Genomic DNA, 272,039 nt, shown 5'->3' with positions numbered 1-272,039 from the left:
CGGTTCAGATTTTACACGATGGAGACAGCTGTGGCAGGCAAAGGGTCTGAAAGATGATACCATGGTTGCCAGCTTTCTTTTGGACAGGTAGGCCTATGCACATGCTTTGAGAAGATTTTTTAAGAGTTTGTTATTCGTTATGGATTTACGAAACACATTCATGACAGGGAATCGCTTAGTGCTTCAGTGCTAGCAGGCTAATGTCAACACCTTTCCAAATCAACCACTCCACATTTAATATACAATCAAATCAACATGAATATAAATTAAATATTAAATAAATTGTTTTATTATAACCAAACACAGACTGTAAATTTGGACAGGTGTGTACGTCCAATGAAACCCTCTGATTTATATTTGGTTAATATTTTCATTTACCTTTGTCAAATCACATTTATAAAAATGTCATTTTTGTTTAAAAATAGACTAAAAAAGTCTATAAAGAGTCTTAAAAAATCCCCATAGAAGTCTGTATTTGAAATAAACAAGTATTAACATTTTTTGTAAAAATATATATATGTACTTTAGTACAAAATAAAAAACAGTTGAGTTTGGTCTCTTAATATATTTATATATTTTTCAATGGTAAACTAAGGCAATTTAATACTGTCCTCCATAGCCACCAAAATCCACTTTTTAATTCATACATGCTGATGCTCACACATTACCTCAGATAATGTTTGTCACATTCATTGGGCATCAAAGCACACATGGATGTTAGATGCTCAGGAATCCTGACAAGTAGAATTCTGGAGTCTGTCAAACGAAGAGCAGGCGTCCAGATAAAGACCGATATCTGAAACTGAGATCAAGATATCAGACAGAAAACAGACCCAGGCCCAAACAAACAATCATGTAAAGTGGTATCTGGATGGTTGTTGTTGTTTTCCTTTGATGGGCACCACCTCTTCAGACAGAAACCAAGCTACACAACAGAAACAAAACACAGCGATCACAAAGGCTAGACATGAAGACTCAAGTGATCAGTAAATAGAGTGATGGGGAATCACTTCATATATGTGAGTCAGTAGCAGGGTGTTTCTACGCTAGTAAAACTAACCAAATAAAATAATTTGTGCTTTTTTTGCTTGAGATTGTTATAGATTGACTGTCTTCCACAAACTTAACAGTGGAGAGTGAAGAATCACGGCACCGAGGAGAGGACCAGAAATGTACTGAAACATGGTATGAAAATGGTTGGTTGTCAGAGATTTCATTTCATGTTTTGTCATAAAATAGCTTCTGTCACATCAAAGATTCAATGAAAGAGGCATTTGTGTAAAGGATACTGTTGGATACACGTCTCAGAGTTCACAATTCACACAAATTAATTTTATTAAGGGAGGCTCAACAATTTCTAAGGAAAAATCAATGGGAAGATTTATTGTTTCCTCTCATTCCATTAGTGAGATAGCAAGTCAAAAGATAGGAGGAAAAGATTTACAATAATTAGAACAAAGATTCATGACTCTGAAACAAGATAGGGGAAAAGATCATGGAAAATGTGAGGAAATACATATTTTTAGAGTCAATTTGCCTGTAAATGCATTTATATGTTACAGAAAGAATGTTAAAGAGAGGAACTAGCAACTGGAAAACAATGTAGTAAATGTTCTATGGGTCATACACAAAATCCTCAGGAAAATAGTATGAAAATATAAAAAATTTCATCAGCAGATACACATGTTGACAAGCTTCATTCTGCTGCATTCAATTAAGCGTATTCGTTGGATTTGTGATTCTTTGTAGGTGAAACCAAGGTCTTTTTGAGATCCTGTCATGCCATTGACTGAATTTAATACTGGCGTTTTTTCACACAAATACAGCTCTTTGCGCTTTTCAGACGTTGGTTGCATTCCAACTGGGGTCAATCATCCGCTCCACATTTCAACAACCCAACACATCTGCCCTAAAAAATCTAACCAAACGTCATCACAATTGTCACTTGTCATTCACTCAATACCTCTCTGTCTTTTGCTCTTTCTCTGTACATGCATTCACTTCCTTACAGTGTTCCGCTTAGAAACATGATCATTATAACAGTAGCTTTTATAGCTCTGTGAATAGACAGACGCTTTCCTTTTCAAGTTAAACTCTATTTCGTTTGTGCAAAGTTTTTCTGGGATCTGAACAACGACATAGTCTTTTATACAGAGGATATTCTTCTATAGAGCAGGATGGCTATTGTGCTCTAAAGTGGAAGGCTTTTGGATCTCCTTAGGCTATAAATCTTTAATCAGTGGTTGTCTTGGGCTTCTCTCACTTCTTATCCCTTTTAAAAGAAACTGTGAACCAGTTAGACTTGTTTTGAATGACTCATATTGACTTCAAGCAGAGCTGCTGCTCAATATTATGTCATAGTTTGAGCACTGTGACAAATTTAAAGTCATAAAATGAGGAGCACAAAAGGGTGTTCAGCCTTTGAAATTCCTGTTTGCAAATTTATAAATGATTATTTTATAGTTAATAATGAACAAGTCTATATTGAGACGGACATAACTGATACCATGCATGTCTGTATCTCCTCTTTGCTCCGTTTCTCTGAAACGCGCAGATTTCTTTACAAACTTTATCGCTAGGTAAGGTGAGGAGTGCTATGACTGGCCAGTTAACCAGTGCGTATTGGTAGAATACTGCAAGCATGTGACAGAAATGTAACGCCTCTTACCATCCAAAGCAAATGTACTGACAGGTACGCCCACCTTAATTGCCTAAACATTTGGGCGGGTTTGGTCAAATCATACCCCGAACTGACGTAGATTTGTGGGGGCGTTGTTACACAAGGCGTTTCAGGCAGGTCTGGGTGAGCATTCGCTTTTAGATAGAATGCATGTTTTTTTCCGACACTTACATTTTTGCAATTTTACGTGTCTAATACATGCACGGGCAACTTATAACACACCAAAGACACATAAAAACACGTATTCACTCCATATGACCCCTTTAAAACTCAGAATTGTCAAAAATATAATTGTCCTTTTTTCTATGTTAATAATTGTGGAGATGTCCCTAATATTGATTGTAACAGTCACGGATGTAAAGCAGATAGTATATGGATAGTCATGTGATCATGCATGTTCAAACAACACAGACTACTGATATGACTTCATGTCTTATATTTTTCGTATTTACAATTTGATTATTTTTGTGTTAAGGATTTAAACAAGGTTATTTTAGTTTACTAAAATTAAAACATTGAAAACGTTTCTGTTCATTGAAATCAAATAAAAGATTGACTTATAATGATTGGGAAAACTTAACTAAGCATTTTTTTTAATGTTGCCTCAAAAATAAGTTTTAGCACTAATAATAGACAAACTAAAATAAAAATTATTTATTCTTATATAGCATCATAAAAAATAAACAAATAAATTATTAAATGACAAACGCATATACCAAAATTGTTAAAACATATTAAAAAATCTTAAAATACAAATAAATAATTATAAAACTAAATAATTAATACTAAATAAAGCTAAAATCAAGACTATAATAACTCATATTTTTAATTAGAAAATAATTTCTATATGCACCTGCGATGGCAATGTGGTTATCTCCAACTCTGTAACAACAACCAAATACCACAATCATTGTGCCATATCTTTATGCGTGATGATCGTTTGCGTGCTGAGCCGGTATGTTTTAGTGGCAAGCATTTTCACAAGTCATTCGGGTCACCACGATACAAATTGACACTTGCCCTCCGTACCAACCACTCAATGATTCACATGCCAGACCTTTGCTCCATCTAAGTCCGTGACCATATTGCATCCTATGTATAATGCAATACGTTTTTTTACAACATAGCAAAGCCTGCAGGCATTATGCATTGTGTCTAGGCCCCATAATAAATTATGAAAGTTGACTAGCTCCTGAGCAGCTGGAGCAGATTGAGAGACGTGTGGCTGGAGCTGGTCTACACTCGGCAGGGGGTCTGCTGTGGGGTGCAGTCAACCATCTCAACCCCAACTGCTGGCACGGTCTGGCGCCTCGGACCAGGACTCTCTGTTACATCTAGGTCAGAGGGCATACATGAGTATTGCATTCCTCTGGTGCAATATTTCCTTGTAAGACCCCACTGTGATTCGGTACAAAAAGCCAAAAAAAACAACAACAAGGAAACAAATTTAGACTACTGACCGCATTCACATTTATTACAGAATGTGAATGCAATGTTTTCAAAAAGAAGTTGCAACAATCATAATGTTTCCTAATTTACAATTTACATGAAATGTGGCGCTTTTTTAAGTTTTAAAAGGTTTTTGTCGCTAATGATGTTTGAGCTTCGAAATGCAGCTCGAAATAAAAACATTTTTTTGCTCATGAAGTTTTAGTGAGGATGAATAAAAAACATCAATAAACATCATTCAATAACTAGTTAAATAAAATAATAATATTTTTTAATGTTAAGCTTTGGAATTGTATTTTTACTTCACAAACAGCCATAAGGTGAATAAAAATATGATACCATATAGAAAATAAAAACAAAACTGCACATAGGGTGATAACACAGATGACCGCATAATGTGTTGTTTTGGCACAACCCATGTTTCTGAACCATAATACAATTGTGACTAAAATGTTTTAGATGACGGAATATTACATTTAACTCTATTATTGTATCACAGTCTTCTGAGAAGGACAAAGGCAGACCCATCTGTCTGGATATGATAGAGTGCATCAATGTTTTATGATCCCTTTCTTGCCGGTAATTTCTTGCAAACTCCATCTTACAAAATGACATCACATGTCTGCTTTCGATACATCTGCTCTATTAATTAGCCTAACCCTGCCATCTAATTTAACATCACGTGAAATTGCATCATAGAGATTTCCATTACGAAACAATAAATCATCCCTCACATATTACTTTTAACCATTGCATCTTTAATTGCAATCCCTCTCATGAAGACACACCAGGAGTTTCTTATAAAAACAAGTAGTATAGCTTGGCTTTGTCCTGTAGACATTAACATTGAAAAAAACAGGTATAGTTCTGTCGTTTTAACTTTACCCTGAATAGCTAAAAAGGGATTTACCCAGAGGACTGGCATCTTCTTAAACCCTAATGCTTCTCCTCATATATTATTCTCATGTATTAACTTCCTCATCATCATATAATGAAATAATTTTTTTGGGTGAATTTATCATGACCTACTTAGCACCACATACATTTTTAATTTGACAGAGCAAGTCATCTCGTTCCTTAATAACACGTGAATATATTACTTTACAAAATGCTAACTTAAGTTAATTTAATGTTTATTGCATTTACAGTTTTTTCAGAAACGTGTGTTTCAAGCTTACACAGACATGTAACAGACTAACTTCTATAATGTTTATTATATAGTGTGACTGTAAAGAAATATAAATAGATGAATATGTAAACAGAGTTTTTGGTTAATTGAGTAATACAATAATAAAAACAAGAAGTATTAAAAAACACTTGGATGCCACAAAAAATGTGTTTTTTGTCCGTATTAAATGTTTAACAAAGATTTTTGTAAAATTTCAAACCAATGTGTTGTTCGTTTTCCTCATAAAGAGATGAGGCTCCCTCTAGTGGTGTCCAGTGTTAACATAACAAGACACCACAATCCTACAAGCCTAATTTACGACTTTGCATGAAACAGAAGGAGAAAATGACCAAATGAAAATTTCAGGAAAAAAATATATCCGGAAGCAAACAGGTTCCACAGGTTCAAATACCAGATTTTATTCTTGAATGTTACATTTGCTGAAGCATCCAAAAGCATGCCTACAATCCCCATTGCAAAATTGCACTTTCCCTCCATATTAATAGATACAAGTTTACTAACTAAAGCAGGGCTCTTCATGCAGCACTTACAATAACTTTACGAAGCAAAGAAAGGATTTCCTCTTATTCACTTTTTAAAACTGTCAATCCTAAAACCCTGAGATCACTACTTTCAGAAAACTTAAAACAGGTCACTCGCCACTTCAAAAAATGCCCTTGTTTAAATTTCCTCTTGAGATTTTACATCTCAAATTCTTACCAAAACCCTTCAGACTACATGTGTTTTATTAAAATGTAGCTCTGTTGACCCACTATATAAAATATGAAGTACATCAGTATATTTTTAAACGTAAATAAAAGCATTCATTCAGTATAACATTCTCTATCAACCCAATATACTTTCTTTAATCCATAACTACAGCATAGTACTCAACTGCTATTTTTTCCTTAAATAAAGCAGATTTAACCTTTCCATCCTGTTCTTTGAAAAACGTTTGATCCTGAAAGTCAGACATTGCAATAGCATGTGTTCCCACCTCCACCAGCACTGTTTTATACTACATAAAAGAGCTCTGGGACTCTTGGCAGTTAGCGTAGCATCTTGAGTTTGCGATAAAATGACACAGCCATGAGGGCCGCAACAGTGCCCACAATGACCAAAACAGCCAGAGCGACACCCAGTCCTACCGAGGCGCCATTTCCATTTTCCTTTTGAGTACTGGCCTGGGCTGTACATAGATAGACAACATGTTATTACTAGAGATTACCAAAATGACTTATTTAATAAATGTACTTATTATTGCGATAATGCAGACTTACCTCCATTCGTGGTAAGAGCTACAAGAAAAAACAAACAATTATGAGTTATTTTCCAGTTAAAGTTATGTGTATTGAAATAATTTGAGAGGCATAATGTAAAAATTGAGTCATAAACATACGTGTTTCTGCTAGAGTCCTAATAGGTCCTGATGTGATGAGGGTGGTATCTGAAACTCCATCTTTTATTGTCGTGGTTTGTGTGTCTCGTCTCCTCCTGCATTGCTGCTCATTGAAAAATGACACGAAGGTTCAGCCAAACCACACGAGACATTTCTTTCAGTTTAACAATTTGTGTATCTATGATAAACATAACCTTGTCTCACACTTTAAAGAGCAGTAATACCTTAAACTGGGTGCAGGTGGCGCGTTCACACAGTCTGGTGATGCAGTGGAGGTAATAGGTGGAGATGGTCTGGTTCTGCTGCTCAATAAAACGGAAGGCCGGGAAGCTGAAGCGTGCTCTCTGGCTGTCACCGTTCTCCAGCATGGTGGTCAGCTGATCCCTCGAGCACCTGTAAATCTGTATATGTTACTGACTGTGAGGTCAAGTTCGATGCAATAACTTGCACATAGATTCTAGTTCTGAGCTCAACACCCGGAGATGACATAACCAGCGGAGTAGTGTAGTTCACATCCTAGAAAGAGAGGGTCAAAATAAAAATAAATGAATAAAACTATGATGAAATAATGATGTATTTTTTTTGTAAAACAAACACATTATTGTACATACTCTGAAGAGCCGCATGCTCAAAGTGCTAATGAAGCTACCGTTGTTATCCTTTACTGCAATGGAGGACGACGACCTGTAGAGGGAAGTAAAAATGAGATTTTAGCGCAGCTTCGCGCATCTTGTCTCGGTCTCCTTGTGTCCCATAAAAGTAAAACTTATAATTACAAACGAGTTATTTTTTTAAGACTTATATGCATATTCAAAATATTTTATAACCTGTGGGATAATTCAAAATATATAAAGACTTAAGTTATAAAAACTTTCATCAAACACAATAACGCTCACATTTATAGATATAGCAGTCGCTTTATTGAAGAAGACAACAGTACATTGCAGAAACACATTTTTGGGGTGTGCTCACCGGGACTCGAACCCACTTTGCGTCGCTCAACGGCCCAGCAACGGCAAATACAGTAGCACTAATTTACTAAGATTAAGTCGATTAAATGTTTTAAAACTTACACATCAACTTGTGTATTGTTGATCAGGTATTCGAGTGGATATGCACACGAGTAAAAATATTTCAGCTCAGCATTGTAAGTCACGGTTCCCAATGTGGGGTCGAAAGATCGGACCACCCCGCTGACGTTAACCGTCTGGATATTAGAGAAGTCCGAGAATAGGCCGGTGCCTGGAGCGCTGGTGGTCTAAATGCAGAAAGAAAGACAATTAGCACGAGAAGTAGCCGAATTTTTTATCAAATCATAAAATTAAAACAGACTTATTTAACTACACGCGGTACGGATGCTAGAGTGTCAACACTGCCCCCTGTTGGTAAGATCGAATCATTAGCGTATGTGATACACTCACCAGGAAGACGCTGCCACAAGCGTCCGCTTGCCTGACGGGGAAACTGTAGCGCACCACTGGAGGACTGGCAGTCGCGTCCAGGGTTCCTCGACACAGCGGGTCGTTTCCCATTTGGTTCAAAATCAACAAGCTCTCATTATATCCTGTGTAAATGACCGGGCAAACCTGGATGGCCAAACTAATAGACTCGGTCCCGCAAGACACTGCGATGTCAGTGTACTCTGTCAAAGAAAGAACATCTTTATTAGACCACGAGACCATATAAACAGCACTCAGTCATTAAGTTGCTTCCTTTACAAAAATGAATAATGGTTTAACTAAACCAATAGTAAATGCAATGTTAGACCATTTGTGGTAAAATAAGCATCCACAAATTTTCTAAAGGCAAGTTTAACCATGATATTAGTTGAACCGTTGTAATACAAATCATTTTGCACATAAACCCTGATGTTCACTTTACTTTTGCTAAAGTAAAACCACAGTCATTTCAAAGCAAAAAAAGTAAAGGGTGCACAAGGTCAATACCTGGGCGCCTGTATTGAGATCCACAGTCGGCAAGAGATAGTGTCATGTGGCCTTTTATGAGCGTAGCCAAAATGATGAGGCCGAATAGAGCCATGCCAGTTATCTTTCCTTTATCAACGTCAAACTAAACCAAAAATAATGATCAAACAAGCAACCTGTGAAAGAATCCCTGCTGTTTCTAGTAAGATCCTTAACGTTTCTGGTGGATTAAATCTGACTGATATCTGTTCTTTATATAGTCTGGATGTGTAAGAAAAGTTGGTTAATACACTTCCGAAGGGTTGGACCAAAACAGGGTCATTTGCCATTTAGTGTGGTTGCTTGAGAGAGAACAATTCACTTTTGTGGCTAAGGTACCATGGTCTTTACCTTGAGGCAAATGATGAAACCTTACACATCACCTTCAAAGTCGTCTTTGACCACTGTCTTTGTTATTTTCTATGGCTCTTGAACATTCTGTAACATATTAACACGTAATTTAATAAACTATGTGAATATTGAGGACGCACGCAATATGTCCCTTCTTCTTTTTGGAGTGTATGTGTCTATAAAAATGACATCTGAACATTGATGTTTGTTATCTCAAAACCATAAAGGACTTTGCCTATAATTAAACATTTTTTAACGTTATTTCTTTAAAAAGTTTTGTAATTCCGAAACGACAGATTTCAGCAAATTGAACTGCGATAAATATGGTTTTTTTTTTTATATATAATTTTTTAATCATCATCATTTGTATAGTCATTGTTTCTGTAGCACAGTACCTGCTCATAAGATAAAATCTGGGAATGATGGTATTTTATTTTGTTGGTGTTAAAATATGGTATAGGCTAAATATTCATCATCTGTGGAATTGTAATGTGAACCTGTCAGCTGAGCTACCTGGGAAGGACAACATTTTTTCTAATTAGGGTCAAATCAGAGTATGGTGTATTGGGTGTATCCTTTCCTCTATTGTTAAAGGATACAAAACCATGGAAATTGTTATAGACCTAAAAATAAACAATGCTGGCCGTGACGTATTCAGCTGAGATCTTTACAATTATCTGTCCATAGAAGAAGGCTATGGTCACATCCGTTGGTCCATAACATTGTTTACATCATCTAAAAAATAACAAGCCCGCTGTACTATAATACCGCATTAGACATATTCTGAAAGATAATTGTTTTGATTTATTGCTAATTTTGCCATATTAAATGCAGTTTGTATAGGTCTACATCGATAGCTTTGAGATGAATATGTATATTGTAATTTTCACAATTTTATTTTGTGGCTTAAATAAAAAAGAATCAAAACATAAATTCAATATTTTAGACAAACTTATGTTATGTTGCAGATCACCTTTTGCAGATATGATATAACAAATCAAAGGAAACAAAACAATATGAGACATTCCAGCAATGTCCCTATAGCGTAACTATTGTTGCTGTCCTTCCGAAATCTCGGACGTCCAAATTTGCTTTTTTTTAGGAAATGATAGTTCTAAAAGGGATAGTTCACCCAAAAATTTAAATTCTGTCATCATTTACTCACCCTGATAAATAACTTTGTTCCGATTAACATAGAGAAAGATATTCTTCATAGTATGAAGAATTAAATGCTAGTCAAAGGTGGCCGAGAACTCTTTGTTTTCCTAAATTCTTAAATAGATCTCATCAAAATGTCCCAGAACTGAAAATTGATGACATTCTCCCAAATATCCTTCTCTGTGCTCATTGTAACAAAGAAATGTATACAGGTATGAAACAACCTGAGGGTGAGGAAATTAACTATCCCATTAAGCCATCTGTTTCTCATTTGTATCTCTCTGTTTGCCCTCACAATCCATCTAATGTTCATTTCAAGCACATGTATACAATCAGAAAATCAATAAGAACTCATGAAAACTCATCATCATGTATGAATATTATCACATCAAGACAAAGGATCACTGACCCTAAACAGGATAGTATCAAACTGAGGTATTTTAAATGGGAAAAAGTCAAACGGACGCGTCAATATTTACAAGGCAGGTCAATACCATATTTTTAAAAGGCAGACCATATGAGAGCACTATGGAAATCAGATTAAAATGCAATCATAGGAATATGACGAGAAAAAACATCTGTTGTGACAGATGTCGATTATAGTGGAAAGTACATAAGAACCATTTTTTGGTTCCGCAGAGTATCATTCAGTCCTTCTAACCTTTTTATAATCTGAAGAACCTTCTTTCGCCACAAAGAACCTTTAATGAAACAGACATTTTTTTCAGACCTTGAAGGTTCTTTATGGAACCAAAAGATTCTTCTATAGCATCGAAGAACCTTTTGAAGTACCTTTTTTTCAAGAGTATGTTGGAAATAGTAGTATGTTTTTATCCAGAAATATGTATTGACACCTTCAGTATATAATTTACATAATGCCACAAACGATCAAATATGTACTGCAAATGACACAATTATCTATTCGTCCTTGCTTATTCAAACTAGCGGACCTGCTTTTTGTGCAATGAAAAGCAAGCAAATAATCCATGTCATAGAGATAAAAAATACCCCTTTAAAAAAATATTTTACCAAATGATCCTTAAAACAATCTTTTGATCAAAAAATCTAATTCAACCATGGTCAAAGTCTGAAGATCATCTGAAGTTTGAGACCCCTGTCAGACTAGAAGGGTTTGGTTTCCTGAGCAGCCTGAGGGACAGGATGAAGAGACCCAGACTCATCACTCCCAACACAACCACACCCGACATCAAGCTGCTGTTCACAGCGTCCCACTTCTGAGCGGAGCTGTTCACTGAAGAAGCAGAAAAAATACAGACTGTGTTCCGTAACTATTTACTGTTGTCATGTTGCTTATTAAAAAATATACATATATCTAGAACATGACACTAGTTTTTACCATTCAACTGTGAAAACAGCTGATGTCTAACACAGAAAAGTTTCAGAAGGCAGTGGGGGGTTGTGACTTTAGCCACTTGTATTCTTAATAAGCAACATCTTACCGAGATGTGAATTGTTGGTTGGCGTTTCATCTACAAGACAGTACAAGATGAACAGAAAATATTTAAACACTTTGCGCACATGGATTAAGGTGATAAAGCTGATAAAAACGGGCTCTCACCGCTTCTGGTGATTATAGGACCTGCGGTTATGACTGCGTCCCCAGAGGCTGAACCTGACACTACATGATTCTCTAGTGTGTCCCTCCTCCTGCGCTTTCCACAGATCTGCAACACAATAATATTACAGGTAGAGACTGTTTAACTTTGTCAATAACATATAAAACATAAAATGCAACAAAAGAAGAAGATCGATGTGTAGGTTACCGGCATTAGCATCGGGCAGTCATCTGCTCGACAAAGCTTTGTAATACAGTGCAGGAACAAGGTGGACATCTTCTGGTTTTTATGTTTCACAAAACGGAAGACTTCGAACGCAAAGCGGCCCATTTGACTTTTTCCATTTTCAAAAACAGTCGTCTGTGGATCTTTGTAACACCTATATAAATACCCAGAAAACAGAGTATAAGCCCTCTTAAAACTTTTGTCATACACATGCAAACACGCGCACACACACACACACACACGAACGCACACACACACACACAAACACACACAGATTTCATCCAAAAGGTCTTTGTGCACTGTTTAACAGACAGTTTAGCAGCTACTAACTGGGTTAATGGGCACATAATTTCAGAAGATACAAAATTACCCAAAGAAAAGGTCGTAGCGTATTTCATCATTCGGGTTCCCCGAGGGAGTGGAGTAACAGTGATCCATCAGTACGTTCCACCTGTGAGGAAAAGTCATTACTGCCGTTAATGGGATTCTAATCTCAAATCTCTGTTGCAACCAAAAGGAAACAGACAATGGGGCCCTTTTGTTAGTGAAAATCAGATTGAGGCTTGGTTGCTCAAACACGGATTATTTTTAAGAAATCAGTCAGAAGTCTGAATTTCTCACAAGTTTACCTTATCAAGCAGGTTAGAACTTGTAGACACATTTTACATGCACATGTACATTTTTGTCCAAAGGGAATGGTTCATTTAAGGTAGGATATACATTTGATCATTCTTTGTGTTTACTGGGAATTGAACTCATTGACCTTGCTCAACATGCTCATGATATGTTGCATACCAAAAAAAGTACTGTAATTTCTGTTTTAAACTGCGAGATACCTCCTGTCCAGATTGGTAGCTTTAACCGCAGCAAACACTCGGGTCTTTAAAGGGAGGCCGGACATAGGTATAGAGATCAGCTGACTAAAGGTTGAGTCCTGTAAAAATATTACATTGAGAAAGTAAGCAACATAACTCCAAATATACAAAAAACTAAACTTTAATCTAGATGATAATTTTTTTTTTTTAGAATAAATAGCATACTCAGTGTACATACAGTACAGCTGCGGAAAAAAAATACTTTCAGTTTTTCTGAATTTACTATTTATATTGTTTAATTCTGTGAACTACAAACAACATTTCATATAAATTACAAAAACAAATATTGTTTCTGTTTGCATTTATTAGCAGAAAATGAAAACTGGAGAAACAGGTGAACATAACAGAAAAGATGCTCTGGATTTTCAGCACAGTTTTTCATGTGTCTAGTCATGCTGTCAGCCTTTCATGTAGCTGTTGGATGATTTTATATTTATTTCCGCAGCTGTATATACTTTAGTACACATCTATGATGTAGATAGTATATATTTGTCACTTACATTGTAAAGAGTTAAACTAAGTGTGCTCAGGAAGGTACCATTGTTGTCTTTTACTGATATTGCAGCAGATGAACTGGAAAGGAGGTTGATCACAGAAAAATATATCAGCATAGTCTCTACACAGCAGAAAGTATAAAAAGCATACTTTTTAAGTTTTTTAATTCTATTTTGGATTGTTCTCCCCGAAAAATGAAAATAAATGTTGTTTCAAACCCATTGCTTTTTTTCTTCAGTCACCATTTACTTTCACTTATAGAAAAAGATGCAATTAAAGTAAATGGCGAATGAGGCTGTGACATCTGCTTTTCGCTGTGCTCTTGCATCCTAAAACACGACTAGATCAAGAAAAAAAATGAAATGGGTTTATCACAGATTTTTCATTTTTGAGCGAACTCTCCCAACAGTAACAGTAGGCGTACAGTAATGTTAAGGTGGTATTAGAATTGTAGCAGGGCGAATCAGGGTGTTACTCCTCACAGATGGCAGGAAAGACTTACGATGCCAGCTGGCTGTTGTTGAGCAGGTACTCCAGAGGATAACTACAGCTGAATTTAAACAGCAGACCTGGCAAGTAGCTGATGACAGTTGGAGGGTCCGGGGTGTCAATGTAGCCCGATATGTTCCCCATCTGGACCATGGAGATGTTTCCATAAGCATTGTAGCCTTGAGATGTAGAAACCTACCCACACATATAGAAAGATATGAAGAAGCACTCATTTGAATATTTTCCTTTCTTTTTATAATTTCAAAATCACAAAAAGAAAAAAATAATGCAACAACATAATGCAAAGTACAGAAAATCTATTCTTGAAATCATAAGACAAAGGTTTGTGTCAAATCTCTTTGAATTATGGCTCTCGTGCAGGTTATATGTGACCATGGACAACATAACCAGTCTTGTGGGTCAATTTTTCAAAATTGAGATTTCTACATAATATGAAAGCTGAATAAATAAGTTGTTAGAATAGTACAATATCTGGCTGAGAAACAACCATTTAAATCTCAGGAATCTAAGATTGCAAAAAAATCTAAATATTGAGAAAATTGCTTTTGAAATTGTTAATCGGGGGCACTAATTAACAAAAATACAGTTTTTTTATATTTAAGGTAGGAAATTTACAAAATATCTTCATGGAACATGATCTTTACTTAAGATCCTAATGATTTTCCGCATAAAAGGGAAAACAATAATTTTGACCCATTCAATGTATTTTTGTCTTTTACTAAAAAATTTCTGTTGCTATTTAAGACTGGTTTTGTGATCCAGGGTCACATAAAACAAATAACTTTGACAATACTACAGTACAGTAATGGGGTAAGATTCATCCATGCCTAAAAACAATACCATGGTATTTATTAAGTGGAATATATCTCTCACCACCAGCGTGTTCCCACAGGACTCCAGAGTGCTCAGACTGATGCTGAAGAGCATGGCTGTGGGGAAGGTGTTATTGTTAATGAAACCTCTGCATTGGACGTCTCCATGGCGACCATTCAGCACCAGGTCAACATCAGTGTATCCAGAGTATAGCACAGGGCATAGGTTAATCTTTAGCGTGATTGTTTGAACGCCACAGTATACACTGATATCTCTGTCGCCTTAAAAAATAAGCAGAAAGAAAAGTAAATGAAAACGTCCAAATGAATATTGCATGTCCGTGTTTCAATTGTGTGACATCACTTTTGGTTCTTAAAGTCTTACTGGGAAATCTGCTGTGGTAGTTCGGATCACAGTTGAATCCATTGAACTGTGTTAAAGCTGAAGGCATTCCACCAAAAAGAAGAAGAGAAACACATATCCACTCCATTTCAACACCTGGAAAGGAAGGTGCACTCATTTTTGGTTTTTCAGATTTTTTTTGTCTTGCATGCTATGTATACTAGTATAATGGTGGTAATGTTAAAGTGTGGAGCACCATATCTTACCTCGGTCCCCTGATGCCCGCAAGTGAGGTGCGCTCCATGCGTGTCCACCTGCTGCCGGTAAGTGAATGGGCAGTCTGGCAACTCCATTGGGTCGCCTGCACCACAGGGCCCTACGGAGTCCAAAACAATGAGCCATTATCAGACGTCTTCAACAAAAAGAGCTGTCCAGGACAACATGGGAAAATCCATCAGAATCTCAAAGCGCTGAACAAATCTTTTTTATGGAGCCAGAAACATGAGCAGCTTTTACAATTTCCCACTCGCCTTCTCGTGGTTTGATCTGTCTCTGTCATCGCTCAATAATGTCTGAGCTCAGTGTGGGACTGAAGGCTGGAAATTATGTTTTCAACGATGGCTGAAGTGACTGAAGGATGTATTGTCTTTATCAGCCCATCGGGGATGATGGTGAGTGTGTGGCTGCCATTGTAAACGTGGCCTCCTGGCTCCTTACATTTAGTTCAACCATAAATGCTTGCTGATTCACTACACACGGCCGTTGTCGTGGGGACCTTCTCCTGACGGGGAGTATTATGCATCTTTACACTGGTGGGTATACTGGGAGTGTATGTCTATACAATCACAAATTGCCCTTTTTTGTAAATGAGATGTAATGTATATAGATGCGAACTGGTAAATAAGTTACATGCAACTATAACATAAGGACCTTGATCTAACATTTAAAATCTACTTTTGTTGGCATAACCTAATGTTGTCAGACTAGCTCTGCACATTGAATACCATTTTTGACTTGGGAAAAAAGTTCATTTGAAACTGATTGAAGCGCATGCTAAAATATTTTTTGTGCAGAATTTGTATATTATCTTTACTAATTTAATCAGTGCTTTTTCAAAATAGTTTTGTTTTCAAATGTGCAGTTGTTTTGTAGAAAATTTGACCACAAAAATGTGTTTCTATTTTTCCATCTTCATGTAGCAGGTTAATTCAGTCATATCAAATATGTCAAATAATGAATATAATGAATTTTTTATTTTTTTAAGGATAATGAAAATGGTGCACATGATCCACAAACCTATAGATTTAGCTTTTTCTTCTCTCTGATTCGATCCTTTAGGTTTTTGTGACCTCAAACACGATGAACTTGGTTAAATATCATTTTCTTTAATGTCCCTATTTTGACACATAATATTGAATAATATGAAGTGCCCAAGACACAAAAGGAACAGATATTTTAACTGGGATGAGAGGGCCCTTCATGAAAAATTATGCACTTCATAGGCTGTTATGAAATCAAATATGTAGACTTTTGACAGTTATTCTATTCATCTTACATAGGATCAAATAGCCCTTCTCACCTGAAATGAATACAGAATAAATACTGAAACCATCTACTACATTTTACAACACCCACCCATGAAATGACCCAGATACAGTCAGGTATGTATGCTAATTTGTCCTACAAGATCACATGACAATCCATTACTTTTAATGATGACTGATCTGAGATCATATTTATGGGTTGGGGTTAGGCTCGCTAGTTTTTTTTAATATATTTGGTATATTTTGGTTTTAAAACTTCACCTTTATTATTGTGTATTTATAGGGAAGTAAAACCACAAGTGGCTGGAGTGCTTCATGTAGTTTTCCTGTAGCACAGTGGTAAGAGCATTGCGTTGACAACGCAAGGTTATGGGTTCAATCCCCGGGCATTGCACATATCTAAGTATAAATGTATAGGATAATGCAATGTTAGTCGCTTTGGATAATAGCATCTGCCAAATGCATAAATGTCATGCTTCCTTTACATCTTCTGCAGATTAATTTATTACAGTTCGATCTGACTCACACGGTAACATAACTTATTGGTATTAATTACAGGTCAAAAGTTCCTGTCACATAATTTATCTTATATCCTAATAATAAAAACATTTTTGTTTACCAGTGCATTAAATCAATGCGATTTATAGCTTAATTGTTTTTATTAATGAAAAAGTACAGTCTACAGATTTTTCAAAGGCATCAAAAACAAACGCCCCACCCTGAAAACGATCCAAAAGAACTAATAATGAGGGAATTTTGGTGAACAGGTGTTTATTCCTGTTTTTTATGTGCCCGTGAATAATAAAACCTTTGAAATGTGACTACCGCTACAAAAGAGGTCAAGAAATGTCAGCTAACATTTCAGAAAACGTCATCCACAAATTCACTAGAGAAAAACTGCTCCCCCTGTATCAATGTAAGTTACCATTCTTTTGCCATGCTTATGTTTTAATTGACAAAGTGTTTTTAAACATTTAAAAATATTTTGTAAGAGTCTAATCATATAGTGATAAAGTGAACAGGTTATAGGGTTGTCTGAATTGAACAAACATGAACAAACAATAAACAATATTACACTTTTTATTAATCTTGGTCCATTTTAATTTCAGCATTCAGTAGTACATTTATAAAATCAAATGTGTAAACCTACAATGTGAAAAATGTCTGTATAGATTTCTCTATTTGGGGGAAGTTTGCCAGTAACTTACTGCACATTTACATTTATGTTATTAACGGGCAACAGTTTGTTCAAAGATAAATGATCATTAAACATTAACAAGTCTTTATCCTTACAGAAAAAAACTATAAAATAACAGCCTCATGCAAAGCATTCAGGGAACCAAAATTAGAAAAAAACAGAAAATTATCAAATAACAGATTCATGCAAAGCATTCTGGGAAGCAGAAATCCATTTATAAATTTAGTCATTTAAGCGTCTGCTAAATTACTAAATTTAAACATGTAAATGTGGATTTCTGGTTCCCAGAATAAGACGTCTGCTAAATGACTAAATGTTAAAATGTAAATGTCAATTTCTGGTTACCAGAATGCTTTGCATGAGGCTGTTATTTTTTAATTTTATCTGTAAAGATAAGACTTGTTGATGTTTAATATCATTTATCATTTAACAAACTAATAAATTAGTTAAGTATATATCTAAGTTACTTGCAACTAGCTACATAATTACAGCAAAAACGTTTACAGTGAAATAAAGCAATAAGCACAGAGATGCATTGGGTTACAGTGCATTTTATAACAGCTGCGTTGTGGCACGATGTGAAGGGGATGCCTAAAACCCCCTAGCTGTTATAAAATGCACTTTTAATCCATTGCTTCGTGGGGCTTATTGCTTATATAAAAGTTTTTTCCATATGCATAGCAAGGTTTCATAAATAAAGTTAAAAAGGGATATTCAGGTTATGTAATGTAATGCAGTCATTTCAGTATAAATCGTGGTATTTTATAACGGCTCAGAACTCGGCTGGCTCAACCAATCAGAATCAAGGACCAGAACTGACAGTATGGAAAACTGTTTTAAAGTAACATTAAAAGTGCACAATAAACATGGACAATGGATTCAACATAATGATTAATAAATGCTGGAAAACTATATTGCTCATAGTTCAGGTTAACTAATGCATTTATAATGTTAAACAAATAAAAAGTAAATAAACCATACCATATTTTTTACATATATATATAAAGTGTTAACATATTTCTAAGCAAAAACAACAGGATGATTAGCTGTGATTGAATGATATGTAAGCTGTTATGTGTTTACAATTAAGTATTAAGTGTTTAAAAGTAAGTATTAAAAAGTATAAAAATCATATTATTTTGATGTTATTTGGTTATGTTGTTATTTATATGTTTGCTTTTACTTGATCAAATTTATGTTAAATTTTACCAATGATTGTTTATATGTATATGTATGTATTTAAGCTAAATTAAAATATTAACAGTGAAACAAGTAGAAAGGTATGCTCACACAGAAACAAAAAGATATAAGAAGGTTTTATAGTCCTGATTTGGTCATTTTAACTGGAAACGACGAAAAGATTAATTAGACACAAATTTGTTCACTCATCAACAAAACACCAATTTTACCATCAACAATATGCTTCTCTATCGCCCCCTTGTGTTTATGTCAGGTGACGTGAGAAAAAAGCGCGCCCGTGATTTCTTCACTCGCGCACCTAACAGGGCATATACTGGCATATAGTCTACATGCATTTCACGTCTCCTTTTTTAAGTTATATTAATCTATATTACGTTATAGTAGTAGTGTGATATTTTTATTGAAAATGTGTTTAAAAAACAAGAAAGCAACGAGTTGAGAAGTGTCAACGCGGCATCCCTTAAAAGTGCCTTCAGAAAATCAGAAGCACATTTCTCTTTGAAAAAGTGCAAAACTTGCTAAAAATAGTGTAAAGACGATTCACCAGTTCGGCATAAGAACCAAAATAAAGGTTTATGAAATAGGGACCATAAAGAGTTTGTTTTCAAAATGAGATGATCAAGTTTCTTTATTATGTTCTCGTGTTTTTATTGTGTTTTATTGAGTTAGTAAGCTGTATTCTTTTTTTAGTTTTTATGGCTCAAATACAACAACAAAAAACTGCTTGATATTAATAGGAATGCAAAATAAAAAACATGATTTTTCGGAAATAAACTATTCATACAAACTGTTAACTAAATAAAAATCCACGAGAAAAAAACAAACACAATTCATACGATAAAGATTTAAAGAACTGAATGAGTAAATAAAACAAACGGTGTCTATATCTGGAGATGAAAGCATGTGCATAATAAGGAAAAAGGTGTGGGTGACTGTACCACTGTCTGATCCTGGATCAGCAGCATCAGCGGCCACTGTGTCCTATATTCATCCAGCTCTCATGGAACGGCACAGGCCCGCCATTTCACTGAATGCCTTCGCTGCTTTCCAATCCTTCTTACAGGAATAAAACAGACGGAGGTTAAACGCCGGGATAAGTGTCGATACAGGGATGAGAGACGAACCACACAACCAGCCTTATAACAATAACAACAATGTAACGATTTCGCGGGAGATATTTAGTAACATCGTTTCTGGATTCACAACCGTCTCGGTCTGCGGATAACTGTGTTTCAGCATCTGCTTCATACCGATCTTTGTCTCGCATTTTGCGTTTGGAGGTCGGCCAGGAACTGTGAACGCAATTTAGTAGCATTGTGAATTGAAAAACGAGGAAATATTGTTTTATCGCCGATCGCTGGAAAGCATTGAAGATGTCTGGGCAGAGCATTACAGACAGGATAACTGCCGCTCAGCACAGCGTTACAGGATCAGCCGTATCCAAAACAGTATGCAAAGCCACAACTCACGAAATCATGGGCCCGAAAAAGAAACACGTGGATTGTGAGTATAATCTGTTGTGAAGCTTATATTTACCGCTGTGAATATGTGACGGTGCGTCTTCTAACAGCTGTTGAATAGACTGTTGGGATTTTAGGCTGGTGTACAATGGGCAGGCCGTGGCTGTGCTAAGCTAACGTGCACAGAGAAGCTTTTGCTTGCATTATTGGAAAACCAAGCCATTCAGTAAACAAACTCGCATGCGTTGCTTTTGGAGCGTAACAGTTCTTACAATCAATTTTATGTGTGTGTAACCAGTAACAAGTGTTTTGTGAGAGGTTTGTCATAAGGTTTGATCACAATAAGATGATGATTTTATGTTTTGTGGTACTTCCAATATAGTTTATAGTAGCTCATGCACACATCCATAACACCGGCATACTATGGAGAGTAGTGTTCGTTTATTATCATTGCTGATTATTGGACAGATCGTCACGTTAATACATTAGTGTTTCTTATGCCATTGAACACAGGTTATATTATGCAAAGTGTTACGTGTTGTGCACAAATGTCAGATTTTTCATTTCATTCTTATCAGTGTTGCACAATATGCATTTGGCAGCACCTCAGAACAAGCTTGCAGGTGATGTCTGTGAATGGTTTGCATCTTCTCAGAGAGGTTCTGGTAGACTGCCAGTCTAGTAAGTCTGTGTTTGAGAATAGATCTCTATTTATGTCTGTCTCATGTCTGCAGATTCTTGTCTTTGCTCTAGTACATAAGATATAGGAGGGAATATGTTGACCTTTGAACTCTGTTACGGGAAAAAATTAAAAAGTGACCGTTTTGCAGGCCTTTATATCTTGCTCTATGATAATTTCTAAAGCTCCATCATATGTTACTGATGGTTCTAGTCACCAGCCAAAAATAAACAGCTTTCCTGTAGCTCAGTGGTAAGACCATTGCGTTAACAACGCAAGGTTGTGGGTTCGATCCCAGGGGATTGCAAATGCCTATGTAAAATGTATAGGATAAAGCAATGTAAGTCGAAAGCGTCTGCCAAATGCCTAAAAATGTAAAAAAAAAAAAAAAAGTAAACAGCTAGTTCAGTCAGATAGACGTAGTTGTGTTGGACCATGAGAATGTTTCTGATGTCACATTTTAAGGGCTTTTTCATTAGCAGTTAAGGTAACATAATTGTATTGTGTAAAGTTGGTAGTGTTTTGCAGGCAGATGATAACCAACTGTTCGAAAAACCACACCATGAAATCTCAACCTTCTATCTTCATATATCGTGAAATGTTCGTGACTGATTTTCAACCTTTATGTTTTTCACTGGTTTTTGCAACAATAAACCGTATCAAAAATTCCTTGTCAACTTTTACAACACAGTGTTTACTTATTTAAAATGTGCTGTGTATTATTTTGGAAAGACAGTGATTTTATTCAGAAATATTTTGAAGAAGCTCATCTGAATATAATCATTCAGAAATTTTGTTTTCCGTTCTCTAAACATATTTGAATGTCTAAAAGCTTGACTAATCCCCTCTGAAGCAGTTCTCCCCACCGTGTGCATATCTGGATCTTTATCTCTTAAAAGAAGTTCTTTGATTTTTATGTTTGGGAGATTATCAGGAACCGATAACATACCCATTTGGCTGATTAACAAAAGTGTTGTTTTTAAATCAATCGAGATCCTTGTCATTGAATGTGACACATGTCTGATCTAATATTATGGAGTTTGACTGGACACTCAGCCTTTGACATTAACAGCAAATTATTCGAGAAGCATTTTCTCTCATTTAAAAGTTGATAAGCCTTTCTATGCTATTATTTTAACTGTGCAGGGTTAGTTTCATTTTGTTATTTGCATTTAGCGTTTGCATGTGACTTTGTTTTAGTTCAGTTGTGTTTTTTTATGAATGTGCCTCAATTAAGGATATTTGCACTATTGCAATAGTAGCGGGCTGTGCAATGTCTGTACTGTTACGTAATACAGAATAAAGCTCTTTATATATCTATATAAGATTATTTAGTACTTCATATGTGCTCCCTCCACATATTATTATTTTTGCCTTACTTTGTAACCCTCCCCCTTGATATAAATCTGCTTTATTGATTCAGTTTTGCTCTTTTTACCTGTAGTTAATGAATACTTCTGCTCTCTTGTAGATTTGATACATTGTACCAATGAGATGAATGTGAACATTCCTCAGCTGGCAGACTCTCTGTTCGAGAGGACCACCAACACCAGCTGGGTCGTGGTCTTCAAGTCCCTGATCACAACACATCACCTCATGGTGTACGGGAACGAGGTGCGTGGCCTTGACAGACCTGTCCACTTGTGTTCCTTGAAGATATTTATAAACTTTCAGAGCAAAGTCCTGAGAACATGAGTTTGTATTATTAAACATTGTTTGTAATTTTCGTTACAGCGATTTATTCAGTACTTGGCTTCCAGGAACACATTATTCAACCTTAGTAATTTCCTGGACAAAAGTGGCCTGCAAGGTGAAGTGCTGTCCTCATTTATTTACAGACGTCATTTAAATTCTCTTTTGACTTTTAATGATTAGACTGTGTTTCACTATAATACATGTAACTTTTCAATAATGGTTCAGTGTATAATGTTTTCAGTGTTAAAATACTTTCTCTTATTTTAGCAATTTGTAGTTTTGTAATTTCTATAATAACAGAGCTCAGTTTTCTGTGTTCCCCTAGGCTACGATATGTCAACATTCATTCGGAGGTACAGTCGATACCTGAATGAGAAAGCAGTTTCGTATCGACAGGTGGCATTTGACTTTACGAAAGTAAAGCGTGGGTAAGTAATTTGTAGCTAGTAGAGTAGCTAGAAAGCAGGTTTTTCCTACTTTGGTGTGTTATTGTTGCATTAAGTGCATTATGTAACTCAAACAGTGATTCATTTGAGCAGTAAATTATTCACTTGATACAGGTGGCAGGGATTTATGCAGGACTGGTTTTAAATTGATTCCTGGGGATCATGCACTGAACTTTATGTGCTGATCCCCTCCAATGTCATTTGACCCATTTTAAAATCAATCCTTTTTTCCTCAGTGTGGATGGAGTGATGAGAAGCATGAACACAGAGAAACTCCTTAAAACCATCCCCATTATACAGAACCAGATGGATGCGCTTCTCGATTTCAATGTAAATTAGAGCTGAGGGAATGATGAATTTACATATACTGTACATGCCTTTGCTTATTGTTTGATATGCACTTTCTAAATAAGAATGAATGTACAATCTTTAGCTCTTTGGTAGATTTGACTTTGTATTCAATGTTTTGAGATTAAATATATGTGTGTGTGCCCAGGTCAATGCCAATGAGCTCACCAATGGGGTTATCAATGCTGCATTTATGCTTCTCTTCAAAGACTCCATCCGACTTTTTGCTGCTTACAATGAGGGGATTATTAATTTACTGGGTAGGTCTTTCGCAATAGTTTCTTTTCAGTTCTGAATTCTCTTTATGACTAAACTTTTTATGCCTATAGTTATAAGAATAATACTGCTGATTTGAGGTTAAGATTAAACCTGCAAATTTGTTAAAGTGATCTTCGGAGCTGGGCACAGTAATGCATGTGCACTTTTCGAAATACTTCTTTGTTTTGAGATTCCAGATTGATTGTTTATTTTGCTATTGTTATATAATAAAAGGATACTTCAAAATGCCTTTAGTAGAACGACACCTGGTTTCTGGTCAAAATTTTGTCTCTATATAAAACTTTACAGCTCATGGGATTACATAGATGTGCTGCAAATAAAACTGGCGGAGAATGCGGATATATTCCCAATGCTAATTGGAAATGCTAATTGTTACTTGTCGTCCTTCACAGAAAAGTACTTTGATATGAAGAAAGTACAGTGCAAAGAGGGTCTAGATGTCTACAAGAAATTCCTCACCCGAATGACCCGGATTTCAGAGTTCCTCAAAGTGGCAGAAGTGAGATTCTCATCTGTTGCTGTAGTTGTTGAAGATGCTTCACTAGGCGACGCTGTGTAACATATTTGTTGTTCTCATCTCACAGCAGGTGGGAATAGACCGTGGGGATATACCGGACTTGTCCCAGGTTTGTTGACACTTTTAATCCTGGTTCCATGTAGTCTTTTAGCATTAGCAACTGTCCTTTTTTCCAAGACTGTTCTGTTTTCTTCTACAAATGCACTATTCTCAGCTGCTAGCTGCATGGCATGCAGGTTATAAGAGGCATGTCACCAAAGGTTTCTCACTTTCTTTATCTAAACTTTTCCTTGTCTACAGCAAATAAAGGTGTTTCTTGTGGGCTCATAGAAATGTTGGGATTATTGATGATGGATATTTATTGACGACACAGTTACGAGTGTATTGACTCAAAATGTGCTCCGAGATAAAGTTTTACAGTAACTTACAGAATCACAGTTTTTTTTTGTAAGGGGATGTTTGTAAGATTTATGGTTAAATTGGCACACTTAAAGGGATAGTTCCCCAAAATTCTGTAGTTTACTCATCCTTAAATTGTTCCAAAACTATTAAGAGCTTTGTTGTGTTAACACAGATTGTTTTTATTAAAGTAGTTCTGGGGCACCTTTAACTACCATAGAAGTTTTTTCGCCTACTATGGAAGTCTACCGTACCCCAGATCTGTTAGTTTACAAACATTCTTCTAAATATCTTTCACAAAACAACAAAATTTACATAGGTTAGGAATAAATTTACGTTGAAAAAATTATGACATAATTTTCTTTTCTGGCTGAACTTAATAACATCCCTTAATAACCCTTAATAACATCAAAAATCAACTTGTATTGACAACAAAGGTTTCTTGGGATTAAAGAAATCACATAAGGTGTCTGCATAGTCACGTACAGGGATCTTTCACATTCAATGGTATAAAACAGATTTGCTTAAAATAACATGAAAGACCAAGCCAGCAATGTTGAACATGGACAAATGAAATCATAGCTACATGCATTATAGAAACAAATCGCTGTTTTGAAACTCATGCAATACTTTTTTGACCAAGACCACCTTTATATTCTGTATTTTCCCTTTATCTTTCCACTTTCTGTCCACCTTCAGTTTACAGTATGTGTAAGTACTCCTCTTTTCTGCACTCCTCTGCACTATTTAATTCTTATTTTCAATCGAAATGGATTATTCTCCTCTCATTGGTGTTTATGCAGTTAGGTCATCATTTCTGAGTGAATGTTTTTGCATCCCCTCAGGCCCCCAGCAGTCTTCTGGATGCCCTGGAACAACATTTGGCTTCATTAGAAGGGAAAAAGGTGAAGGACTCCACCGCCGCCAGCAGGTGGGCTAATCATTCGCTCGACGCTGAATACAAATGAATGTTACTGTAACTGTAATTCAGAGGATTTATTCATATTTGATCAGTGTGTCTCAGTCGACGGAAGGTATGATTTTCTGAGGAAAACCCAGTTTATGCCTGTGGTTTTTGTAGGGCGAGCACACTCTCCAATGCCGTGTCATCTCTGGCCAACACTGGCATGTCTTTCACTAAAGTCGATGAGAGAGAAAAGCAGGCGGCTTTGGAGGAGGAGCAGGCACGTTTGAAGGCTCTTAAGGTGTGAGACGTTTTCTTTAGTTCTAGTTTTAGGAAATTAATTTGGATGTGTTATTCAAACATGGTTTACTTTTCTATTTTGACAGGAACAAAGGTTGAAGGAGCTCTCGAAGCGACCTTCGTTCGCTACGACTGACACTTCTCCGGTCTTCACCACATCGGCGAGCATCAGCACAGCTCATGCCATAGATCTCTTCTCCACACCCAGCTGCTCCAACGGGTTAGCCATTCAATTGTTTCTGACGTGTTCATCTGTGGTTTTCGAGATAAATCACATCAAACTCTCACTCGTTTTATTTTCAATCCTCAGCGCATTGAAGATGGAGAGCGACCTCTTTGACATGCAGACTAACTTTCAGCAAGGCGTCCAGCCCGGACCCTCGGTGGCCACTGCTTGGGGAGGTGAGATCTATCACACGCGCCCCTTGCATGCTAGATTCTGTGTTAACTCGAGTCTTCTTCTAACGTCTTCCTATTCGACTCTTTCTCCTTATGCCTGCTCAGATCCTTTCTCTTCTTCTGAAGCTGTCGATGACTCCATTCCAAACCTAAACCCTTTCCTAACCAAACTTGTCGTTGACGGTTCTCATCTACCTGTTATGTCATCAGATGGTGTTAGTTTCTCTTCTAGGACGTCAGGTCATGAGATTTTCGGTGGTAAACACTCTTCAAGTTCCTTTCTAACACCCAATGAAAGTGTTTTTTTATTTGTTGGAGTCGCTAAAAGTCCCTTGTTGTTTTGAATGTTTTGTGTGGTGTCGAATCAGGGAGCCTGTGATTAATTTCAGCCACTTTGTTTTTTCACAAAGTCTTTTCATAAGCAGGCAAGGGTTAAGGTTGGCCCATTGAGTAAAAGTGCACGCTGTAATTGCAGGACTATACAGTAGATGCTCGTGCAGTTATGTCTGTGTTTATAAGCACACACAAAGATTTGTGATCACTGTGTTTAAAGGGGCTGTTCCAGTAATTACAGGTTTTCTTTATTGAATACTAAAATTAAGCAGAATTAGGTTGTATTAGTCTAGAGGAACTGGAAATGCATTGTTGGTTATATAAAACAAACCCGGCGTCCTAAATCGTGTACTGTGATGGTAAAGACTGAATTAGATGAGTTACTTACTTATTGACCATTAAATCATTCATTTATGGTACAGTTTTCGTGTATGCAGTATATTTCGGATGTACTATATTTGCAATGTTTTAATTAATCTAAAGAATGACTGACCTTACATGAATGTTATTAAACAGGAGAGCAGCCGAAACAACCGAATCACATGACGTAAAATGGGTCATCGTTGTTTAAACCCCTCTGTTTTCCACATAAACTACAACGTGAAATATGCGTTTTCAAATGTATCCACTTTCAAGTTCGTCTCGTCAACGATAAACACACTTGATTATCGTCCTGGTGTGGACAAACCTTATTTCTGTAGTTTGACCTTTTAGTATTTCAAAAATGGTGAAATATTTTTTTACCATGTATGTCATTTTTGTTATCAAATATCATTTAAAATGTTTTTAAAACACCTTAAGACCCTTCAGAGTTGCAGAATTTACATCCAAGACGTTTCATTTCAGTTCCAACTGCCACAAAGTTGTAAATGCTCAAATTTTAAGCTATGACGCTAAAGTGAATGATTGTCTTTCCTTTTTTACCATAGATCAGTACAATCCCTTTATTGATTCAAGTTCATCTGTATCAACCAATTGCAAACGCACTGTGCGGATAGAGCACTTAATCCAAGGTACCACGATGGCAAACCATCCCACCTATGTTTCCTGTCTCTCAGGAAACATAGCGACACTGTTGCAGTGTAGAGAGCACATGACTAACCTGAGTGTCCCTATTGGATGATGTTTGCCCTCTCTCATGCCTTCTGTATAGTCTCAATATTGCTGTTTAATACGCTTTCTACTAATCTCTCTATGTCTTTGTGCCTTTTATATGTCTGTTTAACATTGTAATGCTTGCTGTGTTTCTCCTTTTCCTGTCTGCTTGTCAGACTCATTCGGTCAACCGTCTATGCTCCAGCATCTCCCAAACCCCTCTCCCTTCCTGTCTGAGCCCTCCACTGTAGCAGGCCTATTCAGAGGTAGGGAGCCTGTGGCTAGAGATTTGCGTTGCATGGCTCTGACCCCTCCTTGTGATCAGTGTTTTTCTATTCTGCCACTCCCTCTCTTATACTGTCCGATCGTATTCAATATTGATAAACAGCAGCTGGTTGCAATAAAGCGCTCAGTGTTGTCAGTATGTGCACTCCTTGGAATCAAATCTATTAACTTTGCATTGCTAGCACCATATTTTACGAGTTGAGCTACGGGAAACGGTTTGTGGCAACTGGACACAGATCTTTAAAATCTGCCAGCAAATTATAAACAAATCAGTCACCTATGGTGACTGTGAGGTAAACCATGTGCATGTTTACAGTTTACTTTCTACTTCTTTGATCATGTGACTATTGACATAAGCTAATTTATTGGCACCACATGACATTAACATCTGCTGTTATTGTCTATTGTTGTAACATTTGTAATGGTACTGTATCTATAAATTTAAATGAGTTTTTGTGTCCTTCGAAGGGTATGGAGCTCCACATATGCCTCCTCCACATTGCTCAGGGGAGCTGCGTGTTGACTTTGAGTCGGTTTTTGGTACTAGAGCTGCTTCATCCAATAGCCTGGATACAGATGGTAAAGACAATTTAGTCACTATCACCACTTAACATGTACATGAAATCTTTTTCTATTTATTATGTACTGTATATTACGTAATTCCTTTCAAATATATTCCCCAAATATTTATAGCTTGATCTTTATAAGTAATTGTAGAATATCTTTTCGTCATTATTAAGTCAATGTCCAGCACGTTGACTGACCACGTGTATGAAATGTGCTAAAGACATAAGCTTGCATTGTCTGTCTACATCACAGCAGGGATTCTGAAGCCCTCTGTGGCCGGTTCAAGTCAGTCCTCCAATCAGCATCCAGAGAAACTGGTGTCAGATGATCTGGATTCTTCCTTGGCCAACCTTGTTGGAAGTTAGTTTGAATTATTCGAAGCTTTTCAAATCTGTGGTTTTAATAGCGTTTTACTTGAATCAAGTTGTAATGTGTTGTTACTCCATTATGTTTCACTATGTGAACTTACTTCTGTAAAATTACTTTACAGATCTGGGTATTGGAAATGGTACCACTAAAAAGTAATTCTTGATCTTTGATATTCTCATTTGTACAGATTTAACCAGTTTCTTATGCTCTGGTTTAATATTCATGTTTACCACCTGCGTTTCTCAAAGCGATATCCACTGGAGCCAACCGGGAGAAAGAAAATTAACTGGAGGAATGAACTGGCAACCCAAAAATGCTCCGTCTACCACGTGGAACCCTGTTTCTATGGTAAAAATGTACATTGATGCAACACAATGACACTTGATTCAGTTTTCTTGTTCTCAATAATTCTCATCTGTTTTGTAGCCACCATCTATCGTGGCTTTCCCTGCTACAACACCTACAGGAATGATGGGATATGGCATGGTTAGTAATACCCTGGAGCTGTTAGAACATCTTGATGTCAAAAAAAAGTTAAAATCGCATGTTTTAAAAATCTATTTTTTTATGTAGCCTCCACAGCTGCCCTCCATGACAATGATGACCCAGCCCCCCATGATGTACACACAACCGGTCATGAGGCCATCCAACCCTTTCGGATCAATGTCCAGTGCACAGGTAACGTCCGACGTGACACGTGCAATCTCTCAAACTGCTAACCTAAACTAACGTACGTTACGTCTTTCTTATGACGAACGTAGCTTTTTATTAACACTCTTCCAAAATCATGGTCCATTGTGTTATGATGGGCCATGGGACAGAGATCCCCTTCCCAAAGTGCAGATCGTTCCTGTTCTCCTCTGTGTGTGCTTTTCCCTGTCATTCCAAGCTCTTTCCTTTCTCTCTATGTTGTTCTCTCTGAATTAGCCATCTGCTGCCTCTAGCCCTTCCAGTCAGAGCCCTCTCAGAGCCCCAGGACAAGACCCCTTTGCACAGCTCTCTCTCAAGGATTTCTTGTAGAGCTTCGTCTTTTGTCTAGGTACCGCATGCGTTTGTGCTCGTGGACGGTCTTGCATGCATTTGCATGACTTGTGTACTCTGTTTTAACCTTTGGCTTGTGCGAGACATTGGTGATGGTCAGTGAACAGTGTGCTAAGAAATGTTTCAATGTTGGTTTTACATGGTGTCCTGACCGGGGACAACACAATAAAGCAACCAGTGATTTGAAATGATTAAACACTTTTTTATGTACACTTAATCAGATTTTTGATGTAACCCAAGCAATGAAGATTAATAAGTAGTTTATAGCCCTACATACTGAAATATCTTTGTTTCAAAGGTTCGCTGTTTATCTCTGTTATCGCATCACATCAGACAACATTTTTTATTTCTATCATGTCATTCCTGTTTAGGACACTGGGTTAACAATTTTCCCTGTTATTTGAAGAAAATAATTGCAATATTGCAATTGCAATCTTTTATTCAAACTTGCCCCGCCTCTAAAACAACTTTATTTTCCTGTTGACATCACCAAGCCCTTCTGTTTCTTATACTTTTGTACTTTTGACTATTTTACTTTTTTTGAATGTCCTGTTTCCCTTGAAGAAGTGAAACAAAAACAGTTCCTGTTTATTTTCATGCTATTTTATAAAATGCTTCGAGAGAAACCGTTGATTTTCCTTTCTTTTAATCCGTTTTTCCCTAGATGCAGTTTATGTAACAAAATAAAGTTGCTCCCCGATGTCAACCCATTAAGCTCTGTCCTCTGTGCCGGGATGCTCTTCAGCGGACCAATCCCACAACATACTCCACGTCAAAGATGTAAATCAAGTGTGTTGAAAGACTGGGAGCATACTGCAATCATTTCGTAATTTGTTTAAGATGTCAAGTGATGCTGCTGTTCAACCCATAAAGGGATTCCTCATACATTTTATAATCCGTTAAGATAGGTGAGGGCATTGAGAGACTTTGATATTTTGTGTTTTAAGATGCGGTCGTTTGATTTCCCGGCTATAATCTGTTTTCTTTAACCGTGAGCGTCTGGCAAGAGATAACATGGTGAAAGTTGACCTAAATCACAGTATAACTCGGCATCTGATATAGTAAGTGTTATAATATAGTAACAGTAAGTTTGTTTCATATTTAGTTTTGACTTTAATTGTATTCACCAGTAGACATTTCTTGCGTGTCTTATGTATTTATTTATGAATAATGCCTAAAAAAAGGAAACGGGAGAGTCAATGAATTACATTTGGGAAAAAAACGATCAATAATTCAACATTGTTCATTGGTGTTGGATTGTATAATGAAGGTTAGAATTTTAAAGCAGCTATTATGTGAAAAAATACACCTGTAAGCTAAATGATAGAGCACTAACTATTCTCTAAGTTTAATGTCTAGAACAACTTCCCGTAGATGAAATGTGTGCAGCCCAAGGCTATTGGGAGGGTAATCATTAGTGAACGGGTTTTCTATATATACTGTGCTTGGGGGTTTTGCAATGAGATATTTGTTTGGGTAAAAAAGCACTTCATCTGTGACTGTGAAGTGTTGCACTTGGAAAGGGATGTGTTCTGCATTATGCATGGCATGCCATCATTGTCACACAGACCATTAGACATGGCTGCCCCTGATCTGAATGTTAAGATTTGCCCTCATGTTTCAGACTTCTTGTCAAATAAACAGCCTGCTCTCCAAAGTCCAGAAATACTGGATGCGAGCCGGCTGCTCCTTTAGATATTGGTGATGGACGGGGTTATTGATATCGCTGTAAATTTCTAATGTAAAATAAAAGAATCGTTGATTGGGAGAAGGTCCGAGCACTGTTGATCGGTGCTTTTATGTATATAAACGTATATCATGTAGGCAGTTTGTCCAGGGGTTGGCCTAGAATGGTTTGAAAGATGAAAGCAATTCAATCAAATCTGAATTCACCTACGTTTTACTGAAGAATTTCTGTGTCGTCCTCACGGATCATTTTTTTGTTTGTTTATGTATTTAAAAGATATAAGAAGTCAGTGAATTCTTTCTTTTTTCAAATAAAATGCAGCTTCCACAGATCAATGTTTGTTTCACAATCTGTTTGAAAGGTTTAAGTTCCTTCAAGTCAGTAAGACATGCCATTACGGCATCTTAGAAGTTAATCTATCATGTAACCAGAAGCAGTTTAGGATGGGCTAATGTACAAATTATTAGTAGTTATTTAATCTAAAATCTAAAAGATAGATATTTAGATTATTCTGCTTGTGTTATTCTTATCTACTGATTTGAAGACCTCACTACTACTTGATAAACGTAAACGTTAAGTTAAACTTGTTTTAACATAAACGTTATAGGCTTAGTAAGACTACATTTTAATTTTTCGGAAATTCCCAGTGAAGGCATGTCACAATAAATGATGTTTACGTAGAAATTTACATATAACAATTGAAACTTTACCATATTTTTTCATTATTTTGATAAGAAACACTATTACTAAACCATTATTAAATTGAGAAAATTGAGCGCATGAAGCGTGTGACGACTCGACGCTCACGTAACGTCTGTGATTGGTCTACCGTATGTTGACGTTACGGCTGCTTTCCTCCAACCTGCTCGAGCGTCGATTACAGTGTGTATGTGGCGTTTTGTTCGGCGCGTCAGAGACGCTCGTGAACTTCTGATACTGAACTTCTTCTGCGGTAACAAGGTGAGCATTAAACATTTTATATAAACACAGACCAGTGGTTATGGTTTTGATTTATTAAGGAGCATTGGCACGTTTTTTTATAGGCTGCATTAATATAACTGGTACAGGACCATTGAGGCTGTATTTTTAATAATGCTAAAGTAGTTGATTATGAGTGTGGTTGTGTCTGCCGACTGTACAGGTGCAGCACGCGTTTCATTACTACAAGGAAATGTTATTCTTCATAATTCAATGCGTTCGTTGTGGTTGTTAAAACGTGTAGAATGTGGGGAAAAGGGAGACCAACGCAGAGAGATTTTGTTGCATTTTAGACAGAAATAAACCACGATGTCCTGCAACCGCGAATACGGTATTTGTATCCAAAAGAAAAAAGTTTAAAGAGCTTATTGTGGTGAGAAATTTGCTTTCTTAATTATTGCTTTAACATTTAATATATTGCATTAATGCATTTATTTTTCATGCTGTATAGCAGATAACAACTTTATTTCATTTAATTTGCCAGAAAGAGCTTCTCTTGATCTAATTTTAGTAACACAATCTAACATTTGTTCTTGATACTATTTTTGGTGTTATCTTATAACACTAAAGACTGGTTGGATAGATATTGTTCTATTACTCCTTACTCAGTATCACACAAATGTAATAACATGACATATACAATAACAATAACTTATGAGCATCTTATTGTTTTGTTTTTCCTGTTGTTTTTAAAGTGTAACCTAGGCTGGTTTTTGTAAATTCCTCGAGCTTGTTTTTGATCAAGGTGGAACCGGGAGTCAACAGTGTCTTTGTGAGCTCTTTGCAAATATTTGCACAGTTAACTTGCAACACAGCTGTCTTAAGCATTAAGTATGATCATATGGTCATGTACTAAGAGAGCATATTCTTTTACAGAGGGATTTGGGTGTTTTTGATTTTTAAAAACAATAAAACATCTTTAAATCCTTCAGGACTAAAATAACTTCATTTAGGCATATTTTATCTGAAATGTTTCCTAAGAAGAAGTACCCTTGTGACATATATGTTAATTGAAAAACATCATTCCAATGTGCTTTATCTAAAAATCCACCTCTTTCTTACGGTCAGCTGATGGTACTATCACATGTTAAGTCTAATCTGAGCTCTCTAAACAGACCCTCTACACTCAACTTCATGGTGAACATATTTAGAGTAACATTTCATTCCAAATTACAGCCAATTCAGCCTACAAATTGAGTTACGTCGATGCCCTTTTAAACATCTAATAAATGTCTGAATAATATCCTGTTTTATACTGAGAACTCCCTTTGTGGAAGAACATTGGGGTTCTCAGAAGTTTTGATGTATGCTTTACAGGTGAAATGTAGGTGATTCAGAAGTAACAGTAGATTCCAGAGCAATAGAAGAGTGACTTGAAGATCAGTCCGTGCCAAACTGTGAAAGACCCAATAACAGCCTCATAATGATCGACCTGAGCTACCTGACTGAAGAAGAGCAGGAAATGATCATGACGGTTTTAAAGAGGGATTCTGAGCTGAAGAAATCAGAGGAGGATCGAGTCAAGTAAGAGCTTTTTTCTACTATAACTATACACTCACCTAAAGGATTATTAGGAACACCTGTTCAATTTCTCATTAATGCAATTATGGTGGTGGTGTAATGGTGTGGGGGATGTTTCCTTGGCACACATGTACAGCAGGATAATGCACCATGTCACAAAGCTCGAATCATTTCAAATTGGTTTCTTGAACATGACAATGAGTTCACTGTACTAAAATGGCCCCCACAGTCACCAGATCTCAACCCAATAGAGCATCTTTGGGATGTGGTGGAACGGGAGCTTCATGCATCCCATAAATCTCCATCAACAGCAAGATGCTATCCTATCAATATGGGCCAACATTTCTAAAGAATGCTTTAACCACCTTGTTGAATCAATGCCACGTAGAATTAAGGCAGTTCTGAATGCGAAAGGGGGTCAAACACAGTATTAGTATGGTGTTCCTAATAATCCTTTAGGTGAGTGTATAAAGTGTCCTTTCTACACCATGAGCATTTGCAAAAATTTAAATTATAATGATTTGAACACGTTTCCAAAACACTCGCTCGTCTACCATTGGTTGTCCATACAAATAGTCCTGCCCCAAGCTAACATGTTGAGGCACAACTATTTTGAGTGGGGACTTGAAGTCTGAGTACCTAACAAACATGAAAGCAAGACTGTAAAATCTGATCATGTCTGGGTGATTTCCTTGTATTCAGTCATAGCCTTACACAACCTTGTATAAAAGGATTAAGTCCACCCATGTGGAATAATTGTCTTGCCTTTTCACATGACCAGCATAGTTTCCTTTTTTGTTAAATGAAGACGTGTTCCACAGGCTGTTTCCAAACACATGATTTTAATTCAACTATTTTTATATGCTGCAAATGTTCACAACTGAAGCTCTTTATCTCAGTTGTAAAGACAGTTTACTCGTTATGTTGTTTTCTTAGAAGTTTTCATGCAGTTTTTTCCCCTTTAGTTTCAAAATAACCCAATAGAGTACAGCTGGGAACATTTCAGTACATGAGAACTTATAAAGGTGATTTTGTATTTACAGAGCAAACAGCACTGAACCCTGTGTACATTTTAATGAAGGAAATGTTTATCCTGGACAAAAGGAATGTTATTGACTTAGAATCTTGTAGTGAAGGGACATTTTACAGCTAAATTGCCCGATATATCGGCCAATAATCGGTGTCGGTCGATTAAAAGCTATTTTTTACACTATCAGCTATTAGCTGATAGTTTAACAAGAGCCGATGATCAGGGCAAATATATCCTGTCAAAGAGGACAGGAAAGTGCAATGAATTTGTGCTCTGAATATAGAAAATCTTAAGACACTTCAACAGTTTGATGTTCAGTATATAAAAGTATCTCAAATATATAAAAAATATTTCATGGTAAGGTTGACATTTGCATAAGACTGTATTTAAGCGGGCGATCTCATATTAATCTTGAGTACCTATAGAGTAGTATTGCATACTTCGTATCTTCGAAGAGTATTTAGTTTGATCACATTTATAAAAGATAGATACCGCTTTACGATTGTTTCCGAAAACATACGAAGCGCACGTGGGGGCAAGGGGTAGGCAGAACCAAAGAACGTGAGCACCCATTGTCAACAAAACAAAGATAACGGTTTCACTCACCGCATGTCCGGCATCTTTTAGCACTGGCACGGCTACATAAATCAGTTTCAAACGATCTCCAAATCCAGCGTTATATCCACCGTTTATACAACATTCATCACCCAAATGCAGTGAACAAACAAACTTCCCGAACGTATGCTCTCTCTCCCCAGTTTACAAGTAAAAGTGACGTCTATGCATGCTCCTTCTCCTGCTCTCCTTGCTGCCTCGTGGCCATGCCGCGGGCTTTTCCGAGAGAATTGTCCAATAAGGAACTAAGAAAAGTTGTTACAAAACAGTTTTATATGTTCGAAAAACTTTCAGAAACATGTACGATCGCCGTGGGATTGTTTTTGACAAGCAGACTATGTTAAGCACGAGAAGACGGCATGTTTAACATTCTAAAGAAGCCAGAATGCATGAAACACCGTTGCACGGTCGCTTTTAAGCTTATATGTAATATCTTGAACTCCAGAAGTCTCTAGAACCTCCCTTGTTTCATACCCCAAGAATTGTCAGTAATGCTTTTAATTTTTCTTCACTCTGATTTGAATCCCAGGCATCTGCAGAATGTTGTACCAGAGGTGGACAGACGCAAGAACATGACGGGCGAATGGTTCTATGAGGTGAAGTCACAGAGACACCAGGACAGAATTCACGGTTCTGACATCATCATAGCATCAATGAAGCAACGAAAGCCCTCGCTTGATGGTAACATATATGAGCATAATTTTACCACAATACCTATTGAACACTGATGTTTATCTACAGTAACAATACACTGTCTTTCAGACTATTTAACAAGGTCATGGAGCGAAAGATCGAAGAGCTTCAATATAAAGAACAGGGATGGCATCTCAGAGCAGCCAACGGAGAGGTAAAGCTGAACATGTTCATGTATATAAGCAGAGCATCTATACTTAATCCTCTTCTGCTGCCATAATCCCACACTGAACAGTATGTGTAATCACTTATGGCCTGTGGTCTGTGAAGTATACTTAAGGATTACGGAGTACATGTACCGTAGCTGCTGGTGTACCGTGTGACTTGTCGATCTCATACTCGCCTTTTATTTATCCACTTATCCTGAACAATAGTAATAACTGCTCATGCTTGCCAGAATCCTTGTGTTTGCAGTGCGTGTGCAACCTCCACCTCTCCCAGGTTGTGCTTGTGTATTTTAAAGGTGTGGGTACCACATGATTTCAAGATCTTTATGACTCGACAAGGGTAAACAAAAGAGTTTGCACAATGTACTTCTTAAGATACGACATGGGAAGGTTTCAGTCCAGGTTACTAGATATCTGAAATCAGCTGGATGTCTTATGCTGTCAATGCAAGCAGATCTCTTAACAATAAAAAGGTTGCTTGGTGTCTTAATATTAAAATGTGTCTTAAATATATTTGATACTGTTCTGTGAAAAGCAGAGAAAACAGTGGCACATCAGAGACCCTGCAGGAAAGACTCAACAGAGTCGGGAGATCACCATCTAAGGTATGTGAATGCTCAACACTACAGCTGAATCTATCTCAACTACTTGTAAAAAGGTCTTCTATACATAAAAAATACACTTAGATAGAGAAAACTATTATTATTTTAAGCTTATTTAGCTTTAGCTTAACATTTCTATGTCAACACAATGTATAGAGATCTTGTAAGCATATAAGTTTAGTGATTGCATGTTGACGACATGTGACAAGTATTTGATGGCATACTTTAATGGGTAATCTATTTGTTTAAACAGTTACATTTGCTTTTCTTCCTGGTTCCAGACAAGACACAACCCATTCAACAGTAGTCCAATGGAGCTGAACCTCGAGGAGACACCTGAAGCATCAGGATCTGCCCTCAGGAGATTATCTACCGACAGGGACTTTGATTCACGAGGTTGATATGGAAGTTTTGTGTCATACAGTGTGTATACTAAGTGCTTAGGTTTATTAAAAATACGGTGTTTTGCATTTTCACACCAGTAAAATATCAGGAACCAAGCCACACTGAAGATAACAGTGAGGTGCCTCGAAAAAAACCTGTGCCAAAGAAGAGGACGAGAATCTTCAAACCCCAGAGCTCTTTATCTGACAGCGCCAGCTCTGTGTCCACCCAGAGCGCATCTAGTCAAAGCGTGTCGACTCAGAGTATATCTACTCAGAGTACTTCCACCCAAAGCGTGTCAGCCACTGAGAGCTCAGGAACCCGAACTCCGGCACCCAGAGGAATCCTCAAATACACCTCCAGCTGCAGTTCCAGTGACTCCGCTTTCAAAAGCCAGATGCCCCAACCAGTTGTGACATTAAGCTATGTTCGCAAAAGGAGCAATCAAGAAAAGGATTTTGACATGAGTAAACATATTTTGGAGAGTAAAGAGGAACCAGGTTACAAAACACAGCCACTAAAGATTCCAAAGTCACGTTTACCAGTGAGAGCCCCGTCCCTTCTGAAGAAACCTCCGCAAGACACAGAGGAGAAAACGAAGATGCACACACGCTTAAGTCTGAGCTCTGACCCGACAGCAGATAATGACAAGAAGGGACAAGACAGCATGAAACAAAAAAATACAGATGATTGTTTTGCTCAGTCACCGAACATAGAACCAGACGAACAAAAGATATCGGATGAGACTTTGTCTTTTCCTCATGAGAATGCAAGGTCTGCATTAACTACCAACTCTATGAAACCATTAGATGGGATCATTGCTCCTCAACGTACACAGCAAAAGTCTGAGACAGTGGAGAATCATATGACTATGTCGCAAAAGGTGGAAACGACAAGAGCAGAACATATTGGGACTGCTGTTGGTATGATCTACTGTGTGATGATGAAGATTTATTAAAAATTATGTTAATATTTTTTTTGGATGTTTGATTTGTTAGTTTCTGCTTTGTCATTCAGTAGTACATATTTTGTCTTACAGATCAACAGTTTCCTGGTGTCGCCGACATAGCAAATACATCTACTGATCGTGGGATTGAGAGCAGCCCCTCTGCATTCAATATAAACACCTATAACATGAATCAAGAATCAAAGCCAGCTGTCGCACCAGATGTACACATTCCCACACCTACTGATGAACGAGGCAATTCCATCACCAAAGTTCTCGAGTGGTTTAGCAGGAGCTCAGACAGCAGCGATATGCTTGATGTGGAGAGTAATCATGACATGGAGGAAGATGCTAAGATTGATGACATAGATGTGGAGGATGAAGCTAATCAAAAACCCAAACCAAGAGATAACGTGTACTTGATCATACCACGCCAAAGTGAAAAGAAATCATCGGAGGTAAATTCACAATTTTTAAAAGAGACAGAGTGGGGAAAGGAACAGTGTGTTGATGAATCTCCTCAAAATACTCCAAAACAACGGAGAAGATCTGAATCCATGTCTTATAAGGAATCTCTCATCATGAAGCCTTCAGTTGACGTTGCTTTGACTGACATCGCAAACGATGTCACTCAGCCAGAGGACAGTGTATTTGAAAAAGTTAATGAAAATGAGAAAATTGACTCTTTAACCAAGGAAGACCCAAGAGAAGAGCCTAAAGTTAAACTTGTAACTGATTTCAAGGTTCATCAACAAAAAGAAAGAACGGGTGGTGAAGAGAATCAAAGACCAAAACTTGCTCATTTGAGATCATTCTGGGAAAGGGAAAACATCGGACCAAAGATTTTGATCAGCAGAACTAATGTACCTGCTAAAAATGAATCCCTCAACAATAGTGATGTTTGCACAAAGCCAGCTGAAAGTAAAAATGAAAAAAGGGTAGCCGAACACAGCTTGGGATATCCAGAACATCAGATTAAAGAGACAATCAGTGTTGTGGACGTTTCAGACCTTAAGAATGCTAACACAATCAAAAAGCCTGAAGTACCAGTTGTTACAGCTGAATCAAAAAATGCATCATTGATCTATTCTAACCAGAAGAAAGACCAAACACTTGCAAGCTCTCCCTCTCACAAGCAATCTTCTCTTCCACGTTTAAAATCATCATCTTTGCTTGATAGTGGATCCTTGTCAGCAGGTCAAAACATTGAAAAAATGGGAGGCAGTGGAGATTGCACTTCCCCAAAAGAATCAGAGCCGAAGTCCAAAACGGCACCAAGGCCAAATCCAACGCCTCTTGTTAAGCAGAATTCCCAGCAGGAGGAGATCATGGCAGTGAAGATCAAACAACTCAAGTCCTTCTGGGAAAAAGAAAAATTGGGGCCTAGAATATCAGCTCAAAACAAAAAACCTTCAGTAGCTTCTGCTAAGATGAACAGAAGATTTACAAAGTCTGAGTTTGATCTCAGATCAATAGGTGCTGAGTTTGATGATGATATAGAGGACGATACTTCTGATAGAGAGAAAGTGTCTCCTAATTTCTCTATGCATCCACTATGGAAAGAAAGGTCAACTGTGACAGATGGGATGAACAATTCACAGTTTAAGAATCTCAGAGACTTCTGGGGTGGATCTCCTACAATGCAGTCTGGTCAAAAGTCTCCGGTTCTTAAAAGTGGAAATAAAAATCCAAAAATGTTTAATGTCCAGTCAGAAAGAAGTAATGTTAAAACCATAGTAAATGAAACACAAACCAATGCCAAACAATCTTTGGCTTCCTCCTCACCAGCAAAGCCAGAGAAAACACCACTTTCTTCCTCAAATAAGAAATCTACTAAAAGACAAGAATCTGTAGCAAAAGCCAACCAGTTGCCTTCGGCCTCCAGTCCGACCTCTGTAAAAGATACAACTCCACATAAACCTACCATTGGCCAAGAATCACAACCTCAGCAGAGCCGAAGCAGCAGCAAAGGCAGTCTGAATGGAAAAGCAAAGGCAATGCGACGTGCCTCCAGCATGTTTTCTGTCAACACGGCAGGTGAGGAGCAAAGCCAAAGCGTGCATCCTCAACCCAAAGAGACACAGAATCCCAATCTTCACCAGGCAACAAAAAGTTACCTCACACCATCCAGGAAAACAACAGAATCAAGCAATACCCTGCCAAAAACCTCTTCTGACAATTCCTGGCAAGACAAAAAAAGAAACTCTCAGAGAAAACCGTCCCGTACGTCTGAAGATTCTGACTTTCAACCTCTTGCAAGGTCCTATATTCCTCCCGATTACCAGCACTACCTGGGAATCACAGAGACAGGCAGAATGTACACTCCTCCTCCAGTTATAGAGCAGATAGAAGACTTTCTCTGCACCTCATTTACAACCTCAATTGAGACCAGCTGCAAATGTAAATGTTCCCCTGTAAGAACCAGCACTCCTGTACAAGGATCTCCTGACCTTCAAAGGAGAGGAAGCTTGGGACTTGATGGACATGTCTGTCATGATGCTTCCAAGACCAGTACGGCAGACACCTGGCCCCATGTAAAGGGAAATCTGAACTGTAAGTTTTCTGAGATACACTAGAAAACACTATAAGATAATGGTTTCCATTAGAATACCCTTATAACCCAATAGCTTTTTCCATTAAAACCAATTCAAAATTCCTTTTTGATGTGTGTTTTAGGCATTATTCCAATAGGATTTTATATCCCACCAATACAGCCCGTCGCATACCAGTAGACACCATTACAGTTTGAATTAAAACCAACACAAATCCCTTCCCTGCTGAAAAAAACAATAGAAGCCATTGAAGAAGTTACTATTGTTTTTAATGGTTTTAAGGGATTTGTTCTGGTTTTAATGGAAACTGAAATGGTGCCTACTAGTATATGATGGATTCTATTGGTGGAATGTTAAATCCTACTGAAATAATGACCAAAACAGACTACAATAAGGTGTACCATTCATAATAGTATTTTAATGGAAGCCAATTGAATTTATGCCATAGTTTTTAGTGGGTTTCTATGGTATTTTCAGCAGGTTGTGAAAATGAAATCAATCTTGTGCACAAATCTCACACAGGTTGTCTTTCAAGTAATCAAATAGATCTCAGTTCTCACATTACAAAATAGCTTTTGAAAAAGGAACACCAGACCAACAACATTCTTGTAACTTTTTGTCTGTACATCTGTGTAGTGTTTTTAAAGAAAGCAATAAATAAATGTTTTTATAAAGTGCTGTTTAAGGGATTGCTCACCCAAATATAATAATTCTGTCCTCATTTATTCATCCTCATTATTCACCTTGGAGTTTGGGTTCCTCGCTTACCTGTAGAATGCTTTTATTAGATATTGTTATATAAACACCTTGTACTGTGCCGTGTTTTACCTTTCCTCGGTTTTCCTTCTTTTCTCCTGTAATGCGCCTTTGGAACAATGCACATTGTGAAAAGCGCTCTATAAATAAATTGAATTGAATTGGTTCAAAACAAACAACTCTTTCTGTGGAACACAAATTAAGATATTTTGAGAAATGTCTCAGGTTTTGTGTCCGTACAGTGGAAGTCAATGGGGTTCAGTGTTGTTTGGTTAGCAACATTCTTCAAAATATCTACTTTTGTGTTCTACTGAAGAAAAGGTCATACATGGTTGAAATAAAAAGAGTTACTATACGAATTCTCATTTTGGGGATGAACTATCCCTTTACTAGTATTTATTAATCTTACAGGTGATAAGGAGAGTTCTGTTCAGAAAGCCTTGAGACGAGCTGCATCAAGACCCGTGTACCATAAGAGCATGAATGATATCAGCACTTCGCCTGGTAAGCATCCCTCAAACAAGGCAAATTTGCATCAGTCTCCCAGGAACAGTCTTCATTCAGTTTTTTCTGTTGAAAGCATTACCACATCTTTATTTGGATAATCCTGTCATTAAACACTTTATCATAGTAGCAAAATGTTGCCTGGTGACAAAAAAACTTCATTGTGTGACTCTAAATGAAGAGATCAGGTGACGACAGAACCTGTTCTACTTTTTCTGTGTTGTCATTGTGATCTCTTCCCATAGGACAAGGCCAAAATATCAAGCAAACGGATGACTACGAACAGGGTAACTATGATAGCCAGTCTGTCATTACTAACACTAAAAGTACAGTAACTTCACAACATGAATGTTTTTAAGACAAATTTGTAGAATGTCTGTCCTAATGATATTTGCACGCATTTGCCTTGTAGGACTGTTGGATTTATACTTCTTAAATCCCATTCTTGTCTTTTCTAGTCCCTAGCACACATGTCCAGACTTCCTTTGCCACCTCAGACCCAGAGCACCTGAAGCAACTCAGCAAATCCGTGCCCTCCTTTCTACAGAAAGAGGTGTCTCTTCTATGATGTTACAACTCTATGAAAGGTGATCAAATGTGGCGCATGAGCTTGACTCTGATACTGTTGGTGCTGTCATGTTGTTTTAGAGTGATGGAGGAGAGAGCGACTCAGAGAGCAGCTCCCGCAGCGGCCTGCCACAGAGAATCAACAGACAATACACCAACCTTAGCGGTTACTCCGGCTCTGCATCTGTGTCGTCTGTACGTTAAAATAGAAGTATATGTGTGTGTGTTCTATATATCAGTGTATCAGCATGGTTACAGTATGCTATTATATTGATATACACTCACCTAAAGGATTATTAGGAACACCATGCTAATACTGGATTTGACCCCCTTTCGCCTTCAGAACTGCCTTAATTCTACATGGCATTGATTCAACAAGGTGCTGAAAGCATTCTTTAGAAATGTTGGCCCATATTTATAGGATAGCATCTTGCAGTTGATGGAGATTTGTGGGATGCACGAAGCTCCCGTTCCACCACATCCCAAAGATGCTCTATTGGGTTGAGATCTGGTGACTGTGGGGGCCATTTTAGTACAGTGAACTCATTGTCATGTTCAAGAAACCAATTTGAAATGATTCGAGCTTTGTGACATGGTGCATTATTCTGCTGAAAGTAGCCATCAGAGGATGGGTACATGGTGGTCATAAAGGGATGGACATGATCAGAAACAATGCTCAGGTAGGCCGTGGCATTTAAACGATGCCCAATTTGCACTAAGGGGCCTAAAGTGTGCCAAGAAAACATCCCCCACACCATTTCACCACCACCATAATTGCATTAATGAGAAATTGAACAGGTGTTCCTAATAATCCTTTAGGTGAGTGTATGTGTCATGATATTGCAATTCTTTATGTTCTGTGTATTGTATTTCGTAAACTATGAAATATTGTAATCTTTCATGACATTTTTTTGTATTTGTTTCCGTGCCTTCAGTACATCTCACACAGAGTTTAAACGTGCATGTTTGTGACCCAACAGGTTAGCGGCAGTGTTGCGAGTGTGTATAGCAGCGACTACGGCAGTGTTGAAGTTCAAGGCATCATCCAGTTTTCACTGAACTATGTGCAGAAGTTGCGGGAGTTCCACATTTTCGTGGTTCAGTGCAAGAATCTGGCAGCGGTGGATGCGAAAAGGAATCGATCTGACCCGTAAGACTACAGCACTGAGTACCACCCACTCCTTTTCTGAAAATAGATTTTTCTCAATAGACAACTCATGCTGCCTTTTCTAGGTATGTCAAGAGTTACCTCATACCTGATTCTGCCAATCTGGGAAAGAGAAAAACGTCTGTGAAGAGGAAAACCTTAAATCCTACATACAATGAGATTCTTAGAGTAAGGAAATGACTGGTAGAATAATAGTATGTGCAGAATATCGATTGAGACACTCAAACTTAATTAATTAAATGTCTAATAATAACGTTTCTTTTTAATACAGTACAGAGTCAGAATGGAGAACCTGAAGTCTCAGCTTTTGAACCTTTCTGTGTGGCACAATGACACATTTGGCCGCAACAGCTTTCTGGGAGAGACAGAGCTTGACCTTTCCTTATGGGACTTTAATGATACAGAGAGGAAGTTTTTGCCTCTTAAACCAAGGGTACAGTATAAAAATTTATTTGCCGTTATATATTTGTGTCCATGTTCAAATATATATGCCACTTATCATAAACAGAGACGACTGAAAGTAAGCAGTTAGTAGATTATTTAAAAAAAGTGGACATGTAGCATCACATGACACTGAAACATTGGTTGACCTAATGGTAATAGGAAGGACTTTCTCTTAAATATGGGTTCACTCACACTGTAGCATATTTGACGGAATTTATTTTAATGTTACGTCAATTTCATTGTGTTATCAGCCAAACATTAGATGAAGAACTTATATAATGTTGCAGTTACTGGTTCACTGGTTTAAGCTATTTATTTTGCTTTCAGAATTACTCCTTTCAGTCCTCCACCAGCCTCCAGCCCTTAGATTTTAGAGGACAAATGAGATTGGCTGTACGATTTCTGCCCCAGATCTCCCAGTGTAAGACCTCTCATTTGAATATTGCAATTTATGTTTACAAAGATTGCTCTTTATATCAGGAGACATTTTCTGTCAAATATAAAGGTCTAATTTTGTTTGAACAATCCATAAAAGAGTAGTTTGGCAAATAGTTATCGTTTTTTCTTTATTTGCGATTGCAGACACTTTCAAAGCACAAATTCATTATAAATTGATTTGTGTTACTTCTTTTACCCAGCTAAACGCATTCCTGGCACAGGTGAAGTGCATATCTGGGCCAAAGACTGCAAGAATCTCCCTCTTATCAGAAGTCCATCTATTGACCCGTATATAAAATGGTAATAATAAATCCAAAAACAGTTGAAATTGATCTTGCTTTATATTTTACTTTATAGTTTGCCTTTGTTTAATGCTTCCACAGCTTTGTACTCCCAGACACCAGCAAAAAGAGTCGTCAGAAAACTAGGGTGTTAAAGAAGACCACCAGCCCCATATTTAATCACACCATGGTGTATGATGGCTTTAGGGCAGAGGACCTGAAAGAAGCCTGCGTTGAGATTACAGTTTGGGACCGTGATCGACTAGCCAATCACCTGCTCGGAGGCCTAAGACTCGGCATGGGCACAGGTGGAGTCTTTTTTTATGCGTTCTTTAAAATCACATTTTTTTGTGTTAATCTCATAATAATTCATAATAATTTCTCTCGAAATGTGTTGCTTGTACATCTGCGCTATTATTGATCGCTCTTTTAACTAAGTTTTTTTGTGTTTTTTTGTGTTATTTTGCTGTTGGTATGGCCATGACTTTTGCATGGTTGTTCTAAATGAGGGCATATATGTCCAATAAATGTTATTTAATGAGTCAGTCCTGTTGTACAGGTAAGAGTTATGGAGCTCAGGTGAACTGGATGGACTCAACACCAGAAGAGATTGATTTATGGAGGAGAATGATGGAGTCTCCCAGTGAGTGGATAGAAGGGGTGTTGCCACTCAGGATGCTAACAACAGACAACAAAGCATGAAAAATGAGTTTACAATTAGAGGCCTTTACCATTATTGAAGTACAACTTTCATATTTCTGCACATTTCAAAGCTTGCATTTTCTCTCATTTATAACAGGTTGTTTCATTTGTGTCGGAAAGCTTTTGAGAAATAATACAAATCCAATGTTCAGTCACTGCTTATGTGGCTCTGGTCTGTGGGGTGTGTTATGAATAGCATGTTATACAAATTGTTCTAATGAATTATGCATTATACCATATATGCTGTGTATAATGTAAAGTATACAACTGAGCACTTTATATGAAATACAGTGCATTTCCATTGTAACAAATGTCACTTTATTTTGTCTGATTGGCATATTACACAGAATTTTATTAAAACCACTGTTTTTATCTGATATCTGAGCATTGTCTGTTCAACAGTTAATACTACGCATACTGTACAGTAGGCAATATACAGTAGGCTATATACTTCACAAAGGATGCTTTGTAAGCAGTACACATTGCTGGGAAAAAATCACTGGCCCCATCTAGTGGACAGACTACTGTTTGTCACATAAAATCGATCTCTTGTCATTCATGTTGGCCTTATTGAATATTTATCAAAAGTTACAAAAACGAATTATTTAGATGAACCACGACATCACTTTATTGTAAATAATGTGCTATTTTAAATAAACATTTAAATAAAGGCCTACCCTTCCCATTTTGAATAGGCTACAAAGTACGTGATTCAGACAACACAACATTTAAAGAAAGTGCAAAACTGGACTGTTTCATATGACAATAGAAAGCTGACAATGCAAACAAATACAATGTATCGCCTGCACGGTTCAAATCTGTGACCAAAAGGGAGGTGAGACAGGGTTTCTGGTGAAACAGCAAGAAGAGCGGACCTGTCTGAATGTGTATGCAGTGCAGCTGGCAAGCGCCCTTCCCTGTCTCTGAGGAATTCAAAGGTACACCCAGTTCCCCGTTTTCTTTCATTGAGTACAAAGAACATGTGCACCAATGGGATTCATTTTATACTGAGCTGTGATATTTACAGATTATTGAGGAGGACTCGACAATTCCCAAGAAATGACTAATAACATGTTCACTGTCCACTTGTTGTCTATATTCCATCGTTTCTTTCACATATTTCAAGTGAGTGTTTTAAAGTATTTGTGTATTTCTTAAATTCTGAACTGACTGTTGAGTAATTGGTCACAAGAAGCAATTGAGCCATAACAATCCACTGTATTTTTCTTTTGCCTTACAGTTCTCTCTAAAGAAGTACATATTTTACAGAAAAATGTTCATGTTTTGCGAAAGCTTTTCTTTCTCAATGACTCAGTTCAGTGCTGATCTGTATTTATACTGTATATGGCAATACAGTAAACCTACTTCTCCAAAGCTTGAGTTTCAGGCCAGATCAGTAATGCATGTTACAATGACAGTCTATAAAAGTATTAATTACAAACCTATTCAAATCATGTTTTTATGAAAAGTATACTGAAATATAGATATTTCACCTATCATTAATGTGTTTTTTCTATGTATTGTCATGTTTGTAATGTATTCACACGTTACATAAACTGCATGCTTTGAGGGGTGTATGCTTCTTTGATATCTTTTGTTTGAAGTATTGTTGCAATAATATACAGAAATTAAGTTGAGTTTTAGTTCCTTACCCCATACATTTTATTTTGACATCCTTTAGTATTTATCATAAAATAAATCAAATCCAATGGGCAGTTAATAAAATGGACCTGATATAAAAATTCAAGGTTCAAGGACGGTTTGTGACAACATTTATTATTTTTAAAACTTATTTTTTTATATAACAAGTTTTAATGTCTATATCCCCCAAAATACAATATTACATGCATCATAAACATTTTAATGAATAACTGCAAAAGTTGCTTTTGTGCAAATCCTTCTACATTGTAAACATGTTTCTTTGTCTATAAGATTATATAACAATATGTTTCATCTACCACATGAAATTAGCAACTTAATGGCTAATACGTCGCTACCATTTTTGTTACATTCTCAAAACATAAGGAAGTCATTACATCGTGCTGTGTGGTATTAGAAACATCCACTTCCTGATGCAGGTTACCATGGAGACAACCAATCTAGCAGAGAGAAGCTGAGCAGGCCAGTGGCTAAGCCAACGAATGTCATTTCATGGCGAATGGATCCTGATTTGTCTAGAAACAGAAAAAATAAATCCACATAAACGTATAATATAAAAAAATATTATATTTGGCTATAAAATTGTGCGGAAAATATATTTTTTCAAGTGGTGTATTGGTATGGATGAATTCTTACATTGAGAGGTCACAGGGCCTGCGAAAGAATAGCAGAAAAAAGGCAGATTTGCATAAAATTTTAAACCTTGCAAGTTATTATAAAGGCTTGAGAAAAGTGAATGATCTTGTTCTTATACCATTGTCAACTCTGGTTCTGATTTGTCCTGAGGAAACGGTGGCCACTTCGCTTGTGTTTAGTGGAGCTTGTATTTCCCTCTTTCTCTTGCATGTCTATTAAAGAAGAAAAGCCTGGTGATATCTACACACAATCACAAACATGATTTCTAGAAACTCTTTAAAGCTCTCTGCCACCTTGTACACTCGTAAAACGAAGGTACTTCAAAAGGTTCTTCGATGCCATAGAAAAACCTTTTGGTTCCATAAAGAACCTTTAACATCTGAAGAACCTTTCTGTTTCACAAATGTCTCTTTGTGGCAAAAAAGGTCCTTTAGATTATAATAAAGAAAGAAAGAAATGGTTGGCATCGTTGTGAAAACCCTTTTAAGCACCTTTATTTTTAAGAGTGTAAAAAAGTTCAAGCACTGGCATTATTGTGCATTATTATTTACCGGAATCAATGAGGCGCAAGTGGAGTTCTCACAGAGACGGGTAATACAATGCAGATAGAAAGTGGAGACAGTCAGGTTCTTATGTTGCACAAAGCGAAAGGCCTCAAAGGAGAAAAGAGCTTCCTGAGATACCCCGTTCCTTTCAACCTTTGTCTGATCATCACGAGTACATCTATAGATAACAAAAGACCAATTACACGGGAGAACTGTAGTGTCTTCTTAATTGTTGTCTTTGGAAATGAATGACTCACCCGATAAAAAGATCATAGGAGGTGCTGCTGACTGGATATGGGCTCACTGTGGCGTAGCAGCGATCCAGCAACACGTTGAACCTTGAAATACCAAAATGAACGGGGAATTAAAATTGAATCGTCTGTAAATTAGATCTTAGCAAGGTGAGTTACGTCACAGTCTTACTTGTTCGTGAGATTTGTTGCCTTAACCTGAACGTATACTCGAGTTTTCAACTGCAGCCCACTTGCTGGTATCTGGAGTTTAGTAGTGTAGTTGGCAGTCTTAAGATAAAGATGAGAGTATTAGTACAATTGTATTGAGTAACTTAACTCATTTGTTTAAATTATTAATGATGTTTAGACACACGGAGAACATCCTTACAGTGTAAAGACCCATGCTTAAAGTACTGACAAAAGTACCATTGTTGTCCTTGATAGCAACACTCACTCCTGACCTGTGAGCAAGAAACACAAGTATAAGTATTTAAGTACTGTAAGTTATGTCAACATGATCAAACTTCTTCCTGGGTTTTATACTCACACGCTGAGCTGTGTGTTGTTGACTACATACTGCAGTGGATACATGCAAGAAAACTGGTACATGAGTTGTTGTCTGTAACTGATAGTGGAGATGCTGATATCCCAGGAGTTGATTAATCCAGAGATATTGACAGTCTGGACTTGGGAGAAATCTGAGAATGCCCCAGAACCCAACTGACTTATGATCTAATCAAACAACACAAAGTTTGAATGTTTGATATAAATGAAGGAAATGGTTGCTGCACATACTGTTCAAAGTTAAAAAAGTAGATTTCAAGTTCTTACATTCAAACTGTTGCCACAGAGAGTCAGTGACTCCTGAGAGATTGAGAAATTGAAATTTACAACAGGAGGATTGGCTGTCCAGTCTGCGACTCCAAGGCAGGATGGGTTGCTGAATTTAGCATTGAGGGCCATGAGAGATTCATTGTATCCCGCAAAGTACATTGGACATAGCAGGACTCTTAAATACATATAATTGGTTCCACACGTCACTGTGATGTCAGAGTTTTCTGAAATGTATATGTATAAAGATTATGTTACTGAAGTTGCCAGTGCATTGGTTTGTTTATGCTGATTAAAAAAATCTCTCTCTTATTAAATCATCATTATATGATCATTTAGATTTTATAAATAATTTTAAAGCCTAATTTTTCTGGATTGTTCTCCAGTTAAAATATATGTTTCTTTTCTACAAATTTACATTTAGTCATTTAGCAGACGCTTTTATCCAAAACGACTTACAAATGAGGTAAACATTGGAAGCAATTGGAACAACATAAGGACAACAAAAAGTGCAATTAAAAGTACAAATGCCTACCAAAGTACAGAGCTAAGGTTCTATATATATATATATATATATATATATATATATATATATAGAAAGAGTAGAAAAGAGATCAGAACTCATAAATCAAAAGGACATATTAAATATATTAGATCTTATTTTCAGAATGTAGTACAAAATATAGTAAAATTTTGCATAAAACGAAGAAGAAAACACATAACATTCAGATTTCTCAAAATAATTTGCATCTTTTGAGTGAATCTTCACTGTTAAAGCTTCATTAAATTCTTAAGATAACTCCAATTAGCTTTATGAGTCAGTTAAACTTAAATTATATTGAACTTACTTAAAAAATCTTGTTGCATTTTAATGACTCATGAAGCTTATTTGATTTAACTAATGCAAATTTAATAAAGCAGTTGAAATTGGTAACATTTTTACAGTGTTGTTTAAAAGATGTTCAGTCATTTTACTTGAAAGAAGGAGAAAAATATTCAAGGTAAATGAAGATATACTGGAAGATATGGAAGATATACTGACCTGCCGGTCTGTAGGTAGGGTGAGCGAGACATGTTAGGAAATTAGCCTGAGCTTCAAATTGTAGAAAGAAGCCAGCAAAACATATCAGGTGGGCTAACCTTATCATCCTGAGACAAACTAATGAAGACAAAGCATAAGAAAACATGAAGGATTTGAGAAGACAAATTCAAATATATAATACTATAAATTACTATAATAATATTAAAAGAGTCCTAATCACAAACACCATTATTATAGGCAAACATGAAAAATCTGGAAAATAAAATATATCTTACCGTGCAAAAACTCTGTGATTCAGCGATAACTTGATGGGTCCCTTGGCTTTTCCGTAGATGTCTTTTAGATTCAGTATTTATACAGAAGAGATGGGTGTGAGAGACAGCATCACAAAGACATGAGCAATACGAGACCCTCTGATTTCATCACTGATAGCTTTTCAGATCTGGTAACTAAGTTTACAAAACAGTGGTGTCATCAATATTGTTGATAAAACAGATAATTCCCTGGGCAACATCTGAAACTGGCACATGTACAGACATATAAGTGTGTTTTATCTAAATTGTTTACTTTTCAATATACGCAAATTATCTTACGAAATATTTTAAGATTAGTGGTCTATTTATGGTATTGTTTAAGCAGCATATGGATACAATAATTTGATTTGAATTATTAAATGAATTAAACACTGTAAGTAATTAAAAAAAACTTTGCTACTTTACACACATTCTCTTTTAATGTTCATTTTGAAACACCTTTGCCTTTCTGTTTTCCAACTACTGAATACATGGAGTCACCTGAGAATTATATAAAGACTGTAAATAATTGTTGGGTGCAGTCAGTTTGTCACCAGGAAGGGTGTTAAAGAATGGTGTTTGTCACTTCACAAAGAAGTTTTGAGATTTCTTTTTATGTGTTAAAAAGTACACTAAATTCTCGTTTAAGAATAGCAACCATGTACAGGACGTTCCCTTGATGAAATCAAGCTCCTTTTTCAGACCGATTAAAGGGCAAGTGGAACATATACGCTACAAAAAAGGGGGATTCCTTTTGTACACAGAACAAAGACACTATAACTCTATCTGCATAATATTATGTTGTTGTTGTTTTGGGGGAGGGCTGGTATGGGGTTGAACAATTGGTGCAATATATTATGCTAACAGTAAATAATGGTTCACTGGGTTCAGAGGAAACAGTAACTGATAACTCTCTTTGTGGTTTATCAGTTTGATTATTTAAGCGTTCAGTGCAATGACTTAAAACTTTGGTGCTTGTTCTTTAAACCTTTTTTATGGCTAAACAGTGTGTTTGTCTATTATTTACCTTTTTCGAGGTCAGGTACAAAAGGTACTGTGAATAATACTATACAACAAAAAAACCTTGGTTTTACGATTTAACTCTCTTTTGTTGAAAATATCACATCCCAGTGGATTTGAAATTACAAACTCATAGGCTTTGTCCTGTATCCTAAAGGGTGTGTCCCTTCTGCATTGCCTTTTCTTTACACTAAACTCATCACACCCTATATACAATACCTGCATCAATTTCATGAGACTGTTGGCTCTATTTCCATGGATTGGTTTCAGTGTATGTTGACTAATTCGTCACAGCAAAATCCTGTTTGCAGTTGTGATTTGTGATTTCTTATAATGGCACCCTAAAGCCAATGAAAATATAATGTAATGTGGCATAAATTTTATTACTAAGACTTTAATTTCTTTCCATGCAAGTATACTCATAAAGTTAAAGACACTTTCTTAATGCTGCATAAAATGCCGTCTTTGAGAGTTTATAAAATTTTTCTTTTAGGGTTTGTTATTTATGCGCAATAAGTATTTCTTGGGTAAGATCTCTCAATTTTTCAATATATAGTCAATTAAATGATGCTCTCATCAGCGCTTCACTGCTCTGACCCCTAATAGGACACGTATATCTGGCAGACATCTATTTGATTTGTGCATTTTCATCTGCAAGACATCTGGCAGATGCTGTTTGCTCATCTGCCCTACATCTCTGAGACATTTGCTGTCAGACGTCATCTAGACATCTAGAAGACAAGATGTTTATGATTTTTGATGTACAACACCTCTTTCAAAGAAGTTTAGCAGATGTTTTACAGATCTCCAGATCTTTAGCAGACATCTTTCAGATGTTCCTTGGCTATCTGGGACGGGATTCTAAAAGCCAACCAGAAATGCTGGAGCAAACCTACTTAAACATGTCAATTCGATTATTATAGCGTTAAAACCAGTGCTCGAATTGAAGGGGGGCTGGGGAGATCCGGGACCCCCCATAAGGCATTAGGGACCCCCCATCAGAAGTAAAAAAGAAACTTTGGTGTGGTCCCCTTAGATATTTGTATTTGAGTAAAAATTATAATGACAAATGTGATTAAATTTATGCAATGGATATGGTGTATTTTGTGAATTCATTATTTTCAATAATTTATGTTAAGTTTGTTTATGGGCTAGTTGTCATGTCTCTTTCAATTTGAAACGCCCCACCCCACGTCTAAAGACCACTAAGTGCAGTACAGCATGCCTGTTTTTTACTGTACGCCTGTTTTTAATAAATAGTATATAGTTATGCATAGCATTATCAAATATATTGTGTATTTTGTATAAATTGTCTATTGCGAGACTACCCCCACCAAAAAAAGTCATATGAGACCCCCATAAGACTTGGTTCAATGGAGCACTGTTTAAAACAATATGAATTACAAATTGTCAACAGATATAGTCTCATAGTTAAACGTGTGCGTGCATATTGTCATTTATAAAATGTAAGTGTACGTGTCGGCTATGCGCATCGTACGAACATAAGTGCGCGCTTTCTTTAGTCATAAACTCAAAGCATTTCGTAAAACCTCGACATTTCACTCGAGCATTAACTTGATTCTTTAAAAGTGAAACAGGAAGTTAGCAGGAATGTCCTCGAGCTCTTTTATTTAAACGTTCCCCAGTCTTGGAACACCGTAGTTTTAGTGCCTCAGCGGCCTCGCGATGTGATTGGCTGTTGGGCTCGTCTGGACTCTTCTTCTGAGTATGTCTTTAAGCGCATCACAGCGGCGCAGCAGCGCATCCCTAACGAATGACTGCGCACCAATCTGCGACATAACGGACGACTGACAGAGCGCTCAGCGAGGAAGAGGTAAGAGACTAAATATGCCTTGAATGTTAAATAGCTTGTTTGTTGGATTGTTGTTAATGCACAAGTGCTATATTTGCTGTCTATTATGAGGCTCTATTATGAGACGTTATTGCCTGATTAAACAGATAAAAATGAATAGCGTCGTGAACAATGTAAACTTTAAAAAACGTATAAACTCAAATATGTGCACGCTTGAAATTATCGTACACATTGTTTATAATATCTTTCGGTTTAATTTATACGTTATCTTGAACGTGCTTTGTGTGAATGTTGAACGTGGGAATTTTGTGTAACGTTAAGCGTGCGCGCGCGCGCTCGACGAGGACCGAATGATTCCAGGAGACAATCCCAATTGTTATCGGGAGTGTTTACTGAACCCCCCATGTTGTATAACTGTTTGAAGCAAGCAAGCAACTTTGTTCTTTATTTTTGTGCAACTTTAATATTAAACACGAATGAAACTCAAATAAAGCGTTTAAGTGTTTCTAGAGGGCTCTGTGTAAAGAAGTGACCCTTTTACACGATGACAGCTGTGTAGTCGTTTGTCGAGCTTTTATTAAATGCAATGAGGGAATTGTGCTATAAATAGGATGAAATACAAATAAACATTATCCTTATTTGGAATGTTGCATTGCAAAGGGATGGATGCATGAATTATATTCCACCATGGATGTTAACTATCTTTGCATTCTGCCAAAACCATGTCAAAGGGACCAGCAGGTGGCATCGATTTGGGGACCACCTATTCCTGTGTGGGGGTCTTTCAGCATGGCAAAGTCGAAATCATTGCCAATGACCAGGGTAACAGGACCACACCGAGTTATGTAGCATTCACAGACACGGAGAGGCTGATTGGGGATGCCGCCAAAAATCAAGTAGCGCTTAATCCTGCCAATACAGTCTTTGGTAGGTAATATTGTTGTGACTATTCTAATAAGAACATTGTATTTTCAACTATCCTTGTTACATTTAAGTTCCACATCTATGGATATAATGTAGTTGGTGCGTTTCTTGCTATATTTTTCTCATAGATGCCAAAAGATTAATTGGACGGAGGTTCGATGACACTGTTGTGCAGTCAGACATGAAGCATTGGCCGTTCACTGTTATCAATGACAGTTCCCGCCCCAAAGTTCAAGTTGAATACAAAGGCGAGACCAAGTCCTTTTACCCAGAGGAGATTTCTTCCATGGTGCTTACAAAGATGAAGGAGGTTGCAGAGGCATACCTTGGAAAAGTGAGTGTTTAATATTTCCATAATTAGATAAAATATAACTTTGACTGTACAAATTCAATGAAATCATTTACATTTTCTATAATGCCGAATTTATACGGTCCCCCCATTTTGCTGTTGGTTAAATTGTAATGTGTCGACACATTAAAGTTGTCAACATTGACACACATGGCAGGTTATTATTAGAGCATGAAGAAGATCTACTGTAGTAATTTTGCCTTTTTAGCAACACATCTTAAAGAAACAGTTCACACACACACACAAAATATGTCATCATTTACTACCTGAAGTTGTTCCAAAGCTATATACATTTCTTTGTTCTGTTGAACACAAAAGATGTTATTTTGAAGAATGTGGGAAACTAGTCAGTTCTGGGTCACCATTGACTATCATAGTAGTTTTTCTTCCTTCTGTGACGGTCAATAGTGCCTCAGAACTGATTGGTTACAAACATTTTTCGAAATATTTTTCTTAATGTTCAGCGCAACATGAACATTTATTAAACAACTTCTGAGTGAGTAAATTATGATAGAATCTTTATTTTTGGGTGAGCTATTCCTTTAAGCCAGGGGTGTCCAATGTCGGTCCTGGAGGGCCATAGTCCTGCAGAGTTTAGCTCCAACTTGGCTCAACACACCTGTTTGGAAGTTTCTAGTCTGCTTTGTGAGACCTTGATAAGCTTGATAAGGTGTGTTTGATTAGGGTTGAAGCTAAACTTTGCAGGACATAGGCCCTGCAGGACTGACTTTGGACACCCCTGCTTTAAGCGGTTAAGAGTCCCTTTTTTACAAGAAAACCTGACTTAATCTAAAAATCAAATTTGAAAGGTAAAACGTTTTTAAACTGTGGTTACTCTCGTTCTCAGACTGTTATGAATGCCGTTGTTACCGTACCTGCTTACTTTAATGACTCTCAGCGCCAAGCCACAAAGGATGCTGGGACCATCACCGGCCTTAACGTTCTAAGAATGATCAATGAGCCGACCGCTGCTGCCATTGCTTATGGCCTGGACAAGAAAGTGAGAGATCTACTGTTACTGTAAAACAATATTTATGAGTTATGTTTGAAAGCAAGCAAAAACATCTGAATTGATTCGTCTTTCTTAATTCCAGGTTGGTCCTGAGAGAAATGTCCTGATCTTTGATCTCGGTGGTGGCACTTTTGATGTATCCATCCTTACAATTGAGGATGGCATCTTTGAGGTCAAGTCCACAGCCGGAGACACTCACCTCGGAGGCGAAGACTTTGACAGTCGCATGGTGAACCATTTTATCTCAGAGTTCAAGCGCAAGTACAAAAAGGACATCAGCGATAACAAGAGGGCCGTCCGCCGCCTGCGCACTGCCTGCGAGAGGGCGAAACGCACCCTGTCCTCCAGCACTCAGGCCAGCGTTGAGATCGACTCTCTGTATGAAGGAATCGACTACTACACTTCCATCACTAGAGCTCGTTTCTAAGAGCTGAACGTTGATCTCTTTCGCGGTACATTGGATCCAGTAGAGAAGTCTCTTTGTGATGCTAAACTGGATAAGTCTCAGGTTCACGACATCGTCCTCGTTGGAGGGTCCACCCGTATCCCAAAGATCCAAAAACTCCTGCAGGATTTCTTTAATGGCAAGGAATTAAATAAAAGCATCAATCCGGATGAGGCTGTCGCATATGGAGCAGGTACTCAAAATGATCCTTCATGTCTCAGATTTGCTCATATGTAGAGTCCTATAAAAGACACGTGTCATTTACAGCTGTTCAGGCTGCAATTTTATCTGGAGATAAGTCTGAGAATGTCCAAGACCTGTTGCTCCTGGATGTTACCCCTCTGTCTCTGGGGATTGAAACTGCCGGTGGCGTTATGACCATCCTGATCAAACGTAACACTACCATCCCAACCAAACAATCCCAGACCTTCACCACCTACTCGGACAACCAGCCCGGTGTCCTCATTCAGGTGAGGATATTAACTTTTGTTAGCTTATATTGATAACGTATTGTTGTGTAGCCTTTCAGCAGTGTTCATGTTGAATTGCATTCCTATAGGTGTATGAAGGTGAGAGAGCCATGACCAAAGACAACAATTTGCTTGGGACGTTTGAGCTGACCGGGATACCTCCAGCTCCCCGTGGGGTCCCTCAGATAGAAGTCACCTTTGATATCGACGCCAATGGCATCATGAATGTGTCTCCTATAGACAGAGCACCGGCAAGGAGAACAAGATCACCATTACAAACAACAAAGGTAACAAACACTGACTTTCTGTGTGTCTTACGTTTTGCTTTTTGAAACTTCACTCTTATATTACAATCTCCTCAATGACTTAAGGTCGTCTAAGCAAGGAGGACATCTAGCATATGGTCCAGGAAGCTGAGAAGTACAAGGCAGAGGACGATGTCCAAAGAGAAAAGGTCGTCGCTAAGAATGGCCTCGAGTCCTACGCCTTCAACATGAAGTCCACAGTTGAGGATGAGAAGCTTAAGGGAAAGATAAGCGACGAGGACAAGCAGAAGATTCTTGACAAGTGCAACGAGGTGATAAACTGGCTGGACCAAAACCAGGTATGTTTTCAACTTTTCTGTGCGGAGTCCGTTTCAGTCACACCTCACATTCTCACATGTGTTCTATGTTCTGTAAAGACCGCCGAGAAGGATGAGTTTGAACATCAGCAGAAGGAGCTAGAGAAATGTGCAACCCTATCATCACCAAGCTTTACCAGAGTGCTGGTGGAATGCCAGATGGTATGCCTGGAGGGTTTCCAGGAGCTGGAGGTGCCCCTAGTGGAGGGGAACCTCTGGCCCAACTATTGAGGCAGTTGATTAAATCATATGAAAAACGTTTATTACTGTGTGGAGACCCTTATTGTTTTGTGTTGTATTCAAAGAACTTGTCATGTTTTTTTCTATCGCATGTTTATGTAATCTCAGAAACAGAATTTGGAGTAATGTTGTGTTAAAGATTTGTATTCAAAAGACATCTTCATGTGTCTTACATTGACAATAAAGAATTTTCTGTTCACAGCGAGTACATGGTGTGTGTTTGTGGTTCTTTTGTAAATCCTAAAGAGGCCTTTTCCAAATTATTTTCCGTTTTTCTGAATTTACTAGTTACAGGTGTTTTGGTAAAATTATTCTTTTCTATTTCATTCTGTGACCTACTAACAATATTTATACCAAACTCCAAATAAAAATATTGCTTTCATTTGCATTTATTTGCAGAAAATGAAAACAGGAGAAACCGGTCAAAATAACAGAAAACATGCTCTGTATTTTTCAAACCACAGAGGATAAGTTCATAATCTCTTTTACACAACAGTAATATTTGTACATGCATTAAGGAAACCTTGAGATTGAGATTACCTTCATTTTTAATCACAGTTTTCATGTGTCCTGTCATGCTGTCAGTCTTTCACATTCCTGTTGGATGACTTTATGTCACTCCTGAGGTTTGATTTTGTTGAAAATCAACAGATACTGGACTGGAATGGCCATAATACAAATAGAAATACTAATTAAATCTCTTTATTATAATTTTTGTGGCTGTATGTTTAAAATTCAATTTTGTGTAATTGTTTTAGCATGTACAATGAATGTACATTTACACTAAATTCAATTTTCTACGATTTCACTTAAAAGCATATTTTTATTTTTAAAACGCTTTGCTGCTTGAATCAATATCAATAAATGTATCATTCATTTTGGTAACTGGAGCTCTTTCATGTGTATATTCAATTATTGGAAATTGTGTATAAACCATAAAACAAACAAAGCATTTTATTAGTCATTTATTCACTGTACATGAAAACAAAGATCTAAAGTAAAGGGAGCAGGGATGACATGACGGTTCACTTTCAAACTGAATGGATGAAGATAGCAAATTTCAGATAGATCAGCGTGATATGGTGCCTCTAGATTCATGCATACGGTATGCACACATATAGAAAATCCCTGCAGAGAAGACAAAGAATGTAACAGAGAAAAAAATATTATTCCTGACAAATATTTTGGCTTGCTACTATACCTGAAAAGAATGTGAGCACCACAGACACCCAACCCATTATGTATGACCAAGAATACTTCCAATTTCCGTAACGTTTCCCGTAATAGTTCACTGTCATCCCAGTGTAGACGGCCATGGCCAACAGCACGAAGAAGCCTAAACGTCAGAAGGTTGAATGAGCCAAAGTGCCATTGTCTCATCCAGCATTTTTAATGAACGTCTTTATTTGTTAAACTACTATTAAGGTCTTCTTACATGAAATGAAATAGAGAATTCCTGCAGAAAAGGTTTTGTCAAAGGCGTTAAAGGAGTAATTGATGAAAGCCATGACACCAATGATGAGGCCTAAGAAACAAGCTAGGCTGGCCAGAATCATGAATGCACGGGTGGCATCCCAGTATGCTGTTAAAAAAACACCTCGTTATGTACATAAAAATGATGTTTATTGTGTAGAACAAGGCATGTCTGTGATGTGGTGGTCTCACCGATGTTGTCTGTGAGTGTCATGCATTTTCCAGGGACACAGTAGCGCCATAGACCTTGATGCATGTAACTACTGGACTGGCGGTACTGCATCCAGTAATCGGTGGCAGTGGAGATCACCAGGAGTATGTTCCCCACTCCCGCACAAAACAATCCACCGCCCATAAAGCTGTACATCTTGAACCTACAGACACAGTGTAACACGGTTCAATTATATGAAATAGGCAAAACCATATTTAGCTGTTTAAGAAAGACAAACTATTTGGATTTAAAAACACTTGTTCAAATATCAAAGTCTTAAACTTTGCAATAATTCTGCAATAATAAACACATGTGGTTGTAAATTGTTGTATTCATCATGAGTTCAGGTAATATATTATCAGATAATCAGATCCTCTGTATGACACTTTTTATGTTCAGCATATACTTCTCCTGTACAGATACATGAGCTTGACAAGAATATTTACACAATGAAAAAAGGCATAGCATTAAAAAATCATTACACATTTTAAAAAAACTGCTGTGAAAAGAGGAACATTTGATTTGTTGCTTTAAATCACCTGATGTAACTGAAATGTGAAATAACAAGACAAAATAACAAACCAAACATATATGTGAAAAAATGCCCACCTGTTTTTGTTGTTTCCCAGGGAAAAGGTGCTATCAGAATGAATAGTGTGAAGCTCAATTATGCCACGGCAGACAGAATTCCATGAGCTATTGGCAGTTATTTTTTGTCAGTGCACAAGAGGTGAGTGGAGAAGGACAATAGAGATGTCACAGTAACAACCAATCGGAGAGGCCCAAAGATTGTTTAAGAGAATCTGCTGAGAATACAAAACAATTTGATGCTAGTTAGTTTCACTAATACTGATGACAAAGTGCTTTCAGTTGACAATATAGAGACATTGCAAAAACTGACAGCAAAATGACAATCAGTTAAAAGGGAATTAAAGAAACTGGAAAATCAGAAATAAAACCTTTCTATTTGTTAAAACCCATCTCTTTTGTGAATTCTTGACAAATAAATGAGAAAAAAACTACCCCTCTCTCTTTCTCTCAACAGTATTGTTCTGGCTTTTGTTGAAGCTAGTAACTTTGTATTATTAGCACCTATGTTATTGTTGATCTGTATGACATTTGAATTATTGCACCCTGAACTCTCTGTAAGTCGAGTTTTTAATTCAAGTTTTTATTACATTTTTATCTGCAAAGGGCATCATTTGAGACAAAAACTAAATGTTTTACTCCAAAACTATTGCCATGATTTCATCCATTATATCACCAGGTTTAAACTTACATTACACTTCCTTACAATATCACATGAAATATTTTATTTCTAAAGCCCTGTGGATTCCACAAGAAACCAATGAAACCCATTGTGTTAATCAAATTATTCCTGTCCAACAGACAAAACCAAAAGGACAAAATTGTACCGGTACACAGTAAAATTGATAAGTAAAATATTCATTCATGTTCTGAAATGTAATACTTGACCTACCACATTTTACTGATGGGCCCTTATGTTGAGAGCATTATAAAAGTGGGCCATCAATGATATTTAAAGGCTCTGAATGCGAGTGTTTTAAGCTGTTTACTGAAAGGTTAAGAATCCATCCAGTGAACAGTTTGTTTCTTCTGAAAGCTTAAATGCAATAGCTCTGAATGGCAAGTCAGCAGTAATGCAGTAGAGTGAAAATAGAATGTAACAAACAGATAAATTAGAAAAGATCAAGGCACAGAAAGTCTATGATTTTTTATAGATATATTTTTTGGAATCAAGACATCCGGCTTGAGGTATGAATGTTTCATTTTATATATCGCTGCTGTTCTTCTGAAACCTTGTGTGTCCATATTTCGTGATTTCAATTTTTTGATTGTCAACTTTCACAAAACAGTATTTAACCATTTAGAAAGTAAACAGGTTTTCCAATTTCCTGAAAAACATCAAATTTGGAAATCCAAGGTGTAATTAGGACATAATTTTGAACAGAATAATTTTCTCATTCATTTTTTATGTGCATCTTATGTACCCTATAGTTGGCTATTTGTCAGGTTTCTGAAGTTCATGGAACATATGCTGAAAATACTTAAAGGGACAGTTCAATTGTTCACTGCATCATTATTTCAAACCTGTATGACTTTCTTTCTTCTGAAGATATTGGCAACAAATTATTTTGTATTATTTTTTGGCTTTGTGATAAAAACTAAAATCTCATTTTTGAGTATGTACACATTTTTATAACCAGCAGAGGGAGACCTTAAATAGGGAGAAATCTCCACAGTATAGATGTTTGAATTTGTGAGTTGAAATGAACTTCACATCCAGTGTTGTACTTGGCCAAGTGACAGAAGGACAGAGGGGATATCTGACTGGACATGGTCAAAAGCCTCTTGTTACAACAGCATGTATGTACTCTGATAAATGACACTGCAGTATTTGCTTTGGATGCACTTAATGCTGATAATCTAGCTGCTCCTCAAAGTGCATCTGGAAGTGATACAGTGTCTTGTGTAGGCCTAAATCTTAAGATTTGCTAATAAAAACCATACAACACTATTTGACTCAATACAAAAGTAACAATATTACTTATAGGCTGTAAACATACTACTTGCTAAATAAGGGATTATACTCTACGAAAAATATATGACATTTCCACACTTGCACACAATAGACTATTTGTTTGGGTGGATTGAAAATAAGTGTGAGACTGTTCAAGACAAATGTTTGTTGAATGCTTTAACTCTGTTTGTGTGCTTTTTGTGCAATTATTTAAAAACAAACTGTATTAAAGATTTAATGGGTAAGTCTATTATAACATGTATGTGACATAATTTGTAGACATAATAGTAAAGGAATTTTCATCCACATGATGTAACAGAGAAATCTGAATGTGTATAATAAAGAGTTCATAATGCAGTATAGCCTGCTCCTCAATTATACAATCTATATTTATTTTCTCCACCTGTACACCATGCTCTCCGTTCCCATGGGTGAGTTTCGGTGAAACATGACGTCCTAAGCACAGAGAACTGTGCATGTTGACATCATGCATTGAGTTTGAATGAAGTAACAAAAGTTAAATTATTTCGGAATGGTTTCGGAGGTGCTCGAAAGCTCAATAGGGTTCATCTAAAAAGTATACAGAGGAAAATAATGCGGTGTAGCGGATTAATTTGGCTAAACGTCAACGTGGATCTGTGCTGCCGCCCGATAATTGGCCAATTAGATTTGTGTTCATCTAATTGCTTTTTCACATCGGAAACAATGGCTGCAAGCGATGCGGGTTTCTTTTCTCCCTTCAGAATTGCAGCACAACACATAATAAGCAAGTGGCAATATTACAATGAATCAAATGAGCAATTTTTTGTCAAACAGAGACCTGGTTGAGATGTTGATATTTTTCTTAATCTTGTCACTTACACACACACCAAGGTTTCTGACTGTACCACAGACTGTATTGTGCTGTGTTTGAACTCGGATCAACTCGGATCTTTATCAGTCATCTCGACGTCATTGGCCTATGTAGAGTGCAATAATCGATCTACCTCTAGGTGGAGAAAGATCCTCACTAATGATTTTATATTAATGTTTAAAGTCATCCGCATGACAGTTGCGTCAGGTGTTGCGCATAGATCTCCACACATACAGCTAAATGTTTAGATTTTTCTAAATCAATACAATTCAGTAAAACCAAAAGTGTTGGATTTTCTCTTTCATGTAGTTACAACTGCTTTTGACGGGGACTGTACATTTCCTATTATCACGTATGTTATAATCCACAATCTGAGATTCATTTCTTTCTTAAAACAATAATCTAAAACAGACCTCCATATGACTCACTTAAAGGCAGAATGCATCATGTTGATCAGAAATGTTTTTGTCATGCTGGTTGTAAATCTCTTCACATCCTGATAGAAATCATGAAGTATAGTGGTCAAATATTTTTTTATAATTATATATCGTCTTTGAAAGGCGTATAGGACCAAAAACGTTCGACCAATAAAAACATTCTGGCTGAACGTTTTGACGAGAGCCATTGGTTGAGACTGGTCCTGTGTCAATTTTCAGCCAACGAATTTTGCATCCACTGCAGACCCAGTTCATGCAGACATCATACGTAATCAGGGTGTTCACGTCCGGCGTAACTTTATTACACAGCGATGTTACACAACTGACACAAGCGACAAATTGCTACACCAAGCTCTGACATAAACGGTTGTTTAGGTTTGTTACTACAGTAATGTTATTCACTTCGTACTGCAATGTTTTCTCACCGGTGAATATGCCATGTGTCTCGCCATAGCGCCCTCCAACAGCTTCTGGTCTGTGCGTGTTCATGTGTTTTGGAGGAGGGGTGGCTTCGGGCGGCGATTCTCAAGGAGGGTGGGATCATGATTTCTTTGCTATCAGGCTAAAATTTGCACCTTAATTTATGATGCATTCTGCCTTTAATCTACTATAATTGAGACAGGAAATGACTCCAATACAGAACACTGTTACCCTATTTTTGCTGCATTTGTGGATTGAGAACAACAATAAAAACCCCAATTCATAAGGGTACATTATTAAAAACTTGAACTAACTCTCCATTTTGAAGCCATTTTCATGAATTCTTTGGAATGTATAATCCTGTTGCTACACACTCTTAATACAAATAAGACAATGGTCTTCTATGTATACCGTAAAAAAACGTCAATCCTTAGTGCTCCATTAATAGCTTTACTTCCTCACACCAATCAATGCAGAGCTTTTTAAACTCTTGCAAGACAAGCTCAATTAGAAGTACCAGCCAGGCGGTGTTCTTTGAGATATGATCAAAAATAGTCTGAGTGACTCTTGGCTCTTAAAATATATTGAGTTATTTTGAATAAATTAAGCCATATAAAATGACTGTAGGGATGAGACTATTCACACAATGTGGTGACCCATATATAACTGAACTGCCCAGCTTCACCCACACGTATCCCAGCAACGGGCCCAGTCCACATCCATTTTCAAATGTTCATTTTTAGTTGAAACTCATAAAACCCCACAGGGCTTTAAATACACTACACGTGAGTTCATTAAGCCTGGGCCTGTCTGCTGCCTATAGTGTGTGTGACTGTGAACCAAGAGGTGAGATGGGTCAGATTCAATGGCTTGAATGAGGTCAGGAACCGTAATGATCATCTCCAGAGATAAAGGTATCAGGAGAGACGGTGAATGGCTGGCTCGCCACTATCTAGTTCATTTCAACCACCTGCTTTAATGTGGCCAATGCTAATGTGCACAAAACGGGTGCGATGTATTCATTAAACATCCTGAACTTGGCATTTCTGCACTTGTTTCTAAGCGACTGAATGTTCAAACTTCAGTGTGGTTGACAGCTGTGTTGATGTTTAGCTGCAAATATTCTTTTGCTTGGAAAAAACATCAGCAATTTGGCAAGTGCAATACTAAAATAACAGTGTTTAGAGTTGGAATCATTTCTGCAATGCCATTTCAGTGTGAATTCAATTTACCGAAAGATGAAATCAACCATTGATTTGTTGCTTTTGCATCTAACTACACGATCTAGGCATTGGTAGATGTTCTATTTTATAAAGATCTGTTTAAGATGTAAATGTCGTTTACAGAAATAATGGTGAGGCAGCTTTTGGTATATGGTCCAAAAATTATGATTTACAGTATCTTATGTATTGTAATACATGAGTACTTGATTAGAATAAATTCTTGATTCACATCGGTCAGTCGTAACATTCCATGTGATGTTATTCCCAGATAACAACCACGGTCATCCGATTGACCAATGCAGTTTAATATGACTCAAATATTAATGGGCAATTTTATGCAAATGTCAACCTTAGGGTGGAAAATCTATTTGTTATCAAAGGTTTTCAACATGCTGATGGGTCAGATTTAAATATTTGGTGGTTTAAATATTCATTCAAAGTCTCAAAATTTCTATAGCACAGTTTACCACAGTCAGGTAAGTGAGTTGACACTTTCATAACAGACCATATTCCTCACAAATGGGCACATACAAATTCCAATATAGTAACTATATGTTCCATAAAGACCCATTCCTTCTCTTTTTGTTGTGTATTTTTGCTTCTAGTTTATTTTTTAATTCACAGAAAGTGCATTAAAATCCCTCTTTTAAAATAGAAAACTCAAGCTTAGACTGATATTTTTCTGATCTCTGGACTCTATCATCAGGGGTTTAGTAAAATATGAACAGATGCTTCAATATATTGGTAATAAAAACTTTCTTTACAAGTTTTGACAAAAAAATGTCACATCCATAATGATGGAATTGTCCAAATATTCCTAATTTATGATATATTGGAATATAAGAATATTGTTCACATTCTTCCTGTTAAATACTTGTAAATTCAAATCAAATTAATAACATTAAAAATGACTAACAAATTAAATCTTCATCTTGTTTAAACTTATGTCTTAACTTACGGCTGAAAGAAAACAGTTTCCAACAAAAAAAAATTATGTTACGAGCTAATAAAGTGTTTAATATCAATTCATTATCTTTCATTTACTCATGTTGCAACTAGCCATTTAAGCCACAAGACCTTTCGCTTTGTGTCGGGATCCTAATCACCCTGTCGGGTTTATTCAGTGATAACAACCAGCTGGCTGTACATTATCCCTTACTTCTAAATCATACCGAACACACAAAAACGCAAAGATACAAAGACAATTAAACATAAAACAAATCCATATTGATAACAGTAGTTTAAAAATGTCTTAGAACATGACTTTTTTTATTGTGTATGGTTTCCAATACACAGCTGCATAAAACTGCATATGACTGATGCATTTGTGAAGAACAGCTTGATATGAAGAGCCGTCAGTGGGCTTTTGTTAAAGTCTGGAGACAGTCCCAGTGAAGATTCACCAACAAGATACATCTGGTATTCTATAGGGTTAGTATTGTTTAATTTAATGGGTTTTTCACATAGACCGTGGGTGATGATATCTGCTATATTTTTCACATAAATAAACAGATTTGTAATACATGTGGACATTGAGGCATACATGTAATGTACACCAGATACATTCAAATATCATGTTCATTTAAAAAGTATTTAGGCCTAAATGTTTTTTAACATTTCATTTTCTTCAAACTAATAATAAATACTAAAACATAAATAATAAATAATAAAACTTTTTCACACACAGAAACATTGTAAAAATGAATATATACATACACATACAAAGGTAAGACAACAAAGGGTAATTTTATAAAACTATTGATATAAAAAAGAAAGCAGAAGGATCACAGGGCATATACACTGCAAGGCGCATGATGCACGTAGAATAACGATGATCAAGTTCCTCTCCTCATATCATGTTCTGAAAATAAACAAGCGCAAGATTACATAAAACCATCATTTTGTTGCCAAGCAATCAAACCCTGGCACATTAAAGCTCTAGTAACATGCAGTAATATTCCACCTAGCACAAACCAGCACATGGGGTTAGAAATATTAATATTCATCGATGCATTGTGATACCAATGCCATGGAGACCAAAACAGACACGGTTTTCTTAGAAAACTGAGAATCTAACTATTGCCTGATTCATTTAGTGTGTGCTTCCAGTTGTACGCGCACAGTGTCCTGCAGCTTATCGATTGCTAATTTACTTCAATGCTTCAAGGCCTCTGCGCGTGGCTAGTGACTAATGAACTTGTTCAGACCATGTGCAACCAGACGGTAGACAGACACACACAATCACGCACATACTCATCTAACCTCAGTTCTCCTCCTTCCTGCCCCCAAAGAACGAGAGGTTGTGGAGGATTGAGAGGCGGAGCTTCTGGAGAGGGAACAGTGATTGGACATCTGACCTCTGGGCAGCAGGTTTGCTTTGAAATACTGGAGTAAATCTTCATCTGTTGGAGACAAAGTTATTTTAATTTACTAAAACAAACCATTAGGACATTTCTGTTAGAATTAAATAAAATATAAGCTTCAACATTATAAGACAAAAGGGAATAGCACATAGGGAATATGTTGAACGTCACATGACCATCAAACAAACCGGAAAACAGGTTTGTTACCTCCGCTTGTCAGAGAAAGTTTTAACATCATTTTGAAATAACAGTGATATCTATTCATTTTTTAGGTAATGAACATATCATTTTTAGCAATTTTATAATCAAATGTCAGTAAAATCAATACATTAAATATCAATCTGTATGTATTATGTACAATGATTAAGCTGGTATCTTTTCTACAAGGCATTTTGGGTAAAACAGTTCTATATGTAACAAGTGCATACGAAAGACCTGAACCGGATGTGATGAAACCGATTCCTGCATGTTCGGCATAAAGCCTATTAGCCTATTGCTGGTTTGAGCAATATACCATAAAAAGTTTAATAAAAAAATTTGAGGCATTAAAATTATTAACTGAAAATCAATACTAAAACAAAAATAAAACTGAAATGAATAAAACTTTAATGATACCTTATAAACCTAAAAAGCAAAAAATAAACAAACAAAATGACAAAAGCACATATCAAAATAGCTAAAAATTAAACTGAAATAAATATGAAAAATGAAAATGTAAAAACAAAACCTAATTCAATACACAAATATGTCTGAAAACAATACTATGTTGGTTTTAGAAAATGTAACAGTCTACTAAGTAAGGGAATATACAACTTGGCAGATGTGAGAGGTGCTTGGAAAATGTGGATGGTGAAATAAACAATTTCTTTAGAAAGTATCATTTATTCACAATTAGTCCGCCAAAATGTAATGCTTTAAATTCATTTGTGTGAGTAAACCCTTGTTATTCTGACCTTCGGTGATCCACTCTGCTGCTGTTTTGCGCTCTGATCTTCTCTCTCTGTGCTGTGGGGTTGTTCTGTTTCCACCATTGTTCAACATGTCTGTCAAGTGCATCATGGGGTCTTGTGTCAGAGGAGGGGGTTCTGGGGGAGGAGGCAGGTCTGTGGAGATGCATGCTTTGAGAATGAACAAATGCTTAAGTCCCTCAATATGAGTTACATTTTTTGGGTGAACTGTTCCTTTAAAGACTTCTCTTACTTCCTGCATTCAACATTTCTCGTCTCCCAGGCCCGTCTTTAGATGACTTCTTTTTTGGTCTGGGCTTCTGAATTGACGATGGGAATAATGTCAATTCTCCTAATAGCGGTGAAGACAAAAAGTAAACAAAGATTATGTTCTCCATACGTAATTATCGGCAGCATAATGGAAACAATTATTCTGCGTGCCTGTCTTGTCGGAGAATAGTTCTTCTATTCCAGCAATATCTCTCCAAGGGCTGATGTGATGGGAAATACTGCCATTATGAGAATTTGTCTTGGTTAACTGCTTTGGGTTGGAGAGGTTGAACTGTGAATTGTGTGCGCATTGCGTCTTCCTGTCGGGAACACACATTAACACTTTAGTAAGCAATAAAACAACCGTGGAGTCTGCAGGGCTCGACATTAATGTTCGTCCTGTTGTGTAGGACTAATGTCGGACGAGTTTGTTTGATTTAAAGCTTCAAGGTTTGGATAGTTGGCATGGGCCCGTTAACCCCTGCTGGTTGATAGTGTAACTACAGTATATGGCTGCAAACTTTCAACATTCAATTTTATTCAAATTTTAGTATTTGGACAAAATGAATCATATAGATTGTAAATATTTCATTTTATTATTATCCTTTTCATAGGCTTTTCTAAGCATAAAATGAACATTTTATCTTCTGTTTTAGCATAGTTGATAGCCACTGTTTCGGGATTGTATGCAACCATGTTTACTATAATCACATCAGTGTAATAAAGATGCTATTCCAGCTATTAAGAGATAAGTCACACTCATCCTACAAGAACTTGGTAAAAAATAAGTTGCTTGTAACTTGTTATAGCACATCTTGTATTATTGCCTCCTCTGCTGAGCAGCTTTATTGTTCCTTAGGCTTCTATGTTGCCTCGCATAAAAGCATCTGCTAAATGTACATTTGTAAATGTAAAGTAAAGCACAATTCCAGATTTACTTTTTTTAAAAAGTGTGTGTAAGGCTTCATTTAGGCAATAAAGTAAATAAATAATGTTGTTAATAGATCTGTTATTATTTTAAAATATGTTCTGATATTCATAAGAACAATAATGTAAATAAATTGAAAACTTATCACAAAAACAGTGCCTGTGGAATCTCACAAGAACTCTGGTTTGAGTCCGACCTTGGTCATGTCCTTATCACATACCCCCTACTTTTCTTTTGACTCTTTGATCTCTGAGCTTTCCTGTGACTCAGTGGTTAGCGCATGGCGCTTGCAACTGCAAGGTAATTGGTTCAATCTCAGGGGATTGCACATAGTCAGAAACAAATGTATAATACAATGCAATGTAAGTCGCTTTGGATAAAAGCATCTGCCAAATGCATAAATGTAAAAGATCCCATTTAAAGAATAATAGCAAAAGAGGCTACAAAAATACATAATTAAAAATAAAATAAATGAAAAATAACCTCACCTTTGGCCCAAGATAAGCTTTAATTTATTCACGACTCAACGTATGCCAAATAAAAGTTTTTGTTTACATATTATGTGTGTGTACTGTGCATAATAATTATGTATATATATATATATATATATATATATATATATATATATATATATATATATATATATATATATATATATATATATACACTTGCATGTATATTTCAGAAATATTTACATGTGTATACGCATTTTTATATTTGTATATAATTTATTTAAATATTTAATATATGAATAAATATTTTTTTATTTATACATAATTATTATACACACACATATTATGTAAACAAAAACTTTTATTTTGCATACCATTGGACTGGAATAATCGTTTGACACCGAACTTGATGTAAAGCCCTGGATGGCACTGTATATGTGTGTGCGTACCGTGGCAGCAGGTCTGGATGCTGCAGTCGCAGGTCATCTGAGCGCTGCTCCTCGCTGGGGGAGGGTGTGAGAGTTGCCATAGACTTCAGACTGTATGTTGTGACACAGTTGGTTTCTTCTCTTAAGGGAAGTGTGGCTGCATCCTCCAAACCCTCGATCAGATACATGCGCTCAGGTAGAGGAGGACTCCACTCTTCATCAACTTCAGGGCTACAGGTACGGAACCAGATCACAACATCATTCATATGGGATGTAAGGTACACTTCAAATCTCAGGATGCTACCATAAAGTACATCATACAACGATTTCTAAACTTTTCTTCACCTCTAGGCACATTTAACCCAGTCTTAACAAAATTCTTAACACAGTTTTCCCCGAAACATAATTTCACAACATTCCATTTAATACCCTCCATGGTGGATATAATGGAGATGGAAATGAAATGTATACATTTCGGGATTAAAATGACAGCTTCGTTTTGCTGAGGCCACAATAAACCACAATAAAAACCTCAAAGACTCAGGACACCTAACGCATAGCTGTGATTTCCTTTTTTTCAGATGTAGAACTGTGGTAAACAGAGATTGTAGTGCTGTGAAAAAAATAATCAAACAGCAACAAAATCCAATGCGGTCACACAAGGCAGCATAGCAAAAGCCTTATCAGAATCTTCAAAAGCTGTTGCATCTTTGGAAGTCGAAGATAAAAATGTACTGCGAGACAAAGAAAGCATTGATATGTGTGGTTACGCTTCATTTCGACCTGTGGCTATTCTTATAGATGAGCCGCCTCTCTCGGAACAGTCAAGAAGGCTGGACTGTAAGAGCTAACACCATTAGCCCCTGTCACTTTCCGCTGAAACGTCAAATTAGATTAGATACTGTAAGACCTAGATTTATTGCTTTGGCTACATTTCATTCTGTTGCTTAGTTTTAATACTGGGTCAGTTACTTGAGAAGGATGCTGAGAATGATCCAGGAAGTGATGTTCCATTAAAGAAGAATTAATGTTATTTAAGCAATTAATGTTTGGAAATCTATTTTGATATTTCCTGCTGACACACTAATCTAAAGATAATATAAGCTTGTATATTCAAGTATCATGGTATTACAACCTGATACCATTGATGTACGGTACCATCATAGTGAGTTGCTTTTGCAAAAAAATCATGTTTAATCTGTATTTAGATTATGTAAAAAAAAAAAAACACTGACCCTTTCTCTCAACAGGTAGTGGTCTAGCTTTTGTTGAAACCAGTAACTTTGTATTGGCACTTAATGCATTATGGCTCCTGTATGACATATCGCTTATTGCTCCTAAACTCTTTGTAAGTCGCTTTGGATAAAAGCGTCTGCTAAATGTAAATGTATTTTTTAGATTAAACATGCAATCTTGTTTTTCAGTTTATTTACTGATAAACAAGATTTTTTTTATTAAATTGATAATAATTGTTATTATAATAAGGCTCACTAAATTATTAATTTGGGCTAAGGTAAGCACGCTCAATTATCTCAAAACAATTCTCAACAAAAATCTTTAAAATCTTGTTTATAGGATGTCTCCACATTGTTTTCTAAAAATCAAGAAATAAATATATAAGGCTGACTTGTTTCCCTCTCTTTGCTTGAATTATAAAAAAATTTGTACTATTTATAATCTTGTCTTGAGGATAATATTGTTTATTTTTCTGTTGTAAGTGTTAATAAACGAATAAAAAGAATATTAGAAAAAAAAACAAGAAATAAATAATGAAAATAATGTTTGAACTGAAAAGTCTGCTTTTTAATGGGATGATGCCATGTTTGAACATAGCCTATGCACTGATATTTCCAATCTTGAAAAAATTCAAACCAAAAGTCACGTCTTAAAATTCATGTCCCTTGGGATGTCTATCACATGATAGATTATACCTGTTATGTCTATCCGCACTTTTACACTTCCTGTGTGCTGGTGGAGTTACAGACAGCACATCAGACCAGCTGGGTGAGGAGGCTTGCCCGAGAGATTTCTGCTTCATCCGTTTGGCTGTAATTCAGCATAAAACAGTCACAATTAGCATTTAACTAACATCTGCATCGGCTGCAAAACTTTGAGATATGTTGATCCAATCTGTCGGCATAATTCCCTAATACCTAAAGGATTAATCTTTAACCTTTATGATCAAAATCATTATTGACCCATAGACGCTCCTACCGTTTTCCCCTCGGGGATACTGAAGTTTAGCATATTCTGCTTCGCTATGACCCGACTGAAGGCTCCACTGGTCCTGCTCCAGGCTGTAAAGATCTGTCTTAGAGAGGACTGGAGTTCTGGTGTACGGGTCTGGACCTTGAGAGTACAGACTGCATAGGTCGTGGCCATTAGCATCGGATGGGTTGATTGTACAGTATATGCCTCCATCATTAGAGGCGGTGCTGTACTTGCCACTCTGGTTCTGATAATTTGACAATCCTGAAGCTAGAAAACAGATTTAGTTACTAGACATTTAAGAGCTGTGTGTAATTTTTCGAAGGATCTATTGACAGAAATGCAATATAATATACATACCTATATCTTCAGAGGTGTATAAAGACCTTACATAATGAAGCGTTATGTTTTTATTATCTTAGAATGAGCTATTTCTATCCGCATACACCGCGGGTCCCCTCACATGGAATTCACCATGCTGTTTCTAGAGTGACCATAAACCGACTGATGACATCTTAGCCCTGTGTCATCCACCGTAATGCTTCAATCGTGAAGGGGGAGAGGTGGAGTGAGCCGCTGGTTGCAATTCACAACCTCCCCCCAAATGCTGCTAAATTTCATACACTCGGTCTTTAATTCATAATTGTACAAAAGTGGGGGAAGATGAAGGACTTACTGTTGCGATATTTATCCGTAGAGTCAAGTTTGCCGGCACAGCAGTTGACCGTATCTTTTCCATTACGAGAGAAATTGCTGGTTGGCCAGGAGTCAGCTAGCCAGGGGTAGTTACCTAAGTGTGACTCAAGTAAACACGGCCTGTAAAAGAAACAGTATATGTGATCCTGGATCACAAAACCAGTATTAAGTAGCACAGGAACATTTTTAGTAAAATGTAAGCCAAAAATCATTAGAATATTTAATAAAAATCATGTTCCATGAAGATATTTTGTAAATGTCCTAACTTAAATATATCAAAACTTTATTTTTGTGAGTGGATGGCCTGCCACAGCACTTCTGATTAACAACTTAACAATGATTGATAAAAAGGCAATTTTCTTAATATTTAGTTTTTTGCTCCCTCAGATTACGGAGTTTAAACTGTTGTATCTCCGATATTGTCATATCCTAACAACTCATACATTAATCAAGAGCTTCATTATTCAGATTTCAGATGATGTAAACATCTCAATTTTGAAAAATTGACCCATAAGACTAGGGACTTTATATATACAAGATATTATTTTAGGGAAAAATTGGGAACATAGTAGAATAAATTGTTTTATAAAGTTCCAAATGAAGATATTTTATAGAAAATTTAGTAAAGCAAACCATTCTGAGGCACTTTTGACAACAACAGAGTGATTTTTCCAACTATGGTAGTCAATGATGGCCAAGAACTGCTTTGCTTTCAGAATTCTTTGCCAAATATCTTTCTCTGTGTTCATCAGAACAAATAAATGTATATAGATTTGTAACAACGTGAGGGTGATTAAATAATTACAGACTTTTTATTTTGAGTGAAGTGTTCCTTTAAGGTTTTTCTTTTCAACATTTTATGACTTTTTTATGCTATGTGTGAATGTACATGTACAGTAAATGCACTATTTCATGTCCTCTTTCACATTGGAAATCAATGGATTCAAGGCTGTCTTTATACAGTAACCACTAATGTTTCAATATTGAATAAAACTTTGAAAAAAAGGGAATTCAAAGTAATTTAGGTTCTGAAGGTTATACAGTTAAAATACTTAAAAGGTCACTTTCATATTGCATGACCTGTATTAACTTCAATTTAAAAATTTAGAAGAATAAAAAACATTCATATAAACAAGTACAGTAGGCAAAGTTGGAAATCTTCCTATGAAACATACCTTCCGTTGATAAGATCAGACCCTTCACCACGAGAAAGAGCACCTATAGGAATAACAAAAAAATAGAAATCATCATCCCAAAGCTCATTTGAAAGTATCATTTGATACAGACGGACACTGATATGGACGGCACCCAGGGGTCTCTGAATCACCTGCGGGAGTGTAAGCGAAGGAAGTTGTGTAGTGTCCAAGTTCTTTCCTCCTCCTGTGTCTGCAATAGATCCAGGCACTGAATCCCATTAAAACCATCCAGGAGGACACACCAATTCCAGCGATGAAGGCTGGCTGACGGACCACCCCTGTGATCTGCTCTGACAGACTCACGCTGTCATCCTTCATCGCTGACAAGGACTGATCAATTGGTACCTCTGAAAGTAGACAGAAAGGAAAAATGAAGAAAGTTAGAAGGCTTACATTTCTCTTGTCTTATACAGGGAGTATTAAATCAATTTACCGTATATTTTCTCAAAGTCAATCTTTAACTGATATATAACATGTAAATGCTCAGCACTCAATATTCCTAAATATGAATAAATGTTTAGATAGTGAAAGAATCTGTCAGGTAGAATAAATGTTATGCTCGGAGCTGTGTGGTAAATGATGGTGGTAAAGGTGTCATACTGCAAGCCTTAAGGGCCCCTGTGTTAACCATGAGACGCAGACACATCTACAAGTGCTCCTGTCACTCGTGACAGATCGATTAATGGAGACAGTCAGTGAGGATAATTTGAGTTATTCAGCTCTTTCAAAAACACTTTGGCTATTTATTCTTTATTTCATTTTCTGCTCTTGTTTTAGATTTTAGTCATTTAAAAAGTGTTAATCTAGTGGGGTACAATAAATCTACATTGAATTTACACTGGAGATTTAAAATGATTTAATGTATTATAAATGACATTTCTGCAGGTGTACAACAAAAGGCAAAATTTAGTCACACTTTTTTATATTGTTTGGCTTTAACTACTATGCACGAAAATGAACTAACTGCAAACCTATAGAGCAAAAAACCGAGCCACGAATTCTCTTTTTCACAGACAAGGTTTAGCTTAAGCCAGGACTATTTGGAAATTTGGTTATTTAAAATTAACTGTTTACCCCAAAATTAAAATTATGTCATGAATTATTCAAGTTGTTCCAAACATGTACAGTATACATTTCTTTGCTTGTTTGATTACAAAGAAAGATATTTGGAAGAATGTTAGCAACTGATATTTCTGGGGCCTACTGACTTCCATAGTAGAAAGAATTATTGTATTATTTGTTCTATTGACAACAAAATAACATATTTTAAAGAATTTAGGAAAACAAACAGTTCTGGGCACCTTTTGACAAGCTTTTAAATTGTAGTCAACGGTGCCCCAGAAATCTCAGTTGCTAGCATTCTTCCGAATATCTGTCTTTGGGTTCATCAGATGTATACAGGTTTGGAACAATTTGAGGTTGAGTAATTCAAGACAGGTGAACTATCCCTTCAAGTGGCTTTTATTAAAATGAATTAGATAAAAACATTACTGGCATGCATCCTGAGACAAAACAATGGCAATGACGCATTTTAAGATATGTCCATTTATTTTCAGTTAACACAACTTAAAACTTTATTTTTAGAGTGGGACTAGTGTTAAGCCTTGCCAGTGAAACAGGGCATACTTTCTATATTTATTAGTTCATTTATTTATTGTTTAATTTCTTATTTATTACATATTTTATTAATTTGAAGCCATATTTGTCTTGGCATAATTCCTAGTCTACATTTTCACGCTTTTGCTACTTTACTCAACAATTTAAAAACCCTGTGCCTTTCAATGCCACAACATTTCAAAAAAGCGCTATTGTATGATGCTTAAATCTTTCCTTTAAGTCACAGGACAGCAGTTCGACTGGAACAGCCTCTTACAGCATCCATGGTTCATGTGAATCAATAAACAGCATCTCAACATATCAGATATTGTTTCTCGCAATTCTGGTTATTATGTCAATGCATGTAAATCACCTCGGCTGCTCAGCTACATACTGTATATGGTCTATGTGTGCATGGTATATTTGCCTCTTTAAAAAAATGCCCTCAATGCAGAACCAAATCGCTCTAGAAAGGCCAATTTAAGCAAAATCTGCATGAGTCAATACCATGACAGAGTAAAAGCAGAGGTTCAAAGTGTCCTGTATACAAGTGGGTGGTACTCACTCAAATAGATGAAAACAGGCTGGCTGTAAATGCCCACTCCTGATATTGTCACCGCCGCGACCTGCACGCGATACATCGATTCTGGCAATAGTGCATCTAACAGCACCCACGGCACATCTCCATTCACACTTCGGTTCACCATCTGCTGAGACTCATTCCCTATACACCACACCTGTACGAGACAAAGAAGCAGAGCGTCTCAAGCTGAAGTCTGAGAAAAATTGACATTTCAAAGTATAGCAATATTTACTACGCAATACTACATTTATTCGCCCTCAAGTCATTTCTAACCTGTATTACTTTCTTTCTTCTGCAGTACAGAAAATATATTCTGAAGAATGATGGTAACAGAAACCCGTTGGTCACCATTGACTTGCATTGGTTTTGTGTCCATACGATAGATGTGAATGGGGAATTTTTTTGTTTACCAACATTCTTCAAAATATCTTCTTTTGTGTTTAGCAGAAGAAAGAAAATGATACCGGTTTAAAATGTCAAGAGGGTGAGTAAATGTAATTTACATTTTTGGCGTTAACTATCAATTTAAGCTGCAATCTTTAACTTTTTTGGTTGATTCACAACAGTAAATTTATAATAAGGATTTAAATGTTCTTTGGGGGTCGAAAAGTTCAGGAAATATCAGTTTGTCCTCATTTGACTTCAATGCATAAATAAATGTAAAATGACATGCAGTCAAAACAGTGATGACAATGCAAAAGATACGAATTGGAGTTTAAAAAGGATTGCACTAAAATTCAACCCATTTTGTTAATTTGTAATGAGATTTTAGAAAAGATTAAAAACTAGGCAAAACATATCAATAGTTTCAAGTTATAACAAACTGAATTAATTCTATTGGTGCAGATTAACATGCTAAACGTGGATTTTAACAGCACGAACAACCCACACAAGATAAACAAGTAAACAAAGAATTTGTAGTTTTAAATAACTTGACACCAAACATAATTGTAGTAGAGTAGGCGGGGCGAGACCGTGGTTCGAGTCTGGTGAGTAATTGTGAATGAGCGCCAGCTGTGCGCACACCGGGCTCGAATCACGTAGGAGATTGGGAGCGTATAAAAGGAACGAGCGACCAGACCGTCGAGGAGAGAGGACCTGGCCCGAATTTATGTTAAGTTTATATTTATGGTCTTGTGTTTTGTATTTATGTTTTGTTCGCTGGCGGTCGTCCGTGAGGGGCAGCCGGCTTTTATTATATATGTTATTAAATGTTAAATGTTTGCCGGTTCCCGCCTCCTTCCTTCCCTTTTATGGAGATATATTACAATAATTAATATCAATATTATATTCAAATTAGAATCCCATTATAAAAATGTTTTTTGCTCTTATTCTCACCCTGTATTCTAGTATGAGCTCATCTGGTGCAAGAGAGACTGGAGGCTGCCATGACACATGCACACTTGAACTGTTACTTAGCTGCTCCACGCTGACTTCCTGAGGAGGGCCGGTCAGTGCTAAAAGCAGAAAATATCAAGTGCCAAAAGACATTACAGCAAAAGTTTGAGGATAAATAAAAGTCATTTAAATTACAATGTTAAGAATCAAGTTAAAGTCGCAGTGAACAGGTGGAGCCCAGAGCTCAAGTATAGTACATTTTCAAATTTGGATTAAAGCTTATGAGAGCACATGCATTTAAAAATGACCCACGTGGATAAATAATTTATATAAAGACTACAATATGTCACATGGAAGTGGCATTAAATACCAAAATAAATCTTGCCTTTATCTGGAATGCGAACAACTGTGATTTCACTGTCCAGCCCATGAAAGTCACTGTAATACGGTCTCACTTTGAGCTCGTATTCTGTTCCTCCGTGTAGCTCGGTTAAAACCGCAGTGCGTAGGGATCCTGCTTTAATGTCCTGGACCATCCAAGCACTCCCCACAGGCCTGTAATACAGCCTGAAGCCTTGAATGTACCGAGGTTGCCGGTCAAGCTGAAATAACATCACCATTCCCAAACATATCATGAGCTTTATTCATACAGTGCTGATAGGGACATATTATTCTTTAAAATAGTAAAGCTGTAGGTATTTTCTATTGATTAGACAAACATACAGCCGCGAAATAAAGAGACCATTACAAATTTTCATTTAATCAGCATTTCTAGATGTACATGTGGCCATTCCAGTGTCTACAGAATTTCAACAAAATCAAACCTCAGGAGTGACATGAAGTCATTCAAGAGCATAATAAGAAACATGAAAACTTTGTTAAAAATCCAGTCCATTTTTTTACTTTTCCTAAATACATGTAATGTTGTATTGTTTAAAAGTGAATACGAACTTGTTTTCTTTGCGGTGTTTGAGGACTGATAAAATGTAGAGCATCTTTTCTATTATTTTGACCTGTTTCTCCAGTTGTCATTTTCTGCAAACAAATACAACTAGAAACAATAATCTATTTGAAATTTGGTAGAAATGTTTTCAGTAGTTCACAGAATAAAACAAAAATTAACATTTTACCTAACACATACCTATAAATAGTAACTTCAGAAATACGAAAATTGTTTTTGAAATGGTCTCTTAATTTTTTCTGCGGCTGTATATCTCAAGCTGCATGGAATTTGCAAACGTGTACTAATAGCACCAGAATGTTGACCCTGTTTAGAGAAATCTACTTACTAATGGATTATAGTTGTCACATTAGAGAAAGCATTTTAACATTTCAAAAATGACGCACATTCCTTTTAAAAGATGACCTCTACACTCTCGGAAAAAAAGGTACACAAGGGTACAAAAAATGTTCCCTGAAGAACAGTTTTGTACCTATTCAATAAATGTACCCTTAATGGTACAAGAAAGACCTCTGATGATACCGTTTGGTACCTTTTATGGTACAATTTAAATGAAGGTACATATTTGTTCTCAAACCAAGGGTACAGCAACCTTTATTGATAAATAACTAATTTTATTTACACAAGCAAATAACATACGATATGGAATTTTTTTAAATATGTTTGAGTTATTCCCCTATAAAAATATGATGCAACATTTGTTTTTACTAAATTTTCTTAAAAGTAAGTTATAATATCGGTTGTTATACAAAACACTGATCAGATTATTTATTCAGTATTTATTTTCATATATAAAAATGACCTATGATTGTTTTAAATAAAAGTCCTATAGGAGACTGATCATAATTTGAATGTTATGACCAATAATAAACAATAATGGACCACATAGTCTGAATGAAGAATTTTACATGTCTTAAAGGGATAGTTCACCCAAAATGAAAATTCTTTCATCATTTACTCATTGTCTTTATAGAGGGAATGCACATGTCGTCACTTTACCACGTGAACACCACGAATTAAATGACTACTTGCAATATGAGGAAACACAATTTGGCACAACATTTCAGTGTCCAGTAACACCTGAAAAATCTGTAAATCGCAGTGAATCCGTAAGCGACCGTAACCGTTGAGTCCACCTGCTTGTAATTTCAGCAATAGTTGAGTATTTGAGTCCTGGTCATTCATACAAGTTTGGAACATCGTAAGGGGGTAAATAATGTTTCATTTTTGGTGAACTCTTCCTTTAAGAAAAAGTATTAATATTACTAAAACCTAGAGGAACATTTTTAAATAGATGAAAATAAATATGAAATAAATTCCAATATAATTTGCCTACAAAATCATCCTTATCAGATCAATGTCAATAACTAAGAAAACTTCTGACTGATACTAATACATCACACATCATCACATGTACATCATTTACTCACAGTCCACGTGACCCGGATGCTATTAGTGCTCAAAACGTCTGGTGTCTGCAGGTGAACTTTGACTCCTCCTAAATCCATCTGTAAAGGCCCCTGGTCTGTTCCCTGATCCTCTTGACCATCTGATAGAAAAATATATATTAAGTCAAGCAGATGTATGGAAGTAGACAGGCTACATCAGAAACCTTGAACATACCCTGTGTTCGGACCGGCTCTGAGATGGGACTGGGGTCACTCAGGCCGTAGGAGTTCATCGCCCGGATGATGAACAGGTACACAGTATTAGGGAAGAGTCCAGTCACCGTGTGCTTCTCCTGCCTCACAAGGTCCGCCGCCGTCTGCCATATGCTGCCCACTGACTGACTAGAATTAGAAAGAGAAAATAAACACTATTGATGACTAAGTGATACTTTCCTTATACTTTCCTACTTTGCATGACTACACTCAAACTAAAGCATGCCCTCGAGTACCTTATTGATTAAATATGTGATATTAAGGCACATGATTAAAGTTAATGAATGGGAACTGATTCCCGTGTCTATTCTTATCTACTTGAAAAAAGCTGACCTGGCATGCTAAATTGGACGCGTTGGTCTTTGTTAATGAGAAACACAGAGCACACAGGTGTGTGTGAAGGTCAAGAAAGAATCTGGCCTTGTTTCTATGCACCGTGAGCACGTAAGATCTGCGCAGTCCACTTCTCGGACACTGCACACGACCGTGACCTCCGGGCGGAGAGGGCTGCACAATAATTCTGAGCATCTTCTTAACAAGGTGTCAGAGTAGAGCTAAATAACGACTTGGCCTCTGCTCTCAGCCTCTCTGCTTCACCCTCCCTGCTGCTCTGCTGGCAGGACATTATTAGAGACTTCTGTTCCTCTGACCTCCACAGAGCCCAGAGAGGGAAAGTTCTGCTGAATCTAACCGAAGCCCATAAGAGCGGCCGGTCTGCACGAGAGCAACTTCCCACTCTTACTTTACCAGAAACTTCAATCTGACGCATTGAGTGACATTTCTACCAAAACTGAAGCCGTTATGGATACTGTAAGTTCTTTAATATATATTTTGTACTACAGCTGATCAGCATACTTGATACACACATAGGAACTCGCATTATGCATTTAAGATATAATGCAAACATTGCAATAAAGAAATATTTCACAAAGTTAAAATAGAGACAGCATGGTCCTCCTATAACAATTGCATATAAATGTTTCGTTTTATGAACCATTTAAAGGAATAGTTCACCAAAAATGAAAATTCTGTCATCATTTACTCACCCTCTTACCATTTTAAACCTGTATGACTTTCTTTCTTCTGTAGAACACAAAAGAAGATATTTTGAAGAATCTAAGTAACCGAACAACAGTGGTACCCATTGACTTGCATTGGTGTTGTGTCTGTACAATAAAAGTTAATGGGTACCGCTGTTTTTTCATAAGTAATGGCGTATAAACCATATTAATTTATTTACTTCCTGATGTCATATCATCATTACAATTATATTGATTTGCAGAGTCTTCTACATTTTACCGTGAGTGGGACAGTAAAACATTTAACCTTTGGCTAAAGTCAGTTTGTATTGTATGATACAGTAGTACCTAGAAGAGATTTTGAAGAATGTTGCTAACCAAACAACATTGACTTCCATTGTATGAACACAAAATCAAATATCTTCTTCCGTGTTGGACAGGTTATGCACGGCCTGAGGGTGAATTAATGTAACGATGACATAACTTTACTTTAAGAAACAGTAATGTACTCATGTCAACAGAATAATGTAAACCTGAAAGCCTCGATGACGTAAGAAGTGACAGCTGCTCCGCCCTCATGTGGGTTGGGCTGCCAGGTAAGAGTGACACTGTGCGAGGTCACTTCTGTCACCGCTGGTTTTTGAGGAGGACCGGGCAGCTGCAGGGTCCTTGAAACCCCTGGCGAAGAGGACGCTCCATTCACTAAACACAAAGTCAATGTTTCGTCAAGGCCATATACACACCTGATCCAAACACATCTGACAGCACATCACAATAATCCGTGCTTCTTTAAGTCTCACTCTTTTCGGTTAAAGTTGTAGATAAAGAGTAATGAAAGGAAAGAATGTTCGTACCTTTCACTTCTAAAGTCCAACTCCACCTCGTCTCACCCGTGGAACTGGATGCGACACAGGTGTACGTCCCTGAGTCTGTCTCCTAGCAACAGAGAGGACAAAATCATCGCTCTCTTTCTCTCTACGTCTAAAAGACGACAAAGATAATTGCGAACATGCATTGTCTGTGAAGTGCTCTGCGCTTCTTTCCTCTGCTCTCCAAATGACGCGAATCAAATGCCTTGTTTTAGCCGATCAGTCAGTTTAGTTTATATTGAGTAAGTTAGAGGTTGTGACCGTTTAAACTCCCCCAAGATCAACTTTGACATTCAGAATGCCTGTTTGATATTCTGCGTATGGCAGTGCTGTCTGTCAGATGTCTCATTTAAGAAACAAACGTTGTACAATAGATGTCATTCAATCTGTGTGAATGTTCTTGAAAGGTAATGCAAACAAAACCAAAAGGTGCAGTATACATCTTTTAACTGAACGCAGAGTCTTTTGCCTTTTAAAGGTTAATAGGGGTGGAATGACATGGGGTTGGGGTTTTCATTTTTAGGTTTAGAGTTACAAGAATGTCCTTTTCTGTACAGTATATTATAAAACTGCATTATACATAGTGGTACCTTCCAACTACCTTAAGTGATAGTTCACTGAAAAATGAAAATTCAGTCATCATTTACGAGCCCTCTTGTCATTTCACACCCTGTATGTCTTTTTTCTGCAGAACACAAAAGAAGATATTTTGAAGAATTTTGTCAACTGGCACTTATTGACCCCCATTGGTTTTGTGTCCATACAGTAAGTGAATGTGTTCGGTTACCAACTTTCTTCTAAATATCTTCTTTTGTTTCCTGTGGAAGAAAGAAAGTCGTACAGGTTTAGCTGTTGAGTAAATGATGACAGAATTTATATTTTCGAAATATCCCTTTAAAAGTCATTTTAAAGTTTAAACTTGGCAATAAAATACATTGTTTAAAACGTGCCTATGTGTGTATTACTTTTTTAAATGTATGTATGAACACTTTCAAGCTAAAACCATGATTTCACACATACCCACATAGTATGCAAAAGACAGGCGTGGTGTGCACGTCCATGTCTGCAGCTAAACTCCATTGCATCCAATTACTGAAGTACAAAAAACACCATATCTGGAAACGTTTTGGACGTGTGTTATGCAAATTACTCACTGTGGCACGTGCATCACTTAGAATAAGCCAGATTTCTCAACGTGAGAAAAAAATTAGACACATTTGCGTGTGCATGCACCTGTTGTGAGTCCAGCTAAATACTACATGAGCACACAAGTAAGAGAACTTGTATGGAGTTATTCCTAAAAAAAGATCTACAGAGTAAACATTTGCTACTTTAATATTCAGGAGAGCCGTACAAGCAAATTAAATATTTCGGTGCTATCTATATCTTCATTTGATAGGTTAATTCATCTAAAGTGTCAAACACTGTACCACGACATGACAAATTTGGTTTCTTTTTCTGATCTATTGCATCGTAAGCCTAAAATCCTGAGCTATCTTTTTCCGATGAAGCGACTTGATGAATGGGGAGGGCGCACGAGTTCTTCTAATTAAAATCGAAACCACCGGTTGTTAGTCTTTGCTGCCACAATCAATTAAAATAAATCTTACTCTTTACTCCGATCCTAGAAGAAAATTACAGATTAGCGTCACTTCCACTTAGTCACGCGAATTTCGTGAAGTTCCAAGTGCCTAATTACATTAGAAGTAAATTTTGGCCGAGCATCTCTAAGCAAACAGTTCTGTTGGCTATTGACGGATGAAGGTTACACGGCTATTTTTCGTCTTTTTTTGGCATGCGTTGATGTAAACCCTGCCTCGAGTAAGTCATAGGATATGAAACGCTCAAGTGGAGCCCATTACTTCAGGTGTGCTTGTGAATGTCTCACTCAGTATGAAATGTTTTCTCAGAACCGCTCGGTCCGGGGAGCTTTCACGTTTCAGAGCCCTTATCAAAGCAAACAATTCCAGTCTTTGTCTGAAGCGTCTGTCAAATACCTTCACGCCGTTGATGTGTAAAGTGCCGTTTTCCATTAGGCTTATGTGAATGTCATCAGCCAGAACGCTTTGCCCGTCTTTCTCCCACCTGACGCTGGGGAATGGGCTGCCCATCACATGGCACTGGAGTAGGGCGCTGGAGCCTGAGGCGAGAGTCAGATTGGCCGGGCCCTGACGGATAATTGGAGGAATGAGATCTGATGGGCCTGAAGGATAAACAGCAGAGAGTGTTTGTGAGGAGAGTGTTTGCATCTGTCCAGTCGTCTAACACGCTTCGCCCAGACTCATTTATACAGCTCGTCTAGCTAGCAGTCCGAGTTAATCACACTTTAAATACACAATGTCATAAAAGACAGTGATATTGTGGAATTGTGGTTTTAATTTAGATGTGTGTCTTAGTACTATAAAACTGCATTTGATGTGTGGTGCTAGACCGTGCAGAATTTGCCACCACAACGCTAATTTAGTTGTGAAGGGTTGCTTTGTTGTTCCTAATTTAGTGTTGTATGTGATGCTATGCAGTTGCTAGGGTGTTCTGTCGGGTTGCTAGATGGTTGCTGGGTAAATACTGACCACAGGATTCCACCAACATGACATCACAGTGTTTTTGTTCACCATGAGAAAAATTTGTACGTCTTATTACTTAGAAAACTAAAAGCTTGAATTCAAATAAAATATTGGAATAAATATAGAAAAAAAGAATCTACACAAAAATTGTAAATATTTTCAATTAAAAATCATATAAATTGAAAATAAGGTTATAAATAAGTTTTTATTATTTTGTTGAGGTACTGAAATTATAAACTGACAATAAATAAAAACTAAACTAAAACTGAAATAAAATATATTAAATTAAATTTAATGTATATAGAAGTCCTATTAAAGAAAAACTTGGCTTCATTATAAAAGGTTTTATCATTTAAAAAATGAAAAGTGTGTTTACGCTCAGGCAGTTGGTTAATACGAGGGGTTTTCTTTACAATTTTCTCTTGAGATGCCAATCCCAAACACTCACCGGTTTTCACTTCCAGCAGAGCTTTGGCAACTACACTTCCCGCCACACTGATCGCCTGGCAGATATAGTACCCCGAGTCCTCCGAGTGAATATCAGAAATGGACAGATCTCCGCTCATCGACACAGAATAACGGCCCAACTGGGACGGAGGTTGGCCGGGGAAAAGCAGCATCTATGACAGAGCAGATTCTTGGGTTCACACCACACCGTTGGCAGACTACCCAGCGTTCTGAGTAACACAAAAATCTGGTTTACAAGTTAAGGACATATTATGTAAAACAGGATTTTTTTGCGTTCTTTCCAAAGCACTCTATAGACAAACTCAAATGTTCCTCCACGGGATCCAGTACAACCAGAACAATTGTTAAGAGAACTATATGGATGGGTCATTTACAGTACAAATGGCCATGTATTCTGAAATTAAGTTGATACATGTAAAAGTAAAACAGATATTAAAAAAGTTCAGCAAAACAATTTGATTCAAGTAAGGGTAAAAATGTATGACTGAAATTATCAAAGCATTTAATATGGTTTCTTTAAAATATGACAAAAATATTAATGCATTAAATTAAAACTGTCCTTTTCATTAAAGAGATAGTTCACCCAAAAATGTTATTCTTTCATCATTACTCACTTTACTCATGACTTTCCTTCTTCTTCTGAACACAAAAGAAGATATTTTGATGAATGTTAGTAACCAAACAACATTGGCCCTAATTGTCATCCATTGTATGGCCACAAAACCACAGAGACGTTTCTCAACATATCTTCTTTTGTGTTCCACAGAAATGACATGACGGTCAATCAATTTTTATTTTTGGGTGAATTATCCCTTTAAAAGTAAACAGGGCTCTTTCTAACAGTTCTATGCACTTGGTTAAAACTGGCTGTTAGAATCCATTTCACAGACCACCTACCGGCTCCAGTACAACTGCGAAAAATCAAATCTGAGTGCTCTTTAGCACTTTCCTGGCCTGACGGAGGTCTATTTTTAGAGAGGAAGCATCCTATAAATTGCTATTATACTAAACGCAGTGCTTTTGTGGGCCATAGGGATGTTCCCGATGTTCCTCTGTGTCAAACTAACTCCTCCCACCTCTTCACAAGTCTCCATTTTTTCCTCTTAGGAGACCCAACTCTCGCTCGAGGTTTGTCATAATGCCTTTGAAAGCTCGCCGGGCCGGACCGATCTAACACTCTGAATCATCTCTTCAGCGCAATCAGCAATGCAACACTAATCAGCAGCAATATAATCACCCAGAGGCTCCGGGCTTGTTTTCAAGCACTGGCTAAGTCAATGAGTCAATGATAAACATGATCTGAGACACAAATGAAACATCTTTAGATCAAGAGAACAGCCTTTGATCTCCAATCAGGCTCTGGTAACCCACACACGGTACAAAGAGGGGTATTGGATTATACTGCCTGACAATGGCTGCATTTACATGCACTCTCATAATGTGATTATGGCAGAACTGTGATTGTTGCTACTGAGCCTATTCACTTAATAGAAACAGAACGAAGCGATTATATTAATGCGGTTACGCACAAACCATCAGGACCGTAAAATGTGTGAAGTATTTTTGAATGCACAGTATTATAAAGACATATTCATGCGAGCATAAAAAATCCACTATGACTGAACTGCGCAGGGGCACAAGTGAGATTACTGGAGGGGATTAGACAGATGATTCGCTGAATGAATCATTTGAGAGTCAGTCAAGAAGTAAGGTAATAATAACTGGCTATTATTAGAAAATGATAGTGTTTAACACCTTGTATGTATGTAAAATTGTTGTTGGACACTCCATGAACCCAAGTAGGACCTTAAAAATCACAAAATATTTACTCTTTTATGAAAATTTCATGTAGACATTATTTTGATCACAACTTACTTTTATCAAGAATCATGTATGAATAAAAAGTGTAGCCATTTGTTATGTCTTATTATACAGTGTCATTGTTTGAGCACATGGGATGTTGGATATATTGTTAGGAAGCAGAAGTTGTTCTCACCTGACTGCCTTCTTTCTGCCAGAAAACAGCTGGAGGGGGGTTTCCCTGGGTACCACACTGAAATGTGACAGTTCGTCCTTGGGCAGTGACTTGATCCTGTGGACGTATATCAATCTGTGGGGGAACTGACACCAGGATTTGACAATTTAGAGAATTTAAGCATGCTTTTTACAGTTTGTTTTCTGCATTTTACATATGTGATTCTGTTGGTGAATTTAATCAGATCATGAGCCATAGCCATGAAATGACAAAATATGTGATTAAGACTGCAAATAACAGATTATATGATACATTTCAGTATATAATACACAATGTTCTATTTGTAATACCGAAAATAATGATTTTATTGACACTATGTTTGATGACATTGCAAAAACAACAAAAAATCTGGAAGTTGGTATGGTTTGGCCTTACTCATTCAAAATAAAAGATAGCAAGTTATATTACAGAATGTTCTTTACTTTACGTAAAATGATTTTATGTAGAAAACAGTAAATCATCCGAAATAACTATTTGGGTTTTACTGGCATATTTAAAGTTTTTTCCTATATCGATGCTTTCCTTCCAAAACCTTGATGTTTAAATTCGCTGTTTTTAGGAAATGGAAAAAACACTGTACTTTTTAAATGATTAAATACGTGTTGTCAAAGTTGACAAGCATTTTTTATACTTTTTATTGATTAGATACTGTATTTGCATAAAAGGTGACAAATAAAAATGATTTATGACAAAAAATAACGATCACAAAATATGAAGATTTTAAAAGGACAGCAGCGATATATATATTTTTTTCATATATTTCATATATCATATGTCATCCCACAAAAAGGTGATATTCAAAGCAGCTGGGACACCATATCAAAAACACAATATATATATATATATATATATATATATATGTTTTTTTTTTAATTTCTAGTTTATTTCTATAATTTGAAATTAATGTATTTACCGTACTTAAAAACAAATCCAAGATAATTCTGTTCAATCAATTTTGTAAAAGTACAATTTTTTATATTTATAATTTTTTTTGCAGATAGTAAAAAATGATACCAAGGGATAAAGCGGGTTCAGAAAATGACATATACTGTTAGCACCATATAAACAACCTAACACGCCCAGCGGAAGATTGTATTGCTCAGTTGTTGCTTTTTAATTGCACTGAAAAATGAATTAAGATTTAATTAGTCACATTGTTGAGAAACATCGCTCTAAAATGCTTAAATTGCTCTAGATTATTTGTCTTGGGAGGTAAAATGTATTGTTTTCCGCATTCTTACAAGTCATTTAGATGTCTGCTGAATTCCTATACATAAAAATGCAAAATTTGCTAAACCTGCTCTCAATGTAATCTAAGAGATACAATTGAGACATTTTAGAAAACGTTTTCCTTTCCTAATCTTTTCCACCACTTGGATCAATTTAAGGCAACATCCCTTATACCCCATACTGTATCTGTGATCAATACGCACAAAAAAATAAACTGCAATCACGTGTTTTTTTCAAGCATTGCAGATCTCTGATCAGTTAAGTGCTGCCCTGCGAGACTCATCAGCACTGTGATTTTCACATTAGTGTTTAAGAGCGCTTAAAACATATAGATTCTCCACTCAGCCTGGATTAAGGGAAGTAATTAGTTGTGTCTGCAAAGTAGATTCCCCTTGCTGGAGTCTGCAGCCCATGCTGGGAAAGCCATGGACGCACGATGCGAATAAACATCTGTTTTCACGCCAATCTGACCGATCACCGGGCAGGGCGAGCTGTTTGAGACGGCTGCTCCTTGGTTCAGCAATCTGAGGTTTCATTAAAGCCAAACATAACCACGGACAACCACCCGGAGGCCATATTCCGTTCAATCTTTAGTACAGTGTTGAGCTCGGGGCTGCATGTCTATGCTTAGAGAACCAGACCAATACCCTGCTGTTCAGAAACTTCACAGTAGGTTTGTGAGAGAAAGAGTATGAGAGCGTGAAAAGCAGACAGGGAGAAAATATTAGGATCTGACTCATCTGTGTTGTTTTTCCATTTTCACATTTTTTCTTTTTGACAGGACTACAAGCTCCCACACAAATAACAGCTCCTGATGAGGAATCAACAAAGATCACTTAAACCTATGAAGAAGAATAGCATGAGAAAATGTGGCTGGAGGTTCTTACAGAGCTAAATGTAGACTTCAGGTGACTGTCATTGTACGTTTATATATATGTCAGCTTTAGGCACCAAAATAATGAGTTGTTACCTTTTACACTGATATTCTGAAGGCTTGAAGAACCACTTTACCCTAAAATAGAAAATACTTTGTCATCCTTAACTCACCCTGATGTCATTAAAAATTTTACATTGGAGCCTAAAATTGGCAGCATAAAAATCCACCTTTTGTGTTCCACAGACGAAAGACAATCATACGGGTTTGGAACATCATGAGAGGGGGTAAAAAAATGACGGCATTTTCATTTTCTATGAATTATTCCTTTAAAAGCAACAGCATTAGAATGCACCAATTTGTACGTTTTTTAATACAGGGTACATTTCAGATGATCAAGGGAATGAGAATGTATTTGACTCATGACTCGATGGCGTGGGTATTTTGCCAGGCTGGGTAAAAAGCTCTTATGCAAATGGACTCTCATTGAGTGCACTGGTCTGATATGTGTAGAAACAGCAGATGTGCGTGGTCAGTCCGTAATCTTCAGTGCATTAAATCACGGATGCTGTGGCTTTGCTATCTGGTATGTCAAAGTTGAGAATACATGTGGTGGGATGGCAGCAAGCATCTGCTGAGATGATCAGAGAAGACGCTGTTACCCTGACAGCCTAGGGCCCCGTCAATCAAATACGAACCCAGGTGTTCGTTCACATAACATCACACGGGATGTGAGTGTTAACAAATGGAATTCATTACTTTATTACAATAACGTTCTTAAAGATGATTCGGTCACTTTCTTATAGTGTTCATTTCACTTGAGGGTGTATAAATGATGAAAGTTTTTTTTTATTAGAACGTTTTAATCGTTCATGTGTCAATGTTATTGACGTGAAGGTAAAAAAGCCCCTCAAAACTTAACATTTCATGCATTATTTTCCCATGAAACCTCGTGGGAGTATCACATGTCTTCAAAAGCCTTTTTCAAGTATCTTCACGCTATTTCCTATCACACCCACAATGCAGTCCACATAAAACAGTCACTTCCTGAGCCACCTTATGGGGAGCGACAGCATGGAGCGGAGGAAGGAAGGATTGCTCTGGATGAGATGATGAAGGGCAACAAAACATCAAGGCAAATGAGACAGAAAATTTGCAAATGAAACATCAAGGAATGACCCTGAGTCAGAAAATGGAGATGCAGAGAGGCAGAGCTGCTTGGTCTCATCTTAATTCAGATTGGCTAAATAACTGGAGGATGAATTGAACCAGGGCCACTACAGCTGCCTCCTCGGGTTGTGCCAGTTAACATTCTTTTTCCAGTTCTCCCTCTTGCTTCTTCGCATACGCAAACGCACAAACTTCACTGCCACGTCCTATTAACAGTGCCTTTGCTCAATGTCAGTTTGCTGGAGCACAACGTCTTTCTATAACAGCTGTCAGATATAGTAATCCATACGCTTTGACATAAGCCTGACATACTTGTTTTCTTCCAAAACCTAGTTAGCTGCCTACAGATCCTGGAGTTACACCACACAGGACTTACGACTTATTTTTAGTTTCACTGAAGCTACTCGATATTTGTTAACTGTGTAACAACATTTGTGTATTTTTATGCTAATAGTAGTTGCTGTTAGCTTAGCAACATGCTAACATGTTAAGAGAGTCTAGTCTATTGTGTGTTACACACAATAATACATTTTATTTTAATAAAGAGTGTTTTTTTCCATTCGTGTAGTACTATTTTTTCACTGTAAACTGTTCAACTTTATAACCTGCCTTAAAATGTAAGGGTTAAATTTAAATTGGCTTTACAAGTCACTTAAATCTAAAATTATATTAAACTGACTTAAAAAGTTGCATTTCATATGTATTATGAATGAATTTAAAATTGGTTCAAATGTTTAAGTCACTGTAACAAAATTTCAATTCACGTGACTTGTTAAGTCAATTTGATTTAACTTCAAAATGTAAGGCTTTTGAACTTTTTAATGTGGACTTCTATTAAAGTAATATTTATTTAACTTGTTATTTATTTATTTAGTAGCAATTTTTATCCAAAGCAATTTCCAAGTTTTTTTTACTTTGATTATTTAATTTTGTATTAAATAATCAAAGACCACTAGCTCATATTTTGTTTACTTGTATAGCTATATTATGCCAAATGTTTCCAACATTTTTTGAATTGTAACATCTTTATTCATCGTGTCACACTTCTACGTTTTTCATGTTTTTTTGTGACACAGAAATCATAGTTGCGCTAAACATTATTTATATTACCATAGTTCGAATTCAAATACTATGATTTTAATTTGTATTATCATCTGCAGTAATACAGTATACCATAGCACATTTGTGTTTACTACAGTTTTACTAAAAAACTATGGTTACTATGTAGTTAAGCCATGATACATCTTTGTAAGGGTAGTGATGAAGGTCACTAGAGTTAATCTTTAAAAGGAAATGCCTCCACCTGACTTCACACAGATCAGACAGATTCCACCTAAATGGGTTTAAATGTCTGTGGTGAGGTCTGTTTAATGGAGATGAAGATCTGATGCATGAAGCCAAGAATATCAAATCACTTCTTTTTGATTTATATTTCATGCGTGCTACGGTTTGTCAAAACACACATTAATGCCAGAGAGCAATGCACATATGGATGTTTTACCGTGGACCTGTAGCACGGCGGAGGCTTCTGTTTTGCCCACGCTGTTTTCTGTGACACATGTGTAAGTACCCTCATCCTCCTCTCTCACCCGTATCAGACGGAGGCTGTTGTCACTGCTGATCTCAAATCTATTCGGCAAGAAAGAGAAAACAGAGGTCTATGTATAGTGTATATGGAGCCGAATCATCACACCTTCCTCCTACATTTCCTACTCACTCTGTACAGTACTTCCAAGAATGTTTCTGTCTGACCATACAATACATGTCTTTGTTTCTATTGCATTGTGTTCTGAGCAGCTTTTAGTTGTGAAATACAAACAGTTTTTTATTTTGGGGATTTTTCTCACTTTTTAAAAAACTACATCTATTTGGATACAACAAAAGTCAATGGAGGAATGACTTCTCCTAATGCTGTCTTGCCAAATCTGTGTGTCACATTTGAGCTCAACAAGTCTAGAGACAAAAAACACAAATTATTGTAATACATGTTTTGTATTAATTAATACAAAAAGTATGTAATTAATTAAACGTGTGTTAGGTTTTCTGTGCGTTTGGTGTTGCATAATTAAATGAAACATTTTTGCTCTTTGTGAGTGGAAACACATTTTTTTAAAAAGGTCAGTTTGATGTTTGTTTGCTTTAATAATGACCTTATTTCCTCTGTAATTCAAGCATGTTGGCAACAAAAAATTGATTCTCCATTAACTACTTTAACTACTATATAAAATGTCATTAAACTGGCATCTGAGATCCAAAAAGCTATCAGAAACGTCGGTAGGTGGAATCTGACCTCCCCCGTGGAAGTTCTCCATCGTCTCTATTCCAGCGCACAGTTGGAGCCGGATCTCCATGCACCTCACAAATGAAGTCAACTGTCTCCTCAGCCAATACAATCTGATTCACTGGCCGACGGATGAAGACTGGTTTCTCTGTTCCAGCAAACAAACACAAACTCAATTCCACTTTTATTATCTTTTTCCAAATTCACATCGTACAGAAATGTTTTGTTTTTCTGCTTTGAAGCAATGTCTGAGCACACATACAATTGTACAAGGTCATTTTCACCCTTTTGCAATACCAAAAATGAGTCAGAAAATGGAACTTACCATACACCACCAGTTCGGCTGGATCACTGTCTTTCTCGCCCACCATGTTGGTGCCCACGCACACATACATGCCTGCATCACTCTTTCGGGTGTGTGATATCACCAGTTTACCACCACGTATCTGAATGCAAAAATATGTGACCTATCAGTCAAAGCATTAGAAAAACTGGGCTAATAAGTTGTTGTGCAGTTGTTACTGTACCTTGAGTTACTGTACAGAGTTTTTTCTACATGATCTGACCTTTAACAATGACTTTCATTGGTGTAACCAGTAATGTTATAATTTTTCTCAAATATAACCACTTTATTTAAATGTTATCACGTAAAGCACATTTTAACTTTAACATTTAAGTTATTCAAAGTTTTGGAGTTGACATGGCAATGCTACAAAAGGATAGAGCTGTTCAGCCTGCGGTCTTAAACCCCAGATATGAAATTTGCATTTTTGGACCATGGGCTGCCAAAGAAAAATGTAATTGCATATTCTTAGAGGTTGCGCTTTTGACAACAGAGTGCTCACTAACGTAAACGTAAATAGTCTAAAATGTTACATAGTCTAAAAATATTCTACATAGATTTACATAGTCTAAAATGTTTCTTCTACAATTCCTTACTAATTGGTTTTGGAGGAATTAAATGGGACATCCATACATCTCAGACTTATATTTTCCTATATATTAACTCTCAATATATAAAAATAACATAAAAAATTATGAGACAATTCCAAATGTTCATTTAATCACCATTTCTAGAAGTATTATGTCGATTCCAGTCAAGTGTTTGTTGAATTTAAACAACATCAAACTTAGGAGTGAAATAAAGTCATCCAACAGCAATGTGAAAGACTGACAGCATGTCAAGACCAAGGGGCAATCTTCTGGTCTCTCTCGTGAAACCAACACGGAAGTGACTTTTATTGCAATTTATTGACTTGCCGCTAGAGACTGGCACCAAAAGAGAGCAGAATCTCATTGAGCTCCATGTTAAAATGGGCAACTTTACAGAAGAAAAAAACACGTTTACAGCCTGGTACAAAAATTATTTTGGTCTAGATATTTAATTTTACCCTTCATGACAACTTTGAGGAGGGTCAATTTTTTATAACCCCCCAGTTTAACTTACATAAAGCCTTAAAATTCTGCAAATTAGGTGCGTGGCCACTAGAGTGACAAGTGGTTTCAGTAAACCAGGTGCCTCAGCTCTAACCACGTCCCGCCTTTTAGCCCATTTTCGATTATCCAGGAATGACGCGCGATGCCAAGATGGCAAAGAGCTCCTCCAGTTACTTTAGGCTTAATTACTCTACACAAACCTACAGCAGACGTCGCGGACACTACATCCATATTTTATGCAGTCTATGGTCAAGACACATGAAAAAATCCATATAAAAATCCAGGTTATTCCATAAAACTATTTTGTTGAACTTTCCTAAATACATGTACAAATAGTACTGTATTGCTTTAAAGTGAATATGAACTTGTTTTCTTTGCATTATTTGAGGTCTGAAAAAATTACAGAGCATCTTATCTGTTATTTTGAATAAATGCAAATAGAGACAAAACTATGTTTGAAATTTGGAAGAAATTTTGTTAGTAGTTCACAGAATAAAACACAAAAATGATTTTACCAAAACACAAACCTAGAAATAGTAAATTCAGAAAAAAATGAAAATGGTCTTTGAAATGAAATGGATATTTTTTTTTCAGCTGTATATTAAAAAATATATAGAATGGTATATTGTTGACATATTAATTAGTACAAAATATTGAATAACACTTTTCATATACTGAAAAATATAAGGATTTGATTCCAATATATTGAAATGTATTATTTAACATAACTTTCCAGAATATTTATTCTTGTTTTGAAAGGCTACTTGCAAACCTGAGCAGTTTAAGAAATTCTCGAGGTCTCTTCTGTACCTCCAGTAATCCAGAATTTAGCCTCATTTCTTTCTATGTGAAGCAAATAAAATTTTAAAGAGCTCATAACTCAGTAACAATTGACATCATGACTGTGCACTTCTACAAAAACACTTATTTCTGGCAGCAATGATGCCATTTAATGGAAGAGAACAGGAAATGACCTCACACACTGAATCATCTTTCAATCAATGCTGGTTGTGAAGATGCTGACGTCGCTATTGCATTACTACCCATAACCCTCAAATCAGTCCTGTGCCACCCTTTCACTTTTATGTATTTACTCACAGAGATCCTGCCGTCCTTGTCATTGACACGAACGTTATTCCTCTTCCAGGAGACAGTGGGCTCGGGGTGACCCCGTGGAGGGACGCACTCCATCACGGAGGGCTCCCCGGCTGCCACCACCACATCATTGGGAGGCTGCCGGAAATCATCTCGGAGAACTGTGGGAGATTGAGAGAAGTGTTAGATGTTTCTGTTTAGTATTTTATAATCTTTGTGTGAGATGTTTGTTGATCTTCACTGAGGAACGAAGACAGAAATGAATTTCTGTCTTCTCATCGCATGTGAATGTCCTCGCGATCCCTCTGCTTATCAATAATAAACTTTTTTCATAACAACGCATTCACATTTAAATACGACTGAATAATTGACTGCAGAAAAGAGACGTGACTGAGTTTCTTTAAAAGTCTTGCATGACGAAATCCACCTAGGGAGGGTTTGGTTAACTCTGCAGATGTTAAAGTGATACTTCACCCAAAAATGACAATTCTGTCATCATTTACTTAACTTCGAGTTGTTCCAAATGTGTATACATTTATTTGTTCTGATGAACACAGAGAAAGATATTTGGAATAATGCTTATAACCATCTCCCACAGTAGGAAAAATGAATTAATCTTTTTAATTGTTCTGTTGAACATTAAAGAAGATATTTTGAAGAACGCAAGACAGCAAACAGGTCTGGGGCAATTTTGACTATCATTGTTTTTTTCCTACTGTGGAAGTCAATGAGTGTTGAGATCTGTTTGGTCATAAGCATTTTTTCAAACATATTTCTCTGTGTTCATCAAAACAAATACATTTATACACATTTGGAACAACTCGAAGTGAGAAAATAATGAAAGAATTGAAATTTTTTGGTGAAGTATCCATTTAAGATTCAACAACGGCTGCTTGCGTTTACCTTACTAAGCATCCGTATAATGCACACATTCAACCCTGCCCTTTCTTCAATTCTCTTCCTACATTTCAAACTGAGAGCGAAATGCTGCGCTTCCTGCCACCTGACTTAACAGGAAAGCTACCCATAGATCCCTGGTAGTGATTGACAGATTAAAAATGCGACCCCTGCCCTATGGCAGCAGCCTTGGGGGCCCTTTGAGGTTTCTACATCAAACGGTGAGCTCCTACAGGGTGGTAGATTCTCACTGGCAGCGGGCACAGAGCCGCACATACACATATAAACATAAGTGCCACTCATTTCTGTGAAATACGAATGTGTTTTTAAACACCGATGTCCACAGATTAATTATCAGTCTGACAGTAACTGTATCTTCCTGTCTTATCTATTAAACACTCTGTTCAAGAATTTTTTTCGATTAACTTTGCAATTATAAACCGTAATCTCACCATTTACGGCTGCAAAAGGAAACTGAATTCCACACAACGTGAAGCACGAAAACGACGCCAAATAAATAAACTCAAGCATGGAAATCATAATTATGATATGACCTCTGAGGCAGATCTTCTGCATTACAAAATTCTGGCCACACCGTCGCTTGGCTGACCTTTCAAAATACAATGACTTGTGATAATTACTTATAAATATTCATTGAAATGTCATGTTATTGGTGATATCCAGAGCTCTGAGACTTCCACACTCTTTGTTAGTTAAACTTATCCTCATCTCCTGTCTATGAATATTCATAACTGTCAAGCTAGGACAAATGGTGTGGGTCTGTCATTGAGCAAGACGTGTCTAAGATCTCACATTAGGATTTGAAATGGTCATCTGTCAGTCTGTGCACTCAGAGCTCCCCCCCACTCGGACCATGACCAGCACCAACACAATCTGTCACATACCCACACGCTAAATTTCTTCAAAGTGAGATATCTTAACATGTATAGTGGGCGTTGTGAGATTATCACTGGCTAATGCCAATGCAACATCTGAAGAGCAGTGTAGCTGATCATCATGAGCATCATTTACAATTGTTACCAAAAGTGGTATCCAGGAGAGTGTTTTTGCACAATATTTGCTTTTAGTGCTCCACAGGTTCGAAATGACCATCACTATATGAGTTGCATGGTACGAATGTAAAAAACACTAAATTTAAAGGTATTATACTACACAAAATTATTTGACAGGAAAGTGCAGCATCTCAGAGAATATGTGGTTTATTCAGATAGTAAAACAAATACTACAGTGTTGACTACAGTTTTATATGTATTTATATTTGTTGTTTATGTCTTGTAGTCATATTTTTTTGTCATTTTCCTGAGCTATGTCTTTAAAAACCTTGTGCATGTGTTGTTTGCAATGTAATGTCAAACCTCTTAAATTATTTTGCACGTGTGCACGTGAGCCATAGTTAACTTCAGGTTTGTGCTTGTAGCTTATCGGTCTGGTAATAGCTATCAATATAACTTAATAAATTATTTAAATTGCATTTCATCTTCATTCATGTTCATTTATATTAACACTTTATTGTACAATAATTGTATTAAATATTAATTTTATTAAATAAACAATTTGTTGAATGGGTAGTGTAACATTGTCATAAATTTAGCCAAGCATAGGGTTCTTCTACTGGTAACCCAAAGTAATACTGACAAGACATACTTCTAAATTATGTAGATAATGTAATTTACTTGTTATTTATTTTGCTTGTTTTCATAAATATACTCAAGGTACTCTATTCTTTATGGATGTGTACCGAAAGTTAAGTTTGGGCCACAGAAGCGTGCATGCGCAGTAACAATTGTTTATATTGTGGCTTTGAAACAGTCTACAACGTTTTAAACACATTTTTAATAATTGAATAAAACTGGTAAAATCTACCTGACATGAGCCATAAAATAACTTTACTTAGTATAGCCAAATGTACTATTTTATAGTCATTCTATCATAATTGTTATTTATTTTAGACGCTACCACATGATTGCAATTTTTTAGGGTGAATAAAAAAACATACATTGTAGTGCAAAAAAATCCCCAGACAAGCCTGTCGTCACATTTCAGAATACATCCAAGGGAGAATTTGTTGCCTTTGGATATTATTCGTAATCTCAAAATATATCAACAATATATCGGTTCATCACTAACCTAGAATACATCATTTGCATTCATTTTGTGTTGTAATTGATTTTAACTACGTGGCTAAAAGCAAAAGTGGACCACAACAGATTTGACATTTAGCTAAACACGATACCAACCAATTATAGCTAAATTCATTCCCCAAAGCCAAGATGGATTAGAAAACTAACTGACTATAAAATTATTCAATCGTCCGTTTCCCCTTTGGCTGTAGAAGCTGCTGACTCCCTCGTGCTTGACTGCCAATGCAAAATGAGCGTCCACTCCTTCCCTATGGCCATTTTTCATGAAAGTGTATAAACAAATAATAGGCCTTTTTTAATGTAAAAGCATGTCTGAGAGAGAGAGAGAGAGAGAGAGAGAGAGTGCAGATCTTGCAGAATCTAAATGTAAACACAATACCGTCATCTATCTTGCAAAACCCAACTTACCCGCTATATGCCCCCCGGATCCAAATCACATAAGACACGCCCACTCTGACGAGAGCTAAACTGTCGCAGAGGGTGACCGGTGGCCCCCCGACAAAAATATATAACCTCGCCAGAGTAATGCGCAGACATATTCATGCATGAACTTTGAAATTGGCAGTGCGCTTACAGATTCGTCCCCTGCAGTCCACTGTGGTGGCCGTCACCTCCTGAACGGAATGTAACTCGCGGGAGGCATATGCACAAACCAGGACAAGGACAGGCTGTTCCCAAACAGCCCCCAGCATGTTGCATTTTTCAGGAGATGAGTCATGCGTAATTCATGAGCTCTGGTTAGAAAAGGAAAGGGGAAAACAGTGTCACCGTTTACCTTTACTCGGCCGGCCCGCACAATGCCTGTAAGTGCTCTTGGCGATACCACGTGTCTTGCAACGGGGAGAGAATGATACACGCTTTGGCTCTGACAATGTTCATCCCTCTTGGCTGTCTGTGGGGGAAGCTATTCTTCCCACTCTCATCCTCTACGCTTTGCTATAAAGCAGGAAAAGGGAAGGCAGCGTAACATTTAGTCATCTTTAAGGTGACTGACATGAGCTGAGAGCCTCATTAGATACAGCTGAAAGCTTGGCTGGATCACATGACCGGCAGAGAACATTATGGTCACTCTTTAATTATGCTTGGCTACCTTCCACCCTGAACAGACCTTGCAGAGCGAAATCATTATCATCTCTTACATATGCTGTTAAAGCCAATTACTTCAGCTGCTAAAATGATTTATGGAAATAATCAACAGGAATTAGGAGGAAATATCCTTCTTCCATATTGTCCGTGTCCAGAAAGGTCATGCACACTCAGATTTTGAAAGCCAAGTGGATATTGAATGCAACTTCTTTTATAAGTAACTCACAATGTTGTAAGAAATGTTTATCAGAAATTTTATGGAAGACATGATTCGCATGTCAGTGGCAAGATTTGCACATCATCTACTTTAAATTATCTACCCACCCTCGCAATGCTTATAACTTGTGCAGGTCTTTGTTTCTGTGAAACACAAAAGGAGTTATTACCAAAATGTCAAAACTCTTTTCTTCACAACATAAATGCACAATGGTCACTGTCTGGCGAGGTCAGCTGCAATTTTCCAGTGCTAAAAGGAAGTAAAAAAAACATCTGTTCAGTATTTGAACCTAGGTCCCCATGTATACTATTTAAAATCTAACACATTTTACTGAACTATTCTGTTTTTTAAAAGCAGGGGTATCTCTGTGTTGATGTCTTATCTTGAGGTACATTCTTGAAAATCTGTGTAATTTTCAACGTGGGGTCAAATAGGGATATAACCCAACCGTTGGGTTATAAATAAAGCTATGCTCAGTTGTTTCAACCCATGGTTGAGTCAAATATTAACATTTTCTGGGTTCATTTAACCCAATGATTGGGTTTGACCCTTGTTGACCCAACCATTGGTTGAAAACAATTCAGTTCAAGTTTTAGCGCTTTTTTACAATGCTACATCGGTTAATGAAAATAGAAAAACCAGGAAACAGGAAATTAAAAAAAATCTTTAGATTCTTTGCAGAGGTCTACCGGAAGTTAATCTGTGGCCACATAGCATTTATTAAATGGTAATAATGCAAAAATGTGAAACTTTACAGGAGTGTTACATGAACGAATATCATGAAATTAATCTTTGAATCACATACCGAAAAGGAATAAAATAGTGAAGTTGTTAAGATCGTGGAAGAACCATCAAAATAAAAGGGATGTTAACAGAATTGACAAAAACTAAACTAAGCTAATGTTAGCAGTCTCCTAGCAAGCCAAGAGAGTGACAATGGCAATGAAATAAAAATTGTAAAATGTTTAAACAAACAAACAAACATAAAAACCCTAGTGAGAAACCCAAAATGTTGACAGTAAATCTTGTGAGAACCCCAGAGGGTAGCCACTTAAATGATGCCTAGGTAGGCTGCTCACTGGTTTTTGAGACACAGCCGCTGTTTTCATTAAGCACTTCAGTAAATTGGGTGTAACACAAGTTTAACCTTAAAGGTGGGGTGGTTGATTTAGAAAGGTGCTAACTTTAGCCTGCTCGCAATTAAATTATATGCGATTGGCCTTCTAAAGCCACGCCTCCTCCAAACAAATGAATGTATTTTGTAAATCCACGTAACTAACTACAAACTAAATCCATTAAATTATATTCAAAGCATGTACATGCCTGTGCAGAAGAAAGAGAGCAACCATGGTATTGTTTTTCAGACTCTTTGCCTGCCGGAGCTGTCTCCATCATGTAAACTGAACCGTTGTTAATTTAAATTTTTCCTCTATCACGATCCAGATGCTTTTTCATCACTGCTTTTTTTAAAACTGCTTTTTTTTGTAGATTTACTTTGATTGTTTGATTGTTGCTGATTGTCTACCATTCTCCCAGCATTAATGACTCAGCAGACATGAGCGATCAGATGACCTATGATGTCTGTGTGAAGAGGGTGCGCAGTGGTATGCAAAATACGTTACCTGAAAATCTACACATGACTAGTCACAGCATACGTTTTGATTGGGCGAAAGTTTTTTGGCCCTACACCTTTCAATGACGTAATAAAAATATTATTTGACCACTATACTTTCAGATTACATTGCTATCAGATTGTAAAGAGATTTCCAACCAACATGACAAAAAAATTCTGGAAAGGATCACCTGTCTTGCCTTTAAGGCTGTTAGACAGCATATTTTGATGAAGGCACACTAAACTCCCGGGGTGAACGTGACCTTGGCCTATTCCGCGTCATGCCTGAACATGGCACATTCATGTAAATGCAACCACCGGTTTTCCGGTAATTTAGTGCCATGCATTGGATTTATGGGAATCAAAGGAAATTTCCCAAGCTGAATCTCACACAGGTCAATCTCATTTCAAAAAGCCAGTAGTCTTTTCTCTCCGCCCCTGTAGAGATCATGGGATGATGGTAAATGACAAGCCTGTTGGGATGTACATTATTAATAGCCCGCCACTGACTCACCACGCGCTATCCTTACTTACACACGACGGCTCATTTGCAACCCCCCTCTACGGAGACGGATTTGACCGGTGGTGACTCAGATGTTGATCCTAGAAGGACAAACATTCTAACCTGAAAAATTTGTTTGGGTTTTGACAATGGCAATCTGCCGACATGTGTGAGTGGGAGGAGACTTGTGAAGACTAGGGGAGCCTAACAAGGTGCATACATACAACCACATGTGAAATGATGTAATTATACAGTGATGCATTAAAATGCATGTTGTGAGAGGGGATAAGGGGGGCCGGCATCCTGACATGTGCTTGTAAGTGAGAAAAGAGAATGCTGGATGTTGTTATTGTTAGAGGTACATGAATAAATCCATCCCAGAGGTGGGTTAATCCCTGCTACAGTATGTTGTTCCTCATGTATAGACTCGGATATTTGAACCCCACCCACACAGAAACACCGGGTTAATCCACATACTGCTTGTGATTATTTTCTGTTAGACTGATAACATTGTATTCTGAATTGCTTTTTATCTACAATATGACAGCAAGAATTCTGTCCCTATCGTTTTTGGTCTCCTATATGCTACATAACTGAACTGAAAGTAACTTCAAAACACAGATCAATACATGGTCGACATGACATTTTTTCTGTGCAACGACTAATAAAAGGATGAGATCTCTCACACTACCAATATATAGCACATTTATTTATTAATTAACACAACGTTTCCATCCACTGACTTTTATTAGGCTTACACACTTTTAAAAACACAATGTTTGATGAGGTCTAATAAAGAGCTTGTGTGCTCCATAAGAATTTTTTTTAAATAATAACATTTTAAATTTAAGTAATTTTTTTAATTTTGGAGCTCTGGTGTGCTGATTTTTGTTACTACCTGGATTAACTCTCTTGGTCGAGCACCCATTTGAGATTGATGTGTTTTTGTACTCACTTTAAATACAGTTCCCACCAATGAGCATCACACAATTACATATTAGCCAGTCACAACATCTTACGTCAAGGTTTAATTGTGCAACTACTAGAAATGTACCACGCAAAGATCATGAAAGATATGTTAGATAAAAGCAAGCGAGCTATGTTCAACAACATTGTGCATGCGAGAAATCCCATAACAGCCTTTCAAGCGGGTTTAGATAAGAGCGCAGGGGGAAAGACGTATTAGGCAAAAGCTCCCACCAAAACACCATTACTTCATAATCCAACGCTGAGAAAGAAAGAGACAGCTGGGTCTAGAGCCCTTTAAGCAAGTTTTATTTTTTATTTGTCCTATTTTATCTTAATCTGGGCTCAGGGAATGCCACACTGTGCTCCCGCAGACGGACTGCCACATTCAGAGCTTTGAAATAGATATAGGTTTCTCTTGCATAAAAGCTTCAACACAAAGCTGCTATTCTGAGAGAATACGTGAATAGATATTCCATGTATTCAAGGTGAGATCTTCTATGCACCCAAAAAAATAACTAGTGGCTTTGACCTTTGGTCATGCTGTCATTTTGACAAAGTTTTAGATTAAGCATTTGCTTTTTGGCATACGTATGTTACTTGGATAAAGCTGTAACCCTCTATATACTGTGATTTAGCTTTGCGTGGATTAACATATTACTGTAAGAGCAAGATTTAACCTGTTTTTTCATTTGCTAGGAACAACACTGAAAAAACTTTTATTTGTCACCAAACACTCCAAAACAATGCTTGTATTGAAGGGGGAAACAAAAAAAAAGATGAATTGTTGAAAGGCCCATTACATTTGACTATATGAGTTATTGAAAAGAAATTCACTCAATCCAGTACCTCAGAGATGATGTATTTTTGTAGGCTAACCCGGAAGTACGTGCCACGCTGTTTCCCTTGACCGAAATCTGTTTTGTATGCGTGCCCTAAGAAGTAGTCGCTTTTAGCAACTTGTTAGCAACCGCCATTTTTAAGACACAATAAGGCTTTACAAAATGGTGTGTCTTATGTCATAGAATAAAACACGAAAATATTTTGAGGTTCTGTCAACCACAGACCTTATTTCAGGCGATTTACCATAAAACAATTACCATAAAAACATAGACTTTGGGGTGATGGAACCGGAAGTCCTAAAATGCTAACCTTTTTTTTAACACACACACAGAATCTTATCTTCCCCATCAAGAGTAAAGCTTTAACCTGTTTTAATCTTTGTGCTGAACAGTAGCGTTTAACACATACTAAGTTTCGTTAGGTAGCATAAACAGAAGGGTTTGTATTTCAACTGTCTAGCTTAACACTGTTTAGAATCAGAGGAATCTTTTAACAGGACTCAAAGAGAACCAAATGAGATATCGCACCTGCTAATACACCCACCGGCATCTTACTGTACATGATTTAAAAAGGATAAATTCATTTATTTAAGCATGGGAATTGAACCCGGGTCATATTGCAGCAGGAATACTACACCCACATCTGACCGAACGACACACAGCTCTTTCCTTATGGTGTATATAAGAACATGCTTACAATTAAGCGTGAGTATTTTTTATATTAACATTCATGCATCTGGCAGATGCTTTTAGACAAAGTGATTTATAATAAAGTTGAGGAATGGATTTTACCAGTCCATGCATTTCCTAAAAATCTCACGACTCTGGTGTTGCCAGCACCATTTATTAAGCTAAAGCAACTCAGATAATATTTAATATAGAAATGTTGTGTGGTTTAAAAGTGTTTCAAAATGAGAAAATTCTCTAATAATTGACTTCTGTTCTATAGGTCGTCTTTTGTGAGACTTGCAATATGAGAATTGTACTCTGTAATATTTTACATACTTTACAATATCTCTAAATACAGTAAGGTCCATAAATATTTGGACAGAAGCACATTTTTTGTTATTTTAGCTGTGTATCAAAGTGCATTCGTGATACAGTTATAAAACAGATATTGTCTTAAAGTGCACACTCTCAGCTTTATTTAGAGTTTATTCACATCCAGATCAGCTGTGGGCTTTAGAAATTATAGCTCTTTAATATGAAGCTCCCCCCTTTTTCAAGGGACCAAAAGTAATTGGACAGTTGAATCAAAAGCTGTTTTATTCACAGGTATGGGCTTTTTCTTAAATAATGTCTTCATAAATGAAGAATGTTAAAGGTCTGGTCACATAGATTCTATGTGTGGTGTTTGCATTTGGAAGCTGCTGCTTTGAACCCACATCATGGGGTTCAGGGAGATCTCCATGCAAGTGAAACAGACCATAGTTAGATTTGAAAAACACAACAAATCCATCAGAAAGATGCCAGGAACACTAAGAGCAGCCAAAACAAAAAAAATGTAACAAAATTGGTACATTCTGAGAAGAAAAAAATCACTGCTGAGCACAGCAACAAAACAATCCTGGGTGTCCATATTAGATAAAAGTGGTGGATGATGACATCATCCTCTCCATGATAAAGAAAAACACCTTCACAACGTAAAGACAAGTGAATAACATTTGTTCTTATTGTACAGCTGCTTTAGAGCAATGCAAATAAAAAAAGTGCTATAAAAAATATATATATTTGACGTTTTTCCTCACCTGAACACCTTTCATTTTCTAATAATAGGCCGTTACTATTACCTTACTTCTTGACTGATTCCCAAATAAAACGTTAAGCGATTCATCTGTTTAATGCCCTCCTTTCTGTCAGCCTACTCTGATCTGATTGGTCAGATGGTCTAGTCTGCTGGGATTGATCTACCGCGTACAGTGTCGCAAATGGAAAGTAGGCGAGTGACGCAGATCTGACACGGAACTGAAATGAGAACGACAGACGACTCGTTTGCAGGATTCAGAGTCGACTCCTTTTCTCTGTTATTCGTTCACTTTCAGTTTTTACAACTTGTCAGACTAATTTAATTCACACACTGCATGAAATGTAATTTAGAGGACATTGTAATGATTACTCTTTAACAAGATGCACTGCAATGATCAATATGGCCGCTCTAGCAAAGGAAGTCATGCCTTCCAGTACAACGAGCCAATCGTCAGTCAGTAATGGCTATCGTGAGGCGCTTACCTGCCTGTACGCAGGCGCATTAGATGAGGCGACCTTGAAAAAGGTTATTTTAGCACAATTTAAGCTTAGTAAACCAAAGTTATTATGATACAGATCATGTCATGTTTAATTATTGATCGGAAATATGCTGTTTAATTGTGATTTTCAACAGTGATTTTAGAAATATCTGCCTTCCCCATTCAAGTAGATAGGACTGTAAACTTGTCATGACGTATATAGCTGCCCAGATTTAATGCAACATTAAATCAAACATTACTTTAAGCCCTGGCACAGTCAAAATGCTGGATTAAACCTTAAGTGCAACATCTAATGTTGTTGAGCAATGTTAAAACCTGATCAGTGCCGATTTCCTTTTTAAAAATCTCCTGTAGAAAAGATATGAGAATAATGACTTGGACTGCCTCTCTTTTCACGGCCCCTTTATTTTTAAAAAAGATTGAAAACGTGGGCACGGGTCAAACTACAAATGATTATATAAGGCTGCTATCTAAACATTCTCTCTGCAGGATGTTCGTGACTCTAGTAGAACAGTTAATCACATCACACATGTCCACCAAACCGAGAGACACAAGTGATTCACCAACAAACAAACTTAAAATTTGTTTTCGAAGATTACTGTAAGCTCAAGTGTCAAACAGATGGTCACCATAGAATCAGACTCACGAAATATTGCTCACTTATCACAAACACGCTGATCCAATGAACGACCACATTTTTTTTCTTGTCAATCCATTGCTTTAATCTGAGCTGTGTCATGTGTGTTTTTCAAACCCTTCTGCCCCCTCCCGCCCCTGCCATCACCTGTTGTACCCCTAAGGATCCTCCATCCTCATAAGCCACCCACTCTTCCCTCGTCCCGTGGTCTTGTTGGCACCTGTCCAACTCTAATTAGCACATTAATCACTTCTTAGGAGAAGATACACCCGGTGGTGAGCCAGGTCTCTAGGTTTATGACCTAAGTCTCATCGCCTCATTTTCTGCAAGGACGAGTTCTTAACACACCGATTCTATTTTCTTTCTAGGTTTAATTGTCTGTTATAAATCAACCTCTGTGTTGAAGGTTTACTCAGAGGACACTTTGTAAGGATCTGTGCTGTAATTATGACTTGCAATCAACGCCCATGTAGCATCATTCAGCCAAATTCGGCCACATCTAGATTTTGAATCAGTAAGATATAATAGAATCTAGAAAAAATCTGCTGTGTAAAAACATTCTAAATTGTAAACATCTTACATCTTACTAACAGAAGATATCTCAGAGACGTATCGCAGATGAGAAAACAATTTAAAAAATACATCATGCAGATGTAAATGCAGACATCAAATAGACGTCGCCCAGATGTATGTGTGCTTTCAGGGAATAGGAACGAAAATTAGTATTTCCCCTCCTGCTATTTATAGTAGCGCTAAAATACGAACATCTATTTAAGATTGGAAGTATTTTGCATACAGGATTAGATCAACCGCATGAGGGCATGATTGCAAATACATTTTTTTGTGTTAGCGTCTAGGACAGTAAGCAAAAAGTCTACAATGGCTGGAAGGAATCAATTCATGCTTGCTACCAATTTTAAGATCATATTACATTTTAACCAGGGGAAATACTTAAATCACTTCCCTCGGCAAGTCAGAACATGAATCAAATGGGCTTAATATGACCTTGATCATTTAATTTATACAAGAGTCAGCTTAACCTCCGTCTCAAAGCTCCAGACATCAAACCAAATCACCGAAACGACTTATTAGACCTCTGATGATACAACAAGAACCCCCAAGCTATTTAAGGGATTGGTATTTGGCTTTGTTTGTTGAAGAAAAAAGTAAACAGCCATGTGGAATATAGGCGGCGTACTATTGTTTAGCATTCTTAATGAGGAAACTTTGGGGATTCAAATTAGTTGCATTCCTTTCCTAATCAACAAACTTGCTAATCCAGTTTCTTCTGGCAGACGAACTGGATCTGTTGTCTTTTAGGTCCCAGAGAGTTGGATTACGGTTGAGCCAAAGGCCCTGAGCACAGCCAAACAGCACGAGCACACAATCACGGCCCCGTAATATAGCAGGCGGAAACTCACCGGCAGCCTGCCATGAAAGAACTAGACAAACAAAACCTAAGGCCACAGCTGAGAGGGACAGATTACTTTTATTTCAGCAGAGTTATGTTCCATCCAGATATAACAAACAAGGTGGAATTCATCAAAAAGGACTTACTGGCTACTTCCAGCGATGCGTTTCGGCTAACAGTCTCTCCGAGGTAATTGCGGGCAACACACGTGTAAACACCCTCGTCTGGTTTGCTGCGGCGTCCGTGAACGATGCGCAGGAAAAAAAGGGAGCCGCTGGGCAACAGCATGCGGTGGGAGCGCGGATCGTCTTGATCGGTCTCCACATGCTCACCGTCTTTGTACCACTCCACCGTGGGCGCGGGCCGACCCTCTGCCTTGCAGTTCAGGGTCGCCGGCTCTCCCTTTGACACGATCAGATCAGAGGGGTCCTCCACTATCCGGGGGGGAAAGTCCTCCAAACGTGGCCGTGACCCTGTGTGGAATCAACAGAGTATATCTGATTTCAAGTTAAGGTCTTTAGGATATGAACATATCATTTTCATTGACATTACTTTGACATTATAAGTGTGCAATGTCTTTGATTAAACTATACTTTTCATAAGAGTTAGAGGCCTTGGCTCAATGGCTCTTTATGTGTACATTATGTGTGTGTGTGTAAGTTCGCCTTGATGATGAAGCACTTTCTGTTGAGATTCTTCTATTTTATGCAGGAAATGGTTGCATGCACAAGTACTGTCTCATCAGGGTAGCCTCCCAAGATAAAATGTAAACAAGGGAGCGAAAACCTTTTAACTGATAAGAGGGTCTTTTTGACATGATGGTATAAATTTTGGTTGGATTGATTGTGAGAGACTTCTTTGCTTTACAAGAATCATTTGCTTTTGTTTATATGAACTCTCTTTCTCAGATGAGAATATACTCAGAAACCTGTCTCGAAATTTATTTTCTTTATTAGGATATACGATGTCATTTTCTCTTATTTTAAACCCGTATGTTTTTCTTTTTTCTGCTGGACTCAAAATATATTTTGAAAAACTTTTGTAACCAAACAACAATGGAGTCCAATGACGTCCATTCTATGGACAAAACTCTTTTGTGTTCTACATGTTTAGAAAGACATAAGGGTGAGTTAAGGATGCAATAATTGTTGGGTGAACTCTTTAACGTACATAACTGGACCGTAACTAACAATTTATCAAACACGGTAAGTGAAACTACATCAGATTTAGTTTCCATGATTGAAAACTAGAGATGCAGATAATCATGGCAAATATCCTCCTGTCAATCAAAAGAGGACAGGAAAAAGCAATAAATTTGCTCTCTGTATACAGAAAACATCATCATGTTCAATATTTATAGTCATTATATGAATTTATAACATTCAGAAAGTTAAGAAATATTAGTCTTAACTTTTAACAGTTCATCTGAATCAGTAACTGCGGATTTCACTCTGATACTTTCCACAGTGGAGAAATTTAGTATCGGTGCATTTCTATTACATTTACATTTACTGTATGCATTTGGCAGACGCGTTATCCAAAGCGACTTTGCATTATACTATACATTTGTTAGTATGTGCAATCCCTGGGATCGACCCCATGACCTTGGCGTTGCTAGCGCCATGCTCTGACCACTGAGCTACAGGAAAGCAAAAACTATTAGCAAACACTATTCAAAACCATTTAGTTTCATTTGGCAGAAATAAGTACACTGAATGCAAACTAACTCTTAAACTACTACAGTTACACAGAATCATTTGGCAACTATGTAAAATCAAGTCTAGTAAGTTAGTTAAACAAACACAATGTAGGCATCATAAAAAACGTTAATGGACAAAGAATACCCTTCAACCACACAGTAGAGAAAGATTCCAGTATTCTCTGAGCATATTTTCATCAAAAGAAGGAATGAGGGGCGAGAGGTTTCTAATGGCCGGTGGGAGAGAGAGAAGAGGATGAACCTCTCAAAGGCTGATGACTCAGCACCGATTAAGCTTTCAGCCCCGAGAGCCAGACGGAATCAGTGAGAAGTTTAAAGAAGCTGACATCAAGGTTGAGCACGGCCGACGCTGGTGAATAAGCCTCCAAACCTCATTGCCCATTAGTGGTGAATTCTGCTCGAGCCGGGGCTATAGAACTAACAGAGAAGCTTCCTGCTTTGTACGCTGGGGCTTTCAAGAAGCTTAATATACTGTATACATTACCCGCACAGTGGTGCCTATATGTTGGGTTTCACTTGATCTAAAAAGGTATAGCAAACTTTGCCAGTGCATCATGTCCCGGGAGTAAAAAATAGTAAATAAATAGCCCCCCAAAAAAGCTTCATTTCTCTGAAAGCAGTTCTGTGGGGGGAAAACAGCCTTTAGGGAACATAAGGTGTACTGTATTGGGGGAAACGAAATCCAGCGGCCTTTCTAATGAGTTTCATAAAAAAGTCATGAACGGCTAAATAGTTCATCAGCCTCCCGCTGCACATTACACTCGACGTAAGTATGTTTCCATCCGTTTACAACAGTTTAGATTATACCTCCCCACTATTCAAAGGCATCATCACTTTTCAAGTTATGACAAGTTAATTGGTCCTTGTGAGAGAAAGAACAGAGCGAATAAAAACCTGCGCTTTTTATTCCCATCACGGATGAAAAGAGGCAGCTATGCTGATTTAAAGCATAATTACGTGTCAAGGATTCATATTGTCACCACTTTCTTTGAAGTATATGTTAGAGGAATAAGATAAGATCACACAGTTTCACATAACTGTTAGCATCCCATAGGCAGAAAAGGGGCATGTGTTTAGCCACATAATAAAAAAAGAAGTCTCTTTATTTTCAGTCAGTTACGTGATGTTAATATTTACCCAAGTTACTCACATGAGAAATATGTGTGAGATTTAAAATCTCACAATCTCCCTCAGTGGTAGATTCCCTCACTCACAAATCAGGGTTTCACGTGAATATTGTATTTTACCACATGGAAATTACACAAGCACTCTGTGCATATGTCACCATGATCAGCATTGACACGCTCCTGAATTAAAATGGAAAACAGTAAAAGACACACTGGGAAATGCAGGTGACCAAATGTTCACAATAAAAAATCTGGCATTTTATTAAGGATGAACTAATTTCTCTTTGCCTGCTTATGACCAAGGTTTGTTTCATTCATATAATAAAAAAAAAGAATCTATCTGGAACAAATCAATTGAATCCATCAAAATGACAAGTAAGGAAACAAATAGAGCCAGTTGTTCTCGCAAGAATAAACCTTGAAATTGTGATCAGGACCGGTCGCGAAGCGTAGAATTATTATAGTTTTGATTTTAGTTTTATTTAGTTTTATTAATATTAACTTTTATTTTTAGATTTTTAGTTTTGGTGTTCATTTTAGCAAAAGTTTTAGCAATTTTGGTATATGCTTTTGTCATTTATAATTAATTGGTTTATTTTTATGCTATATAAGATCATTATAATTTACATATTACATTTGCATTAATTAATTTGTCAGACGCTTTTGAGCATCTGTTTTGAGCTGTTTTTTAAACTTGTGAAGGATGCTGCAGTTCAGACGGAGGCTGGTAGTTCATTCCACCAAAGAGCACCGAATAAGTAAAGGTTTTGCTATTTGGTGCCTCGCTGTGATTGGAACAATAAGGCGTCGCTCATTTTCAGACAGAATATGGCGGAAGTGAATGTAGCCCTGGAGCAGTGAGTTAAGGTAGATGGGCGTATTTGCATTATCGTGTCAGAGATTTAAACTTGATGCGGTCAGGAACTAGCAGCCAGTGAAGTGAAATCAGGAGGGGTGTTACATGGGATCTTTAAGGCTACAGGGCGCAATCTAGTCATTTATATAGAACAGTGTAAGAAAACGACGTTTAAATGGCAGAACATGAAATGTGGTTTAATCATTTTTAAATATAATGTCACACATTTATATTTAAGTTTTGTGTAATATTAAACGGTACCTGTCAAAATGATTTGCAGCATATGGGTAACCATGTGTTATTAGTTTTGAGTGGAAGTTATCTGGGAATATTAGACCTTGAAATGTCACGATTGGCCAACCAGAATCAAGTATTCTAGAGTCCTTCGTAATTAAGTGATATATTTTGCTATGACAATTAAAAATATATATCCATCCATCCATCCATTTTCTACCGCTTATCCGAACAACCTCGGGTCACGGGGAGCCTGCGCCTATCTCAGGAGTCATCGGGCATCAAGGCAGGATACACCCTGGATGGAGTGCTAAAAATATATATATATATATATATATATTTAAAACATACTATGATTTACCCCAAGACCACTATTAAAGCATTTTAATAGCTGTTACTTAAGTCATGTGATGAAATTATATTTTCTTTTGAGTCTAACAGGAGAATCAAGTCACTTCCTGTTGAAGTGAGTTATATTTAGCATACAGATACCAGCTACGCCATTACAGAATGCGTTGCAGAAATTAATATTTACAAATATAAGACATGCATGCTTTATCCTCCTCTTCCTTAGTGCTTTAATTTACTGCTGTTAACATTTATTTGTTACGAAAACAGTGACCAGACAAAACATGTCCAGTTGTGTTTTCAAAGCTCTTTCCTTTAAACATGTTTAGGCATGAGCCTTAACCTGTCTCACCAATCACTGATCAGTGAACAAAATAAAAACTGTAATTTATAGAGAGATCCACATTGTTATGCTACCTGTCTGCAAGAATGCTGGTTTGAGACCCATTATTATGGCAAAGCCCAGTGCTCTCACAGAATCACAAAAGTATTGTTAACTGCTAAACATGACAGCTCGCATATCTGCTGGGTTATCCATCCGAGTCCATTGTCATTATTTCAGAAATGCCATTATCTCTATCAACCCCATTCAACCTCTCGCAGTTGGCCACATGCCCTTGCGTGACTGCTGCGATAAGTAACGCAAATTTATCACCTTTTTTAAGTCAGATCAAAAGCTTCAGACCTATTGCATGACAGCTGTGCGGGATGTTTTGTGGTTTATGTTTAATGAATAAATGACACACCCACACATATGCTATTTAAAGATCAAACACATTCACTTATGAAGATCACTTATATGCAATGGAAAAGAAACAATAGAACTCTTGCTCTATAGGGAATTTATGTAATTTACAAAAACCATTCTTAAAATAGACAATTTATTTGATTATACAGTTTATATTTATTATCTGTGGACTTTTTCTTTTGCGCCGTGACAAAACACCTTAAAAAACAATTTGTCACTCTATCTTAACAGATACAGATGTCTCTTAGCAACCAGAGTGGCCTGTTATAATCTTGTGTATTTTCTATCAGCTTTCACATTATACTTTGAATGTTGTACTTCAAGACCTTCTCAAAACCACACATCACACAAAGCCTTTCATATCCACAGCTGACAGTCAAATCGATAAACCAACTGCATATTAATACATGCATCGCTCTATTTTAAGCATCCTTTCAGCTCGGCCAATGTTCATACTGTGCACCCCTACAATAAGGAGGCAGATGCATAACTTATAAAGTCTATTTCTAAAGCTTGCTGGGTACAGCGGCGCCTGTCTCCTTTAATGCAGAAGGCCATTAAGCTGGCCTCAGTGGGGGACACATCATGCAGCCCTGCAGACTGATGATATGGCAGTGGCATTCTTCCATGCACCTGCCAAACATATTAGGTCAGTCATTCATGGGTCAATTCACTTGCCATGTAAACATGGTACACCTACTGCAGATGAAAAGAGCAGAATATGGGAATGGCATATACTTACTCCTTACAAATGGGATAGTCTAGCCTAGGTTTAAAGGGATAGTTCACCCAAAATTAAAAATGTATAAAAATTATTTCATTTTATGTGTACTTTACTACATTTCATTCTTTACTTCACTGGCACACCAGATACAAAAGAAGACAGTTTTAAGAACGTAACCAAACTGGCCCGTGTTGATGGTAATGGATTCAAAACCACAGAGACATTTCTCAAAGTATCTTCTTTTGTTTCAACGAAGAATGAGTGGCATACAGGTTTCGAAAAACATGAGGGTGAATAAATGATTACAGGATTTTTATTATCGAATCAACTATCCCTTTTAAGTCGCATTTAAAAAAACGAAGATAAAAAATGAAATGCAGTTTTAAAACGCTAACACAATCTAATACTTCTAACGCTGTTGCACTTTGTATCCTCAGCTACCCAGTGATGAAATCAAACTCAATATTCTTTTGGGAATATTTGGAAACACAGCTGTCTTGTACAGTTACAGTCAAAGCAAACCCAGCCATTTATTCATTCATAAAATATGAGCGATTATTTTGCTTTAAGCTTCGTCTTGCATCTGTTCATGCAGCTTTCTGTGGAAGGCTGTTATGGAACAACAAAGACGTTTCTAGTGCGACTCCAGTAATGCTTCGTGCTTAATAAATATATGCATGCAGTTTGTTGCATTGCTGAAGTAGCGTTAATAATTCACAGAAAAATAAATATAAGGAGACGCGCTCACCACCATCAGTCTGTATTTACAGTGATCTTATCAAACGCAAAAGTTTGCGACTCAGACTTAACGTTAAAAACTTTGTATTTTCACACGAACCGATAACTCGCGTGCCAGCGGATCAATAAAAGAGTGCGCTTTCAACTCACCCGTAGAGCCGCAGATGTTGGAGAGCATCAGTATCACGGTTCCTACCACACCAAGAGCCATTGTCCTTCAAGTGCACTTTAATGGCACCAGCATACTCATATGAAACAAAATGCAAAAATCACAGACACATATTCTCGGATGGAACATGTCAAACAAAACGAACCCATATCACAAAAGAGTAAAAACACTCCGCATCACAGTTCAGCGGATCTCTTTGAAAAGTCCACAGCGTCGCGTTACGATAACGCGGCAGGAGTGTCTAACGTGAAAAGCCCGCATCTCTCTATATGAGACGGCATGATGACTTTGCTCTATCCTTTGAGCGCAGACTGGAGTGCACCGAGTTCACACAGGCTGTTTTATCCATTCAGCTCATTGACTTATACTGTACGAGGATGCTCGACTGTGTCGTTCAGCAGAATGAAGCGCGTGGAGCTTCACCAGTCAGTCCGTCAGACCACAGCGCATCTAACACATCTTAAAGCGACAGCTTTATACCGACATCAATGTCAAGGGTATTTACTATTATGCTTTCATTCAAAGGCTATATTTTTGAATGATAAAATGCTATATTAATGCCTAGTTTTTATCTATGTGCTATGAAAAGTTTTTTCACACAGTATGTTGTAAACACTTTTAAGTTTATTAACGGTCTGCATTCGGTTTATGTTTTTTGTGTTTTATTAATATTAATATTAATTCATATTTTACTTTATATCCATTGCGTTAAATTAGGCCTACATTAAAACTACTCAACAGTTATTGATTCTTCATTCGTTCAGTTTGGGCCACATAACATTTGTGTTACTGCCGCTGAAACCATCTATAGACCGCTTCGGATGACGTAAACAATTTGCTGAACAATTTGTTTCACTACACAACCGTTTGAACAATTTTTGTAATCTTGAACAAATATCTTTGAGATTGAAATGTAAGATTTAAATTAATACAAATAATAATAAAAAAACTGCTTCTGGACCAGTGTTTACAATTTGCAAAGTGGTCTATAAAACACTACACTTTCTTCACCAAGCTGACCTAAAATAAATTACAGGAGCATTTTATTTATATTTTGTCACACAACAACATTTTATGCATCAACAGGCCCTCGGTGTAACAAATTGCTGTTTGTTGTGTAAAAACAGGATTATTGCTTAGACCGTCTAGCTAGCTTTTATCAGCCATGCACTTCTGATGAATAGATACGTGGCTCTATTTTACAGCAAGCCATTAGGCAGACGTTTATATTTGTATTTCCAATACAATCAGAGCCATCATTGATTGGCCTTCTTAAGATTTACTGGTGCCCTCCTCTAGGGCTTTCCTTGAGCCATGTGCAGTTTTCCTTTGCCGCATTGACTTTGTGTCTGTTGTTATAGACTGCCATTATTGAAGCGAGAAGCGAACATTTGTCTTTCTTTGAAACTCGGAAGGGCCGAGAATCAGAGAACAGACAACAGTTGTGAGCTCAAAGGAGACCAACTGTGCAACAAATTGAAATTCTCCTCACCTCCCTCGAGAAATTGCTTTGAGTAATGGCAAACAACGTCTGAGAGGTCCAAACGAAAATCATCAAGATCTCGAGGCTTCAAAACCAAGATTTTGAAAGCATGAATTACCAGGTGCCGACAGCGAATCATAGCTTTTTGCTCGCATCAGTAACGACGGCCCAGTCAATAAACGTCAAAGCAATATGCTTGATCTAGTTTCCCCGATTGGAAATCACGCTTCATCCTGAAATAAAATAGTTATTTAATAATAACTCCCTTTGTTGGCGATAATAACTGATGGAGAAATGCTAATTTACTCTCATTCTTTTGCCGTTACCCAACAAGCACTCTTGGTGACATGTTTGTCATTAACATGCACCTAATTGTTAAAGGAGGATGTCAACTATCATTGCTTTGCTGTTGACAGACAATTATGTGCCTAGACATATCCAGACCAGTGCTGCCATAAACAAATTATCATCCTGCTATGGTGTGATCAAAAAGAGAGCGAGTCATTATTTCCATTGCAACTGAAATTGTGGTACAATTCAGACAAATTTGACAGGGCTGAACTCATCCATTCATCCAATCTAGAGAATATTTTTCTCTTAAAAGGTTTGTACTGATTTTTCTAAGGATGTCTTGGATGCAAGAACTACATTTTTTACTTTTCTCAAAGTTCTTACAAAACAGCTCATACTTTAATGAATTAAAAGTTGATTTCCCTTCAGAAACGGAAATTGACCCATATTCTATTTTTATGAAAGGAATGCTCAGGTAGGCAATAAAATAAGTCCCACTTGGAGGTAAATTACTCACATCTATATGCCTATGCTGCATCACCGCTGCAGATGTTCTCAACAACCTTAAAAATAATTCTCAGACTCTTTCTTACCAAAGCAACTACAAATAAATAACATGGAGACAAACGCAGCGCCTAAAAGCAATCGTGACCCTGGGGGTCAAGGAAATATCACCTCTGTTATCATCTGCTCTTTCAAAAGCCTGTGATCATACACATTGACTCATCTCTTCTCCTTTCTCAAACGGTAGCTGATGGCTGTTGAGTAGTTTTGCACCTGCGGAGATGCTTCCATGTAGTTGTGTAAACACACGGTGCATACAACAGCAGCGACTAAGCTAAAAATAACCACAATCACTGTGAGCCAGAGACACTTATTTGATTCTTGATGGCCTAAGTTGGCCTTAGGCCCATGTTTGTGTTTTTTCCTGTCCACAGTTCCTGTTAGTGGCGTGGCAGTGCCATATGGCTCTGAGTCCTGTGTGATTCGGGAAAGGGGTGGGGAGAGAAGCACAGACTGCACGGGTCATTCCAGGGCAGGGTGATCTTTTCACAACAAAAGATCTGCTCCCAGGATGTGTGCTCGAGCAGACATGCTTGATGTGGGGACACAATAGCTTTGTAATGATTTCCTGTGGTTTGGCACACCCGTATAACAGTTCGGTGACAGAAGTGAGGGCGGTTATGTTGGTGTAAGCGTGCGGGATGATACACTTTTGGAGATGGGGGCCAAGGGTCAGTTGAAATAAAAGGGTAGACCATACACCTGCTTGGCAACATCAATAAAACGGCGAAATGTGACCTCGATTAGACCACAATGACCTCACTGTTGGAAACATGACTTTTAATGCCGCAGATGCCTTTGTTTATTAGTCTTCTGAATTATGTGGTTTTGTCAAGGGTACAAACCCATGGGATCATCTGCCATTGCTTATGCATAATATGTAGAAACGTAATAAGGATAGTGAGTTTGTTCTTGCTATAGAAAATTATAGTTACAGCTTTGATCTTTGACAAGAACCACAAAGCTATAGATCTACTGCCATCTACTGGAGATTAGAGCATAGTTCGGTCGAAAAAACTGCATTAAAGACCTGCTGTATTAGGGATAATTCATCCTTTACAATAAAAAAAATTCAAACCTGTGTGACTGTTTTTTGCCAGAACACAAAAGATGATAACTCAAAGATACTGATCGCCATTGACTTCCATAATATGAACACAAAACCACTTGGAAATTTTTAAAATAACTCCATTTGTTCTCTACAAAAGAAAGAGACATATACAGGTTTTGGATGACATGAGGGTGAATGAAAGATGAATTGTTTTATTTTTTCAGTGAACTATCCCTTCAAAATCATTTATAATTCTACATGCATCTACTTTTAACACATTGAAACAGATATTAATAAAAGGTATAAGTCAGATTTCTGTTGCCCAAAGGTCTTACCCTCTGCAAATGAACTAGAGGCATTCTGCTCACAACCCCCCTGGGGCCACTCCCTGCTGTTGTCATGGTAACAGTAAAGAAGCCCCTGGAGGCCTCTACAACCATTTTAGAAGCTGGGTAAATAAAACTAATCTATGATAATAGGTTTTGCAAACACTTCAGATCAACGTGAACACACTTTTTTATTTATATTGTACATTATATATTTAACATTTACATTACTGCATTAAAGTATAATACAGTATACATCAATGAATGAGTTTCAAAGTGAAAGTGAATAAGTAAGATATTTGATACAAACAACATAAATGTCTGTACTTTTAAATGACAAATACTTTATGACAGAGGTAGATCCCAAGTGGGACAAATAGTAACATACAGTAGGAAAGTTAAGCTCAGTCATCACAGTTTTTATATAAAAAAACAGCATTATGTCAATAAACTAATAGCCTAGGGGATGACATTAATGTACCTTATTTTATTAAAAACATCTTGAATCACGAATGATCTGTCCCATTTTACTTTCACATTCAGGCTCCTTTTATATCAGGAGGGGCCCTAAAATATTCAATAAATACAAATATTTACTCACCATTGAAGTCAATAGCTTGCTCAAAATCCAGGTGTGATATAGTCTTTAAACTGTCAGAAGTGATGAAGGTGTGTGTTGTGCCCATGCCTTTAGGATGCGAGTATGCATGTAGCTGAAGGAGAGCTCTGAGAAGATGGAGCAGCATCTTATTCCCACTCTGCAGAAACTTTTTTGCTTCCTTCTTCTCGTCTTAAACATCCAGTGGTGTCCAATGAAACGAGTACGTCATAATACGTCCATTCAAACAATTCCAAGGTAGGCTTACTAAAGATATGGCTGCCATAAAATAATTAACCTATCTTGTTTTAAAAGCAGCGTTGAGACAAATGTATCGGTTCAAGCTTTTGCCATTGGAGCTCCAGTTTCTCTCTCTCTCTCTCTCTCTCTCTCTCTCTCTCTCTTTCTCTCTCACTCATCTGAATCATTTGGTGCCAGATATTCCCCTGGGAACCTGTTTAACAGATATTAGTAAAGAATCTATAAAAGTACTTACCAACTGTTCACTTCTTTATTAAGGACGCAATGTAATAAGAACAATATTTAAATCAGTTCCCCTAAAAGACTGCTATACATTCTTAGTAAGAAAAGGAGCAATGATTTTTTTTCTGAATGCATCATAAATTATCTGTTGTCCCCATGCATGATGAGATGTTTTTCACAGCTGAGGTTCGTTGTGGGTTATGTTGAGTCTGAATGGCCAGAAGGTAATTAACTATTGTCCCCTGCTATCAACTGACTTATTGATTTATTTAATACATGGAGCTCATGTGGTTTAGCCAACATAATAAAACAGATGTTTAGTCGGAAGGGATGTGGTCAACTCGACACACCGACTTTCCCATGGTATTTAACACTTAATAAACGGCTATTTCACAAAATGGCGACAGAGACCGGAAGTAGGGGGAAACTTTTTCAGGCCGCACTGCAGCCGTTCATTCATTCAGCTTGTTTTCTCACAGGCATTCAATTTATTTACCAAAATGAAAAGAAGTTTATGTTGTCCGATTTATTCATGGTTTACTGGGAGGGAAAAAACATTACAAGATTGTATTTTGAGCGATTTATTTATTATCAAGGTCTTCTACTGGTTTGTACATGTCACGCTGTGAAATATATATATTGCATTGAAAACACTATTAAAGGATTTTTCCCAGATTTTTAGTCTGGACTTGTTGCAGAAAGTCTGTGCCAGCCTGCAGATTTATCAATGTGTGTGTTTGTAAGTATGTAAGTCTGTAAGTATGTGATGTCTAGTTTAAAAAAATTGGTTCAAATTTTTTAAGTCTTGTAGTGTATTCCGGCCATTAGTGTACACTTGCGCTCATCCACTGGCGTCTGGAGAGCTTTGACGAAAACATGACGACATTTTCGAGAAGTGATTAGTTTTCAAACTTATGCTGCATCCCAATTTGTCTACTCATACTATGCACTAAAAAGTATGTACTGTTTTCGTTATGGAAAATTATATACAATTTAGTGTGTAGCAAAACAATATGCACACAATGGGACATACTAACAGGAAACGGAAGTGGCCGTTGTTGCCTAGACAACATTGTGGCCATTAACAGTCACACACATCAAAATACAGCTCTTCTTTCCATTTAAGTATTTATTTATTCTAGGGCTGCAACAACGAATCGATAAAATCGATAAAAATCGATTAGTAAAAAAGTTGTCAACGAATTTCATTATCGATTCGTTGTGTCGCGCGATGCGGAGACGTTTGGTTATTAAAAAAAAACTGTATTTGAGCGCGGAGCGAAGTAAACACACTCGGTCTCTCTCGCGCACTGATGCTAGCAGAGTTCGGCGCCTCATATACAGGGCGGAGCAAAAATAAAAAAACGAGCGGAGGAAAGATACATGACGGAGGCAGAGAAATCAGCGCGACCCAAGTCATCATAGGTGCGGGAGCATTTCACACTAAATAAACAGAAAAACTTTGTTAACTACAAAATATGCAAACGCGACATGGCGGGAGCAACGCGGCAATGATCCAGCACCTGAAACGCAAACATGTTTGAGTCTGTGATGAGGAGGAAGGGAGTTCAAAAGCAGGTTAAGTCATTACAGAATCCTACTTTTGTTCCGTTTCGAAGTGAAGAACGTAATGTCCCTGGTGCTGGTGTTTACTCGTTATCCAGATTGACAAGCATCACAAGTTAGAATTAGCTGGTTAATAACAGTATAATCAGGGGTGGTGTAGTTACTTTGCACTTTGCATTGTTAGACTAAAGACACGTTTTTATTCACTCGCCTTTTTTGGACCATTCATTTATCAATCTGTTGTCATGTATTGCTACACTGCAAAACTTCCTTAGTAATTTTTTCTAATTTCCAGTCCAAATATCTAAAAAATCTTAAATCAAGATTACTAGACAAGAAAATTAATTGATGCTTAAAACTTCTGTTTGAAATTATATCTCATTAAGATTATTTTTGTACCCCATCGGCGGATAATTTTTCTTGCTTTAAGCAAACAATCACTTAATTTGAGGTGTTTTTTCAGAAAACAAGACATAATTTCTTATGCTTTTTCATGTGTCTAGTACATGTTTCTTGATATAAGATTTTTTTTTTAATTTGGACTGACAACAGGACAAAACTACCAAGTTAGAAAAGCAATTTTTGCAGTGTATATTCTGTGCTTTCTCCCATATAGGTTATTATTGACAAATATATTTGTGTGTGTTGTACTTTTTAATTTAATTTTAAAGTTCTTTTATAGCTCTTGGTCATCTTAAGCTTTGTTAAAATGTGGTGTATAAATGAAGCTTGCACTTACTACAATGATGGTAGTAATTGAATAAATAAGCTTCAAGTGAATTTGAGAGAGAGAGTGTGTGTGTGTGTCAGTGTTTGTCAGTGTGTGCGTCTGCGAGTGTGTGCATCTGCGAGTGTCTGTCTGCAGTGTAGTGTAGTGTAGTGTAGAGAACAAGTTCTTACATTCAAACAAATCCTGTTAAGTTTTCTGATTTGTATTGTTCTTTAGTTTTTATAAATTATTTATTGTTCTGGCAGCTCAGGTGGCACTTTTATTTAAAAAAAGTCTATATATTTGGCAGATGTAAAGCATACATGTGTATGTTTTTTGTGTTAGTCCATTTTTATTTGATTTTATTTAGTGGTGGGCCGTTAACGGCGTTAACGCCGTTAACGCAGTGAGACTATTATCGCGCGTTAAAAAAAATGTCGCCGTTAATCTATTCTCAAAGTTGGGTTGGGAGCTGGGTCTATACTACGCAAGCTATGATGACTTTCACCTTGATATTTTAGCGCGGATGTATACCAGCTTAACTGCACTGTACGGGGCGAGAACGAGATTTTTCAACTCGCGTGATTCGCGTCATTCGCGGAAGCAGAAGCCGCCTCATCATCTCATAACCAGGGCTTCATTCGCGCGATTCGCGCGATTCGCGCAGCAAGTAGGTCTATTGGCTCTTTTCATTAACATATAAATCACTCGCGCTTGAGGCGCCATTCGCGTTTGGTCTGAACACAACATAACGTTACTGTGAAATTACCGCATCAAACGTGGCGTGCTAACATGGATGCAGCTATGAAGCCGCCGGGTTTGCTTCAGGGAATATTAATTTTTAAGAAGCTTCCCAATAGGAACATCGACAAGACTAAGGTTGTTTACACCTTGTGCAATGCGGAATCGGTTTAAAAAAAAACACTTTCTCTCAACAGGTAGTGGTCTAGCTTTAGTTGAAACCAGTAACTTTGTATTGAGATCTAATGTATTATGGCTCCTGTATGACATATCGCTTGTTGCTCCCTCACTCTTTGTAAATCGCTTTGGATAAAAGCGTCTGCTAAATGACTAAATGTAAATGTACTGTAGGAGCTCTTCCAGTCTCAAGTACCACATAAACGGAAATCATCCCTTAGCTAATGCGGAAGTAAACGCAAGTTCATCTTATTGAACATAATTTAATTTTCATCACCAATTATCATAGTAGAACAGCTTTCTCAAGCAGTTTGTGATGCATTTTGGAAACAGGAGATGAGCCCCTGGTCTAATGCGCCACCTGGCTTGAGAAACCCGTTCTCAAAGACTTACTTTTAGTCATTATTTGGGTAGCACACATATTCTGAATGCCTTCGGCAGAATTCAAATGAGCCATTTTAATCTAGATTAATCTAGATTAATTTTGGAATTAATCTAGATTAATCTAGATTAAAAAAATTAATCTATGCCCACCACTAATTTTATTATTTTTATAACAGCTCAGGGATGTTCAAGGAGCAACATGCTTGTGCACTTTCTAAAGATTTTAGTTCTGTTTTTGAATAAAGGGTTGGAAATGAATGCTTTTCTTGGTTTTTGTTTTTATCCGATTCATCGATTAATCGAAAAAATTATTTACAGATTAATCGATTATTAAAATAATCGTTAGTTGCAGCCCTAATTTATTCATTGTTTCATATGTAATGTTAACTCTGTGCTTATATTTATTAATTTAGTAACGCATCAGTTATTCCATTTTATTAATGCAGGGGGGCGTCACTTAACTCCACGCACTCACGTGTAATGTTAATTAATGTTGCGTTTCTAATGATATGATAAAAAGCAGTTTTACAATATACATAACTCCGAAGTTTTCATCAATAAAATGTGCAACACTACGTTTTATACTAAAATAATATGTAAAATCTAATTATGTAGTAAAGTCTTTTTTTTTTAAATAAATGCTTTATTTGTATTGTATCAAAGCAGCTGTACTCCAAAAAATAAAACACATGATTGCCAAGCATATAATAAATAAAGTCACCATGAAATCAAAAAAAAGTGTTTTACACAGTGTTGCAGTGATTATAAATAGTTTTTGTTGAGAGGGGGAGAGGAGCTTGACGTTTTTGGATTAAAGATTGCAAATTAATTTGAATAATGGTGCGCACGGATAAATAATTTATTATAATCACTGCATCACTGCATCATTGTGTAAAACAATTTTCCTGTTTGATTGCATGGTGACTTTAAAAAGTAGTAGTATAACTTACAGTGGAACACTTTCCACAACATCTTGCGAGACCCGGGCAAAGTGATGCATGATGAGATAAACTTAACCCTGAATACCGCTCAGAAGCAGTATTCAAGATATTGTGGGTTGAGTGTGCGTTAAGGGCACTGCACTTTGCCGTTTATAAGACATTGGAAAGACTTGGGCTGCAACTTAAATCACTTACTGTGAAAGTACGGACTGAATTTGAATAAGTACCTACCTATCGGCTGTTTAAACAGTGCATTCTATATAGTATGACTGGGAGTAGTATGAATGAGTTCAAACGTCAATCTTTGTTAGAAAGCGAAAAAAAATCCTACTATGGCGAGGGAAACGACACCGGACCGAATGGCATCAGACCGGTTATATTACTTAACATTAAAAACAGAAGCGTTAGTTTTGCCTTTTTATATTGGACCCGAGTTGGATAATAAAACAAGCAGATTGACCAGGAGACATTTGCAAGCTGGACTTCAAAGGACGTTTACCAGAAGTGTTTTAGAGGTAAGCGCACACACACACAATATTAGTGTCTTAAACAGAACAGCTTTCACATCCGATGTTAAAGTCATGAAAGCTGTTTTTTGACCATTGGTTAACTTAGAATGTGAGTAGCTGAATTCTTATTACCAGCTGTATGACTGTGTTGGAAGTAAAAGTAGTTTATGTAGTTAATGTTTACAATCTCTGATAACCAAACAAAACTTCAGCATCTCTTCCACTTCTCGCCCCTTTTTTGGAGTATTCCTTTAGACGGAAGTTATTAAAAGCACTCGAAATAGAGGGTATGCATGTTCACCCATGTGAACACTCCTGGACATGCCCCCCTTGAGTGCCAGAATACTTTCCCTGAGTTACAGAACATGCAGCAAAATGGCTGAGGAGCATAGTAGAAACAAAGAAAGCGGGACTAAAATGAAGTTATTTGCTTAAATAAAAAGCAGCTGGACTCGACGGCGTTCATTACGGCTTCCCTACGACTTACAAAGGAATCAGGTTATCCTGGACACTGAAATGTTTGCATTTCCTGATATTGTAAGCAGTCATTTTGCCACCCATGAGGTTGGTAAAGTAACATCAATGCATACCAGAGGTGGGTAGTTACGCGCTTCATTTACTTTATTACATTAACTTGACTAACATTTTGGAAAATATGTACCTTTAAAGTAAAACTAAAAGTATATACTTTTACTCTTACTTGCGTAAATACATTTCTAATAGAAAATCTGTACTTTTACTTTGTTACATTGTTAAAGACATTATATTGTTTGCCAGCAATGATAAATGCCAGCCATATGCGCGCACTCGCAAGACCTGAGCTGCGTTCAGCCCCGTCAAAACGTTGCAATTTTTTTGCAACAACAGGTTGTGTGATTAAACATCCTGTTGTGATGAAGCAAGAGATGAACAATGGCAGCTGAGAAGGCCATTCTTGTTTTTTTTAATCATTTTCTGTCATGATTTTGCCTTCATGGCATGTCTTTTCTTGGTCTTGAGGCAGAATTGTGATGAAGCCTTAGGTTTTATGTGGAGAGAGAGATTTTTTACCTTTCGGCCTTCTGTACTCTCTCTCCGGTCCTTGTCTCTGTTCCCGCCATCTCGTTAGCTTTCCTTGAGTGTTTGATTCCCCACACCTGTCCTTTGATTATTATCCTTTGTTAGTCTCCCTTTAAAATCCCCGGACGGGAACCAGAAGACATTTAAACATTTAATAAAGTAATAACAGCCGGCGGCCCCTCACGGCCGACCACCGGCGAACAAACCATAAATACAAATACAAACATGTTCGGGCCCGGTCCTCTCTCCCCGACGGTCACTCTTTCACTTATATGCAATGTTGGGGAGTAGTTAACTACAAGTAGCGACGCTAACTTAACTACATTTTTCAGTAGCTTGGCAGTAGCTCAGTTGCTTTTTAAACAGTGTAGCTTTTCCAGTAGCTAACTACTTTTTGCAGCAAGTAGCGGTGTAGCGTGAGCAAAAGCTACATTGCGTTTTGTCGAGCCTGCGCGAATCAGCGCGATGCAAGGATATTCTTGTTAGATTACAAACTCATTTTTTGCCATTACCGCCACCTGTTGTTTAATCGCGCATCTTGCGGCTAACGGTTCACTGACGTACAGAAGTGGGTTGACACACCCATATTATCCATGATGGAGCAAGACGTGGCGGCAGATTTGGAGGATGGAGAAACAACTAACGTTCATTACCCATGGCCTTATTTGTCCAAGTTCATTTCTCTCAAAGAAACGACAAGTAAAGGTTACACTTTTGTATGCAATCTTTGCAAACCAAAGTTTAAGGACGCACATACAGGTGAGTAATGGCCATTTTAAATGTATTAATTATCCTGCTTTATTGCTCTCTATGTTACATCAAATTTCTATTTCTGATTTAATTACAATGACCCGCCATGATCTGTCCGCCAGTTTGGTAATGAACATAAAAGACCACTAACGTTTGCGCCATCGTGTTTGTCAGTTCTCAGTTCTCGACTGATGGTGTGAAACCATTCCTGTTTTGCTTGAGTGGTATAACAATAACAGTGACTAACTATGCCAGTTCAACTAAAATACTTTTCCAAGCGTTCTTACTCTTCAGTTGAGGCTTTTGTAACATTACAAATTATAACATTTTGACCCTTTGAAGGTTAATGTTTTGGATGAGGTTTCAGTCTACTGCAACTACACCAGATAGTTCTTCCCTGCCAGTGCCACATGTGAGCGGTTGTTCAATGTATTTTCTTACCAAAATGCAACCATCTCACAATCGGTATTTTTGAGAAAATGTTCTACATGCAATTTACGTTGGATGTATATTTTGTTCTTGCAATGTTGTATTTGTTGCAATTTTGCACTTTTGACAAAAGTCTGAGATATTTGAGTGTTGTGTGTAATAAAACAATACTCTTTGAAATCATAATTGTATTGCATTGTTTTAAACACTAAATATTTTACTTAAAACATTCCTCAGACACTTATTCAGTTATTTATAATATACGTTGTTCAAAAAAATCAAAATAGTTTCAATGTAGCTAGCTACTTTTTGATAGTAACTTGTAGTGTAGCTAACTACTTTTCCAAAAGGGTAGCTTGAATGTAGTTTAGCTACTTTAACTTACGAGTAGCTTGTCAAACTACAGTTTCAGAGTAGCTTCCCCAACGCTGCTTATATGCTCCCGATCTCCTACGTGATTCGCAGCCGATTCGAGACCTGTGCGCGAACAGCTGGTGCTCATTAACAATTACTCACCGGTCTCGAACCACGGTCTCGCCCCGCCTACTCCACTACAGTTATAAACACGTGTTGAGAACTGCAAAATAAATCTCTTCTGATATCTTCAATTGTTGCGTTTACCGAGCTGCAGCGGACAAATTTAAACGTCTTAACTTGGACCCAGCCTTGATGCCCGATGACTCCTGAGATAGGCGCAGGCTCCCCGTGACCCGAGGTATAAGCGGTAGAAAATGGAATGGAATGGAACTTGGACCCATTATGCCAGCTGTTTTGTTAATACCGCGTGGGTTATACATGTTGCTGCTGATTGGGCTGATGTTCTTGACACACCCACCAAACAAGAGAAAACGTATCTCAAACCCTGTTGCACCGTTTCCAGGAAACGTTGAACATCGTTTTGAGCCTGAACATGCCCCTGTTCGTCAGACACCGCAACATGCGCGTTACCTGACAGACACAGAGACGTGGCCTTGCAGAAATATACATTTGAAGAACAGAAGGATGAAAACTTGTTGATGGGCGTGTGGTTCACTCTTTACTGTTTGTTTACAATTAAGATCGTTTTACAACATACACGTGACACAACAAGAGAAAACATGAGCTTTGTCAAAAAAATCTTTCATTTAAGAGAGCACTGCAAATGTTCTAGATCATTTTAGGAAATGCTCTGAGTTTAGTTAAATGCATTTTAAATGCAAAAATTTGCAGGTTCACTTTTGTTTTGACATGGTCTATTATTCTAAATAAATTGTGTGAACTACATTCACATCAGGACTAGATTAAATTTATAGAAATGATTGTCTCTTCTGTGTTTGTCTATTATTTAGTATCTGTGTGTATATTGCAAAGATATCTGCCTTTGATAATTATGATATTGAAAATGTAATATTAAACTATTGGCGTTAATATTAATTTTATGTAGGCCTATACAATCAGATACAAAGTAACTACGTAACTAGCTACTTGAGTAAAAGTAAAAAAGTATACAATGAAAAAACTACTCAAGTTATTTTGAAAATATTGACTTTTTTCCTTTACTTGAGTAACAATTTCTCTAGTTACTTAAACTTTTACTTGAGTAAAGATTTTGTCTACTCTACCCACCTCTTATGCATTCCCTCTATAGTGACATCATGTAGGATTATAAATAACATTAGTAACTAGTTTGCTGTTAAAAGCAATGATTTAATATGGATTCCAAATGTTTAACATTAATGTAGGTTACTGTACTTTATTCATATATTTTATATTATGTAAAAACTTGAAATTGTATTTTTGAGTTGCTTATGATATTAGTTCAGTTGGTAAAGGTTTATTCAAAAATAGATCTGTTAAACATAGTTCAAGTCTTTTAATCCCTCATTTTATTGTCTTGATGCAACACAAACACCCATCAAAAGCAAACGCCTTTCCTGTATACAGTGATGCAAGAGATGACTGTGTGGATATATTTTAATCTCTTAGAGTCCTTCACAAACTCCATATATCTTTGTGTACATGAGCTCCACTGGGTCAAATTCATCTAGATTTAAAATGTTTAGGTTTTATAGTTTATGTAATACCACAAGCAGCTATAGTTTTGTATCAGCAGACAGAGTTGGTTAAAGGTCAGAAATTCTGTGTTTGTTTGGCTTATAGTTGAAAGGGATTTAAAACTATTTATTGTTTGTGCAGATTGAAATAGATAATCTAATCCCAACTCAAGCATGTAAAAAATATCTCCACGAACAACACTAATAGCAAACTGACTCATTTCCAATCATTTTCTAATGATTAAATTCTTTATTCCAGCAAGTGGAAAGGGATGAAATTAGTATGCCGCCACTAGGTGGCAGGAGAAGACCACAGATTCATCTGTGAGTGCTAGGTTAATCCACAAATCTAACTTTATCGTCATGTCATTTATTTTTTTAACCATGATATTCCCCTTTCAAATAGAAAAACACTTGTGATAACTCTTTAAAAGCATGTATGTAGAAGACACATAGGGAATTCATAATGACATCTTTATTTTTAGATCATGATGTAAGCTTTAAAGAACACATGAACATTTACATTTAAGTATTTGGCAGACGCTTTTATCCAAAGCGATTTCATCGCAATATCCTATACATTTATACTTGGGTATATACAATCCCCTGGGATCGAAGTTAAAGCAATGCTCTTACCGCTGATCTACAGGAAAGCTACATTAATACAAATGCAGTGTATTATATAATTAGGACTCTGTGTAGTAATTTCCCCCTTGGCATTAGAATGCACTTCCAGTCATCAGCGTGCAAGTAACCTGTAAAAAGTGGCTTCGACCAAATTATTTGTAATAGTCATCAAGCAATGCTAAATAGTATTGTTGATAAATGCTCAAGATGCATGTATGGTTGGCCTTATGGTGAGAAATCTAAACATCTAATTTGGCTTAGTCTAAATAGATGGATATTGATAATTTTATATGAATTAAATATCTAGGCTAAACCATGAGAACCTGAATGCTGCAGTAAGTTTATAGCATTGACCACACATATTGGCATAGGGATGTGCAGGTTGTGCCATCTCACTTTTTTGTTTCCACTCAGTATGCTAAAACAAAAATATGTTTTCAAAAGTGTGATAATTTGTTTTCTCATTGTCTGCTATACCATAAAATCTATATTTACATTGCTACGTTGTCAAGAAAATGCAGCTCATTTGTACAATATTTGTAGAGCGCAGTGGCTTGACTTACCACCACGACTATTTTTCCTTTATACTGGGCACTCGTACCTGTAGTTCAAGTTTGACAATAAGATGAGACAAGATTATCAAAGACTCGAGCTCACCAGTAGCCAATAATTGAGCGGCCCTAATGCATGAACTTCTGATGTGTTTCTATGGCAACCGGCCAGTCGGATGGGGTGAGAATGAACTTTGCTCAGGGTCAGTGTATACTTTATCCTGTACTTATTAGCCTAATATCACAGACCGACATGTAAAATCTCAATACATGCTGCAAGTTGCCTGCAACAGACAGTAACGAGACACGCAAAGTTTAAACTAGACAATTAGGTGGATAAACCAAACCAAATAAATAATGTTACAATACAATAAAAAATCAAATATGTCATTACATAATAATAATTTGTAACAATTTTAAAAGTTTTTTCTTGCTCAATTGAAGAAACAGTGAAGAGAGGAATCTGTAGCGCGCTCGTCACACCTGTAGGCAGAAGGGGGCGTGGCTTGGCGCAGATATCTATCTAGACGCGGGAAGGCAGTCAGTCTCTCACAGGTGACTGACGGTCTGCTTATCGACCTAGAACAGCAATGAACTTAAGTTATAAACTAATGTTCTTCATCTCCATGAAATTGGAAAGAGGGAAGAATATTTAAAGAACAACCGAAGCTTTCCAAAGCTCTCTTTTCAAATGCCATCCGCTCCGAAGATGAGAGAAGAGAAAGACAATGGATTTGTTTACAAGCGGGACTGTGTGTCATCTGTCGGGGTTGAGTAAAATCTATGGTTTTACCAGATAAAACATTCATTTTTAGTGGGCAGAGGAGCCTGAAGAAAAGCGGTGGAGTGTGACCGTGACTAGATGAGTGTCGCTCGGGCGCGCACTTCATGAGGGGAGATGGAGACGCTGTTCTGGAGACTTCCAACATTTCTGTTTCTCGCCTTATTGTGGGTGTTTTCAGGTAAATTTAGCGAAAGAAATGAACATTAGTTAACTCTTCATAAAGTAAAAATACGCCTCCATTTAATGCTGGGTTGGCAAACTGAGTGAAAGTTAAGAGGGACTGCATGTTACCTATCACAAATCGTTTAAAACTACATCTCACACGATAAAGCTATTCATAAATGCAGAAATGTTGAAGTAAGGTTTGTTAAAATGAGTTAGTGGAGATGTGTTGTAATATTTGTGTATGCAGAATCCTAGTGACGTAACGAGTTTGAATGACAAAACATAATCATTAACAAACTAAACAAATCTGTCATATACGAACAGATATGTTTTGAATGAAGATTTATTTTTATAACCCCAAAAGTTAGATACAATAGGCCTGTATCTTTCTATAGCAGTACCTTAATAATGAGGTTAAGTGCTGATATTTACGTCATAGCTACTACATCTCGTCAACGCAATAGATCTGTTTTAGGCAGCACCTGAAAGCAGTGTGCAATTTCAGCCATTGTGATATGCCCATTGTCCAGACTAATCTTCAGCAAGCCTTAAATCAGAGGAGATTGTAATCCAATGAATTGCCTTGACTTTTTCACAAGCAAGGACAAGGGACAAATTCACTCTCAGTCCATGTTGACAAGATTAAACTGTGTCATTGTGCTGCAGCGCTTCTTTTGCAGCTTTAAAACTTTGGAGTATGATGTTTTTTTTCCTATGCAGATGGACGTAAATAGGGGTTGTAAAAATGTACTCTCTCCTTCTATTCATTTTGACAGCATCCAAATCTAACAAATGAGCTGATAATATCCCTCAATAAATATAATGAGACGGACTTTCTAGATAATTATATATTGATTAAGATATGACAAATTACAGTAAAGTTAATACAATTATATCTGAAGTCGCAATTTTGCACTTTATGTTCCGAGATTAAGGTTCAACATAATAGATTGCCTTTTTGTATTACGTTGTTTTCCTGAAACATTTTCAGCCATATTCATGTGGTATTTGTTGCTTTGTCAGGGTTTTGTTCCGTTTCAGACAGAGTAAGTTGCTGATGTGGTGCGGTTTTCTGTGCCTTTGGGAAAGCATGTTAAAAGAGTTGACATTATGGAGACAACTCCATTTAGTGTTGGATCGTTTTGCCGCAGCTTACAAGTGCTTTGTTGTTGTTGAGTGACCCAGAGAACGGCGCTATTACTGTTTATGCTGCCTCTCAAAATTCATCAAATACATCACTCATTTACAGTACGTGACTTAAAGCTGATAGACCTGAAGGTTTGAAAGGGGTGTGAAGACCATCTTAGTCGATATAGGCAGTGCACCATTTTTATCATTAACACAAAAGCACTGTCTTTCAAAACCAAAAATATCCAAGATAAAAATAACAAACGTTTATGAATTTCACACTTTCATGCACGAATTATGATAACCTCACCCAGGATTGGTTGCCTTTTTCCAACATTTTTTATTTTATTTGATAGGTGATAGGATGATAGACTGGTGTACCCTTTAGTGGCTGAAGTTTAACTATGCCATCAAAACCCATGAAGTCGCAAAAAATGCTTTTTGCATAGTTGTCAACCGTAATGACCTTTCTGCGTGAAAGTGTTGAACATATTATCCATACGAAGAACTACACATTATACAAAATTTCCGAAACCGAGCCACTATAGAAATCTGACATTTTTGAGCATTTTAAGTGCTCAGTTGTGTGCTTGTCAGTCTCTGAATTACATTTACTTACTGACTGATCCTATGCTTGTGTAAATAGCTTAGATCTTAAAAACGAGATTTCATTTAAAAACGAATATTGTGTCATCGTTCTTTATCCCAAACCAGGATGAGGAAATTTCTTATGTGGCAGTATAAAAAAAAGCTTTCTCTGTTTATGATACAATGGATGTGAATGGGAACTAAAGCTGCCGATCTCCCTTTAAGTTCCGCAGAAGACAGAAAGTCATCTAGGTTGGCGGTAAATGATGCAACCTGAGGCTTTGCAAATGGCGACAATTTTTAGGTTTGGATGCTTTGATAGAATTTTCAAGGCCAGCCAAAACTGTTTCAGAGAAGATGAGTGTTAAAGATTTGTGGTAAAAAATGTGGTTTCTCAGGGCACAAAACCACCTGTAGTAAACTGTGATTTTCAAACAAACAGCTTCATCCTCAGTGAAAAGCCGTAGGAGAATCAATGCTTGTAATTGAGTGTGGATCACTGGGCCTTCACAACAGAGATCGATAGAAACCGTAATGCTCACTTACCAGGGGCAATTATGTTTGCCCCCTGCACAGCAAAGAACATTCAATACTGGAAAAAATTCGATGTTTTAAATCTTTAACCCTGCTACTGGTCTATTGTGGCCATCAATCTTTTGATTTGTATTGATACAGATCATTACAAGTCATTGTGCATTATGTATGTGCCTGGTGTTTTACATTTTTTATTAAGATATCTTTCACTCCATATGTGCTATCCTTATTAACCTACTGTAGATTTAGAAGTATTCATGGCTCATACTGACAACCATTAGAGTTGAGCTCACATTCATTTGTCAAGATGATGTCATGACACATCTGAGACAAGAGACAGATTCAGCGCTCATTAATGCTTTAGAAGAGCCGCAGCTTCTCCTATAAGTCCTGCCACATCACAGCTGCAGCCCTTTTGCCGTCCCCGTCTCTGCCACCTGCAGAAAGTAATGCTGTGAAGAGAACGCCCCTTCCTAACAGTTTTAGCAACATAATTCTCATATTACGAAGCGACTCTAATTGCGATCTGTTTGTGAACTCGTATGCAATACCGACATCTGATACTAACATATTGGCACTTTTCTACAGGTTACATAAAATGTAAACCACACATGTTGCCCAGTTATAATCCCTAGAGTCCGCTGTGTGTTCAGAGATGCCGATGTGATGCCTTCCTGAGCGTAGGCGAGGACAGCGCTGTTTTACGTCAGGTGTAAGTCGGAAAAGTGGATGCAGTAATGAGGATATCAGCCATCTAAATGAGGCCATGGCTGCTCTGGACACACTGCTGTGTGCCCCTGTGTGGGCTTCAGAGACACCTGGGAAATTGCAAACTAGCTGACCACACACTCCTTGTATGCTTTACAATACTGTATACGCTGTAGGTACTCCTATATGGCCCATCTGAGCTGTACATTACACGTGGTGATACATGCGACTGTCTTTTATTGTTTATGCTTTTTGGAACAAAAATATCAACATCAATATGAAGACAATTAAAAACTAAGCTAAACTAAACTACATGTTTAGAAAGGATAAATTCACTGAGGATTCAAAAATATCAAAATATGCATAAAATAAACTGAAAATAATCACTTTAAGGAAAATAATCATACCACTGTTTTTAATGTATATAGCATGCTAAAATTAGGTTGTTAGTAAAAAAAATATATCCTGTAAGTACAATAATCGTTTTAAAGGGCCGTTTGCACTATGATAACAACAACAGAATAGAATAGCATAGAACATCATTGTCATTGTTGGGAACAATGAAAAACTGCTATTCAATCAATTAGCAATTCACAAAGAAAAACAGCTAGGCTTTTATTTACATTAAATATATATAAACAAATTCTAAGTTGGAACAAAGGGCAAAAACTGCTTTCATTTTAAAACACTGGGGGCAGATTTTTTTATTTCAAAAGTAATATACCTTTCCTCTTTACACTAGTTTAAGATTCTTTAAATGAGGCATGAATTAAAATCACAATTTTAACAAGAGCTTTTGTTATATAAGAGGGAATCGTATTCATGCGAACATCATGTAAGTGTTAGAACTGAAAACGTCCTTGTAACAGAGATTACAACTGTTATTGACACCGGGCCCAGCGAACGCCAGGTTCTGGAATGGACCTATCTCTGACGACATTGATAGGTTTACCACTGCCTCCACAGAAAAATATCAACGACTTCTTGAAAATATCAACCCACTGTCACGCATGACAGAACCAGAACCAATGACAGAAGCAATAAACAAAGTTGCCGTAAAAGATAGCTAAAATTTGTGCCATCCCTGGTTGTGGAAGAATACAGTAGCTGCATAACTTTCCTTTGGATTCCGACATTAGTAATGCAGGGTTAAAGTTTATTTTTAAAGACGTTCCAGCTCATGTGGAAAAAACAGGGAGCGTTTGTTCATTTAATTTCTCCGAGGATTCCTTCGTGAACAAGGCACATATCGACACTGAATTTCTGGAGAGTTTAAATTAAAGCAGTGCTGTGCCTTCAATATTGGATCCGATAGGAATGGCGCAGCAATCTTATGTGAGTAAAACATTTTTGTACTATGCGTCACTATTGCTTTGTTAGAGATCGCTTGATGTGCCCTGAGCACTATTTGCACGCGATTAGTATTACCTGGGGACCTCTAGTCATATATATTAATTGCAGAGGTTGTATGTGATCTTAAGCCTGTGCGAATCGCCATCTCGGTGATCTGGTGGGCTCATATATAATTTTTCAAGGTTTAAACACCATTTGCGAATTATCGAGGCTGCTTTGAAGTGTTTTGGTATTATCTGGGTGCTGGGTGATATCCATAAAGGTACCCGGAGTCTCCTGTTTGTTTATTTATCATCGAAACTCTGGTGACATTTGAGACCCGCGATCGCAGTGATCTTTTGTCCGGTTTGCGATAAACAATAAACAAGCACAGTTGATCAGACCTTTAACCAAAGTGGTTTAACCAAAGTAAATTGTTGTCACTTTCAAGGTGGAATAGGACATACACTGTTCAGTGCCTAAAACCGTTTGGGAGTATGTTAGTTTAATCATACATCAGCTCAAAAAATGGCTCTGAAAGGAATCCTATTGTTATTGTTCTTTTTTTTTCTATTGTTCCCATCTTTTGTGGTGAAATCAGCTATTCTCTTACACCTAATTGTTTACGCTTTACACTATTATCTTTATAATTGGCAGACTGTTTTTGCTTAAATGTTTTAAGGCGTGTTTTGTTTAAAGGCAAGTAATCCTTGTTACCCTTCATATCCAAGTAGGGATGACAGGATGCAAGTTTTTTATGAGGCGTGACCTGGATTTAGTCGGGCCAGACCTAGTCGAGTGAGGCTAATAAGGGCCTAAAGGATCCGATCCGGCCAGCCACCTCAGAATACACAGGGAGCAGCTGTTACACCTAGCAGATTAACGCCACTGATTGTTTTAAGCTTGCATCTGCCTTTCCCTCTCACTCATTCTCCGATCGGCCAGACTGCACAGAAGTGGGTTCCCTCAGCTTTTATTAACAGAGAAGCACAATATTTCTGCCCTATCTCTCCTGAGCTCTTATCAAACCTCCCCCTACCCTCTTGCTACATCTGTGCAGCTGATCCACACGCATCCAACCTTCATCACATTCGTTCTATGTGACAGACATCTTTCGAGCGGGCCCCGTGTGTTTAACTCTTATCTATAAGGGCTTTTTATTACACAACCCCTCAGGTAGTAGGAGCAATTACTCTGATGTGCCCAAGGATGAGAAATGGCTATGTGTAATATCAGAGGTGGAGGAGGTTCAGCCGCGCGGGGTGCACATCACCTGCAAATGTAATTATGGAGAATAATCAGCCGTGATGGGGCCGAGATGACAGTCAGTCTGTGAGAGGGCATAAATGACTAGTTCATTCCTAAAAAGCAGTTGAGTTAAAGATGCAAAAGCAGTAAATATTAAATGCCTAATGATGTGAGATCATATAAGTTATAATGGCTTGTTAATGTAAGCCTGTTCTTGCTGTTTTATTATGTATACTTTTTATTTTGTAGATGTGTTTCGGTTTCCCCTTCTTGATTGTTCTTACCTGTATTTAGTTAGTCTCATTAGCTTTTGTGTTCTTTGTATTACGCTAACAGGATGATCTTGCTTGATATTTATACTTATAAACCACATTTAGATCCTAATCCGTGAAGTTTCAAGACCTTGAAGGGGTTATTTTGAAGATTAGTCCTTGGTATTAAATTAAAAGTTGTTTGGATGTGTTTTTTGGTAGGTTCTTTAAAACAGAAGTGCAGGACTTCGAGTAAAAATAAAGCATTGTATACTGTATATACAGACATACATTTTTTCCAAAATGCATTTGTGATCTAAAGCAAATGAGTCTAGCCAGAAATTTGTTGTCATCTTCAAAGTTCTGTTACCCTCTCATTTCTGTGTCAGTTCTCAATTTTCCCCACTTTGGTTGCTAAATTGATGTATTCCCAGTTCCATGCACAGAGCGGCATCTGTGGAACCAGCTTGGACCTGATAAGCCCAGTATCCAGTCTGTGGGGGTTTGGAGTGCTCTACATTTTAGTGTGGAAATTGTGCTTCTGTGATCGGGTCCAGTGCTGTTTATTAACCATTAATCATCTGGCCTTAATATCTGCATTGTTAAAGTTTGTAATATTAACTAATAAAAAGTGGTGAAAGCAATCTTCAGTTTCCATAGTTACAACATGTTTCATAACTCCAGCCGCAGGGCAATTTGAGGTGAAAAAAGGGTTGTGTGTTATGATAAATTGAAACTTTCTTTTGTAGTTAAGAGGGAGCAGAATATATGAGTAGAGCAACATTCACATAATCAGCTTTAACATGAACTTGTTGGGCAAGGCTTAATTTCGTTCTTCTTGAAATTATTGAATCGTGTCGTGTCTATCTTGTCTTTGCTTAAAAATGTGGTGCTGATCTAATGTGATGGTCTAATGTGATGGTAAGCACTGAGCGTCTATTTAGGTATCTATTATATCTATTATATATAGCCTATGCATTCCTATTTTGGAGAGCAGAAGCTTGTTACTGTCAAGCAGAGAATCTTAACAGTAAAAAGTTATAGATACATAGACATAAATAAATATATAATATAATAGGAAAGATGAAGTTAACTTCTCACCAGATAATTTTTATTGTAAGATTTGCTTACTATTTAAATATATTGTATACTAGCTTATGTTGGTGATATCCCATAGTAGTATGATATGAATAGCTAGCCCATGCTAGTAAATTTATCATGGCCTGAGAAAATGCTGTAGATTTTAAAGTGAACGGATGGCATGATAAATTATTTAGGGAACATGTTGCCGTGTCAGATAAATTGCAATGTGTACGCCACGCTTATGAGAAATTCTGTTGTTTTAGGGGATGTGTGAAGGGAATGTGTTATTCTTTTCCATTTCAAATAATGAATACCTGCAGGTATATAAAGTTAAGGTTTTCAGAAAAATAGGGCATTTTAAATGATTTCTTTTAGGCCAAAGGACATCTATCTGTTATGAATGGTGAATTCAATTTCAGTTCAGTAGGCAGTTGACAGGCTAGTCATGTAGAGCTGTTTTTTTTACTTAACGTCTTCAGTTTTCCTGTTTCAGGAATTCTTATCTTATTTAATTCTGCATTTTTCTGTCAAAAGGAAAAGTTGAAGATAATGGATGTCCTATTTTACATTAGTGTCTGATAACATGTACATAACATGCAGTGGAGATCCTGGCATAAGAATCTTTGAATTAATGCCTAATGCAATTGCACATGGAATTGGAAAGTCACAGATTAAGAAGTGTTCTTCGGTAAGGCCTTAAATGTGCATGTCTCTCTTTCCTGTAAAGACAGGTTGGCCTGGTAATGGGATTATGGTGTGTAGAAACGGCTTAGCGACCTGGTCTGAGGAACACCAGCCAATCCCCAAAGGATCTACAAAGTGCCCCAGGAAACAGAAATCACAGGGAAGGTTTATTATTGACCAGTCTCTACTCAGACACCAATAAATCATTTATTCTAATTGTACAAAATGCTTATTATTTTTCGAACAACAGCAACCTTTTGCTGTAATTCTAGTCCACACTAGCAAGGAGTTGATAAGACAATGCAATTTACTTCTTGCATATACCTTTACAGTATACATATATTTTAATATATAATTATATATATATATATATATATATATATATATATTAAAATATGAATATGAATATGATGCAATTGGTCCAAGCATTTAAACCTAATGCTAAGGCCATAATTTGAATACAACACACAACTTGTTTTCTTGGCCAGTTCTTCTGCTGTGTTACATTCAGAGAATAAATAGTCTTGTGTATTTATTTCAGCACAATGCCGTCCAATATTTCATACTGCTGTGGTAAAGATTTCGTTACCACAATCAGGTCTTCCATTATAACTTAGCTTTAATTTAATGCAGCATTTCTCAACTAGTTTTGTTTCAAATCCCATTACATTGGACAACAAGTGGCGCCACTTCACAGTAGCAGAATTGTTTACAAAGGTAAACAAACATTTCCTAAAATAAGACATTGAAATATACTGTAATAACTTTATTAGGAACCGCATAGGCCTGTCAATGCTAAATCAATAACATGACATGAATAGGATGAAGAGGAAAATAGATGATTACATTTAAACAACAGCAGAATATAACATCATTGCCGGTTTAACACACACCTACAAGTGTCCTGTTTTAAAGATATTATCTACATTTAGCATTAATTCTACCATCCTTTAAAGCATGGTCTGATAATTCCCTTTCTTTTACTCATCTAAAATGATAATTTTGCTGTAATTTACTTGATCTGTTGCGTTCTTTTATATTACACATGGCAGATGAGTCCCAGGTTTGGTTATATGTTTTGGAAACGTGTGCATCATAGTTGTTGAATCCTTGATTAATTGGTGTATCGTATGTTTTTGCATGTCTAGTAACTTGCTAAATACTGTGTTCAGAGATAGAGGTATAGAGATGCGTTTTCTGTGCCTCTCTGATCTAATTTAGTGCTAGTAATTGTATCGCCTGATACATTAAATCAAAGTCCAGCGTGAATTTGCTCCTTCAGTGGGTGGAGTGAGGTATGTTTTTGAATATTGGCATGTTCTGCACAATTTTCAGTAATGTATAACAGATAAATTGAATTACATGAGCGTTACTACAGAGCTAATGTATCTTTAGAATGCCTTGTGCCTATATATGTGCTGAATATATATGTATAGTTAAAAAAAACACTTTTACAGAATTTAGTCTTCCAAATAAAATGCTGTAATGTAAATAATATTGTTATTTGTAAAGGTTGTTAAGTCTAGGGTTTTAAGGTTGCTAAAGAGTAATCCCTTGGGTCTCGCATTTTCCTCTCCGCTCTCTTTCTCTCTTTTACTTTTTCTCCCTCACACACATAAACACATTCTTAGCACATTTAAAGAGGATTAAATCCCCAAACCTTCTGATCGCACTTAGTGTCTATAAACATTACTCACATGTGATGATGCAGTCTGGTTAAACAGTCCCTCAGCTGGACAGAGCTCTACTGCTCATGCTCTAACCTGTCTGAGTCAGCAGTCTGACTGAAACATGTAAGAGTAAACCAATTTCTTCTTTGTAATTGATCTCATAAGAATTGTAATATGTACAGGTAAATAGTTTGCATAACTAGTATATCTGCAGTAACAATGTTTATTCATCTCATTAATTCATCTCATTCTGTTTTTCCATCAAAATGGAGAATATTTTAAAAGCAAAACATACTACTACACTTCTAAAATTATATATTCTAAACTCCTATAAAGGCTTGCGTTTGACATCCCCCAATGCATTGAACTCCGCAGAGCTGACAGTTCAGGCACAGCACAAGTCAAGCGTATCTCATCATTACTCAATTTCAACTTCGACCCGACCACCAATGATAACTGGACAGTTTGAATGATGTACTTGTATAATTACAGGCAAGGATGGGCAAGAATATCAGACTCCAAAAAAGTTGTATATCCGAAACATATAATGCAATGACATGCGAAAAGCATTTCTTCCCAATAAAGTGGCAATGCAAAACATTTTCAGTTTTCAATGATTTTCATTTTAAAACTTCTTTCTAAAATGTAAAGACTAAATCTATATACACTGCTGTTTAAAAAATGAGATTTACGTTATCAGTATAAATCAGTATAGGTTCATTCTTTATACAATTTTATGAACTATAGGGAATCAATCAGTGATCACCCTCGCACACCTGCAGGATAGAGATGCTTTAGAAAAAAAGACCAAAAAGGGTCAACCATCAGGAACAAAAGGAACAAACCCGCACACTATCAATCCTGCGAAAGTATCAAACATATGTTTAAATACAACATTTCGGTCAATGACCTTCATCAGGTAAACAAACTGAATCAGACACAGTCTCACTCACTTTTGCACAGAACTTCAACCATCAACCAGCTTCTTAAAGTTTCTTATAGTTCCTTTTAAAAACAGTACAGGGCTCTTATTAGCTGCTATTTTTCTATATCATTAGGCCCAAGTCCTCCAAGTATATTGCAAATGATATAATTTTTTAGGTTTTCATTTAAATCAAAACTTAATGAAACTAATGTTCTGTTAAACCACAAATAAGTTACTATCATTATTAAGGACTCTTAATACAGTCCAAAAATTATCCACATGGACAAAACAGTCTAATAGCTTTGTTCAGTGATGCAAGTCATGATATGGATTCACAGTGATTCATCAGCTATGGCGATATTTTATGTGTTTTTCGATACCCACAGCTCAAAATAGATAATCAATCATACCAGTTTTAATGCTATTAATGTTTAATGCATACCTTATCAGAAACTGTATCTTGCATTATTTTCTGGTAGACTTTAAACAGATTATTTAGATTTTTTTAGTTTATTTGCCTATGCAAATACAATTACATTCCTACATTACAATTTAAACTATGAACTATTTAGCAATGATTAGCTTACTTAGTAATGATTTGAATACGTAATATAGCAATTATTCGTATAATTAAATACTTATTTGCCAGTTGCACTCTTTACTCTCATTCTGTGCTGAGCGAGTGTTCATTTTGGACCCTGATTACAACATTATGATTTCATAGTCTGCTTATGTATGAGACTCCTGGGATGGTTTAGTCCCATCTGAGAGAAAGTGAAGGCTGCAGGTCTGCTGTGTTGAGCGTGATGCCGGCACGGGATGTCCAAATGATGTATTTTCAGTTCTCTTCATGTTTTTGAGCTCCTCAGTTCTTGCTTGGCAGTGGTATGAAGCACCTGAGCCTCAGCACCGGGTCCGCTTTCTCCCACAGCTGTAGAGAGCGACCGCCCTGTGGGATTTCAGCACTGAACTCTCTTATTCCAGCTCCCAATGGCATTCTTTCACTTCTAGGTCAGATCAAGCCATTTATTTTTGTTTATGAGCCCTGCGTTTTAGTCCATTATTACTTCTATGCGCTGCAATTTCGTGGCCGAATTGTGACTTATGTACATTCATGGATTCCATTTGGATCCTGTTTGACTCTCTGGTATCCAATCACCCTTGTAACTATCCCTTTTTCACCTGATAAATAGTTTTTTCAGTACAAGATTTTCTGGAACATTGATTGAGGGAATTGGTCAGTTGTGACAAGGTATGTTATTCCCCCATAACATCTGGCTGAATGGTTCCGTAAAGAACCTTAAAGAGGAGATTTTTTTCTTCTTTTACACAAATGTAATATAAATCACAGGGGTCCACAGAATGTGTATGTGAAGTATCAGCTCAAAATACACCACAGATCTTTTATTATACCATGCTCTAATTACCCAGTTTTGCATGTGAGGAGAAACACTCTGTTTTGGTGTGTGTGTGTCTTTAAGTGTAAATGAGCTGCTAGTTTCCGCCCCCTTTTCAGCAGAAAAATCAGCCAGGGCTGTGAGTCTGTGTTTCCAACGACAAAACAAGAAAGAAGGATCACATAAAGCGAATGAGAAAGATGGTTTTTAAAAACCAAACACATTGTAGACACGTCACGTTTTTTATGCGCGAAAACACCATGACAAACCGAATGTGTATTTACAAACCATATACACTGTTTTCTATAAGTTAAAGTAGCCTACCCAAGAAAGAAGGGTCACACGCGTCTAGTAGAAATAGAAAACGTGAAAAATGACAACCCAGTAACTTTGTTTGTGTGAGCCTGAGTTGGCAGATGCACCAGAGACCCGACTTTAGCACTTCAATATGAAAAAAAGCAGTGCAGGACGAGAGAGGACCGGGCCTGGACATGTGTTTAGTGTGTATTTATGTTCTTGTGGCCGGCAATCGACCGTGAGGTGGATGCCGGCCTTTTTCTTCCGTGTTATTGTTTGTTCATTTTGATCAAAGTTTGTTTAAATGTTCGCCAGTTCCGGCAAACATTTCAACAAAGTTTAACACAAGAACATAACTACAAACTAAACACATGTCCGGGCCCCAGTCCTCTCTCATCCTACACTCTGCTGCTCGTCCTTTTATGCTTTTGATCTCCACCGTGGGAGATACGGAGCGGGTGCAATACGCAGCAACACTCATTATCACTTGCGTCACAGGCCCCGCATCATTCCCTCAAGGCTCTCGTACAATAAATTATATCTTCTGGATCTCATCTTGTTCGAACTTTGTATCTGCCACTAGGATCTATTTCTTCCTCATGGACGGTTCAAGTTTATTTAGACTTTTATTTACATTTATTTATTTAGTTCAAAGTAATTTAAATTAACATTTTGTGTTCAATTAATTTCTAATGTGGCAAGAAGCTGTGTCATAAACAGTATAATGTACATATAGCCACTTGTATCGCAAGATAAACCCCTTCAGGTTAAACATCACCTGTCTGGGTTTATACTTTTCAATAACAACCGTTTATATGTTCAGTATCCCTTACTTACTAAAATTCAATCATTTAAATGATAATTAATTAAAGAAATTAATTATTATGTATGGTCTCATAGTTAATCTGATGTGAGAATGCCAATGGCACAGATATAAAAAACTTGGATTGTTACAGTAGGTTGATAAAATCTTAAAGAAACATTTCACCCAAAAATGAAATATCTGTCATAATTTACTCCTCTTGTTTTTCTAAGCCTGTATAAATTTCTTTGTTCTGTTAAACAAAGAAAGATATTTGGAAGAATGTCAGCGACTGACAGTTCTGGGACATCATTGACTAACATGGTAGAAAAAACATCTATTGAACACAAAATAAGATGTTTTGAAGAGTTTAGGAAAGCAAACAGTGGCCCTTTTGACTACCGTTTTAAATTTGTCCTAATATGGTAGTCAATGCTGCCCCATAAATGTCAGTTGCTAACAAATCCTTACAAATATCTGTATATCAAAGTAATGTAAACAGATTTGGACCAACTTGATGATGAGTAACTTGAGTAAAATCATAATTTTTGGGTGAACTATCCCTTTAAGAGGAACTAAGAATCAATCGTAGGAGTTTACAGAATCTCCTCAAGCAGAACGATGAGAATTCATTAGATTTCTCACCTTGAAGTATAGTGAGCCAGCAAACATTTTCTGAACGAGTTTTGTTTGATTCCCACTCTAAAGATGATTTCTGTAAATTGCACTTAATAGAAAGCCAAGTGTTACTACGTCTCGACACACTCGAGTAAACAGTGACGAACAGCCCAATTAACCTCCCAGTGAATCTTTCAAAGATGTGTCAGCTCACAGGTTGCCATAGCAGCTTTCTGATCTCCCAGAACTGATAAATCCAAGAGATGAATAGACATCTAAATATCTAACAACCCATGGCTAAAAAGAAAGTTTGATTTCTTTTCTTTTTTATCTATACAGCTCACCCTGGAGCCGAGCTAACAGACCTGCGTGTGATTTAGATGATGGCCGTTTGATAAGAGCGTGCACAGGGAGGGGTGCTTGATCTCATAAAGCCCGTTTCATTACTGGACACATATCATCCTTATATTATGGATAACAAGCAATTTTTTGCTGTGGCTTTTATCTTGCTTATATTAGCTTTTGCTGATAAGAATTTTTCTTCTATCCGTGTGTCATATTTTGATCATTGTTATGAAGATCTGGGCAACGTTGTGTTCTCTGAACCTGTCATGAAATTGCGTTCACATGATTCAAAGCGTTTTCCGACCATAACCCAACTCTCCTGATGTTCCTTTCATATGAGAACCTTACGAGCATACTTGTGATGTCACAATGGCGCTGTTCTAGATCTAGCTGATGGGTAAAAGACCTGCTCTCAGACTTGGAGTAATCCTCCTCCTTGAGCTCTCACTTTATGCATAATTCAAACCCAATCCATCTGCCTGTTGCATGGATTAATATTTTCCGCACAGATTCGTGGGAGGAGATTGTGTCCATATGCCGAAGGCTACGGAGAGACTAGCTATGTGGAACGGCGTCTTTTTCTCCCAACCAATTTGAGTGGCAGAGATGGAGAGCCCTTCAGGCCTGTTATATTCAGAGTGACTGATGCTCTCCTCACTGTACGCAGGGCTCTTTAGATTTATAGCGCTCTCACAGTCCACCACACCAATCAAAACACCATCTGAGGCAATTCAAAAGCAGACAAGTAAACAAACATAATGATCCTCATCAGCTCAGCTTAGATTATTCAAAGCAAGGCAGCATGTAATGCATCCTTTTTACTGAATATCTATATATCCACATGTTTCACTGCGACTACTAGTGCTGTTATGTTCAGCAATTGATTGAACTTGTAAGGTCTATTAAGTGTGTATACGTTGCGCTAGTATAGTATTAGTAGAGGTTACTTGACAGCTTGGGTTTTGATGACTGAGAGCAAAAATATGTCACATTGATTTAAGGCCATATTTTCGGCAACCTGCAGTCATTCTATTATAGATTGTCCTGTAATGTCATGACACAATAAATGGCCTCCGTTGTTCATTCTCTTTAAGATTAATATTTGTTATTAAAGTGTTTGGGGGAAACGTGAAATAGCCTGTTTCAAAAATCGGTTAAAACGGTTAAACCATAATGGACTGGTTTACGCAACGTTATGTATGTCATATTCTAACTCAGAAGAAAATGATATTGCTCAAAGTCAAGGTTGCTCTCTCATAGCTCATAAGATTTTATGGAGAATTCTTCAAATGAAGTTAATAGAGTATGAGTACGAAGCTCTAACAATTTAGATTGTTTAAATAAAAAAATCTTGATTTGGGTAAATTTGATGAGAAATGATAGAGTTCATTTTAAAATCTTCAATAATATTGACTTCGGATTGAAGACTTTGCAAATCTAAGCTTAATTTGTGATATTTTTGAGATCTTTTGTGAGATATCTGCATCTTTTTCTCAGGAGAACCATCTAAGATGCCGGAGACTTAAGTTTTCATTTGCAGTCCATAGAATCTCATCAATGTGTAGGAGAAATAAACGAGATATTAAAAAGCTCTCATCTTTGACTTGCCTCTAGCTTTCGCAAGAAAGCTTCTATGAAAGCCTAGGGTCTGTGTCCATGTATGCATGAACAATTGATCTAACCATTGATTCTTTGAAAGGATTTAGAGACTTTTTGATGTAAAAACACATTTAAGATGGCTTAAAATAGCACCAGAGATTGACAGAATCCCATCGAAAGGAACATTCCCAAAATATGTAGAATTCAAAGCCCTGCTCTTACTTAACCCACAAACAAAACCGTGTCCATATTTCCTCATAACAACCAAACATCATTTTATATACGGACAAACACAGCTTTCAGTTGAATCCCTCTGATAATTAAACCTGCATATTCCCAACAATGGTATCTGAAATGAGAAGAGGAGTGGCAGTCATGGCCATCTGACTTGAGTCACACAGTTCCATACCTCAGTAAAATGCTTTCTGATGTGCAGCTGCCCAAGATTAGCAAGTATTTTAAAGCTGGCTCAGATCTCTCCTGCTAAAACTCTATCAGAGTTGGACACAAGCACAAGAGGAGATTATATTAGAAGACAATGGGTGTCTGTGTAACAACAATGGGCTTCTGTAAGCACCCGATCAGGTTTTGTTCTTATCTGGAAGGATGTTTAATAAAAGCTCCTCATCTGTTTTGAAGCACCTGGGCTGCATTGGGTGATGCTTTAAGAGCCTGAACAATGAATGTTAATGTAAAGATGTTCAAGCTGTTTGGGGTTTAGTGGTTAACGCTTTGAAAAGTGGTTGGCCTGACATCGGGTATCATCGAAAGAGATAGCTCACCCAAAAATGTGTAAAATTCTGTAATCGGTTTCTCACTTCCTTGTCATTTTAAACCTGTATGACTCTCTTTCTTCTTCAAAACACAAAAACCGAACAACAGCAGTGCCCATTCACGTCTATTGTATGGACACAAAACCAGTCCAAGTCAATGGGTACAACATTCTGCTTCAATCTTCTTCTGTAGAAGAAAGAAAGTCATACAAGAAGGCGATAAATGATGACAGAATTTTCATTTATTGTGCAAACTGTCCCTTGAAGCAAGAACTGTAAAGTTACACATGTCACAGGGTACTTTCTTTTGTACTGCTGTACCCTTAAAAGGGGACTCAAAGGGACAGTTCACCCAAAATAAAAATTCTTTCAACATTAACTCTAAAACTGTATGAGTTTCTTTCTTTGGCACTTCTTGATAACATGGTTTCCCACTGTCTTCCATTGTATGGACACAAAACCACCAAGATATTTCTCAAAATATCTTCTTTAGTGTTCCACAGAAAAAAAATAATGTAAATATTTTGAATGACTTGTGGGTGAATCACTAGGATGAACTGCCTTTAAAAGGTTCAAAAATACATTATTTACATTTAGTGTTTCCAAGGACGGCCATTAAATTGGTGTTGTGTAATTAAATGAATCAAATTAGATTACAGATTTAAAAAAACTAATTTCATTTAGGCCTACAACTAATGGTATAATGTGTTCTCTAAAAAAGATATACATTATACAGCAGACAGCAGTCAAATTCAACACTTTGGTTCTTCAGAATGCACATGGTTGGCATAATTCTGTTTTTCAAAGCTCTTCTGTCAATACTTAGAGCATCTCAGTATCTTGCTGCCCTCGTCAGGTGGACCTCTGTAACTGCAACCATCTATTCTTTGTGATTTTTGTTTAATATTTTCCACACATCACCAAAAGATCTCCCACTGTTGTGTATATTACAGTCTTTGGTTTGTGTTATATGATACTCATCATCAGATCATGTTTAATTATTCAAAATTAACATCTTAAAACATTATAATCGTAATGTAAGGTTAAATATTTACAAATCTAAGATGTTCCCCTGACTTAATGTGTGTGTATGTACATGCATATTGTATGTGTATGAGGTATCGTGCCTCATGCCAAGGTGTCTACTGTAGCACAGATGGAGATAGGCCCAGGGATTAGGGAAGATTCTCCTTGATTTAATAAACTACAATGGCTCAGAAACATGAGGGATAAACCTGGCCACACAGAGACAGTTGCTGAGCATAACACATCAGAGAGTGGCCACACATGGACACGGCACGCTCGTAAGCCTGGACAACGAATGTCCTACTTACGATCTGTCCAAAATCAATAGAAAAGAATGAAAATTGAGCTTAGCCATTGAAAAGATTAAGAGTACAATATCCACAAAGCGAATCTGGCAGTTCAAATTAAGTACCATACTGTTTGGTAATATCATGAAAGTGCAATTTAAATGACATGCAACTATTCTGTGAGGGGTTTAAAGTTTATATGGGTATTTGCTCATGGCTATATTATGTTCAGTCTTTGGGTACTGATATGTTTAACATTACAGATACAGATCAATCTGCCTTTTGAATTTAATTTTTTTACATTTACGCATTTGACAGACGCTTTTATCCAAAGCAATTTACATTGCATTATCCTATACATTTGTTTCTAAGTATGTGCAATCCCCTGGAACCTCGAACCCACAACCTTGGGGTTGTTAGCACTATGCTTTCACCACTGAGCTACAGGAAAGCTTTTTTAGGGCTTGTCAAACGATTAATTCCAATTAATTGCATCCAAAATTAAAGTTTGCGTTTACATTATATATATCTGTGCACTGTGCATATTTATTTTTTATTTATAAACACATAAACATACATGCATATATTTAAGACAAAAAAAATATTGATAAAGGCTTATATATATATTTTTTTTAATTATTGGGAAATTAGGGCTGTCAGATGATTAATCACAATTAATCACATTTGACATAAAAGTTTGTGTTTACATAATATATATATATATATATGTGTACTGTGCATATTAATTTTGTATTCATGAAAACATACGCCTACATGTATACATATTTAGGAAACGTCTATTAATTAACATGCATTTATTTGTATTTACCAATCATTTAAATTATGTATATTTATTAAATAATAATTATTAATATTTAATTTATATATTTATTTCCTTTTATATTCTCTATTTTTCTTAAATACATTTATGTATATGTGTTTATAAATACAAAATTAATATGCAGAGTACACGTATATTATGTAAACACAATTTTTATATGTCGGATGTGATTAATTGCAATTAATCATTTGACAGTCCTCATTTATTTTTTAAATAATTCATTTCCCAATAATTATAAAAAATATTAGCGTTTATTAAATAAATGCATGTGTTTGTGTTTATAAATACAAAATTAATATGCACAGTACACAGAAATATGAACCCAAACTTTGACATTGGATGTGATAAAACGCAATTAGTCGTTTGACTCTATTATTTTTATATTTATTTATATTATTATCAAAATATTTAGTAGTTTATATTGTTTTTTTGTAATGAATAAGTAAAAGTAAATAAAAATGTAACATTTTAAATTGAAATAATTCTCTGTCAAAGTTTATATCCCCCTCCTATCTGTTTTTTGGAGGTAAGATGAGGTGAAATGACATGAGCAGTTATGTGCTTGTGTTTAAGATCACTTTCCCAATGGGTCCTTTAAGCTTGGAGGTTTAAGTATCTTTCTGTGAAATTGTGAATGAAGAAAATCCAGCAATGAAATTCGCTCGCCAAAGGAGCCGCTGGTTACATCAGCTTTAAGTCCGACTGAGCTTGACCCGTTTCACGTGAGCTGGGAGAATGTCAGAGGATTACTGGGCTAGAACTACAACAGAAATTAAAAAGGGGAGAGATGGATGCGGTCTCATGAGCTTCAACTCAACGTTTGGTTTAGAACGTGACATCTTTACGTCACAGTTATGCTCTCTGACTGTCCCAGCTGAATTCAGCATAAGTCTGAAAGTAAAGGGAATAAAGGGGCAGTTTAGTGCAACGCGTCTCAGCAGAGCTCCACCGTTTCTCTGTGAGCTTTTGATTGAGGGACCATTCGCCAAACTGGCAGACCAGGATAAATGGGAATGTCGGGATCAGTTGTTCCACCTTCAGCTGAGCAGCTCAGGAGACTCTCTGCCCTGTGAGTGACAGCTGTCATTGGGTGTCATTGGTCCTTATTGAATCAATTTTGATTTCACTTATTTGTAGATTGTTTTATGTATAATTTTTTTCTTGTAAAGAACATATTAACGTTGCTTTAGATTGTGACATGTCTTTAATCTTATTTTGTGGCACAGAATAGACATTCAAGATGTTTAAGCACATAATTCAATTAAATATTTTTTTGCATAATGATTTGTGTTTGTTGCATATGAAGAATCATTTCAGATGGTCGGTGATCAAACTTTGAGCATGTATTGTTTTGAGAAGTACTGTTTTTATAATTCAACATTTGCTGCTCTATGTATTTTTCTCTTAGGAATAGGAGGTACAAAATTAGGCAATGTTTGGTCATGAGTGATTGTAAAGGGTCATTTCTGTGTTTCAGGTGAAAAATGCTTTGAATGTATAAAGTATAAACATGTCAAACTCTGATTCTTCAACTCTAAGATGTGGTCTCTTCACCCGGATGTGTTCCTCTCCTGTTTTAGGTGATTCTCAGTGGGTGGAGATGCCACGAAAAGACATGGAGGGAGTCGTGGGCCAAATGGTTGTGCTGGAAGCCTGGTACACCCCTACCAGTGCCATAGAGAAAAATACAGTCATCTGGACCTTCATGGCCAATAACACAAAACAAGTGAGTGTGTTTGAAGCATTGTATGAGTCTACCTCTGACGGATTGACAAGCTCTTTGCACAATGCATTGCTGTTGGTGATACACCATTGAAAGACATCAGTGAGGTTAAATAGAGAAAATAGAAAAAGAAGAGACATCTCACAACACAAATGTCTCCTCAGAGTTTCAGAAGAGGTTTTTTGGGGGGGGGCTGTAAACTGCAAATATTCAATACAGTCGTGGAAAAAATATTTTCTTTTTTTTTCGCATTTGAAAGGCAAAAGAGTTGTCAGCAACTTAAATGACTTACTCTTATACATTTACATTCAAATTAACATATTTGGCAGACGCTTTTATCCAAAGCGATTTACATTGCATTATCCTATACATTTATACGTAGGTATGTCCAATCCCCTGGGATTGAACCCACAACCTTGCACTGTTAACACAATGCTCTTACCACTGAGCTACAGGAAAGCTATATACATAAAACATACAATTTTGATGTTGAATTAAAATTTTTGTCATTTGTCAACTACCAATTTCCTGAACTCACCCCTCCGCCCCTTCAAAAATGACAGATTACACAAGAGAACAATCTGTTATCAGACTATTGAAGCCGACACATGAAATCCTCCGTCACTGGTTCACTCAACAGATGGGTTTTAATTTAATGTCGAAGGAAGAGTATAGAATACTTGAAAGGTCAATGACTGCTTATGAAAATGCTCATGATGAATGGATGAGGGAGAAGTGGATTAACTCAGCAGTTTTAGATTGAAATGTATATGTCAGTTAATACACCCTCATCGTGGGAGCTGAGCAAATATTGTGATGCTTTATATTTGTTTCACCTGTTTCCCAAGGCATGCTAACATATCAAAACTTAATTGAAAATCAGCTGTTTTATCATCTTGAGAAAATCTTTTTCATGACTGTTAGCTCCATCATTTAGAAGCCTATGTTTTTATGTTTATCAGCTGATATCTAATGATACTAGTCGATTTGTTTATCTTGCTTTTTTATAATAGTTTAGGTTTAATACTTTAGTAGTAGTGCTTTAAAGAGGATTCATTTAGAGACGTGGCTTCTCAAAGAGTGTATTAGTGTGTTTAGCATCCTATCTGAGAAGCTGCGTCCCTAAATCCATCCACTTTACAGCTCAGCCCTGCGATAGCCATCACAGTACTTCTTTAACAGTTATTTCAGACTTCAATTGACATGCTGTGAGGAATGTTCTCATTCTTATTTTGTTATGAATAATAAAATACAGACATACTGTAAAATGCATCTCACAACTGCTGCACTTGTGTGTTCTGTGGTGCAGATCATTTCTTACTCCTCGGGACTGATCGGCATCGGCAGCACTGACTTTCGGAGGCGGGTGGGCTTTGCCACGTCCATGCCCTCTGCCAATCTTTCCATCTACATCAACAAGACACAGGAGTCGGACTCAGGACGCTACCTATGCAACGTCATCATCCCTGGAGCTCCCGGCATTTGGGGAGAACTAAGTCTCAATGTTAAAGGTACATTGGCAAACGTTGTAAAAACATTCAGAACATTTACAATAGAGATCAGAAGATGAATAGCTTCTGGCATTTTATATAGTTCTTTTTGGCTTTTTTAGTACCTCCATCTACTCCTGTGTGCTCTATATCTGGAGACGCTGTAGTGAATGGCAATGTGACACTGAGCTGTAAATCCAGCAGTGGCAAACCGATTCCTCAATACAAGTGGACCAAAGCAGCTCCTCTCTCAGAGGTCTTCTTCTCTCCCATGCAAAGTGAGTCTCCAGTCTGCCTTTGTTTAGTTTGCTGAATAGAATGATTTATTCCTTTAATAGCCGACTACACTGGGGACACATTACTGTATGCTCGTTTGTTTATTTGTTTGTTTTAGTAATGCAGTAATGCAGATGCTAACAACACTTTCGTGTGTCTTTAAAATAGAGCTGCACGATGATGAAGAAAAATGTGATATGCGATAACATGATAAATAACAAAAAAAATGCAAATAGTAGAATCAATTAATATTAATATTACAGTATAAATATGAAATATCTTTAAAAACAGAAAACTAACCAACAAACTGAAATCTACAAAACCAGCAGTCTTTTCATGGGAAAAAAGCATTGGTTCTTACTGTCTCAGTCTCTCATTTATCAGACTCGATCTAAATCTGTTTAAAGTATAACAAATATTCAGTTATTGCAAACTTGTGATATGCACATTTGCAATATGTCGATCATTTTAAAATATCTTACAGACCTTGTTTACAATATCGCATATTATCAGGTTTTTGTATCTCATCAAACACAATTTTGACTGCTTGTTACAAGTAAAACATGATATCCCTGCTGTCCTTCTGAAACCTTGTATCTCCATGTTGTGATTTTTATTTTTTGCCATAAATCATTAGTCATCCGTTATGTTTGTCACTCGGTTTGACCAATAGAAAGTATTAAAAAGTGCTTGACAACACAGTAATCTCTTCAAATGAACATAGTTTATTCCATTTCCTGAAAAAAGCTAATTTGGACATCTGAGGTTTCAGAAGCACAGCGACAATATATTTTTCAATAGTGCTGAATTTATCAATGTTTTATTAATAATTCTTATTAATTCTTACCGTAGGCAAAGTATGTTATTGTATATACGTGTTTATTCGTGTTAGTCTTGGATGGTTTAGGAATTCTCCTCACGGAGAGTTTATTAACCCTTTGAGATTGGTTATTTGTTGTATAGAGCAGAACAAGGCAGGGATCATTCATCACTGATAATTTAGTGTCTTTCTTTGTTTGGCCTGAAGACAGATGGAAATAGCTCTGTTACCCTCAGAGACAGATTCTCAATCAGCTCCCCCAAACAGACCTTAAATCAAACAGGTACTGACCTTGAATCAGTTCCAGTAACAGTCTCACAATGAAAAAACAGAACAATCCCACATTTTCCACACCAAATAACAAACAAAGTATGCGTTACAGAAACAGCATTAACGTCTGAAACAGTATGTTTCTGCAAATATCTCACGATGATGTCAGCACAAGTCTTTTGTGGACATACACGGCAGTGCCAGCTGTTCACGAAAGCTGGCTTATGCTTATCAGCCATGCAGCAAATTTCCTCCTTGATCCCGGACACGTGGGTCTCACATTACATCCGAGCGTATCTCCCGAATCAGATTCTCGTGAAATGACAGATTCACCATGTTCTTCCTCTCGCCCTATCTCTTTCACTTATTCCTTCACAGCGTGGAGGTCCTGCCCCCAGCCTGTGCTTGTGCTGGGATACCTGGGTAAGGGAAAAGACCCTAGGATAGAGAGAACTCCTTTAGGTAGACTGTTTGAACCTCAGAAAAGAAACAAAGCTGTAGATGTTTCTCAAAAGATAACCATTGTTAAATCATTGTGGTAAAAATGTGTGATAGATGTATCTTGGTAGGTTGTAGATACCTTATAGAGCTTGAGTAATGCCTGCCAATAACAATTGGGCCCTTAACCCAAATGAATACAAAAGAGTTTTCCAGAATGACATTTAGCAACTCAAAACAATCTTTTCACTGTGTCTGACAATAAAAATAGGAAAAAGGTTTCAAATAAAAGATACATAAGCCTTCTTTTTAGCTTTCAACAATTAGTATCAATGTGTGTTATTGGGATTAGAGCCATTCAATATATCAAGCTAAATATTCCTCAAATCTCATTCAACCTCAGTCATCTACTCTGTCCCCTCCCATCAATGGAATGAAATCGAGAGGTACATTACTATTCTCAAAGCTTCATTCACTCTGAGCAACGCGTTTACTCCCGGGTCTTCTTTCAGACGAGAGGCAAGGCACCCTGCGACTCAGCAACCTCACCAAAAACATGTCCGGCAAGTATGTCTGCCGTGCAAGCAACACAGCTGGGACGGAAAGCTGCCACATCAATTTAGAGGTCTCCACCTGTAAGTATCACATAGGATCAATAACACATACAGTGTTTTGGATTTGAATGGCTTTAAATAAACCGTGTTTGGCTGCAGCTAATAACGCGTGGGTCATCGCTGGTGCTGCAGTGGGCTCTGCGGTGGGACTGATGGCTCTTGTCTTATTCCTGATCTTTATCCTGAAGAGGAACCATGACACAGAGGAAGAGATGTCCAATGATATCAAGTAAGCCTCATATTATCCGTCAATATAATCCAGATTAGATGTATCATCTGCTCTTATTCATCTACTTGTGTGTCTTCGGGTAGTTATGTCCTGAACATTACGACTGCAGAAACATTTAACACAACATATTTCTTTGTTTAAATATTTTTTTTTTCTTATTTTAATTTCTGTTTACCACTAGATAATAACAAAATCAAAAATAAACATTTGTTATTCATTGTGAAGGTAATATTCTGTTATTCAGAAATTAATAAATATCCAGCAATTAATGCTGCATAACATTTATAAAATAATTAGCAAAATGCAATATTTTAATATTCATTTTTATTAATATTGTTCATATGAATTTATATTATTTAAATATTATCTTTTTTTCTCATCTTTAATCTCCGTTTACCTTCACTAGATTATAACAAAATCAAAAACAAAAATGTGTTATTTATTGTAAAGAGTAATAAAATATTCTCTTTTTACAAGTTTACTTGAGCAATAACGTTACATTTTTTTATTTGACCAGATAATAAAAAATAAAAAACACAAATGTGTTATTTACTGAAAACGTAATATTTTGTAATTCAGAAATTAAGAAATATGCAGCCATATATCAGCAGGCATAACATAAAATAATGAACAAAATTCAGAACAACACTTCACATATCAGGACCCAGCTTCCCAAAAGTACAGTATATCATGCCCTAAATGGTGACTGTTTCACTTTAGGGAGGACGCACAGGCCCCTAAACGTGTTTCCTGGGCAAAAAGCGGCACAGGATCAGATATCATATCTAAGAATGGCACATTATCCTCCATTGCAATAAGTCCCCCTCCGCTGGACCCTCACCAACAGCCCAACAACCATTACCCATATTCTCCAGGAGCCTCGGACACCGCCTCCTTTCTCACTGCCTCTGGAAGCACCACCACCTACCGCCTCCAACCAGGAGAGACCAACCCACTTCACGGCCTGCCTGGGTACAATGTGACCAGCACTGTCAATCACACACAGCAACATCATCGTCTTCACAATTCCACGGGTCTCAGTCCCAACAGTTTATCCACAAACAGGACAGAGGGGCCACAGCCACAGGCCCCACGCTCGCTCAACATAGCTACAAAGACTGGTACGCTGTCTCGAATGGGGTCCGTGCCAGTCATGGTGCCCACCCAGAACCACACAGGTTCACTAGTGTAGCGTACAGAGAACCCCATGTCAACTTATGTGCTAAAGACTTAAAACTCAGCCAAATGTATATAAGGATGTTTATTTATAAATGGTGGGGATTCATAAATATGAATATGTCATTTTATACATTAAAGTACATGAAGTAGCATAAAACATTTTTTTTTTATTATTTGTGTTTTTTAATATGAATAGTGTTTTGATACCTAAACACTGATTTTTTTTTGCTGTCTTTTCAAACTGACTGACAGCAGCAATTTTTATTTATTTTACAAAAATAGTACAAATATAATTTGTCTCACAATGTGTTGTACATAAATAATGTCTGATGTTATCAAGGCACACAGACATAATTAATTAAATGTTTCTTCAGACTGTTACATAATGTTTTGAGGATTATCCGGATATTTAGGCCTAGTTGTTTCTTTAAAATTATATTAATTCTCGTCTAGTACTTCAGTATTGGCTTTTTGCCTATTGTGCCTCTCTCTGTTTCTCTCAGGAGTTTTCTCTTATGGCATCGTAAATGGAAAGATTTGGTGACAGTGGTGTTTGGTTTCTGTTAAACTGTTCTGTGGACGTTAGAGGAGAGAAAATATAGATCTTTAAAATAAAAAAACAGCCCATCAAAATATTGTCCTAAGATATAGCATAGATAATAAAAGCATATATGTGTTGATGATGATGTATGAGAAACTAGCCTTGTGGTTTAATGACTTGAATGTGTGAGGCAGGGGTTCATCATTTTTTTATATTTTGATTTTTGTATTCATACTGAATGTTGTACTGCTGTGCAATGAATACTGGGTTAAATGCTCTGTTATTAGGTCATGCCTTGTCCTATTGGATGCATTTGGTATCATATAGAATATAAAGTGTTGTGATATAACTGTCCACATGATGGAAGCAGAGAGGTAAGAAAAAGGATGAGAGTTGGAAATTTCTCAGTGAGGTTTAAAAGAAATGTTTCAATAATAGTACAGTATATGTTTTGGTTATTTACTATAATGTTCTGCTTATTAAAACCAATACAAGAATGTATTTTTCGGGACAATTGATTAAAGAGTTTATAGTCCTTTCACTTGACATTTGCTTGACCCTTCCATGAACACTAAGGCTACTATCATTTTATTTTTAAAACAGAGCCAAAAATTGGCATCTACCTGTTGTAAACTGAAGAGCTCATTTGCAAAAACAGATAACTAAATTAATGTTCAAAATCACATTTTAATTTTGTTAGTTAGACTTATTAATACTAAATCAAAACAACCCAACTGCAGTTTGACTAATATTACATAGAATGCACAATAAAAACACATGATTTTTGAAAACATTTAGTCTAAAACGGAGTTATCTGTTTTTGAAAATAAAATCTTCATTTATTATTTTGTTTGTTTCTTCAGTGTTGCCTCGAAAAATAAAGACTGTGTGTGCTGTCTGTGAACAATAATGTACACCTGAGTGAGCAAAGGTGCCTTTCAGAATTTGGGCTTAAAGAAAAAGGGTCTACAGTCACAGATGATAAGTCAAAGAAATATTCACAGGTAAAGTTGGCATTTTTAGCCACACCTGCCTCTATATCTAGCACACAATCTGGACATTGTTATAGGTAGGCTACCTGCAGTTATTCATAGACGTCAGTCATGAGCTGCATGTGCTTATCACAGCTCGAGTGCAGGGGAAACAAAATATTAAATGCATAATGGAGTTTGCTCACACCTTGACCACATCCTGGATTTTGATCCAGTATTTTGGTAAGTAAACATTATCCCTTTTATGTATTTTCTAGAATAACAATATATTTTGTAATTAGTTTAATACTTGAATACCTTTTTTATTATTACAGTGAAGAGAATTCCAGATTAAATGTGCTTAATTTATATAATATAAATATTTAGGCTTTTATGTTTTAATGACATTGATCAGTCGTAGTGGGATCATGGCAAGCGGTTGAGGTGAAGCCGTCAGTGTTTGTGCGCACCGGGTCTTCAGCCGAACTTTCATGCATCTATAATACAAAAGCCTCTGAAGGCTTTACGTTGGAATGGCGTTACGCTGCTCCAGGAACTCCTGCTGTCAAAGCCAACAGAGTGAGAAGCACAATTTTCTTTACAAAACATTCATCTAGAGATTGAATTTAATTTAACGAGTTATTTGGCACAGGTGTTATACTACAATGGCAAACTGTACTGGGTGAACTCCTGGGAGGGAAGAATGACTCTGTTGCAGAACCCTCCGGTAAAGGGCGTCGCATCTGTTAAAATCATCAGCGCTCAACCTTCAGATGCTGGACTCTATATATGTGAGGTCACCAACCCCAATGACTGGTCTGGTAGTGGACAGGGTCTGATCAACCTCACAGTGATGGGTAAGTTAACTAACATGGCTGGACTACCAACAATTAATCACTTATTTATGGCTCTGTATGCTGTTCTTTGTATCACTAGTGCCTCCATCCACGCCAGCTTGCCGACTGCAAGGAAACACCTACGTGGGGAATGATGTCACTCTGGGTTGTCAGTCTTCTCAGGGACTCCCTGCACCTGTTTATTCATGGCACAGAGAGCAGAATGCACCCCTTCTATCACCAGACAGTTTTGTGGAAGGTGTACATGATCTCATTTGCTATCACAAAATTATAACGGTCCTATATTTTTGAATGGATTTGATTTTTAAGAAATGCCTCGGGGCTTTGGTCTCCATACAATGGAAGTCAATCGAGTCCAATGTTGTTTGGTTGCCAATATTCTCCAAAATTTCTTCTTCTGTGTTCTGCAGAAGAGAGTTAAACAGGTTTTGAACCACACGAGAGCAAAAAATGATCACAGAATTTTCATTTTTGGATCGTTTCTGTGCTTCAGATCAGCGCTCTGGTTCTCTGATGTTACACAACCTGTCTGATGCCTTCGCAGGCACTTACACCTGCACAGCAGTCAATGAGCTCGGCCAATCGGCATGCAGTATAACCATCCGAGTGGCCCGTGAGTAAAATACTTTAAGATTGTTGTACTTTGTTGCGACCATTCCTTATGGTTCTTATCGCTGCTCTGTTGTAAGATGGGAGTACAGCAGCAGTAACCGGTGGAGTGGTGATGGGAGTCTTCCTCGTTCTTCTGTTGGTTGCGGCAGTATTGGTCTATGTCTTCTGGTACAGAAAGAAGCATAGCAAGAAAACCAGCGTGCATGAGACCAGGTGTGTATTTAAACCTCTGTGAACACTAAATGTGATTTTTAAAACTTGTTTTTACTACTCATACTTTGTTTTTCAAAAGGCTAATGAACAACAATTCAGCATCTCGTGAGGAGACTGAAGATAAGCTCGATCCTGGTCAACTGGAGGATGAAGATGAATCTGATCTGAAAGTGTCTCATTTTAGTCCCATTGTTTAGCCCCACCCCTTTTTTCACATCATTTTGTGTCACTCATTTGATCTTTTTTTGTTGTTTAAAGAGATGTCAAGATTCACTTTTGGTATAATTGTGTAATTTAATATCAGTTTTACTGATGAAGTCAAGAATCATGTTTGGTCTAAAAACACCTGGTGTAGAGCTTTATCTGCTATTGACTAAACCAATGCACTGTAGCTGACCACTTTTCAGTTCTTATCTAATATGAAAGGCTTATTGACTCATGTTGCCGTGACCCAACAAAGATAAAAATATTGCAGGTGAAACTCAAACACTTTTCAAAACGCTTATTTATTTTACATGGCTCACAATCTGCCAGTCTGAGTCACAGCAGCCTTTCTACAAACAACACAAGAACCAGAATCACATATAAAGTTTAGGACAAAAACAAATGTATGGCCATACTGTGAGATTGGAATTTTAGTGCTTTGCAAATGATCTTACAAATATACTTTCCGGTGGTAAAAGCAACTCTGGCTCATTATAATGTTGAATTCAGAATAAATCGGGTGCACTTTTAGCCTTGTAATGAAATCCATGTCTTCAACCAAGCCTTACTGTGTTATTACAATAAATACTATAATCTGGACCTGCTATTCCAAGAGGTTAATGCATAAACAGAAATCTTTCATGCCATCCAAAAAGTCTCACAGCTACATAAAATCAAAGTCAACAGGTTGGTTTTCTGACTCTATGTTGTTATACAGTAACATCAGGAATCTCTAAAGCATTTAATAATGCACAGGTGGAGTACACATATAGCATTAGATATATAATATGCTATATGTGATAAAACCCAGCACCAGTCAGTCCCATTCATGAGCAGCATCATATGATTATGATTCAGCAAGCAAACTCCTCGCGATGATCATCCTCATCACTTCATTTGTACCTATATAACACAAACATAATGATTGTTATGAAACTCACATAACTTTGTTTTATCAATTCATGAGATTTTTTAAATAAAAAATTACCCTCTAATATCTGATGCACTCTTATGTCTCGGAGATACTGCTGTACTGCATAATCCTTCAGATATCCATAACCTCCATGCATTTGTAAGGCCTGGTTACATATCTGAAGGGTTTTAAAGCAAGAGATTTTAGTAGAGAATGGAACAACCTAATAAAAATGTAATGTTTGTTAAACATGTGGCAACTGCAAAGAATGTAGGTAAGACCTGTCAAATTGTCTGAAATATACAGATACTACAGTAAGTCAGCTACAATGTATGTTTATACTCACTGAAAAACATTCATCTGTCACAAAGAGCTTGGCCATTGAGCAGAGCGCTACAGCGTCCGGTCGACCCTCCTGAAGAGACAATGCTGCTTGACGCACCATCAGCCGAGAAGCTACCAGTTTAGTGGCCATCTCTGCCAGCTTAAACTGCAAGTACTAAACACAGAGAGTTATATCAATAACACAAAAAATATTAGTTGACTATTAATCCTGATGTTGTATACAACTCACACATCATAAAGAATTATGTGTATTAAATAGGTTAGACTTAGAACCTATTAGAAACCAGTGCTATGTCTTGTTCTGTACCTGGCTGTTCGAAAGCGTTTCTCCAAACTGTTTGCGCACACACAAGTGATCTCGAGCCAGCAGCACAGCTGCGTGTGCTGCTCCAAGGGAGCAAGAAGCTGTTCACAAGAAAATTTATATCAACAATGCTTTACAGGTAGATTTCTAAAGTGTTTTTAAATTAAAGTTGTTGAATAATTCACCAATATTAATTCTGCCTCCATTCAGGCCTTTCATGGCAATGTTGAAGCCCTCCCCCTCAGCTCCAAGCCGATTGGTCACGGGGACAGCGCAGTCCTCAAATATCACTGCTCTGGTTGGCTGCGAGTTCCAACCAATCTAAAACAAATTTAGTTTGAAGGTTAGTGTACCATTTACATTGTTCAGCAAGGTGAAAAAGACACAATTCTGCCACCTGCTGGACATCCTGGACACCACATATCTGCCCATTCCAAAATGTTTCTTTTCCAAAATAATACAAGTGTAAACTAGACACAGATTAAGAACATTAAGTACCTTCTTTTCTTTTTTGCCAAAGCTGAGTCCCAGTGTTTCTTTTTCAACCACCAGGCATGAAATGCCCTTTGGTCCCTTCCCACCTGTCCTACACATGACCACATAAACATCTGTGTCGCCACCTCCACTGATGAAGGCCTGAGCAGAAACATTCAAAACAGCTGTAAGGTCACTTGGAGGTGTCCTTGCATTTCACTTTCCCATCACAAATCTTATACCTTGGAACCATTGAGAATATAGTTATCCCCTTGGAGCTTTGCACTGGTTAAGAGGGAGGCAGCATCACTTCCGCTACCTAAAGACAATGCATGACATTATCATCACATTACTTTTCACCACTATGCAATGTTGCCATGACTTTTTTTATAAGACACAGCAAGGAAACAGATTATTTGAATTCTTAACGAATCAATTCCATTACATTTCATGTCCTTTATGCATCTGGCAAAAAGGTTATTCAAGGTGACTTACAAAACATTGAATGTATAGATTTTATCATTACTATGTACGTTGCCAAACCCATAACCTTAAGCTGCTTACGCAATTGTCTACCAAGTGAGCAACAAATGTAAATGTAAATTCATATACACTACACTTTTTTCTAGAAGAAATTCACCCTTTGCAAAAGCAATTCTGAAAATGTTAGCTTGAACTTACCAGGTTCTGTGAGACAGTAGGAGGCAAGTTTTTCCATGGAGCAGAGAACAGGACAGTATTTCTCCCTTTGCTCCTTGTTACCGAATGTGTCTATCATCCATGCACACATGCTTCAACAACAAAAACAAACAATGCAATTAATTAAAAAGTAGCATATATGCTTGTGTTAAAGGGGTCATATGGCGCAAATGCATGTTAACTGTGTCTTTGGTGTGTTATAAGTTGCCCTTGCATGCATGTACAATTGCAAAAATTTAAGTATCAGAACAAATGATGCATTCTATCTAAAAGCGAATGCTCACCCAGACCTGCTAACCGCACCCCCTCAAATCTACTTCAGTTCGTGGTATGATTTGACTATGACTATAACTGGCGCCAGAGCCATTGAGAGAGAGTGAGTCGCGTTTTCTCCGTTGACTCCAATGGAACAGTTTTTTCAATACTTCCCGGAAGTTACTAGTAACGCATGGAGCTGCGACTAAACAGACCAACTGAGGAAACTTCTGACCTATTTAACGACGAAAGCCATTTAATGAATAGAAAAATGAAAGAAATAAAGCATTAAAAGAGAAAACATAACTTTGAAGGCTCCATGAATCACGTGACACTCCAGGGTTTTGGACTTCTGTTGGCAGTACTCTCTCTCAATGGCTCTGGGTGGCGCACCTGTCAGAACAATTTCTTTTTGCACCTGATGTAGCTAATATGGTAAGAAGCGTTACATTTTCGTCATACGATTGCCGTATTTCGACCAATCACTACGCACTGGTTAACTGGCCAATCACAGCACACCTCGGTTTTCAGAGCGGTGAGCTATGTAAAAAAATTCTGAGTGCTGTTGCAAAGAGTAGATACAAACATGCACGGTAACCTTTAATCGTGTAAACACATTGCATAACATCTAAAAAAACAATAATATTCTTTCGGCGGTGTCATGTGACATTTACATGTAGTAATTTAGCAGACGCCTTTATCCAAAGCTTCAGGGAGCAATAAGCGATGTTATTAGTTTCTAGTTTCAACAAAAGCTAATCCACTACCTGTTGAGAGAGGGTTTTACTTATTGTTACCCTTATGACCCCTTTAAATGTGCAAAAATAAGGAGTGTCATCTCAATATTTATAAAAAAATACAACTATAATATTAATGCAGGCATTCAAAGAGATGCAATCAACTTGCTTATTGTGAAGACTGAATATGGGTATTATTACTGATCTGTAGATGGCAAGAGAGACTCACTTGTGAATGCTGATGTAAGCAGTAGTGCTGACACACCCTGTGGATAAAGCTTCAAAAATGATTGAGGTGTCAAGCCTGGAGAGTCCAGAGCCCCCAACATCAGGGTTCACATAAATCCCACCAAAGCCCAGCTGGGCAGCTTTCCTCATGGCCTCCACAGGAAAAATCTCCTATATGCGTAAATATTGTTAACGACTCAACGTATTGTGCTAGAATACACTCAATAAGATTTAGCTTTATACACAGACAAGTTGATCTGTTTACCTTCTGGTCCCATTCTGCCATATGTGGTGCCATTTCATTGGCAGCAAAGTCAAATGCCACCTTCTGAAATTCTTTCTGTTCATCTGTGAGTCCTAAGGAGGCTGTGGGTCGATGCACAATTATTGCTTAACAAGTTAACATTTAAATTAAGCGTGATGTGCATAAACACAATCTGTTGCAAAATAAGGCTTTTTACCCTTTTAACCTATTAAAGACCATACAAAACACGTGATCAGGACTTAACTTTGCTATACTGACTATTTCACGTTACCTGCTTACACGTCAACACTTATATATTATCATGAATCATATTATATACCCATTAAATTAAACATTTCAATGTTAAATGATAATGTCTGTTTACTTTAGTAATCAGATTCAGAATAGCTTCATTAAAAGTACTCCAACAGTGCTAAGTGAACGACTGCAGGTAGACTAACAGTATTTATGCAAAATGATGTCTGACGTTAAATAATTTCAACTTACGATCAATACATGCTGCAATTCCTCGTCTCTGTACACCGTTCAATTTGAAAATGCGACTTCTATGGACGCTATGTGATCCCAATCGGACAACTTTTGCAAGTGCCCTAGACGCCGCCATGTTGCTTCAGCGAATTACGAAACAGTGGTTCACACGGGAAATGTAGTTCATGAACATGACATGCGTGACTTGTAGTTCAGGACAAACCAGTCCCCCTGGTGGTTTAGTTTAGCTAACAGTTAGCTTTACCGACAACCATTTGATTTAGCATGCAGGCGGGCTTTCCATTGGTAAACAGACCGTGTTATTTGTGCATACTTTAAAGTTTAAACACTTCTGGGTTTGAGGCTAAGACACGATGATCCTCCACACCACGTGCACGCTGTTTGTAGACCCTCTCGTAGAGAAACTTAGGTGTGTTGTTCGGCCTCATGCAGTGCTGCGCAGAGCGATTAGTGTGACGTCAATGTACCGCGAGAGTGATTCAAAAACATATTTTGTACTCTCCTCTCGCGACACTGTGATATTACACGCCGATCGGTCTGCCCAGCTCCGAACTTCTAGTGAACACATTTCCTCCCATTGGCAAAGAAACATGCCACCAAAGAAAATAACACGAAGCAGTGCAAAATCAAACAAACACAGTAAGTAATGCAGTAACGCGGTGCATAATCGGGTCAAGCTGTGCAGTTTTATGATTTTTACGTTATTATGTTACATTTAATAGTTGGTTTTTATTTTAGCCGAGGAGGTGGATGCCCAACAGAATGTGAACGAGGAGTCTGATGACTCTCGAACTGGCAAAAGAAAACGTTCAGCAGCAGTTAAGCTGGATGTGAAGAAAAATAAAAGTGATGAAACCGCCAAAGCATCTTACAGTCATTGGTTGATGAAATCAGAACCCGAGACTCGAATTGAAAACGGAGTGGATGTTAAGGTAGACTTTAACTGATTTAAAAATGTGTAAATACGAAAATATGACCTACATTATACGACATATTGTCAACTCCCCTTGCAGTTTGGAATTGAGGATCTGAAAGTCCTGCCCAATCAAACAGGATGCTGGGATGGAGTGAGAAATTATCAGGTAGAGAGTTGAGTGTTTTTCTCCCTCTGCAAGGTGTGTCATCAAGCAGTCCCTTCAAATGCTTAAGATCTCTTGACTTAAATGTTTCTCATTGTCTTAAACGTTATTCTTAAAGGGATACTTCTCCTAAAAATGAAAATTCAGTCTTCGTTTACTCGCATTCGAGTTCTTCCATATCTGTATACATTTATTTGTTCTGATGAACACAGAGAAAGATATTTGGAATGATGCTTATAACCAAACCGATCTATTGATTCCCATAGTAAGAAAAAATAAATATTACACATTTGTTTTGTTCCTTTTAAACGCAAAAGAAGACATTTCGAAGAATGTAGGACACCAAACAGTTCTGGGGCACTTTTGACTACATTGTATTTTTTCCTCCTATCGTAGTCAATACGAGGCAAAATCTGTCTGGTTAGAAGCATTCTTCCAAATATATTTCTCTGCCCAGATAGCTCAATCTGTATATTTACGTCTGCATTTACATCTACATGACATCTGGAATACATAGTTTGCTCATCTGCAATACGTCTCAGAGACGTCTGTCATATGTCTGCTGAAGATCTGGAGATCTGCTGCGTAAAAACATCTGCTAAACATCTTAGAAAGAGCAGCTTTACATCCATTCTAAATCATACACATCTTACAGACATCTTCTAGATGTCTATATAAACTCTGACAGCAGACATCTCCGAGACGTATTGCAGATGAGCAAACTATGTATTGTTGATGTAAATGCAGACCTCAAATAGACGTTAACCAGGTGTATGTGTGATATAAGGTTTGTTTTTATCAGAACAAAGAAATGTATACAGATTTGAAACAACTCAAATGTGAGTAAATGATGACATATTTTCATTTTTGGGTGAAGTATTCCTTTAATGTGTACAGTATGCTCGTGTATGAAATTTGTTCAGTAGACAAAAATATAATTGTGCGAAGATAGAAAATGTTTTTAAAATGCATGACTTGAACCGCAGAATGAAGGAAAGCAGCCAATAAGAGCCAGGATAGATAACAACTGAAAAGTGTATAATAAACTTTTTATACATATAAAAAAATATGTAAAGCTTTGTCTCACACTTGCGTGTTGATATAGGCAACTCAATTTTATTCAGACAGATCAGATGTAGATTTGTGTTGCTAATATTTACAAATTTCCCTCAGGCACGTAACTTTATGAGAGATATGCGCGTGGGCCAGCAGGCTTTCTTTTACCACAGTAACTGTAAAGAGCCAGGCATCGCTGGTCTCATGAAGGTGAGGTATTAGGCTCATGCACAAAATGTTTTCAGACAAGAATTTACCAACAATAACAATATTTTTTTCATATAAGATTGTAAAGGAGGCTTATGTGGACCATACCCAATTTGATAAAAAAGATCCACATTATGATCCGTCCAGCAAACCAGATAACCCTAAATGGAGTATGGTATGTCTTTACACATACTACATAATTATAATTTTCCACTATTTACATTAATATCTGGCAGTGTTTTTATTTCTATTATTGTTATCAAAACAAACGACCGAACTGATCAAATTTGATCTGTCTGTGTAGGTGGATGTTCAGTTTGAAAGGATGACCAAGCGTTTCATCCCTCTCTCTGAGCTGAAGAATTATCACTTGCAGCACAAAGTTAAGGGTGGTCCTCTGAAAGATGTAGCCCTCTTCACCAGAGCTAGACTGTCAGTTCAGCCTCTCACTGCAGGTTAGTCGTGTGTAATGCCACCACTGTTGTTTTACTTAAGTGAACATGTAAAGTTTGTGAATAGTTCCATGCAGTGCATTGCAATCATTACTTGTAATAAAATCTATTAACTCAATGTTCTAGCTAACCTGTGCCTTTAGTATTTATTTAGTTTATTTTTATGAAAAAAATAATTAAATAAAAGCTTAATATCTTTATGCATATCTAACATTTCTGTTTTCTTCTTATTCACAGCGGAATTTGACTTTGTTTTGAGTTTAGAGAATGTCGACCTTGTATGAATATCACCCATGAACATCATTGAAGTCTTCAGTCCTGTTACATTTCTCTCAAAATTTTATAGTCATTTGTGTATTTTGCAAAATATACATTACTGTAACCTCAAAAGCACTTAACAAAATGTCTAAATAATAAATTTGAAACCACCAAAATTTGTAAAAGAACTATAAATTAATCAATTTCATTCTTTACACCATATCATACAACTGTCATAAGATTTGTATAAAATAAGAAATCATCCTTGATGCAGAAGTTAGTAAAGTTTATTACAGCGTGGCTAATTAAAAGAACCTTTTGTAGAAGTGTTCATGGGTGCAGGTTGCTAATACCTTATCCCCTGAACAGCCATTCAACAAATAAACAATGACATACATATAAAAAAAATAAGAAATCACTTTAAAAGTAATGAGTGACGTCCAATAACGAAAGGGACGTTCAATCACAAAAGGGATCAATGGCAGCCTGTCCAAACAGCATTTAAGGCCACTCTTATGAATACTGAAGCCGTTCACTTATTTTCAATACGAAGTACAATACAACAAATCAAAAGCGTCTGTTAATAATAAAAAAGATTAATGAAAAAGATGACAGCCAGTGCCCTGCATGGGTTAGTAGTTTTACGTGTAGTTCCCTTTAATAATAAAAGGCTAAAGTATCAATGAAAGCCTTCAATATTAATATCTTATGTTACAGAATAATACTGTGCACAGCTCCACTAAGAGTTCATGAACTTCCAGATTTTTAATCACAATAAATCGCTCAGTGAATTAATTTCAGGCTCATTAAAAAGGACAAAAGATAGACGCTAGAGTTCCCAGTGCACAATAATAAAGCCATAGAGCATAAGTAGAGGAATGTATGTGACAACTTAAGTAAAAATCTGATTTGTAGTAGCAATGGAAACAGTGTGTTTTACATAAGAAATATTTTAGGCATATTTTTAGGCATTGTTTGTTGGTCATTATTTTGTAATGAGACTTTAAGCATAATAATTGGAAAGAGAAATAAAAAAATATGTTGTAATCTATACATATCTGAGTAGTCGGACCGACTTGTACAATTTTGATTGAATATCTCACGAAACAACTTTCATGTTGATCCCTTCAAGACTTTACTTGTAAAAACACTGTATCGACAGTAACTTCATTTGCACTCTAAACGTACAACTTCAGTTACTGTCCTCTCTGGCCTGGGCCGACATATTTTCACAGTGTGATCCCTCAAATCTCTGGGAGGCGATGGCAGCCTGCTGGGACATACTTTTTCTCACAATATCTCCTTTCCTCCAGAGTGTGATCTCCTGTTGGGAATTATAAAAATGTCTGGCATATTATTGCATATTCTTTGCACTTTTTTTTGTGTGAATGTTAAATGAAAAACCAGACCTGTTGTTTGAAGTATCGTCTCTCTTCTTCATCTATAAGAACCAGGTTCAGGTAGTAACGCACTGAGAACTTCTTGTTGATGTCCCTCATGGTGGGGGTCAGCTCATATCCGGCAAGAAACAAACGGATGGGAATTGACTCACCTGAAAAATTCACAAGCATAAATATAACCTTAGTGTATAGGACATTAATACATCTGCTTTAATTGTTGTGTAGAAATCACAAATTACCATACAAATATGCACTGTATATAACATTTGATCACTGTTTTGATGCTATTCTTACCTCTCACTGGTGCTCCATCCATGATCTCATATTTAGCGATGGTATCGTTTTCATGGTACACGCTGGGACCTGTGCCAGTCGTTTCCCTCTTTATTATATCAATTTCCATGTGCTTAATCTTTATTCTCACCAGAAGGAAGTAAATCTTCCCTACTATAACATCCTTCAGGTGGTATCTAAACCAGGCAGATTTGGAATATTTCAGAGCAACGTTAGGAAAATGTATGTTTACTAATATTTAGATAGAAAACAGGACTGCTCAGTTTAAGTATCTACTATAGTATCACTCTTCAAGTTTGAATATATCTAATCGCAACAGATGTCAAATATTGTTATATATATATATATATTTACAACAACAAAAAAGAAAATATATTTACATATTGTGACCATTACAACATTTGAATTGTGAAACTAGTCATGACAACTGACAACATGTTCTCTGCATTGTTATTATTACCAACTGCACATTTTAAAAGAAAATAAACACTTGCGTTAAAAGAATAAGGTTAGGAGGATTTGGGTGCTAATTTTCACAATGCAAAAATATAAATGATCCCACAAATAATGTATTTATGTATAATGTATAAAATGTAACAAAACATATTTCAATTTCTTCAAGTATTTCCAGTCTACTTTGAGTCTTACTTGGATTTGTTGTATTCAAACTCAATATGGAGACAATCTTCAATTCCAACTTCCATTTTGATAGAGGAGTTGAGCTCTGGGTATGAGCACAGGGTTTGCACAACAATATCCATTTCTTTAACGATATCATTCAGTCTTCTGCTGACTGTGGCCCGGAGAAAGTATCTAAAGACAACAATCCCATGTAACATGTAGACATTGTGTATGTTTTTTTTAATGCAATGAGCAAAGAATGAATATGCAGAATTACCTGAGTTTCACATTCTGGCCAGTGTAAGATTCATAGGGCTTTTCCACATGGGTGAACTCAAAGTCAAAGCTCTGAGACTGTGAAAGCTCACCAGGTCTTGCGAGGTCTTTCACTAAAGACACAAACTCATGGTGGTTTCCTCTATCATAATACAGCTCTGAAAAGCACAATAATATTACGTCTAAATACACATCACGTGACCGAATAGAAATGCCCGTGCACAGATCGAACAACTCACCAATCTGTCCGACAAACTCGATTTTAATCCCGTAATGTTCAAGTCTCTTTCCAGGAGTCTTGAGGGTGACGTTTACTTTCCCACTTACAGTTTCACCATCGAAAAAAAGGAAATATTTGTCCTTCTTGCCATCTTCGGTTTTGTGCTCAGCTTTCTTTCTCGTCTCGGCGTCGTTTAAAACTATGTCGATCTCGGCGTTTTGTCCGAAGCCGAAGAAACTCATGTCTGCGTGACTGTGTCTGCTGTCACTGCGGTATGATCATATGATTGACAGCTGCTGCGCTCTTGTTCTACAGGTGTCTGAACACGGATCTCTATTGGCTACCTTTTGACCAAGTGCTCTTCAACAAGAAATACATGAGCTATCTGATCGTTCGATATCAAATACAATTAGTAATACGTGAACCTTGAAACCTGTCGCATAATTCTCTCTTGTTTAATAAAAGTAGCTCAATTTGCAACAGGACAGCAGTCAGTGAGGATATTTGCCCATGAAGTAATTCCCCTTTCCATGCACTTCCGGGATCGTCCTGCGCGTGAACTTCAAAATAAAAGTTTGAGTGCGTTTTATAATAAATGTCACGCTCTGCGATGGTGAGATATAGTTATGCGCTTTTTTTTAAATTTACGAACGTCTTTATTGTTAAAGAAAAATAATACAATTATACTGATTACATGACCACAACCGTATACATCATTTTTAACTGTACCTGAGAATTTTTATAATCTAAACAATATATGGCGGGTTATTTAATAATAGTACAATAGTACATATATGTTGTAATGCTATTCAGATGGCATTTGATCCAAATTCTTTTCATTTCACGTCACACATGACATTACAGACATTACATACAAAAATAACCGGACAATAGTTTAGCATAATGTGACAAACTTTGGTATAATAATAACTTAATTATTAAACATTTAGCATAGCATATACATTCAACATTTAAACTGAGCTCAGTTACGCCATCATATAGTATGCAAAACAGTTTGGAAACAGTGTGGTTAAACATGGCCGATCTTTAATGTAAATACTGAGTATGGTGAAACACAACTTTTCTGTCTGCCCATTGACACATGATAATACAAAGGGTTAAAAATAATAATGTGCTTTAAATAGAAATCTACCATTAAACAAGATGTTTACATATCAATATAATATATGTGGTCCCAATACATTCTAGATTTCCCCAGGCATACATTAGATATGGCATTAATTCAATGAAAATTTGATATCACATGAAGTAAAATACAATTAAGCAATAAAGTGACAGAACACAGGCTCTCTTTATGATATATTGTTACCATAAACAGTCTGTCAAACTTTTTATATTAGACAGCGGGACATGCCAATAGGAAGATTCATTTATATTGTCAAAATGTTATCAAGGTATAGAATTTGTTTTTGATCTATTACCAAACTTTAAGCTTGTAACCCAGACAGACACATACTGTATTCCTGTTACACACAAGTTGAAAAAAAAATAACAGGAAAAACAAAATGAAAGACAATGTTAATCGGTCCACATTATCATTTTTATTATTTTGACACGACCCACAGTCTATTCAGCCACTACTCTTGATTGAATTTATATATATATATGCATATACCATTTTATAAACAGATTAAAACAATGACACTTAGTCAAAATACCTGGACAATATGTCCAAAACGTATAAAACAATTATAAAGCATTAAAGGTCACTTAAACACAGAAATGGCACTCTAAAAAACCACAAGTGCATAATCTGTATCCAGAGGATTATTTCAAAAATGAAACTAAATGAATCATCTTGCAAAACAAAGTCTACTGACTTTGACTACAGTACAGAGATGTTTGATTAAATCTCAAACTAAAATGCTACAGAATGAAAGTTAATGAAATGGAAGTTAAAGAAAAAATGTTAATTACTATAGGGAAATACATTTTCTACTAGTGCCTGAAATAATACATCAGGGTTGGGTGGAACTGACTCCTATCTGGCCACACTCCACAGGAAGTTGAACTGGAATCGGTTTGTCTTTAAGGGCTTAAGACGTTCAAACATTGGCGTTCAAGATCTTGCCGAGACATCAAAGCTGTCTTGACATCAGCATTGATAAAACTTTTAACACTGACAGCAAAATACACTTACAGCAGTTCTTAGATGCCCATTAACCAGTATTTCGATGCATGTATTAGTTTAGGCACTAGTACAATTGTGCCCCCAATAATAAAATGTTGCCCCAAGAAACTACTACACATAAAATCCTCTTGACAAAAGTGTTAAAACTGTTGAAACAGTCTTGGCATGGCATTATACACATATACACTGGCTTGGACAGGATTATCAGTCAAAGTCAATCCAGTGAAAAATATATATTCATATTTAACTTGACACTACACTGAATAATTACCTGCACTTGACATATGTTAAATACTTTTGGGCCAAAAATACAGCAGCACCTGGATGTGATTTAGGTCTGAAACAATAAAACAAAAACTTCAAAAAAGGTATTAATTTGTTCGTTTTCATATAGTCACGACTGTTAAAACATTGTCCTGTAACAGCTGTGAGATTTTATTCTACTCAACAAGATGCATGTACGTAATATCTACAAATCTGAGTTATGTTCAACTCATGAGCATTCCGTTTTCAGATATAAACAGTTTTGAGTAAGTTTGTGTTTGAGTCCTATCTGTTTTAGATCAAAATAAGGCAAGTAAAAGCCCCTGTGTAACACAGTAGTTTTCCGTTTTTGTAATGACTTTGGCAAGCTAAGAAGCTCAAGTTTATGCACCTTCGTACAACAATGCACAATTGGACAGCTCACAAGTCTCACAAGTGCTTCTAACACAGCCGATGCACCCTTCTTCTCATCTGTGATTTTATATGACAAAGGACGACTTGTGTCGGAAATGTCCCTAGGGAAAAACAGAGACAGCAATCACATAAAATATGATTTAAAAATCTATGAAACATAAATCTGCTCGAAAAGAGGTTTTAGTGAGAGATTATTCGGAGGATTCCACTAATACTCTGAACTTTGTCAGCAATATTAAAAGAAAACTATCTTCAGTGAGAGAAACTGTGATGTAACCTGATAAGACACTGTACTGTACATAAAAGAAAATCTTGGATAATATTGGATAATATTACCTCCGACCTTGTAAGACAATGCACACAACAAAATTTTGACTACAATAATTCATGACACGGCTCGTTGGAATGCTTGATTCTAATTGGCCAGTCGCGACATGCAAGTTCTTTATTCCCAGATAACAACCGCTCAAAACTAATAACATACGGAAACCGGATGAAGAAAATTATTTTGAAAGGTTTTTTTGACAAATTTAATATAAATGTGTCTTTTAATAACATATATGACATTATATTTACAAATGATTAAACCAAATTGCCTCTTCGGGACATTTGAACGTCATTACTTTTCCTCGCTGGAGGTCTACATTTTCTTAACAAATAGCTAATAAAATATTTACAAATTCACATTTCTCGGAAAGTTTTTTTTCTCATGTTGCAAGTATCGTGTAATAAGCAGGATAATGTACAGCTAGCCGGTTGTTATCGCAGGAATAAGTCCTGACAATGTGATCAGGACCCGACGCGAAGCGTAGGGGCTTACATATCAAAACTGAACTATTGAGAATTTTCTTTCATTACTTTATTTTTAAATATCTTACCTCATCAGGACTGGTGTAATTCATCCTATTTTCATGTTCGGGTACTTTGTAACTATAATAAAACAGAGAGCATTGTATCCTTACCCAACAATATCTCAATAAAAATCCTTGACATGAAATGTCACATCACATTAGATGGTATGAGAAAAAACCAGCGCACTGCTGAATTTTTGACTGACTTGTTTTCCATGTGGTCCTTACAGGTACAGCAGCCATTTTTCTGAATTTGACAAAGTCCCACAATGACAAAAATAAATGCTGCCACTCCGCCTAACACCTTCAGACATATCCCAACAATATCCGGATCATCTAAAAAGTAAAATGAAAATTTTAACACAAAAATAACACCATACACATATTTGTAATGGCAAGAGGAGGGATATAGTGGAAGTTTTTTGTTTTTCATTCAACTATTCCTTTATGCACTGACTACTTACAGACTTCCATTGGCTGTGGACTGCACTTGGATGTTCCTGCCTCATTCTTGGCCTGGCAATGATATTCACCTGCATCTTCTTTCTTCACTGACCGGAATTTCTTTTGACCAAATACAAATGACAAAATTACTGTAGAAACAGAACTGTGAAAGTTGTTAGTGGTAAAACACAAAGTAAATAAATTAATTCTTGATGAATTCCTGATATAAACCAAAGATGCATAACTTAATCAAATCTATTTAATCAACCTATGTACGGCAGGTCCATATTTAAAGGTTTATAAGAGTACTGTAAATAATATCAATGTCTCGCTTACCAGGGACCCAGTATCAGTGTTCATGACATATGTAGAATTGTAAAACTTGACGCTGGTCTTTGGGTCCTCTGGCAGCTCCTCATTGTTACGGTACCACTGGTACTGCGACTGAGGAAAGCCCTCTTTCTCAATGCAGTGCAGTTCTGTTGTGTAACCCACAGTAACCGCATTTGGCACACTGCACCTGGGCACCACTGGCTTCACTGCAACACATAAACAACATGTCCATAAGACATTTACACAAGACAGGTCCAAATTAAAAAAGGAGAAGACACAATGGTTTAAGAAAGGTAAAGTTCTGTGGCATTGAATTAATTCGCTGCTTTATGCTCCAAATAAAATGCTACGATTATAAGACTTGATTCAGTGCTTGCATAAAGAACTTTATTGACAACAGTTTTATAAATCAATATTAAGATATAATATTCCAACGTTACCTCTTACAGCGAGACTGATCAGTATTTCATCAAAGGGCTTCTGGTCATCGATGGCAGCGACCTCACAGCGATACTGTGCTGAATCCGATCTACTAGCATTCAGAATCAGAAGATTTGCCGGCTCTCTCAGTATCGCCCTGTGTTCCAAATCACCTGAGAAGATAAAGCTGCTTACATGAGATTAACATAGCATAGTTTAACATAGTTAAACACTGTCAAAAAATGTATGATATTCAGTGGATATTTAAAATGCGTTACCTGAAATTTTATTTTGGAAATACACATAGCTGGGCACGCCGTTTTTTATTTTCTTCCATTCAATTCTGGGATTGTTCGTAGATATGGACTCTATCAAGCAGGTCAACTCAATTGCTTTAAAAAGATACATTGAATGTTTCATCAAAATCCATAAATACAAGTGAAACAAAACGACATTAAATATAATTGATAGAACTTCAATTTACAGTCAAATTCATTTGTCCACACAGATTTGTTAGTTGTTCTGAGTATAACAGCAAATGTGGTTCTGTGGCCTGCAAAAGAGAACAGAGAAATTTTATTATGAAATTGTATTATGAATCTAAAAACAATTTGACATTTTCTCCCCATTTTTATTTACGTAATGTGAAATAATACATTCAAATATATACACAAATCATGGCAGCATTTGTTGTTCTGTGTGGTCGGGATGTAATGGCAATCTGGACAGGTTTTATAAAGATTTATAATTTCATCATCGTTTCTAAAAGATGAAGCTATAGCAAACACTAAGTATTTATATTATTTAGAATTTGAACTCGTCCCTTTACTAAATGTATTCTAACGTGCATACCGTAACGAAACATTATACTATACACAGTTACTATCTTGGTTAAGATGCACCCTGAACTGAACAAATTACCGCAAAAAAATCCATAAAGCCCCTGTGTTTATGGTTTCAGCCTGTCTATAGCAAAAGGTCAGACAGTGTGACAAATGTAAAACAAACTTTTTGGCAAAGCTGAACTGTCCCTAGACTCCAGTGGTATGAGAAAACAATTTGGGTTTAAGGCATTTGCTTATTTTCAGATGAATTTTCCACGGTTTTATAATCTCATGAAATCCACAGAGTGTATTTACAGCGAACCGTATGTGATTATCTGGCTTTAACGTCAGATTAAAATTTTACCATATGGATTTATAAACAACAAGGCAAGATGGAGTAAGTTAACAATCACCTATACGGCAATAGTTGTGTAGGCCTATTTCTTAAAAACGGTAAAGGTTTGCTTAGAGAATAGAGAAGAGTCATATTGTCACAGCTGTATCCGATGGCTGTAAGGTTTCCGGTGACTTTCCCATCGTATGCATCATGATCTATTTTTACATCTGCTGTTGACATTTCCCCATTAGACAAGCTACATTATCCAGCAACAAACACATAAGAAATGTTCTTTCTGAAATCAAACTAAAAACAGTTCATACATAAACATAAAATTATGTTTTGGTTAAGAATGTTGAGCTTTCATTTAAAAATAGACCTAAAAAGAAATAAAAAATTATGCATTGCAGAGAGGGGCGGGGCGGGGAAAATAGATGATCTCTGATATAAAACATTCCTTAAAAATGCCAGTTTGTTTGCAAAAGCTTTCTCCAACTCTTTCTTTTCAACTCTTTCTAATCTACAAAATAACTATTACTCAGCAAAGTGAAGGCTTCAGTGAAGGCTAAAGTTAATGCCATTTAAAAACACTTTGGTATTCAAAGCACTCTTGCTTACAACCACTTCTTTGAGCACTCAAAGAGCAAGTGAGGCAACAGATGAATAGAGCTACACCTATTCACACATCAAACATATTGCACAAAGCCTACATTGTGATGTGATTAAATACAAGATCCAGTTCACTGTCCGTCCAGTTATCACTACAATATGTCGAGAATAATGCCTGCAAAATAATTCAACAGTTAATATGTCAACAAAACTTGAATAGTTTAACTTTAAAACATTTGCTAGTGAGATCAAAAGTACTGAGCTATAAATACGCATGTTATACAACCAGAGCAAACAGACCATAAAAAGCATCCCTTGGAATGCAAAACAGCTTAGACCCCTTAAGAAATTAACTAATAAAGTTAAAGAATATTGGATATGCATCAAAATGTTTGAACCTATAATGACCAAACGAAGACTTTATTTCCAAGAAGAGATAAATCATGTTATTTATTGTGCATTCCAATTAATATCACTCAAACTCCTGATTTTTTTTTATTTAAGCCATACTAACTAAAAAAATACAGATTATTAACAAAATAAATACAATAAAAACACATAAGATAATAAAAAACATGATTTTGTTTTTAACGGAGTGATCTCTTTTTTTAAATAAACTCTTCAAACGCGTCTATGAAAAGCTATCAAGGCGTGCAGCTCAACAGTCGTTCATTCCTGTGCATTTAGCACAATATTCATTAAAAGACACGAATCAAACAGCGAAGTGAATACTGTGTTTACACTAAATTCAGTCTTGCGTTAAATGTAACACAGGCTAACGATAGTAAAGCAGCGGTAGGGGTCAGCGAAGAATGACTGCACACGGAAACGCGTCAGTTAATTCAGCACGAATTACTCGTTTGCAACAGATAAGAAATCTTACTCACACAGCAGGAAAAAGAGCAGCAGGGGAAGAGTTTGACGCCCGATCGCCATTTTGCGCGTATGATTTACATGCAATTTTTGCTTAGCTGTCCAGACGACGGGGTGGACAATCTGCTGGATGCTGCCGCTGATGAGTTTCCATAGCTACAAGGACATCTGAGCGGAAGACAGAGGAGGGGCTGAGACAGCACATGTGGACTTCCGGTTGATGCTAAACATTTAAATGAAAAGATGATTGGATTAAATGAGAACAAATCGTTGCAAAGTAGCATTAAACGTACTTGAGGGGTTACATTTATAGTGGGCTATGTAATAGACAATTTTAGCATTATTAAATGTATGATACTGATAATATCAGCATGACCTTTTTGCCTCAATAAAAAGGGGATATACTGGTGATCGATGACCATAAAGCATGTGTTTAGATAACAATGGCCAGCTTGGCCAGCAAATAAAATGTCTCTAGAGTCATTTTCACATTTAAACACCAGGTGGCAGTGTTGTAAAGGATACGCAGTAAGGGAACGTGGAATTAATGTGCATTTACTGAAAAATTGTATCGTTTAACTTGCAAAGAATGAAGAGACATCTATTCGTATTCATCTGTCATACATTATTGGTTGCTAATAGTTTTACAGCACAAAATATATTGAAATTATGTAGTGACCAAATGTAACCAGTTTAAAAAAACATCTGTAAGATAAGTGAATGAATTAAATGGAAATTGCAGTTATCTAAACCATTACAGGTGGTAATGATTAAAATAAAAAAATTGCCTCGACACTAATAAAAATAAAATGTATTACATAATAAATGTATACAATTATAATATATATATATATATATATATATATTATGTTATAATGCTTTACTAGTGTGGGTCATGATTTTTTCTTTATGACATCAGTGCTCAAGCAAGAATAGTGAAGACAGATTGTTTTTTTATAAAATAAAGATGCTTTACTTTAGGAATACATACTGTATACTTTTATGAGAATAGTGTGAAGATTTAAGTAACAGATTTTTGCAAATAATTGTTTAAACTGTTCATCAGATTTCTAGTAAAATATACTAGCCCTATTAGTCCCAGTTGAGCAATCTCACACCTTGAATTAAATCCAGTAACACTTTTTGTGTTGTGGATACTCACTGACATGAGGTTATTGTTTTTTAGTGCTTTGAATAGAAACACAACTATGATCCACCAATAGTTAAAGTACGTTTATGATGCATAAATTATTATTTTTTTAAACAAAAAATCTCTTTTTTTTTATTTATTTTTGTTGCCAAAAATATAAATATCTAAATTATGAATGATGAATCGACAGTTACACATTCATCCACTATAATAGAACACTTATTGTGTCATTGTCATAGTCATCAGCCATATTGACCTTATGATGTCAAAAAAAAACAATGACAAAACGTAGAATGTCATTCAGAATAAGGTCAAAGGTTATAATCGCCTTGGTGGTCTGGATGAAACATGATTGGATAAAAGCTTTTAAAGATCCACCATCTGTAGAGTTAATTTTGTGTTTGTATTTATAGTTCATCTCAGATGTATTATTTACCTGATAAGCTAATGATCTGCTTCAGTTTTTCTGCCCTGCTTTAAATGATTTACAGCATGTTATAACCGAATCCATTATTCACTCTGTGGCGTCTCATTCCTGGGGCTGCATTCACACTGTGTCTTAGTTTTTTATGTTGACGATGAATAAGACAACAAATCATTTCAGTTTTCATGGTACAGCACAGAAACTGTGTTTTGCTTTATCTCGCCTTTTCCAAGCTTAGTTCAATCAAATAAGTATGTTATTCTACAAGCCGTTTTTGCATTTTTGGAACTCCCTCTCGCTGAAGAGACAGGCCGCAATCTCACCCCTTTCCCCACTGTTAAAATGTGTTTGTACACACACTGACCAAACTGTCCAGTGTTATCACTGCCTGTTCTGGCTGCTTAAAGTGTTGAAATGCTGTCTGGAGTAGAATATCTTTAGAGCTTTGTGGATGATGCGTACCCTGCTTTTTAGGCCCGCAATGGCTTGAATGAATATTTACAAGTGTGTTTATCAGAATGCCTGTGGAATAGTTCACATGAATTTGAAGATAATTTCAACAGCTACTTGATCTGCATCACCAGAACATATGTGACCAGGAAACCATGGCAACCATCTCAGGTGCTCCGGTAAGCTGGAATCAAGGCCAGAGGAATGTGTTTCACAAGTCTGCATTAGTGTCAAACTGTGTTGCACCTCGCATCAAAGGCAAACGCGTCTTCGGCTGTCAGCGGTTTGCTATGGAGAAGGTCATTTAGACTTGCAGTGTTTGTAAGTGCTATTTTCCAACACGAATAATGAGGTTACAGGTAATAGGAATAACATCTGCCTTCGGAGCGCTTATACATTGGTTTATGAGACATACATTATTAAAGAATAAAGTGGGTTACAGATTTAGTCATGGGTATTTGGTTATTTATTTAAATCCCTATGTATATGGATAAGGTAGTGGACAGAATAATACTTATTCCATTAGGCCCCAATCCATCACCAGCACGATTACACTAGACAGTTCACACACCTTCCTGACAGCATGCTTTTTTACGTCTCGTGGTGTGGTTGCTTGGTAACAGTGAATTTTTGCCAGGGCTCAACTTATGGCGCTCTCTTTGACTGTAGTGGATACACAGCAGTTCTCAATTGAGTTCAATCTCTGAGTACAACACATTCAGTCGATCAGCAATTACACACCATTAGACAGAACTAAACCTGTAATATCATTTCAACGGTCCTGGTCTTAGAGTTAGCGTGGCACGTTACGGCACAGTTAATTCCAGATGCATGTTTTATAATATTGGAGCTTTTTAACTAGATAGCAAGACACTGATGGCAGCTTAAAGTGTCGGGGAGAGGAGTAAAACCAACCAACAGAATCATTTTGGCAGTAGAACTATCATTGAAAGCAGCTAATGGGATGGCAGATGGGTTGGTCAGAAATCTAGAATTAGGCTGAACATGATTTGCACCGAGTGTAGTAAAAACACAGAATATAATGATGTTTCTATGGTCTGCTCACATTATAATCACTATGTGTTCCCATTAAGACACAAAAAGCCTATTCATTAAACCATGTGTGCTTTGCTTGAGTCTAAAAAATGATCAATACATTGCTGAAAAGATTAGACCAACGGATACAATGACATCCGTCTGATATTATGAGCTATAGTTGCTAGCTGATCTGTGGCCCACGATATTACAAAAATATAAGCAAGAGTATCAGGGTGGTTTTTGCCATGAGATGAATGGAGCTGTTTTTCAATTATTAAAGAAAAAGAAGGTTTTGTGGGCACTTTGTACAATAGTTTGACCCATGCTGCTACAGTACACCAAACATTTTTTCTAAAACATGAGTTTTCAGTCTTGCAGTGCAGAAGATAACAAAATCTGTTGTAATGACAAGAAAAACAGGTATAATCAAAGCCCTAAAAATACACAGTGTTTATAGCTTCGGGTATTTCTTACGCCATTTTATATAATAAACCAAATTCGTTCTTCTATAATGTTTTCACACATCTACTACACAGTTTTTTTACCATTACACTTTCAGCCTCTTAAAAATGCATACCGAAGTTAACACAAAACCTTTTTACGGCTATGTCAAAAACCGTGCATATCTGTCCAACAAAACAACCGTACATTGCAATTTGGTCCATGAACTAAATGAATGAAGACGTGCTCTCATTAGTGGATATACACCATGCATATTTCACTAGTCTGTACACACTCCCACTCTATTAAATGGACAAGTGAAGTGAAAAAAAGCTCAGTATTACTTGAAAGGGCCATGAGTGCCACACAGTTACCCAGAGTAACACTTAATATTTTTATTAATTTTTATTAAATAAACATTTTAATAATTAAAATGTGTCTGAGAGAGTAATAAATTAAAATGCAGTGATCTTTTATTTGAAAGTAATGTGTAAGCATAATCAAAAGAGTTGTCTTCGTTTATATCTTTATTGCTTTTGAAATGATTCTTTCTAGATCAATACAACTTTGTTGAAAATCAAATGATGCCGAACAAAGCTAACACGACTAAACTAAATGTATGAAGCAATGCAGTAATGGAGCTTGTTGTATTCACAAGATTTAATTCCACTTTGAAACAGAAATAATCCACATCAGCATTAAGAATCATTATTTTTAGCCTATGGCTGTCAGATACATTGACCTACCTAAATAACAGCAAGACACAAACCCAATGTAATTTAGATGTGCCGTGATTGAAACGTTTCCCTGCAATGATATACTTGTTCTGGCAGCTGCTTCATTTTGCAGAACAAACCTGACCAATTAAAAGAGATTAATCTGATGACTTAACCTTCACATGTAGAAACGTGTGGTGCCTCCATGCAGAATGAATTGTCAAAGTATAGTCTAGTCTGCATTATCTGGTTCAAAGCATTCATTATCCTAGATAATTGCTTTCTCGTGGGACAATTTTGTTTCCTTGTGGGCTGAGCAGACCACAAAGGACAACTGTGTGAGAAAATAAAGCTTTGCGGCCTGTCGGTTCAGAAAGTTTGAAAAATGAAAAGTGGGTTATGAACTCGCTACCTGCTGTCGGTGCATCCAGAGAACTTGGGAAGGTCTAAGTCTATAAGTTAAATTTATGTTTTAAGAAATGTGCAAATTGTATCCTTGTATTGAGTGAATCTCTAATTCACTAATGAGAAAAAGACGAGAAATGCAGCACTGAGCCACACCCATTTCTTTAGTGCGTCAGTGTGTAATGTTGGTGCGCTCTTTCCATCAGAATGGTCATGTCTGTAAGAAACGTGGACGCACACCTGAAGTTGCTGGAACTGCAGTCTGACTTAACATCATCAGCACAGATCGCTCACGAGCATTCAGTCCCGTCCACAAAAACGTCCAACTGGACACAACAACGTAAAACAACACGTGCCATTAAAGAAAAGACACACAATAGAGAAGATCCCAAGAGGTGCGGACTTTGGTTTCTGTTAATGCGCATGATACTGCAGCAGTTGTACTACACCAGCACACTCCAACTCACCTTGAATAAGCGTGAGCGTCTGCCGTGCCATTTTACAACAAGGGGGCGGATGATTAACCAATACACGCCCCACAGCTGCGCGCCTCTGGCCAACCAGAGCGCGGCGGGGGCGGAACCAAAGGCTAAATTCCCACACTTGGTTTCACTTTGCACTTCGCAACATCGCCGTCTTCCATAAAGGCGCTGGTGCAGGTGCTCTGTCTCTTCGGGGAGGATGCCATAGGAAGGACGGGCAGGGGAAAGAATGAAGGAAAACGCTGAGATAGGACAGCACAGGATATGATAAGCAGGGTATCAGATTGGAAACGGTGCGGTGCGAGGAAATTGAATATGAAAGATTTATTGAAAGGGGCACTTTGAGCTATTATTCCTGGTTGGCAGTAGTACTATGATTTGGTATGTGGCCACTTTGATAGCAAGTGTTTTTAGCACCCGAGGAACGGCAGCTCAAGGTGAGTTGAAGTGCAGTATTTTTGCGTTGCGTTCATGCAAAGACACGTTAAGCGTTCCGTTGTTTGCATGAATAGATGCTATGACACCGAATGATAAATCAAAGCATTTCTTTATTTTGCATTAAATATGCACATTGCTCAAATATGCATATATGGTGGGTGGGGTTTAAAGTTCACAGCAGGCTATGCAACCTCGCATGATTTCTGCTAGTGTGTTTTTTTACATCATGTCATATTAGGGCACGAGCGAGACAATTGAAGGCGTGTGTTGGTTGGTCGCTGTTACAATGTGCACAATCGATTGATGGCTGCTTTGATGAAAAATTATGTTTCAATCGTGTTTTATGAAATCATTTCATCATAAAGATTGCATCCATCATTACGATGCGGTTTGAGACATCGATGCAGACATGACCTGGAATATCATAGGTTGTGTATTGTCCAGAAATGCAGTTAATGTCGAAAAGGGGCGTGCAATGCTGAATGGAGACATGCTGCGGTTGTCTGGGCTAACGTACTACAGTCTTTCGTGTCTGTTTACACATAGACACATCGCAGGCGTTTTCATTTATTTGCACGTTCGAGGTATTATAGTATTATAGCAATATAATGCTTACGCACAATGCATGCGTCTAGGCAAACTATATGCACGAGCTTGCTGTCCTGTTTCGTCGCCGTGCGCCGATATTATATGCATTCTCTTGCCGTGCATTTCTTGTATTTTGAGCATTAGATATGTGTTGACTAATATACTGGCTTAACCTTGCATTTCTATCTTTGTCCAGTGGGAGGGGCTATTTCCTCTTTTAATTGAAGGGGAGGCTGGCTGGTGTGAACTACAGTAATCATACATATCAGTAATTGTCTAATTAAACCTAGTCATTCGAATCGTGGATTTATGGGTAATCCTCTACCTGTCATTAAACGTGTGATTGGTATATAAAACAACATTTGCTATCTAAAGCAAACATTTCTTTCCAAGTGCCTACATTGGCCTACAGGATTTATTCTTTTCAAGACAATCATTTCTCTAATTTCTAGTCAAACAGTTCAACGTTCAGTTTGACGAAAATATACCACCAGGGATTTAAAAGCTTTTGTTGCAACATAAAAAAGAAAAAATGCAAAATCATTGTTGATCATTGAATACTTTGTGTGTTCGTGCAATTTCATAAGTTACTCTCTAAACTAATTTACAAAGCCTGCTTAGTGCTTACTGTTTCAGAAATCCAGCATCAGCCATTTTGAGGCTGTCGTTTGGAGCGTCAAGCATGCTGAAATGAGACAATGTTAGTGCACAAGTGGCATAAATTAGGACTTGATAAGAGAACCAATTACTGCTTTGAGTTTGACTTATTGACCAAATGGTGTCAGGGTTTCGCGGTCCTGTCATGCATCTGTTAGTAACAGTCAGCTTTATATTTGAGAAAAGCTAAATCATAAGTCAAATATTTGGTTTGTTGGAAAGAATGAAAAGAGGACTTCAGCCTTATAAGATGTTGGAGGAGATTATGAGATGGTCAAGGAAATTGATCCGATCTAACCAAAACCAGTTAAGTTCCTGAAAGTCCTGTGAGGAAACCATGTATGAGAAAAATTGTGTAAACATTTGGAATATATGAAAAAAATATGAAGGCTGTATTTACCACCAAGGTGTTGAATTTTATTGCCTCTCGTGTTCATAAAAAAACGCTTGTGAGTAGATGTACGTTCTAGGTGTCAGTAGAAAAAGGATTGGTAAGCTAACAATTGAATTACAATCATTGAATATTAAAGATAAAAAAATATAGATATTATAGATAAAAATCTTAAATCTTCATGACCCAAGGATGAAAAGAGTTGAGTGGACAGTGGTGTGATGGCGACCAAAGAGCCTTACAGTGAGCGTCATTCTCTGCATTAGTGTCACAGAGCATAGCAAGAAGCAGGGACAGTGATAGTCTCAGTCTTAATAAAGCTGTGAGGAGCAGCTCCTGGCACAGTCTGCAGATTGCCGGTAATGTACACCTCTGGCAAAACTCCCTCCCCCTACCTTGCCAAGCGGTATTTGTATGACCCGCAGCCCTCTGACCATTGCTTGTCCTGTTTCAGGGAGAGTGAAAACTAACACCTTACTGGGTTGCAGATTCACGCAACACAGCAAAACTTAAGTCTAGACTTGAGTCTAGAGTGATTTGTGGTGGCTTGGACTGCAGTGGCCCAATATTCTGTTTTTGATAAATGTTACAATAGTGAATATGGAAAAACCATCTGGTTTGTGTCAGGGTCCTGATCAAAAGACTGCAAAAGAGCAAGGAGAGACAGCCAATGAAGACTTTTACGTTAGGCTTCATCATCCTCTAATGTTTCTTCCGAGACATTACTCTCACATAATTGCATGGGAGAACATTATACAGTTTAACAAAAATACTTTACCAACCCAATGTTCACCAGCATCATTTGACAGCAAAAAGGCGAAACTTTGCTGTTACTGATGCCATTGTAGTGTCCAGTGGATTGGGTTTACTGAGATAATCCTTTGAAATATAATGTGCTGCCCCCCTATTAGGTGACCCGCTCTTTGTAAAATAAAACAGCCACTGATATGACTAGTGGTTTCATCTCATGACGTATGCAGTTACTATACAAGTTAATATTAATTTTGTGTGCTTTGAGAAAAAGTACCGAGTGCACCATTAGGCCAAGTATAATTGTAACCAGAATTGCCAGATCTTTTTTTCCAGTGGAATTGGCATTAACATGTTAGTTAAAAGTGTTTAATGCTTACTAAAATACAATGTTTTCTTAATAAGAAGGTGTCTGTAATGAATAAAAATGACTGTAAAGTTTCTAAAGTATGTTAGCCATAGTGTTATTGGGATAGTTTTGGGCTTCGGCCATTGGTCTGATTTTGTTATATCGATCTGGCAATCTTGCCAGTAACTAAGAAATGTTTTGTTGCTAGATTTTTATTGCAGTGTAGAAAAAGCCACAGTATATTCAAAGGCGTCCACTGTCCACCTGTCCTGGTCAATCAGTAAAGCATAGTGCTGCTGCCAGCCCTTGAAGGACTGGGGTGAGATGCAGCGGTGCGTTAGGCCGAGTTGGGCACATTGCCATGACGCTGCCTCCATCCTCTTCCAGTCTCACCTTACAGACTGTCTCCAGACCTCCATAAGCCGGCGCACTGCCGGTACGGCTCGTGCCGTTTCCATCACTGACATGAAATATTCAGCAGACTTTTCAGACGTAGTGGACTTCACATCACAATACAGCAGCAGAGCCCTATGCACTTGACTGCGTAATGCTGTAGTCTGTCCTTATTAAAATGCACTTGAGCTATATAGGGCTATACCGATGTGGGTGCATTGCTCTTCATTTATTATTTGAGCACACACAGCGGTAATTTGCATTCGGTTAATTTGTCACCACATATCTTTTGGCCTTGTTCCTGTGAAATATTACACTGCCGTTTTGTGCTTAAGAGATAGCAAGTCTCTCTATGTTCCTCCCCCAGGGATACTTTACTGTCCTCCACTTCCTCTCCCCCAGGCGTAGCTACTATACATCAGCTAACCGACACTGTATTGTAATGCAGGCTCGCCGGCTTCATTATTCATCATATTTTACTGTAGATGACGTCTTATTAAGAAGATACCTTACATTGTTCTGTTTGGCGGGTGTGTCGTCATGCCTTCTGATCTTATCGTAGCTCAGTGTAATTTGGAAGAAGATGCTGATGCTTTGCTTTAGTTTTTTCCTCAATATGGGATTTCCTGCTGAGAATGTGCATTTCTTTCTTAGCTGTCATCAGTTTTAACCGTAACTGTAATCAAATGCCATTTCAAGATTTCAAGCATCTGGTGCAGTGAACTTTACGATCTGAGACTTTGTGTTCCTATCTTTATTTGTGTTCTGCCTATATTTGATAGCTTTGATTTACTGAGATTACACTCAGTACTTCTTAAATTCAACAGAAAGGATGGCCTGGGCCTGGTGTGAGGGTTTAGAGAAATCTCACTTGCTTTAAAGGGAGAAAGAGCTTTAATTTAATTTTGTATGAATATTTGGTAGATATAAAATACAGCCGTGGAAAAAACACCATTACAAAAAATTCCTTTAATCACCATTTCTAGATGTATTGCGACCATTCTAGTCCAGAGTCTGTTAAATTTCAACAAAATCGAACGTCAGGAGTAACAAAGTAATCAAACAGTAATGTGAAAGAGAGACAGCATGACAAGTCGAATCGAGGTCAGAACATAAAAAAAATTATGTGAACTTTTCCTAAATACATGGACACATATTACTGTTGTTTTGCTTAAAAGTGAATATGAACTTAATTTCTTTGCAGTATTTGAGAGATGAAATAATATAGAGCATCTTTTCTGTTATATTGACCTGTTTCTCCGGTTTTCATTGTCTGCAAACCAATGCAAATAGAAACAATATTTGTATCTGAAACTTTGGAGGAATGTTGTTAGGAGTTCACGGAATGAAACTAAAAGGATCCTTTCACCTTAAAACTTGTCTATAAAAACTTAATTCAGAAACATTTTATAATGTTTTTTTTATTGGAGAAGGCCATTTGTGTTAGGGCCAGTAAAGTGTTTGAAGGGAAAGTACAAAATCTTCTGAACTACTTATTTCCAACAAAAAAATCTACTATCCTACTTCCTTTATTTGATTTTGTCTACCTAAGATCAAAAAAAGCAGTGTCAGTAGTGATCAAAGTATATTTAAACCAGTGCCTAGTTGGCGATCTTTAGCATACGGTGCCATCAAATCCATGTTGGGGCTCAGAACAGATCGGTAAGTTCAGAGACACCAGCCTCCAGATGGGCCATAGTGATGAGTATGCGATGCACGCCATCAGATGGACACCTACGGCCCCGTTACAGTGATGGCATCTTGTGTTTCCATTGAGTAAAGCAGCCATCTGTTGTCCCAGAGGTCTCTTATTTCATCTGTTAACTTTTCTTTATTGCTTTTTATGAGTCATGGAAAGGGCACTATTACTTTTATCATGCAGTACATAGAATATTTGCCTAGGTCTGACCTGAAGTCAACCCGAAATGCAGACCCCTGACCTTTTAACCTTCTCTTCCTTTCCCACAAGTTCTTATAGGAAGTGACCCACAAATGTGACAGATCTGATCCATTTAGTTTAAATTCCTATGTGAAATTGCACAACTTGCTCATTAAAACAAAGTGTACAAGCTGTCGGCAATGTCCATATCTCACTTTCACCGCTGCTTATAACCAGGGCCCGTATGTATAAAACTTTTCAAAAATGCTCTTAAGAGTTGTCTTAAACTTTGACTTACGTGTCAAAAAACAGTTAGAGCCTTTTATAAAGAACCTAAAAGCGACTTTCAGTAACGTTTAAGACTGATTCTTAAGTTCTGACTTAAGTCTTGTAAATTAAGGACTACAATAATTCAAACACAAAATGACCGCCCTTGACCTCTGAATCCTCTAATAAGGAGCCGGCAAGGGTCAGAGTAGAGCAGCATTGCACCATTTATTCATGACTGAATTAAGACATTAATTAATTTAGACATAACATTAATATATGTATCTTAATTAATTTATACTCGATATTTAGCTGCAATCCATAACTTATTTGGGTAAAATAAACCAACATTTTCTTTTTGGGCAGGTACATAGAAATCAGTGTTGAAATCGGTCTGCCTACCTTCCACTGATTTACAATGGTAAGCTTATAATAGTCAATGATATATTGAGCTGTACGTCTTTGTGTGAAATTTAACATTGGTTGACATCAACCCATATGAAGATAAATAAAGTAACCTGCGATTTCATTTTTCAAACAGAGATGTCGACAGAGATGCAAAAGTTACAAGTTGCAGTTTCAAAAATTGCGCTAAAATATTACAAAAATGTATCCATTTTGGCTTGGTTTCATACACTTCTTATTCAGTTTTAACAGTTAATTTAAAGAATTAACTTGCTGAATGACACCCTATTATAATATATAAAGAAAAGATCAAAGGTGGAAATCCTTATTTTTTTTAACACTTTTTATATTATTTTATTACTAAATGTATTCCCTGTCATTATATTATTCCAACAAATTGTTTCTTTGTTGTAAAGTCAGTGGTATCTGCCTTTGTACTGCCATCTTGTTACTCTTAATAGGTCAGGAGTCCTCTTCAGCTCTCTTAAATAATTTAGGAGCTGAAACCTTATCTTAACACGTATGAACCTTTATGAATAACTCTTATTCTTAAGTGTAAAAATAAGAATAAAATTCCGTCATTCTTAGAATTTTGACACACTTGAGAGTAAAATTTGACTCTGAGTGGCTTTATACTGTACATACGGGCTCTGGTCACTAATTTGTACATCTGTCTGTGTGGTGCTTCTGCTGGGCAGCTCTGACTTACGGCTCTTGAAGTGACCTTCATCATGCAGGCTTACATTCAATTATATGTTTGTCTATAGCCTTTCCAGCTGAGTGAGTCAGTGTGTCCTTGAAAACCCACCTCTGCTGTGTTCTCTGTTTGATTGCCTATATTCATGATGTGTCCCAATATGGTTTACAATTAATTCTGCTTCTAGTTTTATGTAGTGTTAGTTTACACAATCAGTGAGCATGAAAAAATGCTTAGGAAAGCCATTTATGATAGATAAAAAACAAGTGACTGCCAACATGCTGGATGCACACGAGTTATGTCATTGCATCTGCAAAATTGGTTTTAAAGTTCAGGATTGTCTGTGTTTTGCTTGTCACAATGGGAGGGGCCTCGCTGCTGAGCGCTCCCCTCTGAGTTGACTTATTCATGATTTGTGGTTTTATTCATGGTTTGAAGTTTCTTTCATTTTTATATTTGTTTATGTGGGCTTTGCTTTGAGTGAATAGTATGAGAAGTTTTCTGTTGATGGGAAGGAGGTAGAAATTACCAATTCATAATAGCCTAAATGGTTTTTTTAAAATCTGAATAATCCCCAACCAGGTAGTATGAGGGGGAAGGTAAATCCAGAGCCATCCAAGAGTCATCAACATTTCAGTCTGGATTGTAGTTTTTTGGGCGGCAAAGATGCACAAAGTGTTTCTCTTCATTCATCTTTGTTAAAGAAAATTCTGTCTTCATTTATTCAACATCGATTTGTTCCAAATCTGTATACATTTCTTCGTTCTGATGAACACAGTGAACGATATTTGAAAGGACGCTTGATAGCAAACAGTTCTTGGCCACCATCTACTACCATCATAGGAAAAATTACAATGGTTGTCAAAAGTGCCTCAGAACTGATGATTTCCTACATTCTTCAAAATATCTTCTTTTGTGTTCAACAGAACGAAAAATCTATAAAGCAATTTTTCCTACTATGGCAGTCAATGGTGGCCAAAATCTGTTCGGTTAAAAGCATTCTTCCAAATATCTTTCTCTGTGTTCATCAGAACAAAGAAATTAAACAGATTTGAAACAATTCGAGGGTATGTAAATAATGACAGAATCTATGGATTTAGGACTGTTCCTTTAATAGCAAACACAGTAGTAGTAATACTTACAGGAATGGACTACAAGATACTTGTTTAGTTTTATGAAGTCAAGCAAATTGCTATTTTGATATAAAGCATATGCTCCTTTAGAAACAATTTTACTCCCTCTTTGCTATCAAGATAAGTTTATCCTAGTAAATATTTGATGTTATTAGACTGTCTTCCCTACAAATGTTGCATTTTTCAACAATGAATAATTTACTAGCCATGTTCCCTATTTCCCTCATTTGAATAAGAACCCGGGAGCTGCATCCTTGATTTACTGGTAAGACTTTTATAAGCTCATAATTGACTGGGAGAACATCTTGTGTAGTTCCATTTTTGTCATTGCATTTCATTAGAAATAGCCGCATAAATAATGATTTTAGATGATAACTCAATGCAGTCTGTGCTCAGCAACCATAGTGAATTTCAGCTCAAACCTCAGAATATGAATAGACGCACACTGTCTGTATTAGTGTCTCCCATAGATAGCCTACACCCTCAGGTTAATAAACTGTGCCAGGTCAGTGTTACAGTTCCATTAAGAAAATGAAAGCAGCAATGGAACTGACCAGACCGTGTGCTGTTCAACTATAGTTTGGATGGAAGTTCTCCTTATCAGAACTGCGGCCTGTTTAAAACAAGCAAACATACAAATGTTACGTTGTAACATTTTCAAGAGCTCATTCGCTGATTTATAAAACTGAAAAATATCCAAACCATACGAGTCACCATGGGCCTGTTTAATGCAGTGTAGATGTGTGGAGTGAGTGATGTGTGTGTTTATGCGTGGTGAAAGGGTCATGTGTCTTTGTTGTGCTTTTGGGAGGGGAAGCAGGCGCGATTGGATTAAAGGGGGAGCAGTCACATGAGTTGAGCTGTTACTGGCACCCAACGCTCAGAAATATTTTATTTCACATGTTTTTTTTTTTTTTAGTTCCTTCTTTAAAAAAATGATATGAGATACCTTCGGTGACTTGAAATTAAGCTGATATAAAAACTGGTGCAATGTGCAGTCAGGGAGTGCATTAAATATTTGGCCCTATTCAATTGAATTTCAATTCTTAAAGGAACAGTTCACCCAGAAATTCTGTCATCACTTAATCATTCTCAAGTTGTTCCAAATCTTTATACATTTCTTTGTTCTGATGACATTCTTCCAAAATCCTACATTCTTCCAAATATCTTTCTCTGTGTTCATCAAAACAAAGACAGATTTACAAATGATGATAGAATTTATATTTTTGAGTGAACTGTTGCTTTAAGTAAATTACATGTTGTCTTTTTGAATAATAAATATAGTAACTATAATAATATCATAATCAATGCAGTCCTTTTCCTTAGATCCAACTGGGAGATGTGGCTTGTACTGTAGATCTTATAGATCTAAGCTTTGAATCCACTTTCACTAGATCTCTCTCCGTCAGGAACAAATTAAACCTGGAAAATCAACTCCGTTGTGAGTCAATCCTTTAACTCAACCACCAGGGAGATATAGAGCTGAAGGGAAGAACAGCAGGCAGGAGACGAAGTGATGTTAAATAAACAGAAAAATGATTTATTGAATAATCTCAGTTGTGCGTTAATGCTCACTGTTTCTGTTCAGACGAAGTTTGACAGAGCTTGACTATGTGTTTTTACCCATTCAAGATTACAGTATCAAATCATTGTCTCGTGACATTATTATGAACCTTTATATGGAGACCGATGGATACTCATATCAGCATAAGTCACAATACAACTCCCAACAAGGTTAAACAACAGTAAAGTAAGGAACAAATAATACGAATAGAAGTGAATAGTAAATAAATGAATGAATACATATGATAGATAAATATGGTAATACATGAGAAGAAAGGGAAATAGAATAATAAAATGAAAAAAAAAAAAAAACAAGTGTATGTTTCTATCCAGATCTATCACCTATTACCCACTTAAAATACATTGTGATTTGTGATTATTGGTTATTATTAAAAGCTGCAATCGATGCAATGCATTTTTATTCTTGCTACGGTTTAATTTCAACATAATTTGCTGTTACTAAAGCTGGTTATTAGATACAAGTTAAGACCACAGTTAGCAGACCAAGTGAAGTGTTAATCACAAAGTGCAATACTTTTTTTATAAGCATTCAGCAGCTCAGAAGTGTTATAAGATGACATTTAGTCTATCCTCACAAGGCTAAACGTAAGGCTGACCCACATTTATTCCTTCTGAAATTCTTGCTGTAAACCTGCTTGGGGCTGGTCATGTGCGAAGTGTAGTGTGTTTATGAGTCTACATGCACCCTGTTGGTCTCTCATTAAAGTTAAGCTGCTCTCTTTGTGCCGCTTTGCACCCTTGTGCACTCATAGTAGAGAGGGTTCCGTGACTGGAGGCTCCAGCTACACTTCAGGAAAAATACTAATTTAATTAAATCTCCCCTGTTTAGTCCAAAAGCTATGCTAGCTAAATCAAATAGAGTGGATTAACTCTTCTATTGGATAAAGCTGATTAAACTGGTGAACAGAATCACTGTTTGGTTGGGTGTCGAAAGTGGTTCTCAAACAAATCTGAATTATTGAATAAATATTATAATATTTTAAATATTGGAACAAAGTTATTTGCATGTTTGGTTATGGCATGTCTGCATTCTTCAGATTTGTTTTCTAGCAACCCTGGCTGTGTGCTTATAGAGAAGTTCTCTTCATAATGTATATAATGTCCAAGTAAATGTTTAATTGAATGGGACACATAAACAGTATTTTCTTAATCGGCAAATTGATTAAATTCATTTAGATTGAGGACAGTGGGTACATGTAAAAGGGACAGTTCACCCCAAAATGAAAATTCTGTCATAATTTTCTCACCCTCATTTCAAATCTGTATGACTCTTTTCTGCAGAACACAAAAGAAGATATTTTAAAAAAAGTTGGTACGGTGAACTTTCACTCAGCAAATAACATAAATAAACTACTACATACGCATAAAGTCATTTATTAAGAGTTGTTGCTGTGGAAACAAGAGGGAGAAAGAAAAAAAGAGAGGTTTTATAGTCTACTTGGTTTTAATTCTGTACTGTTACTGAATCACTTAGTTTTCCATACATTGTGTCCGCGCTGAAGAAGGCAGCGTCAGCAAGTCCTTTGATCCCGGAGGTGATTTTCCCCTTCATTGAGGCGTTGAAGTCATGCTAACTCTAATAGAGAGGAGACTGCTCAATGGGCGTTGTGGAGCTCGCTGGAGAAAATCCATTCCCCCCAATATATTTTCTGCTGAGGCAGGTACAATGACCTTTAGCGTTCCGATAGGTCACCCGTAGCCATGTGACGTGCCTATGCATTGATCGCTAAAACTCTGGCCCATACTGTAAAGCCTGTCCATGTGTGAATTAGCTGAGATCAATGAGCTGTGCCTATAAGCCTCTTGTCATCTTATTAATAGTATAAAGGTCTTTTCACCTGCTTGGCCTTAATTTGAAACAATAATCACCGGAGAACTTTCACATGTACTGGAGCCAGGAAATCATTCAGGTTCTCATATACAGTGTTTGTTAAATAGGACAATGAACTGGTCGACACTAATTTTTTGAACTAAAAAAGCGTGTGTTTGTGCAAATGTGAAAAACTAATCAGATTACATTACATTGAATTCACCATGTTGTTTCTACAGTAGCCGTAAACGGACAAACTGCTCTATAGAGCGTGTTTCGTAAATACGTTGTCTCCATCGGGAAGGATTTAAAAATGTGACGAGACCTCTGTTCTGAATTCATGAAAGTGCTACTTATTGTGAACAATTTTTTGTAAACTAATTCCTTTTGTCGTTTTTTGGGGGTTCCAGGTGCCCACGGAGTGAGAGAGGAGCCCCAGTTTGTGACGGCCCGTGTAGGAGAGAGCGTTGTTCTGGGATGTGACGTAAGCCACCCCCTCAACGGCCAGCAGACTCCCTATGTGGTGGAGTGGTTCAAATTCGGTGTGCCTATCCCCTTCTTCATCAACTTCCGTTTCTACCCTCCTCATGTGGACCCTGAGTACGCTGGTAAGCACCAACATTGTTGCCAAATTCCATTCCAAATCCTCGAAACAAAAGCTGTGAGAAATATCATTTTAAAATTAGGATATCCTCACAGTTGTCTTTAATCTCAAAAGGTAAGATGTTTTATACATGTATCCTGTTGTTTCACAGGTGTTGTATATTGTATTGAGACAATCATTTTTAAGAAAAAATACAATTGTAAGGAATTTTTATTTTGATATAATAATGTTAAGGTTTTTCAGCCTTACTTTGAGCTGTGGCATGGTCTCAATAACCTTCTGTAATTACCAGAATGTCAATTTTTTCCTGTGCAGAGTTGCATTAATTTTTCGCAAAGATCTTGTTTTGATGATGGGAGTCATCTCCAGTCTTCTCCAGCATATCCCATAGATTTACAATTTGACAATTTGAGCCCGATGAATCCTGGCATTGTCATCTTGGAATATGCCCGTGCCATCAGGGAAGAAAAAACTCATTAATGGATTAACCTGGTCATTCAGTATATTCAGGTAGTCAGCTGACTTCATTCTTTGTGTACATAACGTTGCTAAACCAAGACCTCCAATCTAATGGGGGTCTCGTACCTATTTGCTTAGTAACATCCAGGTGAATTTTTTTGGGACAGGCAGTATACATGCAATTCTACACTGATCAAGAAAAAGCAGTACTAGTATCGGATCGGGATCATCATTGGCCGTTGCATAAAATTCAGTTATCGGATCGGTAAAGGAAAATCGGCCCGTCCCCCTCTTATAAATCAGAAATTGTTAAATTTACTTGCTCGTGTTACTCTTACAAAAGCAAGGAAGAATTAATATTTCATTCATAAAAAAGTTTTTTCACATTAATTACAACGGTTTGATACAATAGAAAGTATACAGTATAACAAACAATAAGCATAATATTTTGGTGGTCGCATGCTAACACGTGTTGAATTTAATCTAACATTCTCATTTTGCTTGTACTCGACTTTGCAGAAGGACTTGTCTTTGTTTGCTACTTAGCATGGAAGCGAGGCCTTTGTGCGAATCACAGAAAAATTGTCTGAGTAGCTCTCGACATGGATTGTTAAAAGCTTTAATAATGGCTGCCTGCTAGCACACCGCTCATTCTATTTCAAGGTGCATTACAGAACCTTAATTACAGCCGATCTGCTGCAGCAGTCTGGGGGAAAAAACACCTTTTCTCAGCACTTCTCAAAGCACGCGGCCTCTGTGACATGGGGCACAAAGCTGTGGGACATGCATCCATCTCCGCGAGTATTTGATCACTTAACTACTGTGTCACACTTTATGAAATAGGAAATTTGAGAATCTTTACGGTGTCTGAGCATTCAAGGAATATAACAAGGAAAATTATAGACGGTTTCATCAGACGCAAGCGCCTGGTCTGATCTGTGTTTGAATATAATATAACAATTTATTTTATATTTAATTTATGTTCATATTAATTTATATGAATAGTTTATTTTATATGAATTGTATTAAATTACATTAAAATTACTCAACAGTTATTGCTTCTTTGCAGAGGTCTAGGTTTGTGCCACATACTATTTTCCAGGCAGAAAGAGGATCCAGGTGCAGTTTAATTAACTAAACAAAGTACAACAAAATAAAAGAACAAAGAAACAAGGGCCAAAATCAATACGAAACATATATGAACCAAAGCACATAAACAACGACTGACCAATGACAAGTGAAACACACAAGGGCTTATATAAACAGAACCCAACAGGGAACACAGGAAACCGTTAGTGACTTAGTAACTTCCACATCAGACAGGGGAAAAAACATCGGATCGTGACACTATGATGGTTTACAGTTGTCAGTGTTACACTATTTTAACTGTACAGTGCTTTTGCTTCTCTAAATTTAATGAGAGGTCGAAGCTCAAAGGAGACCCACATTTTGGAATGTAATTGACTTCCTTATTCACATCTTTATGTTGTCATTTCTCATAAATCCTCCTCTCCCATGCAATAAATAATTCATTGTTACGAGAGAGAGAGAGAGAGAGAGAGAGAGAGAGAGAGAATTAACTATCATACCTCTATTTGGTTGTGGCCTCATCACATTTTAAATTAGAAATGAGATCTGATGTTAAGTTGCATGGGGGGTGACTGCACATCATTGTCTTCTGTGGGTACTATTGCATCGCCATGGAACCTCAATTTGTTTTGTTCTCCTCCGCCATAAGGTTTTAGTCTCACCGTTTGGCTGGACACAATTACCATTGAACTCCAAAAGGCTATTACTGTAAGTCACAATGCAATTTTCTGCTGCAGAATTCCCAAACCCTCTCCCTGTTGGCTGATGTCGGGGCTTCGGGGTCTGATTCCTCCACCAATTTGCCATATTAGTGCCCTCATGGTCTTGCAGACGGACAATCTACTTGGCAATCATTGCTGTAGTTTAGATGAGATTTACGCCTACACTACTAAAGTGATTCTTAGCTAGAGGCAGATGGTTTTTATTCAGGACCCTGTTTACAGGCCACTAAAGTGCAGCTCGCAAATGCGTCCCCGAACGCTGCTGGCGAGAGTCCTGCAGTTGGATTTTGGCAATTAAACACTGTGCACGTCAATCGAGTGGTGCGGTTAAATCGTGATCTTCAAAAGGATTAATGAAGTTCAGGCTTAGAGTGGGAATGGCAATAATGCGGTTCCTGCGTGCAGGTTCGTCTCCGCGAACACCTTTGTTGGCTGTTACATTTGGCATGAAGACCCTCTCTAACTTCGATGCCATCACTCGATCCCATCAGCACTTTATCACCTCGCACCAAAATAGCTGCGATTTTGAAGGCCTTATTTTTTTACTGCAAGACTGCATCCCTTTTCTGCCCCGTGCCGTATTGATTTTCTGCTCTGGATACCTGCCGTTTCCTCTCTCAGGTGCGGCTGTGATCCAAGGGCTATGATATCTGCTGCTCAGTAAACAGTGATATGCAGTATGAAGGCCAGCCTGAACGTAAATATGTCAGGTAATATTGGCAAAAAGAACACTGTAGGGGTGGGTTGAAAGGGTCATCTAGTTGTCCAGCTGGTTAACTTGTCGATTAGTAAGGTCAACTAGTTTATGTTCATTTGTATCTATGTTATTACATGAACATACACTATACTAAAGTATTGAAAAGTCCCCCTTTCTTTTGCAGACCACAAAGATATTTTGAAGAATGTAACCGAACAGCAATGGCAGTCATTCACTTTTATTGGTTTTGTGTCCATACAATATAAGTGAGTGGGTACAGTCAATGTACCAACATTCTTCAAAATATCTTCTTTTGTGTTCTGCAGAAGAAAGAAAGTCATAGAGGTTTGAAGTGACAAGAGGATGATGTAAATGATGACATAATTTTCACTTTTGGGTGAGCACATTAACAATATTTCAGAGCAACATATTGTCATTTGTGACTTGCTGAAGATTTTTTCTGAAGTACTGTTTTGATAATCAGTTGGTGTCTTTTATTTTATTTTTATGCTCTTTACATGCTGGAGTGATAAACTGTATAATCACAAGGCAATGCTGCTGTTTTGTATCGAGATAACAACTAATAATAGTCTCCACCAACCAATATTACACACAGACAGACAGCTAATTGGACATAAACGTTCTGTTTCGGCACAATACTGCAGTATGTGGTGACAGCAACAGATAAGTGAGAATAACATTATTCGAAACAAAGCAGATAATAAACCCTGCAGCACATTGAAAAATCCCTACTAACAGACAGTTTGTAAAATAATCTAGATAACCTATTTTCTACATTAAAAGATGCAGTTAAAAGCAGTTTGAAACCCACTGTCCTTCATGTGTGAAGTTTAATGGAGGCAACATGCTTCACATTACACACAATACATATATATTTCATCTTTGTGTCTGTCGGTGCAGCGATTATCTTGCAGCATTCACACTTTGCTCTTGTGCTGCTTTCAGGTAGAGCCACTCTACATGGCAAAGCGTCTCTGCAGATCGACCAGGTACGCTCGGAGGACCAGGGCTGGTACGAGTGCAGGGTACTCATGCTGGAGCAGCAGTACGACACCTTTCACAACGGTAGCTGGGTTCACCTCACGGTCAACGGTGAGTACATCAACTCGTCACTGTGTTGTCACCTGTTTACTAGAAAACACATTGTGTCAGAGACATTGACATCTTTTGGAAGCATTTGTGAACGTCCAGGTGGGTTTTGAGTGCTCGTTGTGCTGGACACAGAAGACTACTGTGATAAAGCATACAATACTTTACAGGAGCTGTATAGCATGACTGCACCCTGCGGTTCAGCCAACTGAATCGGTTCTTTAAAATGCCCAAAGTGTGCTTGTTTACAAGGCACGTTGTGTTATGCAAACTTGTAACTGTTTCTTGTTCTTTTGCTCCAGGCATACAAAGCTAAGTTTAATGAATGAGGCGCAATCTATGATAGGTTCAATTGAAATTAAAGCAGGCTTCTCGAAAGAAAGAAATCTGTCTGTTAGAAATTATAATATGGGTTTAATGCAATCTATTGCTTTTTGTCGTGTCTTGCCACGTCACGCAGCATCCGATGTAGACACGGTATAAGGCTTTGCTTATTTCATCCGATCTTTGTGTGCATGTATTCTCAGTTTCTCTTGAGACCCAGCTCACACTGCAGGAGGGGGCGACATCCATTTCTCTGTGTTCTGCTCGCTCTTTTCCTTGTTCTCTGTGTCTTCCACCCTCATGTTAAATAGATGTCTGCATTTGTGGGTGGACTAGGACTAATCGTGGCTTGATTTCATTTTTAATACGATCAGTTAATCAGACCTGTGAGAAGCGAAGGAGGAGGTGACCGTCTTACCACTCACGACTGTCTGCTGGTATTCACACAGTGAGCAATACTTGTGGTAGACCCAACAAAATCAGCACTTACAGCGCAGCTGCGTGAATGAGCAATATTCCCTCATGGCCTAGTGTACTAGATCTTCTGCCAGTGTTTCCATTGGGAAACGTTATCGCCACCTCCTTCTTAACACACCACACAACGGTTATATTTTGTTGCTGTCGGGTATTCACTGTAATCGTATGAACAACGGTTAACTTGACTTTTGGTTCTCAAGGTACTGCGTCAATCTCAGTATTAAAAAACCCAGCATCATCAGCCTTTGGATAGGAGCCGACTACTAAACAAAACGCCTCAGCCTGCTCTGGAATCTGTATGCCATTGTGTCCAATAAACGGAGTAATATTTCACCAGGCAGGGCACCCGCGGTATCTATTACACTAATGGAGATGTCTTTCGTAGTGCCAAACTACAGAGGCCGAGTTGGGCGAGCTCAAGGCCTTGGTCATTGCATATTCCTTGCTCTTATTCCGTTTGAACACCACATTTTGCCTGATTTATTATTTATAGGCTTGGTCGTCGAGCACCGCTGGAAATATATTATCTTCTCCACGGTGAGTGTTTGCATTTTATTAGACGATGAATTTAATACGATCCATTAAGACAATATGTAAACTATCATGATTCACAGCTCTGTAATCATTGCCTGGGGGTCAATATCTAAAAGGCCTTCGCTCGCATATTAATAGTATCACAATGCCGCCATAGGCTTAAAGCAAGTGCTGACGCGGCACGTTCGTTTTTGTATACGGACTGCACTGCATACTGATGATGGCTGCACGTGACTGCTTGTACGTATATGAGCTGCAGCAAAAGAAGAATTAAAGATAATTAAGAATTAAAGAAAAGGCCATCTGCAAGAAATTGTTGGAGTTTGGCATGTTGTTATGTATAGGTGATACATCATGCAACTTTGTTAGGCCTTTATGGTGTCCATTTATTGAATTACAGTGGTAAGTGAGACAGAGGCACAGAGGAAGCGATGAAAGCATGCAGTCAATTTTGCGGCCGCTTTGATTGAAATCGCAGCGGAGGGACTGAACGTTCTTCTGGAGGAAATGTGCATTAGGAAAGATACAGCGGAGGTGCATCTGTGATAAACGACTTTAGCATGAGCTAAAAGTTATATGAGCTACTTTTAATATACCCGGTATGCTTTATGAGGACACTGGTGTCGGATATGAAGCGATTGAATTGAAAGTTTAATATGGTTTTATGTGGAAGTGGGGTGGACTGCTATTACGAAACTAAATTTTTGAAACTTCTAATAAACAGTGATTTATTTAAGAAATGATTTACCTACACTTATATGACTTTGTTAGTTGACCTTGCAAAGTCAAAGACAAGAGAAATAAAGTGATGTTTATGTTTTTAAATTCCCTTTTATATCAAAAGATACTGTAGACCACTTTGCAAGATGTAAACACTGATCCAGAAGCACTTCTGAGTTCACGGAAGAAAAACAGAACTTACAGACTGTGGGTTTAACCACTACGAGGCTGCTCAGGTCGCAGCGGGAGTAGAATTCGACCAGTTTAGAGTTGTTGTACCACTGAAATTATTTTAGAGACAATATTTTAAGGTCGAAAAAGTAAAAAGTGTGATGCTTACAATTATGTAGTCCAGCATCTTACGAAGCATTCTATAAAAAGATAATATAACAGATAATATAATTCAATATTTATTTGCTTGTAAAATTGCTACTTTCGATGCTTTATGTCCCCAAAATAATGCACTTATGAGGAAAACTGGTCCAATACTTCCAAAAAAGTAAAAAAACATAATACCCCTCATAAATTTCCTACTTTTAGTGGTTATTGACAAAATTATGGGCCATAAATGTTTAAACAAATCATATTTGTTAACAATATTTAATGCATTATTAGCAAACATGACTAACAGTCAACAGGAATATAGAGTTTATTCCTCTTTATTAATGTTTATTCCGCTTGATTTATGTTAATTTCTGCATTTATGTATACATTTTAAAATCAAAAGTTGTAGGATATGTAAATGCACAGTGAACTAGTATGATCACTTGTATTTCCATTAAGTATCATTAACAAATATTATTAAAGGCAAAAAAACTATATTGTTCATGATAAGTTCATAATAGCTAATGCATTTAAACAATGTTAACAAACACAACCTTTATTGTGTTGCCGTTATTTTATCCATATCCAACATGTACTCCATGTATGAATAGAATAACCTAAATCTTGCATTAAATAAAAGTTTGTTTTAAGATTATACTTGTAAGATTTATGTAAACTGTTACAGTATAGCATGTAGCAGTAATTCAACATATCTGACTATAGTAGAAGCAAAGATATTAATATTAACAAGATGCACCATTGCCATTACAATGAATGGCGAGGAATAAAATGCTCAGTATGGCCGCTCCAGCAAAGGAATTCCCGCCTTCCAGTAGAACGATTCTCTGGGACGGGTCTCGATGAGTCAACTTCAAAAAAGGTGATTTAGAAATATCTGCCCTCCCACTTTCAAGTAGATAGGACTGTGGACTTGCTCTGATGTAAATAGCTGCCCAGACTGGCACAACTTCTGTAAACAGACTTTGGTAGAAGTTGTTTTTGCAGTAGATGTTACTGACTTATTTGGTTATGTTGATTATTCATTGTGAAATAAAGCAGCACCTGATATTTTATTTGGTTTCTGTCAGACACTGTAGGTGTGATCCACAGGAACATATAATTAATACAGCCCTGTCAGCTCTCCGTTGGCGCAGAATATTTGTTCATTTAAAATGAGACTCATGCAAATTCCAAACCTCAAACAATGACAGTAGCAAGGGTAACAGTCTGCTGCACCTTGCCTGCATGTTAAAAGTCCACTCGCAGAAATCACTGTCACTTATTTGGAAAGTGCACACAGAAGTCATTTCTCCATTTTAGAGCTGCAGCGTGAGAGAAGGGGTCACAAATAAATGGTGTATTATTCTGTGCGTCTGTTTGGGTGTGTGTGTTTTTGGCCTGGGGTGAATGAGTTCAGTGTCTGCCTCGTCTTTTTTCCGCCAGAGAAATGTCACCTGTGCAGCTGTGGCGGGCAGCACGGGTAAGTACATATGTGAGGGTTATTTCACGGCTTCCCATTTCCTCTCTACTGCCGCAGCGGACATTCATGAACACGCTTGTTTGAGGTCGCAGGTTAATTGTTTTCCCCTTTGTTTTATTTTGGTAAAAGGGTTTTATTTTGCATTTAAAATGACTGAGATAAATTTAAAGATACCTTTTTTGCAAATCGTTGCTGTTCTTTCGAAACCTTGGATTAAATAATCTGTTTTTAATGTAAACTTTATTGTTTTATATCTAGAAAAACCACAGCTCCCCTTGTACATGTTTGTTAGTGAGTCTTGCCCTCCCCAATATGGTGGCAACATTGATGTACAATTCTGCAGTCAATGCAACATCTTTGTACGTCTACGGTATACCAATACAAAAACCAATACAGTTTTGAGGACTGCACGGTTCTCTGTTTACTCCTTAGCGTCCCCCTAATGCTTGTTCATACTCTTCCCCTAAGGTGCTTTCTGATATGTCAATATCAGTGATTGCATCGTGTAGATTGTATGTGTTTTTATATGTTGTCAGGGCATTTCACAATAAAACATGCGATAGCCTTTTGGCTTAATGACTTGTGGTGAGATTTACAGGCAATACAGCTTTGAATGCAGTAAATGAGAATAGTTTTGCATTATGGCCTTTGAGAATGACGAAAGAGGATATAGATACAGGATCTATCTTACCAGTACTTTCTTGGATGAGGTTTTTACAGGCTATAACAGTCGGTGTTTATGTCTGGTGTTTAAGGCACGTCTCTTAGGACTTTTTTATAAACTGACTTGGTCAATTTGTGATGGAATGCTTTTTGCATATTTGGTTTTTTTGGCCGAGTCATGAATCTTCAAAACAGTAAACCCCTAAAAACATTTTTAAGATTGGAAACCTATTTTTATCTCTTCTATTTGGGAAAAGGTTTTGGTTCCTCTCCGTCAAATATTGTTTTTAAACACTATATTGGGTGTAATTTTTTACCAATAAATTTAAATTTTATTTGTCTCTATGTAGAGCCGATACAAGATAAAAAAAGAACTCACACCCGTCTATGTACTACAATCTGGTGCTGAGGCTGTTAAAGACTCCATGAGATGAGTAATGCACCACATTTTAGATGGTTAAAATTTTTCAGCAATAGTAACAAAATAATAAAGATGCAATTATGCATAAAAAACTCATTCACACGTCTACTGCATAAGCTCATCTTTTGTACGTTTTATAAGAAAGCTGGTGTTTCATTGGTATTCAGACTGCCCCTCTTGTCCCCAGGATGCTTTGTTGGGGCAGGTGCTGTCTGGCCTCACAAGGGCAGAAAACACTGACAGCACTGGTTTCCTGAGGCCGGCGATATTAGCATCCACTTGTGTATGGATCCTATGTGGGCAGTGACTGTTCTTCCTGCCAGACGGGGTGAGAGGGTGGACGGCAGCCCACATGGGCAGAGCAGGTGTCAGCCGGGCAGATGTACCCGCTTAAAGAACAGTACAGGCATTGTGGAAGGCACTCAGGTCAATACACAGCCTCGCCTTCATCAGTGCTGCAGTCACACTTGTCTTTCAGTACATCCTGCCCACCCCTCACTGCGGGCACAGATCACTAGCTCCTCATACTGGGTGTCAATCCAGCCCAAAACTGAGATCAGGGGCCTGATGTATAAACGTTAGATAAACATAAAATTGCATGCGATTTACTACAAACATTTCAGGATTTATATAAAATAAACTTTGGATGACATGATGTGCTTTTTGATAGAGGTTCTCACAGCAGTGTGACTTCATTCACAGTTCAAACCTGAACATGACACACTGATATATGATTGCACACCATAGATTTGATTTATGGGACAGGCCAGTAAAACATTTAGCCTCCTTGCTACAAATCTGCAGCAGATATCTGTCTGTGGTTTCCTCTCAAAAGAACAGAACTTAAGTGTTTAACGGGTTCAGGTGTTAATATTTCAATTATACATCAATCAGAATTTGAGAGCTGAGTTTGTTTGCGTGCATGCTATTCATGTATCTTATGTTGAATACGGGATTACAAAAATCTTTGATATTGATCAAAAATGTTGGTCTTCCACCAAGCCGTGTAGTTCTTCAGAAACAGTTCAACAGATTTGTTTTCTAGCTCTTTAGTAGACATCTTACAGACGTACCTGTGCTATCTGGCCAGAGTGTGTTTGACGTATGGATATGTAGATACCCCTCCTCTCCAGATGTGTCATCTTGGCACATTTTAGTTGTTGTCACTCACAGCGTAGATCAATGTGACTTCCAAGATGCCACAACACTGCGCAGAGATTTAAATTCCCAAATAATTTGTACAATCTTTCACAGGTGAAAATGTATTTGTTACGCATTAACGTTAAGGTTTATAAACAGTTTTTCTTCTGTCGTGACTTCATCTTGTGTTGTGTTTAGCAATTAAAATGTGTAGGTCTACACAGCATTAGGTAACATTTTGTGTTCGAACAACTATGGTTGCAGACACACAGTCAACTTGCTCTTGAGTGTTCATGGACCGGCTTCCTTTATGTTCCTTTTCAGTGTACGACCTGCGTATACCAGTCCATAAACGATTGCCATCGATGGCATCTATTTAAACTGACTTGTTTAATGTGACAAACTGTTTTTCTTGTGCACTTGGCACAATAAACAACATGAAAACACAAACATGATGTAAAGGCCAAAGACATCCTGACGCTATGAAGAACAAAAAGAGAGCAGATGGAAACACCTAGTATTGGAGGATATGATTGATGTCAGAGACAGACAGAAAGTCCCACACACACAAAAGCCTGAAGTGCAAAGAGAAAAGCTGAGGTATCGTGAGTCCAGTCACTGAGCTCTATCTAGACCATATGTTCATGTGGAAAGGCTTTCAGAAAAGTGCGCTGTGAAATACGCCTGTTCTCTGTCACCTGCAGTGTGGGCTCACCATTCCCAAACAGCACAGAGCAGAAAGTGGGGCAGGTGTTTCATGAAGTTTGTTTGTCCCTCAGAGTACTTTAAAATGTGTACCGAACTGTACTCTCGAGATCTTAAAGGCATACAGAAAGAGAGAAGCAGTAGTTTTTAGTGCATATTAATTTGTTGAAGATTTACTGCTGACCGTAGCAAGATGTTTTGGACTATAAAATGCTTTCCCTTGTGTCTTGTCTGCAACAGATTGAAAAGAAAACTTAGGAGCAGATGGACAGATGTTTTGAAGTGTTAATTGCTTTGTTTTACTCCGGATGTGGGTGCCATTGAAAGCAAAAGCATGTTCTTAGGGCTTGTTACTGTTTATTATATTGAAAGTTAAATGGGATCACATCAAGAAATATTTGTTTTGCATTTTATGAGGAAAACCTCTGTCAGAGATTTGAATATGGTAAAACGGTCCATATATTTTAAGATGGTAAATATAGTTTGAAACCAAAAGTGGGAAAAAATCCTCATATTAGCAGCTAAAATCAAGATGATTAAATTTGCAAAAATTTCTTAAGAAACAAACCTGAAGATATCTTTAGCTGTGCTTGCAACATACATTAAGACTAAAGAGTAGATAAGCACAAGAATTCCTGAACTTGCTTTAATTAAAATATTATTATCGAATATCAAAATATAGTAAACCTACACAGATTGGCATTTGCAATGCATGTAGACCAATTTGGAGTGCTATGCTAAAAATTGTTCAACAAATATCTTTAATTATATTAGTAAGATTTTGAAAATACTATAAAATAAATAAATAAAAACTGTATCTGGAAGTGCCTCTAAATGGTCTATGAACAGAGCATCTGCTAAATTGAGAAGATCTGCAGTGCTCACTTAAATTAAATATGTAAACTGATTTTAGACAACAAAGTGAAAGTTCATTAGTTTCATTCATGATACATTTCAGTAAAAGTAAACACCTTTACATTTACGCATAAAAGTGTGCATTTTCTCAAATGTAATTGAGTAAATGTAACACGTTACTAGTTACCTCAGCACTATTTAACATATTCTCCCACATTCAAATGGGTTCCACAGAGTTCTGAAACCCCCCACAGACACAATCAACAAAATCAAAAGTGAAGAAGTGGGCAGATGTCACATACACTGCTTTTACTCAAAGTAAATTGCTCTTAAACACTCTGTTTCTATAGAGAATATTCTCAAGTGCGAACTCGTTGACTTATTTCCCTTCATAGCGTCAGTGCTGCAGACTGCAGTCCTTCTGGTGCAGAGATGCCGGTAGGTCTTGTTCTCTGTGACTGCACCACTTTACAGCGGGTCTTAAGCTCTCTCTGTGGCTTCCCAAGCGTGCATTAAAAATGAATGGCTCAACTTGTCTGTGTTTTGTTTCTCTCTCAGCGCCCCCTACGTTCACGGACACGCCACCGCAGTATGTGGAGGCGAGGGAGGGCGGGAGCATTTCTCTGACCTGCACTGCCTTAGGAAACCCTAAGCCGGTGGTCACCTGGCTGAGAGAGGGAGATCAGCTGACCAGCAACAGGAAATACACGGTAACTTAGTTTGCAATTTTTCCTTTATGTTTGTTTGTTTGTTTGTTTTAAAAATCTCTTTCAACAAGATCAGTTTATTTGAGCAGATATTAAGACTCCTAAAGCTCCTAAATTCCGGTGAAAACAAATCCTAAATGCGTTGACATACTGTGACATTCTAGAGAAACGTGTCCTGCCAACTCAAGGGAGTGCCAGCTTGACAATGTCGTGTACACAAAGTGAGCTACATAAAATAATGATTTACTGGAAGATCTTGACCGGCCTGCAATGAACCCAAATTAACACCTTTGGGATGAATTAGAATGCGGACTGTGAGCCAATCCCCATTGGCCTGCATCAGTGTCAGACCTCAATTACACTTTTGTGTCGGAATGGGAGCAAATCCCCACAGACGGTTCCAACATTTAGTGATGCCTTTAGAGAATGAAGGCTGTTAGAGAGGATTTCTAACAATACCAAAGTTTTGAAATGAAATCCTCAACAAGTACATAGTGGTCGAATGGGTGTGTTTGAGTGTCTATATTGCATGTACTTTCAACTCCATGATAAGTCTTCTATGTTGTTTTATGCATGAATCTTCCCAAATTTATATGAAAGGAAGTGTTCTGAAACAGAATTTAGCTTTTTAAGTATCCTGGTTTAAGGAGTTTTTCATGTTTTTGCTAGAAACAAGACAAAAATGTGTGTACATTACCGTTCAAAAGGTTTGAAACACTTACCCGAAATGTTTTCTTGATCTTAAAGTCTTTACATCTGAAGGTGTGTTTAAATATCTGAAATTACTTTCGTAGACAAAAATACAGTTGTGCCAAGATAGTTATAAATATTATTAGTTAATTCATTCATGCATAGTTATTAATTCATATAAAAGGTACATTTTGTTTAAAAATGTTTTTGAATTGCAAGACCCAATAATGATGAAAAATGCAGCCAATAAGTGTCATAATAGATACAAACGGCTTTACAGAAAATGTATTTCATTTGGATGCTCTTAGCCACAATTGTGTTTCATATTTTTGATGAATTTACTATTATTCTAAAATATGGAAAAAATATGCATAAAAAATAAATGTTTCAAATCTTATCAACGGTAGTGTATGTATGTACGTTAGCATTTCTTTTAGTTAGTGGCTGCCTTGAAAATGTAGAGAATTGATGATGTACTTTCGTCTCCAAGCATAGCATCGTTGAATTCGTTCCCCAGTGAATCCCACTGTCTCCTTTTCCTTTTGGAAATGGAAGCATGAATCATCACAAGTCATTTGTAGGAAAATGCTCTGTCAGTTGAAGCCCGTGTCGGTGGCCTGACAGATGAGGAACATACGCCTGCAGCGGAAACGGAGGAAAACTGACAAGCGTGTTTCCACCTTACGCTGCATGCAGTTTGCCAGGGAGGAGGCGACGCAGGATTTGACAGAACAGGCAGTCAGTCTGGCTCCAGCAGGCATTGCCTCTCAGCACATCAGAGGAGCTACACTTCCCTGAGGGAATACACAAATAAAAGACAAGAGAGAGGCAGTGTAGCCGTTTCTGTGTTTTATATGTAACGTTCGCTTTGGTCCATTTTTGACTAGCCACCTGCACAAATTTTGTGAGCTGTGTTCCACTTGTTCTGCATTTCCCCGCATGCATGTGGCCATGGCTAAAATACACAGTGGGCGTGTTTTTGTGCCATTTGCCATTCTCTGGCTGACGCTTTTACTCAGCTGTAATTGATGAACAAGAGGTGATGGCTGACTGCTGATTATTCTTCGTGACTGCTTTTAGCTAGGTTACTCTATAACCCTGTGATCTTTCTTAGGCTTCTGCGCTCTGTGGCCAAAGCGAATTCGCAAAAGGCCACATTCACAACGTCTTGCAAGCTGTTTGGTTGGTAATGAACTACCGTATTTGCATATATTGCATTTGAGTCCTCTTGGGAATTTATGAGATTGAAAGTTGTAATTATGAGGTGATGTGGATTCAAGTGAGCAAAAAGCTTTTAGTGCTAATGCCAAAAAAAAGGCAAAGGATGTGCATTAGATGCATATCCAGTTAAATTGATCTATGTGTTACTTATGTGTATTCCTTTTTATGGAGCCAGAGAATTATGGGTAATGCTTTTTTATCTCTGCATCTTAAAGGGACAGTTCACTCAAAAATTCAAATTCAGTCATCATTTATTTACCCTCATGTCTTCTAAAACCGACCCTTTCTTCTGTGGAACACAAATGAAGATACTTTGAGAAATGTCTCAGTATTTTTGTGTTCAAGTCAGTGGCCTTACCTGAAATGTTTTCATGATCTTAAAAGTCTTTTCATCTGAAGGTGTGTTTAAATATCTGAAATTACCTCCATAGACAAAAATATAGTTGTGCCAACATAGTCATTTCTTTAATAAGAAAACATGCATTTTGATAAAAAAAAATGATGTTCAGTTTGTTATATCAGTTAAAATATCGTATTTTTTGTGCTGCAGAAGAAAATCATGAGGGTGTGTGTAAATAATAAATACATTTTCATTTTTGGGTGAACTATCAAATAAATCCCTCCGCTGATGATCACATTTTGACATTGCTGTTTCATACGTGTGTGTTAAGTTTGTAGCATTAGTCTCTGCAAAAACATTCTGGCTGGACTTTTATGTCACAGAGAACTTGAATGCTGGCAGAAGCCTTTAGCAAGTGGCAACACATTAAGAAAATCGCGACATATGCTGCTATTAATCTTGCATTGTTTATATATTTAATAATTTCTTTCTGTAAGGCGAAAGGATTCCCTTTCAACTCTTGGCTCTTGCTTTTAAAAGCTGTTCTTGCTGCCAACCAGACAACTATCAGATATTTACTCAAAAGCACAGTGTCATGACCCCACCTTTAAGAACAGTGGTGAGGAGGTTGGTTGTCCTCCATTTTGTTCCTTGCTGCCATGGCTAGAAGCTGGAGAAAAGCAGGAATGCTGTGAAGGAATACGGAGGGTAAAGTGCAGGAGGCACAGATGTCTCGATGCAATGCGCTGGACTTGTTTCTCACCCAGCTTTCATTCACAGCCGAGCGTGTTTAAATAAAGCTCTCACCACACACACACAGCGCTTCAGAGAGTTTATTACCTGCCCTGGTCTGGGTCATCAGTGTGATGTGTATATCAGTGACAGAACGGGATAGATGTGCTCGGAGATTGTGTCAAACGTGCAGCAGGACTTGACACACCTTGGTATATTGTGTGGGAGGAACAAGGCAACGGTTTCCTCTGGCTAGAGGTGACATGCAGGGAATAAAATATAACCCAATTGTCAGGAGTGAGGAATCCATGCAGTTACTCACTTTATCTGTCACATTATGTCGTTCCTTCAAACCCAGAAGCAACCAGATTTGACAATACTTTGAATTAGCATTAAGATAAATGGGATTTTTAACAAAGAGCAACTATTAGATCTTCATACATTTATTTCAGTGTGGATAGTCAGATCACTTTTTGTGTAGTGTATAGTAAATAAATGAACGGACTCAGTATAACGTTCAGTGCTGTCAGGTTTTTGTAGTGGATATAAAATGGGTGTTTTGTGTTTCCACAGGTGAGTGATGGTAGTCTGACATTGCAGGCCATTGCACGGGAGGACAGGGGAGCGTACAGCTGCCGCGCCCACAGTGACCAGGGAGAGGCGGTACACACCACTCGCCTTCTGGTGCAAGGTAAGATGTGGCTGTTGGATAACCTAGGGCCCAGAGCTCACCCAATACACATCTGTTGTAATACAGTGTTTTTGTGGCTTGCACTGCACACTAAATTATGCCTTGTATTCAATTACAAAGTATTAAGTATGTAACGGCTAAAACGAATATGCAACATCAGGTTCCAAAGCAATTGTACTGACCGGTACGCCCACCTTACTTGCTTTTTGGAAGTCTTAGTCAAATGATGCCACGAACTGACGTTGATTTAGGGGGGTGTTGTTACACGAGGCGTTTCAGGCAGGTCTGGGTGAGCATTCGCTTTTAGATAAAATGGATTCTTTTGTTCAAGCACTTTAATTTTTGCATGTCTAATACATGCATGGGTAACTTATAACACACCAAAGACAAAGAAGAACACATATATGACCCCTTTAAATAAGTATATATTTACTTAAAGGGCTAGTTCAGTCAAAAATGAAAATTGTGTCATCATTAAACAACGGCTGTACCTATTAACTGACATTGCGTTTGTGTCCATACAGTAGTAATAAATGGGTACCATCGTTGTTCGGTTACCAACATTTTTCTAAATATCTTATTTTGTGTTCTGCAGAAGGAATAAAGTCATACTGGTTTGAAATAAATGTTGACATAATATTTAGTTCATGGTAAACTATCCCTTTAACATACGAAATAAAACCTTATTTTCTGAAAGAAATTATAAAATATATGCAAGTTTATTATGTAAAGAAGAAAGGATATGTGGTGGTGGGGTTAAAAAAATTCAATTGAATTAAGCGCTTAGTTAAGAGGTATAATAAAATATATAAGATATAATAATGTAATATTTATTTTATGGTTTGAATTCTGTGTTTGTTTCTTGTTTTAAGTGTAATCTCGCTTTAGAAAAGATAATCAATTATGTAATTTTGTTTTTTTATAACTTTTTGATATTTGTGTTGGAAAACATGACAAAACTAGGTTAGAAATATTTTTTTGAGTGTGTAAATATCAGTATCTGATGGAGAATAAACACATTTTATGTTAGCGAGATGTACACAAAATTAAATCGATTGAGTGATTATTTTGCACAATATTGATACTCAAATGTCAGATATTTCAAAACAAGAAATATGCATTAGAAACAATTGTTATGTATAATACACACACACAAATAACTGTTAGTCAAGAAAATCCATTAAATGTGATGGTCAGTATCTGTTCTTTTTCTCTCTACTTTGGATACTACATGCTACTGTGGTTTTCTGTCGATACTGTGTAAAAAGATGCAAAGCCTTCATTGGTGCCTGGTTAATTAGTCTCTTTCGATGAATCCGTGTGTGTGGACACATCAGTGTTGTCAAAGTCTGGCCTTTATGTCTCGTCACTCTGAGTACATCTGCAGCAGTCAATACCCTCAGTCCTCTCCATCCGTATAGATCACTTCCTGTCATTCAGCCACTAATGGAGCCTTCCAGTAGAAGCTGTTTACAGCCCTGCTCAGAGTGACTGAGGTTTATATAGGCTACTGCAGGTTTACGGTTACCGCTTACACCTAATACACACTCCCTCACCTTGAGAGCGGATTTCAGATTTTTTCTCTTGTAGTTCATAGAGTATATGGATATATTTATATATTTTCCGCAGTGCTGTTTCACTTCTGTTGGGAAGGTCCATGTAAACTAGTGTGAAATATAATGCTGGCCAGCATAAAATTGCTGGTTTTCTAGCAGGTGGCCCACAGGAAGTGAAAACCGTGATAAACCTGTTTCTCCTAGACAGAGATGCGAATAAGTAGAGAGGAAACAACTTGAGGGTGAGGATAAGTAAACTGAATTTAATTTTTTGGGTGAACTGTCCCTTTAATATCATGTCATTTTGCTTCTAAAGAAAATGTATCTTAATTTAAGAATTTTAAGATATTTGTGATTAAAAACAGGACAAAAATACTTTTTTGCAGTGTGGTAGTTATTTCTCATCTGTCAAACAGTGTTTAGTCTTATCATCTTTGAAAGAGCAACTTGTAATAAAATTAACATTGAGCTACCAAGAAGCTGGTCTTTCAGAATAGTTGACCTTGAGGTGACCAGCCATTATAGATCTTCAGCAGCATTTGGAGTCGATACTCAATACTGCAGATCTCGGCAGATGTGACACCAGAAAGATGGGAACTGTCTTGTCTCTCCGGTTGATTGACGTGAGGGAAACTGTGTGATCTGTGTGCGTGTGTCTGTTCCACACACGTGGAAACAGAATAATCCTCGTTCGCTCCTCCTCATATGGCCTCAGCATTAGCACAGAATGATAAAGCATTTCAGTTTAGTATCTGTGTACAGTATGACAGCAAACATGAGGAAACTGCCTGTCGGTGGCTTTGTGGCTTTCACTGCAGTCAGATTTATGGCAGTGGAGCATGGCCGTGAATACATAACACAGCGCACCAACCCGCAGCCTTTACTGGCAGACACAGGGAATTTAGAGGACATGTGCGATTACAGGTCACACGTGCAGCGTTTGCTGAAAAGCGTACTTGATATTTTGAGTTTTATATATATTTGTGATGATTTTGTTAATGTTGTATAACATGTGATGTAACTAAATCATATTGTATTTTAAAATAGTAAATGAACTCTCACCCAAACTTTCTGTTTCAATAGACAATGTGAACACGAAAAACACTAATTCAGGGTGTTATTAATACATATCAAAACATATATCAGTTGACTGGCTGTATTTGTTCAGTTGGAGTGACTCAGAAGCAAATCATCTTCTCTATTCTGAGCACCAGCAAGTCAGATGGAGACACATATGAGCCGCGCCGAGCCAAAATTGCCTTGGCCACGGGCTGTTTTGTTTAGTAAACTAGCAATATTGTTTTTACAGAAAGCAATATTCTCTTGAAGCCACTTGAGAGGCACTGCTTCAATAACACCATTGGACGACGCATGGATATTTTTAGACGCTTTCAAGTGATGCCTTTCGCGATTTCATTTTAATAAGGAGAGCCGTGCCACCATCAATAATCCCTCAGATACCATGTTATTTACTGCACTTTACGAAAATATCCATGAAGCTCCACACATTAAGATTAGAAGATACTGCATCTCACGGCCTGTCACGGGTTTATTTATGCTAAAGGCAGAGATCGTGCTGGATCTTTGAGCTCAGCACCTGCAAATCTCACTCTGGTCGCAGTGTCAGTGCAGTACGTTTGCCTACCCACACGTCTAATTAAAAGTCCATTGGCAATTTTTGTGACAGTCTCATGTGGGTTGGATAATATTCTCTTTGGGCTAGTCTGACAGTAGTATCCTGTTGCTGCACAGAAAGTGGCCTTTAGTGGACAGGTTTATAACACAGAGAAGGATTTGGATAATTGGAGGTAAATTGGCGGTGTGTGTAGTGGGCTCTCCTGTTTTTGACAAGTGGTTGACCTCCTTAAGACAACATCATGTTCAGATTTCAGAAACAAATTTACAGTTTATTTTAAGTTTAATCTTCCAACCAGGATTAGGTGCTTCTAGACCATTGTTTTTCACTTTGCATTTCCCACTGATTTTAGGGGTGAGTTATGGTTTGGTGTGGGTTAAGGTTTTATTTATAAATATGTTGTCCTTAGGTCAACAAAATATGTTTATGCCATCAACCACTTGGCAAAAAAAGGTCGAGCGTGTGTAGTGAATAGGAATGATGTGCAGTAAGTAAACTGTATGTTTGAACCAGGCGGCTTTCGGAGGGTTTTGCACCTGAACATTTCATACGCAACTATGACCTTAAAAACCTATTTTAAATATAATACTTGTCAACGTGTTACTTACTGTGTAAGAGTCAACAGATATGTCCAGTCTTTCAATTTATGACAAGCACAAAAGTAAACCTGGTTATCTTTTTGAGATTTTTTAAAACAAACTTGGCTTATGATTCGATTCGAATCGATACATGATACCTGGTTTATGATCAGTGGCATCATAACATTTTGTACAAAATTGAAAAACTGAAACTGAAATTCAAACATTTATTTCGAAAAAATAAACAATATCCCAAACATACAGTTTGCCTTTTAGGGTTTAATTGAAACATTTGTATGAATAAAGATTCAATAGGTTAACAATATAAAATAAAAAAAGCGCAATTTTCTAATATTTATAAGCAAACCTAAAGATAGAACTTTTAAAAATAGCAAACACACACAAAACATTCAAGCATAAATAAAAGCACGTTGTAAAACAATTAAATCATTAGAAAATTGCCAAACCTCTACAATATACAGTATATTTATTGTTACACTCCTAGTATAAATTGAGCTCAAATAACCTGAAATAACCTTCTGTCTATAACGTGTATGTCTGTCTCCATCAGGTCCTCCCTACATCGTTTCACCACCTGAAAACATCACTGTTAACATATCGCAGAATGCCCAATTTACGTGCCAAGCAGAGGCGTATCCTGGCAACCTGACCTACACCTGGTTCTGGGAGGAGGACAATGTCTACTTCAAGAAGTAAAGTTATGATCAAGTTCACTTCTGTGCCTTTAAAACAGACACTCTTACCCTGGGTGTGTGTTGGCCATGTTCTCACAGTTTAGATTAGTGCTGCATATATTTTTAGAACCAGAATCCCTTAGTCTCAGGCCCTACAGCTGCATAAGGCCGAACGGTCGCGCAGTGACGCGGAGGCACACACAGCAGGTTTTTATGCCGGGACGGGAACATCTTGTGACACTGCTTGTGTCATCACATGCCTAAAAAAACATGCTGATCATCTGAAGTGCAGCCAGAAGCTGCTCTGACTCCCCCAAGTGTGGCCGTATTGACCCTCTATATGCAGGCCTATGGTGTGTTCCCACTCTGTGGAAATGGTCCAGAATAGCGTTTCGAAATCACGGTTTCTGGTTTTATTGAACGGAAGGATATTCACAGGAACATTCAGACTGCTGGCCAACATACTGCTGGACTTATATCACACCTCTTCTGCAGTATTATAGCAATGGAAAATCCCTGGAATTGTGTTATCTACTTTGAAGTCACATTTTGTCATGTTAAAACCTATTTTGCTGATTTTCTCTAAAAAACGTAATGCACAATAGAAATACAGATCTAAATTAGGGTAGATTTTAGTTTATTAAATGACAAATTAGGAAAGTTTGTATAAGTAATATAGTTCATAACTGTAGTTCTTTTAAAGGGATCACATTTTTCACCCTCATATCGTTAAAAGCTTAAAAACACGAAAGAAGATATTTTGAGAAATGTCTGAATGGTTTTGTGTTGGGGGCAATGTTGTTTGATTACCAACTTTCTTCGAAATATCTTCTTTTGTGTTGCACATGTGAATGACATGAGGGGGAGTAAATCATGACAGATTTTTTTGTAAGTGAACTGTCCCTTTAGGTTGCTATCATTTCTACAAAATAATCTGTTCAGAGAGCTTGCATAAATCCCAATTCTTCTCTGTATAATCATGTATTTGATCATATTTCTCAAACAGATTTTCTGTCTTCTCCCTGCAGTGATCTGAAGCTCCGCGTTCGCATCTTTATCGATGGAACCCTCATCATCTACAGAGTGAAGCCGGAGGATGGTGGGAAATACACCTGCAGTCCCAGTAACAGTCTGGGCATCTCCCCCTCCGCCTCGGCGTACCTGACCGTGCAATGTGAGTTTCATCTCTGACCTCCCGAATTGCCCTGTTTCTCAAATCTCAACCTGCCCCGCATGTCTTGGAAGTGTTTTAGGGGGAGTGTGGTGACATTAGAGCTTGTAATTGGTGTCTGTCACGTACAGGGACGGCGCTATTTACACCCTTTTGCCGTGGTGGCTGCCAGGCATCAGAGATATTCTAGTTGCTGTCTCTGGAGCATTTGAGCGTTCGCTTCCATCTGCACAAAGATTCTTGTGGTGCTGCAGGAATTCTGAGCTGAGCTTCTGTCTTTATAGGCATTTGTTTGTCAATCTGTCCGTCTGTCTATTTTAATATCTGTCCCTCGTCTCACTTTTGGTTAGAAAAGACAGATCATACCGCCATCACCGTGACAAACGTGGAATAATGAATATGTGAGAAATGACAGCCAAATATTGTACTGAAGCAAGTTGTTTAATTATTACATTTAGATCTACATATTTGGCAGATGCAAACCCTTGTGCTTGGCATTGCTAGCATTGTTGATTAAAAGAACTTTTTAGATGATGGCAGAATGTCTCTAAGACCAATATCATCATAAAATACAGGATGTTGGGGGGTGCCAGAGGGTCTTAAAAAGGGCTAATGTAGCACAGCAATCCATACATCTCAAGAGAGAAGACATTAGTTATAGGAAGCAATGTAACATGTGTCTTATGCAGAACAGTCTCTCATTAGCAACTTGAGCGTCTGCGCCTCTGGGGTTGTGCTTCATCAGTCAGCGACACCCCAGGCCTGCTACAGGTGATAGAACATTACAGGAAAGAGCTTAAAATAACACTTACATCTGTGTCACCCATATCATATGATATCATCGTACGTGTTAGACAACTGTGCTGTTAATTCCGAGAACAGTTTGTAATCGTGCTGTGTCGAACCAGGCTCACATAGAAATATAACTGTAACCGTTTCAGACCGTGCTTAGAACGGTTCAGCGCTATGGTGGAAAAGCAGAATGTTTTAATCTTTAAAGACTACTGTAACACGATTCAAGTATGGAAGGAAGGAGTCGGGAACCGGAAGACATTTAAACAAACATTTAATAAAGTAATAATAGCCGGCGGCCCCTCACGGACGACCGCCGGCGCAATAACATTAACATAAACATAAATACAAACACAAGTTCGGGCCCGGTCCTCTCTCTTCGACGGTCCGGTCGCTGGTTCCTTTTATGCTCCCATCTCCTACGTGATTCGAGGCCGGTGTGCGCACAGCTGGCGCTAATTCACAATTACTCACCGGACTCGAACCACGGTCTCGCCCCGCCTACTCTACTACATACCCCCATCACCCCTCACAGGCCGGGGGGTACCCCCGCGACTGTGCAAGCTCCCTCCCCCTCCCTCGGGGGGGGTGGGGTGGGGGGTATGCAGCGACGAGACGAGACAACGGAGACGGGAGCCCTCGGAGCGACCGGAAAGAGAGAGGGGAGAGAGAAAAAAAAAAAAATCCGGTTCCCCGACATGCTGCCGCTCGTTCCTCAACCAGCCGGAGTACTCTCCTTCGCGGTGCCTTGCGGTGGTCCTGGGGCTTCGGTGGACGGCTCGACCGTCCGCCCCCTGGCGGCCGGCGGTGGCTCCTCCTTTATCCGGGAGTCGGGGCGGGTTCCCCGTCCCCTGTTCCTCCCCCTTGGGCGGACGGACGCAGGCTCCGGCCTCTGGCGGACGGCGGCAACCCCCCCGCTCCCACTTGGACGAAAGCCACCCCACCTCGACCCAGGGGCGCGGCAGCAAAGGTCGCCGTTCCACCGAAGTTTTGACGGTGGCCGCACTGTGCACTTCCGTTTCCCCAGAGCCACCGCTTCGGGCAGCCACTGGCGGACGCCCTTCGTCCGCGCTGCCCGAACTCTCCGGCACCGCGAGGCCACTCGGCGGCGAGGACTCTCCGACAGCATGTCTCTCCTTCCTCCCGGGTTTCGGCACCAATGTAACACGATTCAAGTATGGAAGGAAGGAGTCGGGAACCGGAAGACATTTAAACAAACATTTAATAAAGTAATAATAGCCGGCGGCCCCTCACGGACGACCGCCGGCGCAATAACATTAACATAAACATAAATACAAACACAAGTTCGGGCCCGGTCCTCTCTCTTCGACGGTCCGGTCGCTGGTTCCTTTTATGCTCCCATCTCCTACGTGATTCGAGGCCGGTGTGCGCACAGCTGGCGCTAATTCACAATTACTCACCGGACTCGAACCACGGTCTCGCCCCGCCTACTCTACTACAACTACAATATACCAACACGAAGGGTTGTGTCTTTCTTAATTTGTGTTTTTTTGTCTTACAATGCATAATTGTAAAAAAAAGTATCCCAAACAAGCAATATCAAAATACTTATGCCTCCTAAATGAAAGCATCGTGCCCTAGCAGATGGCGTGAGGGAAAGAGACACTGTCATTCTAGAGAGCATTTGATTGGATAAAAATCTGTGTGGTGCAGGATGAGTCATCAGTCTCATGTTTCTTATTTCTGCTGTCCGCAGACCCTGCCCGTGTTGTGAACATGCCACCTGTCATCTACGTCCCAAGAAAATTGCCCGGAATCATTCGCTGCCCAGTGGACGCCAACCCCCCGGTTATATCAGTCAGATGGGAGAAGGATGGATACCCCCTAAGAATCGAGAAGGTCAGTCTGTTGACTTTGACTGTTGATGTCTGAAATGTCAAGACTCTCAACTGTCACTTCAGGCTTCTTTGAAAGCTCTATTCATCACTGATTGGACTCTTCTGCCCCTTTTATAGTATCCTGGATGGAGCCAAATGGCGGACGGAAGCATTCGGGTAGCAGAGGTCACTGAAGACTCCCTTGGCACCTACACCTGTGTGCCTTACAATGTCCTAGGTACCATGGGACAGTCCCCTCCGGCCACTCTGGTGCTAAAGGTGAGTCAGTTTATTACTAAAATAGTAATATAATTTCACCACTTTATCATAGTAATGAAATATAAAAATGCATTATATTGACCCCTTTAGTTCCAGTTTGACATAGGTGAAAGGTTGTTTGCTAAAGTGTGATTTATACCTTTAAAATAATTTTGTGTCCACAGGACCCCCCTTACTTCAACGTGAGGCCCGGTGGGGAATATCGGCAGGAGGCAGGGAGAGAGCTGGTCATCCCCTGCGCTGCTTCTGGAGATCCTGAGATTCCAACCATCGTATGGAGAAAGGTATACCCACCACGACTTTCAATAATGCAGGGTGTTTTTCTCATTTACATTATCAAATATTTGATACAAGCAAACTGTTTATTTTGTACTTCGTCAAGGTCGGGAAGCCTAGCAGAAGCAAGCATAACCTCTTACCAAGTGGTAGCTTACAGTTTGTGTCTCTGAGCAAAGAGGATCATGGGGAGTGGGAATGTGTCGCCGCCAACGTAGTAACAAGCATCACTGCCAGCACACACCTTTTTGTAATAGGTAAATGATTGTCTGCACGCAAATTCAATATGCATTCGATTCACATTAAGCTTTTCACTTTTCAGAACGTAAGCAGTGAAAAGTGGACCAGTAGAACCCGGCCTTAGAAATGTACTAAGTCTGAAAAATAAAGAATATCTTTTTGGATAGATGTTTTTTATTTTAAGCATTTAAAATAATAATTTATAATTTGATTTATAAAGTCGGATTTCACAGGAAGTTGTTTTAAACAAACATAGAAAATGCAGTATGTAATGTAACTTGCAATTGTATATTTCAAACAGAGGTGGCGATAGAGAGGGCAAAGGTTGTGTACTGCAGCTTAAAATAAAAAAGGTTTGGGTCAATAGTGGAATTTATTATTCAAAGCAAGTCATTTTATTTTTATTTTAATGTTTCTTTTTTATTTCCTTGTTTATTAATAAAAAAATCTGGCCCATGCTGCATATATATTTTGATCTAAATTAATTACTAAAATGTAATCTATTTGGCATTACATAATGCTTGTTAAAATGTTATGAAAAATAAGATCAGTGTCTCATTTTTACACGGGCACAGTTTATCTGGCAGTTTATCGCGGGGGATTTTAGGACACAAAATATGTCAGTAATGTGATTTCTCAATGGCAAGTTAGTCGCAGTGACTAACTCGGCTGTCACGTCTGTGAAATCTCCCTCAGATGACAAGTGATGTGTCAGCGTGTACAGAACCCCATACATGCGCTGTTTGTTTGGCCGTGGACTGGTGTCATGGCAGTCCAAAGATTTTGCTTAATGTGGGAGTAATTAACAGATCCTCTGCAGCTGCTGTGTGCTGATAAGGGATGGGTTAGACTTCAGCATCTTCAGCTATCCTCCAACACTGTCCTGCTCTTATCAGACTGGGTCAGTCTGCATTCTGTGCTTGTTTACTTGTCTGGTCAGAAAACATAAGAAACGGACAGATAAATGGATCGCATGTTCAATCTTCTATAAATCTCCTAGACCAAGGTTGTCTAGGAAAACAACTGTTTTGGAACGAACAGCCTGGCTCAAGAAATATGTTAAGCCATTTAAAGTACTTAAATAGTTCACCAGAAATGAAAATTTGGTTATTTTCTCATCCTACATCATACTGTGGAAACCAAACATTTATGTTTAACAATTCTTTAGAGGAGGAATGGAGAAAGTTGTAATGAAAAAATTGTCATGTGAAAAAAACGTTAAACGTTGAACTTTGGTCATTATTTACCTTGTATGGTAAAGACCAACTTAGTTATGTTGTTGTAAATAGCGTTGTTTGGGCTCCACAAATAAAGAAAGTTATGCAGGATGGATTGAAATGCATAAGGTGAATAAATAATGACAGAATTTAAAGTTTTGGCTGAACTGTTCTTTTAAGCAGCAATAGTGTTCATGACATGCTGGGTCAAATATACAAAACATTTAGTAAGAAATAGATCAAATTTCTTCAAGATTGGTTGTTATGGTTTTCTCATTGGTCGCAAGCTGGTGGTTTTGGCTTCATTAATAAAAAAACTCTGTTTTAGGCACGAGTCCACATGCGCCAAATAACGTCCATGTGTCAGCATCCACGAGCTCCGCTAACGTTTCCTGGGAACCTGGATATGACGGAGGCTTTGAACAGACGTTTTCCGTCTGGTACGGCCCGGTGTAAGTCACGCTATATATAGCTCCTTCCTCGCCTTTTTTTCTGAATCGACTCGTGACATGGCTGAGTCCATTTTTTTCCCGATGTGTTGAAGCGTTCATCTTCAAACCCACCCCTCCTCGCTTCTAGAGGCAGGTTTGTAAATGAAATAAATCAATGCGAATGTTTAAACTCATTTGTAATATTCAATGCGATATTCAGAGCGATTTTTGTTTTTAAAACGTATTTTTAAAATAGTTTTAATAACATGGATCTGGGTGATGGAATGCGGTTAGTTACCTGTCTTTCGGCTCATTCAACACTTCACTTAAAAAGTATGTTTTTTGTCAAATAATTAAATAAGTGAACAAACGATTTTCCCAGCTTTTAGAGATCCCTGATATTAAGGCTGATTATTGGATCTGGGAGTCCATATTCTACACTTTTTGTGTAATTTATTGGTTAGATCTGCATTTTTGATAACTGTATAATTAATAATACAATTCCAAACCTCGTACAAAATGAACAGAATATAAAATGGCTGATAAAATGTATACTCTACTTTGAATGAAAATGCTTCTAAAACCTAATTAACATTTATCATTGTCTTAATGTAACTTTGTCGTTATCCATTAGGAAGATAAAAAATGATTTAGGGCCTCATGATTGGCTGTCCATACCTGTGCCTGGCTCTCAGACGTGGTTGGTGGTGCAGGGGTTGGAGCCAAAGACTGCCTATCAATTCAGTGTGTTGGCCCAAAACAAGCTGGGCACCGGCCCCTTCAGTGAGGTAGTCACTGTGACTACAGGAGGTGGGTGACACTTCTACCTACACAGTTTATTGTAATTGACCTCTTAGTGACCCCTTCATATGAATTTTACTTAGGTTTGCTTAACACAGTCTTTTGTATGTTACAGGGTATCCAATAAGTACCCCTGAACCACTGGTGCTTCTAACTCCACCACGATGCCTCACAGCCAACCGGACACAGCAGGGTGTACTGTTGACATGGCTTCCTCCAGCCAATCACTCTTCACCAATTGACCGTTACATCATCGAGTTCCGTCTGGGAGAAAGGTGGGAGGTTCTGGACGACTTGATTCCCGCAACCGAGACTGAGATCATAGCACGGGACCTCATTCAGGTAACCCTTGCTCTGATAACATTACTACTAACATCAGTAGAAAGTGTACAGGGGGCTTTGCAAGTTATAAAGTCCCTAGTGACAGAATATTAGTTAAAGTAGCCTCAGGCAGAGGCATAATGCACATCCTGTGCATTAGCGCTTTAGAATAAGCAAAGGTACTAAACCTACAGATAATTTACATCATAGTTGGTAATGCCTTTACTAAGATTTGGTAGAAAAGATAGACAGAGTGCACTGAGAGCATGGGTTTTCAGCTGAAAAGCTCAAAGGATATATAGTTTTAATTCAGTCTGACATACATACCAGCAGAGTCTTATATGTTCGTGTTACAAATTGGCAGATCTGACATTTACACCTGTTGGCCTCAGTGGATTCTCGACCCACTGACCTGTTTCTCTTTCTCCCAGGACTCTTGGTATGAATTCCGAGCGCTGGCTGTAATGGACGATCTTGTCAGTGAGAGCAGTAATGTGGTGGGGGTGTCAAGTACAGGTGAGAATAAGGGGCGTCGCTCAAATGCACCAATTCATTGCTTTAGCTGTCTAGAGCTTCACTGCCCCCTGCTGGTCCTTATATTTAATACCCTTATGCTCTCTGTTGCTATGTTTGTTGAATGATACAGGGGTGTCATGCACCTACTTTGGCAGTCATGGGTCACTTGCTGCTCAAAATAAGAGACGATTAATAAAAAAGAAAAAAACTTGTCTCAATGATCGAAGGAAACTTGAAGTATGAGAGGGCATGACACTTCTGATTTCATAATGTTGGCATAACCAGTCTGCTTAATAATTCACACTTAATGCTGCTTTGTTAATACACGCTTGCTGCATCCCATCTTTTTACATGTTCTGGAGTATGTCTCCTTTCTCAGACCCCTTCCCTCCAACAGAGATCTCAGATGAGGGGCTGGCCAGGCCAGTGGTGGCCGGAATCGTAGCCACCATCTGTTTCTTGGCTGCTGCCATCCTCTTTAGCACGCTCGCGGCGTGCTTCGTCAACAAGCAGCATCGACGCAAGCTTAAACGCAAGCGAGGTAGGTCTTCCTGAAAGACACATGTAAAGCAGTAGTATTATAATTTTGTTTTCTTTTTTATTTTATTGTAGTTGTATTAATATTTTGAAATTACTATTTTTTATTGTTTTCATGTTTCATGTCATTTAATTTAATATTTCGCAAAATGCTTTTATTATTTGTTTCCTTTTCTTTTACTGTTACATTTATTTTTCTTTCAGTTTTAATTTACATTTTTTTGTTAATAATTTCAGGGCAGTAAATGCAGTTTATGCTAAGGAAACATTCCTATTTTTGTTTAGGTAAAGTTTTTCAAATAATATTTTGGCCGATATTTTATTTTATTTCAATTATCAAAAATGTTTTATTAGTTTTAGTAAACTTTAGTAGTTTACTGGTCACCTTACTATAGATTTAGCATTTCAAAGTACTGCTTGTTGTATCAATTTTGTCATGCCAGGAATGAAAAAAGTTTTTGTGGAAAAAGGAGATGATAGGACAAAACATACTATAAAATTTATAAAAAGTTATAATATACAGTATACGTAAGTATATATCATATTATATATACCTATAAATAGCATTTATTATACACAATATAAGCAACATGACTACTAATCATGACTGTTCTTATGATGATAAGATAGGAAAATTCTGGACTGAAACCAAATTTCTGGATATAATGGGCCGAAAACCAAAAACAACTTTTATATAAACTTTATGAAGTCTATAATTCCCATTAATATTTTAACAATTCAAGTGATTACATTACATGCATAATGTGTGACCTGAATGATAATACTTCTTTATGCCAGAGCTTACATCATATGATAATTTCAAGTTGTGTTTTAGATATTAAGACTATTATCCTCTTCTCTCCATATTTAAATATAGAACAGCCACTCATACCTTATTGCTCAAATATTGTGTTGCCAGATCCTCTTTGATTCCCACACCTAATGTCTGCATTATTGCATTTGAAAGCACGGATGTGATAAAATACCTGAAGCATATTGTCATGCTGATGTGGCATTGTGTTGCATTTGTCCGTAGACCCTCCACTATCGATTACTCACACAAGGAAAAGCATTGAATCTCCGTAAGTACATGCATGGCAACATCCATCATACTTTGCACTCTGGCAAATCTGTTGACACCCCGGATCCCTTCAGCACATGGCTTTAGAGAGAGACACAGAGAGAGAGATAGAGAGAGTGTGTGTACAGTTGAGAAAATGAAACGGCTGACCCCAGCAGCTGGTGCGTTATCGTGAGGGATGCATAGAGGAGGATTTGAGTGGTCACTAAAGTGGCTGCTATAAATGCATCTGTGCTTACCTCTGCTTTTCAGCACCGAGATGCATTGATTTTGCCATTACAATCTTCTCAAGCTTTTCCTTTTTTGCCATTCAGTCAGGTTGTCGCAGAACCTTTCAATACAGTATCAACATGAACCTTACCCCCCCAGATCCTCCAAATCGATCAGTGCAGGCATGGCAGCATGTAAATTTTAGAGCTAAATGGGAGATGGAGAACAGTAAGGGTAGCACAGTCCAAACTGGCACTCGCGCTATTATCCGATTTCATTGTGGTCTTCATAGAGCTGCAGTCTCATGCTCCCATCCCACTCATTTCCACATAGCAGTGTGGAACCATAGTCTGGTTGACGGCCGACTCTCCCCCGTCTCTATTTTGTTTCTCACCGCAGGCCTCCTCTTACCCCCTTGCCTGGCATTCAGCCCTACTGGGAAGAGCCAGACAGGAGCAGCTACAGACCCCCATCCACCAGCCCTCAGTGAGTGCCTGCACCTGCACCTCTCTTTGCGGCGGGCGCTAACATGCGCCTGTCCGCCTTAGCTGCATGCTTTTAGTTAGTGGTGCGGAGCAAAAATGCTACTTTGGGGGACTAAAGAACCTCAGCACTTGGCTGCTCCTTATTCGGACACACATTTGACCCTTTAAAGTTAGAAAGGTACATTTGTAATGAAGAATTTGGTAACGTTTTAGCTTATTTTATGCTAGGCCACGGCTGCCTGTATGACTCAATTGTTTGTGTGTTGTCCTCATTCTCTTGTACTCCATTTTGTCTCACCCTTACACCGTCTTTCACTTCTCTTATTCAAAATGATCTTTAGATGTTTAATATAACTACTGTTATAAGATGAGCTATTTGTAAAGGCTAATTAATGTTTGGTTAAATAGTTTAGTGATATGTATAATACACATGAAAATGCAACGTTTCCTGTAGATAATGTTCAGAATTAGCCATGGTTCTTGATTTGCTCGTTTTCAGATCCCCAGGGTTTTGTCTTAAGCCCCATGTCTTTTTTGATTGATAGGCTGTCCTCCGGGAAGATCACCCCCGAAAGCATCACCTCTTCCCGGTCCCCATCTTTGGCCAGCGTAGGTGGTCCTGGCCTATACGTGAAGAAGTTGCCAAGCCCCAGGAAAGAGAAAGAGCTTTCACTCTATAAGAAAACCAAGCGAGCAATAACCAGTAAGAAGTACAGCGTGTCCAAGCATGAGGCCGAGGTCACCACACCCATCGAGCTGATCTGCCGTGGGCCCGACGGGCGCTTCATCATGGACCCCTGCGACATCGACGCGTCCCTCAAGACCCGGCGCATAGAGGGTTTTCCCTTTGTGGAGGAATCAGACTTGTATCCCGAGTTCCGCCAGTCCGACGAGGAGAATGATGACCCCGGGCCCCTACCCCCTGTCATGGCCACCCTCAGGCCCCAGATATCCCCTGTGTCCTCCAGCCAGGAATCCTACATGCAGCCCCCAGCCTACAGTCCTCGGTTCCAGAGGCCTATGGAAGGTATGAGCATCTCGGAGGGTAGTCGGCTTCAGGCCACAGGGCAGAGCCGGGTCTCCCATTTTCACAGGGTATTCCCTCCAGGCCCCTTCTATGGCTATCTAGGTAGTGGCGCTGAGGTGGAGCTTCACCCTCCGTTTTACATGCCTGATGTTAGCCCACGTAGCTCTGCCATGTCCTCCTCACCATCATACCCCCCCGAGGGGCCGTTCCGCCATCCCACCATCCCCGAGGAGAGGGAGGAGCTGAGGATCCATCAGTTCGGCACTTCCGGCCACGCCCTCCCACTGGTGCATAGCCCTCCCTCCTCTCGCTCCACCGAGACCTGGCAGCCTCCTGACTTCCCCTTTCTAGGTCAGGAGGGTCCCCGTCTCGCTCTTCCACCTCGCCATTCCTCATATCTCCACCGGGACCTCCCCGAGCCCCCACCATACCCCTCCCATAGTCGCACTCTTGGCACAACCTCTCAGTTCCCTTCAAGCTCTGCTTTCCTCCAGCTGGAGGCCCCTAGAGCCCACCTAAGCAGAACTCCCGGCAGGTTCCCGCCTCAGGGCCCTTCAGCCAAGCATATAACTATGCAACAGGCCCAGACTCTGGGGCAGTTGAGACACACTGCCCATGGTATGGGCGTACCAGTGTTGCCTTACCCAGGCGCCACAGCCCGCATGGGGAGCCCAAGCACACTGCACAGCGAGAGCTCAGACGGCTGGAGGTCCGAGGCCCAGCCTTGGCTGAGCCCCAGGGCGGCACGCAGGATGGAACTCGGCCTGCAGCAGGTGGTCCTGCAGCCGTCGCGGCTTTCCCCGCTCACCCAGACCCCTCCAAGCTCACACGCCGGCTCTCCAGACATCCTCGTCCGCCCTCCTCCCCGTCCCAGCATCCTGCGGCCTTCACGCTCTCAAGAGATGCCCGAGAGCGCCCGTCACCCCGCCAGTGTCTCGTTCTCCCGGAGGTCTCTTTCCTCTTCCCCCGCCAGTTCACCCACCCAAGGTCAGAGCAGCCAGCGGCCCAGCCTCAGCTTTCGCGCACACATGGCCTTTGCCACGGCAGCGGCCAGCTACCCCTCCCAGTCTCCTTCGCCCTCTGGGGAGAGCAGTGATGCTTTCGGCCAGATGCCATCTCAGAGAAGGACCGATGAGGAGATGCTCCCCTCAGAACCCTCTCCAGGGTAGGTGAACCATACCATTGGAGGCTCTAAAATGAAAAGGAGATTGTTATTCATCATTGTGCCGCAAAAGCGATGCTTTCATGCTTTTGCGATTTTAAATTAAAATTTTTACATGTCCATTTTATAAGATTTTTATAAATGTCCATGTAACTCCTCAGGGTTCACAGGATAAATTTCCATACTTTTTTTTTTCCAAAAGTCTACACTCCTTTTAAACAGTGTAATATTAACATAGGAATTTATCGTAGTGTATAACATCTCTCATGGTTTTCTAGTGCATCCATGATGATCCCATGGCTCTTCCTTCTTTGTCCACTCTCGTGGGCTGACCACGTCATTTACCCTCTCCAGCTCATTTCTCTCATCTCTCTCACTTCCTCTAACTCAGGGCTTTGACCATCAGGTTGGCCTTCTAAGGCGGCCGTTGTTGCCAGGGATGAGCGAGCACTCATCTCTTGCAACACTCATCCTCATATAGAGTAGAGACGGCACTTTTTCTCTGGAGGCTCTGGTAGTCTTACCCTCTTTGTTTTTGATTGATCTCAGCTATCTGGGCAGCATTGTTGTGACCAGGTCCTCTACACCACAATAGGTAAGGGTCGAATCCATGTCTGAAAGAGGAGGGGGTTGCAGGCGGGGTCTTAAATCATTCTCATTTAAAGGGGAATGACAGATTTGAAAAGTAAGCATTTAAGGACTGATTAGTTATACAATGGTTTTTGGATGCACAAGCAGATTTTGGCCTGCTTTTCAGAAAAATATTGTGCAATAAAAGTACAGAAATCTGTAAGTTTTAAACACTTTTGCCCTTTCTGAGGCTTGAATATTCCCCTTTAAAATACTGTTTCCATGTCTAAAAATATCATGCATGTCTTCTCTAAATACTCTTCCTCGATGCCGAATCAGTAACAGCAGTTCTCAAACTAAAAACTTCTTGTCACATTTGTCGTCTTAGTGGTTTGGTTCCTTTCTTTTTCTGTACCGACCATTCTCCCCTCCCTGCCATCTCTTCTCCTGTCAGCATGGTGAAGCCACCGTACAGTGTATTCATGGTAACCAGAGTGTGTTTGATGTAACGGACTGTGGTGCTCGGTCATGTCTCCCCCCTCTATTAATCACTTTCACTTTCTCTTTCCACAGCTTCAGCAGCAGGGGAGACTGTCTATAAACGCTTTGTGTTTCTGTGCCTTGTGAACCCATGAGTTGTTGGCTGACTCTTCAGTATGGACGTTTGAGTGTCATGATCTCTGCCATGATAAAGGAATGGCATATACGATAAAAGACAACCCTTTACAGGAAATGTGACCCTGTGGTCAGTTTAATAGGAACCCCAGTGCACTTAGTTGGGGAACGGGAGATTTTTGGCTAGTTGTAATTTGATTGGACAGTGCTGGCAGATTGGCAGCAGTGTGCAACATGAGGTAAAAGGTTTTATCATGCTCATATCAGGTTCATTTTCTGTAGAAAATTTGAGAAAAAATGCTAGATTCTCCTTACCAGACTGAGTGAACTCTAATACTTGAGGAATATCCACGCTGCATCTGATTACATAACGGTATTTTAAAGTTAACCCCAAAAAAAAAATTGTGCCATCGTTTCATTTCAGACCTGTCTCACTTTTTTTCGTGTGACACAAATGTTAGGTAGGATGTTTAAGCTGCTCTTGGAGAGTGGATGAAAATCAGAGCCGTGACCTGAAAAAGCATAATAAAATAAGTTGAGTTCACTATTTACTTTCAATGTATGAAAAAGAGCGGCGTGAACATTCTGCGCAACATCTCTTGAGGTCCACAGAAGAAAGTTAATTGAACGTGTTTGAAACGGCATGAGGCTGAGTTATCTCACATTGAACTATTCCTTAAATTGACATGTTGATTAACAATGACAAGCAGCGAGCAACCGATTATGTAATTAACTGATTAATTTCTTGCAACTTGTCAAAACTTGATTCATTTCCAAATTGCACAGTGTATGTATATAAATGGAACTGTTGTCACAAAGGTATTTACAGTGTACTTGGAATTGTTACAAGCTGAAATATCCTGCCAGTTTGATCAGGCCGTTTGAGGGCAGCGCACCCTGGTGGCTGTGTGAAGTAATGCTTCATTATGTTTGTCTCTCACAGGGAGCATCTAGGTGCAGTGAGAGCCCCTGCAGGGTCTGAGAGCTTTGAAGCACTGATTTATTATTGTATTAGTAAAGCCAAGAAATCAACAGCCAACAAGAACAACAACTCCAGATTCAAGAAAAGGACAGGTCAGTTTCATAGCCACCTACACGTGTTCGCAATCTTTATCTCTGAATTGGATGATCATCTGTTTAATTACTGCATAGTAGGATCACTTAGTTAACTTGACTTATTCTTACTTTCGCACATACAACGGAGACAGGGGTTTAAGGACTTAAATTGGCCTTTTAAGTGATAGTTCACTTTATTCTTTCATAATTTACTCACCCTCTTGTCATTTCAAAATTGTATAAGTTTCTCCTACAGAACACAAAAGAAGATATTTTGAAGAATGTTGGTAACCAAACAGCGACGGCACCCATTCACTTGCAAATGTTTTGTCTCTATACAAAAGAAGTGAATGGGTACCTCCCCTGTTTGGTTACCAACATTCTTCAAAATATCTTCTTTTGCATTCTTTGGAAGAAAGAAATGCTTATGGGTTTGAATTAAGAAGGTGAGTAAATTATGACAGAATTTTTATTTTCAGGTCACCATAAGGTCGGAAAAACATCCCATAAATTTGCACTGAAGCACAGATTAGAATATGATGTCGTTTTATACCATCATCAGCTCTTACCCATTGGGACCAGAAATCAACCATCTACATTAGCAGTGTCCTAGCAACCGCATAGCAACATGCAAAAAATGCTTTGAAACTGCATAGAAACACCTTGGAAACCAGCTACAACACTCAAGTATAATAGCACCTTTTTACTCAGCCAAGCACAATCATTTCTTGGATTTTTTTATACATTGTTGTCTCTGTGTCTCATTTGCTTTGATGTCTTCAGATGTGTCCTCCTCTCAGACCCAGCAGTCGCATGCATCTCAGGCCTTTGAGCAACGAGAACGTCTCAGCTCTCCCTCAAAGAAAAAGTGGAAAAGTCCACTGAGAAAGTCCCCATGTCTCCATGTGTCCCCTCTGCTGCGTTGGCTTCACCCCAGAGAAGACAGGAAATCACTTCTGGCCAGTATGGACCCAGTCCCCTCAAACTATGGCTCTCTGCTCTGAAAGCCTTGAAAACCTTGGGGCGGCTCATCTTCTTGTCTATTAGCAAAAATGTTCAATGGACACACTATCAGTACTGTTTTGTAATCAGTCGAAACTAGATACGATTTATTATCTTCTCCGTTTGGCACAATATCCTACACATATCTGTATTTTCTGTAAATTAACACAACGGATTAAAGTTACGGGGTGTTCTTTTCGAAGAAATAGGAAAAGGAAAGGAAAAGCTTTGTTTCGTAAAAAAATAGATTTCCAATGTTAGGAAAAATCTTGCTGGCCACTTTAGGTTTTGTTAAAGGTCAAAATTGTGTATATTGTGAAGGATAGAGAGTTTAATACTCTGTACAAGTATGTCCTCAAGACGTGATAGTTACTACAGGGTTTATTTTCTTCCTTCTACAAAATATTCCTCAAAAAGATAAAGAAAGAAATAATCTGGCACATATTTCAGCACTTCTACCATGTTTTGTGCAAGTTTACAATAAGCTTTAAATGACATATGTTGTCTGTTTGTGGCAAAGCTTCAAGAGTATTAAAAAAAACATTAAGGGGTTTCATGTAAGCTAAGAAAGTTTTTCCTTAATAAGCTATTCAACCTGAAATGTAAAGCACAGAATAACATTGAAAAGCTAGATAGAGGTATTTTTATGCAGCTGACATGAAGCCAGTTTTGAATTCCAAGTGAAAGCAGGTAGATGAGAAAAAATGAATTATGTTTATTGTTTTAAAATTATTTCCATATTTATTATATTTTGCTCTCTTTGCACAGCTTTGAGGCACTTTTTATCAATTTAACAACGTGACAGTATAGGTGGTTGAAGGTAGAATAATATTAGGCCCCTGCTGCAAAAAAGATTCAGATTTACCTTCATGCTTTTTGACATGTTCAGATGACATATTAGAAATGTAAAGTGCTAAAGTAGAACTATTTGGTCCTTGTCTTGCACAAATGTAGTTAGAAGTGGTGAAATCCGTTATTAATCTTTCTGTAACTTCCTTGAGGATAAATGATCGTTTGACATGTTGCTTAAGATGTACACAAAGGAAGTACAGTAGATATCGTGCAGACTAATATCAGTATAACATAGCAAAGTGAAATAATCCTTACTTTAATCAGTGGAAAAAGAAATGACCAGTCTTTTTAGTTACTTTCTACGTACAAAAGTGAACCTCCAAAAGTAGCTGGACTGTGCTCTTTTTTAAAAACAATTTGCAAGTAGATTGTACTGTAATCTTTAGTATTTGTCATCCATCACAGCTCATCGGACAAAGCAAAGTTTGTGTTATTTGAATCTCTAAGTATTTCCAGAAGGACGTCTATTGAGTTCACTAACAGCTGCTGATCTGCTACCTACAGTAAAAGCTAACCGGGCTGTACATGCTAGTTTAGTCGAACCGATGGTGAATGTATGGTTTGCTCCTAGAAATCAGATTTATCTGAAGACTTACACTACAGTTAATGTGATGCTTCTCTCTGTTTTAGCTCCTTTAGACACCTGTGCAAATGACCTTTCTCCAAACATTTATGGGATTTTTGCTGGAAAATATAGTAATACAGAACAGTGTTGTAAGAACTCGAATGAAATGTCATGCGGTACTTAAAACACAAACACACTTATTTCCGTGCATAGATATTCTTGGAGAAGCCATTTTATTGACTACAAGAAAAAAACGTTGAGGTAGAGTTTAGTGGATTTGAGGTTTAGAGGATACTTTCTTTACTCCCTTTTATTTTATGTAGCCATTTTACTAAATACAGTAGGAATACTCAATCCTCTCGCAGAACAGCGATGCACATTTAAGCTAGACTATTCTCTATTGTTTTTTACCCCCATATGGTGCGCCCAATTCGTAAGGCTGCTAGTAAGGCTGGAGAGAGCGGCTGTGGCAATTTTTAGAAAGTCTTGACTACAGTATCTGACTTAAGCTGTCAGGAAAGAAATACTGAACCTTTGCTACACGTCCTGCAGGGACCCATTACTGAATAAGTCCTTCAAAAACCACATAATGTTTACATGATCTAGAAATAACGTGCAAAGATGTAGGCACATCGTACACATTATGACTTGGTGCTATGTCTTTTTCAACTCGTGGTGCTGTGGTTCAGAGGTTAACACAAACCGTCCTCTGTCTTTAACTAACTAAACTAGCTCTGTTGTGATTTCCTTCATTGAGTTCTGGTGAGTAGGACTGCAAGCAATAAAACCTCTTTCGCAGGAACGGTCCTGTGCGCTTACCATGGAAATGGAAAAGGTGGAATTTATAGTTCAGCTTTGACATAAACATTTGAAACGAGCTTATATTATTAAGTGATCCTTTTGCTGAATAACAACAAACACACAAAATATTCATACATGGAAAAATTCATAAAGTTGAATTTGCTTGTCTTGATGCGGCAGCGTATCAATGTAAAATTGAAGAAGTATGATACTAATGTTTTCATTTAGCATGGAAAGGACCTGTTTGAAAGACAGTCTGGCGCCTCAAGCGGCAACATTTTTGCTTTATAGTGTTTCTCTTGGACACAGTTGCAGTGACACATCCCCGCATAAATCTGTCAGTCTGATTTAAGATGGAGTGTTGCTGTATATCTGCAGATGGTGATTGACAGTGTATTTGATCCAGAACCCCTCGTCTCCGAAAGGAGAACTCAACAAATATTTCTCTTGTTAAATATACGAGATTGTACAGGAAGACATGCACCCTTATTCTTGGTAGAGACAAGACTAAAGGGTCATTCACATAGGGCGTTTCTTGCGCACTTCTGCATTGTTTTTGATCGCATGAACGCGTCCGGTGGGAACGGTCTTAAAAAGGGCACATTTGCAGGAATTGTCATATCATCTCTTTGATTGCCTGTATTTAATTATTCTGCTTACTACTTATGGTGCTTTTGTGAAACCTTTTTATTTTCTAATTATTTTATCCTTTCAACAGAACTAACCTTACTCGAGAGAGTTGGACCTGTTTGTCATGTTTTAGATAAAATGCTTCTTTCTGTTTTTTATTCTTTGCTGTTCATATTAACCAGCACTGAAAACTTAGAATGTAATACTGCATTATGCACTAATTTACGACTGTTTTAACATTAAACCTCATTCTTAGAGCTTATTGGAAGCATATTTCAAGCAGCATTGTTGTGCTTTTTACTGCTTTTCAAATTGTGTTGTACATTGTTTACAGATTTATTATCTGAAGATGTGTTCTGGGCAAACATGTTTTTCATCTTGACATCCACAATGCAATGCATAAGAGACTGTTTTTATTTGAAGAAACAAATCATAAAACAGATTTTTATTTCAGAATTATTTGATTGAATGATTGAATGACTTGATTGGAGGCTTCTTGAAGTAATCTGATTTATTTCAGGTAATATTCTTAAACAGTATGGTGCTGTACCAAAGCCTTATGTAAAATACTATGATGCGTTGTTTGATTCATCTGCCACTGCTTAGGAGTTCTCCAAGAAATACTTAGACGAAACTGATTATAATGCACAGTGCAGTGTGCCTCTATCTTCTTGTCCTGGATTAATACGTAAAAGTGTTTTTCATGGACGTTCAGTGTCTCTCCATACTCAGATGTTAAAGATATGGTGCCTGGTGTGTCATCATGCTGCTAGGAGTAAATGTTAATAATGTTTCCTATCTGTACAACCAACATCTGAATTGTGACATTGACCTCCACAATAACACAGTTGGACACCTTGATTCAGCATCTTGAAAGTTAAAGGGAACAAGCGTGCATTAAGCAATGGCATCTTTAGAATAAAGGAAAATCGGTTGGTTTCTTTTCTCGTTTCTTTCGTTTAAACGATTTATTTTGTTCAGTTTTATCAATAAGCTTTTCTCAAGAAAATAAAATCACAATCAAAAAGACATATGCTATCCTGACAAATGAATCGTCCCTAGAGTCACAACACACCAGATCGGGAAATGATGAGTGCAAGCGTTACGTTTGTCCACGTGCTGTCTTTAACAGCCCAAATGTACGTAGTTCTGTATAGTGAAGACGTTCAATTTGCATTGTTTACATCACCAGATGCCCAGATATGCTCATTTTGGCAAGCTCTATTAGGTTGACATTTTTCAACGCTTTGGTCCATGTATTAACCCCGTAAAACTTTTTTTGTATTTTGATATAATAAAAAAATAAGAGTGTTTATTTGTACGAGTGATCTTTTGACTAATTTCTGGAACTGACCACTAGAGGCCACTGTTGCGTATGTTAATCAGAAGGGGCAGCAGTGAGAGCCTTTTTCCTCAACATATTAAGCGTAATGCCTCAAAGGGAAGGTGTTATCCAGACGTTTGCCACAATGACTGTTATAGATTGATTCAAGGGGGGGAATAATCATCCAGGCGCAAACCGCAGAGTCTACAAGCTACTCAACTCCTTCTCCCACGCCCATTTAAAGGAGGTAATGTAAGCAACACTGTGACAATCGTCCTGGCAAAGTCGAATGGCCAACTCCCTTAGATAATCTGACAATTAGCGTGATATTGGTGGTAAGGATGACGGGTTCCCGACTGTCCAAGGTAAACTTGAAACAGGCACGGAACGGTTTTGGTTAAGTAAATACACCTTGGTCATAGCCACGCCCCTAGACACACGTGCACTAAGTTTATCAACTGACGTGTGGGGAGAACTTTTCTTTTCCCGTGTCGTGTCTGGAAGCTGATTCATTCATTTGTGTGTTCACAGATCCCACATTTAAACGCGACGAAGGGTATTTGTTGATGACGGACTTTTACTACCTACGATGACGGATGTGATTTAGGTTTATACAACTTTTAAAATCTCGATGTTATTTTGGAGAGTTATAACGCTGAGTCACAGACAGGTGAGTGCTTTTTTGCTAGCGATTACAGAGCATACTGAACTTGAGGCTGGTTTAAGATGAGTAGGCTATTGATACTAAAACAAACATTGGGAACTTCTGATCACATACGTGCTGTTATAATAGACCAACTGTCATCAACACAGTTTTCCTCGGTTGCAGAGAAACACAATAAAAGCGCAACCGCTTTGTTTCTCATAAAAGACGCCAGAACTTGTGATAGAGACCTTGACCGGAAGCGCTGATGTCACATGATGGTATTCATGACAACAGAACATTAAAGCATAAGTCTCACTTTTACCTGCTTGTTCAGTCATTGTCTCCCCCATCAGATATGCGGTACCCGAGAGGATCTGTCGCTTAGCAACCACACCAATGTCAAATAGCTTTCACAGAATCCCATAAACAAAGTTGTACGTTAGTCTTTGCAACATGATGTAATAAATCATGTTCAGCCTCTTTTTGGAATACTAGTGTCCAAAAGGCTGAAAACATAGCTAAAATGCCGCTTTTATGAATTTTGTTTTTCCATAAAGGATTATATTTTATATCACATAATGTATATATATATATATATTATCATCACATTCTCTGAAATATTCATGTTATTTTGTCAATGTATAAAGCAATAAATGTCATAATTTCACGATCTTTATTACTTTGTTTGACAGTGCTTCTTTATTGTTAGAAAATGAAAATAAGGCGTAAAACATTGATCATTTCCTGGTTTAAATTAAATTCTGAATCCTAGATTTTCAAACGGGACCCTCTCTGCATTCTACACTTAATCATTGGCTATGTGAACAGTTTTGGTTTGATCACTGGAACCAGTGTGTTCTTACAGTGTAAACCCAAGGTTAAGTTAACTCTCTCTGGTGTCTGCATGCAAATTCTGAGCTTTCTTTCTGGATCATTCTGCTTAGTCAACATCAAACTTCTCTCCGTCAGCCTTTTTGACTGTAACGCCTTTAGAGAAATACAATGTGTCATTGACATGATGTCAAATTGTTCACCGCAACCAGACTTATTATGTCAGAAATTCTATGCATTAATAAAGTCTATGATGCCCTTCATGGTTTCTTGGTTTGAAGTGGTTAAACTGTCAGAGAGGGTGTGGCCATTTCAGAGTTACTTTTGTTAATACTCTACATTACACGTGAATTATTGATGGATTGGGGTATGCCGGTTATTGCTTGTTTGGGTCGTGTTACACAAGACCTGTAGTCTTCACAGTCATGCATCATTAGTGCTATTTAATCATTCAGTTGAACGCTCATTTTGTTCCACCATAAATAAAACATGTCTTTACTCAACCTTGTGTTGCTCCATTCCAGACCCATTTGGCTTTCTATGTTCTTTGTAAAATACACAGTTATAATGCATGGAGACTGATATTTTCAGCCTCATAATGACACAAAACCACCAGAAAAATGTCATGGACTTTTTATGAATCAATAGATCTGTTTAATAAAAAGTATCTAAGTGACTTGCTCTTCAACTCACCGATTCAAAGATCCAATTTCAGCATTTCCCTTGAAGGCTTACTGGAAGGAAATATTTATTATAGGAGTAGTTCGCCTTCAAAATTAATATTCTGTCATCATTTACTCACCCTGCCTGTTGTGGTTTTAAACCTGTGTGACTTCTTTTCTAATGCAAATGAAAAAAAAGATTTTTAGAAAGAAGTTGGTAACCAAAAACCGTCTGTCTCCATTGATGTCTCATGTATGGACACAAAACCAATGCAAATCAATGGGAACCAACAAGTTTGTGTTACCGACATTTTTCAAAATATATTATGTGTTCTGCAGAAGAAAGAAAGTCATACAGGTTTGAAATGGCAATATGGCGTGAAAATAATGAGATAATTTCCAATTCCTTTAATAATATGTCAATGCTACTGTCATAATTCCTCACATAGGTAAAAATAAAATGATGAGTCAGATGGGGACCTCAGTCCCTCCTCAGTGTTACCACATGTGAAAAAGCGACCGTCACTTTTTCTGTACAACACAAAAAGAACATTTTACAATATAGTCATACTAGTTCAGAACAACATGAGGTTGATTATAATCAATAATAAGCATTTTAATTTTGGGTGAACTGTCTCTTTAAAAATAATGCCATTTTGATAAATGTCAAGCATGACTGTGACACACGTGTGGGTGTCCCAGCTCAAAGCGGGTTAACAAGCTTTTACCCTTTCGTCGAGGTTTTAAAGATAAAGTCCAATCTCCTCCCTCCCCTCCCTACCAGACGGGCAGCTGTTGCAGTGTTTCAGTATCATGGAGGCGTGCAGTGGGACTGCAGCAGGGACGCGCAGCAGAGCTCCAGCATCTCTGAGAGACGCATGCAATCATGATCCCTGTGAAGGGTGAGTAACAGCCCTCATACTTCGCCTCTTGGCTTCTGACACACCTCTCGGTTTGCTCAGACGGCAGCTGCGGCAGGAGATTACCATTAGTTATGCAGTAAACTGCGTACGAGCATGCGTGTGCCTCTCTTGCAAGGTTAGATGAGGCATTTTCGCTACAACTGGCTGAATGCCTGCATAACCAGTGCATGTAAACCGTGCTGGTTTTTTGCACACACAAGCATTTTTTGTGTCATGTGACTGGTCACCTTATTCTATTTCTGAGACAACATATTTTAACAGCGCTGCATGGACCAAATGTGAATCTGTCCCCTGTGGTGTAGATTATAGTGGTGATTTGTGTGCAACTGGTTCCCTACTGAGTTGATAATGTGGGAAGTACAGTCATCAATGAAAGGAGATGTGTTTAAACGCCCCAACGAATTAGACATGGTTTAGTTTAATTTGTTATGTGGAATTCCTATCTTGCATTTTAAAGGGATAGTTTACCCAAAAATAACATGTCTGTCATCATCTATGCACTCTCATGTTGTTTCAAATTAGTTTATAACTCTTTCTTCTGTTCTGTGGAAAACAAAAGAGGATATTTTGAGAAATGTCTCAGTGGTTTTGTATCAGTACAATGGAAGTCAATGGGGACGAGTGTTGTTTGATTACCAAAATTCTTCAAAACATCTTCTTTTGTGTTCTGCAGAAGATGGAAACTCATACAGGCTTTGACAAAACACAAGGATGAGCTATTATATTAATGTACTATTTTGATGCACTTTAAAATATCTGTAAACTTTGATCCTCTTCTATGGTGGTTTAATCTTGGGGTGGAAAGGGAGAGTGTGGGACATTCTGGAACAAAAAGAGAATCACTGAATTCGTCCTTTGTCTGATGAATGTATCATCTAAACTCCAGCCTTAAATTCCAGCTTTTATTCCCATTCTGTGAGGATCCCCGACCCTTAAAGCTGTTCCGGCTCACCTTTCCTCACCCCTGGAGTGCCTCACGTTTCACCATTTCTCCATCTCTTTTGTTACTTAGGGTGGATTCCTTTTTGTGACTGACTCACTGATTCAAGCGATATTCTTGTTCCATACAAAACACACACAATAGTCAGCTTTTTGGCAGTGCTGATCACATGATCTGTAATGTCCCCTTGTTTCGACCCTCTTGGCTATGTTCTCAGCTGCAGGGTGAACTGGGGAATGCTCTTGAGGTTATCTAAAACAGGTGGAGTTTTTGTTTGAACAAATGAATTAAACGTCTGTGTATAATTCATAATGACTGCTTTGTAAACTCCTTTTTTCTCATACGATTTATCCTATCTGTTCTAAGACATTCCAAAATTAACAAATCAGATTTTTCATCCATAAAGGCATACTTCACCCAAAAATGTCATCATTTGCTCACTCTCATGTCATTACAAACTTGCATGACTTTCTTAATTCGTCAGAACTCAAAAGAAGATTTTTTGTGAAATGTTTGTAACCAAAAACACTCCCCCATTGACTTCCATTGTAAAGACACAAAACCACTAAGACATTTCTCAGAATATCTTCTCTTGTGTTTCACAGAAGAAAGATGTACATGCAGTTTTTGAACAACATGAGGGTGAATACATGATGACAGAATTTTTATGTTTGGTGAGCTCCTTTAACAGACCTCCCCATATCCAAGTACCTAAGGAACACATTGAAAATGCATTAAGACTGGCATGTGCTTTGTCGAGCTTTAGTTAAGTATATTATTGACAAAACCTGGCCTTGATCAGCCTGCAGCGGGTTGTTTGGTTATTGCCTCATACTCACAGGTCAAGAGTTCAGTGTAATGAATGGCACCTTTGAGCTATATTGGTTTATTACCTCTCAGGGTAAAAAACTGGGTCAATAGTAGTGTGACCATTCTGCGTCATACTAATACAAATCCTAATCATAATTTATTGAATGTGTCAGAACTGATAATTTACACAAATCATACAGCATTTTCTATGCTTTTGATAATGAATGTTTGAAAAGAGATATGCTGAATATATACTGACAGAATTTTCAGAGAGAATCCTAGTTCAGTTATTTCATGCTATTGATATTACTGGTTTTCCCAAAGTGAAGTGATGCAGAGGTATACCATCACATGCTTACTTCAACATAACCCTCTCCGATCCTCTCTTCTTTAAGGCCCCACCCAGAGGATGATGAGGGGGAGGAAGACAGGATCCGGCAGCCAGCTGAGACTGCAGGCTGGGAAGACGCCATTGCTGTTATGGTGCGAGTCTATATACTTGGTCACTGTGGATCTGTAGCTTCATGTGTTGTTTAGAGAGCTGTGCTGTCATTTGTTTGTGTGTGTACGCAGGCACGAGGAGCATCGATGGTGCCTGCAGACCTGCCCGCAGAATCTTCCCTGCGCTCATGTGGCAGCACTGCCAGCATGAAGGTCAAGAACATCAAAAAGTAAGTGATAACAATGACAGTTTATACCTTACATGGAGGAGAATACTGATGATCTCTTCGTATTTTCCAGACTGTCCCTCACCAAAGGCCATTTCCCCCGGCTGGCAGAATGTGCTCACTTTCACTATGAGAACGTTGACTTTGGCTCTGTGCAGGTGAGGGTTTTACAGTAAACTCAGGGCTGCTTGAAGCGCTTAGTCACGTTTGACGGGAATGTGCTAATTTTATTGGCTGGGGTCTTGGTTGGGCCAGCCGTTTGAAATGCATCATGTGAAAATCAGGGTTGTTGTTCCAAGTGATGAGTAATCCACGTTAGGGCTTATTGGGTTAACTGCTATCCTACAACATGTTGAGATTGTACGTCTGTAGTTGGTGGTTTTATTTTGTCATCATTTACTCACCGTAGAGTTGTTTCAAATCTGTATAAATATCTTTGTTCTGATGAAAACAGAGAAAGATATTAGGATGAATGCTTGTAACCGAACTGCTCTTGGCTACCATTGACTGCCATAGTAGAAAAATGACAATGGTGGCCATGAACAGTTTGGTTACAAGCATTCTTTCACATATCTTTCTCTGTGTTCATCAGAACAAAGACATTTTGATTTAGATTTGAAACAACTCGAGCCTGTGTAAATGAAGACAAAATTTTTATTTTTGGGTGCACTTTTCCTTTGTCATTGTCCATTAACTTATTTCATAGCAGACCATCTTACAATAATTTCGAAATTTGTTAAACCTCACTATTTTCCAACCTCTCACTGACTGTTGGACCTAGACTGTCTCTCTGTAATTCAGACATATTTCATTTACACATAACATCAGACTCTTTTTCGGACTTAAATGTCTGTTTATTAAAAAAACAGCTTCAGTATGTTGTAATTTAGCCATATTTATGTTATGCTGTTCGAGTTCCAGCAGAGAGCAGCAGATATCATTCCCTGTTAAGTGATTTAGACCCCCATTACAGAGGTGTGTTGGTTTCAGCGTATCATCATGAACCGGGTGTGATGTCATAGCTGCGAAACAGGAAGTGTTTCATAGAGCTCTTCTTCCTTCATATCGTGCGTTTCAAGGTCACAGACTCCGGTGTGTTTTCTGTAGGTTATTGTTCAATCTCCTGGGCAGGTTACACTGACAAACAGTGGGCAGGTGCTCAGACAAAATGTAGGCTCTGAATTCTAGATGTCCAGCTACTGTCCCTCTCCAAACATGCAAATAACACATGAAGGTTGATGTTTTAGAAGGAGTGCCCTTCTTATTCGCTCTCTTTTAGTTGCTATTACAGCTCGTGCACTTTCTTGCTGATCAATAGTATATCCATAGACATGTCAAATTGCTGCAATTTATGCCGTGATGTGAAATACAAAGGCCATTTGACTCGCTGGTGTGCACTTCTGTCATCTAATGTCATTTTAATGCAAATACTGCTACTGAAATGCTCATGTAGCCTACATTTACATTTAGGCATTTGGCAGACTCTTTTATCCAAAGTGACTTACATTGCTTTATCCTATACATTTTACATAGGTATTTGCAATCCCCTGGGATCGAACCCATAACCTTGCGTTGTTAACGCAATGCTCTTACCACTGAGCTACAGGAAAGCTGTAGTGTTACCAGTACAGCAGTTGGGTCGACAGTTCCAATGTCCAAATTGTTTTTAAAATAATGATTTAAAAAATGTAGTTCACATTATGTAGGATGATTTTATGTCGAAAACAGTAAATCAAAAAAATGACATTAGCTTGGTTTTCACTGGCACACACATGTGCTAAATGATGGGAACTCTAGAGGAAATCAGTATTTTGTTTCGGACAAGGTCAACTTGAGATGTTACATTTCATGACATATTCAGACTACATCCCTGTTGAAAAACCTGCATATGCTGGTTTGGTATGTTTTGATGCTGGTTTGGTGGTTTGTGCTGTTTTAAGATAGTCATGTGCTGGTTTTAGATGGTCATGTGCTGGTTTAAGGTAGTCATTAGCTGGTCATGTGCTGGTCCATAGCTCATAGCTGGTCTAAGCTGGTCAAACCAGCATCAAAGGATACCTAACCCAGCATATGCAGTTTTTTTCAACAGGGATGTCAAGAAAAATACTTTGAAATATATTATAGAATTTATTTTGTTGACATTGTCATACACAGTTTGCTTCTCAAGTACACCCATCTTGTTTTTTACTAGATTAAAAAAATTAAGGGAGGGAATTATTGATTTTTAAGCAGTGTAATGATCTTATTATGTAAATAATTAACACATTAATTTTAGTTGAATGTGGGTGAAACGATGAAACTGCAGATTTGCTCTCAGGTCATTTTCGCTACACTACACAGAAACTCATATTTGTAGGAGGATTGAGTTTCTCAGCTTCTCCTTTGTTAATTTATTCAGTCAGTTTCACTTTCAGTAACCAGACAAATCACTTTCAGTTGTTGTAGGAAATGTTGTTTTAATGAGGTAATGTTTACTGCAAATTGTGTCAGTTGTAATTTATTTAGCAAAAGTTAAACAACAATCCGAAACCTGAGCTACACTCAGCCAACATTCCTTTTCAGATGGTACTTACAGTAATTTTGTTCTCTCATATAGTCACATTGCAAAATGACACTTTAGATTCCTCCCCTCTGTGTTAAAGCCTTAGGTATTGGGCTACAATTCTGTTTCATCTTCATGCAGAAGTTGGTGTCATTCCCAGAGGTGGTGTGACTGTTCCACATTCCTCCGCTTAGCTTAACAGAGGAGCTTTTAGTATTCCTGCCTCCACCCTGCCAGAGATGGAGAAAGAAGTAGGCCAAATACTGTGATTCGGCAGTTAGCCTCTTCTGATCTGAGACCAGCAGCTCATCATCTGCATACCTTCATCTCCATCAGAGCAGCTGTTTGAGACATTGATTAAGTCGCTATCTCCTCGGCTATAAATCCTGTCCGATTGAGGGAACGGCCTCCTGTGGAGATCCTGCCCTCACTCACCACCATTTCATTAGAATGGATATTAACATGCAGGCTTTAGCAGATTGTCTAAGCCGTGCTGACCTGTGTGAGTGTTCTCTTTTGCCTGTGTTACAGATCGCCAGATCCATCTTGAAATATTGATACTGATCTTCCCAAACTGATGTTGTTGCATGAGGATTGGTACTTTTATTATAGTATAAAAGATTTTTGCAGTGTTTCATATTGATATAAACTTACTGTTTATCTGAGGAGTTAAAGATTCTGATCATTTTTAGTTTGGGCTCATTTGATATTATCACTGTTAACGGTCAAGTGTATGAAGATAAACAGCATCTTGCGGTCGGGTTTGCGAATTGCAACCAGCGTCTCACTCCACCGCTCCCCCTGCCTTTCAAAGGCCTTATAGTGAAGATATGAGTTAACATTATGAAATGGGTCATCACTAGATTATTGCATATAATCTGTTTTATATTTCACTGTACTATTGCCCGATTAATTTCAGATTTCCTAGATTTCGGGTGCTTATCTCAAAGAGAAACAACAAGCCTGTCGTTCCTCTTTGCTCCTTATGTAATTTTACAGGGCATGTAATTCAATTGCCAAGAAACCTCGTGTGATTTATGAGGCTGTAGATAGACTCTGATTCCAGCAAGGACACATATAAGGTCCATAATAAGGAATAAAGGTCCTAAGAAGCCTTGGGTTACTCTTTTAAACTGTAGTTTTTTATGTAATTTGAGGAATTTCCTCGTGGATTATTGCTGCTTCTATCCAAAACGCTTATGCTGCAGTTACACAAGTGGCATTTTAATCCTCTGATTATATGACAAACAATCGGTTTTGTTCCAGCGTGACCATTACCCGCTGCTGACTGCTTTTACCCAGTTTTATTTCAAGGAATTTGCAGATAAGTCTTATAGACCAGGGCCCGTATTCTTAAAGCTTCTAAGAATCCTCTAAGAAAGCTCTTAGTTTAGCAAAAAAACTTCAACATAGGAGTCTAATCTTAAAAACTATTCAGGACCAATCTGAGAGAAACTCTGAGCAACGAAAAGACAAAACTTTTATTTTGGTGAGGAGGCGGGATTATGTAGTCTTGTAAAGACTTTGATTGGTTGGTTGACCAAGAAGGAAAAAACAATTTTTTTGCCCCTTGCGGATTTTTTGTTTTTTTTTGCATATTTGTCATGCTTAAATGATTCAGATCATGAAACAAATTTTTTAATAACTCAAAGAAAACCAGAGTAAATACAAAATGGAGTTTTTAAATGATGGTTTTATTTATTAAGGGAATAAACAATCCAAAGATTTCTGACCCTATGTGAAGAAGTAATTGCCAACCTTGGTAAATCATGAATTCACTGTGATGAATTGTATAACTGAGTTAAATTTCACTTTCAACACTTAAGCCTAATTACTGCCAGACCTGTTGAATCAAGAAATCACTTAAGTAGAACCTGTCTGACAAACTGAAGTAGTCTAAACGATCTCAAATATCAAAACATCATGCCACGATCTAAAGAAATTCAAGAACTGATGAGAAACAAAGTTATTGAAATGTTAGACTGATACTTTTCAATTACTTTGTACTTTGAAAGGGTTACAAAGCCATTTCTAAGGCTTTGTGACTCTGACGAACTACAGTGAGAGCCATTATCCACAAATGGAGAAAGCATGGCACAGTGGTAAACCGTCCCAGGGGTGGCCAGCCTGCCAAATTAACTCCAAGAGCTCAACGACAACTCGTCCATGAGGACATAAAAGATCCCAGAACAACATGTAAAGAACCGCAGGCCTCTCTTGCTCCCGTTAAGGTCAGTGTTCATGATTCTACAACCAGAAAGAGACCGAGCAAAAATGGCATCCATGGGAGAGTTCTAAGGCGAAAACCACTGCTGACCAAATAGAACAAAAAAGGCTCGTCTCACATTTGCTAAAAATGATCTTGATGATCCTCAAAACTTGTGGGAAAATATTCTGTGGACTGATGAGACAAAGGCTGAACTTTTTGGAAGGTGTGCGTCCTGTTACATTTGGCGTAAAACTAACAAAGTATTCATAAAAAGAACATCATACCAACAGTCAAACATGGTGGAGGTAGTGTGATGGTCTGGGGCTGCTTTGCAACTTCAGGACCTAGTCGACTGGCCATAATCGATGGAACCATGAATTCTGCGCTCTACAAGAAAATCGTTAAAGAGAATGAACTGCCATTGGTTTGTGACCTTAAGCTTAAATGCACTTGGGTTATGCAGCAGGACCAAATCTACCTCTGAATGGCTAAAAATATCAAAATAAAGGTTTTGGAGGGGCCTAGTCAAAGTCCGGACTTAAATCCAATTGAAATGCCGTGGAATGACCTTAAAAGGCTGTTCATGCTCGAAGCCCCTCCAATGTGGCTGAATGAAAACAATTCTGCAAAGAAGAGTGGGCTAAAATTCCTCCACAGCAATGTGAAAGACTCATTGCAAGGTTTTGCAAACTCTTCATTGCAGTTTTTGCCACCAAGGGTGGCACAAGTAGTTATTAGGTATAGGGGGCAATTACTTTTTCATTTAGGGTCAGAAATGATTGGATTGTTATTTCACATAATAAATTAAAGTCCATTTTGTATTTACTCTGGTTTTCTTTGAGTAATATGAAAATTTATTTGATGATCTGAATCATTTAAGCATGACAAATATGGAAAAATCAGGAAGGAGGCTGTAGTAGAGTAGGCGGGGCGAGACCGTGGTTCGAGTCCGGTGAGTAATTGTGAATTAGCGCCAGCTGTGCGCACACCGGCCTCGAATCACGTAGGAGATGGGAGCATATAAAAGGAACGAGCGACCGGACCGTCGAAGAGAGAGGACCGGGCCCGAACTTATGTTATGTTTGTATTTATATTGGTATTTATATTTATGTTTATGTTTTGTTCGCCGGCGGTCGTCCGTGAGGGGCCGCCGGCTGTTATTATTTATATTAAAACTGGTTTAATGTTTTCCGGTTCCCGACTCCTTCCTTCCTTTTATGGAGATTTGTTACAGAGGCATATACTTTTTTACACCACTGTATATATATATATGTAACAAGATTCAAGATATGGAAGGAGGCGGGAACCGGAAGACATTTAAATAAAGATTGAATATAAATAATAAACAGCCAGCAGCCCATCATGGACGACTGCCGGCAACACAAACATAAATATAAACTTAACATATGTTCGGGCCCGGTCCTCTCTCTTCAATGGTCCAGTCACTCGTTCTCTTATATGCTCCAAATCTCCTTCGTGATTCGAGCCCGGTGTGCGCACAGCTTGCGCTCATTAACAATTACTCACCGGTTTCGAACCCCGGTCTCGCCCCGCCTACTCCACTACAATATATAAATATCCTTTCTTTATATTTTTATTTATCGTGCTGTTAACATCAACGTATTTGCTGAACTGTGACACAATAACTTTCTGTTAGTGCTGTAATAGTTTGTGTGATCCCCGTACAAGGTTTTGACTGAACCAAATCATCTCTGCTGCATAACTGCATTTCTCCAGTTGCTAAATATGTTAATGTTGTGATTTCTTCTATTTCTGGTGCTATGGCTTTTCTGCGCTGTTTTGGAGGTGTTAGCGTGTCTCTAATAGCATCGGTTACAAACATCTAATGTGTTGTGTCTTGTTAACTCACTGTTATTCAATTCAATGTAATTTTATTTTATAGTGCTTTTACAATTTGCATTGCATCAAAGCAGCCGTACAAGAAAACCAAAACCAAGATAATCAAAAGTTGAACACCAACACACACACACACACACAAAAAAAACTTATAAACTTAAAAAGTAATATGGAAATTGTCAGGCATTGCAACACATTTCTTTCTCACTTTTGGTGTTCTGTCCATTTTCTCTGCCTCTAGAGAATCTCTTAAGTCTCTTAAAATTTCTTTTAAGGCTTAAAATCCTTTATGAATTACTTTTTTCTTTACTAAGATCTTTTCTGTAATTCTAATGGGAAACCATTTGCTCTAAAATGGTTGAATACGGGCCCAGATGCTTCAAATCCTAAAGAAATTAGCTTATGTTATTTTTTCATTATTATTGAGTTTTGTTGTTCCACAAAATTTTAAGAAGCTAAACCTTCTTAAACCTTAAATCAGTAAAAGCACCAAAAAACCTTTTCACAGACATTATATAGACGGTATAATTTAACACACACGCCTTGCCTGAAGTTAACTTCTGCTATGTGTTTGGTTATATCACATTTTTTTCATATGTAATTAATATTCATATTTTATTGCATATTAATTGTATTAAATTAAACCAAAGCTACTCAATAGTTATTGATTCTTGATAACCTCAGTTTATGTTGTTGCTGCTGAAACCGTCTATATGTAGATTTGGGTCACATGTTGACAGATGTCCAATCGTAAAACAGTTGCCGTACAGTAGCTCTGAAAAAAAAGTGTATTATAATTTTCATTTGACGTATCAAAAATGAACAGGCGTCTCAGCTAGTGGCCTTCTCAATAAGAGATTTCTTCTATTTACAATGTTTTTTTCTTTTTCTTTCTATTACAATAATGCCATGTGAACTGGGTTTTGCCTCCACTGTATAATGTCCACAAGAGTTTGATTTAGTGCTGCCCTGCCCATTACCTTTGCCAGCACTGTTCTGAGATCAGCCCTTCCCAGCATCTGCGGGTGCAGCTCTGTTCTGCATGGCCCAGTGGGAGGGCCGTCATCAGGCAGAGGGAGGGGCTAGGAGGATCGGTGGGAACCATTTCTATATTTGTCCTCTACCTCTGTTGTAATTAGACACAGCAGCATGCACATCCCTCTACTGCAGGAGACTGAAGCTGCAAAACAGCCATGTTTCAGACAGGGAGTAGAGATGCAGTGCGACGCCCTGCCGCAGCGCAATGCTGATCTTTGCTTTGCTCTCAATCTGGTTTGTTTTTGATGAGCTGGGCTGACTGAGTCTGTGGGGGCGTGTGCGAGGGTTTTTTGCGTCTGCTGCTGTTCTGCACGGCTGTCGCACGCAGAGACGGCTGGATGAGGAAAGGCTCAGGTGGAGGACCGTAGGGAACTCTCGGGTTATGTCTGTCAGAATGGGTCTGGCCGAGATGATAAGAGAAGGCACAGCATTGCAGTGAGTACACATACTGTTTCTTCACGAAATGGGGTCAAGATCGGAATATTTATTTTCCGAATATACCTTAATTTAGATTTTTTTTGTGGTTATTTTCTGGATCTTACATAGAAGATTAATCGTGATTAATCGCATCCAGAATAAAAGTTTGTGTTTACATGTTTTATGTCTGTGTACTGTGCGTATTAATTTTGTATTATAAACACATTAACATACATGCATATACAGTATTTAAGTAAAATATATAAATAAACATTTATATATCATTTAAATTATCGCTAAATATAGATAAAAGCATGTAAATATTTGCTAAATATATAAACATGTATGTGTATGTGTTTTTAATACAAAATGAACAAAGCACACAGATATATATTATGTACAATATGTAGCGCAAACTTTTATTCTGGATGCGATCAATCATTTGACAGCCGTAATTGTATTAATGTTGATAAGCATCTATTGTGTTTGAGTGTTAGCACAACTCAATAAAGCTAATAAATTGAACTACAGACTATAAAAAGTGGTCAACAAATACAATTCAACCAGATGCATTATGGCCAATATTTTAGTGGAGTTTCGATCAATATTGGGTGAATTATCTTATGCAGATCTGATGTAAATGAAGTGTTTATTCTGCAGTTTGTGTTCTACTGTACTGCGGTAGCTAAGTAGGCCATTAAATGATTCAGTAAGTTTATGTTAGTTTTATTTATAAGCAATCAATTTTTTTAATTTGTTTAATGCACCTTTGAAGTGTTGTAGTGTGCGATCGGCATTTTCTATCAATTAAAAGGCAGAAGTTATTCTCTTTGATGTGGAAGGCTGGTGTGTGAGTGTGTCTATTGACTGATGCTTTACTGAGAGGCTACAGAGAGGTAAATTACAACAGACACTATAAAGACGTCTCTGGATTTCACAAAGGCATTCATTGTTTCATGATTCATTTGCATATGGAACATATTCAATTATTTATAGCTGAGGAATGGTAAGTTCAAACGTGTATTTGGGGTTTTCGTTGTGTTCGAAAAAAGGTTTATGAAAGGTTTAATTCGCGATATGCCAGAGTGGCTTCTCTGTTCTAAATAAGAACATGCCATGACCGTCCTTTGATTTTATATGCAGTTATTTGTGAGGACTATAGATAAACCCTTACCTGCCAACAATATTTTTGTCTGTTTTGAGCATACAATGAAGGATTTCAACTGTTCTTTCTCTCTTCACAGCTGTCTTTAGCTGAAGATCAGAACGACCACACACACACTGGTCTTGACTCAAAGGATCTGGTGTATTTGGTCCAAATCTGTTGCCAGGTAAATTTGTCTCACACACTGAAAAAAGACTAAAAGAACAGAAGCTCTGTCTGTGTGACAAAGGAGAAAAAATATATCCCTGGATCAGTGAATTGTTATGGCACTAGAGCAAAAGCTAATCCTTCTGCCACGCTTGGAAAAAAGGAGACGTTATAAAAATAACTTTAAGAGGTTCCGTTTGAACAGGGATGCAGACCGCATGCACGCATAGCAATTTATCTGTTTCTTGAATCAGGGATTAGGAAAAGACAGGATTTTCGGAGCAAATATTTCATATAGGATACTGTTGAATAGGCCAGTGCTATGTTGAAACAAAGGACCTGTTTCGTGTGTTATGATACTGTTGACATTGTTTCACAATGAAACTTAAATAAGAGGATTTTTAGTCTGTTTTGGTGTTGGTGCATGTGAACGCTGAAAGGATTTGGAGGAAGCCTGTTAAAGCAAACCCTTTTTTTGACTGTAGCAAAAAATATCATTGTTTTCCATCTAGCTGTTTCCATTACTGAATCCAGCCTCCTTAACCAAACAACTGTTAGTATCAGGTCTGGCTGTTATATGGTATATGTATATATGGTATATATGATAATGAAAAAAATACATGTGCTTTAAGTTCAAGAATAACTTTCAGGGCTTGTTGTGTATACGTAGTTTAGGTTCGACCCAAACATTTTGCTATTCATTTATTTTGGTGCAAAAATACAATAGACATTACAACATGGTTGTTTTATTTACACACTTTTTAATAGGAACCTATTTTATAAATTATAAAATAACTCTATTGTGATATTTACTGTACAGTTCAGATCAGTAAAAATAATAAAATATGATCATTAAACCAAAAATATGTTAATCTGCTTGTTAAAGGGATAGTTCACCCGAAATTGAATGCGAGTAACCAAACTAATCTTATCCCCCATTTACTGCCAAAGAAGGGAAAATAAATGGGAGTCAATGGGGGACGAAATCGGTTTGGTAACTGATATTCTTCCGAATATCTTACTTTGTGATCAGCAGAACAAAGACATTTATACAGGGTTTGAACAATCTTAGGGTGGGTAAATGAAGAAAGAATTTACATTTTTGGCTGAACAATCCCTTTTATAGTCGTTTTATCAAAGAGATAAAGTGATGTGTCCCTCTCTCTTTCCTCCCTCTCATTTTTTACTAAAATATTTGCTTCCATTTTCACTCTTATGTCTCCTCTGCGTCATAGGGTCGTAAGTGGATTGTGAAGCGCTCGTATGAAGAGTTTCGTGTCCTTGACAAGCATCTCCACCTTTGTATCTATGACAGAAGGTTCTCACAGCTTCCTGAACTGCCCCGTTTAGACAGCCTGAAGGACAGGGTAGGTAGACTACACTGCTGACTGTACCTTAAAACAGACATGACTTTGAGGCAACCCAATGCAATGAATCACTCAGTTTCAAAACTTATAAAACATAAGTAGGGCTATCAAAAGTACTCACACATACATTGAATATATAGATTTCCCAGAAAATACATTGAGCCCAGCATAGGAGATAAATTGGTCTGTAAACATACATGGGATATATTAACCCAGTATTTGTCGATAATATGCACTTTTATGCAACTAGCTTAGCAAAATGATAATACATAACGAAGTGTATTTTTTAATAACCTTAAAATAGCTATTTTTATCTACGGGCCCTCTGCATAGAATTCACCATGTTGTTTTTTAGTAGCCCTAAACGGACAAACTGCTGTACAGAGCACGTTTCGTAAATACGTTATCTCCTGCAAAAAAGTGAGGACATCTTTGTCCTGTGTCAGCCGTAGTGCTTCAAAAGGGAGGTGTACTGTAATGCACAACCTCACCGCTAGATGCCGCTAAATTTCACAAACTGGACCTTTAAGAAGTTTTTCTCTTGGAATGTTCGCTCTATCCTTAAAGAAAAAGAGTGGGCAGCTAATTTGTAATTTTACTTTGGATTTGACAGAAACACATTTTAGATAATTTGTGATATTAAGAAATGTATTTTCTTTCACTCTCACTGTTTCTTCATCCATAGACACTTTTCCAGATGCTCACTGCTTACATTTCCCGCCTCTCAGCCATTGCTGATAATAAGATCAACTGTGGGCCAGCACTCACATGGATGGAGGTGAGTGTATCCATATTATGACAAAACAATCCCCAAGTCGCTTATTTTAGGTTGTTATGGCAACACCGTGTCGCTCCCAGTCTTAATCCTAAACTGTGCCCAAAAAGTCCTGTAGATACCTGCCCAAATCCTGCCTTTTACATACATAATGTTTCATTTAATTGTTTTAACAGCAATGATTTCACAGTTTGCCTCATACAAAACAATCCCATTTTGAGACACCTGTTAAACATTCGTAAATGACACATCCACTCACACGTACCATCCTATATACTGTTAGTCACGACCAAAATTAAAGATGACTGACCCAACCCGTCTCAACACGCTTTATCACACAAGCCGTTTGCTTGCTCTTTCCCATCATCTTGTATTTCGTTTTTACTGATGTCCACACCTCTGTTTACATTTAACCTGACCTTCAAAAAATACACAACATATATTACAACAAATATTACAACAAAGCTTTAATGTTTAACGGTAAAATACATGCATCTTCCTTCCTTCTCTTAGATTGACAACAAAGGGAACCACCTGCTGGTTCACGATGAGTCATCCATTAATGTCCCTGCTGTAGCTGCAGCCCATGTCATAAAGCGCTACATCGCCCAAGCAGCAGATGAACTCTCTTTTGAGGTGGTGTTTTTATCACGTTTTCTCTTTTTTATTAAATATTGATTTGGCGTTGTGCCTTTTTTTCAGACTGGTAGTAACTAAGCCGAATCTCTCTTTTAAAGGTTGGGGATATAGTATCGGTGATCGACATGCCTCCTACAGGGGACACAGGCTGGTGGAGAGGAAAACATGGTTTTCAGGTTGGTTTAATATAGTGTGTTAAGATAGAAATGTTGTATTTTGTTTTATATTATTTCTGTATGTACTGCTTAATGGCAGCACAATATGCATCTGTCATTTTATTAAATGCCATAATTGCAAAAACAATCTTCACTTTTCAGTTAGGTTTAGTGTACATCTGAGACTTGTTTTGCAGTTTTATGTCACATCAGACTCATAGTCTGTGTGCTTTACTACCGATAAGGGAGGATTCTTTATGGTGATAAATGTGCCGTAAAGTAATTACTCCTTATACACAGGTCCATAAATAACACAATTATATTCTACTGCAGGGAGATTGTACATTTTATACAGAGGCAAATCACAAACATTTCATACAGTATCTGTATCCTCACAGTGTTTAAGGGAAGCAGATGTAATCATTTCGCCTTTGCCCATTTTGAAATATACAAGTGTTTAAATTTGTCTTTTTTCTTTCCCTGTACAGGTGGGATTTTTCCCGTCTGAATGTGTGGAACTGATTAGTGAGAAAATTCCATCGAACGTGACCAATTCATTTGTTAAGCCAGGTACACCTTTTTTATCAAGACTGTCTTGTTATTCATGGCAAAGAGACGGCAACCTTCACATATTCAGAGGTACAATCTTAGCATTGATACAAACTCTTTTTTTATGTTCTCCAGTGTCAAAGAAGCACGGCAAGCTGATCACATTTCTGCGCACCTTTATGAAATCGCGCCCCACCAAGCAGAAGCTAAAACAGCGAGGTATTCTGAAGGAGAGGGTGTTCAGCTGTGACCTTGGAGAACATTTGCTTAACTCGGGCCATGACGGTAAGAGCATATTTGCATATTTGTTATGTAAACCAAATACGGAAAAAATACATTAAATCGTAAAATTAAAAGAAACATTCATTATTGAGAATCTCACAGGTCAGGCTACAAAGTAACATCATGACTGAACTGCTCTATTAAGATTTCATGACGTGTCATTCATATTTAAATTGAAGATTTAATGTGTGTTGGTTCAACAGTCCCACAGGTCATAAGAAGCTGCACTGAGTTTATTGAGAGATATGGAGTGGTGGATGGAATTTACCGCCTATCTGGAATTTCCTCCAATATTCAGAAACTGCGGTGAGACGCCAAACTTCAGTTATAATAATGTTTAAGTACTTTGTGAATAATTTAAAATCGATATATATTTCTAATCTTCCTTTGTGTGCAGGCACGAGTTTGACTCTGAGCATGTTCCTGATCTCACAAAGGACACTTACGTCCAGGACATTCATTCAGTGGGATCCTTGTGTAAACTTTACTTCCGGGAGCTGCCCAACCCACTGCTTACCTACCAGCTCTATGAGAAATTCTCTGTAAGCAAGCACTGACGCACCAGTGACTCTACAGTATTGATACTGGAAGTGATGTTTTGGCATATTTGTCACAGGATGCTGTATCAGCTGCCACTGATGAGGAGAGGCTGATCAAAGTCCATGATGTCATACAGCAGCTGCCTCCGCCACACTACAGGTTTGAATGGAGCATGGCATCCTCTAGTGATGAGAAAGAGAACTGCAGTTTCCTTTTTTATAAAATGATTATTATTGACATTGTGGAAGGGTTTTATAGGTAGGCTTATGTATAATTCAGTATTGACTAATAAAGCATTTTAGTAGATTTATTATATTTGTCATATCCTTTTATGCATTTTTTGTTAATTTCCTTGTAAAGGATAAATATGATAATTCCTGATCACCATTGAAAGAAAATGATGATGCAACTTAACCACAAGGATGAATTCTGGTTATTCTGGTATATTTGAGTCTCGGACGCGTTTTACATCGAATGCATCTAGGTTTTGCACATTAGTTGCTAAATGAATGTATACAACTATTTAATTTAATTTGATTATATTTAATTTAAGCACTTAAGTAGTTACATAGATTTTTTATATTCAATTTGAAACACATTTTTATGTTCCCAGCATTTTCTGAAGGGTTACGTGCTAAATAAATGTGTCTTTCTGATTTTATGAACATCTTTTTGACATGTTTTCGCTTGCAGAACTCTTGAGTTTCTCATGAGACATTTATCCAGTATGGCAACCTACAGTACTGTTACCAACATGCACTGCAAAAACCTCGCTATAGTCTGGGCTCCAAATCTTCTCAGGTGGCTGCCAAATTTCTGCTTCTTGCAATGATTTCTTTTTAAATATATTTTTCCTGACAAAAAGTTGTATTGTTAATTATCTCTTGCTTAAATGTTACAGGTCTAAACAGATTGAGTCAGCGTGTTTTAGTGGAACCTCTGCCTTCATGGAAGTGCGCGTTCAGTCTGTTGTTGTGGAGTTCATCCTCAATCACGTCGATGTTCTCTTCAGTCCCAAACTCAGCACTTTGATACGCCAGAGCACAGGTGAGAAATAAACCTCTGTAGTTTTCCTACCACCAGGATAGATTTTTAGATGAGACGCTGCTCATGAGGATCTTAAGCAAGCACATAAGTCTGATCTTATTGCCAGGCCACGCTACTTTAGCTCGGCCCAAATCTCTGATGGTCAGCTCACCGTCTACCAAACTGCTTTCACTGGAGGAAGCCCAAGCCCGGACCCAAGCCCAGCTCATCTCTCCTGTGTCTCCTGACAGCAAGTACATTGATGTCGGAGAAGGGCCAGCCGCCCTTCAGGGCAAGTTTCACGCGGTCATAGAATTTCCTTCTGAGAGGTACGTGTTGTTTTTTGCGTTGTGCTACTTTCATCATTGACCGAAAATTGACACGGATGTGGAGCACTAATTGGTCATTGTTGCGGGTGAATCTAGGAAAAAGGGTTCAACCAAATCCAAAAAGTCTCCGGTTGGAAACTGGCTTTCATTCTTTAATATGGGAAAGTCCTCAGCTCCTGACAAACCCAAATTACAAAGACATCCCAGTGAGCCCAATGCGATGAAGACTGCACCACTCCCAGGTCAAGCTCTACTTTATAATCAACCAGTGTTTATCTTTACAAGACATTTGAAAAATAAGATTTAAAATTGTATTTAATTATTGGAATAAAATGCATGTATTATATTAAAAACACTACTGAAATTACTAAAAAGATTTTTTTAAGGCACTGTAGTACCGCTTTATTCAGTCATAAATGTATTGATAGTACTTTTGTCTGCTAAATTAAAATGAAATAAAAAATGTACCAAATTAATAAAAAATAAAGTTAAAAAAGGATATTGACCTGGAGATCACTTTTACAGGTGGAAGAGGAGACACTGGAACATTACGATCTGCGAAAAGTGAAGAATCTTTGTCTTCCTCGCATAACTTTGAGGGTAAAATCTTCAACACTCGACTATTTTAAATTATAAGGTTTTCTAGGTTTTTCCACGTGTGATTTTTTCCAAATACCACCCATTAAGTGTCCTTACTACGTGACAGATATCACAGGAACTAGGTGTCTTAAAAATCACACCTTTCTTTGTGAAAGCCCTAAGTACTGCAAACAGGAATAAATAAAAATAGTAGTGGCTTGTCTTTAATTTTACTTAATTCAAATTTTTGTTTAATTTAATTTAACAACATTTAATTTCATTTTACTGGCCAATCCGAAATGCTCTCTGCCTTTCAATCTTTGGAGGGTGGGGACTTTGAGAGAGTATTGGTATGCAGAAAAATGGCTGAAATGGCTTGCAGCACCTTTGCTGCAAAGTTTTTTCAATGACATACCAGTTGTCACGTAATGCTATGTATCCCTCAACATCCTGAACTCTGTCATTCTCTCTCAGGTGGATCAAATGTGTATCGTCCGCGCAGGCCTCTCTCCACCAGTGAGGCTTTGTCCATCTCATTCAATGAGGAGCTGCTGGACAGCAGAGCGACTGACGACTCTCGCTTTAGCCTCAAAGACCTCAAGAAAGACACCGCTGCCTCCTCTTCTTGTGTGCCTGCTCTTATATCTCCTCCCCACCCTGCAGAAGATTCTGAGTTTATAGGCATAGTTTCTTCAGATATAGACCCGCTGGCCTTCAAGTGCAGCACGCAGCCGACTGATCCCACCGTATGTGATGGAAAGAAAAGAGGCAGCCGCAAAAAGGCGGGAGGCAGCCTTGTTGAGTCTGAGCATGTAGACAAAGTCACTAGTCCCTCACTGCCGCATGATCTCATCACGTCGCGCTTTAAAGATAAAAATCGCAGCCACTCAGAAGTGCCAGTCGCCCCAGCTAAGCTGGAGGTGGGAAGCTCTAAGGCAAGCCAAGAAGGAACCACAAAGAGTTCAGTGGCAAAGAGTGTAACTGTGTCGTGTCCATCCGACATCATGTCACTCATGAAAAAACCCAGTGTGTCCTCAAGAAGCAGTGAAGGCCATCAGCGATCTGCTAGCTTTTGTAAGACAGAAAGTAAACAAGCGGAGGTCAAGGAGCACAGAAGGACAGACTCAGGTAAGCACCATTGCTTGTGTTCCTCAAAATAATACATTTATTCCTTCCTGTTCAATGGAGTACATACAGTACTCTACCAGTCAAAAGTTAGGAAACATGTACTAACATTATTATTATTCTTTTTTTATAATATTATTTTTAAACTTTCTTCCTCCTCTTTGTTCCTCTGTTTCCTTCATCTAGGTTCAGTGACATTCGAATGTACTCCTGGCTTGGTGAGGTCCGTGTCTCTCATAACTCCCCAGCCTGCATTGAAGAGCGCCGCCCGAATGCTAGCTCTAGAACTCGCCGAGTCTGCCCAGCAAGCCACCCAACTCAGCAAACGTGGGAGCTCAGAACCCCCCACACCTGTTTCTCCAGTTCACCATCCAAACGCACTGTTCACGCTTCATTTTCCTCCTATACGTCCTCTCCAAACATCCTCTGATAGAGAGGAACGGTATGTGTCTAACAGAACTATCCCGGATCCTTCCAGCACCATGTCAACTGAGAGCCACACCGATGCGGGCAGCCTACGCAGCAACTGTGCCTGTCACGGCAGTGAAAGTGGCCTCAGCTTCACCGACAGTTGCGACGCACCCGCTGGTAGCCACTGCACACATGCGCCCTCTCCTCGTAGAGATCCAGAGATTCAGCAGGTTCCAGAGAGCCGCACTGCTATGAGAGAGAACATCCGCCATGTTGGAGTCGGTACAGACGGGGGTGCTACGAGCCAGGATGCAGAGATGGAAGTGTACAGAAGTTTGCAGCCTTCAGAGAGATTCTCAGTGCAAACTTCTCTGGGCAGCCAGTCAGCCATCGATGCGCTCCACAACAAACAGTCTGCTAACGCCACAAACTTCCGAGCCATTCTGGCAGAAACTGCCATGCCTGCTTCGGTGCATGAAGTACTTCCACACGCTCCGAGTATTCCTCCATCGAGTTTGGTCTATCAGTACCAACCGAAAGACAAAAGATCAGCTCACTCCCAACACTGGTCAAGCCCAGTTGGACAAAGCACACCTTATTGTCATCTGGACGAGGGGCGTCCTCAACCCAGAGTCCTCTCAAGAAACTACTGCAATACCCTTGCGCCACGATCCCTGCACCAGTCTATAAAATACAAAGATCAAAGGGAAGAATACACCTACAGACAACGAGGTCCGAGGTATCCACCACTAGATGGAGCCTCTGTATATCCCACTATCCGCAGGGTGCGTTCCATGCACACTCCACCAGAGGACAAGTTTTACCTCCTCCAGAACAAACCTTTCCCAAAACCGCCTCCATCAGACATCCGGCCTTACTTCGAAGATGGGAAAGTTCGGTACAGGTACAGCCCTTACTCAGAAGGTCGATATAATAAAGCGGATCAACGCAGTCATCTCTCTTACACTCTTAACAGACTGCCTTCACGTCCGTCAAAGGTCATAAGCGGCACTGAAAACTACCTTCACAACCTTCCACCGAACAATGACTCTGACTTTATAACCAGAGACGTTGGTGTCCAGCCAAGAATGAAGAATCCCTCTCTCTACGAGGCTTTAAATTCCGGTTTATCTGATCGACATTTCAGCCAATCCATTAGACGGGAAAACTCCGCCAAAGAGAGGTCGTTGGGTCCAGTCGGTCGCCATGTTATAAAAGGCAGTCGGTGCCAGGAGACGATGCACTCTAGGAGCAGATCAAACTCTGGAAAAGAGATGCTGATTTCCACTGAAGGGGCTGATGGGAAGTACAGGGTAACCATGGTGTCTCATTATTCCCCAGAACGCCCGCTTTCTGATCCCAATATGCCTGCGCACTATCACTCTGACCGCTATGGAGGCGGGCAACAAGCCAGATCATCTCTTATGATGAAACAGAGTCGATCCATGCACAACTATCCGCAACACAGACTCGAGCCCACAGCACTGCCCCACAACCTGACCCTTCATAAGGAATACAGCTGCCCGGATTTTAAACACACAGGGTCCAGCGACGGCTTCTCTGTCACACACCCGAGCCAGGAAAGTACGGTGTATAACACTCTCCGACACTACTCTAAAGAGGACTATCAGTACATTCGGGCAATGAGCAGGGATTCTCAGAGGTCTAAGAGATCTCAGAGTGTAAAAACACGCCATCCACAGGGTCAAACCCGAATTGGTCTGGAGCGGGATCACAGACAGTCATTTTCTTCCCAAAGTAGAACGAGAACTCGTAGCATGTACGTGCCAACTCGTTCGGACTACTCGGAAAGCTACGTGACTGCACACTCGAAGGTTCCTAAGAGCAATCGAACGGGATCCGGCGTTTTCCCGAATTATGGCTGCATGCCACTTCATAATAAGAGACTGTACTCGACTGCTGTGGGTCACCCGGGTTTTTATCAGACATAGATCAGGCCTGAGATGCAGATTTATGCTGAATGAATAGAAAATAAGTAAAATAAATAATCAGAAAATATAACCTCTGCAGGGCAGTGGTTTTCTGTTGTTAATTAGATCAAAATAATATTCAAATATTCAAAATAAAAGTCTCCAAATGCTTTAATTGTTCACTAAGTTGTTTTAAACATGGTATGCACCGCATATTCTTAAAATGAACAGAGCTCTGATGGCTTAACACTGCATAAATATTTTGGAAATTTACTTCTAGATTGTGGTACCAGGTTCATGTGGCTTTATTGCTGCTTTAAATTGTTTAAGTGTGTCGTGTTCGTTTTGTCACTTTGTTACTAGAGGTCAGGGGTTGCAAAAATCTTTAATAGAAAAATGAACGGTGAAATATATAGGAACCACTGCCTTGTTTATAAAGAGCATACTTATATATTCTCATCACTGTGGAATCCAAACATGGTGTCAGGGTCAATGACATCAGCATATCTAACTTCTAGAAAAGCTCATGAAAGAGAAATCTGTTGCTATTTCATCTCCCACGATTTCTTCTTCCCGTTTTATAATCATGCACTTTACAGTTTGTCTGTGTTTTTAATGTAACAGGCACTTTAGACATAATCCCGTTTCCGCATAATTTTTTATTTGTGATAAAGGAGGTGAGAGTGAGCTGTTGTAAACATGTTTGGTAAGATCTGTATTGATACTGTGGTATTGATACCTGTACTTAAAAAATACTGTTGTAGTTTTTTTAAAGAAGTGTAGCCTACTGTTCTTTTTTAGTTGATTTTGTTTTGTGTTCACTTTGCTTTGATCATTAAAGTTATTTATTCAAAACTATTATGTGTAACTGTGCTTACATCGTCATTTTTTGTTTCTTGACATCGTATGGACGGCGGCAATAACATAAACAAACGTTATGTGGCCCAAACTTATCCATTATTGATGCTTTGTAGAGGTCTACCAGAAGTTGAGTAGTTTTAATTTAATTTAATACAATGACTATAAAAATAAAATATTCATATTAATTACAATTAATCAATAACCAAACACAGACCAGAAATGAACTTTGGGCCAGGTGCGTGTGAACTATGAACTACACTGTGTGTTTATACTGTAGACACCTGCAGCACTGAACAGCAGAGGGCACTATTGAAGTAGTGAAGACTTACTGTAATGATGCTCCAGCATTGATGTTTCCTCGTGTGAACTAATATGAAGGCAGATCAAAGGTTTCAAAGCCCTGGGTTTCTGATGCAATACAATTATTATTCCAGCAAGATTGCTTTTTTGTACATTGTCCAATGTATTAGGAGTTTAGGATACAGAAGTGCCAGAACTGGTGATGATGCATATACTTAAACATCTTATTTTGAATGCATGCGTCTCAAAAATGTGAATTTTGTCACTGTAATAGATAATCATGAGGCTTAAATATACTTTATACAATATTTTTTCTACTGTGGTAGTTGGTGCCGCAGAAGTCTCAGTTGTTTACATTTTTCAAATATCTTTTTATTATGTGTTCAGCTTTTTGGGTGGACCATCCCTTTAAGGTAATGTGTCTGGCTGCGTATGTGAAGCGTTAACCAGTAAGGCATTGCCATGCACAATCGTATTAGTTTTTTCGAAAGCCTCAAATCTTCAATTACGTATGATAAAATATTTTGGCTTTTGCATTCTAACCTATTTCGCTCCTAGCTACGATATACAAATGAATTTCTAAAGCAACAGTTAACCTAAAATGGACAAAAAAAAGGGCGTTCTTGAAATCTAATCTTTACATTCAATGTGCACTTCCATCCAGAAACCGGCTAGCTGCATTTTTGATGCTTCTGAAGGCTGCAGCCAAATAATTCATAGGAGTCTGAAATTAAATAAAGCAGATCTCAAGCAGTAAAGTGTGGAACTCATAATACAATTAAACAAACGTTGTTTTGATGCTGGTTTGACCAGCTTAAACCAGCACATAACCATCTTATACCAGCACATAACCATCTTAAACCAGCACTAACCGGCATCAAAACATCCCAAACCAACATATTCTGTTTTTTCTACAGGGTGAGCGAAATTGTATCATGAAATCGGTGGACTATTCACATGACTGTTTGCGTTTGAGCAAGTGGTACTTATACCAACCACAAACACACAATTTGTGACGGTAACTCATTAAGACGTTGCTTTCTGTGTAATTTTCAGCCTAAACTGGTTATGTTGCATGGGCTGAAATACCACCACGTTACATTGTTTGTGCGTCAAAGTGGCGAGGTGGCTGTAAAAATGATGATTTTTAGAATATGCCGTGTTAAACTAAAAGAATTGCTATACGAGCGCAACCAACAGCTGCAGAAATCTGCTTTGTGAGAAGATTTAGAGCCAACAACAGATGCTTAGACTATTGAATCTACTGGCATACCCACACACCCTGTGTGCTGGAGCAATGTGTGCAGGTATAACCAGTCTGGGCATACTGGGTTCACAACACTTTATCAATTACACAGAGAAATGTCTTAAAGGTACAGTCACATACTGATGCAAATAAAGATCAAAGTTGCCTTTGGGTGGCATGCTTCAGCTTGCACATGATCTTATACAGTAAGTCTATACAGTATAGAGTGTGTATTACTTCCTGTAGCAGTATGAGCCCAGCTTGTATTCATTTGGCACCACAATCTAAACATAAATGAATGGGGCACAGTGCTAGCCACCTCTCATGCTGTCATGTCTGTCCATTAAAGCAAACCTTTCTTCCATTTTCATGAGGCTTTTTGGAGGGTTTCAGTAGCCATGTGGCCCTCTGTCCATTAACATTGATCAACTTGATCAAACGCGGCTTTCAAAAATCGTGGTCAGCAGGGTAGGATTGCTGACAGGACACATAGGGCCCGGACTTCTCATGGAGTTTTTTATTTTGTTATTTTAAGCTTGACAGCTTCTGGTCACTACAATATAGTGCCCTTGTATGGCAAATGCAGCATAACAATTCTTCATTCATTCATCTTTTTGTGTTCCACAGGAAAAATAACAGCATACAGGATTGGAACAAGACGAGCGTGAGTAAATTCAATTCAAAACCAACATTGCTAGTGCACAGTTTACAGTACTTAAAATGTAGTTCATGTGTTCAACAGGGGATACAGAAGGATTTTTTAATATCCATCTATTCTCACATTGGCTCAGTATGACAAATTGTCCACCATTTCTAATATTTCTTGGTGCCATAATGGTGATGGGATGCAAATTGGTCTCAAAAAGACATGACAGCACCTTTATACTGTGAAAAGTGTTTGGCTTGGTCTGTGTAAGATGACAGCTGATGACTATTACTTGGCATAATTCTGCTCGACAATTTCTCCATAATGTCGTTTAGACGAATACATGACACTCCTGTACTTATTTGAAAGCAAAGAAAACTGAAATAAGATCACCTCACGTCTGCTCTGGGGAGGAAATAAAATCACAATCATTAGATTATAAATCTAAATTGAGAATCATTTACATTTGATGCATTGATGCATTAAATGCATAAAACTGTGCAACTTACATGTTGGAATAATTGTTTATATTGTTTTTGGCTTATGTTGTTCGATAATTCCGACTGTCGGCAAAATGATCACATTTGCTTAGTCGAGAAATCTGCATGGAAACTGAATTTTAATTGGGCTTATCTCTGATCAATGTCTTGCCCTACTGAATTTACATGCAACCAGCCTGAATCTTGTTTACTTTACATCAACTTTACGTTATATCATAAAGGATCTCATTATGCATTCCTAATGATCAAAACGAAAAATAAGACAACCCAATGATTTAAAAGTTGTTTTCTCCTCTGCCAATATCATTTAAAGAAATTTGAGCATTAACAAGGTTGTTTGGGAAAGACATGTCATGTTAAAGACTCTGGGGAAATAAATGGCGTCGCTTGAAGTGTTGATGGTTTTGTAATGCTTCAGGTCACGGTTATCACAGACTTGCTCTATTGAGAGCTGAATGTGGAAGTGGCATCCGTCCTTGTGTGTTCAGTGTTGTGTTGGCACTGCTTGCTAAAGTTTCTTTGGTAAATCTTTGAAACTTGGGTTTCATCATCTTAACTGGCTAATTCTGTAAGCAAACAAAGGGTTTTGTGTCTACGCCTTAGCTAATACCAAACTCCAAAAGACCAATCAACCAAAATATCACACATTCGAGAGAGGCAAACAATTTATTAGGATAGGTATTAGTTGTGTGGTTCTTTGTGAAATTTCATTGTTTTCTGTGGTGACGCATTCATAGTTCTTAAAGGGATAGATCACCTCAAAATGAGAATTCTGTCATCATTAACTCACCCTCTTGTCTTTTCAAACCTGTATGACTTTCTTTCTTCTGCAGAACACAAACGAAGAGATTATGAAGAATGTTGGCACCCATTGACTTGCATTGGTTTTGTGTCCATACAATAGAAATGAATGGGTGCCGGCGCTGTTTATTGACCAACTTTCTTTAAAATATCTTGTTTTGTGTTCTCCTGAAGAAAGAAAGTCATACGGGTTTGAAAGCAGTATTTGATTGGATGAAATTTGTGTAGTGCGAGATGAGTCATCAACATTTTTGGGTCTGTTTTCCAAAAAGAGAAGCATGGAGAGACTGCGAGTCGACTGTACAGTAGGTTAATTCACTCAAATCTGAATTCAATCCTATTCAGACAGCTTACCCAAACCTTGATTTTCTGGATCAGACAGATGTTGTGTTTGATTGGAGGTGGATCTAAACTATGGACTAAAAACATATGTGTAGTTTTACAACTACATCAGCTAAAGAGCCCTGTCAACGCTGGGCAGGTGAGAACAACACGTACCTCGAACCTGAGGCAAAAACCATGCAAATACATTCTATTTCTATGAAGGCCGATAAAAGAGCACTCAAAATGATTATCCATTTACCTGAAATAACACAGTTATCAAAAGACAAGCGTCAGTGCCCTCGGGTTCAAATAGTCCTTTTATTAATATGCCCTCGAGCATCCGAGCCAGCATTGATGGACAGTTAAAAAGACAAAGCCTCACCTATGCCCTTAGCTGCTGATCTGTCATTAACGTTAAATGCAGCTATTAGAGAGCAGAATAGAAGTCATCTAACATGAGCAGGCCAACATTTGGCCATCATCGCTGAATCTCTCGAAAGCACAATGATGCACGGTACTAAAAAATACAAAATGTACAAAGCGAGGTCTTGAAAGAAGTTCAGATGTGCCGGTTGAGGGCTGAACACACACACACGCACATTTCTCCCTGATTATACGTGTGAGATTGTACCTCTGGCTTTGGCATCTGCATGCTGATGGCTTGATTATCTATGACGAGCGCTGGAATAACTCTGCTGCAAATGTGGAGGTCTGATTTGTCTTGACACCAGTAGTAAAAATCTATCAAGAGAAATGGATTTAAGTTGCCAACCTCTGAAAGCTATTCATCTGCATTGTTTATGGAGTTTATGATAATACACAGCGCAGGGAAGAGCAGACTTGAATATTTATAATTCTGTGCCGCTGTCCATTTAGCCAGATGTCCACTAATATCTGTGTATGCCAGGGTTGAGGCTCTGCCTGCCAAGAAGTTGTGGCATAATGGATAAATTATGGCCATTTCTACCAGAGATTTAGAATATTTCTAACATTTAGCCCTCAAACAGAAATGTGTGCTGATTGTTGCTGATATAATTGTCTGGACAACAACAACAATTTGAATGAAGGCACTGGTCTGACCTTCAGTGTAGTTCAGTTCACAATGGTTTTATATACTTAGTCAGCATAAAATGATAATGTGTCATTGTAAATCATATACTGTATTACATGATAGATTTTGAGATGCAGTATTTCAATTTTTTGACTATAATACTAATAATAATCGTTTTAAATGAGGGTATTTATTTCTTTTATTACTTTACACAAAAAATAAGTCTGTATTAAATATATCAAGGTTATGTTTTTAAAGAAGGCTTGATATATTACAATGTTTACAGAATGATTTTATGCAGAAAACACTAGTCACAAAATAAAGACTTTATTTGCCTTTTCACGGACAGGGTCATTTTATGTGCCCATGTGCCAAAGTTTTTAAGATGGAATTATGTTCCTAAATAATAATATTATTAATAATACTTATACTTTTAATAAATATTCCTTCACTTATAAATCACTATTTGAGTCATGAAGTGAATGTTGCTTTGTGGTTTGTTACCAGTATATTTTCCAAATCCTTTTAAAGGGAAAGTTCACCCAAAAATGAAAATTCTGTCAGCATTTACTTACCCTCAAGTTGTTCCAAAACTGTGTAAATTTCGTTGTTCTGCTTAACACAAAAGAAGATATTTGAAAGAAACGTTTGTAACCAAGCAGATCTGGGGCACTATAGACTTGGAAAGGGAAAATAATACTATGGTTGTTAATGGTGCCCCAGAACTGTTTAGTTTCTCACATTTTCAACACTGTCTATGAAAAACATAGAAAATTTCAGCGTTCACTTTCTTAACATTATAACAAAGAATTGCATAATTCTGTTGATATACTCTTATAGAAATTCTTAAAATTACAACATAGTGAACAGAACTGCAAAAATCAAGCCTATTACCATGGCCTAGGTAGCAGTATTAATAAACAATCACCATACAGCAGAAAGCACTCGGTTTTTGTTTCCCCAATGAGAATAATACAAAAAAATAACATGTCTGTTTCTGAAGTCCCGCTGCAGCCAACAGATTACAAAACGGACTCGCATGGTACGGCCGACATCTATCTAAGCAAGCCACTCGGGGCTAAAGCGTTTTATTTTCCTGTCCTGTGATTGTCCGCAGGAAGAGGTGATGTGCAGTGAGAAATGGAGAGAAATAAGATGGCCGAAGCGGTAATCACTGTTCACTCAGCTATAGAGAAGCAATAGATGCTTCAGTAACAAGTGTTCGGAGCTCAATCTTTGATGTCAGATCAAGGACAGTTTCTGTCATGATGGCTCGAGATAAACCAAAGCTCTTGGGGGTAAAACAGCAGTGCACATGCAAATGGGTTACAATGTACAAGACCTAAATCCAGATTCCCTCGAGAACATTAAATATCCTAAAGCACTTATTGTTAATTGGCAGAATGTCATACTTGTCTATTGAATGTCAATTACTTTTAGTATTTTTAAATCATTGATTGACTGGTGACAAAAATCTGAACGTCACTGTCGCTAAGACATCGGTGGAGAGTTTGTTTCTTTTCTTTTTAGTTGGTTTAGAGACTCTAGATAATCTTATTATACGGACCGGGAAAAACTTACTGCAGGGGAGCTCGGGGCTAGTTGTCACTCTTAACTCCAGTGATTATTTCTCAAGTTGTTTTCCAAACACAGGTCAGAAGTTCTGCATAGGCAGTTACACGTACTGTACTTGGCAGCAAAAAGGCTATCAGAGACTTTTCTACCATTATGCTCAAGAAAAAGATACAGTTCACTTCGCGGAGTCTGATTCAGAGCAACCTTACTGACCACATATAAAAGGTGTACATTTCCGGAAATGGTGACCTGCTGTAAACATCGTTTATTGCAGCTAAACTTGAACAATAAGAGACACAATTTTAAACCCCACAATTATAAAAGATGTTGTGATTAGTATTGTATTATATTACTAAAGTAATTGAATTAGAAGCTTTAAACAAGAAACCTGTAAAAACCATGGAAACAATTATTTACACAGGTGTTTGTATATTTAAAAATTCTTTCATCATTTCCTCACCCTCTTGTCATTTCAAACCCGTATGATTTTCTTTCTTCTGCAAAACACAAAAGAAGATATTTCAAAGAATGTTGGTAACCGAAAATTAAAGGAATGTCCGGTATGAAAGGAAGCCAGAGTGCAGCATTCATTTACCTTTTGTTCTTCAGAGTCTTCGCTCATTACTACGAACAAAACGAATTCAACGAATTCTTCTTCTACATTGCCGGATCTACGACGTAGAGCAGCGGATCGTCCCTACCTGCAGCGACCTTCGCCTGGACTATTTGCCGGTTCCGGAGGTGTTTGAGAGTTTTTTTTTTTAAAGTTCCTTTTCAGGACTGAGCATTCTCCAGCGCGGCATGTCCCGCTGTTCTCTTGGGTGCGGTACTCTCATGGAGGAGGGGGATGGACACGATAGCTGCGTCGAGTGTCTGGGCGTCCAGCACACTAAGGCAGCTTTAGTTGACACATCTTGCCCGCACTGCGGGCAGATGGTCATACAGAAGTTGCGGTCACGGGTGGCTGTCTTCCTACGGGAACCAGCCACCATTTCGTTGCTACCCGGGCCGTGACGTAGGTGGCTAAGGCCCCGATGCCCGCCAGTGTTAGCAGCGTTAGTGATGTGGGGACCTCTGCGAACGTAAACCCGCCAGCCAAGTGCTCACGGGCTGATCGCACCCCGATTCTCTCTTCTGAACGTTCCCCAACCGGCGGTGGCATACCGTCCGGATCCTCTGGCACGCACTCGGAAACGATGCATGACGTAGATGACGCTCGCAGCATCGGAGGGAGACTGGCATCCGACTCGGACAAATCCGAGGAGGCAGAAGTGATGTCGGCCATGCTAACAGGGGGATACGTGGTTCCTGGGATGGGAGCGCGGTGCAAACCCCATTTTTTTCCTGGAGGTGCCATGCCATTTTTTTCCCGGAGGTGCATGAGGAGCTGTGTAAAACTTGGAGCGCTCCACTCACGGCCCGCTCCAGTCAAACCAGCTCCGGCTCCCTCACTTCCCTCGATGGTGGGGCAGCCAAAGGCTACGTCGAGATCCCCACCCTTCCTCCTTAGGCCGGGACACCATATGAACTATCACAGATAGCTCTAACCGGACCTAGTGCTACCGGACGTTTGTAACATCCCCCCCGTGGGCTATTCCGTCCGATGTTTCCTCATGAAATGGTTCCCACTCCTGGTAACCCATGATCTTCCCCAGGTGGACCTACACCTCGTGGTTAACTACTCAGCCCGCACGTACCATGCGTTCTCCTCCAAGGACGTGACCATACCTATGTCCACCGTATTTCTCACCACGGGTAGGAGGTGGCCTCTGCAGCGCATTCCCTAATTAAGAAGTTGCGCTTACCCGGTGTAAACCCGAGCCGGATGTCCTCTCGCCAGTAGAGAGCTAAAGCCTCCGTCCATGAAGGTTACCGGTCAGGGCTGTACCCATCTTTCTCCAAGAAAGCTCTGGAACCCCCCGACCACCACACTGGATGGTTACAGTTTTGTGAAAGCCTCGTGCTGACACGCCCAGGCCTGTTACCGTCGCTTCACTAGAGATTGTGACGCGATACAGTGTTGTGGCGTTTTTCCATAGGTAACCCCATCTGGCGTTCTCGACACAATGTCGAGAGACTGACAGAAAGGGAATGTCTTGGTTACGTCTGTAACCTCAGTTTCCTGATGGAGGGAACGAGACGTTGTGTCCCTTATGCCACAAACACGTATCGTATTCTGCTGCAGTCATGAGAAGCTCTCAGGCTCTTCAGAACAAGAGGTAAATGAATGCTGCACGCCGGCTTCCTTCTATACCGGATATCCGGGGACGGAGCCCGGCATGCAAATTTCATTCGCCAAATTTCATTGGCCTCTTCTATAGTAGTCATTGAGTTGATTGGTTCTCAAGGGCGAACCCCATCTGTCGTTCTCAACACAACGTCTCGTTGCCTCCATCAGGGAACTGAGGTTACAGACGTAACCAAGACGTTCTGTTACCAACATTCTTCATTATATCTTCTTTTATGATCTACGGGAGCAAGAATGTCATGTGGGTTTAAAATGACAAGAGGGTGAGTAAATGATGACAGAAATTTCATTTTCAGGTGAACTATCACTTAAGAGGATTTAACCCGTTTTATTTATTTCTATATTCTTCAGAAAGAGCTCATTTTCCATTCCATTCCATTTTCTACCGCTTATCCGAACTACCTCGGGTCACGGGGAGCCTGCGCCTATCTCAGGAGTCATCGGGCATCAAGGCAGGATACACCCTGGATGGAGTGCCAACCCATCGCAGGGCAGACACACTCACTCATTCACTCATTCACTCACGCACTCACACCCTACGGACAATTTTTCCAGAGATGCCAATCAACCTACCATGCATGTCTTTGGACCAGGGGAGGAAACCGGAGTACCCGGAGGAAACCCCCGAGGCACGGGGAGAAAATGCAAACTCCACACACACACAAGTCGGAAGCGGGAATCGAACCCCCAACCCTGGAGGTGTGAGGCGAACGTACTAACCACTAAGCCACCGTGCCCCCCATCAGAGCTCATTTTATACAAGTTTATTAAAAAGATTGTCAAATAAAACCCATTAATTCAAAAACAACAGAAACTGCACCAATAGACAAAAAAAGTGTCAACGGAGCAGCAATGAAAATGCATCGACACATTGAGACAATGCTATCTTTACTGCATATAAAAATCAAGTATAGGATACTTCATTACAAACCGTATTCAAGCTAAAAACTAATTAGACTTTAACAATACAAAATAAGATGGATTAAAGATAGTTCATTCGAGTGCTGTATGATGTGACTCTGCCAGTTAAAAAGTTTCACACAATAGTGGAGTAGATTGTCAATCTTTAGATAATAAATTGCAGAAAACCTCTTTAGCCATAGCTGTTTGTGCAGCCACACATTTACTTGGCTTTACGCCGGATTGAATCACAAGCAGTCGGTAAAGATCGGTTACAAGCTTTTCAATAAAATCAATTCCACATTCTATCAAAACTAACGCTCTTTCAAAGGAACAGGCTGATGATAAACTGCACAGTCAAACATGACATTTACAGCTTTGAAATATTGCCTTGTATCTGAAACATAAAACATGCCAGGAGGGACTTCGTCCGAACGTGATGTACTGTATGAGACTTGCACTTTGCATTTGTTAATGTCATGTCGGCCATTTATCAAAGATGATTTTTGGTATCTCTCTCCAGTTTTTTGACGTTCAGCCGGTTCAGAAAAACTCACCGGGGACGTCGCCTCACATGCACGTAAAGGTGTTATTTCGCGTGACCCCACACATCAATAATATTTTGAGAAGTTCACTTTCTCTAGATATTATGTGGTTCCCCACAAACAGAGATGAATCACTTTTTAAACTTTTTGTGCTGCTTCATATTGCCACTGTGCTGTTGTAGGCCGCCTCTCCCATTGACAGCAGGCAGCAGCCATGGGAAAGATCAAGCTCCAGACACACAGCCAGTGACAGCGATGAAGATATTTATTTTCTGTCTGCTTCGTCTCAGAATGTGGGTCAGGAACGATGCTGTAGCACACCCCCAGCTAAGCTGACTGCTGAGTTTCTCACACTGTTAAAAGTAAACATTAACCCTCGGTGCCCAAACAGGGGAGGATGTTTCACTCCTCTGTTACAGCTTGGTGTGACTTTTGTCAATTTACATAACAGGATGGATAAACTTGAAAGGTAACGGAATTGAAAACTGTTAAATTTTCAAATCATAATGCATTTACAGTAGCCTATAATGAAAGTCTGTGGGAAAGTATTGTACCGGACCAAATGTCACTGAATAATACAGTAATGTAGACTCTAATGGTCTCAAATGAAAATGTTGTTTTTTTGCCTGAAAATAATCCTGAATTAAGTGTATACATATTAGTGATAGGCCTACCAGGAAAATATTTCCCACAGCTTTAGAAACATTTATGGTAAAATGTGTGTTTAGAGCTGATCTACACAGCCTAACTCTGCCTTAGAATTAATGACGAGTCAGTCACCATCCCAAATGCATGAACTTACAAACAGCACCTGGGAAACATATAGGCCTAAATAACCCCAGCACTTGTTCTCATGCGTGTCTTTACCTTTTC

General features: G+C 37.8%; 16 protein-coding genes across 29 annotated transcripts; 8 read left to right on the top strand and 8 right to left on the bottom strand.

The window, feature by feature from the left end:
- Positions 1-5,588: 5,588 nt before the first annotated feature.
- Positions 5,589-8,736, bottom strand: si:ch211-229d2.5 (zona pellucida-like domain-containing protein 1). The gene is given in 9 exon segments (XM_056757370.1): positions 5,589-6,486; positions 6,578-6,595; positions 6,697-6,799; positions 6,921-7,095; positions 7,097-7,212; positions 7,308-7,380; positions 7,770-7,954; positions 8,118-8,338; positions 8,643-8,736. Coding segments are annotated over 9 exon segments (1,125 nt in total). The 3' UTR covers positions 5,589-6,346.
- A 2,527-nt stretch (positions 8,737-11,263) lies between these two features.
- Positions 11,264-15,155, bottom strand: zpld1b (zona pellucida-like domain containing 1b). The gene is made up of 10 exons (XM_056756019.1): positions 15,049-15,155; positions 14,725-14,945; positions 13,844-14,025; positions 13,347-13,419; positions 12,808-12,905; positions 12,342-12,422; positions 11,954-12,125; positions 11,749-11,854; positions 11,630-11,659; positions 11,264-11,421 (listed from the first exon to the last, which is right to left on the bottom strand). The coding sequence occupies exons 1-10, from the start codon at positions 15,152-15,154 to the stop codon at positions 11,264-11,266; spliced, it is 1,227 nt and encodes a 408-aa protein (XP_056611997.1). The 5' UTR covers position 15,155.
- A 4,745-nt stretch (positions 15,156-19,900) lies between these two features.
- Positions 19,901-32,080, top strand: picalmb (phosphatidylinositol binding clathrin assembly protein b). Of its 3 annotated transcripts, XM_056756367.1 has the most exons (24): positions 19,903-20,451; positions 22,559-22,701; positions 22,822-22,897; positions 23,108-23,210; positions 23,465-23,558; positions 23,725-23,836; positions 24,248-24,354; positions 24,440-24,481; positions 25,471-25,482; positions 25,617-25,702; positions 25,853-25,976; positions 26,062-26,195; positions 26,286-26,377; positions 26,480-26,632; positions 27,637-27,720; positions 27,979-28,068; positions 28,556-28,666; positions 28,907-29,014; positions 29,145-29,175; positions 29,272-29,371; positions 29,450-29,509; positions 29,597-29,701; positions 29,951-30,062; positions 30,729-32,080. In XM_056756367.1, exons 1-23 carry the CDS (start codon positions 20,322-20,324, stop codon positions 30,041-30,043), a joined length of 2,190 nt encoding a protein of 729 aa, XP_056612345.1. In that variant the 5' UTR covers positions 19,903-20,321; the 3' UTR covers positions 30,044-30,062; positions 30,729-32,080. The 3 variants fall into 3 exon arrangements, with proteins under 3 accessions (XP_056612344.1, XP_056612345.1, XP_056612346.1); XM_056756366.1 differs by lacking the exon at positions 29,145-29,175 and having other exon boundaries at positions 19,901-20,451; positions 29,211-29,371; XM_056756368.1 differs by lacking the exons at positions 25,471-25,482; positions 26,480-26,632; positions 27,637-27,720; positions 27,979-28,068 and having other exon boundaries at positions 19,909-20,451.
- A 4,432-nt stretch (positions 32,081-36,512) lies between these two features.
- Positions 36,513-46,476, top strand: sytl2b (synaptotagmin-like 2b). Its single transcript, XM_056756365.1, has 16 exons — positions 36,513-36,576; positions 36,658-37,360; positions 37,639-37,753; positions 37,840-38,664; positions 38,781-41,240; positions 42,407-42,499; positions 42,745-42,786; positions 42,958-43,052; positions 43,148-43,261; positions 44,047-44,216; positions 44,300-44,402; positions 44,506-44,667; positions 45,006-45,099; positions 45,317-45,416; positions 45,500-45,705; positions 45,957-46,476. The coding sequence occupies exons 3-16, from the start codon at positions 37,669-37,671 to the stop codon at positions 46,097-46,099; spliced, it is 4,692 nt and encodes a 1,563-aa protein (XP_056612343.1). The 5' UTR covers positions 36,513-36,576; positions 36,658-37,360; positions 37,639-37,668; the 3' UTR covers positions 46,100-46,476.
- A 1,528-nt stretch (positions 46,477-48,004) lies between these two features.
- On the bottom strand, positions 48,005-56,395 carry si:dkey-4p15.5 (zona pellucida-like domain-containing protein 1). Its single transcript, XM_056756370.1, has 12 exons — positions 56,320-56,395; positions 51,321-51,381; positions 51,046-51,162; positions 50,004-50,230; positions 49,720-49,904; positions 49,561-49,633; positions 49,363-49,460; positions 49,197-49,277; positions 48,946-49,117; positions 48,513-48,606; positions 48,395-48,412; positions 48,005-48,273 (listed from the first exon to the last, which is right to left on the bottom strand). The coding sequence occupies exons 3-12, from the start codon at positions 51,149-51,151 to the stop codon at positions 48,179-48,181; spliced, it is 1,149 nt and encodes a 382-aa protein (XP_056612348.1). The 5' UTR covers positions 51,152-51,162; positions 51,321-51,381; positions 56,320-56,395; the 3' UTR covers positions 48,005-48,178.
- Positions 54,893-58,237, top strand: hspa8b (heat shock protein family A (Hsp70) member 8b). Its single transcript, XM_056756369.1, is given in 11 exon segments — positions 54,893-55,098; positions 55,224-55,429; positions 56,292-56,444; positions 56,539-57,094; positions 57,169-57,371; positions 57,461-57,611; positions 57,614-57,658; positions 57,743-57,975; positions 58,054-58,099; positions 58,102-58,199; positions 58,202-58,237. Coding segments are annotated over 11 exon segments (1,932 nt in total). The 5' UTR covers position 54,893.
- Positions 58,238-59,134: 897 nt separating this feature from the next.
- Positions 59,135-60,664, bottom strand: lim2.3 (lens intrinsic membrane protein 2.3). Its single transcript, XM_056757384.1, has 5 exons — positions 60,527-60,664; positions 59,899-60,080; positions 59,669-59,815; positions 59,435-59,569; positions 59,135-59,361 (listed from the first exon to the last, which is right to left on the bottom strand). Exons 2-5 carry the CDS (start codon positions 60,071-60,073, stop codon positions 59,303-59,305), a joined length of 516 nt encoding a protein of 171 aa, XP_056613362.1. The 5' UTR covers positions 60,074-60,080; positions 60,527-60,664; the 3' UTR covers positions 59,135-59,302.
- A 5,954-nt stretch (positions 60,665-66,618) lies between these two features.
- zgc:77784 (uncharacterized protein LOC402947 homolog) lies at positions 66,619-115,694 on the bottom strand. 2 transcript variants are annotated; one of them, XM_056756894.1, is made up of 27 exons: positions 115,285-115,694; positions 108,786-109,112; positions 96,065-96,222; positions 93,855-93,975; positions 93,539-93,677; positions 92,750-92,877; positions 87,936-88,060; positions 85,920-86,091; positions 84,905-85,110; positions 82,893-82,974; positions 82,572-82,740; positions 80,982-81,148; positions 80,789-80,907; positions 78,783-78,999; positions 78,398-78,516; positions 77,042-77,213; positions 75,012-75,227; positions 74,860-74,902; positions 73,665-73,804; positions 72,995-73,258; positions 72,712-72,826; positions 70,802-71,011; positions 69,144-69,292; positions 68,956-69,054; positions 68,709-68,873; positions 67,655-67,794; positions 66,619-67,253 (listed from the first exon to the last, which is right to left on the bottom strand). In XM_056756894.1, the coding sequence occupies exons 1-27, from the start codon at positions 115,343-115,345 to the stop codon at positions 67,242-67,244; spliced, it is 4,035 nt and encodes a 1,344-aa protein (XP_056612872.1). In that variant the 5' UTR covers positions 115,346-115,694; the 3' UTR covers positions 66,619-67,241. The 2 variants fall into 2 exon arrangements, with proteins under 2 accessions (XP_056612872.1, XP_056612873.1); XM_056756895.1 differs by having other exon boundaries at positions 66,620-67,253; positions 68,709-68,858.
- A 15,420-nt stretch (positions 115,695-131,114) lies between these two features.
- On the top strand, positions 131,115-157,677 carry esamb (endothelial cell adhesion molecule b). Its single transcript, XM_056757264.1, has 7 exons — positions 131,115-131,537; positions 151,241-151,386; positions 152,693-152,894; positions 152,996-153,151; positions 155,190-155,312; positions 155,391-155,520; positions 156,241-157,677. Exons 1-7 carry the CDS (start codon positions 131,474-131,476, stop codon positions 156,710-156,712), a joined length of 1,293 nt encoding a protein of 430 aa, XP_056613242.1. The 5' UTR covers positions 131,115-131,473; the 3' UTR covers positions 156,713-157,677.
- Positions 157,678-158,402: 725 nt separating this feature from the next.
- LOC130428157 (V-set and immunoglobulin domain-containing protein 2-like) lies at positions 158,403-160,090 on the top strand. The gene is made up of 7 exons (XM_056756018.1): positions 158,403-158,454; positions 158,627-158,790; positions 158,864-159,068; positions 159,148-159,306; positions 159,562-159,681; positions 159,758-159,893; positions 159,973-160,090. The coding sequence occupies exons 1-7, from the start codon at positions 158,403-158,405 to the stop codon at positions 160,088-160,090; spliced, it is 954 nt and encodes a 317-aa protein (XP_056611996.1).
- A 290-nt stretch (positions 160,091-160,380) lies between these two features.
- Positions 160,381-164,964, bottom strand: acad8 (acyl-CoA dehydrogenase family, member 8). Its single transcript, XM_056757239.1, has 11 exons — positions 164,804-164,964; positions 164,318-164,418; positions 164,054-164,223; positions 162,815-162,924; positions 162,376-162,452; positions 162,158-162,295; positions 161,845-161,980; positions 161,663-161,760; positions 161,357-161,509; positions 161,086-161,188; positions 160,381-161,000 (listed from the first exon to the last, which is right to left on the bottom strand). Exons 1-11 carry the CDS (start codon positions 164,919-164,921, stop codon positions 160,945-160,947), a joined length of 1,260 nt encoding a protein of 419 aa, XP_056613217.1. The 5' UTR covers positions 164,922-164,964; the 3' UTR covers positions 160,381-160,944.
- Positions 164,965-165,159: 195 nt separating this feature from the next.
- On the top strand, positions 165,160-168,580 carry thyn1 (thymocyte nuclear protein 1). The gene is made up of 7 exons (XM_056757241.1): positions 165,160-165,445; positions 165,545-165,738; positions 165,820-165,888; positions 167,059-167,151; positions 167,228-167,323; positions 167,453-167,603; positions 167,838-168,580. Exons 1-7 carry the CDS (start codon positions 165,160-165,162, stop codon positions 167,882-167,884), a joined length of 936 nt encoding a protein of 311 aa, XP_056613219.1. The 3' UTR covers positions 167,885-168,580.
- Positions 168,128-171,213, bottom strand: vps26b (VPS26, retromer complex component B). The gene is made up of 6 exons (XM_056757240.1): positions 170,689-171,213; positions 170,451-170,607; positions 170,201-170,365; positions 169,553-169,728; positions 169,268-169,410; positions 168,128-169,182 (listed from the first exon to the last, which is right to left on the bottom strand). The coding sequence occupies exons 1-6, from the start codon at positions 170,909-170,911 to the stop codon at positions 169,051-169,053; spliced, it is 996 nt and encodes a 331-aa protein (XP_056613218.1). The 5' UTR covers positions 170,912-171,213; the 3' UTR covers positions 168,128-169,050.
- Positions 171,214-171,356: 143 nt separating this feature from the next.
- jam3a (junctional adhesion molecule 3a) lies at positions 171,357-178,368 on the bottom strand. Of its 2 annotated transcripts, XR_008907436.1 has the most exons (10): positions 178,205-178,368; positions 176,032-176,100; positions 175,826-175,939; positions 175,568-175,720; positions 175,131-175,333; positions 174,815-174,914; positions 174,557-174,686; positions 174,378-174,429; positions 173,477-173,600; positions 171,357-173,158 (listed from the first exon to the last, which is right to left on the bottom strand). XR_008907436.1 is itself a non-coding variant. In XM_056756150.1 (9 exons), the coding sequence occupies exons 1-9, from the start codon at positions 178,251-178,253 to the stop codon at positions 173,565-173,567; spliced, it is 906 nt and encodes a 301-aa protein (XP_056612128.1). In that variant the 5' UTR covers positions 178,254-178,368; the 3' UTR covers positions 171,358-173,564. The 2 variants fall into 2 exon arrangements, 1 of the variants encoding a protein (XP_056612128.1); XM_056756150.1 differs by having other exon boundaries at positions 171,358-173,600.
- Positions 178,369-183,424: 5,056 nt separating this feature from the next.
- Positions 183,425-235,593, top strand: igsf9ba (immunoglobulin superfamily, member 9Ba). 7 transcript variants are annotated; one of them, XM_056756223.1, is made up of 21 exons: positions 183,425-183,733; positions 195,048-195,245; positions 199,175-199,321; positions 207,520-207,671; positions 211,225-211,342; positions 215,684-215,825; positions 216,836-216,981; positions 219,488-219,630; positions 219,747-219,887; positions 220,052-220,171; positions 220,270-220,420; positions 221,949-222,072; positions 222,686-222,861; positions 222,968-223,194; positions 223,605-223,689; positions 224,069-224,230; positions 225,263-225,308; positions 225,917-226,003; positions 226,548-228,194; positions 228,741-228,786; positions 230,320-230,450. In XM_056756223.1, exons 1-20 carry the CDS (start codon positions 183,670-183,672, stop codon positions 228,784-228,786), a joined length of 4,122 nt encoding a protein of 1,373 aa, XP_056612201.1. In that variant the 5' UTR covers positions 183,425-183,669; the 3' UTR covers positions 230,320-230,450. The 7 variants fall into 7 exon arrangements, with proteins under 7 accessions (XP_056612201.1, XP_056612202.1, XP_056612204.1 ...); XM_056756224.1 differs by lacking the exon at positions 230,320-230,450 and adding an exon at positions 229,335-230,292 and having other exon boundaries at positions 224,087-224,230; XM_056756228.1 differs by lacking the exon at positions 228,741-228,786 and adding an exon at positions 231,216-235,593 and having other exon boundaries at positions 183,426-183,733.
- A 600-nt stretch (positions 235,594-236,193) lies between these two features.
- arhgap32a (Rho GTPase activating protein 32a) lies at positions 236,194-261,027 on the top strand. Of its 4 annotated transcripts, XM_056756219.1 has the most exons (22): positions 236,197-236,276; positions 238,530-238,647; positions 240,814-240,901; positions 240,992-241,089; positions 241,160-241,244; positions 250,394-250,480; positions 251,697-251,828; positions 252,514-252,606; positions 253,117-253,239; positions 253,341-253,418; positions 253,886-253,967; positions 254,082-254,231; positions 254,432-254,534; positions 254,626-254,770; positions 254,845-254,927; positions 255,462-255,569; positions 255,670-255,815; positions 255,922-256,123; positions 256,220-256,365; positions 256,649-256,723; positions 257,177-257,830; positions 258,014-261,027. In XM_056756219.1, the coding sequence occupies exons 2-22, from the start codon at positions 238,559-238,561 to the stop codon at positions 260,188-260,190; spliced, it is 4,944 nt and encodes a 1,647-aa protein (XP_056612197.1). In that variant the 5' UTR covers positions 236,197-236,276; positions 238,530-238,558; the 3' UTR covers positions 260,191-261,027. The 4 variants fall into 4 exon arrangements, with proteins under 4 accessions (XP_056612198.1, XP_056612197.1, XP_056612195.1 ...); XM_056756217.1 differs by having other exon boundaries at positions 253,886-254,231; XM_056756220.1 differs by lacking the exon at positions 238,530-238,647 and having other exon boundaries at positions 236,194-236,276; positions 253,886-254,231.
- Positions 261,028-272,039: the final 11,012 nt, after the last annotated feature.

The sequence above is a fragment of the Triplophysa dalaica genome, chromosome 9 (genome assembly GCF_015846415.1).
Source record: "Triplophysa dalaica isolate WHDGS20190420 chromosome 9, ASM1584641v1, whole genome shotgun sequence".
NCBI classification, from domain to species: domain Eukaryota; kingdom Metazoa; phylum Chordata; class Actinopteri; order Cypriniformes; family Nemacheilidae; genus Triplophysa; species Triplophysa dalaica.
Note: the sequence above shows the minus strand (reverse complement) of the source record. Positions and strands in the feature narration are given on the sequence as shown.

What these genes read in the sequence shown, in the direction of transcription:
- zpld1b (XM_056756019.1), bottom strand. Translation starts at nt 15,154, where the DNA reads ATGGAGTGGATATGTGTTTCTCTTCTTCTTTTTGGTGGAATGCCTTCA. An exon ending in CTACCACAGCAGATTTCCCA is followed by an intron (nt 14,946 to 15,048) that starts GTAAGACTTTAA and finishes TTATTTTTTAAG; the next exon opens with GCGACAGAGATATCAGTGTA. An exon ending in CGCTACGACCTTTTCTTTGG is followed by an intron (nt 12,126 to 12,341) that starts GTAATTTTGTAT and finishes GTATTTATATAG; the next exon opens with GTGTTACAAAGATCCACAGA.
- jam3a (XM_056756150.1), bottom strand. Translation starts at nt 178,253, where the DNA reads ATGGCGATCGGGCGTCAAACTCTTCCCCTGCTGCTCTTTTTCCTGCTG. An exon ending in GTGGACAAATGAATTTGACT is followed by an intron (nt 175,940 to 176,031) that starts GTAAATTGAAGT and finishes ATCTTTTTAAAG; the next exon opens with CAATTGAGTTGACCTGCTTG. An exon ending in ATTACACCAGTCCTGATGAG is followed by an intron (nt 173,601 to 174,377) that starts GTAAGATATTTA and finishes GTTTTTCCCTAG; the next exon opens with GGACATTTCCGACACAAGTC.
- arhgap32a (XM_056756217.1), top strand. Translation starts at nt 238,559, where the DNA reads ATGGAGGCGTGCAGTGGGACTGCAGCAGGGACGCGCAGCAGAGCTCCA. An exon ending in AAGACGCCATTGCTGTTATG is followed by an intron (nt 240,902 to 240,991) that starts GTGCGAGTCTAT and finishes GTGTGTACGCAG; the next exon opens with GCACGAGGAGCATCGATGGT. An exon ending in TAGACAGCCTGAAGGACAGG is followed by an intron (nt 251,829 to 252,513) that starts GTAGGTAGACTA and finishes CTTCATCCATAG; the next exon opens with ACACTTTTCCAGATGCTCAC.
- esamb (XM_056757264.1), top strand. Translation starts at nt 131,474, where the DNA reads ATGGAGACGCTGTTCTGGAGACTTCCAACATTTCTGTTTCTCGCCTTA. An exon ending in CTTCTTCTCTCCCATGCAAA is followed by an intron (nt 153,152 to 155,189) that starts GTGAGTCTCCAG and finishes GTCTTCTTTCAG; the next exon opens with ACGAGAGGCAAGGCACCCTG. An exon ending in GAGATGTCCAATGATATCAA is followed by an intron (nt 155,521 to 156,240) that starts GTAAGCCTCATA and finishes GTTTCACTTTAG; the next exon opens with GGAGGACGCACAGGCCCCTA.
- acad8 (XM_056757239.1), bottom strand. Translation starts at nt 164,921, where the DNA reads ATGGCGGCGTCTAGGGCACTTGCAAAAGTTGTCCGATTGGGATCACAT. An exon ending in AATTGCAGCATGTATTGATC is followed by an intron (nt 164,419 to 164,803) that starts GTAAGTTGAAAT and finishes ATCGACCCACAG; the next exon opens with CCTCCTTAGGACTCACAGAT. An exon ending in TGGAGGCAGAATTAATATTG is followed by an intron (nt 161,761 to 161,844) that starts GTGAATTATTCA and finishes TCTTGTGAACAG; the next exon opens with CTTCTTGCTCCCTTGGAGCA.
- igsf9ba (XM_056756228.1), top strand. Translation starts at nt 183,670, where the DNA reads ATGATTTGGTATGTGGCCACTTTGATAGCAAGTGTTTTTAGCACCCGA. An exon ending in CCAGCAACAGGAAATACACG is followed by an intron (nt 207,672 to 211,224) that starts GTAACTTAGTTT and finishes GTGTTTCCACAG; the next exon opens with GTGAGTGATGGTAGTCTGAC. An exon ending in GGCGTACCTGACCGTGCAAT is followed by an intron (nt 216,982 to 219,487) that starts GTGAGTTTCATC and finishes TGCTGTCCGCAG; the next exon opens with ACCCTGCCCGTGTTGTGAAC.
- si:dkey-4p15.5 (XM_056756370.1), bottom strand. Translation starts at nt 51,151, where the DNA reads ATGATAAGGTTAGCCCACCTGATATGTTTTGCTGGCTTCTTTCTACAA. An exon ending in TCCTATGATCTTTTTATCGG is followed by an intron (nt 49,118 to 49,196) that starts GTGAGTCATTCA and finishes TGTTATCTATAG; the next exon opens with ATGTACTCGTGATGATCAGA. An exon ending in CTTGCGCCTCATTGATTCCG is followed by an intron (nt 48,607 to 48,945) that starts GTAAATAATAAT and finishes CTTCTTTAATAG; the next exon opens with ACATGCAAGAGAAAGAGGGA.
- zgc:77784 (XM_056756894.1), bottom strand. Translation starts at nt 115,345, where the DNA reads ATGGCTCTTGGTGTGGTAGGAACCGTGATACTGATGCTCTCCAACATC. An exon ending in CGCCGTGCTACAGGTCCACG is followed by an intron (nt 88,061 to 92,749) that starts GTAAAACATCCA and finishes TCCTGGTGTCAG; the next exon opens with TTCCCCCACAGATTGATATA. An exon ending in GTATCCCCGAGGGGAAAACG is followed by an intron (nt 72,827 to 72,994) that starts GTAGGAGCGTCT and finishes GCTGAATTACAG; the next exon opens with CCAAACGGATGAAGCAGAAA.
- sytl2b (XM_056756365.1), top strand. Translation starts at nt 37,669, where the DNA reads ATGGAGCTGAACCTCGAGGAGACACCTGAAGCATCAGGATCTGCCCTC. An exon ending in TGTAAAGGGAAATCTGAACT is followed by an intron (nt 41,241 to 42,406) that starts GTAAGTTTTCTG and finishes TTAATCTTACAG; the next exon opens with GTGATAAGGAGAGTTCTGTT. An exon ending in AAAAGGAATCGATCTGACCC is followed by an intron (nt 44,217 to 44,299) that starts GTAAGACTACAG and finishes TGCCTTTTCTAG; the next exon opens with GTATGTCAAGAGTTACCTCA.
- picalmb (XM_056756366.1), top strand. Translation starts at nt 20,322, where the DNA reads ATGTCTGGGCAGAGCATTACAGACAGGATAACTGCCGCTCAGCACAGC. An exon ending in CACGTTTGAAGGCTCTTAAG is followed by an intron (nt 25,977 to 26,061) that starts GTGTGAGACGTT and finishes CTATTTTGACAG; the next exon opens with GAACAAAGGTTGAAGGAGCT. An exon ending in CGTGGAACCCTGTTTCTATG is followed by an intron (nt 29,372 to 29,449) that starts GTAAAAATGTAC and finishes TCTGTTTTGTAG; the next exon opens with CCACCATCTATCGTGGCTTT.
- lim2.3 (XM_056757384.1), bottom strand. Translation starts at nt 60,073, where the DNA reads ATGTACAGCTTTATGGGCGGTGGATTGTTTTGTGCGGGAGTGGGGAAC. An exon ending in GACACTCACAGACAACATCG is followed by an intron (nt 59,816 to 59,898) that starts GTGAGACCACCA and finishes TTTTTTTAACAG; the next exon opens with CATACTGGGATGCCACCCGT. An exon ending in AATTCTCTATTTCATTTCAT is followed by an intron (nt 59,570 to 59,668) that starts GTAAGAAGACCT and finishes TCTGACGTTTAG; the next exon opens with GCTTCTTCGTGCTGTTGGCC.
- thyn1 (XM_056757241.1), top strand. Translation starts at nt 165,160, where the DNA reads ATGATCCTCCACACCACGTGCACGCTGTTTGTAGACCCTCTCGTAGAG. An exon ending in TGCAAAATCAAACAAACACA is followed by an intron (nt 165,446 to 165,544) that starts GTAAGTAATGCA and finishes TTTTTATTTTAG; the next exon opens with CCGAGGAGGTGGATGCCCAA. An exon ending in AGTTCAGCCTCTCACTGCAG is followed by an intron (nt 167,604 to 167,837) that starts GTTAGTCGTGTG and finishes TCTTATTCACAG; the next exon opens with CGGAATTTGACTTTGTTTTG.
- vps26b (XM_056757240.1), bottom strand. Translation starts at nt 170,911, where the DNA reads ATGAGTTTCTTCGGCTTCGGACAAAACGCCGAGATCGACATAGTTTTA. An exon ending in GGCCAGAATGTGAAACTCAG is followed by an intron (nt 170,366 to 170,450) that starts GTAATTCTGCAT and finishes TGTTGTCTTTAG; the next exon opens with ATACTTTCTCCGGGCCACAG. An exon ending in TTTGAATACAACAAATCCAA is followed by an intron (nt 169,729 to 170,200) that starts GTAAGACTCAAA and finishes TGCCTGGTTTAG; the next exon opens with ATACCACCTGAAGGATGTTA.
- LOC130428157 (XM_056756018.1), top strand. Translation starts at nt 158,403, where the DNA reads ATGGAGTTTGCTCACACCTTGACCACATCCTGGATTTTGATCCAGTAT. An exon ending in ACCAGACAGTTTTGTGGAAG is followed by an intron (nt 159,307 to 159,561) that starts GTGTACATGATC and finishes TCTGTGCTTCAG; the next exon opens with ATCAGCGCTCTGGTTCTCTG. An exon ending in TATAACCATCCGAGTGGCCC is followed by an intron (nt 159,682 to 159,757) that starts GTGAGTAAAATA and finishes CTCTGTTGTAAG; the next exon opens with ATGGGAGTACAGCAGCAGTA.